The sequence below is a fragment of the Somniosus microcephalus genome, chromosome 8 (genome assembly GCF_052327205.1).
Source record: "Somniosus microcephalus isolate GS21.2 chromosome 8, FLI_Smic_1.0, whole genome shotgun sequence".
NCBI lineage: Eukaryota > Metazoa > Chordata > Chondrichthyes > Squaliformes > Somniosidae > Somniosus > Somniosus microcephalus.
Genome location: NC_140994.1, coordinates 97329945 through 97618302, shown reverse-complemented (window position 1 = coordinate 97618302; position 288358 = coordinate 97329945). Strand labels below are relative to the sequence as shown.

At 49.9% G+C, this 288358-nt stretch overlaps 1 protein-coding gene across 1 annotated transcript; it reads left to right on the top strand.

Annotated features, from left to right (window-relative positions):
- The first annotated feature begins 49637 nt into the window (after positions 1-49637).
- Positions 49638-272365, top strand: LOC147113718 (SH2 domain-containing protein 4B-like). Its single transcript, XM_085996151.1, has 10 exons — positions 49638-49772; positions 52370-52389; positions 69437-69471; positions 84603-84762; positions 86016-86163; positions 86485-86632; positions 105873-106050; positions 172624-172754; positions 190833-191053; positions 272258-272365. Exons 1-10 carry the CDS (start codon positions 49638-49640, stop codon positions 272363-272365), a joined length of 1284 nt encoding a protein of 427 aa, XP_085852277.1.
- The last annotated feature ends 15993 nt before the right edge of the window (positions 272366-288358 follow it).

Here is a 288358-nt window from a genome sequence, read left to right as displayed (position 1 = left end):
ATTCATGACTGTCAATGCCGATCCAGTGTCCAATTCCATCTTCACTTGGACTCCTGCTATCTGAAGTGTGACCCAAATTGTTTGGAGGTCTGCTTCCTTACCAACATTGTGTACTCTTAGACTACCCAGTTCATTACTGCTGGAGTCTGAATCTGACTTCTGTTCATTCGAACTGTTCTCTGTCACCTTGTGTACCTTTCTGTACTTTTCCTGCAGTGACATTTTGTTGCTGGTCTTCTTTCCTGACCGGCATACTTTAGCTATGTGACCAAGCCTGCCACATTTTCTGCATTCCTGATTTTTGAACCAGCACTGGTTCTGATCGTGCGTAGTCTTTCCACAACGATAACATTTTACTGTACCCAAGACTATTTGATTGGTGCTGAGTTCCGGTGACCATAGCTGCATTTCCGCCGTGCCTCTCGCTGCGGCTTCTTGCGATGCTGCAATAGTGACAGCTTTATCAAGCGTAAGATCATTCTCCTCAAGCAGTCGCTTTTGTGTTCCTTCTTTTAACAATCCACACACAAATTTATCTCTCAGCGCATCTGCTAGTCCTGTTCCAACTGACAGTACTTCGATAGCTTACACAGTTCAATTAAAAATTCAGCGTTGCTTTCGTCTTTCAGCTGCGTTCTTCTGTAAAATTTAAATCGTTACGCTATCATCAGCGGTGTGGGGTTTAAATGATTTTTCAGGACAGTAACAATATTCGCGAAAGTCTCATCCACCGGTTTATTTGGTGATAGAAGGTGCTTCAATAGCCCGTATGTCTTCGCACCCATTGAGCTTAATAAGGTTAGTGCTTTCTCATCATCTGGTACCTTATTTGCTTTACAATAAACTTCCATGCGTTCTAAATACGTGGTCCAATCTTTGATATCGCTATCAAAGGTATTAATGTTCCCATGTTTAGGCATCCTTGCAAGTTTTTAAATTTTTCTTTTTCTCAAAATGGCGGCTTCCCGCGCTTGTCTTCTTCCCCCGCCTACTAAAATGGTGGCTTCCCGCGCTTGACGGTCTTTCCCGCGCTCGTCTTCTTCCCCCGCCGACTACAATGGCGGATTCCCGCGTTTGCCTTCTTCCCCCGCTGGCTGCAATGGCGATTGCCTTGCTGCTGCCGTTCTCGCCTCCCCAGCGTTTCTCAATTCCCCGACGCTGCTTTGCCTCGCAGCCCCGCTTGCAGCCCGGTCCTTTACACCGGCTGTGTTTGCGTTCTCCGCGGTTCTCATGCCTTAAGCTGCCCCAGTCACTGCGCCTCTCGGCCTCGATTGCAGCCCGGCCCTTTTTACCGGCCGTGGTCGAGTTCTCCGCCCTTATTCCTCCATTTTCCCTCCCCTACTCCACAGCCAATGCGGCCGACTTTCTGCTCGTGTCACTGATCGGCTTACCCACCACCGTGGTAGAAGGGATGATCACTGCCTGTCGCTGATGGAGGGCTTCGTGGTCAGAATTTTTTTTTTTTCTTTTTAAACCCGGGTTCTCGATGCCTCCCGTGCGATGGTGCTCAGCAGGATGAAGCTGCCTTGGATGTAAAACTGCCGCAGGGTAAGATCGGTCTCGTCACCACTGTTGAGTCTGTGTGTCCCCGTTATGCATATGATCAATCACTCGACACAGACAACAAGAATAACTTTTAACAGGTCTTTACTATTCGGAGGTCAGGGCTGAACTGCCCATCAAATCCCTACACAACACTTATATACCAGTGTGGTCACCACCGGTATTACAGTATACAGCAGCCAAGAGAAAGTAGTACATCTCTTAAGGTAGTTCTCTTAAGGTGGAACAGGTTACATACACCACACTATGCACCCTGTGTGCTGTGTCGTATCCAGTACCCTCCCTCAATGCCGTATCCTCCCCTGTACTCCCTGTCTGCTGCTCTGTCCTATCCTGTATTCTCCCTCTGTGCTGAGCCCTCTCCAGAACTCTCCATCTGTACAGTGCCATCTCTTGTAATCTCCCTCTGTGCTGTGTCTTCTCCTGTACTATCTGTCTGCTGATGTGTCCTCTCCTGTAATCTCCTTTGGCCCTGTGTCTTCTGCTGTATTCTCCCTTTGCGCTGTATCCTCTCCTGTATTTTCAGTGTGTGCTGTGTCCTCCTCTCTAATCTCCCTCTTTGCTGTGTCCTCTTGCGCACTTCCTGTCTGGTGCTGTGTTCTCTTATGTATTCTTCTTCTGGTGCTGCGTCCTCACCTGTATTCTCCCTCTGGAACTGTGCCCTCTCCTGTATTCTCCCTCTTTGCTGTGTCCTCTTGCGCACTTCCTGTCTGGTGCTGTGTTCTCTTATGTATTCTTCTTCTGGTGCTATGTCCTCACCTGTATTCTTCCTCTGGTGCTGTGTACTCTGCTGCATTCTCCCTCTGGTGCTGTGACCTCTCCTGTATTCTGCATTATGCTGTGTCCTCTCCTGTACACTCGATCTGTTGCTGTGTCCTCTCCTGTATTCTCTCTCTATGCTTTGTCATCTCCCGTATTCTCCCTCTGTGCTGTCTCCTCTCCTGTATTCACCCTCTGTGCTGTGTCTTCTCCTGTATTCTCCCTCTGTGCTGTGTCCTCTCCTGTGCCCCCCATCTGGTGCTGTGTCATCTCCTGTATTCTCTCTCTGGTGCTGTGTCCTCTCCTGTATTCTCATTCTATGCTGTGTCCTCTCCTGCATTATCCCTCTGTGCTTTGTCCTCTCGTGCACTCCCTCTCTGGTGCTGTGTTCTCTTCTGTATTCTGCTTTTTGTGCTGTGTCCGCTCCTGTATTTTTCCTCTGTGCCTGTGTCCTCTCCTGTATTCCACGTCTGCTGCTGTGTCCTCTCCTGTATTCCACGTCTGCTGCTGTGTCCTCTCCTGTGTTCACTATCTGTGCTTTTACATCTCCTGTACTCCCCCTCTGTGCTGTGTCTCCTCCTGCACTTCCTCTCTGGTGCTGTGTTCTCTTCTGTACGCTCCCTCTGGTGCTGTGTCCTCTCCTATACTCTCCCTCTGTGCTGTGTCCTCTCCTGTATTCTCTGTCTTGTGCTATGTCCTCTCCTGTATTCTCCCTCTGTGCTCTGTCCTCTCCTGTATTGTCCCTCTGTGCTGTGTCTTCTTCTGTATACCCCCTCTGTGCTGTGTTTCCTCCTGCACTTCCTCTCTGGTGCTGTGTTCTCTTCTGTACTCTCCCTCTGGTGCTGTGTCCTCTCCTACACTCTCCCGCTGTGCTGTGTCCTCTCCTGCATTCACCCTCTGTGCTGCATCCTCTCCTGTATTCTCCCTCTGAGCTGTGTCCTCTCCTGTACTCCCCCTCTGGTGCACTGTCGTTCCCTGTACTCTCCCTCTGTGCTTTGCCCTCTCCCGTTTTCTCTCTCTGTGCTCTGTCCTCTCCGTCTGGTGTCATGTCTGCTCCTGTATTCCCCCTCTGTGCTGTGTCCTCTCCTGTATTCTCCCTCTGTGCTGTGTCTTCTCCTGTGTTCACCCTCTGTGCTGTGTCTTCTCCTGTATTATCCGTCTGCTGCTGTGTGCACTCCTGTACTCTCCCTCTGTCTGTGTCTTCTTCTGTATTGTCCCTCTTTGCTTTGTCCTCTCCCGTATTCACTCTCTGTGCTCTGTCCTATCCCTCTGGTGTCATGTCCGCTCCTGCATTCTCCCTCTGTGCTGTGTTCTCTTCTGTATACTCCCTTGGTGCTGTGTTCACTCCTGTATACTCGATCTGTTGCTGTGTCCTCTCCTGTATTCTCCCTCTGTGCTGTGTCCTCTGCTGTATGCTCCCTCTGGTGCTGTGTCCTCTCCTGTATTCTCTGTCTGGTGCTGTGTCCTCTCCTGTATTCTCCCTCTGTGCTGTGTCCTCTCCTGTAATCTCACTCTGTGCTCTGTCCTCTCCTGTATACACGACCTCGTGCTGTGTACTCTACTTTATTCAGACCTCTGTGCTGTGTAGTCCTCTGTATACTCCATCTGGTGCTGTGTCCTATCCTGTATTCTCTCTGGCGCTGAGTCCTCTCCTGTAATCTCCCTCTGTGCTGTATCCTCTGCTGTATACTTGATCTGGCACGATATCCTGACATGTATTCTCCCTCTGGTGCTGCGTCCTCTCCTGTATTCTCCCTCTGTGCTGTGTCCGCTCCTGTATTCTCCCTCTGCTGCTGTTTCCTCTCCTGTAATCTCCCTCTAGTGCTGTTTCCTCTCCTGTATTCTCCCGCTGTGCTGTGTCCTCTCCTGTTTTCTCTGTCTGGTGCCATGTCCTCTCCTGTATTCTCCCTCTGGTGCTGTGTCCTCTCCTGTATTCTCCCTCTGTGCTGTGTCCTCTCCTGTGCCCCCCATCTGGTGCTGTGTCATCTCCTGTATTCTCCCTCTGGTGCTGTGTCCTCTCCTGTATTCCCCCTCTGGTGCGGTGTCCTCTCCTGTATTGTCCCTCTGTTGCTGTTTCATCTCCTTTATTCTCACTCTGGTGTAGTGTCCTCTCCTGTTTACTCCCTCTGTGATGTGTCCTCTCCTCTATTCTGTCTGGTGCTGTGTCCTCTCCTGTATTCTCCCTCTGTGCTGTGTCCTCTCCTCTATTCTGTCTGGTGCTGTGTCATCACCTGTATTCTCCCTCTGGTGCTGTGTCCTCTCCTGTAATCTCCCTCCATGCTGTTTCATCATCTGTATACTCACTCTGTGCTGTGTCCTCTCCTGTATGCTCCCTCTATGCTGTGTCTTCTCCTGTATTCTCCCTCTGGTGCTGTGTCCTCTCCTGTATTCTCCCTCTGTGCTGTGTCCTCTCCTGTATTCACCATCTGTGCTGTTTCATCTCCTGTATACTCCCTCTGTGCTGTGTCCTCGCCTGTCTTCTCCCTCTATGCTGTGTCCTCTCCTGTATTCTCTGTCTGGTGCTGTGTCTCCTCCTCTATTCTCCCTCTGGTGCTGTGTCCTCTCCTGTATTCTCCCTCTGGTGCTGTGTCCTCTCCTGTATTCTCCCTCTGGTGCTTTGTCCTCTCCTGTATTCCCCCACTTGTGCAGTGTCCGCTGCTCTATTGGCCCTCTGGTGCTTTTTCCTCTCCTTTATTTTCCCTCTGGTGCAGTGTCCTCTCTTGTATTCTCCCTCTGTGCTGTCTCCTCTCCTGTATTCACCCTCTGTGCTGTGTCTTCTCCTGTATTCTCCCTCTGTGCTGTGTCCTCTCCTGTGCCCCCCATCTGGTGCTGTGTCATCTCCTGTATTCTCTCTCTGGTGCTGTGTCCTCTCCTGTATTCTCATTCTATGCTGTGTCCTCTCCTGCATTATCCCTCTGTGCTTTGTCCTCTCGTGCACTCCCTCTCTGGTGCTGTGTTCTCTTCTGTATTCTGCTTTTTGTGCTGTGTCCGCTCCTGTATTTTTCATCTGTGCCTGTGTCCTCTCCTGTATTCCACGTCTGCTGCTGTGTCCTCTCCTGTATTCCACGTCTGCTGCTGTGTCCTCTCCTGTGTTCACTATCTGTGCTTTTACATCTCCTGTACTCCCCCTCTGTGCTGTGTCTCCTCCTGCACTTCCTCTCTGGTGCTGTGTTCTCTTCTGTACGCTCCCTCTGGTGCTGTGTCCTCTCCTATACTCTCCCTCTGTGCTGTGTCCTCTCCTGTATTCTCTGTCTTGTGCTATGTCCTCTCCTGTATTCTCCCTCTGTGCTCTGTCCTCTCCTGTATTGTCCCTCTGTGCTGTGTCCTCTTCTGTATACCCCCTCTGTGCTGTGTTTCCTCCTGCACTTCCTCTCTGGTGCTGTGTTCTCTTCTGTACTCTCCCTCTGGTGCTGTGTCCTCTCCTACACTCTCCCGTTGTGCTGTGTCCTCCCTGTATTCTCCCTCTGAGCTGTGTCCTCTCCTGTACTCCCCCTCTGGTGCACTGTCGTTCCCTGTACTCTCCCTCTGTGCTTTGTCCTCTCCCGTTTTCTCTCTCTGTGCTCTGTCCTCTCCGTCTGGTGTCATGTCTGCTCCTGTATTCCCCCTCTGTGCTGTGTCCTCTCCTGTATTCTCCCTCTGTGCTGTGTCTTCTCCTGTGTTCACCCTCTGTGCTGTGTCTTCTCCTGTATTATCCGTCTGCTGCTGTGTGCACTCCTGTACTCTCCCTCTGTCTGTGTCTTCTTCTGTATTGTCCCTCTTTGCTTTGTCCTCTCCCGTATTCACTCTCTGTGCTCTGTCCTATCCCTCTGGTGTCATGTCCGCTCCTGCATTCTCCCTCTGTGCTGTGTTCTCTTCTGTATACTCCCTTGGTGCTGTGTTCACTCCTGTATACTCGATCTGTTGCTGTGTCCTCTCCTGTATTCTCCCTCTGTGCTGTGTCCTCTGCTGTATGCTCCCTCTGGTGCTGTGTCCTCTCCTGTATTCTCTGTCTGGTGCTGTGTCCTCTCCTGTATTCTCCCTCTGTGCTGTGTCCTCTCCTGTAATCTCACTCTGTGCTCTGTCCTCTCCTGTATACACGACCTCGTGCTGTGTACTCTACTTTATTCAGACCTCTGTGCTGTGTAGTCCTCTGTATACTCCATCTGGTGCTGTGTCCTATCCTGTATTCTCTCTGGCGCTGAGTCCTCTCCTGTAATCTCCCTCTGTGCTGTATCCTCTGCTGTATACTTGATCTGGCACGATATCCTGACATGTATTCTCCCTCTGGTGCTGCGTCCTCTCCTGTATTCTCCCTCTGTGCTGTGTCCGCTCCTGTATTCTCCCTCTGCTGCTGTTTCCTCTCCTGTAATCTCCCTCTAGTGCTGTTTCCTCTCCTGTATTCTCCCACTGTGCTGTGTCCTCTCCTGTTTTCTCTGTCTGGTGCCATGTCCTCTCCTGTATTCTCCCTCTGGTGCTGTGTCCTCTCCTGTATTCTCCCTCTGGTGCTGTGTCCTCTCCTGTATTCCCCCTCTGGTGCGGTGTCCTCTCCTGTATTGTCCCTCTGGTGCTGTTTCATCTCCTTTATTCTCACTCTGGTGTAGTGTCCTCTCCTGTTTACTCCCTCTGTGATGTGTCCTCTCCTCTATTCTGTCTGGTGCTGTGTCCTCTCCTGTATTCTCCCTCTGTGCTGTGTCCTCTCCTCTATTCTGTCTGGTGCTGTGTCATCACCTGTATTCTCCCTCTGGTGCTGTGTCCTCTCCTGTAATCTCCCTCCATGCTGTTTCATCATCTGTATACTCACTCTGTGCTGTGTCCTCTCCTGTATGCTCCCTCTATGCTGTGTCTTCTCCTGTATTCTCCCTCTGGTGCTGTGTCCTCTCCTGTATTCTCCCTCTGTGCTGTGTCCTCTCCTGTATTCACCATCTGTGCTGTTTCATCTCCTGTATACTCCCTCTGTGCTGTGTCCTCGCCTGTCTTCTCCCTCTATGCTGTGTCCTCTCCTGTATTCTCTGTCTGGTGCTGTGTCTCCTCCTCTATTCTCCCTCTGGTGCTGTGTCCTCTCCTGTATTCTCCCTCTGGTGCTGTGTCCTCTCCTGTATTCTCCCTCTGGTGCTTTGTCCTCTCCTGTATTCCCCCACTTGTGCAGTGTCCGCTGCTCTATTGGCCCTCTGGTGCTTTTTCCTCTCCTTTATTTTCCCTCTGGTGCAGTGTCCTCTCTTGTATTCTCCCTCTGTGCTGTCTCCTCTCCTGTATTCACCCTCTGTGCTGTGTCTTCTCCTGTATTCTCCCTCTGTGCTGTGTCCTCTCCTGTGCCCCCCATCTGGTGCTGTGTCATCTCCTGTATTCTCTCTCTGGTGCTGTGTCCTCTCCTGTATTCTCATTCTATGCTGTGTCCTCTCCTGCATTATCCCTCTGTGCTTTGTCCTCTCGTGCACTCCCTCTCTGGTGCTGTGTTCTCTTCTGTATTCTGCTTTTTGTGCTGTGTCCGCTCCTGTATTTTTCATCTGTGCCTGTGTCCTCTCCTGTATTCCACGTCTGCTGCTGTGTCCTCTCCTGTATTCCACGTCTGCTGCTGTGTCCTCTCCTGTGTTCACTATCTGTGCTTTTACATCTCCTGTACTCCCCCTCTGTGCTGTGTCTCCTCCTGCACTTCCTCTCTGGTGCTGTGTTCTCTTCTGTACGCTCCCTCTGGTGCTGTGTCCTCTCCTATACTCTCCCTCTGTGCTGTGTCCTCTCCTGTATTCTCTGTCTTGTGCTATGTCCTCTCCTGTATTCTCCCTCTGTGCTCTGTCCTCTCCTGTATTGTCCCTCTGTGCTGTGTCCTCTTCTGTATACCCCCTCTGTGCTGTGTTTCCTCCTGCACTTCCTCTCTGGTGCTGTGTTCTCTTCTGTACTCTCCCTCTGGTGCTGTGTCCTCTCCTACACTCTCCCGTTGTGCTGTGTCCTCTCCTGTATTCTCCCTCTGAGCTGTGTCCTCTCCTGTACTCCCCCTCTGGTGCACTGTCGTTCCCTGTACTCTCCCTCTGTGCTTTGTCCTCTCCCGTTTTCTCTCTCTGTGCTCTGTCCTCTCCGTCTGGTGTCATGTCTGCTCCTGTATTCCCCCTCTGTGCTGTGTCCTCTCCTGTATTCTCCCTCTGTGCTGTGTCTTCTCCTGTGTTCACCCTCTGTGCTGTGTCTTCTCCTGTATTATCCGTCTGCTGCTGTGTGCACTCCTGTACTCTCCCTCTGTCTGTGTCTTCTTCTGTATTGTCCCTCTTTGCTTTGTCCTCTCCCGTATTCACTCTCTGTGCTCTGTCCTATCCCTCTGGTGTCATGTCCGCTCCTGCATTCTCCCTCTGTGCTGTGTTCTCTTCTGTATACTCCCTTGGTGCTGTGTTCACTCCTGTATACTCGACCTGTTGCTGTGTCCTCTCCTGTATTCTCCCTCTGTGCCGTGTCCTCTGCTGTATGCTCCCTCTGGTGCTGTGTCCTCTCCTGTATTCTCTGTCTGGTGCTGTGTCCTCTCCTGTATTCTCCCTCTGTGCTGTTTCATCTCCTTTATTCTCACTCTGGTGCAGTGTCCTCTCCTGTTTACTCCCTCTGTGGTGTGTCCTCTCCTCTATTCTGTCTGGTGCTGTGTCCTCTCCTGTATTCTCCCTCTGTGCTGTGTCCTCTCCTCTATTCTGTCTGGTGCTGTGTCATCACCTGTATTCTCCCTCTGGTGCTGTGTCCTCTCCTGTAATCTCCCTCCATGCTGTTTCATCATCTGTATACTCACTCTGTGCTGTGTCCTCTCCTGTATGCTCCCTCTATGCTGTGTCTTCTCCTGTATTCTCCCTCTGGTGCTGTGTCCTCTCCTGTATTCTCCCTCTGTGCTGTGTCCTCTCCTGCATTCACCATCTGTGCTGTTTCATCTCCTGTATACTCCCTCTGTGCTGTGTCCTCGCCTGTCTTCTCCCTCTATGCTGTGTCCTCTCCTGTATTCTCTGTCTGGTGCTGTGTCTCCTCCCCTATTCTCCCTCTGGTGCTGTGTCCTCTCCTGTATTCTCCCTCTGGTGCTGTGTCCTCTCCTGTATTCTCCCTCTGGTGCTGTGTCCTCTCCTGTATTCTCCCTCTGTGCTGTGTCCTCTCCTCTATTCTGTCTGGTGCTGTGTCATCACCTGTATTCTCCCTCTGGTGCTGTGTCCTCTCCTGTAATCTCCCTCCATGCTGTTTCATCATCTGTATACTCACTCTGTGCTGTGTCCTCTCCTGTATGCTCCCTCTATGCTGTGTCTTCTCCTGTATTCTCCCTCTGGTGCTGTGTCCTCTCCTGTATTCTCCCTCTGTGCTGTGTCCTCTCCTGCATTCACCATCTGTGCTGTTTCATCTCCTGTATACTCCCTCTGTGCTGTGTCCTCGCCTGTCTTCTCCCTCTATGCTGTGTCCTCTCCTGTATTCTCTGTCTGGTGCTGTGTCTCCTCCCCTATTCTCCCTCTGGTGCTGTGTCCTCTCCTGTATTCTCCCTCTGGTGCTGTGTCCTCTCCTGTATTCTCCCTCTGGTGCTGTGTCCTCTCCTGTATTCTCCCTCTGTGCTGTGTCCTCTCCTGTAATCTCACTCTGTGCTCTGTCCTCTCCTGTATACACGACCTCGTGCTGTGTACTCTACTTTATTCAGACCTCTGTGCTGTGTAGTCCTCTGTATACTCCATCTGGTGCTGTGTCCTATCCTGTATTCTCTCTGGCGCTGAGTCCTCTCCTGTAATCTCCCTCTGTGCTGTATCCTCTGCTGTATACTTGATCTGGCACGATATCCTGACATGTATTCTCCCTCTGGTGCTGCGTCCTCTCCTGTATTCTCCCTCTGTGCTGTGTCCGCTCCTGTATTCTCCCTCTGCTGCTGTTTCCTCTCCTGTAATCTCCCTCTAGTGCTGTTTCCTCTCCTGTATTCTCCCGCTGTTCTGTGTCCTCTCCTGTTTTCTCTGTCTGGTGCCATGTCCTCTCCTGTATTCTCCCTCTGGTGCTGTGTCCTCTCCTGTAATCTCCCTCTGGTGCTGTGTCCTCTCCTGTATTCCCCCTCTGGTGCGGTGTCCTCTCCTGTATTGTCCCTCTGTTGCTGTTTCATCTCCTTTATTCTCACTCTGGTGTAGTGTCCTCTCCTGTTTACTCCCTCTGTGATGTGTCCTCTCCTCTATTCTGTCTGGTGCTGTGTCCTCTCCTGTATTCTCCCTCTGTGCTGTGTCCTCTCCTCTATTCTGTCTGGTGCTGTGTCATCACCTGTATTCTCCCTCTGGTGCTGTGTCCTCTCCTGTAATCTCCCTCCATGCTGTTTCATCATCTGTATACTCACTCTGTGCTGTGTCCTCTCCTGTATGCTCCCTCTATGCTGTGTCTTCTCCTGTATTCTCCCTCTGGTGCTGTGTCCTCTCCTGTATTCTCCCTCTGTGCTGTGTCCTCTCCTGTATTCACCATCTGTGCTGTTTCATCTCCTGTATACTCCCTCTGTGCTGTGTCCTCGCCTGTCTTCTCCCTCTATGCTGTGTCCTCTCCTGTATTCTCTGTCTGGTGCTGTGTCTCCTCCTCTATTCTCCCTCTGGTGCTGTGTCCTCTCCTGTATTCTCCCTCTGGTGCTGTGTCCTCTCCTGTATTCTCCCTCTGGTGCTTTGTCCTCTCCTGTATTCCCCCACTTGTGCAGTGTCCGCTGCTCTATTGGCCCTCTGGTGCTTTTTCCTCTCCTTTATTTTCCCTCTGGTGCAGTGTCCTCTCTTGTATTCTCCCTCTGTGCTGTCTCCTCTCCTGTATTCACCCTCTGTGCTGTGTCTTCTCCTGTATTCTCCCTCTGTGCTGTGTCCTCTCCTGTGCCCCCCATCTGGTGCTGTGTCATCTCCTGTATTCTCTCTCTGGTGCTGTGTCCTCTCCTGTATTCTCATTCTATGCTGTGTCCTCTCCTGCATTATCCCTCTGTGCTTTGTCCTCTCGTGCACTCCCTCTCTGGTGCTGTGTTCTCTTCTGTATTCTGCTTTTTGTGCTGTGTCCGCTCCTGTATTTTTCATCTGTGCCTGTGTCCTCTCCTGTATTCCACGTCTGCTGCTGTGTCCTCTCCTGTATTCCACGTCTGCTGCTGTGTCCTCTCCTGTGTTCACTATCTGTGCTTTTACATCTCCTGTACTCCCCCTCTGTGCTGTGTCTCCTCCTGCACTTCCTCTCTGGTGCTGTGTTCTCTTCTGTACGCTCCCTCTGGTGCTGTGTCCTCTCCTATACTCTCCCTCTGTGCTGTGTCCTCTCCTGTATTCTCTGTCTTGTGCTATGTCCTCTCCTGTATTCTCCCTCTGTGCTCTGTCCTCTCCTGTATTGTCCTTCTGTGCTGTGTCCTCTTCTGTATACCCCCTCTGTGCTGTGTTTCCTCCTGCACTTCCTCTCTGGTGCTGTGTTCTCTTCTGTACTCTCCCTCTGGTGCTGTGTCCTCTCCTACACTCTCCCGTTGTGCTGTGTCCTCTCCTGTATTCTCCCTCTGAGCTGTGTCCTCTCCTGTACTCCCCCTCTGGTGCACTGTCGTTCCCTGTACTCTCCCTCTGTGCTTTGTCCTCTCCCGTTTTCTCTCTCTGTGCTCTGTCCTCTCCGTCTGGTGTCATGTCTGCTCCTGTATTCCCCCTCTGTGCTGTGTCCTCTCCTGTATTCTCCCTCTGTGCTGTGTCTTCTCCTGTGTTCACCCTCTGTGCTGTGTCTTCTCCTGTATTATCCGTCTGCTGCTGTGTGCACTCCTGTACTCTCCCTCTGTCTGTGTCTTCTTCTGTATTGTCCCTCTTTGCTTTGTCCTCTCCCGTATTCACTCTCTGTGCTCTGTCCTATCCCTCTGGTGTCATGTCCGCTCCTGCATTCTCCCTCTGTGCTGTGTTCTCTTCTGTATACTCCCTTGGTGCTGTGTTCACTCCTGTATACTCGACCTGTTGCTGTGTCCTCTCCTGTATTCTCCCTCTGTGCCGTGTCCTCTGCTGTATGCTCCCTCTGGTGCTGTGTCCTCTCCTGTATTCTCTGTCTGGTGCTGTGTCCTCTCCTGTATTCTCCCTCTGTGCTGTTTCATCTCCTTTATTCTCACTCTGGTGCAGTGTCCTCTCCTGTTTACTCCCTCTGTGGTGTGTCCTCTCCTCTATTCTGTCTGGTGCTGTGTCCTCTCCTGTATTCTCCCTCTGTGCTGTGTCCTCTCCTCTATTCTGTCTGGTGCTGTGTCATCACCTGTATTCTCCCTCTGGTGCTGTGTCCTCTCCTGTAATCTCCCTCCATGCTGTTTCATCATCTGTATACTCACTCTGTGCTGTGTCCTCTCCTGTATGCTCCCTCTATGCTGTGTCTTCTCCTGTATTCTCCCTCTGGTGCTGTGTCCTCTCCTGTATTCTCCCTCTGTGCTGTGTCCTCTCCTGCATTCACCATCTGTGCTGTTTCATCTCCTGTATACTCCCTCTGTGCTGTGTCCTCGCCTGTCTTCTCCCTCTATGCTGTGTCCTCTCCTGTATTCTCTGTCTGGTGCTGTGTCTCCTCCCCTATTCTCCCTCTGGTGCTGTGTCCTCTCCTGTATTCTCCCTCTGGTGCTGTGTCCTCTCCTGTATTCTCCCTCTGGTGCTGTGTCCTCTCCTGTATTCTCCCTCTGGTGCTGTGTCCTCTCCTGTATTCCCCCTCTGGTGCGGTGTCCTCTCCTGTATTCTCCCTCTGGTGCTGTTTCATCTCCTTTATTCTCACTCTGGTGCAGTGTCCTCTCCTGTTTACTCCCTCTGTGATGTGTCCTCTCCTCTATTCTGTCTGGTGCTGTGTCCTCTCCTGTATTCTCCCTCTGTGCTGTGTCCTCTCCTCTATTCTGTCTGGTGCTGTGTCATCACCTGTATTCTCCCTCTGGTGCTGTGTCCTCTCCTGTAATCTCCCTCCATGCTGTTTCATCATCTGTATACTCACTCTGTGCTGTGTCCTCTCCTGTATGCTCCCTCTATGCTGTGTCTTCTCCTGTATTCTCCCTCTGGTGCTGTGTCCTCTCCTGTATTCTCCCTCTGTGCTGTGTCCTCTCCTGTATTCACCATCTGTGCTGTTTCATCTCCTGTATACTCCCTCTGTGCTGTGTCCTCGCCTGTCTTCTCCCTCTATGCTGTGTCCTCTCCTGTATTCTCTGTCTGGTGCTGTGTCTCCTCCTCTATTCTCCCTCTGGTGCTGTGTCCTCTCCTGTATTCTCCCTCTGGTGCTGTGTCCTCTCCTGTATTCTCCCTCTGGTGCTTTGTCCTCTCCTGTATTCCCCCTCTTGTGCAGTGTCCGCTGCTCTATTGGCCCTCTGGTGCTTTTTCCTCTCCTTTATTTTCCCTCTGGTGCAGTGTCCTCTCTTGTATTCTCCCTCTGTGCTGTCTCCTCTCCTGTATTCACCCTCTGTGCTGTGTCTTCTCCTGTATTCTCCCTCTGTGCTGTGTCCTCTCCTGTGCCCCCCATCTGGTGCTGTGTCATCTCCTGTATTCTCTCTCTGGTGCTGTGTCCTCTCCTGTATTCTCATTCTATGCTGTGTCCTCTCCTGCATTATCCCTCTGTGCTTTGTCCTCTCGTGCACTCCCTCTCTGGTGCTGTGTTCTCTTCTGTATTCTGCTTTTTGTGCTGTGTCCGCTCCTGTATTTTTCCTCTGTGCCTGTGTCCTCTCCTGTATTCCACGTCTGCTGCTGTGTCCTCTCCTGTATTCCACGTCTGCTGCTGTGTCCTCTCCTGTGTTCACTATCTGTGCTTTTACATCTCCTGTACTCCCCCTCTGTGCTGTGTCTCCTCCTGCACTTCCTCTCTGGCGCTGTGTTCTCTTCTGTACGCTCCCTCTGGTGCTGTGTCCTCTCCTATACTCTCCCTCTGTGCTGTGTCCTCTCCTGTATTCTCTGTCTTGTGCTAGGTCCTCTCCTGTTGTGGTAAACCACGTTCACTATCGTATCACTGTTAGTAGTTAGCACTGTTCACCACTGTTCGTTATAACTGTATCACTGACCACTATTGTATCACGGTACGAGGTCGCCTCTTGCCACACTGCTATACCTGGGATGACCACTGCCGACTCCGCCTTGGCTCCACCCAATACAATACAATACAATACAAATCGCTTTATTGGCATGATAAGGTACATCTTATGTTGCCAAAGCATCAAAATACATTTATGGTTGAACACATAAACGCGGTTCCATTCATACAGTGTATAAACAGGTATATCCCTGAGTTTATAAATATATTTTCGCCTTGTTTATATATACTCTTGTCTTAGTTTACTGGTTGTCCCTCTGTTCATGGCAAGCTGTAACATAGTGTGCCGCCAGTGTTACACACCCACCAGGCCAGGTATAAAGGTGAGCGACTGGCTGGTATTCCTCCTGCTTGGATCGGATCACCCACGAGAGTGGGCTCTGTTATTTTGTCAATAAAAACCTTTAGTCACCTTCGTAACTCTTCGCCTTTTATTGGAGGAATTGATAGGTATATCAATTTTATTGACTAAATTTAATGATGTCCGACAACGAGTCACAACCGGCGGAGGAGCCACCAGCGCAGCTCCCAGGAGCACAGCCACACCAGCCAGCTTGGCTGCGAGCCCTCAGACCGCCGTACCTGGACCTGAACCCACGAGCAGCAAACTCAGCCGCAGACTTTAAACACTGGCTGGTCTGCTTCGAATCATACCTGAGAGAATCCAGCGTCCCTCAGGCATCCAAACTAAGTGTCCTGCAGGCACAACTGAGCCCGAGAGTATACACTCTCATCGAGGACATGACTACCTACGAGACCGCCATCAACCTGCTGAAACAGAAGTACCGGACCCCGGTAAACTACATGTACGCTAGGCACCTCCTAAGATCACGGCCGCAACAGCCAGGAGAATCAGTAGCCGAATTCTCACAGGCGCTATATGCACTCGCCAGGAACTGTGACTTTAAATCGGTGTCGGCAGCCGAAAATACTGAAGATAATATCCGCGACGCATTCCTGAAAGGCCTACGGTCCGAGTACTCACGGCAAAGACTGCTGGAAGCTAAAGACCTCAGCATGGAAAAAGCTGAAGCCCTCGCTATCTCCCTGGAAGTGGCCCACCAAGATCAGGAAGCATTCACCAGGTACTGCTCGCGACCCTGGGACTCGGGCCCGACCCCTACCACAGCACCCTTCCCAGCGCCGCCCCCGGGACCTACCTCTGCGTCGGCGTCCCGGACCCGACCGGCCCCACCACCCCCGGCACCGGCCCCGACATCGGGCATCCGCGATCGGGCCGCCGGCTGTTTTTTTTGTGGCCAGGAGAAGCACCCGAGGTCGCGCTGCCCAGCCAAGAACTCCATATGCAAAACCTGCCTGAAGAAAGGCCACTTCTCCAAGGCCTGCAGGAGCGGATCCTCAGAGGCCAGCAGTGCCGCATGCAAACTATGGGGGCGGCCATCTTCGTTTAGGGCAACTGAGGCCAGCATCCCCACACATGAGTCATGGGGGTGGCCATCTTTGTTTAGGGCAACTGAGGCCAGCATCCCCACACATGAGTCATGGGGGCGGCCATCTTTGATTAAGGCAACCGACCCCAATAGTGCCTCATGGGGCCCTACCTCGTGAGAGACGCCATTTTACTCACCACGCCCGACCGCCTCGCCCGCAGATGACAACGACTCGCTCAGCTACACACTAGCTTCCGTCACCCTGGACCAAGCCCGCCCGCACCATCTGTCCAAGTCAATGATGGACATCAAAGTGAACGGCCACGCCACGACCTGCCTGTTCAACAGCGGAAGCACGGAGAGCTTCATCCACCCAGACACGGTGAGCCACTACTCCCTCTCTGTCCTACCAACGTGCAGCCGAATCTCGATGGCATCGAGGTCCCACGCCACGGACATCAGCGGCTACTGTGTCGTGACCCTGTCGGTTAAGGGCACGGAGTATAAAAACTTGAAACTCCTCGTCCTCCCCCATCTCTGCGCTGCCGTCCTACCAGGGCTGGACTTCCAATCCCACCTCCAAAGCGTAACCCTAGCATACGGTGGACCCCTCCCCCCACTCACAGTCAACAACCAGCAAACGTTAAACCGCCCACCGCGTAACACCTGCAGCCTCTCCACCCTCAAGGTCCCGCCACCCTCTCTGTTTGCTAACCTTACCCCTGACTGCAAACCCGTCGCTACCAAGAGCAGGCGGTATAGCGCCGGGGACAGAGCCTTCATTAGCTCTGAGGTGCGGCGCCTCCTGAAAGAGGGCATTATCGAGGGGAGCAGCAGCCCCTGGCGTGCCCAGGTCGTAGTCGTAAAGACCGGCGATAAAAACCGCCTGGTCATCGACTACAGCCAGACCATAAACAGATATACCCAGCTGGACGCATACCCCCTCCCCCGCATATCTGACATGGTCAATCAGATTGCACAGTATAAAGTATTCTCGACCATCGACCTGAAGTCGGCCTACCACCAACTCCCTATCCACCCTGAGGACCACCAGTATACCGCCTTCGAGGCGAATGGGCGCCTATACCACTTCCTTAGGGTCCCCTTCGGTGTCACTAATGGGGTCTCGGTCTTCCAAAGGGAGATGGACCAGATGGTTGACCAGAACAAACTGCAGGCTACATTCCCCTACCTAGATAACGTCACTATCTGTGGCCGCGACCGGCAGGAACATGACGCGAATCTGGAGAAATTCCTCCGTACGGCCCAACGGCTGAACCTCACCTACAATAAGGAGAAATGCGTGTTTAACACCACGCGCCTTGCCATCCTCGGCTGCGTAGTGGAGAACGGAATCATCGGCCCCGACCCAGAAAGAATGCGCCCCCTCATGGAGCTACCCCTCCCCCACTGCCCTAAAGCACTTAGGAGAACCCTGGGGCTTTTCGCCTACTATGCCCAATGGGTACCCAATTACGCGGACAAAGCCAGACCCCTCCTGAAAGCCACTTCCTTCCCCCTCACGGAGGAGGCGTGCGCGGCCTTCTCCCTCATTAAGGGAGACATAGCCAAGGCCACGATGCACGCAGTGGACGAATCCATCCCCTTTCAGGTGGAGAGCGACGCATCCGACTTCGCCTTAGCCGCCACCCTAAACCAGGAGGGGAGGCCAGTGGCCTTCTTCTCAAGGACCCTACAGGGCCCCGAGATCCGACATTCGTCGGTCGAGAAAGAGGCCCAGGCGATCGTGGAGGCAGTACGGCGCTGGAGGCACTACCTGGCAGGCAAACGATTTACCCTCCTCACCGACCAGCGTTCGGTGGCTTTCATGTTTAATAACAAGCTGAAGGGCAAAATCAAGAATGACAAGATTTTGAGATGGAGAATCGAGCTCTCCACCTACGATTATGAGATCTTGTACCGGCCAGGCAAGCTGAACGAATCCCCTGATGCCCTTTCACGAATGACATGCGCCAGCGCGCATATCGATAGGCTTCAGACCCTCCACGACCAGCTCTGCCACCCCGGAGTCACCAGACTCTACCATTTCATTAAGGCCCGCAACCTGACCTACTCCATCGAGGAGGTCAGGACCATGACCAGGAACTGCCAGACCTGTGCGGAGTGCAAACCGCACTTCTATAGGCCGGACCGAGCAAGCCTGATCAAGGCCACCCGCCCCTTCGAGCGCCTGAGCATCGACTTTAAGGGGACCCTCCCATCCTCTGACCGTAATGTGTACTTCCTCAACATCGTTGATGAGTACTCCCGTTTCCCCTTTGCCTTCCCCTGCCCCGACATGACCAGTAGCACGGTCATTAAGTGCCTGAATGCCCTCTTCGCCTTGTTCGGGTTCCCGAACTATATACACAGCGACCGGGGCTCCTCCTTCATGAGCGAGGAACTCTGGCAATTCCTCCTAGAGAGAGGTATTGCAGCAAGCAGGACCACCAGCTACAACCCCAGAGGTAACGGTCAGGTGGAAAGAGAGAACGCGACGGTAAGGAAGGCCGTCCTCTTAGCCTTAAAGTCTAAGGGCCTCCCAACCTCCCGCTGGCAAGAAGTCCTCCCGACAGCGCTGCACTCCATCCGGTCATTACTTTGCACGGCCACTAACACCACCCCCCATGAACGAATGTTCGTTTTCCCCAGGAAGTCGACTACGGGAACCACTCTACCAACCTGGCTGACCGCCCCGGGGCCGGTCGGGCTGCGGAAACACGTGAGGACCCATAAAACGGACCCCCTGGTCGAGAGGGTGAACCTCCTGCACGCCAACCCCCAGTACGCCTACGTGGCGTACCCAGACGGGCGGGAGGACACTGTCTCCCTACGAGACCTCGCACCCTCAGCCGATCCGGAAACACCGCCACCACCCCCCCCAACCTCAGTCCAGGTAGACGGCATGCCGGAACCCCACGAGCCCTCACCGACCACGCAAACACCAGCATCAACACCGGATAAGGCACCAGCACCGGATAAGGCAACACCACCGCTGCGGCGACCGGAGAGGCTTACGAAGCCTCCGGACAGACTGACCTACCAGAATTGGTAGTACACTTCACCCCGCCGGACTTAATTCTAAACAAGGGGTGAATGTGGTAAACCACGTTCACTATCGTATCACTGTTAGTAGTTAGCACTGTTCACCACTGTTCGTTATAACTGTATCACTGACCACTATTGTATCACGGTACAAGGTCGCATCTTGCCACACTGCTATACCTGGGATGACCACTGCCGACTCCGCCTTGGCTCCACCCACCAGGCCAGGTATAAAGGTGAGCGACTGGCTGGTATTCCTCCTGCTTGGATCGGATCACCCACGAGAGTGGGCTCTGTTATTTAGTCAATAAAAACCTTTAGTCACCTTCGTAACTCTTCGCCTTTTATTGGAGGAATTGATAGGTATATCACCTGTATTCTCCCTCTGTGCTCTGTCCTCTCCTGTATTGTCCCTCTGTGCTGTGTCCTCTTCTGTATACCCGCTCTGTGCTGTGTCCTCTCCTACACTCTCCCTCTGGTGCTGTGTCCTCTCCTACACTCTCCCGCTGTGCTGTGTCCTCTCCTGTATTCTCCCTCTGAGTTGTGTCCTCTCCTGTACTCCCCCTCTGGTGCACTGTCATTCCCTGTACTCTCCCTCTGTGCTTTGTCCTCTCCCGTTTTCTCTCTCTGTGCTCTGTCCTCTCCGTCTGGTGTCATGTCTGCTCCTGTATTCCCCCTCTGTGCTGTGTCCTCTCCTGTATTCTCCCTCTGTGCTGTGTCTTCTCCTGTGTTCACCCTCTGTGCTGTGTCTTCTCCTGTATTATCCGTCTGCTGCTGTGTGCACTCCTGTACTCTCCCTCTGTCTGTGTCTTCTTCTGTATTGTCCCTCTTTGCTTTGTCCTCTCCCGTATTCACTCTCTGTGCTCTGTCCTATCCCTCTGGTGTCATGTCCGCTCCTGCATTCTCCCTCTGTGCTGTGTTCTCTTCTGTATACTCCCTTGGTGCTGTGTTCACTCCTGTATACTCGATCTGTTGCTGTGTCCTCTCCTGTATTCTCCCTCTGTGCTGTGTCCTCTGCTGTATGCTCCCTCTGGTGCTGTGCCCTCTCCTGTATTCTCTGTCTGGTGCTGTGTCCTCTCCTGTATTCTCCCTCTGTGCTGTGTCCTCTCCTGTAATCTCACTCTGTGCTCTGTCCTCTCCTGTATACACGACCTCGTGCTGTGTACTCTCCTTTATTCAGACCTCTGTGCTGTGTAGTCCTCTGTATACACCATCTGGTGCTGTGTCCTATCCTGTATTCTTTCTGGCGCTGAGTCCTCTCCTGTAATCTCCCTCTGTGCTGTATCCTCTGCTGTATACTCGATCTGGCACGATATCCTGACATGTATTCTCCCTCTGGTGCTGCGTCCTCTCCTGTATTCTCCCTCTGTGCTGTGTCCGCTCCTGTATTCTCCCTCTGCTGCAGTTTCCTCTCCTGTATTCTCCCTCTAGTGCTGTTTCCTCTCCTGTATTCTCCCGCTGTGCTGTGTCCTCTCCTGTTTTCTCTGTCTGGTGCCATGTCCTCTCCTGTATTCTCCCTCTGGTGCTGTGTCCTCTCCTGTATTCTCCCTCTGGTGCTGTGTCCTCTCCTGTATTCCCCCTCTGGTGTGGTGTCCTCTCCTGTATTGTCCCTCTGGTGCTGTTTTATCTCCTTTATTCTCACTCTGGTGCAGTGTCCTCTCCTGTTTACTCCCTCTGTGATGTGTCCTCTCCTCTATTCTGTCTGGTGCTGTGTCCTCTCCTGTATTCTCCCTCTGTGCTGTGTCCTCTCCTCTATTCTGTCTGGTGCTGTGTCATCACCTGTATTCTCCCTCTGGTGCTGTGTCCTCTCCTGTAATCTCCCTCCATGCTGTTTCATCATCTGTATACTCACTCTGTGCTGTGTCCTCTCCTGTATGCTCCCTCTATGCTGTGTCTTCTCCTGTATTCTCCCTCTGGTGCTGTGTCCTCTCCTGTATTCTCCCTCTGTGCTGTGTCCTCTCCTGTATTCACCATCTGTGCTGTTTCATCTCCTGTATACTCCCTCTGTGCTGTGTCCTCGCCTGTCTTCTCCCTCTATGCTGTGTCCTCTCCTGTATTCTCTGTCTGGTGCTGTGTCTCCTCCTCTATTCTCCCTCTGGTGCTGTGTCCTCTCCTGTATTCTCCCTCTGGTGCTGTGTCCTCTCCTGTATTCTCCCTCTGGTGCTTTGTCCTCTCCTGCATTCCCCCTCTTGTGCAGTGTCCGCTGCTCTATTGGCCCTCTGGTGCTTTTTCCTCTCCTTTATTTTCCCTCTGGTGCAGTGTCCTCTCTTGTATTCTCCTTCTGTGCTGTGTCCTCTCCTCTCTTCTGTCTGGAGCTGTGTCCTCTCCTGTATGCTCACTCTGTTCTTTGTCCTCTCCTCTATTCTGTTGGCTGCTGTGTCCTCTCCTGTATTCTATCTGGTGCTGTGTCCTCTCTGGTATTCTCCCTCTGTGCTGTGTCCTCTCCTGTATACTCGATCTAGTGCTGTGTCCTCTCCTGTATGCAGACCTCTGTGTTGTGTCCTCTTCTTTAGTATGCCTCTGGTGCTGTGTGCACTCCATTATTATCCCTCACTGCTGTGTCTGCCCCTGTATTCACCCTCTGTGCTGTGTCCACTCCTGTATTCTCACTCTGGTGCTGTTTCCTCTCCTGTATTCTCCCTCTAGTGCTGTTTCCTCCCCTGTATTCTCCCTCTGTGCTGTGTCCTCTCCTGTATTCTCTGTCTGGTGCCATGTCCTCTCCTGTATTCTCCCTCTGGTGCTGTGTCCTCTCCTGTATTCTCTGTCTGGTGCCATGTCCTCTCCTGTATTCTCCCTCTGGTGCTGTGTTCTCTCCTCTATTCCCCCTCTTGTGCTGTGTCCTCTCCTGTATTGTCCCTCTGGTGCTGTTTCCTCTCCTTTATTCTCCATCTGGTGCAGTGTCCTCTCCGGTATTCTCCCTCTGTGCTGTTTCCTCTCCTCTATTCTGTCTGGTGCTGTGTCCTCTGCTGTATTCTCCCTCTGTGCTGTGTCCTCTCCTCTATTCTGTCTGGTGCTGTGTCCTCTGCTGTATTATCGCTCTGGTGCTGTGTCCTCTCCTGTATTCCCCCTCTTGTGCTGTGTCCTCTCCTGTATTCTCCCTCTGTGCTTTTTGTTTTCCTGTGCTACCCGTCTGCTGCTGTGTCCTCTCCTGTAATCTCCCTCCATGCTGTTTCATCGTCTGTATTCTCCCTCTGTGCTGTGTCCTCTCCTGTATTCTCCCTCTGTGCTGTGTCTTCTCCTGTATTCTCCCTCTGGTGCTGTGTCCTCTCCTGTATTCACCATCTGTGCTGTTTCATCTCCTGTATACTCCCTCTGTGCTGTGTCCTCACCTGTATTCTCCCTCTGTGCTGTATCCTCTCCTGTATTCTCTGACTGGTGCTGTATTCTCTCCTCTATTCTCCCTCTGGTGCTGTGTCCTCTCCTGTATTCTCCCTCTGGTGCTATGTCCTCTCCTGTATTCTCCCTCTCTGCTGTGCCCTCTCTTGTATACTCGATCTAGTGCTGCGTCCTCTCCTGTATTCAGACCTTTTTGCTGTTTCCTCTACTGTATTATGCCTCTGGTGCAGTGTCCTCTCATGTATTCTCCCTCTGGTGCTGTATCCTCTCCTATATTCTCCCTCTGGTGCTGTGTACACTCCAGTATTCTCCCTCTGTGCTGTCTCCTCTCCTCTATTCACCCTGTATGCTGTGTCCTATCCAGTATTCTCCCTCAATGCCATATCCTCCCCTGTACTCCCTGTCTGCTGCTCTGTCCTATCTTGTATTCTCCCTCTGTGCTGAGCCCTCTCCAGTAATCTCCATCTGTACAGTGTCATCTCTTGTAATCTCCCTCTGTGCTGTGTCTTCTCCTGTACTATCTGTCTGCTGCCGTGTCCTCTCCTGTAATCTCGCTCAGTGCTGTGTCTTCTCCTGTATTCTCCCTCTGCTCTGTGTCCTCTCCTGTATTTTCAGTGTGTGCTGTGTCCTGCTCTCTAATATTCCTCGTGGCTGTGTCCTCTACTGTTTTCAACCTCTCTGCTGTGTCCTCTTGTGCACCTCTTGTCTGGTGCTGTGTTCTCTTATGTATTCTTCTTCTGGTGCTGGGCCCTCACCTTTATTCTTCATCTGGTGCTATTTCCTCTCCTGTATTCTTCCTCTTTGCTGTGTCCTCTCCTGTATTCTCTGTCTGGTGCCGTGTCCTCTCCTGTATTCTCCCTCTGCTGCTGTGTCCTCTCATGCATTCTCCCTCTGGTGCGGTGTCCTCTCCTGTATTCTCCCTCTGTGCTGTGTCCTCTCCTCTATTCTGTCTGGTGCTATGTCCTCTCCTGTATTCGCCCTCTGGTGCTGTGTCCTCTCCTGTATTCTCCCTCTGTGCTTGTTATTCTCCTGTACTATCCATCTGCTGCTGTGTCCTCTCCTGTACTCTCCCTCCATGCTGTTTCATCGCCTGTATTCTCCCTCTGTGCTGTGTCCTCTCCTGTATTCTCCCTCTGTGCTGTGTCTTCTCCTGTATTCTCCCTCTGGCGCTGTGTCCTCTCCTGTACTCTCCATCTGCGCTGTGTCCTCTCCTGTATCCTCCCTCTGGTGCTGTGTCCTCTCCTGTATTCTCCCTCTGTGCTGTGTCCTCTCCTGTATTCACACTCTGTGCTGTGTCCTCTCCTGTATTCACGCTCTGTGCTGTGTCCTCTCCTGTATTCACACTCTCAGCTGTGTCCTCTCCTGTATTCTCCCTCTGCTGCTGTGTCCTCTCCTGTTTTCTCCTTCTGTGCTGTGTCCTCTCCTGTATTTGCCCTCTGGTGCTGTGACCTCTCCTGTATTCTGCACTAAGCTATGTCCTCTCTTGTATACTCGATCTGTTGCTGTGTCCTCTCCTGTATGCTCTGTCTGGTGCTCTTTCCTCTCCTGCATTCACCCTCTGTGCTGCGTCCTCTCCTGTATTCTCCCTCTGTGCTGTGACCTCTCCTGTACTCCACATCTGGTGCGGTGTCCTCTCCTGTATTCTCTCTCTGTGCTCTATCCTCTCCTGTATTCTCCCTCTGTGCTGTGTCCTCTTCTCTACACCCCCTCTCTGCTGTGTCCTCTCCTGTACTCCCTATCTGGTGCTGTGTCCTCTCCTATACTCTATCTCTGTGCTGTGTCCTCTCCTGCATTCATCCTCTGTGCTGCGTCTTCTTCTGTATTCTCCCTCTGTGCTGTGACCTCTCCTGTACTCCCCATCTGGTGCGGTGTCCTCTCCTGTACTCTCCCTCTGGTGCTCTGTCCTTCCCTGTACTCTCCCTCTGTGCTTTGTCCTCTCCCGTATTCTCTCTCTGTGCTCTGTCCTCTCCGTCTCTTGTCATTTCCGCTCCTGTATTCTCCCTCTGTGCTGTGTCCTCTCCTGTATTCTCCCTCTGTGCTGTGTCCTCTCCTGTATTCTCCATCTGCTGCTGTGTCCTCTCCTGTGCTGTCCCTCTGTGCTGTGTTCGATCCAGTATACTCGATCTGGTGCTGTGTCCTCTCCTGTATTCTCCCACTGTGCTGTGTCCTCTCCTGTATTCTCCCTCTGTGCTGTGTCCTCTCCTGTAATCTCGATCTGGTGCTTGGTACACTCCAGTACTCTCCCTCCATGCTGTGTCCTCACCTGTATTCACCATCTGTGCTGTTCCCACACCTGTATTCTCCCACTGTGGTGTGCTCGTTCCTGTATTCTCCCTCTGTGCTGTGTTCTTTCCTGTATTCTCCCTCTATAATGTGTCCTCTCCCGCATTCTCTCTTTGTGCTGTGTCCTCTCATGTACTCCTGATTTGGTGCTGTGTCCTCTCCTGTACTCTCCCTCTGTGCTTTGTCATCTCCTGTATTCTCTCTCTGTGCTGTGTCCTCTCCTGTGCTCCCCGTATGGTACTGTGCATCTTCTTTATTCTCACTCTGTGCTGTGTCCTCTCCTTTATTCTCCCTCTGTGCTGTGTCCTCTCCTGTACACCCCGTTGTAATGATCAATAACATGTCATTCTATAGTGGACACTAGGTGGAGCCGTAGAGCTGTGTAGAGCTGTATATAGCTGTATGTATAAGACAACACTACCCAGCTGTATGTATATTAAGACTACATTACCCATGAGGCACTAGGCTACCCACAAGGCAGCAGTCAAGATGGAAGCCTCTACAAATACTGTACCCAGTCCACATGTGCTCAATAAAAGTGTCTAGCAAAAGCTAGCTGTGTTCATAATAAGAATGAGTATTTATTAATGAACATAAGATAGTACCAGGATTGTGAAGATCTGCTGAAAATTGTGAAAAGCGACATGGAGAATTTGAAGCCAACTGAGCATTTGAAACTCACAGGAAAAATCGACTACAATTGGCAGAATCTTAAACAACAATTCGAACTATACATTGCAGCCATCGGATTCGGTACAAAGCCAGATGCAAGGAAGATGGCATTGTTGCTTATGGTTGCAGGCCCACGGGTGATAGAGGTATTTAATACATTTGTATTTAATCCAGAGGAGAACAGAGAAAAATTAGCAGATGTGCTAAAAAAATTTGATGCACATTTCTCTCCCAAAAAGAATGAGATGTATGAAAGATACATCTTCCGTTCTCGGACACAGCAACAAAATGAGACTTTTGATAACTTTATAACTGATCTGAAACTGAAAGCACAGACATGTAATTTCTCTGAGCTCAAAGCATCCATGATTCGTGGCCAGATTGTGTTTGGTATTCATGATAAAAAAGTCAGGGAATGTCCGTTGAGAGAAACCGAACTAAATTTGGAAAATGCGGTGAAAATATGCCAAGCCAGCGAGCTAGCTCGAAAGCAAGCGAAGACTTTCAGTGAAATCAATAATGATGCGATTGTAATGAGTGATAATGCTGCTGTCAGTGCTGTGTCCTATAAGGGGAAGAAATATGGGCAGAACAGAAATGAAAAGCAATCGGAGGATGAAATTTTTAATTGTAAATGCTGTGGTTACAAACACCAGTTAAGACAATGCCCAGCGTTTGGAAAAATGTGCACAAAGTGTAATGGAAAGAATCACTTTGCCAAACAATGCTTTTCAAAAGTAAAAACAACGAAAGGGCAACAAGTTAACGTGACTGAGGACACTGATTTAAGTGAGACATTTTTTGTAGGAATGGTGTCATGTGACGATATCAAAAAAGATACAGAAAATGTGCAGCCCTCAGAAATGGACAATGCTGAACATAAAGTTAATGCAGTAAAAGAGGACAAATGGATGATCCCACTGCAGGTAAATGGAGCATTAGTTACCTTGAAACTAGACACTGGGGCAAAAGCAAACTTAATCAGTATGAGTGACATTAACAATATGAAAGAAAAGCCCAAAATACAGAAAAAGTCAGTACTACTGAAGAGCTATAATGGACAGAAAATAGATAGCTTAGGTGTATGCAGATTTAAAGTGACGGTCAAAGACAAAGTGCATCATCTCATGTTTTCTGTTGTGGCTGAAAGACATGATTCGACACTAGGTGACAAAGCTTGTGAAGACTTAGAACTGGTCAAGAGAGTCTACCGTATAAACGGTGCCATAAGCAGACCAGATGACTCAGGTGATGAAGCAGAGAGCCCATCAAGGATGAAAAGGCCAAAGGGTATCCATGTCTTCAAAAAGCCTAGTTTCTCCAAGAAGAAAGAAAAAGACTTTAAGGTCAAAGAGAAGCCAAAGGAAGAAAAGCACAAAGAGGAAAAACACAAGGAGAAAAAGTCCAAAGATATAACTGCAGCAGATGTTGTTAGGCAGTGGAAAGAGAAAAAGAAAAAGAAGAAGCCTGCACCAGAGCAGAAAGCAGTTCCGGTGGATACTCCTTCTTCCCTCAGGCCAATCTTTGGTGCTCCATTAGCTGAGGCTGCTGAGAGGACTATGCTGTATGATGGGATCCAGCTGCCAGCAGTTTTTCAAGAGTGCATTGACTACATTGAGAGTTATGGCATGAAGAGTGAAGGAAAAACTGAAACCCTCTCCAAGCAAAGATCGCAAGGAGACCTTGATCTATACAAGAGCAGATCGATGACAATGCCGCAACTGCATCTTGTCATTCACCGCCAGAACAATCTCATGAAGACACATCAGACATCCCATGTAGAGAAGATCCACACGTGAAGTAAAAAAGCCTGATAGACTTAATCTTTGAGTACAATGTAAAGCTTTGAAAATGTGTTGACTGTTTTGAAAATGTTTATGTTTATAGAGCACTAACAAAAGTGTTACTGATATTATCTTTATAGTTTTCTTGAAAGTTGATTGATATTGATATTGTTAAACCTCAAAGAAAGGGGGATGTAATGATCAATAACATGTCATTCTATAGTGGACACTAGGTGGAGCCGTAGAGTTGTGTAGAGCTGTATATAGCTGTATGTATAAGACTACACTACCCAGCTGTATGTATATTAAGACTACATTACCCATGAGGCACTAGGCTACACACAAGGCAGCAGTCAAGATGGAAGCCTCTACAGATACTGTACCTAGTCCACATGTGCTCAATAAAAGTGTCTAGCAAAAGCTAGCTGTGTTCATAATAAAAATGTCTATTTATTAATGAACATACGACCTGTCTGGTGCTGCGTCCTCTCCTGTACTCCCTCTCTGTGCTGTGTCCTTTCCTGTGCTCCCCATCTGGTACTGTGTCTCTCCTTTATTCTCCCTCTCTGCTGTGTCTTCCCCTGTATTCTCTCTCTGTGCTGTGTCCTCTCCTGTATTCTCCCTCTGTGCTGTGTCCTCTCCTTTATTCTTACTCTGGAGCTGCATCCTCTCCTGTATTCACCATCTTTGCTGTGTCCTCTCCTATACTCCCCATCTGCGGCTGTGTCCTCTCCTGTACTCCCCACCTGCTGTTGTGTCCTCTCCCACATTCTCCCTCTGTGCAGTGTCCTCTCCTGTGCTCCCCATCTGGTGCTGTGTTCTTTCCTGTATTCTCCCTCTGGTTCTGTGCCTCTCCTGTATTCCCACTCTGTGCTGTGTGTTCTTCTTTATTCACCCTCTGGTGCTGTGACCTCTCCTGCACTCCCCATCTGATGCTATGTCCTCCACTGTATTCTCCCTCTGTGCTGTGTCCTCTCCTGTATTCACCATCTTTGCTGAGGCCTCTCCTGTATTCTCCCTCTGGTGCTGTGTCCTCTCCTGTATTCTCCCTCTGTGCTGTGTCCTCTCATGTATACTCGATCTGGTGCTGCGTCCTCTCCTGTATTCTCCATCTGGTGCTGTGCTCTTTCCTTTATTCTCTCTCTGGTGCGGTGTCCTCTCCTGTATTCTCCCTCTGGTGCGGTGTCCTCTCCTGTATTCTCCCTCTGGTGCTGTGTCCTCTCCTGTACTCCCCATCTGGTGCTGTGTCCTCTCCTGTATTCTCCCTCTGTGCTGTGTCCACTCCTGTATTCTCCCTCTTTGCTGTGTCCTCCCCTGTATTCACCCTCTGTGCTGTGTCTTCTCCTGTACTATCCGTCTGCTGCTGTGTCCTCTCCTGTACTCTGCCTCGGTGCTCTGTCCTCTCCTCTGCTCCCTTCTGGTGCTGTGTCCTCTCCTTTATTCACCTCTATGCTTTGTCCTCTCCTGTGCTCCCCGTCTGGTGCTGTGTCCTCTCTTTTATTCTCCCTCTGCTGTGTCCTCTTGAACTTCCTCTCTGGTGCTTTGTCTTCTCCTGTGTTCACCCTCTGGTGGTATGTCCTCTCCTGTATTCACACTCTGTGCTGTGTCCTGTCCTGTAATCTCCATCTGGTGCTGTGGCTCTCCTGTACACTTCCTCTGTGCTGTGTCCTCTCCGATATTCTCTCTCTGGTGCAGTGTCCTCTCCTGTATTCTGCCTCTATGCTGTGTCCTCTCCTGTATGCTTGATCTGCTGCTGTGTCCTCTCCTGTATTCTTCCTCTGGTGCTGTGTCCTCTCCTGTATACTCCCTCTGGTGCTGTGTTCTCTCTTGTATTCTCTGTCGGGTGCTACGTCCTCTCCTGTGTTCTCCCTCTGTGCTGTGTCCGCTCTTGTATGCTCAATCTGATGCGGTGTCCTCTCCTGTATTCAGCCTCTGTGCTGTGTCCTCTCCTGTACTCCCCGTCTGGTGCTGTGTCCTCTCCTGTATTCTCCCTCAGTGCCGTGTCCACACATGTACTCTCCCTCTTTGCTTTGTTCTTTCCTGTATTCTCTCTCTGTGCTCTGTCCTCTCCTGTACTCTCCGCCTGGTGTTGTGTCCACTCCTGTACTCTCCCTCTGTGCTGTGTCCTCTCATATATTCTCCCTCTTTGCTTTGTCCTCCCCTGTATTCACCCTCTGTGCTGTGTCTTCTCCTATGCTATCCATCTGCTGCTGTGTCCTCTCCTGTACTCTGCCTCTGTGCTCTTTCATCTCCTCTGCTCCCCATCTGGTGCTGTGTCCTCTCCTTTATTCACCTCTATGCTTTGTCCTCTCCTGTACTCCCCGTCTGGTGCTGTGTCCTCTCTTTTATTCTCCCTCTGCTGTGTCCTCTTGAACTTCCTCTCTGGTGCTGTGTCCTCTCCTGTATTCAGCCTCTTGTGGTAGGTCCTCTCCTGTATTCACACTCTGTGCTGTGTCCTGTCCTGTAATCTCCATCTGGTGTTGTGGCTCTCCTGTACACTTCCTCTGTGCTGTGTCCTCTCCTATATTCTCAATCTGGTGTTGTGTCCTCTCCAGTATTCCCACTCCATGCTGTGTCCTCTCCTGTATCCACACTCTGTGCTGTGTCCTCTCCTGGATTCTCCCTCTGGTGCTGTGTCCTATCCTGCCTTCTCTCTCTGGTGCAGTGTCCTCTCCTGTATTCTCCCTCTATGCTGTGTCCTCTCCTGTATGCTCGATCTGCTGCTGTGTCCTCTCTTGTATTCTCCCTTTGGTGCTGTGTCCTCTGCTGTATTTCCCTCTGGTGCTGTGTTCTCTCTTATATTCTCTGTCTGGTGCTGTGTCCTCTCCTGTGTTCTCCCTCTGTGCTGTGTCCGCTCCTGTATGCTCGATCTGATGCTGTGTTCTCTCCTGTATTCACCCTCTGGTGCGGTGTTGTCCCCTGTATTCTCCCTCTCTGCTGTGTCCTCTCCTGTATTCTCCCTCTGTGCTGTGTCTTCTCCTGTACTATCCATCTGCTGCTGTGTCTTCTCCTGTACTCTCCCTCTGTGCTGTTTCCTCTGTTGTGCTCCCTGTCTGGTGCTGTGTCCTCTCCTTTATTCAGCATCTGTGCTGATTCATCTCCTGAATTCTCCCTCTGTGCTGTGTCCTCTTCTGCACTCCCGCTCTGGTGCTTTGTTCTCTTCTGTATTCTCCTTCTGGAGCTGTGTTCTATCCTGTATTTTCCCTCTGTGCTGTGTCCTCTCCTGTATTCTCCATTTGGTGATGTGTCCTCGCTTGTAATCATAATCTGTTCTTTTACATCTCCTGTATTCTCCCTCTGCTGTGTCTCCTCATGCACTTCCTCTCTGGTGCTGTGTTCGCTTCTGTATTCTCCTTCTGGTGCTATGTCCTCTCCCGTATTCACACTCTGTCCTGTGTCCTCTCCTGTGCTCCCCATCTGGTGATGTGTCCTCTCCTGTACTTACCATCTTTGCTGTACCCTCTCCTGTATTCAACCTCTGGTGCTATGTCCTCTCCATTATTCACACTCTGTGCTGTGTCCTTATTCTCTGTCTGGTGCTGTGTCCTGTCCTGTACTCTCCATCTGTTCTGTGTCCTCTCCTGTAATCTCCGTCTTTGCTGTGTCTTCTCCTGTATTGTCTGTCTGGTGCTGTATCCACTCTTGTATTCACCATCTGTTCTGTTTCACCTCCTGTATACTCCCTCTGTGCTGTATCCTACCGTGCACTTCCTCCCTGATGCTGTGTTCTCTTCTGTATTCTCCTTCTGTTGGGGTGTCATCTCCTGTATTTTCCCTCTGTGCTGTTTCCTCTCCTGTATTCTCTGTCTGGTGATGTGTCCTCTCCTGTATTTACTATCTGTGCTGAGCCCTTTCCTGTATTCTTCCGCTGGTGCTGTGGCCTCTCCTGTATTCTGTGTCTTGTGCTGTGTCCTATCCTGTATTCTCTGTCTGGTGCTGTGTCCTCTCCTATATTCTCCCTCTGGTGCTGTGTCCTCTCCAGTATTGTCTGTCTGCTGCTGTGTCCTCTCCTGTATTCTCCCTCTGTGCTGCATCCTTTCCTGCATTCTCCATCTGGCGATGTGTCCATTCCAGCATTCTCCATCTGCTGCTGTGTCCTCTCCTGTATTTTGTGTCTGTTGCTGTGTCCTCTCCTGTATTTTCCCTCTATGCTGTGTCCTCTCCTGCATACTCGATCTGGTGCTATGTCCTCTCTTTTATTCTCCCTCTGTACGGTTTCCTCTCCTTTATTCTCTCTCTGTGCTGTGTCCTCTCCTGTATTCTCAAACTGGTGCTATGCCCTTTCCTGGATTCTCCCTCTGTGCTGTATCCTCTCCTTTATTCTCCCTCTGTGCTGTGTCCTCTCCTGTATTCTCTGTCTGGTGTTGTGTCCTCTCCTGTATTCTCCCTCTGGTGCTGTGTTATCTCCTGAATTCACCCTCAGGTGCTGTTTCCTCTCCTGTACTCCCATCTCCTGTGTTCTTCCTTTGGTGTTGTGTCCTCTCCTGTATTCATCCCCTGTGCTGTGTCCTCTACTGTATTCTCAGTCTGTGCTCTATCCTCTCCTGAAATCTCCCTCTTTGCTGTGTCATCTCCTGTATTCTCCGTCTGGTGATGTGTTCTCTCCTGTATTCATCCCTGTGCTGTGTCTTCTCCTTTATTCACTCTTTGAACTGTGTCTTCTCCTGTACTATCCACCTGCTGCTGTGTCCTCTCCTGTGCTCTGCCTCTGTGCTGTGTCCTCTCCTGTGATCCCCATCTGGTGCTGTGTCCTCTCCTGTACTCTCGCTCTGTGCTGTGCCCTCTCCTGTATTCACCCCCTGTGCCATGTCTTCTCCTGTATTCACCCTCTGTGCTGTGTCCTCTCCTGTGCCCTCCATCTGGTGCTGTGTCCTCTCTTTTATTCTCCCTCAATGCTGTGTCCTCTCGAAAAAATCCTCTCTGGTGCTGGGTCCTCTCCTTTTTTCTCCCTCAGTGCTGTGTCCTCTCCTGTATTCACATTCGGCACAGTGTCCTCTCCTATATTCTCTGTCTAGTGCTGTATCCTCTCTTGTATTCAACATCTGTTCTGTTTCATCTCCTGTATACTCCCTCTGTGCTGTATGCTCCCGTGCACTTCCTCCCTGGTGCTGTGTTCTCTTCTGTATTCTCCTTCTGGTGCTGTGTCATCTCCTGTATTCTCCCTCTGTGCTGTGTCCTCTCCTGTATTCTCTGTCTGGTGCTGTGTCTTCTCCTGTATTCTCCCTCTGGTGCTGTGTCCTCTCCTGTATTCTCCCTCTGGTGCTGTGTCTTCTCCTGTATTCTCCCTCAGGTGCTGTGTCCTCTCTTGTACAACCCTCTCATGCCGTGTCCTCTCCTGTATGCTCGCTTTGGTGCAGTTTCATCTCCTGTATTCTTCCTTTGGTGTTGTGTCTGTTCCTGTATTCACCCTCTGTGCTGTGTCCTCTCATGTATTCGCCCTCCATGCTGTATGCTCTCCTGTATTCGCTCTCTGAGCTGTGTCTTCTCCTGTACTATCCATCTGCTGCTGCGGCCTTTCCTGTGCTCTCCCTTCATGCTGTGTCCTCTCCTGTGATCCCTAACTCATGCTGTGTCCTCTCCTGTACTCTCGCTCTGTGCTGTGCCCTCTCCTGTATTCTCCCTCTGTGCTGTGCCCTCTCCTGTATTCACCCTCTCTGCCATGTCTTCTCCTGTATTCACCCTCGGTGCTGTGCCTTCTCTGTACTATCCGTCTGCTGCTATCTCCTGTACTCTCCCTCTGTGCTGTGTCCTCTCCTGTGCCCCCTGTCTGGTGCTGTGTCCTCTCTTTTATTCTCCCTCAGTGCTGTGTCCTCTCGAAAACGTCCACCCTGGTGCTGTGTCCTCTCTTGTATTCACCATCTGTTCTGTTTCATCTCCTGTATACTCCTCTGTGCTGTATCCGACCGTGTACTTCCTCCCTGGTGCTGTGTTCTCTTCTGTATTCTCCATCTGGTGCCATGTCATCTCCTGTATTTTCGCTCTGCACTGTGTCCTCTCCTGCATTCTCCGTCTGGTGATGTGCCCTCTCCTGTATTCACCATCTGTGCTGAGCCCTCTCCTGTATTTTTCTGCTGGTGCTATGGCCTCTCCTGTATTCTGTGTCTTGTGCTGTGTCCTATCCTGTATTCTCTCCCTGGTGCTGTGTCCTCTCCTGTATTCTCCCTCTGTGCTGTGTCCCCTCCTGTATTCTCCATCTGGTGCTGTGTCCTATCCTGTAATCTGTGTCTGGTGCTGTTTCCTCTCCTGTATTCTCCCTCTCTACTGTGTCCTCTCCTGTATTCTCCATCAGTGCTGTGTCCTCTCCTTTATACTCGATTTGGTGCTGTGTCCTCTCCTGTATTCTGCTTCTGGTGCTGGGTCCTCTCCTATATTCTCCCTCTGTGCTGTGTCATCTCCTGTATACTCGATCTGGCGCTGTGTCCACTCCTGTACTCTCTGTCTGGTGTTGTCTCCGCTTCTGTATTCTCCCGCTGTGCTGTGTCCTCTCCTGTATTCTCCCTCTGTGCTGTGTCTTCTCCTGTATTCACCCTCTGTGCTGTGTATTCTCCTGTACTATCTGTCTGCTGCTGTGTCCTCTCCTGTACTCTCCCTCCATGCTGTGTCCTTTCCTGTGCTCCCTGTCTGGTGCTGTGTCCTCTCCTTTATTCTACCTCTCTGCTGTGTTCTCTCGAGAACTTCCTCTCTGGTGTTGTGTCCTCTCCTTTATTCTCCCTCTGTGCTGTGTACTCTCCTGTATTCACCCTTTCTGCTGTGTCCTCTCGTGTATATTCTTTCTGGTGCTGTGTCCTCTTCTATATTCTCCTTCTGGTGCTGCATCCTCTCCTGTATTCTCCCTCTGGTGCTGTGTCCTCTCCTGTATTCTCACTCTGTGCTGTGCCCTCTCCTCTGATCTCCCACTTTGCTGTTTCCTGTCCTGTATTCTTCGTCTGGTGCTGTGTTCTCTCCTGCATTCACCATCTTGCTGTTTCATCTCCTGTATTCTCCCTCTGTGCTGTTTCATCTCCTGTATACTCCCTCTGTGCTGTGTCCGCTCGTGCACTTCCTCTCTGCTGCTGTGTTCTCTTCTGTATTCTCCTTCTGGTGCTGTGTCTTCTCCTGTACTCATCGTCTGGTGATGTGTCCACTCCTGTATTCACATTCTGTGCTGTGTCCTCTCCTGTATTCTCTGTGCTCTGTCCTCTCCTGTACTCTCCCTCTGTTCTGTGCCCTCTCCTGAAGACACCGTCTGGTGTTTTGTCCACTCCTGTATTCTCCCTCTGTGCTTTGTCTTCTCCTTTATTCTCCCTATGGGCTCTGTGTTCTCCTGTATTCACCCTCTGTGCCATGTCTTCTCCTGTATTCACCCTCTGTGCTGTGTCATTTCCTGTGCTCCCTCTCTGGTGCTGTATCCTCCTTTATTTTTCTCTCTGTGCTGTGTCCTCTCCTGTGCGCCCCATCTGGTGCTGTGTCCTCTCTTTTATTCTCCCTCTGTGCTGTTTCCTCTTGAGAACTTCATCTCTGGTGCTGTATCCTGTCCTTTTTTCTCCCTCTGTGCTGTGTCCTCTCCTGTATCCACACTCTGTGCTATGTCCTCTCCTGTATTCTCCCTCTGGTGCTGTGTCCTCTCTTGTATTCTCTGTCTGGTGCTATGTCCTCTCCTGTGTTCTCCTTCTGGTGCTGTGTCCTCTCCTGTATTCTCCCTCTGTGCTGTGTCCTCTCCTGCATTGCCAATCTGGTACTGTGTCCTCTCCTGTATTCTCCCTCTATGCTGTGTCCTCTCCTGCATACTCGATCTGGTGCTGTGTCCTCTCTGTATTCTCCCTCTGGTGCTGTGTCCTCTCCTGTAATCTCGATCTGGTGCTATGTCCTCCCCCATATTCTCCCTCTGGTGCTTTGTCTTCTCCTGTATTCTCCCTCTGGTGCTGTGTCCTCTCCTGTAATCTCGATCTGGTGCTATGTCCTCTCCCGTATTCTCCCCCTGTACTGTGTCCTCTCCTTTATTCTCTCCCTGTGCTGTGTCCTCTCCTGTAATCTCAAACTGGTGCTATGTCCTCTCCTCTGTTCTCCCTCTGGTGCTGTGTCTTCTCCTGTATTCTCCCTCTGGTGCTGTGTCCTCTCCTGTGCTCCCATCTCGTGCTGTGTCCTCTCCTCTACTCCCGTCTCTATCTGTGTCCTCTCCTGTATACTCCCTCTGGTGCTGTTTCATCTCCTGTATTCTTCCTTTGGTGTTCTGCCCACTCCTGCATTCACCCTCTGTGCTGGGCCCTCTCCTGTATTTTCGATCTGATGCTGTGTCCTCTCCTGTATTTGCCCTCCATGCTGTGTGTTCTCCTGTATTCATCCCCTGTGCTGTGTCCTCTCCTGTATTCTCAGTCTGTGCTGTTTCATCTCCTGCATTCTCCCTCTGTGCTGTGTCCGCTCCTGTATTCTCCCTCTTGGCTGTGTCCTCTCCTGTATTCACCGTCTGGTGATGTGACCTCTCCTGTATTCTCCCTCTGTGCTGTGTCCTCTCCTGTATTCTCCCTCTGTGCTGTGTCCTCTCCTGTATTCACACTCTGTGCTGTGTCCTCTCCTGTATACTCGATCTGGTGCTGTGTCCTCGCCTGTATTCACCCTCTGTGATGTGTCCTCTCCTGTATTCTCTGGTGCTGTGTTATCTTCTGTACTTGCCCTCTGGTCATGTGTCCTCTCCTGTATGCTCCCTCTGTGCTGTGTCCTCTCCTGTACTCCCATCTTGTGCTGTTTACTCTCCTGAATTCTTCCTTTGGTGCTCTCCTGTATTCTCCCACTGTGCTGTGTCCTCTCTTGTACATCCTGCCTGTGCTGTGTCCTCTCCTGTACAGTCCCTCTATGCTGTGTCCTCTCCTGTTTTCTCCATCTCTGCTGTGTTCTATGCTGTCTTCCCCCCCTGTGCTGTATCCTCGACTGTATTCTCCATCTGCTGCTGTGTTCACTCCTGTGTTCTCCCTCTGTGCTGTGCTCTCTACTGTTTGCTCCATCTGGTGTGGTTTCCTCTCCTGTACTCTCCGTCTGGTACTGTGTACTCTCCTGTATTCACCCTATGTGTAGTGTCCACTCCAGTGTTCACCCTGTGTGCTGTATCCTCTCCTGTGTTCTCCCTGAGCTGTGTACTCTCCTGTTTTCCCCATCTGCTGCTGTGTCCACTCTAGGGTTCACCCTCTGTGCTGTGTCCTCTCCTGTAATCTCCCTCTAGTTCTGTGTCCTCTCCTCTATTCTCCCTCTGTGCTGTGTCCTCTCCTGTATTTTCAGTCTGTGGTGTGACCTCTCCTATAATCTCCCTCTCTGCTGTGTCCTCTCCTGCATTCTCATTCTGGTGCTATGTCCTCTCCTGTTCTCTAACTGTGATGTGTCATCTCCTGTAATCTCCCCTTGTGCTGTGACCTCTCCTGTATTCTCCCCCTGAGCTGTGTCCTCTCCTAAATTATCCATCTGCTGCTGCTGTGTCCACTCCAGTGTTCACCCTGTGTGCTGTATTCTCTCCTATACTCTCACCCCGTGCTGTGTACTCTCCTGTATTCTCCCTCTGGTGCTGTGTCCTCTCCTGTTTTCTCCCTCTGTGCTGTGTCCTGTCCTGTGTTCCCAGTCTGGAGCTGTGTCCTCTCCTGTTTTCTCCGTCTGTTGCTGTGTCCCCTCCTGTATTCTCCCACTGTGCTGTGCTCTCTCCTGTATTCTCCCGCTTTGATGTGTTCTCTCCTGTATACTCTGTCTAGTACTGTGTCCTCTCCTGTATTCTTCCTTTGTGCTGTGACCTCTCCTGTATTCTCCCTTTGAGCTGTGACCTCTCCTAAATTCGCCATCTGCTGCTGTGTTGCCCCTCTGTGCTGTGTTCTCTACTCTATGCTCCATCTGGTGCGGTTTCCTCTCCTGTACTCTCCATCTGGTGCTGTGTCCTCTCCTGTACTCTCCATCTTGTGCTGTGTCCTCTCCTGTATTCTCCCTCTGGTGCTGTGTCCTCTCCTGTATTCTCCCTTTGTGCTGTGACTCCCTTTGTGCTGTGTCCTCTCCTGTACTCCCAGTCTGGAGATGTGTCCTCTCCTGTATTATCCCTCTGTGCTGTGTCCTGTCCTGTATTCTCCCTCTGGTTCTGTGCCCTCTCCTGTATTCTTCCTTTGTGCTGTGACCTCTCCTGTATTCACCCTCTGTGCTGTGTCCTCTCCTGTATTCTCCCTCTGGTGCTGTGCCCTCTCCTGTCCTCTCCCTCTGTGCTGTGTCCTCTCCTGTATTCTCCCTCTGGTGCTGTGTCCTCTCCTGTATTCTCCCTCTGGTGCTGTGTCCTCTCCTGTATTCTCCCTCTGTGCTGTGTCCTCTCCTGTATTCTCCCTCTGGTGTTGTGTCCTCTCCTGTATTCTGCCTCTGTGCTGTGTCCTCTCCTGTATTCTCCTTCTGGTGTTGTGTCCTCTCCTGTTCTCTCCCTCTGGTGTTGTGTCCTCGCCTGTATTTTCCTTCTGGTGTTGTGCCCTCTCCTGTACTCTCCCTCTGGTGTTGTGTCCTCGCCTGTATTTTCCTTCTGGTGTTGTGCCCTCTCCTGTACTCTCCCTCTGGTGTTGTGTCCTCTCCCGTATTCTCCCTCTGGCTGTGTCCTCTCCTGTACTCTCCCTCTGGTGTTGTGTCCTCTGCTGTATTCTCCCTCTGGCTGTGTCCTCTCCTGTCTTCACCCTCTGGGCTGTGTCCTCTCCTGTATTCTCCCTCTGGGCTTGTGCCCTTTCCCTCTATGCTGTGTCCTCTCCTGTACTATCCACCTGCTCCTTGTTAAGTCTGTGTGTCCCAGTTATGCTTATTATAAATCACTGGACACAGACCACAAGAATAACTTTAACAGGTCTTTACTATTCAGAAGTCAGGGCTGAACTGCCCAGTAAATCACTACACAATGCTTATATACCGGTGTGGTCACCACCGGTACTACAGTATACAGCAGCCAAGAGAAAGTAGTACATCTCTTAAGGTAGTTCTCTTAAGGTGGAACAGGTTACATACACCACAATCCTCCCTTTTTAGCTTAACAGTTATATCCCCATTTAAAATAATATAATAACATATAGATATATATATATATACAACTTCATGCAAAACAGTTCAAAGATTCAGTCTCTGAGGAGGCCTCCTGATTCGAGTTGCTGGGGTGACTCATCTAGTTGATCTCTTATGGATTGGACATCATCATCAGGTACATTCACGTCTGAGGTAGATGCTTCAGGTTCACTAACTTCTTCCATGGTTCTCTCTGCCGTAACCCTGGGTTCGACCCTTGTTCACGATTCTACCAGTTGGTCAGCATGACGCCGTATTATATTTTCACCAATATCTACCGTGTACATCAGGGGTCCTTGTCTGGCCCGAATTGTTCCAGATTGCCATTTCTCATTTTTGTAGTCCCGGGCTAACACTGGTTGTCCTATTTCGAAACTCCGAGTGGTCTTGTTATTTATATGCTGGAACTGTTTGTTTTCAACTTCCCTCCGCATATTTGGTTTTAACAAGTCCAACCTGGACCGCAACCTCCTGTTATAGAACATCATGGCAGGACTTTGGTTTGTCACTGCATGAGTGGCGTTTCGATATGCCAGTAGGAATTTGTCCACCTTGTGTTTTAGTGGAATCTGATCTTCGCTCATGGCCTTTATTGCTTTTTTGAACGATTGTACAAATCTCTCGGCCAACCCATTTGTAGCCGGATGATATAGGGCAGAGGTATAATGTTTCACCCCATTCTTCTTCATGAATTTCTGGAATTCTTCTGATACGAACTGCGGTCCGTTGTCTGAACATATTTCTTCTGGCAATCCATTTCTTGCAAATATCGTTCTTAGCACCGCGATCGTCTTTTCTGAGGTAGTGGTAGTCATCTTAATCACTTCTGGCCATTTAGAATGTGCGTCCACCGCAATTAAAAACATGGAGTCCATGAATGGACCAGCAAAGTCAATATGTACACGTTGCCATGGGGTTGAGGGCCATTCCCATGGATGCAGCGGTGCAATCGGAGGTGCATTTTGCACTTTTTGGCACCCTGAGCAGCTTTTCGTCAGATCCTCTATCTGTTGGTTGATACCCAGCCACCACACATAAGCCCTAGCAAGGCTTTTCATCTTGACTCCCCCCAGATGACCTTCATGCAGTTCCTTTAGAACTCTCTCTCTTAACTTAGGAGGAATAATCACCCTTGTTCCATACATCAATGTTCCTTGACAGACGGACAGCTGTTCTCGTCTTGCTGAGAATGCCGGTAACAGTGGATCACCATGTGCTGGCCATCCCTTCACTGTCACTTCATAGACCCGGGACAGTGTCGGGTCATTCCTGGTTTCTCTTTCAATACTTGCATTGGTGACTGGTAAACATTCGATGATGGTCGAGTGAAATAACTCAACAGGATCAACCGTCGGTGCCTCCTCCTCTGTAGGTAGTGGCAGGCACGACAGCCCATCAGCATTACCATGCTGCTTTGTACCTTTGAATTCGATCTGATATTGATGTGCCCCTAGGAAAAGGGACCATCTCTGGAGTCTCTGTGCTGTCATCACCGAAACACCCTTCTTAGGGTTAAATATGGATACCAACGGCTGGTGGTCTATCAGAAGCATAAACTTTTGGCCCTGCAGGTAATGATTAAACTTCTTTACTCCCCACACAAGGCTGAGAGCCTCCCTATCTATCTGAGCATAGTTGCGCTCAGCGGAGGTCAATGATCTGGATGCGAACGCAACTGGCCTCTCCAGGCCATTTGGCAACTTATGTGAGAGTACTGCCCCAATACCATATGGAGAAGCATCACAAGCCAAACGAATAGGCAGCGTTGGGTTGAAGTGAGCCAACACTTCCTCTCAGGTGATCAATGCCTTGCTTTTGCGAAAGGCCCTCTTACAGTCCTCGCTCCACTTCCATGGTACTCCCTTCTGCAAAAGAGCGTTCAGCGGGTGCAGCACCGTGGATAAATTTGGCAGAAACTTATGGTAATAGTTAATCAACCCTAGGAACGACCTCAACTGGGATACATTATCTGGAGCGGGAGCCTTCACAACAGCTTCGATCTTGTCAGGAGACTTATGAAGCCCCTCCTGGTCAATGACATGACCACAGTACGAGATCCGCTTCAGAAAGAACTCACATTTCTGGCGATTAAGTCGAAGTCCATATTCTTTCAATCTGGTGAGCACCAGTTCCAAATTTGCAAGGTGTTCCTTGTCATCATCTCCTGTAATCAGAATATCGTCCAGGTAACATTGTGTACCTGGAATTCCCTGTAATACCTGCTCCATGGCCCTCTGCCAAATTGCTGGAGCCGATGCCACTCCAAAAACCAGTCTATTATACCGGTAAAAGCCTCTATGCGTGTTGATCGTGAGATACTGGCGTGACTCTTCCTCAACTTCCATCTGTAAGTATGCCTGCGCCAGGTCTATCTTGGTGAAGTGTTTCCCGCCAGACAACGAAGCGAAGATATCCTCAATCCGCGGAAGCGGATACTGCACCGTGTGAAGCACCGGATTAACAGTGATCTTGAAATCTCCACAGATGCGAACCTTCCCCGGTTCCCCCGGCTTGTTGCTCGATGAACACTTCATGACAGGGACAATGGGCGTGGCCCACTCACTCCAGTCTACCTTAGACAGTACTCCTGAACATTCTAGCCCTTCCAGCTCAGCTTCCACAGCAGGTCGTATCGCATAAGGTACCGGTCTGGCTTTGAAAAATTTCGGGTTTGCATGTTCGTCAACCTTGATGTTTGCCGTAATTCCTCTCAGTGTTCCCAGTCCCTGTTGGAACACCTCTTTAGCATCGTCCAATATTCTGGACAATCGTTTAGGTTTCACATATTTTTTACCGGAATCTACCGTTAGTGCTTTTAAGGAATGCCAGTCCATATTTATTTTCCTAATCCACTCCCGTCCCAGTAGTGGTGGACCTCCCTCAGGTAGCACATATAAGTCCATTCCTCAGCTTTCTTTGCCCTTGTGGACCTCCTTTACCTCTATCTTCCCAATGGGGTATACTCTTTGCCCCGTGTATGTTTGCAATACAATCTCGGTATCCCGTAGGGGAATATGTGGGAATAACCTTTTGTAATCTTGCTTATTCATGACCGTCAATGCTGATCCAGTGTCCAATTCCATCTTCACTTGGACTCCTGCTATCTGAAGTGTGACCCAGATTGTTTGGAGGTCTGCTTCATTACCAACATTGTGTACTCTTAGACTACCCAGTTCATTACTGCTGGAGTCTGAATTTGACTTCTGTTCGTTCGAACTGTTCTCTGTCACTTTGTGTACCTTTCTGTACTTTTCCTGCGGTGACTTTTTGTTGCTGGTCTTCTTTCCTGACCGGCATACTTTAGCTATGTGACCAAGCCTGCCACATTTTCTGCATTCCTGATTTTTGAACCAGCACTGGTTCTGATCGTGCGTTGTCTTTCCACAACGATAACATTTTACTGTACCCAAGACCATTTGATTGGTGCTGAGTTCCAGTGACCGTAGCTGCATTTCCGCAGTGCCTCTCGCTGCTGCTTCGTGCGATGCTGCAATAGTGATAGCTTTATCAAGCGTAAGATCATTCTCCTCAAGCAGTCGCTTTTGTGTTCCTTCTTTTAACAATCCACACACAAATTTATCTCTCAGCGCATCTGCTAGTCCTGTTCCAAACTGACAGTACTTTGATAGCTTACGCAATTCAATTAAAAATTCAGCATTGCTTTCGTCTTTCAGCTGCGTTCTTCTGTAAAATTTAAATCGTTCCGCTTTCATCAGCGGCGTGGGGTTTAAATGATTTTTCAGGACAGTAACAATATTCGCGAACGTCTGATCCGCCGGTTTATCTGGTGATAGAAGGTGCTTCAATAGCCCGTGTGTCTTCGCACCCATTGAGCTTAATAAGGTTAGTGCTTTCTCATCATCTGGTACCTTATTTGCTTTACAATAAACTTCCATGCGTTCTACATACGTGGTCCAATCTTCGATATCGCTATCAAAGGTATTAATGTTCCCATGTTTAGGCATCCTTGCAAGTTTCTAAATTTTTCTTTTTCTCAAAATGGCGGCTTCCCGCGCTTGTCTTCTTCCCCCGCCTACTAAAATGGCAGCTTCCCGCACTTGGCGGTCTTTCCCGTGCTCGTCTTCTTCCCCCGCCGACTACAATGGTGGATTCCCGCGTTTGCCTTCTTCCCCCGCTGGCTGCAATGGCGATTGCCTTGCTGCTGCCGTTCTCGCCTCCCCAGCGGTTCTCAATTCCCCGACGCTGCTTTTACTCCCCCGCGGTTCCCGTGGGCATTCACGCTTCCCCTGCTGTTGCACCTCTCAGCCCCGCATGCAGCCCGGTCCTTTACACCGGCTGCGTTTGAGTTCTCCGCGGCTCTCGTGCCTTAAGCTGCCCCAGTCGCTGCGCCTCTCGGCCTCGATTGCAGCCCGGCCCTTTTCACCGGCCGTGGTCGAGTTCTCCACCCTTTTTCCTCCATTTTCCCTCCCCCACTCCACAGTCAACGCGGTCGACTTTCTGCTCGTGTCGCTGATCGGCTTACCCACCACCGTGGTAGAAGGGATGATCACTGCCTGTCGCTGATGAAGGGCTTCGTGGTCAGAATTTTTCTTTTTAACCCGGGTTCTCGATGCCTCCCGTGCGATGGTGCTCAGCAGGTTGATGAGGGCGGATGCCTCTTCTCGACGCCCGTTCTGAGGACGAAGCTGCCTTGGATGTAAAACTGCCGCAGGGTAAGATCGGACTCGTCGCCACTGTTAAGTCTGTGTGTCCCAGTTATGCTTATTATAAATCACTGGACACAGACCACAAGAATAACTTTAACAGGTCTTTACTATTCGGAGGTCAGGGCTAAACTGCCCAGTAAATCACTACACAACGCTTATATACCGGTGTGGTCACCACCGGTACTACAGTATACAGCAGCCAAGAGAAAGTAGTACATCTCTTAAGGTAGTTCTCTTAAGGTGGAACAGGTTACATACACCACAATCCTCCCTTTTTAGCTTAACAGTTATATCCCCATTTAACATAACATAATAACATATAGATATATATATATATACAACTTCATGCAAAACAGTTCAAAGATTCAGGCCTAAAAATTCGGTTTTGGCGCAGCGAGGGCTTTAGTGCCGGAAGTTAGTGCCGGCGCTAAGTCCCCCTGCGCGCGCCAAAAATTCAGTAGCGCTGCGCCCAAACGGCTGCCGGCGCTACTGAGGGGTCTCAGCGCCTCAAAACTGGCGCCACGTGCCACATTGCGGCGCTATTCCGGCACTGCGGCGCCTGCTGCAGCGCGGCAGGCTCGGGAAGTGCAGGCCTCCTCCTTCCGTTAAGGAGGAGCTGCCTGCACCCGGCCGCGACCCGCGATAATCTTTTTAAAAATGAGCCCGGCACCTCGGACAAGTGCCGGGCTTGCTTCTGTTCCGGGGCGGGGTGGGGGGAAGTCCGGGGAGGGAGCTGCGGCCAGGCGGCCGGCGGGAAAGCGGCCAGCCGCCGCGGGGCCTTTAATGCGCCGGCGCAAAGTTCTGTAAGGCACCTCTGCCAGAACGTTGCTTGCGGCTGCCACGGGCGAGGCGGCCGCAACTCAATTTCCGAGTTCGGCCGGGTTACCATGGCAACCGGGACGCTGCGCACACCGATGACGTCATCGGTGCCGGCGCAGCGCTACCAGCCTAACGCCGATTTAGGGCCCCTGTCAATTTCTAAACTGGCCATAACTTCGGCGCTAGTCCCTCTAGCGCCTCAAAAGCGGCGCTAAGGCCAGTGAATTTCTAGGCCCTAGTCTCTGAGGAGGCCTCCTGATTCGAGTTGGATAACGCCTTTCAGGGGTCTCTGATTCTCGTTGCTGGGGTGACTCATCTAGTTGATCTCTTATGGATTGGACATCATCATCAGGTACATTCACTTCTGAGGTAGATGCTTCAGGTTCACTAACTTCTTCCATGGTTCTCTCTGCCGTAACCCTGGGTTCGACCCTTGTTCACGATTCTACCAGTTGGTCAGCATGACGCCGTATTATATTTTCACCAATATCTACCGTGTACATCAGGGGTCCTTGTCTGGCCTGAATTGTTCCAGATTGCCATTTCTCGTTTTTATAGTCCCTGTCCTATTTCGAAACTCCGAGTGGTCTTGTTATTTATATGCTGGAACTGTTTGTTTTCAACTTCCCTCCGCACATTTGGTTTTAACAAGTCCAACCTGGACCGCAACCTCCTGTTATAGAACATCATGGCAGGACTTTGGTTTGTCACTGCATGAGTGGCGTTTCGATATGCCAGTAGGAATTTGTCCACCTTGTGTTGTAGTGGAATCTGATCTTCGCTCATGGCCTTTATTGCTTTTTTGAACAATTGTACAAATCTCTCGGCCAACCCGTTTGGAGCCGGATGATATGGGGCAGAGGTATAATGTTTCACCCCATTCTTCTTCATGAATTTCTGGAATTCTTCTGATACGAACTGCGGTCCGTTGTCTGAACATATTTCTTCTGGCAATCCATTTCTTGCAAATATCGTTCTTAGCACCGCGATCGTCTTTTCCGAGGTAGTGGTAGTCATCTTAATCACTTCTGGCCATTTAGAATGTGCGTCCACCGCAATTAAAAACATGGAGTCCATGAATGGACCAGCAAAGTCAATATGTACACGTTGCCATGGGGTTGAAGGCCATTCCCATGGATGCAGCGGTGCAATCGGAGGTGCATTTTGCACTTTTTGGCACCCTGAGCAGCTTTTCGTCAGATCCTCTATCTGTTGGTCGATACCCGGCCACCACACATAAGCCCTAGCAAGGCTTTTCATCTTGACTCCCCCCAGATGACCTTCATGCAGTTCCTTTAGAACTCTCTCTCTTAACTTAGGAGGAATAATCACCCTTGTTCCATACATCAATGTTCCTTGACAGACGGACAGCTGTTCTCGTCTTGCTGAGAATGCCGGTAACAGTGGATCACCATGTGCTGGCCATCCCTTCACTGTCACTTCGTAGACCCGGGACAGTGTCGGGTCGTCCCTGGTTTCTCTTTCAATACTTGCATTGGTGACTGGTAAACATTCGATGATGGTCGAGTGAAATAACTCAACAGGATCAACCGTCGGTGCCTCCTCCTCTGTAGGTAGTGGCAGGCGTGACAGCCCATCAGCATTACCATGCTGCTTTGTACCTTTGAATTCGATCTGATATTGATGTGCCCCTAGGAAAAGGGACCATCTCTGGAGTCTCTGTGCTGTCATCACCGAAACACCCTTCTTAGGGTTAAAAATGGATACCAACGGCTGGTGGTCTGTCAGAAGCATAAACTTTTGACCCTGCAGGTAATGATTAAACTTCTTTACTCCCCACACAAGGCTGAGAGCCTCCCTATCTATCTGAGCATAGTTGCGCTCAGCGGAGGTCAATGATCTGGATGCGAACGCAACTGGCCTCTCCAGGCCATTTGGCAACTTATGTGAGAGTACTGCCCCAATACCATATGGAGAAGCATCACAAGCCAAACGAATAGGCAGCGTTGGGTTGAAGTGAGCCAACACTTCCTCTCAGGTGATCAATGCCTTGCTTTTGCGAAAGGCCCTCTTACATTCCTCGCTCCACTTCCATGGTACTCCCTTCTGCAAAAGAGCGTTCAGCGGGTGCAGCACCGTGGATAAATTTGGCAGAAACTTATGGTAATAGTTAATCAACCCTAGGAACGACCTCAACTGGGATACATTATCCGGAGCGGGAGCCTTCACAACAGCTTTGATCTTGTCAGGAGACTTATGAAGCCCCTCCTGGTCAATGACATGACCACAGTACGAGATCCGCTTCTGAAAGAACTCACATTTCTGGCGATTAAGTCGAAGTCCATATTCTTTCAATCTGGTGAGCACCAGTTCCAAATTTGCAAGGTGTTCCTCGTCATCATCTCCTGTAGTCAGAATATCGTCCAGGTAACATTGTGTGCCTGGAATTCCCTGTAATACCTGCTCCATGGCCCTCTGCCAAATTGCTGGAGCCAATGCCACTCCAAAAACCAGTCTATTATACCGGTAAAAGCCTCTATGCGTGTTGATCATGAGATACTGGCGTGACTCTTCCTCAACTTCCATCTGTAAGTATGCCTGCGCCAGGTCTATCTTGGTGAAGTGTTTCCCGCCAGACAACGAAGTGAAGATATCCTCAATCCGCGGAAGCGGATACTGCACCGTGTGAAGCACCGGATTAACAGTGATCTTGAAATCTCCACAGATGCGAACCTTCCCCGGTTCCCCCGGCTTGTTGCTCGATGAACGCTTCATGACAGGGACAATGGGCGTGGCCCACTCACTCCAGTCTACCTTAGACAGTACTCCTGAACGTTCTAGCCCTTCCAGCTCAGCTTCCACAACAGGTCGTATCGCTTTGAAAAATTTCGGGTTTGCATGTTCTTCAACCTTGATGTTTGCCGTAATTCCTCTCAGTGTTCCCAGTCCCTGTTGGAACACCTCTTTAGCATCGTCCAATATTCTGGACAATCGTTTAGGTTTGACATTTTTTACCGGAATCTACCGTTAGTGCTTTTAAGGAATGCCAGTCCATATTTATTTTCCTAATCTACTCCCGTCCCAGTAAAGGTGGACCTCCCTCAGGTAGCACATATAAGTCCATTCCTCGGCTTTCTTTGCCCTTGTGGACCTCCTTTACCTCTATCTTCCCAATGGGGTATACTCTTTGCCCCGTGTATGTTTTCAATACAATCTCGGTATCCGGTAGGGGAATATGTGGGAATAACCTTTTGTAATCTTGCTTATTCATGACCGTCAATGCCGATCCAGTGTCCAATTCCATCTTCACTTGGACTCCTGCTATCTGAAGTGTGACCCAGATTGTTTGGAGGTCTGCTTCATTACCAACATTGTGTACTCTTAGACTACCCAGTTCATTACTGCTGGAGTCTGAATTTGACTTCTGTTCGTTCGAACTGTTCTCTGTCACCTTGTGTACCTTTCTGTACTTTTCCTGCGGTGACTTTTTGTTGCTGGTCTTCTTTCCTGACCGGCATACTTTAGCTATGTGACCAAGCCTGCCACATTTTCTGCATTCCTGATTTTTGAACCAGCACTGGTTCTGATCGTGCGTTGTCTTTCCACAACGATAACATTTTACTGTACCCAAGACCATTTGATTGGTGCTGAGTTCCAGTGACCGTAGCTGCATTTCCGCAGTGCCTCTCGCTGCTGCTTCGTGCGATGCTGCAATAGTGATAGCTTTATCAAGCGTAAGATCATTCTCCTCAAGCAGTCGCTTTTGTGTTCCTTCTTTTAACAATCCACACACAAATTTATCTCTCAGCGCATCTGCTAGTCCTGTTCCAAACTGATAGTACTTTGATAGCTTACGCAGTTCAATTAAAAATTCAGCATTGCTTTCGTCTTTCAGCTGCGTTCTTCTGTAAAATTTAAATCATTCCGCTTTCATCAGTGGCGTGGGGTTTAAATGATTTTTCAGGACAGTAACAATATTCACGAAAGTCTGATCCGCCGGTTTATCTGGTGATAGAAGGTGCTTCAATAGCCCGTGTGTCTTCGCACCCATTGAGCTTAATAAGGTTAGTGCTTTCTCATCATCTGGTACCTTATTTGCTTTACAATAAACTTCCATGCGTTCTACATACGTGGTCCAATCTTCGATATCGCTATCAAAGGTATTAATGTTCCCATGTTTAGGCATCCTTGCAAGTTTTTAAATTTTTCTTTTTCTCAAAATGGCGGCTTCCCGTGCTTGTCTTCTTCCCCCGCCTACTAAAATGGCGGCTTCCCGCGCTTGGCGGTCTTTCCCGCGCTCGTCTTCTTCCCCCGCCGACTACAATGGTGGATTCCCGCGTTTGCCTTCTTCCCCCGCTGGCTGCAATGGCGATTGCCTTGCTGCTGCCGTTCTCGCCTCCCCAGCGGTTCTCAATTCCCCGACGCTGCTTTTACTCCCCCGCGGTTCCCGTGGGCATTCACGCTTCCCCTGCTGTTGCACCTCTCAGCCCCGCATGCAGCCCGGTCCTTTACACCGGCTGCGTTTGAGTTCTCCGCGGCTCTCGTGCCTTAAGCTGCCCCAGTCGCTGCGCCTCTCGGCCTCGATTGCAGCCCGGCCCTTTTCACCGGCCGTGGTCGAGTTCTCCACCCTTTTTCCTCCGTTTTCCCTCCCCCACTCCACAGTCAACGCGGTCGACTTTCTGCTCGTGTCGCTGATCGGCTTACCCACCACCGTGGTAGAAGGGATGATCACTGCCTGTCGCTGATGGAGGGCTTCGTGGTCAGAATTTTTCTTTTTAACCCGGGTTCTCGATGCCTCCCGTGCGATGGTGCTCAGCAGGATGATGAGGGCGGATGCCTCTTCTTAACGCCTGTTCTGGGGACGAAGCTGCCTTGGATGTAAAACTGCCGCAGGGTAAGATCGGACTCGTCGCCACTGTTAAGTCTGTGTGTCCCAGTTATGCTTATTATAAATCACTGGACACAGACCACAAGAATAACTTTAACAGGTCTTTACTATTCGGAGGTCAGGGCTAAACTGCCCAGTAAATCACTACACAACGCTTATATACCGGTGTGGTCACCACCGGTACTACAGTATACAGCAGCCAAGAGAAAGTAGTACATCTCTTAAGGTAGTTCTCTTAAGGTGGAACAGGTTACATACACCACAGTACTGACTCTCCTATATTCTCCCAGCTATAGATTTTTGATGTGAACATCTAAACAGCGAGCATTCGCCGGCTATTCCACAATGGAGCATATCACAGGCAGGCCTGAAACTGATTGCCTGACTCTCAGTTTGGATACTGAGATAAACAGATACACACTTACCTTGAGTGATCCTGTGCCTGGTCTTTGCTCCCCTGACCCCTGAGTTATATTTGGCCAATTATATCAGTCTGACTGCTGTCCCAGCACAGGCTGGACATCAAACCCAGACCCTGGTCTGTTTGTCCGAGTATCACTTGGGAGGTTGACCTGGCCATGTGGAGAGTGATCAGCTGGTTGTTTGATGTATACTGACTCCCTGCTGTTGTGTGTTTTCGAGGTGCTTTCTGTCAGAATCATTAATGTAAAGGAGCTGGTTATCGGGCTCATTGTGCACTGGCTCCAGTGACAGATGTCCAATACAGATAGGGTGTCTTGGAGTCTGTGAGAGGGATGTTAGAGCTGGATCACGGCAGCACAAACAAGATCAAAGAGAGATGAAAAAATACCATCAGAGTGCGGCTGATATTACAGTGCTCAGGTGAGATTCCATTTCACGGGCTGGTCTGAGTCACTGTGGTGGGGACAAGAGGCCGCGGCATGTGGGAACATCTGAGCCGCGTTTGCAGGTGTAATTACAAGACTGTTCACCATGATATCCCCATACACAAACACAAGCCCCAAGGGAATAAAGGCGAGGACACAATGGAAAATGAAACTGAGAGCAACTGGTAGCCATGGCTGGGCCCAGGTGCCATTCATCTGAATAACATCAAGCTGTGTAGTACCCTAAGGAGCCAGTAACTCCTCCAGCACTCACCTTCTCCTAGGGTGAAGCTTCCCAACAAATAAAAAACAGAAAATGCTGGAAACACTCAGCAGGCCAGGCAGCAACTGTGGCGAGAGAGAGAAACACAGTCCACGTTTCAGGTCGATGACCTTGCATCAGAACTCTGTCTAACTCTCACCTCAGTGCCACATCTGCTGGTGGCTTGACTTGTGCCTTCAGACAGACGGAAGGATGCTGCAGGCTCCGCCTGTAGAGGACCGGCCCGCCCTCACACAGCGTGCAGCACAGCTCGGTCCCTCTGCAGTGTCAGCAGCTCCTCGCCAAACCAGGACAGTGGCTTTCAGCAGAGTCATTATTCCTCCTTCAACAAGCTGCACTCACCAAAATGTTGCAGCAAATTCTACGAGAAATGTACATCGAGCCAGAGCTTCTGGCAGAGCTGAATGATGAACAGAAGCAAATTCTCTTTTATAAGATGAGAGAAGAGCAGGTGAGGAGATGGAGAGAGAGAGAAGAGAAGGCAGAGGGAGAAAAGACACAAAACAAACACAGCTCAAAAACAGGTAAAACATTAAAGAATAAACAAAATAGAAGGTATATTTTTAACAAACACTTGAACTCTGAGACATATTGTTTGAGACAGTGTAGAGGGAGATTTACTCTGTATCTAACCCGTGCTGTACCTGCCCTGGGAGTGTTTGACGGGACAGTGTAGAGGGAGCTTTACTCTGTATCTAACCTGGGCTGTACCTGCCCTGGGAGTGTTTGATGGGACAGTGTAGAGGGAGATTTACTCTGTATCTAACCTGGGCTGTACCTGCCCTGGGAGTGTTTGATGGGACAGTGTAGAGGGAGATTTACTCTGTATCTAACCTGGGCTGTACCTGCCCTGGGAGTGTTTGATGGGACAGTGTAGAGGGAGCTTTACTCTGTATCTAACCTGGGCTGTACCTGCCCTGGGAGTGTTTGATGGGACAGTGTAGAGGGAGCTTTACTCTGTATCTAACCCGTGCTGTACCTGCCCTGGGAGTGTTTGATGGGACAGTGTAGAGGGAGCTTTACTCTGTATCTAACCTGGGCTGTACCTGCCCTGGGAGTGTTTGATGGGACAGTGTAGAGGGAGCTTTACTCTGTATCTAACCTGGGCTGTACCTGCCCTGGGAGTGTTTGATGGGACAGTGTAGAGGGAGATTTACTCTGTATCTAACCTGGGCTGTACCTGCCCTGGGAGTGTTTGATGGGACAGTGTAGAGGGAGATTTACTCTATCTAACCCGTGTTGTACCTGCCCTGGGAGTGTTTCATGGGACAGTGTAGAGGGAGATTTACTCTATCTAAACCCGTGCTGTACCTGCCCTGGGAGTGTTTGATGGGACAGTGTAGAGGGAGATTTACTCTGTATCTAACCCGTGTTGTACCTGCCTTGGGAGTGTTTGATGAGACAGTGTAGAGGGAGATTTACTCTGTATCTAACCCGTGCTGTACCTGCCCTGGGAGTGTTTGACGGGACAGTGTAGAGGGAGCTTTACTCTGTATCTAACCCGTGCTGTACCTGCCTTGGGAGTGTTTGATGGGACAGTGTAGAGGGAGATTTACTCTGTATCTAACCCGTGTTGTACCTGCCCTGGGAGTGTTTGATGGGACAGTGTAGAGGGAGATTTACTCTGTATCTAACCCGTGCTGTACCTGCCCTGGGAATGTTTGATGGGACAGTGTAGAGGGAGATTTACTCTGTATCTAACCCGTGTTGTACCTGCCTTGGGAGTGTTTGATGGGACAGTGTAGAGGGAGATTTACTCTATCTAAACCCGTGCTGTACCTGCCCTGGGAGTGTTTGACGGGACAGTGTAGAAAGAAAGACTTACATTTATATAGAGCCTTTTACAACTACTGGACGTCTCAAAGCGCTTTGCAGCCAATTAAATACTTTTGAAGTGGAGTCACTGTTGCAATGTGGGAAACGCAGCAGCCAATTTGCGCACAGCAAACTCCCACAAACAGCAATTTGATAATGACCAGATAATCTGTTTTTGTTATGTTGGTTGAGGGATAAATATTGGCCAGGGCACCGGGGCTAGCTCCCCTATTCCTCTTCAAAATAGTGCTGTGGGATCTTTTACATCCACCTGAGAGCAGACGGGGCCTCGGTTTAATATCTTATCCGAAAGACGACACCTCCGACAGTGCAGCACTCCCTCAGCACTGCACTGGAGTGTCAGCCTAGCTTTATGTGCTCAAGTCAATTGAACCCACAACCTTCTGACTCAGAGGCGAGTGTGCTACCTACTTTTTTAAAATATAAATATACTTTATTGAACATTAAGAACATTTACAACATCTTGATCATTTCATTGTATGATACAAATCAATTCCGCCGCTCTGCACAGCCATTCCGCCACCACATTTTAACATCAAAACCTGAAGTTTAATTTGTCTCCTGTAACATATATTAATCGATTGTACTTTAAAAATTGGTTGTAAAATACTATCCTTAAATTCCTTTCTGAATAAAACATCCACAGAGCCTTATAATGATCTTTTAGCTTATATTTAAAATACTCTTTTAGATTAATTGTCCTCCCCTTAAAAAACAGCACATTCCTTCTTTGCACAATCACGAATCTAGCCAAACTGAACATTAAATTAATTGCCGCTCCGCTTGTTGTGTCTGTGTGTTGATAGAGACACTGAAGACAGGAGTTGGTTTGATAGGTGTTTACTAAACAAAGTCTGGAGGGGAACTAACGGATACAACACAATACTCAGGCTTATATAGCCGAGTGGCCATTACCGGCATTACAGTACGCATGGGGCTCTTAAAGGCACATACACTACAATTCCTCCCCTTTTAGCTAACCAGTACATAGGCCTAGAAATTCAGTATAGACACGTTTGGGGCGCTATAGCCGGGCGGTCGCTAAATTTTGCGCCCGGCGCAGCTTAGCGCCACCTTCGCCGATATTCAGTTGCATCGCCCCAAGAGGTTGCTGCTGTGCTAAAGCAGGCGATGCATGACTATCATTAGGCGCTAAGCCGGCGATCCGGGGCGCTAACACCGAGGACGGGTGCAGCGCAGGTGCGGAGAGTTGCACAATGAAGGCAGACACGCTGGCGCCAGTCAGCTCTTAAAGGGGAAGGGTCGACTTGTTTGGCTGCCATGCCCTGCACACTGCAGCCCTGAAGCAAGGCCTGAGCATTGCTGCTTCATCAGTTCTACGCCCTCAACCATGGGGAAGCCCGCTATTCTTCCAAATCCCATTGTACGCTCTTGCTGCTTGTCCAGGGTCATGGGGAAGGAGATGTCCTGACGTCTCCTTCTGAAAAGGGCATTGTTCACCTGGCGGATGCAGCGATGTACCACGAACTGGGAGATGTTGGCAATGTTCCCAGTAGCGGATTGGAAGGAGCCGGTGGCATAGAAGTTGAGAGCCACCGTCACCTTCACTGCCACCAACAGAGACGTCCTGCTCCTCAGCTGTGGCTGCAGATCTCTGCGAAGCAGGTGGCAGATCTCAGTGCCCACCTCCCTTCTGAATCGCAGCCTCCGAACACACTGCTCCTCAGACATGTTCAGATATGAGAACTGCTGGCGATATACCCTGGGTGGGTAAGGCCTCCTGTGCCGACACCTGTTGGCCCTTCTCCGTCTGGCCATGACTGGCACTCTCTCACGGCGTCTCTGATCCCTTTGAATGCAATGCAGAAAGCCAACGTTTCCACCCATTGTAGCCCCCATTACAGTATATGTGGCGACTCAAGGCTATGGCACTGAAAGTGAAATCCAAGTGCAAAGCTCTGGCCTGAAGCCAGAAGTACCTGTCCGAGTGTTGAGCCAAAGCAGAAAGCTCTCTACCTTGGTCTCTCTGCAAAGATCCGTCTTTCAAGAAGGAGTGCTGCGAAATGGCAGCCTTTTCTAGTGCAGGAGGAGTGCCCTTTAATTTGCGCCCCCCGCGCCCCGCATCGACTGAGAACCGTTCCCCTCTACCAGTCGCTAGGGGCGCCAGGCGCACAATAGGGCGTCGCGACTGAATTTCCGGTTTGGGGCGCACAAAGGGCGTTGCACGAGGAAATGGCGTCAGGATCTGCGCGCGCAGCTGAGCGCGCGCAAAGACTTTGCGCCACCGCTAAATCGTGAGTGAAGTTGGGGAGAGGCGCAGATCGCGCTGCGCCCGGCCGCTAGCCGCCTAGCGCCCAACATCTACACCTCCTAAGGCGCTACCGGCTGGCGCAAGCAACTGAATTTCTAGGCCATAATATTTTAAGTAATTATTAATTACATGTTACAAGAAAAATAATCTATACATTGCTGCAGTTAATTAATTATAAGTCAGTCTCTCTGGAGGCTTCCTGACTCAGTCCGGATAACGCCTCGGTGGTGTAGTAGTTTCTGGTGGTGTAGTAGGTTCTTTTGGCAAGGCTGATTCGGCTTGAATGCCAGTGTCGGGTTCATCGGGTTCCAGTATCACCGGATCGGAGGTAGATATAGGTACCTCTACTTCATCGTTAGGCGTATAGAGTTGTGGTGTAGGTTGTCTCTTTTCGGATGACTCTATGATTTGGTCAGCATGGTGCCTTATTATGCTTTCTCCGATGTCCACGGTATACATCAGCGGTCCTAGTCGTGTGCAGATAGTTCCAGGCTGCCATTTCTCGGTACGGTAGTCCCGGGCCAAAACTTGTTGACCTATCTGGAAGGTTCAAGTTGGCCTTTCATTCATGCCTTGAAATTGCCGGTTCTCCACGTCCCTTCTGATTTTGGGCTTGATCAAATCCAGCCGGAATCTTAGGCTTCTATTGAAGAACATTATGGTGGGAGTTTGGTTTGTAACCATGTGTGTTGCATTCCTGTATGCGAACAAGAAGTTATCCACCTTGTGCTGAAGTTTTATGTCTTCATTACTGTTGTGTATGTAATATGTGTGCTACTTTGAACCTATGGACAGGACTGCACTACTTGTAGGGCGTAGTGATACGCAGTACCACTCCTGGCCATGGGGTATAAATAGTACTGTGGGTACGTATACCAGTACCTATACCTATGTATAGTCCCTACCTCCAACCAGTAAAGACCTGTTTTATTGTTACTGATTAAGTCTGAGTATTAATTACTTGAACAACTCACAGATTTAACACTGGCGACGAGTCTGATTCGGACCCTGCGGCAGTCACTCCACGGCAGCTTCGTCCACAGCCAGGACGTTGCAGAGAGGTTTCCACCCTCTCCACCCCACTGGAAGACATCCTGACCTCGGAGCCTCCATCGGCGACCGTCAGCTTCTTCTCCAGCTTGGTGGTGGGTAAGCCGTTGTCTGAGCCGGGCAGCGACGCGACAGGCAGTCGACCGCGTTGGCCGCACGAACGGGGCTGGGGGAGCAGGAGGAATAGGGCGCGAGAGCCGCTTCGAGCGGGAGGCGTTTCAACGGAGCGATCGCATCTCCTGATAAGAGCCGAGAGCCGCTTCGCGATCCAGCGATCGCAGCCGCTGATAAGGGCCGCACTCGGGCGATCGCGGCGAAGATAACGGCCGCACTCGGGGGCTGAAGGGAGACGGCGTTGGGGGACGGGTGAAGACCGCCAAGCGCGGGAAAACCGCCATTTTGTGGGCGGAGGACGACGGCAAGAGCGGGAAGCCGCCATCTTGGATAGCAGTAAAGAAAATAAAATCTGAGAAATTGCAAATCTACAATGCCTAAACACGGGAATATTAGCACCTTTGATAGTGACCTCGAAGATTGGGCCATATATGTTGAAAGAGTAAAAAATTATTGTAAGGCCAATAAAATTCGTGACCAAGATAAAGCTCTAACATTATTAAATTTAATGGGTGCGAAGACATACGGGCAATTGAAACACCTGTTATCACCAGATGAACCGGCGGATAAGACGTTCGATGAGATTGTTACTGTCCTGAAAGATCATCTAAACCCCACGCCGCTGATGCTAGCGGAACGATTTAAATTTTACGACAGAAGGCAGCTACAGCATGAAAGCAATGCTGAATACTTGCTGGAATTGCGTAAATTAGCGAAATATTGCCAGTTTGGAACGGGACTGACAGAGGCACTTCGAGACAAATTTGTGTGTGGTTTATTTAAACAGGATACACAAAAGCGACTGCTCGAGGAGAATGAGCTGATGCTTGAGAAGGCGGTCACTATGGCAGCAGCACACGAAGCCGCAGCGAGAGGCACGGCAGTAATGCAGCTACGGTCACCGGAGCTCAGTGCACACAAATTGGGTGTGAGTTCTGGCAAATGTTATCGTTGTGGAAAGACAACGCATGATCAGAACCAGTGTTGGTTTAAAAACCAAGAATGTAGAACTTGTGGTAGGCTTGGACATATAGCTAGAGTATGCAGGTCAGCGAAGAAGACCAGCAACAAGAAGTCACCGCAAGGAAAATACGCAAAGGTACACAAGGTGACCGAACAGGAGTCCGATTCAGACGCTAGCAGTAATGAACTGGCTAGCTTAAGCTGTAATGAACTGGCTAGCTTAAGAGTACTCAACGCTGGTAAGGGTGCAGACCTCCAGACAATTTGGGTCACTCTTCAGATAGAAGGAGTCCAAGTAAAACTGGAATTGGACACTGGATCGGCATTGACGGTCATAAATAAGAAAGATTACGGAAAGTTATTCCAACATATTCCCCTACAGGATACGGGGATTATATTGGAAACATACACGGGGCAAAGAGTGTACCCCATCGGGAAAATAGAGGTTGCAGTGGTCCACACGGGAGTGGATTAGGAAAATGAATATGGACTGGCATTTCCTACAAACAATAACGAGTGAGAACTCGGTGAAGATAGTCGGCCCAGACTCTGGAACGGATGATGGTAAGCCCAACTCAGGTGCAAAAGACAAAGTTTCAGCACAGAATTCCACTGAGCAACAACAACATAGTTTAACTGTGGATTCTGAGTCTGGCAAGTCTACTGATGTGCCCATTTCTGAGGGACACCGGGCTCGAACTCAACTCCATTTCAAACTACAACAGCAATTAGAACAAATGCTTCGCCGTTTTGAGCAAGAGTTGAATGCAACGAAAGAGTTCTTTGATATAGAGTTGGAGAATCTGGAAAGACAACAGAAGCAGCTGATGGAGAAAATGGAGCAGGAGCACACAAAACGTCTGATGTCAGAGGAGTTAACGGTCAGCCAACTCCTGCATATGCTGAAGGACAGGACTCTGAAATGGGAAAAACTTGAACATGAACTTCAATATTCAAACGAAAGGGGTTCGGAGCTCTCAAAGGTTATTGGAAGAGCTGAGGTGGCAACACAGACTGAGATGACTGCAACAGAGCAGCCCTTGGATGCCAAAAGTACGCTGACTCACGTCAACGTAGAACAACAGACCGCTGAAACAGCTGCTCCGGTAGAGGGATTGCATAGTCCGATCAATCAATCTCCAAAGGAAGTTGAAGTATTAAAGTCACAAATGAGGTCACTAGTAAACGACTTGCTGAAAGCCCAGAAAAAGCTGGATGCAGAGGTACACATGAAGAAGTCTCTTCAGGAAAGATGTCTGGATTTGGAACAAGAGCTGGCTAACGTCCAGCTGGGTATGGAGGAAATAGAAGACCCTCTCGCTGGCCTAGATCAGGACGACACCGAATATTACTATGTCCTGTCCTGCCCAACTTGTAACTTCGACTCCCACCATACAGAAATCATGGAGGAGCACCGAAAGTCTACGGAACATCGGGAGAAGGTGGCTCTACTACGGAAAAAGGAGGAAGAGAAGGAGGAACTGCGCATGCAGCTGGCAGCTGACAGTGGAGCCCAGAGAGTCTCCAAGAAGCAGAAAAGGAAAAGTCGAAACAGAAGATGACCCATCTGAACCATTATTACCTCTACCAGATCACACACGTGGTCCCTCCGAACGGAGCCAATTCAGTTCGGAAGTTCAAACTGTTAAATCCATGGAAGGACTATTGAATGAGTCACTCCAGCAACGTGAACCGACTCCACCACAGAGATTGAATCTGTGAACTGTTTTCCGCAGAGACTGAATCTGTGATCTGTTTTGACATGAAGTTATCTATGTATCTATGTTATTCTGTTATGTAAACCTGAAGTTATATATGTATATAGGTTATTACGTTATGTTAAATGGGGAGATGACTGTAAAGCTAAGAAGGGAGGAATGTTGTGTATGTAATATGTGTGCTACTTTGAACCTATGGACAGGACTGCACTACTTGTAGGGCGTAGTGATACGCAGTACCACTCCTGGCCATGGGGTATAAATAGTACTGTGGGTACTGATCTCCCCTCAGTTCCCGCCTGTGGGCATGAAGTAAAGACCTATGTATAGTCCCTACCTCCAACCAGTAAAGACCTGTTTTATTGTTACTGATTAAGTCTGAGTATTAATTACTTGAACAACTCACAGATTTAACAATTACCCATGGCCTTTATGGCCTTCTTGAAGGTCTGGACAAACCTTTCAGCCAATCCATTGGTGGCGGGATGGTATGGGGCGGACGTGTAGTGCTTAACCCCATTGTTTTTTAAGAACTTCCTGAATTCTTTGGACACAAATTGCGGTCCATTATCAGAACAGATCTGTTCCGGCAGCCCATTCCTGGCAAATATGGTCCTTAATACTGTGATGGTTTTTTCCGTGGTGGTGGAGGACATCTTGATTACCTCCGGCCACTTGGAGTGTGCATCAACCGCGATTAAGAACATTGAGTCCATAAATGGACCAGCAAAGTCGATGTGTACCCTTTGCCAGGGAGATGAGGGCCACTCCCATGGATGTAGAGGGGCTTGGGGTGGAGCGTTTTGGACCTTCTGGCATCCTAGGCAGCTCTTGGTCATTTCTTCGATGTCTCCATCGATACCTGGCCACCATACAAACGCTCTGGCGAGGTTCTTCATTTTCACTCCACCCAGATGCCCCTCGTGAAGCTCCTTTAGCACTTTATCCTGGAGTTTGGGTGGAATCACCACTCTGGATCCACACATCAAGGTTCCTCGGCACACTGACAGCTGTTCTCTTCTTTGCGAGAATGCTGGCAACAGTGGTTCGCCATGTGCTGGCCATCCCTTCACCGTTAAGTCGTAGACTCGTGAGAGAGTCGGGTCATTTCTCGTTTCCTTTTCAATGGCAGAATTTGTTACTGGTAGACATTCCACTATGGTTGAGTGGAACATCTCCACTGGGTCTACTGTAGGTGCCTCTTCTACCATTGGCAACGGTAGGCGCGATAAACTGTCAGCATTCCCATGCTGTTTTGATCCTTTGTATTCTATGTTGTATTGGTGTGCCCGTAGAAAAAGGGACCACCTCTGTAGCCTTTGCGCTGTCATAATGGGAACACCCTTTTTAGGGTTGAATATGGAGATGAGGGGTTGATGGTCAGTCAACAAGGTAAATTTTTGTCCGTGTAGGTAATGGTTGAATTTCTTCACTCCCCATACCAGGCTGAGTGCTTCCCTGTCGATTTGGGCATAGTTACGCTCAGCTGAGTTCAATGAACATGACGCAAAAGCTATCGGCCGTTCCGAGCCATCAGGGAATTTATGCAATAATACTGCTCCTATGCCGTAAGGGGATGCATCGCACGCCAGTCTGATTGGCAGTGATGGGTTGTAATGAGCCAAAACTTCTTTGGACGTGATTAAGTCTTTGCATTTATGGAAGGTACGTTTACAGTCTTCGCTCCATTTCCAAATTACTCCTGTTTGTAGCAGTTCATTAAGAGGGTGTAGAAGAGTTGATAAGTTCGGTAAAAATTTATGATAGTAATTTATTAATCCCAGGAACGACCTTAATTGTGAAACATTTTCAGGTGCTGGGGCTTTTATGACCGCTTCAATTTTTTCAGGTGACTTATGCAACCCTTCCTTATTAATTATGTGGCCACAATATGATATTTGATTTTGGAAAAATTCGCACTTGGGGCGATTTGCTCGTAGGCCCCGTTCTCTCAGCCTAGTGAGCACCTGCTCCAAATTGGCAAGGTGCTCGTTGTCGTTTTCTCCTGTTACAAGGATGTCGTCTAGGCAGCATTGAGTCCCCGGAATCCCTTGGAGGACTTGCTCCATAGCTTTTTGCCAGATAGCTGGAGCGGATGCTACTCCGAAAACCAGTCGATTGTACTGGTACAGACCTTTGTGTGTATTTAAAGTGAGATATTTTTTAGAGGCCTCTTCAACATCCATCTGTAGATATGCCTGTGCCAAGTCAATTTTGGTGAAATGTTTCCCTCCGGATAGTGAGGCGAAAATATCTTCTATCCTCGGAAGAGGATACTGTACCGTGTGAAGGACCGGGTTTACAGTCACCTTGAAGTCTCCACAGATGCGAATTTTTCTCTGTTCTTCAGATTTATCATTCTTCAATGCTTTCTTCATGACTGGGACGATGGGTGTTGCCCACTCGCTCCAATCTATTTTAGATAATACGCCTGCCTTTTCCAAATTCTCCAGCTCTGCCTCGACTGCTGGACGAATTGCGTATGGCACTGGTCTTGCCTTATAAAACTTGGGAATTGCTGCATCTTCCACTTTTATTGAGGCGGTGATGCCTTTCAAGGTTCCTAGTTTCTCTTGAAACACTTCCTTGGCGTTGGCCAAGATGTCTTTTAATCGTTCAGGTATGACGTCATCGTCATTTTTTTCCTTACTGGTCACCGTCAGTGCCTGAATGGAGTGCCAGTCTAAACGTATTTTCCTGATCCATTCACGTCCAAACAGCGGTGGACCACCATCTTGTAGAACGTATAAATACAACTTCTGTATTTCCTTGCCGTTGTATACAACAGGCACCCTTATTTTTCCTTTGGGGTATACTTTCTGCCCCGTATATGTTTTCAAGATAATGGATGTGTCTTTTAAAGGTATATGCGGAAATAGCCGCTCGTAATCCCGTCGATTTATGATGGTCAGAGCTGATCCTGTATCTAGCTCCATTTTAACTGGGGACCCTGCTATTGTGAGGGTAACCCAAATGTTCTGGTAATCTTCTTTGGCAATTACATTATGTAATTTGAGAGAGCTTAGTCTCTTGTTCCCGGAGTCGCTATCGCTCTTCTGGTCTTCGGAGCTACTGTCCGTCATCATTTGTACCTTTCTGTGCTTTTCCTTATTGATTTTTTTCCTGTTAGTGGATTTTTTGTTTCCAGATCGGCATACACGTGTAATGTGTCCCATCTTTCCGCATTGCCTGCATGCTTTGTCCTTGAACCAGCAGTCCCTCTGGTCATGGGTGGACCTGCCGCAGCGATAACATCTCTCGAAACCCCGTGTCATTTCATGGGTGCCGAAGTCCTGTGGCTTTTGCTGTATCTCTGCAGCTCTCGGGCAGACTCTCCTGCAATCCCCATCTCAAAATTGAGTCCCACGGGATTCCCATTCTCGCTCTTCGGTCCCCACCCAGCAAAAAAGCTTCACACAACTGTCGAACATAGTACTTAAAGTCATTTCACTGCGGACACAACACCAGTAAATGGGACAGAGTCTCATCCCATGTCCCACACACTGGGCAAGTTGCCGCCTCCACTCACCCAATCTTACACAAGACCGTCATGGTAAAAATCCGGTTATGAGTCAACTTGAAATCCAGTTCAATCCACTCTGGACATTTAAAATTCGCCCACACTCCCTTTCAAATTCTGTTGAAGTCCAGCTGTGGGTATATACTCTGCCAAAACTCCTGACCAGCAGGTGTCTTGAATCTCCATTTTCTAAATACCTCATAGAAATCTCGAGTATTACAGTTGTCAAATTGGACCAACTCTCCCCCTTTCTCCAGTATGAAGCTTGGAAAAGCAGGATGCATTTTACTTCCTTTGGAGATTTGCGCATTTATTTCTTCCATCCAATCCTGTGGCATTGCCCTCACAATCTTCTCATGCATAATTACTATTGCTTTTTCCTCTACCTCCTGATCCTCCTCCCACACCATGTCCCTCACTATCGCTTCCGGCAACCAACCTGGAATCACCTCGTATAATACTGTACATCTTTCACAGATATAATCCCAGCTTTTATAAAAGCTTGATTAAATAAAACCTCTCCTTCGATGTTGACACACCTGTTCAAAAATAAGGGCTGTTCTAAAAATTCCTCAGCCCCCTTGGGCATAAACTGCACACTTTTTAAAAATTGTGCCCAAGTCTCTACAACCCCCTCCTATCCCACTTCGTTTTTAAAAATGCTCAAAACAACTCTTCCAAAAACTTGTGTTTGACTTCTCAAGAAATCTCCTCACCCATTTGATTCTAAAGGATTTTTTCTTCAAATCAGTATCTGGGAAATTGAGTCCTCCCTGATTTCTCTGTCCAATGATGGTATTGTAAGTCACCAAGGCTGGTTTCCCTTCCCATAAAAACCTCACACAAGCCTCTCGGATGGACTTTTCTGCCCACTCAGGAATATCCTCCACCGTCAATAAGTACCATAGCTTAGAAATCAGGAGGGCAGACACCACTGTCACTCTTCCTTGCACTTTCAACCACCTTGTTTCCCATCTTCCCAAAATCTTTTTAATTTTCATAACCTTCGGTTCCCAATTTAATCGATCCACTTCATCCCTGTCTTTCTTGCACCCCCAGAACTTCCAAAACCTCCACCGCCTTAAAGGGACATTCCCCTAACCATTCCCCCCTACCCCTCCCTACAACCAGGCATTGGGACTTACTATAATTCACTCTGGCTCCTGAAGCTCTACAATATTCCTCCACTACATCCATAGCTTTCCTCACTGACTCCCCATTTCTCAATGTTAAGGTTGTGTCATCTGCATATTGGTATATCACCGACACCAGCCCAGAACTGGGGACCACAATCCCAACTACACCTTGTTTCTTTCACAGCATGTAACCTAATGGTTCTGCTACCAATGTGTACAACAATGGGGACAGGGGACAACCCTGTCTCACTGATCTCTGTATCGGAAAATACTTGGATAAAAAACCATTACATTTAACACAGCTAAATATGTTTGAATAAAAAATCCTTATCCACTGAATGAACTTTTCCTTGAAACCAAATGCTTCCAAAACCTTCACTAAAAACTCATGAGAGACCCTGTCAAAGGCTTTCTCTTGATCTATCTTTAATACATAGGCCTCCCTCCCACTCTCTTCCATGAGCTCTATCGCATCTCGGATTGAGACCACAGAGTCTGCGATGTCCCGGCCTATGACTCCATAGGACTGAGAGGGCCAAACTATCTGCGGTAACACCTCCTTCAAACGATTTGCCATAACCCTCGCCAAGATCTTATAATCCACATTTAATGTGATGGGCCTCCAATTCTTCAGATCCCGTCTATCACCTTTATTTTTATAAGCTAAGCTTATGATCCCTCTCCTCATAGATGGGGCCAGGCTTCCCTCAATTTTAATTTCCTTAAAAACTTCTAAGAGCAATGGACTTAAAATCTCGCAAAATTCTTTATAAAATTCTGCACTTAGTCCATCGGACCCTGGGCTTTCCCCCCCCCCCTTCATTCCACTTATTGCTACTTTTATTTCCGCTAATCCTATTTCTTTGTCACACATGCTTCTCTCACCCTCCTTTAAACCCTCTTCAATAAAAGCAGTAACCTTCTCCATCGCCAAATTGGAAATGTCTTCTTTAGTATATAACTCTTGATAAAAGCTGCTAGCCGCCTCTAAAATCTCCCCACTTTCATGAATGATCTTCTCCCCAACCTTCAACTCTTCAATTAACGATAATCTCTGTCGCAGCTTCTCTTGCTCTAGAAAATATCTAGTGCATCTTTCGCTCTCCAATGCATCTCTAGCCTTTGCATGGAGAATGGCCCCCTTGCATTTTTCAGCTTGCAATAATTCCCACTCTTCCTTTAGCACCCGGAACTTAGTCTCCGCTCCCTTATCCCCTCCGTCAACTGCTTTACAGACATCCGTAAACCTTTTATTTATATTCTCTTCTCGACGCTGGTTAGCTGCCGCCCTCTTTTTCTCATAACGTACCAAAAAACTTTTACCTCATATTTGAAATTATCCCACCAAACTCTTCTTTCTTTCAAGAACAAAGGTTCCTTCCGAGCATCCTTTATTGGCCCAGAAATTTGGGTCAGGGGCTTCCCGCGGGTGCAAGCCCCCGACCTGCACTTACCTTGCGCGCCGGCCGTTGAGCTGTGGGGCCCCGTGGAATTCCGCACCGGGGCCTGGCCCAGCTGCCGGCACGCAGTGCTTGCGTGTCCCAGGGGCGTAGTTAGTGCGATGCGTCCCCTGGGATCACGTGGGCCATGGGCAGCCAATCGGCGCAGGGAAAATCCCATTCATAAGTAGTGACAGGAAGACCTGTCAAAACTTATAAATACTACGAAAAATAGTAGTAAACCTTCAAATAAATTTTTAAAAATCATCACACTTTTTAAATAAACTATAAATTACATTAAATAACTATTTTAAACAATAATTTAAATTTTTGAAAAAAATAATTTTATATTCAAACGGGGCTAAAAATAAACTTCCCTTGCTTTAAAGTATTTAAAAATAATAAACCTGTGTAAAAAATGTTTTAATTTTAATTAATTGACCACTTACCTTTTAAAATGCAGGCCTTACACCTGGTTTTTACATTTCTAAAATCTAAAGACTTACCCTCACGGAAAAACCTGTAAAAAAATCGTAAGTTCAAAGCGCACGCGCAGACTCCCGCGCGCACGCATTCGACCTCTGAACCCCTTCATTCAGAGGAACGGAAGTGCTGGTTTCCCACGCATGCGCAGTGCATGCAGGAAACCGGCACTTCCATCGGGCCCACGCGTGAGTACCCCGTGCGTACTCACCCGTGGAGACCCGAGTTTCTGGGCCATTATATTTATAATCCCTTCTTTATAAGCAATTTCTTTCAGGTATTGATTGTTTAAAATCCATACCCCTGAGCCGATCTTAACTCTGCTGTTCCTAATTCTAAGAACCAAAGCCAAATGATCACTAAAAAATACTTTTTTTAATAAATCTCCATCACCTCAGAACTTAACCCTTCCTGCATTAACACAAAATCTATTCGGCTCTGTTTTAAAACCTCACCTATCCAACCTGATCTGGAGAACTCCCTTTTTATGGGGTTCCGGTCCCTCCATAAGTCTCTCAAATTTAAATTTGCCATCATTTTTACAGTCATCCCTCTGGACTTATCATCCTTAAAGGTCATCTGGGCTGAAATGTCCATCCGAGATAAAAATACATTAAAATCCCCCACTATACAAGGATTTTCCACCTCTGCCGCTTCAGTGCATAAGCCCCGAAAAAACTCACGACGCTTGCAATGGTCGTTCGGTGCATAGATATTAAAGAGATCGCAATTAAATCCCTCCATTTTTACCCTTAGCCTCTTCCTTGCATTAAGTTTGGGCCCAGGAGCTGCCCTTCCTCCCTCCTTCTGCCCTTCACTAACCTTTCCCTCTCCACATGATGCCACCCCACCCCCAACTTCCATGCCTCTGTCCCCCTCTAATTCCTCACACTCAAGCTCTTCTGCAACCTCCTGTGCCTGCTCCCCGTCCGATACATAATCCTGCTCCCCATCAGATATTTCATCTCCCATAGAGAGTCTTCCTGCTATCGCAGTTTCTCCCACTGTGCCGTTCCCTTCGACCACATCTCCACCTCTGACCCTTGCACCCTGTTCCCTCTCTCCATGGGACAATGGCGCACCTAAATTGTTTACTTCTGATGTCTCTATCTTGCCAATCCCATCCTGCTGTCCCTTTAAGGCTCCTGCCTCTTGCTCCCTCTCCCCGTCCTGCCCTCTCCCGCTCACCAAGATATCCGACTCCCCACCTCTCCCCGGAGCACCCACATCCACCACACACCCCGCTCCCGCCTCCTCTCCCCCCGCAGCCACCAGACTCCCCAGGGGGAGCCGAACCACACTAAGGCTCGAGTCTGCACTTGACCCTCGCTGCCCGCTGCTGTCTTTGTTCCCCTCCACAGCACTCGGCGTGTTTTCCGCCATCTCCATCCCGTCCTCCGCTCCGCCATCCTCTGCCTCTTCCTGTGCTCCTTTCTCCTTCATTTTACCGGCTGTGTCCTCCGACTGCACCGCTCCTCCGGCCGTTCCACACTCATCTCCTGCTCCTTCTCCCATCTCCTCATCACTCATATCGCTCCCTTCTGCCACACACTCACAGTGGGTGGGGCCTTTGTGACACACCCCACAGCTCTCCGTCTTGCAGCTCCGAGCGATATGTCCCGACTCACCGCAATTGTAACAATACAAATCTGGACAGTTTCTTACGAGATGGTCATGTCCCAGACAATAATAGCACACCTTTACTTGGGTATCGTGCAGCACACGAAAGTATTGCACTCCTTCCAGTGTCTCAAACTTCATACTGTACGGCAAAGACCTCACCCCCTCTGGGAACCACACCTTTACATACCGGGTTCCGTCTGCTACCCGTGTTCCTAGATAGTACCTCCTCTTTATTTCAGAACAGATTTTAATGTCCCATGACTCCAACTTTTTGCTCAGCACTTCGTCCTCAATGTACACTGGCAAGTTCAAAAATGAAACCACCACCTCCTCTAAATATAGCAAAGTCACCTCCAAGAATTTCTCACCAACTTTCAGACTGAGTAGCAGTTTTTCCACCTCCTCACGGCCACTGACCGTCACCTCAAATCCCACATTCGGCTTTGGTCGGCAGGCAAAGTAACTTCCCTCGCCACAGTCCTCATGAACCGCCTGGATTATATCCCAGGCTCGAATCTTCTTATCCTCACACTGCACCACCACCGTGTTTTCTTTACCAAACCTCCTGGGGTCCCGGCCCAAATCTTTGGGCCTTCTTTTTTCCTTTCCCACAACAGTTTCTTCCCTAATTAAATTCCTCTTGGGAACACTGTCCTCCGAGGGGCCCGGCTCTCCAGACCCCTCAGCAGCCATCTGGCTGTTTTTTGTGGGCCACAAAGGCCCTAAAACCTGAAAACAAAACCCCAAAACCCACCACCAACTTTTTACAAAACTCCCTCCAACACCCAGCTGCAATTAGGCAACCAGTAACACCTGGCTCACTCCTAGCCCCTCCCACCTAGAGAGAGCTACCCACTGAGCCACTGGCTGACAGTAGAGGGAGCTTTACTCTGTATCTAATCCGTGCTGCACCTGCCCTGGGAGTGTTTGATGGGACAGTGTAGAGGGAGCCTTACTCTGTATATAAACCAAGGTGTTTTTGCCGTTGGAGTATTGCAAAATATTTACAGCGCAGAAACAGGCCATTCGGCCCAACTAGTCCATGCTGGTGTTTATGCACCACATGAGCCTCCTCCCACCTCTCTTCATCTAACCCCATCAGCATTACCTTCTATTTCTTTCTCCCTCGTGTCTTTATTTAGCTTTCCCTAAAATGCGTCTAAACTATTTGCTTCAACTACTCCCTGCAGTAGCAAGTTCCATATTCTCACCACTCTCTGGGTAAAGAAGTTTCTCCTGAATTCCCTATTGGATGTATTAGTGACTATCTTATATTTATGTCTCTAGTTCTGGTCCCGCCCGCAAGTGGAAACATCTACTCTACTTCTACCCTATCAAACCCCATCATAATCTTGAAAACATTTATCAGGTCACCCTTCAGTCTTCTCATTTCTAGAGAAAAGAGCCCCAGCCTATTCAATCTTTCCTGATGAGTATAACATCTCAGTTGTGGTATCATCCTTGTAAATCTTTTTTGCACCTTCTCCAGGGCCTCTATATCCTTTTTATAAAATGGAGACCAGAACTGTGCACAGTGCTCCAAGTGTGGTCTAACCAAGGTTCTAGATCAGTTTAACATAACTTCTCTGCTTTTCAATGCTATCCCTCTAGAAATGATTTGCTTTTTTAATGGCCTTATTAACCTGCGTCATTAATTTTAGTGATCTATGTATCTGTACCCCTAGATCTCTCTCTTCTTCTATCTCATTTAGACAATTATTTTCCAAGGAGTATCTGGCCTCCATAATTTTCCTACCAAAATGTATTTACAGCTCAGAAACAGGCCATTTGGCCCAAATGATGCATGTCCGTGGGGAATGTAGTCAACAGTGAGGAGGATAGTCACAGACTTCAGGAGGACTTAGACAGACTGGTGAAATGGGCAGACATGTGGTAGATGGAATTTAATGCAGAGAAGTGTGAAGTGATGCATTTTGATAGGAAGAATGAGGAGAGGCAATATAAACTAAATAAATTTTTTTAAAGGGGGTGCAGGAACAGAGCGACCTGGGGGTGTTCGCACACAAATCTTTGAAGGTGGCAGGACAATTTAAGAAGACAGTTCAAAAAGCAGGTGGGATCCTGGGCTTTATTAATAAAGGCAGTGAATACAAAAGCAAGCAAGTTACGTTAAACTTTTATAAATCACTGGTTAGGCCTCAGCTGGAGTATTGTGTTCAATCCTGGGCACCACACTTCAGGAAGGATGTCAAGGCCTTAGAGAGGGTGCAGAAAAGATTTACTAGAATTTCAATTTCAATTTCAATTTTATTTGTCACATAACCAAATACAACAAGTGAAATCCAGTCAGTGAAATGCTTTTTTCTTAACGAGCCGAGCGCACCAAGCAGCAAAGGACACTTAGCTGCCTGGTACGCACGGAGCCCGCAAGGACGGCAGCCATCTTCATCGGCACCATGGGATAGTACTGGGAATGAGGGACTACAGTTAGTGGAGAGACTGGAGAAGCTGAGGTTGTACAGGCCAGTCAGCCTAACATCAGTAGTGGGGAAGTTATTGGAAACCATTATCTGGGATAAAATAAACTTTCATTTGGAAAGGCAGGGGTTAATCAAGGAGAGCCAGCCTGGATTTGTTAAAGGTAAATCATGTCTGATTAACTTGATTGAATTCTTTGTTGAGGAACAGAAATTTATCAAGGTAGGGCAGTAGATGTTGTATAAATGGACTTTCGGAAGGCATTCGGTAAAGTGCCACACAGGAGGCTTATTCAGAAGATGGAAGGCCGTGGAATTTTAAAAAAAAATTCTTTATGGGATGTGGGCGTCGCTGGCAAGGCCAGCATTTATTGCCCATCCCTAATTGCCCTTGAGAAGGTGGTGGTGAGCTGCCTTCTTGAACCGCTGCTGTCCGTGTGGTGAAGGTACTCCCACAGTGCTGTTAGGGAGGGAGTTCCAGGATTTTGACCCAGCGACGATGAAGGATTGGTGATATACTTCTAAGTCAGAATGGTGTGTGACATGGAGGGGAACTTGGAGGTGGTGGTGTTCCCATGTGCCTGCTGCCCTTGTCCTTCTAGGTGGTAGAGGTCACGGGTTTGGGAGGTGCTGCCGAAGAACGCTTGGTGAGTTGCTGCAGTGTAACTTGTAGATGGTACACACTGCAGCCACGGTACGCCGGTGGTGGAGGGAGTGAATGTTTAAGGTGGTGGATGCGGTGCCAATCAAGCGTGCTGCTTTGTCCTGGATGGTGTCTGTAGTGTATGTACCTTGAAGAAGGAACTATATTCTGCAGCCCCTGTATACTGCAGTACCAGTAGTGGCCACCCCTGTATATAAGCCTGTGTAGTAATTTTGTATAGTAGTTCCAGTTTTGTCTCCATTCAGTAAACACCTGTTATTACCAACTTCTGCAGTCCGTGTCTCAATTACACACGGACATTACATTGGCGACGAACAGATCCGAACTTACCTATAGTTTTGCACCACCTCACGGGGATCCATCCCTGAAGCGAAGTTATTAGAGGTCGAAGCCAGAAGGAAGAAATCCAAAAAGAAAAAAAAACAAACAGAAGAAATGGGCATCGACCGTGGGCAACCGCCCTCTGATTCATCGAATTCGAAGATTTGCAGGAGAGGCTGTCGAGAGCTGGGCTTGGTTCTCCAGTCTATGGTGTTCCAGCTAATCGGGCTGGTGGCAGGTAGTGCACTGATCCTTCCTGGGCTGCGGCGGGCTAGAGCTCGATCGGGTGGCTTTTCAATGGGGCCAAGCAGCGTTGTCGGGAAGAGGAGAGAGAGAGAGAGGGTGGAGCACACAGGGCGCGGCCGGTGCTACGAAGCCGGGCAGCGTACAGACCCGAGAAGAGGGAGGAAAGTGTCCCATAGGGTCTGCTCTGACGACGGGAACAGTAATTAAAATAAAAGAAAAAGAAATTAGAAGCGCAGAAAGCCGTGAGGAGCTGCAGTTTGCCATGGGGACCGCGGAGAGCGGCGTTGTCAGCAGCGCGGGGGGAAGCGCGCGAAGACCATAGGGCGTCGCCATCAAGGCATAAAAACGCCAGCAACAGTGTTGGCAGCAGCGGAAAAGACAGAAAGCGCGGGAGGCGCCATCTTAATCCAGCGGGGAAGAAGGAAAAGCGCGGGAGGTGCCATTTTGTTCAATCGGGGAAGAAGGAAAAGCGCGGGAGGCGCCATCTTAGATCTCCAAGATGCTGAAGACTGGCTGTAATGAAATGTGTTTGTCTTGCCTGTATTCATTTTGCACTCATGTATATTACCCTCCCCCACACTGTGTATAGTTTCACTTCCTCTTTCCTGACTAACCTGTATGACTCATTCCTGTGAGCCAGTCGGTGTGTTGAGATGTTAGCTCTGATCTTAGTGATTAAAAGCCAACTTGTTTAAGTCTATAACTTCTAGTTTTGTGGTTATTGAAGGCACATCAATTTTAATCACTAAAGAATACTAGGATGGATCGACTCCTAAAACCAGAGCATCTGGACTTGGATCCACATTCTGCTGAAGCATCAAATCAATTTGGACACTGGCTCAAATGCTTCAAACTCTTCGTGAGGGCCTCATCCGCTAGTGAGGTAGATAAACTGAGTCTACTGACTACTCGCGTTAGTCATCGGATTTATTCGTTCATCCAGGACGCCACCTCTTACACGAAGGCCATCACTATCCTGAAGGCCTGTGGTGATTATTCCTTGATTAGTAAAAGTATTGTGATTCGTTGTTTGTTAACTGCCTTGGGATATGTGTTGTAATCTCATTGGTAGTTGATGATCACATGATGTGTTGTGGCTACCTTAAATTCAGTCCTTTTCTAGCTTAGTTGGGACTGGATGTGGAAAGATATGCTGCTGATTTTAAAGTTAATAAAGCCTAGCTTTGGAAGGCAAATCTATTCTTTATTTCAATTTATTAACTTTTTGTTAGAATGGAGCGATATCTTCAACCAGAACGATTCAAGGCTGTCCCCAATTCTGCTGGAGTGGATGATAAATGGAAACATTGGTATTGTACATTTAAAAACTTTTTGAGCATGTTGGATCAAGAGGCTCTAAATAAGCTGAATATGCTGATCAACTACATTGACCCGGATGTATATAAATATATTTTGCACTGTAAAACTTATGAAGAGGCTATTTCTACATTGGAAAAGATTTTTGTTAAACCAAAGAATGAGGTATTTGCACGTCATCTTCTATCTGCCCGTAGGCAGCAGGTGGGAGAATCTTTGGATACTTATTTACAAGCACTTCGGTGCCTTAGTGTTGACTGTAATTATAAGGCTGTGACGGCTGAAGAACATAAGGACGAATCGGTACGGGATGCTTTTATTAATGGATTACTGTCTAGATTAATTTGTCAGCGGTTGTTAGAAAATAAGACTCTGGATCTTAAAAGTGCTTTTGAGCAAGCTTCTACATTGGATGTGGCTCAGAGAAGTTCGGATTCTTATGCTCTTTTTAATCGGCCTGCGACTATGGTTTCGGCAGTTTCGGATGAAAAGGAATTATGTGGACTTAATGGGAGTGGTTTACTAGATTTTGAAACAGTTTCTGCTTCGGCGGCCGTTGCCTCTAGGATTCAGAAGTGTTATTTTTGTGGGCATATCCGGCACCCTCGTCTGAAGTGCCCTGCTCGGGAGGCTGTGTGTAGTAAATGCGGCAAGAGAGGTCATTATGCACGTGTGTGCAAATCATCAGGTTCAATTACCTTCCCTTCTCCTGGTGTGGGAGGGTCTTCCTCCACTACCTCTTCTGTGACTATTCAGCCTTTAGATAGGGCATTTATTGCATCAATTTCTGCTGCATTTGCTCATGGCCTAAACAAAGCTATAGTTACGGCTCAAGTTAATGGGTTGGAAGTGAAGGCCCTTATAGATACGGGCAGTACTGAGAGTTTTATAAGTCTTCAGTTTGCGAAGGAGAAGCATTTGAAAATTTCGCCTGTTACGTATCAGGTGTGTATGGCTCAGACGACCCTTACTTCACAAATAGCTGGTTGTTGCTTTGTGAAAATGGTTCTTCTAGGTAATACGTATACTGATATACGCCTATCTGTTTTGCCTAATCTCTGTGCGGATATTTTGATTGGACATGATGTGCTTCAGTTACACGAGTCTCTTAGTCTTTCATTTGGAGGGACTAAGCCACCTTTATCTATTTGTGGATTAACCTCTTTATCTATTCCTCCATTATCACTTTTTTCCAATTTGATGTCGGATTGTAAGCCAATTGCTACCAAGTCAAGAAGATATAGTAGTCAGGATAGAGAATTTATTAATTCTGAAGTTCAACGTCTCTTATTGGAAGGAATCATTGAACCTAGTTGTTCGCCTTGGTGAGCACAGGTAGTTGTCATGACTAATGAGAGACACAAGAAACGAATGGTGATAGACTATTCCCAAACTATTAATAGGTATACTCAATTAGACGCGTACCATTTGCCTAAGATTGATGAGCTTATCAATAAAGTATCTCAGTATAATGTTTTTAGCACTATTGATTTAAAGAGTGCTTATCATCAGATTCCTATTGTTAAGAAGGATCAACCATATACGGCCTTTGAGGCTGGTGGAAAGCTGTATCAGTTTTGCCGAATACCATTTGGTGTTACAAATGGTGTTGCTTGTTTTCAACGGGCAATGGATGCTTTTATAAGTGATAACTCCCTCTCTGACACCTTTTCATACTTAGATGACATCACAGTGTGTGGCAAATCAAGGGTGGAGCATGATTCTAATTTAAAAAGATTCCTTCAAGCTGCGGGAAAAGTTGGTTTAACTTTTAACAAAGAGAAATGTATCTTTTCGACTACTGAGGTAAATCTATTGGGGTATATTATTTCGGGAAATAAGATTAAACCAGATCCAGAACGTCTGCGACCATTGATCGATTTACCTTGTCCTACTAATTCTAAGGCTTTGCAACGAGTTGTTGGACTGTTTTCTTATTATTCTAATTGGATTGCAAACTTTTCACAGAAGATCCGGCGTCTTATTCGGGTTACGACATATCCTCTATCATGGGAGGCCAGGACATGTTTTGAGAATTTTAAAAAGGATATTTTAGGAGCAGTTGTGCATTCCATTGATGAGCAGGTTCCCTTTGTGATTGAGACGGATGCTTCGGATTTTGCAATTGGGGCTACTTTGAACCAAAATGGAAGACCTGTGGCCTTTTTCTCACGTACTTTGAATAATAGTGAAAAAAGGCATTCCTCAATAGAAAAAGAGGCATACGCAATAGTAGAAGCATTGCGTAAATGGAGACATTATTTATCGGGGCGACATTTCACGTTGGTAACTGATCAAAAATCTGTGTCCTTTATGTTTGATGTTAAACATTTTGGAAAGATTAAAAATGATAAAATAATGAGATGGAGGATTGAGTTGGCATGTTACCATTTTGACATAGTTTATCGTCCGGGGAAGGATAATGTTGCTGCTGATGCACTGTCGAGGGCTTATTGTTCTGTGATTCATGGAGATACGCTTATTAATCTTCACAATGCTTTATGTCATCCTGGGGTTACGAGGATGATACACTTTGTACGCAGTAAGAACTTGCCTTTTTCAGTTGAAGACGTCAAGCGGATGACTTCATCATGTTCTATCTGTGCTCGGTGTAAACCGAATTTCTTTAAGCCTCAACGAGCTCATCTTATAAAGGCTACTTCTCCTTTTGAACGTTTGAGTGTTGATTTTAAGGGACCTCTTCCTTCAACTACTCAAAACCGATATATATTTACTGTTGTGGATGAGTTTTCAAGGTTCCCTTTTGCTTTTCCTTGTGCAGATGTATCAGCTGCTACAGTTATTAAATGTTTGACTCAACTTTTTGTCATCTTTGGGATGCCTGCATATATCTATTCGGATCAGGGAAGTTCTTTTATGTCTTCCCAGTTGAAGGAATACCTTCAGAGTCGGGGAATTTCTACTAGTAGAACTACCCCGTATAATCCCCAGGGTAATGGACAGTGTGAACGATACAATGGGGTGATTTGGAAGGCAGTTATGTTGGCATTGACATCCCGGAACCTTAAGAATACACAGTGAGAAATGGTGCTGCCTGATGCCCTGCATTCCATTAGATCATTGCTTTCAACGGCTACTAATGTGACCCCCCATGAAAGGCTCTTTAACTATCCGCGGAGATCTACTACGGGATATTCGGTACCTTCATGGCTTACTATGCAGGGACCTGTGTTGCTTCGACGTCATGTTAGATTGTCAAAATATGACCCCTTGGTGGAGGAGGTGGAGCTGTTGGAGGCAAATTCCCAATATGCTCATATTCGATTCCAAGATGGGAAAGAAAGTACTGTTTCAATTAAAGACTTGGCTCCTTGTGGGGGCCAGCCCTCTTCTGAGAATATTAATAATGGTCATGATTCGGATAATGTGGATGCTGTTACAGATACTACGAATATTTCTAATCCGATTGCAGATAATCATACTTCTATTAGTCAGCCTTTGATAGATGTTTATGACCGTCCTAGTTCATCTTCTGATGGGATTTCTAATCCGGAAACCGTTGAGAATCGGGATATGGATAGCCTTCCTGTTGAAGATACTTCTGTGCCTTCTGGCGTGGGAGGGCAAGGAATTTTACCAAGGTTAAGAAGGTCGACACGAACAAGATATCCGGTCGACCGATTGAAAATGGACTTTTAAATTGATAATGTTTTAAAAATTGTTGAAATATTATAGTATATTGTTTTAGTTGAGAGATACTTAATACTTATGTGTAATGTTATTATTTGTTGTTGTTCATTTAGTATTGTGTTATGTAAATAATTTTATTCTCGTGCATAGTTTAGTTGTAAATAATTAATTGTAAATTGTAAAAGTTATTAGGTTGGAGTATATTTTAAAAGGAGGGGTGAATGTGGTGATTATTCCTTGATTAGTAAAAGTATTGTGATTCGTTGTTTGTTAACTGCCTTGGGATATGTGTTGTAATCTCATTGGTAGTTGATGATCACATGATGTGTTGTGGCTACCTTAAATTCAGTCCTTTTCTAGCTTAGTTGGGACTGGATGTGGAAAGATATGCTGCTGATTTTAAAGTTAATAAAGCCTAGCTTTGGAAGGCAAATCTATTCTTTATTTCAAGGCCCAATACCAGAGGCCAGTAAACGAAGTGTACGCCAGACATCTGCTGGCTACACGCAGGCAGCGACCTGAGGAATCAATGGACGATTTCTTACAGGGCCTAAAGGACTTGGTCCGGGACTGTAACTGCAAGGCCGTGACGGCCAATGTGTACTCTGACGAATTGGTCCGCGATTCCTTCATCACGGGCCTCAAATCGAATTATATCCGGCAGAGACTGCTGGAGAAGGAGGTCCTGGACTTAAAAAAGGCAGTGGCCACTGCGCGATCGCTGGACGTGGCCCAGAAAAACTCTGACTCTTATTCTTCCGGCCATGCGGCCCTCACCGCCTCGTGCGCGCCGAGCGGGCCGCCATCTTGGAACCAGCCATCTTCCCCATCCAGGTCTCAGACCAGCTCTACACCGCCAGAGTCCCCACACAGAAGTTCACCCAGGAGTCCTACTACTGCGGCAATGTCTCGAGGCCCGAAATGCTACTTCTGCGGCCAGGCCAAGCATCCCAGACAACGATGCCCAGCGAAGGACGCTATATGCTTCAAATGTAAGAAAAAGGGGCATTTTAGCAAAGTCTGCAGGGGGAATCCGATTTCCAACTCCGTCACCGCCTCGTGCGTGCCGTGCGGGCCGCCATCTTGGGATCCGCCATCTTTTCCCGACTCAACGGCCGCCCAGGGCCCAACAGTGGCTTTGATCACGGTGGATCAATCCAGGCCACACCCGTTGACAAAATCCATGATGGACATACAGGTAAACGGGAATTTAACAAAATGTTTAATTGACTGTGGGAGTACCGAGAGTTTTATCCACCCTAGCCTGGTACGGCGGCACTCATTAACGTAACCCCTACACGGAGCAGAATTGCTATGGCTGCTAAGCCCCACACTTCAGACATTTTGGGCTACTGTGTGGTAACACTGACTGTAAAAGGCACAGACTACAAGGATTTTAAACTCCTCGTGATGCCAGAACTCTGTGTTAATGTAATCTTGGGCCTGGACTTCCAGTGCCACCACGAAAGTGTCACGCTAGCATATGGCGGGTCCCAGCCGCCACTCACAGTCTGTGGCCGATCAACCTTAAAAATCAGCCCGCCCTCTTTATTCGCTAATCTCACTCCGAACTGTAGGCCCATAGTGACCAAAAGTAGATGGTACAGTCTGGAAGACAGACACTTTATCAAGGCGGAAGTGGACAGACTCCTGCGGGAAGGCATTATTGAATGCAGTACCAGTCCGTGGCATGCCCAAGTAGTCATAGTTAAAAATAGTGAAAAGAAACGGATGGTAATTGACTACAGCCAGACTGTTAATATTTATACCCAGCTGGACGCCTACCCTTTACCCCGCATATCAGAAATGGTCAACCAGATTGTGCAATACCGAGTCTTCTCGACTATCGACCTCAAATCCGCGTATCACCAGCTCCCCATTAGAATGGAGGACCGCCCATACATCGCCTTTGAGGCGAACGGACGCCTCTACCATTTTCTCAGAGTGCCCTTCGGGGTAACAAATGGGGTCTCGGTCTTCCAACGTGAGATGGACCGCATGGTTGATGAGAATAAACTACAAGCTACCTACCCCTATCTGGACAATGTCACTATCTGCGGGCACAACCAGCAAGACCACAATCTAAATCTTGTGAGATTTTTAAAAACTGCCCTAAAGCTGAATATAACCTACAACGAAGACAAATGTGTCTTCAACACAACCCGTCTCTGTATCCTCAGCTGTGTGGTGGAAGATGGGGTAATTGGACCGGACCCTGACCGATTACGCCCCCTAAAGGAACTGCCCCTGCCACACAATCCCAAAGCTTTAAAAAGGTGCCTGGGATTTTTTTCGTATTATGCCCAATGGGTGCCCAATTACTCTGATAAGGCCCGACCCCTCATTAAATCGACGTCCTTCCCACTATCAGCTGAAGCTCGGGAGGTTTGCACCAGTATCAAACAGGACATTGAAAGGGCTGCACTGTGTGCAGTGGACGAAAGCATTCCCTTTCAAGTCGAAAGCGATGCATCAGACTTTGCCTTAGCTGCGATCCTCAATCAGGCTGGGAGACCTGTGGCCTTCTTCTCCCGAACCCTTCAGGGACCTGAAATCAGGCACTCTTCTGTCGAGAAGGAGGCACAGGCTATAGTGGAGGCAGTGCAGCACTGGAGACACTACCTAGCCGGCAGACGTTTCACCCTGCTCACCGACCAGCGGTCGGTGGCTTTCATGTTTAATAACAAACAAAGGGGGAAAATCAAGAATGACAAAATACTCAGGTGGAGGATCGAACTATCCACGTTCGACTATGATATTATGTACAGGCCGGGAGCCCTTAATGAACCCCCAGACGCCCTATCGCGGGGAATGTGTGCCAGCATTCATACGGACAAATTACAGGGTCTCCACAACGATCTCTGTCACCCAGGGGTCACCCGACTATACCATTTTATAAAGTCCCGCAATCTGCCCCACTCCATCGAGGAGGTCAGGGCAATGACCAGAGCCTGCCGCATCTGTGCGGAATGCAAGCCTCGTTTCTACAGGCCTGACCGTGCACACCTTATCAAAGCCACACGGCCATTCGAGCGCCTAAGTCTGGACTTCAAGAGACCCCTTCCCTCTGCCGACCGTAACGTATACTTCCTCAATATCATCGATGAATATTCCTGCTTCCCCTTCGCCATTCCCTGCCCAGACATGACCAGTGCCATGGTCATCAAGTGTCTCTGTAATTTATTCTGCATGTTTGGCATGCCGAACTACATACACAGCGATAGGGGGACGTCATTTATGAGTGACGAACTGCACCAGTTCTTGCTCTCAAAGGGGATAGCCACTAGCAGAACCAGTAGCTACAACCCCCGGGGTAATGGGCAAGTGGAAAGGGAGAATGCTACTGTTTGGAAGGCTGTCACGTTAGCCTTAAAGTCAAAAGGCCTTCCGACCTCCCGCTGGCAGGAAGTCCTCCCAGACGTGCTCCACTCCATAAGGTCTCTGTTATGTACAGCCACTAACGCTACCCCTCATGAAAAGATGTTCATTTTCCCCCGGAAATCCACCTCGGGCATATCTCTACCCGCGTGGCTGACGTCTCCGGGGACAGTACTATTGCGGAAGCACGTGAGAGGCCATAAAACGGACCCCCTTGTGGAAAAGGTACAGCTCCTCCATGCAAACCCTCAGTACGCCTATATCGAATACTCTGACGGGCGAGAGGACATTGTTTCCATAAAAGACCTCGCTCCCTCAGGGAGCGGAGAGAACGATGAGAGACTACCCGAGGAAGACCTACACCAAAAAGAGACAGGACGCCCAGAGGTATCAATACCCAACTTTAACCTGGAGGACACTGCAGATAACCTGGAAGACACTGCGGAGGCCCGGACAGTGGAGGAACCAGAATCCACTCCCCTAGAGGCACCCCAACCGGCTTTGCGCCGATCACTGAGAACGCAAAACCTCCTGACAGACTCACTTATGCCAACTTTTAAGAAACATCACCCCGATGGACCAAATCTAAAGAAGGGGTGAATGTAATGAAATGTGTTTGTCTTGCCTGTATTCATTTTGCACTCATGTATATTACCCTCCCTCACACTGTGTATAGTTTCACTTCCTCTTTCCTGACTAACCTGTATGACTGATTCCTGGGAGCCAGTCGGTGTGTTGAGATGTTAGCTCTGATCTTAGTGATTAAAAGCCAACTTGTTTAAGTCTATAACTTCTAGTTTTGTGGTTATTGAAGGCACATCACTGGCAATATCACTGCCTTCGATAATGAAATAGAAGACTGGACCACGTATGTGGAAAGAGTCGAAGTATATTGCAAGGCAAATGAAGTAGCCGATGAGAAAAAGGCATCGGTACTACTAAACTTAATGGGCGCAAGAACGTACGGCCTATTGCGGAACCTGATCACTCCAGTCAAACCGATGGAGAAGAGTTTTAATGAAATTGTTGATATCCTACAGGAACACCTAAATCCTACACCGCTGCTGATAGCAGAAAGATTTAAATTCCACAAGAGAAATCAGCATAAAGATGAGAGCAATGCTGATTACCTTACGGAACTACGCAAGCTATCAAAGCACTGCCAGTTCGGAGCAGGACTGGCAGATACCCTACGGGACAAATTTGTCTGTGGACTCCTGAGTGAAGGAACCCAGAAGAGGTTACTCTCAGAGAAAGAGCTGATGCTAGATAAGGCTTTCAGCGTGGCAGTATCATACGAAGCAGCAGCAAGGGGAGCTGCGGAAATACAGCAAAAGCCACAGGAATATGGCACCCATGAAATGACACGGGGATTTGAAAAATGTTATCGCTGCAGCAGAACAACCCATAACCAGAAGGACTGCTGGTTCAAGGACAAAACATGCAGGCAATGCGGAAAGATGGGACATATTGCACGAGTTTGCAGGTCCGGGAAGAAGACTAACGACAACAAAAAGACTACTAAGGAAAAGTACAGGAAAGTACAAAAGATGACGGACAGTAGTTCCGAAGACCAGAAGAGCGATAGTGAATCCGGGAACAAGAGACTAAGCTGTCTCAAACTACACAACATAATCGCAAAAGAGGATCACCGAACCATTTGGGTCACCCTCACGATAGCAGGGTCCCAAGTCAAAATGGAATTGGATACAGGATCAGCCCTGACCATCATGAATCGACGAGACTACGAGTGGCTATTCTCACACATACCCTTGAAAGACACATCCATTGTCTTGAAGACATATACGGGGCAGAAAGTATACCCCAGAGGGAAAATAAGGGTGCCTGTCGAATACAACGGCAAGGAAATACAGAAATTGTATCTGTTCATACTGCAAGATGGTGGACTACCATTATTTGGACATGAATTGATCAGAAAGATAAGTTTAGACTGGCACTCCATTCAGGCACTGACTGTGGCTGGTAAAAAGGATGACGACGTCACACCTGGACGATTGTCAAAAATCTTAGCTAACGTTAAAGAGGTATTTCAACAAGGACTGGGAACTCTTAAAGGCGTAACCGCCTCGATAAAAATAGAAGAGAATGCAATTCCCAAGTTTTTCAAAGCAAGACCGGTACCATATGCAATTCACCCAGCCGTCGAGGCAGAGCTGGAGAATCTGGAGAATGCAGGCATGTTATCTAAGGTAGACTGGAGCAAGTGGGCGACACCCATCGTTCCTGTCATGAAGAAAACGTTAAACAATAAGTCTGAGGAGCCAAGGAAGGATCGCATCTGTGGGGACTTCAAGGTGACTGTGAACCCAGTCCTTCACACAGTACAGTATCCTCTTCTGAGGATAGAAGATATTTTCGCCTCACTATCTGGAGGGAAACGTTTTACAAAAATTGACCTAGCGCAAGCATATTTGCAGATGGAGGTTGAAGCATCCTCTCGGAAATATCTCACGATAAACACTCACAAAGGTCTTTACCAGTATAATCGACTGGTATTCAGAGTAGCATCAGCTCCGGCTATATGGCAAAGAGCGATGGAACAAGTCCTGCAAGGGATTCCGGGGACTCAGTGTTACTTGGACGACATCCTAGTGACAGGTGAAAATGACAGTGAACACCTTGCCAACCTAGAGCAGGTGCTCACTAGACTAAGAGAACATGGGCTACGAGCCAATCGCCCCAAGTGCGAGTTTTTTAAGAAACAAATATCATATTGTGGCCACGTGATTGATGAAGAGGGGTTACATAAGTCCCCTGACAAAATTGAAGCGGTAGTTAAGGCTTCAGTGCCTGAAAATGTGTCGTAACTGAGGTCATTCCTCGGATTGGTGAATTACTACCATAAGTTTTTGCCGAATTTGTCCACAATTCTGCACCCACTGAACACCCTGCTACAAACTAGAGTAGCATGGAAATGGAGCGATGAATGTAAGCGGGCCTTTCAGAAGTGTAAAGGCCTGATCACTTCAAGAGAAGTATTGGCTCACTATAACCCATCACTACCGATAAGACTGGCGTGTGATGCGTCTCCCTACGGCGTTGGAGCGGTACTGTCACATAAATTCCTTGATGGTTCAGAGAGGCCAATAGCTTTGGCGTCACGCTCGTTAACTTCAGCCGAGCGTAACTACGCCCAGATTGACAGAGAGGCCCTCAGCCTGGTGTGGGGGGTGAAGAAGTTCAATCACTACCTGCATGGACAGAAATTTACTCTACTAACTGATCATCAGCCTCTTGTCTCCAGTTTCAACCCTAAGAAGGGCGTCCCGATAATGACAGCACAACGGCTACAGAGGTGGTCCCTTTTCCTAGGGGCACACCAATATGACATAGAGTACAAAGGAACTAAACAGCATGGGAATGCTGATGGATTGTCGCGCCTACCGTTGCCGATGGTGGAAGAAGCACCTGCAGTGGATCCTGTGGAGATATTCCACTCGACCATAGTCGAATGTCTACCTGTGACGAATGCAAACATAGAAAAGGAAACACGAAATGACCCGACACTCTCCAGGGTCTATGATTTAACGGTGAAGGGATGGCCAGCACATGGCGAACCACTGTTGCCAGCATTCTCGCTGAGAAGAGAACAGCTGTCAGTGTGCCGAGGAACCTTGATGTGTGGATCCAGAGTAGTAATTCCACCCAAATTGAAGGATAGAGTGCTCAATGAGCTTCATGAGGGTCATCTGGGAGGGGTAAAAATGAAGAACTTAGCCAGAGCGTTTGTGTGGTGGCCGGGAATCGATAGAGAAATCGAAGAGATGACCAAGAGCTGTACAGGATGCCAGAAGGTCCAAAACGCCCCACCACAAGCCCCTCTACATCCATGGGAGTGGCCCTCATCTCCATGGCAAAGGGTACACATTGATTTTGCTGGTCCATTTATGGACTCGATGTTTTTAATTGCGGTGGATGCACATTCAAAGTGGCCAGAGGTAATAAAAATGTCCTCAACCACCACAGAAAAAACTATCAGTCTTACGAACCATATTCACCAGAAATGGGCTGCCTAAACAGATTTGCTCCGACAATGGACCACAGTTTGTGTCTGAAGAGTTCCGGAGGTTCTTAAAGAACAATGGTGTTAAGCATTACACATCCGCCCCATATCATCCAGCCACCAATGGATTGGCTGAGAGGTTCGTTCAAACATTCAAGAAGGCTATCAAGGCAATGTGTAATGAAGACATACCCCTACAACACAAGGTGGATAACTTCTTGTTTGCCTACCGGAATGCGACACATGCGGTTACCAACCAAACTCCAGCCATGATGTTCTTCAATCGAAGACTAAGATGCCGCTTGGATTTGGTTAAGCCAAACATCAGAAGAGATGTGGAGAACAGGCAGTTTCAGAATATGAATGAAAGGCCAACCAGGAGTTTCAAGATAGGTCAACCAGTTTTGGCCCGGGACTACCACACAGAGAAATGGCAGCCAGGAACGATCTGCATACGGCAAGGACCTCTAATGTATACCGTGGACGTTGGAGAGAGCATTGTATGACGCCATGCTGACCAGATTCTAGAGTCACTGGAAAACGTCAAATCTACACCACGATCCTATACACCTGGTGATGAAACCGAAGTGCCAATTGCATCTACCTCAGAATCGGTGATATTGGAAGCAGACGAACCAAACAACGACGTTGATCCCGAATCAACTTTGCCAGAAGAACCTGATACCCCAAAGAGGCGTTATCCGGACAGAATCAGGAAGCCTCCTCAAAGACTGAATTTATAATTGATTAACTTCAGCTAATGTATATAGCAACTGTAAATGTAAATATGTTATTTAATTATTAATTGAATGTTATGTACTGTTTAGCTAAAAGGGGAGGAATTGTAGTGTATGTACCTTGAAGAAGGAACTATATTCTGCAGCCCCTGTATACTGCAGTACCAGTAGTGACCACCCCTGTATATAAGCCTGTGAAGTAACTTTGTATAGTAGTTCCAGTTTTGTCTCCATTCAGTAAACACCTGTTATAACCAACTTCTGCAGTCCATGTCGCAATTACACACGGACATTACAGTGTCCAGCTTCTTGAGTGTTGTTGGAGCTGCACTCATCCAGGCAAATGGAGAGTATTCCATCACACTCCTTACTTGTGCCTTGTAGATGGTGGAAAGGCTTTGGGGAGTCAGGAGGTGAGACACTCGCCGCACAATACCTAGCCTCTGACCTGCTCTCATTGCCAGAGTATTTATGTGGCTGGTCGAGTTAAGTTTCTGGTCAATGGTGACCCCCAGGATATTGATGTTGGGGGATTCGGCAATGGTAATGCCGTTGAATGTCAAGGGGCGGTGGTTAGACTTTCGCTTGTTGGAGATAGTCATTGCCCGGCACTTGTGTTGCGCGAATGTTACCTGCAACTTCTCAGCCCAAGCCTGAATGTCGTCCAGGTCTTGTTGGATGTGGGCATGGAGTGCTTCATTATCTGAGGAGTTGTGAATGGCGCTGAACACTGTGCAATCATCAGCGAATATCCCCATTTCTGACCTTATGTTGGAGGGAAGGTCGTTGATGAAGCAGCTGAAGATGGTTGGGCCTTGGACACTGCCCTGAGGAACTACTGCAGCGATTTCCTGGGGCTGTGATGATTGACCTTCACCCACCACAACCATCTTCCTTTGTGCTAGTTATGACTCCAGCCAGTGGAGCGTTTTCCCCCCGATTCCCATTGACTTCAGTTTTACTAGGGCTTCTTGATGCCACACTCGGTAAAATGCTGCCTTGATGTCAAGGTCAGTCCCTCTCACCTCACCTCTGGAATTCAGCTCATTTGTCCATGTTTGGACCAAGGCTGTAATGAGGTCGGGAGCCGAGTGGTCTTGGCGGAACCCAAACTGGGCACCCTTGAGCAGGTTATTGGTGAGTAAGTGCCGCTTGATAGCACTTTCGATGACAACTTCCATCACTTTGCTGATGATTCAGAGTAGACTGATGGGGTGGTAATTGGCTGGATTGGATTTGTCCTGCTATTTGTGGACAGGACATACCTGGGCAGTTTTCCACATTGTCGGATAGATGCCAGTGTTGTAGCTGTACTGAAACAGTTTGGCTAGCGGCGCGGCTAGTTCTGGAGCACAAGTCTTCAGCACGACAGCCGTTGTTGTCGGGGCACATAGTCTTTGCTGTATCCAGTGTGATCAGCCATTTCTTGATATCACGTGGAGTGAATCGAATTGGCTGAAGACTGGCTTCTATGATGGTGGGGCCTCAGGAGTAGGCCGATATGGATCATCCACTCGACACTCCTGGCTGAAGATGGTTGCAAACGCTTCAGCCTTGTCGTTTGCACTCACGGGCTCCACCATCATTGAGGATGGGGATATTCATGGAGCCTCCCCCTCCCGTTAGGTGTTTAATGGTCCACCACCATTCACGACTGGATGTGGCAGGACTGCAGAGCTTTCATCTGATCTGTTGATTGTGGGATCGCTTAGCCCTGTCTATAACGTGCTGCTTCCACTTTTTAGCATGCATGTAGTCCTGTGTTGCAGCTTCCCCAGGTTGGCTTCTCATTTTTAGGTACACCTGATGCTGCTCCTGGCATGCTCTTCTACACTCCTTGTTGAACCAGAGTTGGTCCCCTGGCTTGATGGTAATGGTAGAGTGAGGAATATGCCGGGCCATGAGGTTACAGATTGTGGTGGAATACAATTCTGCTGCTGCTGGTGGCCCACAGCGCCTCATGGATGCCCAGTTTTGAGCTGCTAGGTCTGTTCTGAATCTATCCCATTTAGCATGGTGGTAGTGCCACACAACGTGATGGAGGGTGTACATTTCATTACAGGGCAGCTACAGCCTGACCAAAATGCTGATGTGGATGAATGGGTGCCCCTTCTTCATAATGAATGTATGTCACTAATTGTTAATTGTTTGGGATCCATACCATTTGACATGAACAGCAGCATAAACCTCGCACAATTCTGCTGTTCAATGGCCACTCCATTCTGAGATTGTTACTCATAATCCTTATGTGGCCACCCAGCCACTAGAAATGTTGAATATACCACAGAATGGGTATCGGTGGAAGTGTGGAAGAGATGTATAAATTGTCCATTCATTTGGTAGAGTTTCTCTTAATTTTTGATCCTTTCTATTTACGAAAGAGCACAGCAGGAATGTGGAGTGGCTCTGTGGAGTGGATGGTGAAGTTTGGGTCTGGATGATGGGGGAGTCCCCTGGAGACAAGCCCTACGAGCAGATTGCTGAGGAGATTATGGCAGAGAGGGCCAGGAAACAGGCCCAGTTGGAAGCCCAACAACTATGGTAGGTAGCTATCAATCCAATCAACCACTGATCCAATCAACAACTGATCCAATCAACTACTGATCCAATCAACCATCGATCCAATCAACCAACAATCTAACCAACTAACAATCCAATTACATAGGATTACATAGAATATACGACACGGAAACAGGCCATTCGGCCCAACCAGTCTATGCCAGTGTTTATGCTCCACTCGAGCCTCCTCCCGTCTTTCCTCATCTAAATCTATCAGCATAACCCTCTATTCCCTTCTCCCTCATATGCTTGTCCAGCCTCCCCTTAAGTGCATCTATACTATTCGCTTCAACCACTCCCTGTGGTGGCGAGTTCCACATTCTCACCACTCTCTGGGTAAAGAAGTTTCTTCTGAATTCCCTATTTGATTTCTTGGTGACTATCTTATATTGATGGCCTTTAGTTTTGCTCTTTCCCACTAAGTGGAAACATTCTCTCTGTATCCTCTATCAAAACCTTTCATGATTTTAAAGACCTCTATTAGGTCACCCCTCAGCCTTCTTTTTTCAAAGAGAAAAGAGGCCCAGCCTGTTCATCCTTTCCTGATATGTATACCCTCACATTTCTGGTATCATCCTTGTAAATCTTCATTGCACCCTCTCCAGTGTCTCTATATCCTTTTTATAATATGGCGACCAGAACTGTACACTGTACGCAGTACTCGAAGTGTAGTCTAACCAAGGTTCAATACAGGTTTAGCACAACTTCCCTACTTTTCAATTCTATACCTCTAGAAATAAACCCTAGTGCTTGGTTTGCTTTTTTCATGGCTTTGCTAACCTGTGTCACAACTTTTAGTGATTTGTGTTAATGAACTAACAATAGCTTCAATCGACCATCCCATCAATGTAAAAAGGCCCTGTCAACATTCTGTGTGTGTACCGTAAGTCATTGACACCACCAAATTCCCTTTGATGTATGAATGAAGGGTGAACTGAGTTTTACCTTGGGTTTTTCAGGATTTTAGCTTTGCACCTGATTGAGCTGTTTTCGGTAATTTGACAAATTATTGTTTCTTTATTTCCCTACTAAACCCAAGTCCGAACTTTTGAAGCAGTGATTCCTGCTGTGGGATTTTATAACGTGGCTGTCAATCGGTGCTCAAAGCAGAGTCCCTGATGGTCCCATGGGATGTCACCTCAAAATGGGGCTTGTGTTCGGACAGTCGGGTTTGGGTTCGATGCGCACTCTCGGGAATCCATGTCACATATTCCTGCTCTCCTCCCCCGACACAGGAAGGAGAGAGAAGCAGAAATTGAGAAGAAGTTCCGTGATGCAATGATGAAGGAGAAAGCCCGTTCTGTGGCAGGAAAGTGGAAAGAAGAGGCAGAGGATCGGAGAGCTGCAAAACTGGAGGAAGAAAGGATCCAGGAGGAGCTCCAGGTCAGTACTCTGTGCCCCAACCCCTGACCTACTGAACCCCAACCCCTGACACTCTGAATCCCCTGACCCACTGAACCCCAACCCCTGACCCGCTGACCCCTGACTCACTGAACCCCAACCCCTGACCCACTGAACTCCAGCCCTCTCACTCCCCACCCCGCCTGTCCCCCTCACTCCCCTCGACTGATTGTGTGAAATGTAAAATCCATCACTTTGTTGCTTTTCTGTAGATTTAAGGAGGAACGCGGGGTGCTGGTGACTGAACTGTATAAACCATCCATCTGGCCAAAGATTAATTAAAATTATACTTTCCTCTCTTAGAAAAGAGAAGATGAGGAGCGGCAGCAGGGAGAGGAAGAAATCCGGCAACAGGAGGTGAAACGGGCAAAGGAACTCTACATCAGCCTGAAACAAGCCCATCAGGAAAACCAGCGCAGTGAGAAGGATGAACAGGAGTGGCAGGAAATGTGTGAGTGCATGCGGTGTGGCTATTTGTGCGCAGTGTGAGTGTGTGCGTGCGGTGTGAGTGTGCATACAGTGTGAGTGTGCGTGCAGTGTGAGTGTGTGCGTGAGTGTGAGTGTGTGTGCGCCAGGGTGAGTGCGTGCATGCAGTGTGAGTGCGTGCACGCAGTGTGAGTGTGAGCACGCAGTGTGAGTGTGTGCAAGTGTGAGTGTGCGCACGGTGAATGTGCGTGCGTGGTGTGAGTGTGTGCGCGAGTGAGTGTGTGTGTGCGGTGTGAGTGTGTGCGCGCAGTGTGAGTGATTGTGAATGTGTGCATGCAGTGGGTGTGTGCACGGTGTGAGTGTGCACGAGTGTGAGTGTGTGCACGTGGTGTGAGTGTGTGCGCGTGGTGTGAGTGTGTGTGCACTGTGTGAGTGTATGCGCTCGGTGTGAGTGTGTGCGCTCGGTGTGAGTGTGTGCTCGGTGTGAGTGTGTGCGCATGGTGAGTGTGCGTGGTGTGAGTGTGTGCGCGCGCGGTGTGAGTGTGTGCGCGTGGTGTGTGTGCGCGTGGTGAGTGTGCGTGCGCTGTGTGAGTATGTGTGTGTGTGCGCGTGGTGTGTGTGCACCGCTGTCTGAGTGTGTGTGTGCGCGTGGTGTGAGTGTGTGCGCGCGGTGTGAGTGTGCGCGCGGTGTGAGTGTGCGCCAGAAGTATAGGCAGATCGTGATGTCAATCAGCATGCAACACTGATTTGATGTCAGCGCTGCCATTTTCGTCCTGTGTTAAACTCGCACAAGTGTACATGCGTTCAGCAGCTGCAAGGACCCCCCTGCCAGCAATATTTAACTACTCTCAGGTCAGTCTTATGTTCATTAATAAATAGACATTCTTATTATGAACACAGCTAGCTTTTGCTAGACACTTTATTGAGCACATGTGGACTAGGTACAGTATCTGTAGAGGCATCCATCTTGACTGCTGCCTTGTGGGTAGCCTAGTGCCTCATGGGTAAAGTAGTCTTAATATACATACAGCTGGGTAGTGTAGTCTTATATACATACAGCTATATACAGCTCTACACAGCTCTACGGCTCCACCTAGTGTCCACTATAGAATGACATGTTATTGATCATTACATCCCCCTTTCTTTGAGGTTTAACAAAATCAATATCAATCAACTTTCAAGAAAACAATAAAGATAAGTCAACACATTTTCAAAGCTTTACATTGTACTCAAAGATTAAGTCTATCAGGCTTTTTTACTTCACGTGTGGATCTTCTCAACACGGGTAAGTCTGATGTGTCTTCATGAGATTGTTCTGGCGGTGAATGACAAGATGCAGTTGCGGCATTGTCATCAATCTGGTCTTGAATAGTCTCTTTTGTTTCTAGGAGGGAACGGCGGTTCCTCCTGAGAATCTGTCCTTCCTCAGTTCTAACAGTGTATGACCTTGGTCCTACTTCCTCAAGAACTGTAGCTTTCCTGTTCCATGCATCTGGATCCTCAATCCTGACAACATCATCCCTTGTCAATGGTTTTAGAGTTTTGGATGACTTGTCATAGTATGATTTCTGTTTCAGCTTTAACAGTTGAAGTCTCTGTCTCAGTTCCTCACTTTGCTGTTCTTTTGCACAGCAGGGTAGCGTGGTGCGCAACTTGCGACCCATTAGTAGTTCAGCAGGTGAAGAACCACAGTCTAAAGGTGAGGCTCGGTAGCTCAGCAGGGCGAGATAAGGATCAGACTTGCTTTCTGTCGCTTTCTTCAGTAGCTGCTTGAGAACTTGAACACCTTTCTCTGCCTTACCATTTGACTGAGCATACAAAGGACTGGATGTGATGTGCTGAAAGTCATAATGTGCTGCAAACTGTTGCCACTCCTTACAGTTGAAGCACGGACCATTGTCGCTAATGGCAATCCTGGGAATTCCATGTCTGGCAAAGATGGATTTCACATGCATTATGACACTGCTTGCTGTGGTGCTTGAGAGCAGCGCCATCTCAGGATAGTTAGAATAGTAGTCAATCACTATTAGATAGTCTTTACCATTTAAATGAAAAAGGTCCACACCAACCTTTTGCCATGGTGCTATTGGTATGTCAGCTACTATCATTGGTTCCTTTGCTTGTTTGTTTTGGTGTTTCTGACATGTCTCACATTTGCCTATCATGTTCTCAATGTCCTTATTTATGCCAGGCCAATAAACAGTGTCTCTTGCCCTCCTTTTGCTTTATTCAATTCCGAGGTGTCCCTCATGAATCCTTTTGAGCATGTCTTGACGTAGAGCCTGTGGAATGACTATTCTGTTCTGTTTTAGTAATAGTCCACTTGCGACACTCAATTCTGACCTGATGTGAAAATATTTTGAACAGGAACCTTTTGGCCAACCATGATGAATGTTCTCTATTACTGTTTGTAATACTGTATCTTTTACTGTTTCTTCTGCTATTTGCTTTGATTTTGTGTCTGACACGGGCAGCGCAGCAGTGACCATACTCACATGAACATCCACGTCTTCTTCAGTAGAGCTCACATGACTCATTGTGGGTGCTCGGGATAGTGCATCTGCTAACACTATGTATTTGCCTGGTGTGTAGATCAGTTCAAAGTCATATCTTTGCAGCTTCATCATGAGTCGTTGAATCCTTGGAGACATCTCATTCAGGTTTTTTTTTATGATGGCAACCAGAGGGCTGTGGTCTGTCTCAACTGTGAAGGTGGGAAGTCCATATATGTAGCCATGAAACTTTTCTAGTCCAACTACCAAGCCTAGACATTCCTTTTCAATCTGGGCGTATCAACACTCAGTATCAGTCATAGACCTGGAGGCATAGGCAACAGGCTTCCAATCTTCACCCTCTGCTTGTAGCAAGACCGCACCTAGGCCATCTTTTGATGCATCCGTTGACACTTTGATTCTTTTTGTTGGGTCAAAGAAGGTGAGTACAGGTGTGGTTGTCAGCACTGTTTTGAGGTTTATCCACTCTTGTTCATGTCTTTCTGTCCATGCGAACTCATTTGTTTTATGTAGCAGGTCTCTCAGACAGGCTGTCTTGGCTAATAAATAGACATTCTTATTATGAACACAGCTAGCTTTTGCTAGACGCTTTATTGAGCACATGTGGACTAGGTACAGTGTCTGTAGAGGCATCCATCTTGACTGCTGCCTTGTGGGTAGCCTAATGCCCCATGGGTAATGTAGTCTTAATATACATACAGCTGGGTAGTGTAGTCTTATACATACAGCTATATACAGCTCTACACAGCTCTACGGCTCCACCTAGTGTCCACTATAGAATGACATGTTATTGATCATTACAGTCAGTTGCTGATTAATTTCTACTGGCTCTGTGTAAGTTTGAGGACATGTTTGGAGCTTTCTAGAGTTGTTTAAAGTTGGTGAGGCATCAGGGAGTGGTGCTGCAAGTGGAGAAGGCTTTGGTTCTGACTTCAAGGGTTCTGGTCAGACCACTTGCTCCCAGTCATGGGTGCTGTAGTTGCCATTCCCTTTGGCCTGCAGCATGACAAGGAGATGGAGCAGAGGCAGCAAAGAAGAGGACAAGCTGCTCGCAGAGGGAGGAGGAGGAGGAGGGGGAGAAGGGCTCTCAGCAGGAAGCCTTACCCACCTAGGGTCTTCCAACAGCAATTCTCTTACCTCAGCCTGAGCCAGGAGCAGTGTGTGAGGCATCTACGCTTTACGAAGGAGGTGCTCACAGAATTCTGCCACCTCTTGCAACCAGACCTGCAGCCTCACACCAGGGCAAGGACAGCGCTGTGAGTGACTGTGAAGGTGACCGTGGCCCTGAATTTCTTCACATCAGGATCCTTCCAGGCTGGAGCAGGCAACATCTGTAACATCTCCTAGTTCGCCATCCACTGCTGCATAAGAGTAATGAGTGAGGCTCTTTGTGCCAGGAGAGGGGGTTCATTGTCTTCTCTCTGACTAGAGAGAAACAGGCAGAGCAGGCAAAACAGGCTATTCCAGGATAGCGGGCTTCTGCATGGTTCCATTCGCCATCGACTGCACGTGGCTTTGCGGGCACCGTATCTAAATGCTGAGATGTACCGCAAACGCAAGGGTTACCAATCGTTGGATATGCAGTTGGTGTGCAACCATGCTCAGCACATCATGATGGTGAATGCCCGGCATCCTGGTAGCAGTAGTTTTATTCTCCGCCAGTCCGCTGTTCCCTTAGACTTTGAGCCACCACGACAAACCAGAGGGTGGCTACTGGGCAACAGAAGGGCCATCCCTTGACCACCTGGCTCATGACTCCACTCCGCAACCCAACCACACATGGGCAGCATGCATACATTGAGAGCCATGCTGCTACACGGAATCTGATGGAGCAGACCATTGGCATCCTTAAACAACGCTTCCACTGCCTGGACCACTCTAGAAGAGCCCTGCAGTACTCGCCAGAGCACGTCAAAGGATTCGTTGTGGTCTGCTGCATGCTCCACAACCTCACCGTCATGAGAGCCCAATCCTCGTCACCGGGCATATAGCGACCAGCTGAGGAGGAAGAAGAACAGAAGGAAGCAGAGGGAAGGAAGCAGCCCAGACAGCCCCGTTCTGCCCGGGCTGTCTGTGATCAACACATTCGACTGTGGTATGAGTGAATGCAACCCCAATTCCCCAATCAACGGTAGTCCCACACCTTGCCATCCCCCTGTTACTGATCATCACAGCTTCCTCTTGGCCACTATACTGAAATAAAAGCAACCACAAAAGAAACATTCCAATCCAATGTTATGCATCAAAACATCCAATATAACCTAACAAAGTCAACTAATCACCCTTGTACATTCCCTTAGTGCCTGTCTTCAGCGTGCGTTTGACTGTCCTAGTGCTCCTATGAAGTGCTATCCCAGTGGCTGCAGCATGGCTGGTGAAATAATGCTGACTTTCAGTGGGGGAGACTGCTGATGGCCTTGCAGGACGACCTCGAGCAGCTCTGGGCCTAGAAGGCCTGGCTGCGGACTGCACCACTGCGACATGGGTGGCAGCAGTCTGGGCTGGGCTCGCTGACAGGCAACACCAAGGTAACTGGCGGTATGGCAGTGGTGTGAGGATGAATGCTGTTATCCTGAGAGAGGACAGCAGGTCCATAAGAACATAAGAATTAGGAGCAGGAGTCGGCCATACGGCCCCTCGAGCCTGCTCCGCCATTCAATAAGATCACGGCTGATCTTCGACCTCAACTCCACTTTCCCGCCTGATCCCCATATTCCTTGATTCCCCATGAGTCCAAAAATCTATCGCTCTCAGCCCTGAATATACTCAACGACTCAGCATCCACATCCCTTTGGGATAGAGAATTCCAATGATTCACAACCCTCTGAGTGAAGAAATTCCTCCTCATCTCAGTCTTAAATGGCTGACCCCTTATCCTGAGACTATGCCCCCTAGTTCTAGACACTCCAGCCAGGAAACACAACCTCTCAGCATCTACCCTGTCAACCCCCCTCAGAATCTTACATGTTTTAATGTGATCACCTCTCATTCTTCTAAACTCCAGAGAGTATAGGCCCAATCTACTGAATCTCTCATCATAGGGCAACCCTCTCATCCCAGGGATCAATCTAATGAACCTTCGTTGCACTGCCTCTAAGGCAAGATAAGGAGACCAAAACTGTGCACAGTACTCCAGGTGTGGTCTCACCAAGGCCCTGTACAATTGTAGTAAGACATCTTTACTCTTGTACTCCAACCCCCTTGCAATAAAGGCCAATATGCCATTTGCCTTCCTAATTGCTTGCTGTAACTGCATGCTAACTTTCTGTGTTTCCTGTACAAGGACACCTAAATCTCTCTAAAAACCAACATTTAATAGTTTCTTGTGGCAGAGCCACCAAGAGACACTGAACAACCTGTAATAATTCCTTTAAACACTCTGTAGTGCAGTTGTGGACTGCACCTTTAAGCTTTATGCAGCTTCTTGTATTTTCACGTGATGACGTCATGACGCCGATCACGTGACCCCCAGTTGGCGCGGAAAACGTCATGACGTCATGACGTCAGGTTCCAGTATTTAAGGGCAGTCTGAGAAAGGCTGGAGACCTTAATAGACCTGCTGACCTCTGCTCCTGTAGTTTAAAAGTTAAAGTATTGAGTTTATTAAAAGTTGATTACTTCGTTTATCTGCGTTGGAATTCGTTATTTGGATAGGAACTTCCGTTCCTACATTGGTGACCTCGAGCTCGTTGGACAACTTTCTTCGAGATATTCATAATGAACGCGAACGCCGTTGCCCTTAAATTGCCGCAGTTCTGGGAACAGCAACCAGAAGCATGGTTTTTTCAAGCAGAAGCCCAGTTTGCTATCCGGGACATTACAGCGGATTCAACCCGCTATTATTACGTGGTTTCCGCTCTGGACAGCGCCACGGCTTCACGCGTCGTCAGCATCCTGGGGAATCCACCGGCAGAGGGCAAGTACTCAGCTTTAAAAGAGCGTTTACTACAAGTGTATGCTTTAACTAAATCGGAACGTGCACGCAAGCTTATTGCAATGCCGGGTCATGGGGACTCAAAACCATCAGAATTGATGAGCCAAATGCTCACGCTTTTGGGTTCAGAGCCCCAATGTTTTTTATTTCGAGAGCCCTTCCTCTGCCAGCTACCCGAGCCAGTTCAGGCAGTCTTGGCCAGTTCTACGATTATGGACTGTGCCGAGCTGGCTGCGGAGGCAGATAAGTCTTTTATGGTCATACAGCAGAGTTGCGCAGCTACGAGGCGTCTTTCTCTTACACGAGCAAAATCCAGCCCTCCTTCGTCAGGCTTGTGTATGTACCACGCCCGTTTTGGCGTCAGGGCTAGACGCTGCCGTCCACCCTGCAGTTGGGTAGAGAAAAAGTCTCCAGCAGACTCACAAGCTTCGAAGAAGACAGAAACTGACAAACATATCCAGTTCACCATGGCAGTCAGTTCAGCAGGAAAACTCCTCTATGTTACTGATTCTGGAACAGGGCGACGATTTTTATGTGATACTGGTTCTCAGTGTAGTATATTGCCAGTTTCAAAGCTGGACCTACAATCCGGCAGTTACGGCCCTTCCCTTGAGGCAGCCAATGGTGCGGCTATTCGCACATTCGGTAAACGGACAGTTAATTTAACTCTTGGAGGTCAACGTTTTGTATGGGAATTTATAACGGCTAAAGTATCACAGACCATCCTGGGGGCTGATTTTTTTTGTGCCTATGGTTTGCTGGTCGACGTCCAACATTGTCGACTTATTAATGCGTCTACCTTCCATGCAGTGCCTTGTCACCGCAGTACTGCTGTCTCCTGGTCGGTTGCCTGTGCGGTTCTATCGCAAGACGGGTTTAAGCGCCTACTTGGCAAATTCCCAGAGCTCACCAGGCCTACATTCTCGGCAGCAGTTGCGAAGCACGGGGTGGTGCATTATATTACCACAACGGGATCGCCCGTGTACGCTCGTGCACGAAGATTGGAACCCGGAAAGCTTATAGCCGCAAAGGCAGAGTTTCATATTATGGAGCGCCTTGGGATTGTCCGACGCTCCAACAGTCCTTGGTCTTCCCCATTACACATTGTACCCAAACCAGGTGGCGGATGGAGGCCTTGTGGAGATTACAGACACCTTAACGAAGCCACTAGGCCAGATAGGTATCCAATACCACATATACAGGATTTTTCTGCTCATTTGGCCGGCAAATTGATATTTTCTAAAGTGGATCTCGTTCGTGGATACCATCAAGTTCCTGTACACCCTCAAGACATCCCCAAAACGGCGGTCATCACACCGTTTGGCCTGTTTGAGTTCCTTCATATGCCGTTTGGATTAAAAAATGCAGCTCAGGCTTTTCAGCGGCTTATGGACTCTGTGTTACGGGACCTTTCTTTCATTTTCATTTACTTGGATGATATACTCATTGCTAGTAAAGATAAGGAAGAGCACATGGCTCATTTACGTACACTCTTTGCCCGTCTCAGCCAACATGGCCTCATTATAAATCTAGCCAAATGCCAGTTTGGGTTAACCAGCATTGACTTTCTAGGGCACAGGATCACCTCAGAAGGCGCTGTCCCACTGGCCACTAAGGTAGAAGCAGTTATGGCATTCCCGCAGCCTCAAACGATTAAATCTCTTCAGGAGTTCCTGGGAATGGTGAATTTTTATCACCGTTTTGTCCCCAAGGCAGCTCAATTAATGCAGCTGCTGTACGAAGCACTTAAAGGGAAGTCGGGTAAAGCTGTTATCATTTGGACACCACAGATGGACCAAGCATTCTTGGACACCAAGGCGGCATTGGCAGATGCAACTATGCTTGCACACCCACTTCCGGGCGCAACCATCGCCCTCACTACCGACGCCTCCGATTACGCCATCGGGGCAGTGCAGGAACAATGGGTGGATGGTACGTGGCAGCCATTGGCCTTTTTTAGCCGCCAATTACGTAAAAATGAACGAAAATATAGTACTTTTGATAGAGAGTTGCTGGCCTTGTTTTTGGCCATCCGGCATTTTCATTTTCTGTTAGAAGGACGTCCTTTTACAGCATTTGTGGACCATAAACCACTTACTTTTGCGATGGCCAAAACGGCGGAGCCGTGGTCAGCCCGACAACAGCGCCATCTCACATTCATATCTGAATTTACAACGGATTTGCGACACTTGTCTGGCAAAGATAATCTTGTGGCTGATTGCCTGTCACGTGCCCCAGTCCAGACAATTCACCTGGGAATGGATTACGTCGGGTTGGCGAAAGAACAGCAGGCGGACCCTGAAGTTCAGGCGTATCGGACCATGCCTTCTAGCTTGCAGGTAGCCGATGTTATGTTCCAATCAGCAGGAACCACGCTGTTGTGTGACATATCCATGGGAGTGCCCCGACCAATTGTGCCAGGTGAATGGCGTAAGAAGATATTTAATATTATACATGGCTTATCACACCCGGGGATGCGAGCTTCACAACGACTTATGTCCCGTAAGTTTGTTTGGAAGGGGATACATTTAGATGTTCGTGACTGGACAAACAATTGCGTGGACTGTCAAAAGTCAAAGGTTCATCGTCATGTGAAGGCTCCAAGGGCCATCTTTCCAGTGCCTGAACGCCGTTTCGACCATGTACATGTGGACTTGGTGGGCCCCCTCCCCATTTCGCGGGGGTTTATGCATCTCCTGACAATAGTAGACCGTACTACCAGGTGGCCAGAGGTGATTCCCTTAGTTGCTACTACCACAGCAGACGTATCCAGGGCATTTATTTCAGCGTGGGTGGCCCGGTTTGGTGTGCCATCTGATATCTCCTCTGACCGTGGTCCTCAATTTACGTCAGAATTATGGAATGCAGTTGCACAGGGCTTGGGTACCAAGCTGCATCGTACCACCGCTTACCATCCGCAAGCAAATGGCTTATGTGAAAGATTTCATCGTTCTTTAAAGGCGTCCCTCCGTGCCAGTTTGCGTTGCTCCAACTGGGTGGATAGACTCCCTTGGGTGATGCTAGGCCTCCGTACAGCCCCTAAAGAAGACCTCCAGGCTTCATCGGCTGAATTAGTATACGGTCAGGTGCTTCGAGTACCCGGGGATTTCCTCCCTCCACATACAGAATCATGGTCGCCTGCTCAGCAGCTTCTTCTGCATCAAGAGGTGGCAAAGAATTTTCTGCCTATTCCAACTTCACATCACAATCTACAGCAGCCTCATGTACCGGCAGAACTTATGAGTTCCGATTATGTTTTCATTCGGCGGGATGCTCATGGAGATACACTCAGACCACCTTATGATGGACCGTTTCGGGTTATTGCAACGGGAGAGAAATATTTTACGATCGAAATAGGAGGTAAATCAGATACCATCTCCATCGACCGACTTAAACCAGCCCATCTGGATCGGAGTGAACCGGTGGTTGTTGCTCAGCCGCCTCGCCGTGGACGACCGCCATTGGCTACTAGACCAATCCTGAAGCGGCCTAGTATTAAATTGCCTGCTTCGGCTTCATCCTCATCTATACCTTCTGCTACGGTTTCCTCCACCCCAGATGTACCTCTTCAGACACAGCCGAATGTTGGCCCATCTAACGATCCAGCGTCTGAAGTTCGCAGTCGTTCGGGCAGAATAATTAAACCTCCTGCACGTTTGATGTTGTCTGTTAAAGAGAATTCTGGGGGGGCGCCTGTGGCAGAGCCACCAAGAGACACTGAACAACCTGTAATAATTCCTTTAAACACTCTGTAGTGCAGTTGTGGACTGCACCTTTAAGCTTTATGCAGCTTCTTGTATTTTCACGTGATGACGTCATGACGCCGATCACGTGACCCCCAGTTGGCGCGGAAAACGTGATGACGTCATGACGTCAGGTTCCAGTATTTAAGGGCAGTCTGAGAAAGGCTGGAGACCTTAATAGACCTGCTGACCTCTGCTCCTGTAGTTTAAAAGTTAAAGTATTGAGTTTATTAAAAGTTGATTACTTCGTTTATCTGCGTTGGAATTCGTTATTTGGATAGGAACTTCCGTTCCTACATTCTCACCATTTAAAAGATATTGGCCTAGAAATTCGGTTGGTTGCGCCAGCGATTAGCGCCTAAAGAGCCCGAGATTTGGGGCGTTACCCAATTTTTGGACGTGCGCAGTGATCCTAGCGCTTCCTGCCATATTAAGTAGCCTGTTAGCACCGGTGCTAAGTCTTTGCGCCCGCTCGCGGGCGCAGCCAGATAATGACGTAATTTCATTGTGCAACGCCTTTTTGGCGCCCCGTACCGGAAATTCAGTGGCGCCCACCTCCGTTCCGCCTGGCGCTATTAGTGACAGTTGGATGGAACGTTACCAGGTCCTTCTCGGACTCGGGGGGCGCTCTTTAAAGGGGACAGCACTAGTATAAAACCGGCAGCCATTTGGCCTGGCCATACTGCTCGCTGCTGGAGGGAATTGCAGACCTTCAGTTACACAGACTTGTTCTTATTGAGCCAGAGGAGCCTTGGGACCTTCAGCCCTGTCCAGAACAGTTGGATCCAGAAAGCTGACTGCATCTTACTCGTCGACCAGAATAATGGGAGCTGCTTTGGAGGGGAACGTCATCCTGGCTGAACAACTGGCAAGGGCACAGAGACGGAGGGAGAGAGGGCCGGGATTGGCCAGAAGGAGGAGGGCCAATAGACGTCAGCAAATCCGACCATACGCTGCCAGGGTTTTCAGGCAGCAGGTCTCCTACCTTACCATGTCGGAGGAGCAGTGTCTGCGAAGGCTCAGATTTGGTAAGGATGTTGTCACTGAGCTGTGCCACCTGCTTGCTGGGGATCTGCAGCCGCGGATACGGTGCAGGACCTCTCTGTCGGTGGCCTTGAAAGTCACTGTTGCGCTCAACTTTTACACCAGCGGATCGTTTCAGGCAGCAGCTGGGGACTTATCAAATATCTCTCAATTTGCAGTGCATTGCTGCACCCGGCAAGTGACAGCTGCCCTGTACAAAAGGAGGCGCGAATTAATCACCTTCCCTGTAACCCTGGAGAAGCAGGGGGAGCGTGCACAGGGCTTCGCGGCTATTGCGGACTTCCCCATGGTGCAGGGGGCCATTGATTGCACACACGTGGCTTTGCGGGTGCCATTACAGAATCCGGAGGAGTTCTGTAACCGAAAGGGGTTCCACTCCCTTAATGTGCAGCTGGTCTGTGATCACCGGCAGATGATCATGGCGGTGAACGCACAATTCCCTGGCAGCAGCCATGACGCGTTCATCCTGCCGCAGACCTCAGTGGCTGACCTTTATGAGGCCCCGGCTCACCCACAAGGCTGGCTTCTGGGCAACAAGGGCTATCCTCTCTGCCCATGGCTCATGACCCCGCTCCGTTTGCCCAGCACTCCGGCAGAAGAGCATTACAACAGCCATCAGGCCACCAGGAACATTGTGGAGCACATAATTGGTGTGCTGAAGCAGCGTTTCCATTGTCTAGACCATTCAGGGGGCGCCCTACAGTACTCGCCGGAGCATGTGGCGCGCATCGTTGTTGTCTGCTGCATGCTCCACAACCTGGCCATTCGACGCACCCAGCCAATGCCAGCCGACCCTCAAGGTCCAGCAGAGCAGGCGGAGGAGGAGGAGGAGGAGCATGCGGGCGAGGAGGATCAGGAGGAGGAGGAGGAGGAGGAAGATGGGAGGGCTCCAGAAACTGGAAGGGCTGTTCGTCAGAGGCTCATAAGGACTCGGTTCTAGGCCCTTCGGACGGAATGGTGGCTGTGATTCGAACAGCACCCTCCAGTTCGCTGTAAGCCTATGAAGGCCTCGATGATTGTAAATACAGGTAGACTACCCTTTATCCGGACTTCCGAAATCCGAAACCCTCTAAAAACCGAAGGTTTTTTCGTTCAGCGTAAGTCGTGCGTACGACTTACGCTGAACGAAAAAACCTTCGGTTTTTAGAGGGTTCCGGTTGCGGAAGTTCGGATAAAGGGTAAGTCGTGCGCACGACCCCCCGCCGACCCCCCCCGCCAGCCCCGACAACCGCCGGCCCCGACAACCGCCAGCCCCGACAACCGCTGACCCCCCCGCGGACCCCGCCGGCCCCGACAACCGCCGACCCCCCCGCGGACCCCGCCAGCCCCCGACCCCGCCAGCCCCGACAACCGCCGACCCCCCCGCGGACCCCGCCGGCCCCGACAACCGCCGACCCCCCCGCGGACCCCGCCAGCCCCGACAACCGCCGACCCCGCCAGCCCCGACAACCACCAACCCCCCCGCGGACCCCACCAGCCCCGACAACCGCCGGCCCCCCCGCGGACCCTGCCAGCCTCGACAACCGCCGACCCCGCCAGCCGCCGACCCCCCCGCGGACCCCGCCGGCCCCGACAACCGCCGACCCCCCCGCGGACCCCGACAACCGCCGACCCCCCCGCGGACCCCGCCAGCCCCGACAACCGCCGACCCTCCCCCACGTACCCCGCCGGCCCCGACCCCCGCCGACCCCGACTGACTTACGCTGAGCATCAGCGTAAGTCGTGCGCACGACCCCCCGCCGACCCCCCCGTGGACCCCCGCCGACCCACCTTCCGAAATCCGAAATTCTCCTTTATCCGAAACTCGGCTGGTCCCGAGGTTTTCGGATAAAGGATAGTCTACCTGTAGTGTACAGCTCGATTGTAAATAAAAAGTTTTCTTAATTTTCAAACAAGTGCTTCCTTCCAGCATGACAACGTAATGGTAACAGAAATCATAACTAACAAACTAGCAGATAACTGTCTGTCAATCCGGCGAAACTAACCAAACCATAACAAACAAACACAGCAGGTGTGGACGGCCTTAAATCCGGAAAAAGAGACGTCTTAGCACCTCCCTCTACTGGTGACCCCTTGATGGAGACCGACTCCTCTTACGAGGTCGGCCCCTTCCGTCCCTGCAGCTCCTCCGTAATTGGACCCCAGTGGCTGCGTCAAGGCTGGGGGACGCCTGCTGAGTGTCTGGAAGCGCTGAAGCCCCTGAGGGACGGCCTGGACGACCTCTGGGCTTGGAGGTCCCGCAAGCAGGCTGCTCCAACTGGGCAGGTCTGCTAGCAGTCTGCCGCGCAGGTGGTGGCAGCTGCTCTGCTGACGTGCCAGCGGTGGCATCAGGACTGCTCACATGCAGAGAGAGGACACCTGCACCGTGGTCGGCTGAAACACTAGCACTCTGACGGGGCCGCACAGGATCATACGCCACAATCGACTGCTCCACAGATTCATGGCCTGCTGTGGCGCTGCAAGGGCCTGGGGTGATCCTGCCTGATGCAGCTAGGGTGGCAGCAGAGAGTGTTCGCGTGGCCTCAATTTGCGTGTGGACGAAGCCAGCAAGTGACTGCGTGGCAGCAGTGAGGACCTGCGTGGCAGGTGCCAGTGCTTCGGAAAAGCCATGGACAGTCCTTTCCACTGCTTCGGACAAGGCCGGAACACTCCTTTCCACTGCCTCGGACAAGCCCTGGACAGACCTTTCCATTGCTGGGCCGAAGCCCTGGACAGACCTTTCCATTGCTGTGCCGAAGCCCTGGACAGTCCTTTCCATTGCTGCCCCAAAGTCCAGCACACTCTTTGCCAGTGTGTCGATCGACTCAGGCATCCTCCCCACTGCAGCCATCAGCTCAGTGTGCCTGAGCCGGGCCTGGGCGCTCATCTCGGCAAGGTTACGCACCTCCTCTGCACTCTGTGCAGCAGTCATGGTGACCTGCCTCGCCCTCCGGGGAGATGGCCCCCGAGTGCCCCTACCCCCCGCGCATTGCTGCAGGCCGCTGGTTCCTGCAACTGGCTCCTCATCAGAGCACCCCCCCTCCCCTCAAGGGAACTGCTATCCCCAGTCTCCAGATGCGGTGGCTCCCCTGAGGCTGGCACGGATGGTCCGGCTTCCTCCTGGTCATCGCCTCCGGAGGCACTGGCACTGGCAGCTTGAGGGGCTGGCTCCCGAGCTGGTGATGCAGCATCTGAAAGCAGGGAGGTTGAAGAGTGGCTTTAGCAAAAGGACAGTTTGGCAGCAAGGGATGCAACAGTGCGACAATGCTATGACATGGCTCCACATTGAGAAAGCATGCTGGCAGGGGAAACAACTGGAAGGTGACAGCTGTAATAGTAGAGAACCTTACCATCGCTGTGGACAATGGGGTCGGCAGCTGCAGTGGTGACAGGATCACTCTGACGTCCTCCCACAATCTGGTGGACTCTCTCCTCAAGATCCGTCAGAGGCTCCAGTTGAGGACGGCCTCCTCCGGTGCGAAGCTGCTCTTTGCGGTTTCTCGCCAGCTTGGCCTGCAGGGCAAAGGACGGGAAGTGATGTTATATGATGCCCTGAATTATCATCTCATGCACCCCATGGTGGAACAGCCCTTACATGATGCCCTGGGTTATCATCTCATGCCCCCCATGGTGGAACAGCCCTTACATGATGCCCTGAGTCAAATGTGCATGTGTGTGACCAGAAAGGGCCATGGGTGCTTGCTGACAGATGGTCAGTGGGGCATAGCGCACCCTGTAGCCATAAAGTCAGGTGCTAATGGAGGGATGCATAAGTTGGCATTAACTCCACTCACCCTCACGACCCGAGTGAGGTCGTTGAATTTCTTCCTGCACTGCACAGGGCTCCTGGTCGCCATGCTGCTGGAGTTGACCCTCTGAGAAACATCCCTCCAAGCTCGTCGGTAGTCCTTATGATTAGACCTCCTGCCATTGTCGGGGTAGAGGACATCTCGCCGGCGCTCCACTGCGGCCACCAATTCCTCCAGAGACTCATTGGTGAAGCGCTCTGCTCTCTGCCTCACCCTCTCCATATGCTCCAAGTTTTTTGCGCCAGAGAAGGGCCTGCGCCGATTTGCAGGCCTACAAGGTGCAGAGTGTGGATGCTGGAGCTGCCTGACCCATCCCTTTAAGAGCTGGCCGGCGCCTGGAAGTCTCGTGGTCATGGGTAATTGAGAGCACCTGCGCTGCGGCTGGACGCCCCAATATTGGGTTGCGCCGGCATGTTAGCGCCTTAGGTGCCCCATGTAACGCCTGAACTCGCGCCTCAATCACCTTTGGGGCGCTGCAACCCAATATCGCATGAGGTGCCGATAAGTTGCGTCTGGCTATAAAATTTGCGCTCCGCCAATCCTAACGCCCCAAGCAGGGCTATACCCAATTTCTAGGCCATTCTGTTTTTCTATTTTTCCTACCGAAGTGAATCACCTCACATTTCCCCACATTATACTCCATCTGACACCTTATTGCTCACTCACTTAACCTGTCTATATCCCTTTACAGGCTCTTTGTATCCTCCTCACAGATTACTTTCCCACCTTTGTATCGTCAGCAAACTTGGATACTTTACACTCGGTCCCGTCATCTAAGTCATTAATGTAGATTGTAAATAGCTGAGGCCCCAGCACTGATCCTTGCGTCACCCCACTAGTTACAGCCTACCAACATGAAAATGACCTGTTTATCCCAACTCTCTGTTTTCTGTCCATTAACCAATCCTCAATCCATGCTAATATATTACCCCCAACCCCATGGGCCCTTATCTTGTGTAGCAACCCTTTATGAGCTACCTTATCGAATGACTTTTGGAAATCCAAATATACCACTGGTTCCCCTTTATCTACCCTGCTAGTTACATCCTCAAAAAACTCTAATAAATTTGTTAAACATGATTTCCCTTTCATAAAACCATGTTGGCTCTGCCCAATAATATTATGATTTTCTAAATGCCCTGTTACCACTTCCTTAACAATGGATTCCAGCATTTTCCCAATGACTGATGTCAGGCTAACTGGCCTGTAGTTCCCTGTTTTCTCTCTCCCTCCTTTCTTAAATAGCGGTGTTACATTTGCTACCTTCCAAACCACTGGGACCATTCTAGAATCTAGGGAATTTTGGAAGATTACAACCAATGCATCCATTGTCTCTGCAGCCACCTCTTTTAGAACCATACATAGAAACATAGAAGATAGGAGCAGGAGTAGGCCATTCGGCCCCTCGAGCCTGCTCCGCCATTCCATGCAATCATGGCTGATCATCCAAATTCAGTACCCTGTCCCTGCCCTCTCCCCATATCCCTTGATCCCTTTAGCCTTAAAAAAATAATGATCCTTCCGCACGAGTTAGGCCATCAGATCCCTGGGATTTGTCAGCTTTTAGTCCCATTAGTTTCTCAAGTACTTTTCTCCACTGATAGTAATTACTTTAAGTTCTTCACTCTTATTAGTCCCTTTGTTCCCCACTATTTTTGGTATACTTTTTGTGTTTTCTACTATGAAGATGAATTCACTGACCTTGACCACTCGTGTGAGGTTATTAGACTTCTTCCTGCACTGTGTCCAAATCCTCAGGGCAACATTGCTGGCATTCACCACAGTGACTATCTGCTCCCACTGCACTGTTGCCTGGATGGCCTCCTGGCCCCCTGTGGAAAGAAGTCCTCTCTCCTTGAGTCGACCTCCTGCACCAAGGCCTCCAGTACTGCATCCGAGAACATTGGTGCACACTCTTTCCTCTGTTGTGCCATCATTAATAGATTTTTACCACCCTCTATCCCAGCCAGTCCAATGATCTGCTGCAGGCAGAAAGCACCTCCTCTTTAACAGGTGCAGACTGAATTTAAGTTGTGCAGGCCAGCATTAAAAGCGCTAGCCTCACACGAACTTGGGCCCCTGGAATCATAATAATCAGCAGGCAGCACAATAATGAAGCAGTCCATGCCCACATGCAACAAGACCTGGACGACGTTCAGGCTTGGGCTGATAACTGGCAGGTAACATTCGCACCACACAAGCGCCAGGCAATGACTATCTCCAACAAGCGAGAGACTAACCATCGCCCCTTGACATTCAATGGCATTAGCATTGCTGAATCCCCCACCATCAACATCCTGGGGGTCACCATTGACCAGAAACTTAACTGGACCAGCCACATAAATACTGTGGCAACAAGAGCAGGTCAGAGGCTAGGTATTCTGCAGCAAGTGTCTCACCTCCTGACTCCCTAAAGCCTTTCCACCATCTACAAGGCACAAGTAAGGAGTGTGATGGAATACTCTCCACTTGCCTGGATGAGTACAGCTCCAACAACACTCAAGAAGCTCGACACCATCCAGACAAAGCAGCCCACTTGATCGGCACCCCATCCACCACCTTAAATATTCACTCCCTCCACCACTGGTGTACCATGGCTGCAGTGTGTACCATCTACAAGATGCACTGCAGCAACTCGCCAAGGCTTCTTCGGCAGCACCTCCCAAACTCCACGACTTCTTCCACCTAGAAGGACAAGGGCAGCGGGTGCATGGGAACACCACCACCTCCAAGTTCCCCTCCAAGTCATACACCATCCTGACTTAGAAGTATATCGCCATTCCTTCATCGTCGCTGGGTCAAAATCCTGGCACTCCCTACCCAACAGCACTGTGGGAGTACCTTCACCACACGGACAGCAGCCGTTCAACAAGGCGGCAGCTCATCACCATCTTCTCAAGGGCAACTAGGGATGGGTAATAAATGCTGGCCTTGCCAGCGACGCCCACATCCCATAAACAAATAAAAACAAGTGTGACCTGAGCCCAGTGTGACCCGAGCCCAGTGTGACCCGAGCCCAGTGCGTCCCGAGCCCAGTGCGTCCCGAGCCCAGTGCATCCCCAACCCAGTGTGTCCCGAGCCCAGTGTGACCCGAGCCCAGTGTGACCCGAGCCCAGAGTGTCCCCCGCCCAGTGTGTCCCCCGCCCAGTGTGTCCCAAGCCCAGAGTGTCCCCCACCCAATGTGTCCCCAGCCCAGTGTGTCCCGAGCCCAGGGTGACCGGAGCCCGGAGTGTCCCCCACCCAGTGTGTCCCCAGCCCAGTGTGTCCCCAGGCCAGTGTGTCCCCAGCCCAGTGTGTCCCGAGCCCAGTGCGTCCCCAGCCCTGTGTGTCCCGCGCCCAGTGCATCCCGGGCCCAGTGCATACCCTGCCCAGTGTATCCCCAGCCCAGTGCATCCCCAGCCCAGTGCGTCCCGAGCCCAGTGTGTCCCGAGCATCTCTCTCCAGTTGTCCCAGGTATGTAACCAGTGATCATGTGTTCAGATTACATGTACTGCCTTGTCACTCATACCCTAATGCTCCGTATGTTTTAAATGACTTTCGACCAGATTTTGCTGAACAAATAATGGTGTGTGAACAACGCACATTATTATTAATGTGCAAATCGGCAACAACTTGTAGCGAGGAAGAGATACCCTGTGAATTGGGAATTTGTGCTGCAACATCGTTAGTTTCACGAAAACGGCACCTCGCCTTCAACCTCCCAGTGATTTTCATGAAGATGCTGCACTTGCGCATTAATGGCCCATTAAACTTGCCACAGAATGTTAAGTCTTGTATTTAACAGCATAAGTACCCTTTTAACGATGTGATAACTGTTAACAACTGCCAATCAACCTCTCTGGCCCAGAAATTTTAATAAAAATGTAAATTTTTAATTTCCTTTCTCTTATATCTCGCTCTCTTAATCCAATATTTCTTTCCCTCTCTTTATTTCTATTGCTGTACATGATTTGACATTGAATTCACCCACTCGAATTCACCATCCTTCTCAGTCCTGCCTCTGTTTATTTCTCAATCCTTTAATCTCATTGGTTAAGGACACACCCTGTTTGTCCCGTTGTTCACTAAGGTCTCAGATGCCCTGTTTCCTCGCTGCGCCATTATCAGCTCACGTTTCCAGCATCTTACTGCAAAAAAAGTTAAAACCTAAACATGCAGGAACCTAAATGTGCAAGATAACCCACTCCAGGAAAATTTGGCCCATTAATGCTTTCAAACTTCTTACTCTGTTCTGTGCTTTCAGTGCGCAGGTCGAAATCTGCTGATGAGGACCGGATTCGCAAGGCGCATCGGGCCCGGAATGAATATCATCGGCAATCGCTTCGTGCCATTGAAAAAGGAAAGGTAGCTGGGCTCAGTACACTCTTCCAGAACATCAGTATCAACAACTTCCAGGAGGCAAAATCTGCCATTGCCAGCAGGTCAGTGTCACAGAGCTCACTGCACGGACTCCACTGTCACAGCTCACTGCACGGACTCCACTGTCACAGCTCACTGCAGAGACTCCACTGTCACAGCTCACTGCAGAGACTCCACTGTCACAGCTCACTGCATGGATTCCACTGTCACATAGCTCACAGCGCGGACTCCACTGTCACAGCTCACTGCACGGACTCCACTGTCACAGCTCACTGCACGGACTCCACTGTCACAGCTCACTGCATGGACTCCACTGTCACAGCTCACTGCATGGACTCCACTGTCACAGCTCACTGCACGGACTCCCATGATCCAGCTCACTGCATGTACTGCACTGTCAAACGTCACTGCATGGACTCCACTGTCACTGCACACTGCAGGGACTCGACTGTCACAGAGCACACTGCACGGACTCCACTGTCGCAGCTCACTGCACGTACTCCACTGTCACAGCTCACTGCATGGACTCCACTGTCACAGCTCACTGCAAGGATTCCACTTTCGCAGCTCACTGCACAGACTCCACTGTCGCAGATGACTGCACGGACTCCACTGTCACAGCTCTCTGCATGGACTCCCCTGTCACAGCTCACTGCACAGACTCCACTGTTGCAGCTCACTGCACGGACTCCACTATCACAGCTGACTGCATGGACTCCACTGTCACAGCTCACTGCATGGACTCCACTGTCACCGAGATCACTGCATGGACTCCATTGTCACAGCTCACTGCACGGACTCCACTGTCACAGCTCACTGCATGGACTCCACCGTCACAGCTCACTGCACAGACTCCACTGTCACAGCTCACTGCATGGACTCCACTTTCACAGCTCACTGCATGGACTCCACTGTCACAGCTCACTGCAAGGATTCCACTTTCGCAGCTCACTGCACAGACTCCACTGTCGCAGATGACTGCACGGACTCCACTGTCACAGCTCTCTGCATGGACTCCCCTGTCACAGCTCACTGCACAGACTCCACTGTTGCAGCTCACTGCACGGACTCCACTATCACAGCTGACTGCATGGACTCCACTGTCACAGCTCACTGCAGGGGCTACACTGTCACAGGTCACTGCACGTACCCCAGTGTCACAGCTCACTGCATGGACTCCACTGTCACAGCTCACTGCATGGACTCCACTGTCACAGCTCACTGCACTGACTCCCCTGTCACAGCTCACTGCACAGACTCCACTGTCACAGCTCACTGCACCGTCTCCACTGTCAAAGCTCACTGCACTGACTCCACTGTCACAGTTCACTGCAGGGACTCCACAGTCTCACAGAGTTCACTGCACGGACTCCACTGTCACAGCTGACTGCACGGACTCCACTGTCACAGCTCACTGCATGGACTCCCATGTCACATCTCACTGCACGGACTTCACTGTCAAACCTCACTGCATGGACTCTACTGTAACTGCTCACTACAGGGACTCCACTGTCACAGTGCACACTCCACGGACTCCACCGTCACAACTCACTGCACGGACTCCATTGTCACAGCTCAGTGCACAGACTCCACTGTCACAGCTCACTGCATGTACTCCACAGTCTCACAGAGTTCACTGCATGGACTCCACTGTATCAGTTGACTGCAGGGACTCCACTGTCACAGCTCACTGCAAGGAATCCAATGTCACCGCTCACTGCATGGACTGCACTGTCGAAGCTCACTGCGCGGACTCCACTGTCACTGCTCACTGCAGGGACTCCACTGTCACAGAGCTCACTGCACGGACTCCACTGTCACAGCACACTGCACAGACTCCACTGTCACAGTTGACTGCATGGACTCCACTGTCACAGCTCTCTGCATGGACTCCACTGTCACAGCTCACTGCATGGACTCCACTGTCACCGAGATCACTGCATGGACTCCACTGTCACAGCTCACTGCACAGGCTTCACTGTCACAGCTCACTGCAGGGGCTCCACTTTCGCAGCTCACTGCACGGACTCCACTTTCACAGCTGTCTGCATGGACTCCACTGTCACAGCTCACTGCATGGACTCCACTGTCACCGAGATCACTGCATGGACTCCACTTTCACAGCTCACTGCATGGACTCCACTGTCACCGAGATCACTGCATGGACTCCACTGTCACAGCTCACTGCACAGGCTTCACTGTCACAGCTCACTGCAGGGGCTCCACTTTCGCAGCTCACTGCACGGACTCCACTTTCACAGCTGTCTGCATGGACTCCACTGTCACAGCTCACTGCATGGACTCCACTGTCACCGAGATCACTGCATGGACTCCACTTTCACAGCTCACTGCACGGACTCCACTGTCACAGCTCACTGCACGGACTCCACTGTCACAGGTCACTGCACGGACCCCACTGTCACAGCTCACTGCATGGACTCCACTGTCACAGCTCACTGCATGGACTCCATTGGCACATCTCACTGCATGGACTCCACTGTCACAGCTCACTGCAGGGTCTCCACTGTCGCAGCTCACTGCACAGACTCCACTGTCACAGCTCACTGCACGGACTCCACTGTCAAAGCTCACTGCACTGACTCCACTGTCACAGTTCACTGCAGGGACTCCACAGTCTCACAGAGTTTACTGCACGGACTCCACTGTCACAGCTCACTGCACGGAATCCACTGTCACAGCTCACTGCACGGACTCCCATGTCCCAGCTCACTGCACGGACTGCACTGTCGAACCTCACTGCATGGACTCCACTGCCACTGCTCACTGCAGGGACTCCACTGTCACAGGGCACACTGCACGGACTCCACTGTCACAGCTCACTGCACGGACTCCACTGTCACAGCTCACTGCAGGTACTCCACAGTCTCACAGAGTTCACTGCATGGACTCCACCATCACAGTTGACTGCACGGACTCCACTGTCACAGCTCACTGCACGGACTCCACTGTCACATGTCACTGCACGGACCCCACTATCACAGCTCACTGCACGGACTCCACTTTCACAGCTCACAGCATGGACTCCACTGTCACAGCTCACTACATGGACTCCACTGTCACAGCTCACTGCAGGGATTCCACTTTCGCAGCTCACTGCACAGACTCCACTGTCACAGATGAATGCACGGACTCCACTGTCACAGCTCACTGCATGGAATCCAATGTTACAGCTCACTGCATGGACTGCACTGTCAAAGCTCACTGCACGGACTCCACTGTCACAGTTCACTGCATGGACTCCACTGTCACAGCTCACTGCATGGACTCCACTGTCACAGCTCACTGCCCGGACTCCACTGTCACAGCTCACTGCACGGACTCCACTGTCACAGCTCACTGCAGGTACTCCACTGTCACAGAGCTCACTGCACGGACTCCACTGTCACTGTTGACTGCATGGACTCGACTGTCCCAGCTCACTGCACCGACTCCACTGTCACAGAGATCACTGCACGAAATCCACTGTCACAGCTCACTGCAGGGGCTACACTCTCACAGCTCATTGCACAGACTCCACTGTCACAGCTCACTGCACAGGCTCCAATGCCACAGCTCACTGCACGGACTCCACTGTCACAGCTCACAGCATGGACTCCACTGTCACAGCTGACTGCAGGGACTCCACTGTCACAGCTGACTGCACAGAATCCACTCTTACAGCTCAGTTCAGGGACTCCACTTTCACAGCTCATTGCACGGACTCCACTGTCACAGCTCACTGCACAGACTCCACTGTCACAGCTCACTGCAGCGGCTCAACTTTCACATCTCACTGCACAGACTACACTATCACAGTTCACTGCGCAGACTCCACTCTTACAGCTCACTGCACAGACTCCACTGTCATAGGTCACTGCAGGGGCTCCATTTTCACAGTTCACTGCACGGACTCCACTATCACAGCTCACTGCACAGACTCCAATGTCACAGCTCACTGCGCGGACTCCACTGTCACAGCTCACTGCATGGACTCCACTTTCACAGCTCACTGCATGGACTCCACTGTCACAGCGCACTGCAAGGACTCCACTGTCAGAGCTCACTGCACGGATTCCGCTGCCACAGCTCAGTGCACGGAATCCACTGTCACCGAGATCACTGCATGGACTCCACTGTCACAGCTGACTGCACGTACTCCACTGTCACATGTCACTGCATGGACCCCACTTTCACATCTCACTGCACGGACTCCACTGTCACAACTCACTGCACGGACTCCACTGTCACAGCTCACTGCACAGACTCCACTCTCACAGCTCACTGCAGGAACTCCACTGTCACAGGTGACTGCATGGAAGCCACTGTCACAGCTCACTGCAAGGACTCCCATGTCCCAGCACACTGCACGGTTTGCAATGTCGAACCTCAATGCACAGACTCCACTGTCACTGCTCACTGCAGGGACTCCAATGTCACAGCTCACTGCACGGACTCCACTGTCACAGCTCACTGCACGGACTCCACTATCACAGCTCACTGCATAGACTGCACTGTCACTGCTCACTGCACGGACTCCACTGTCAAAGCTCACTGCACTGACTCCGCTGTCACAGCTCACTGCACGGACTCCACTGTCACCGAGATCACTGCATGGACTCCACTGTCAAAGCTCACTGCACTGACTCCACTGCCGCAGCTCACTGCATGGACTCCACTGTCAGAGCTCACTGCACAGACTCCACTGTCACAGCTCACGTATCGACTCCACTGTCACAGCTCACTGCACGGACTCCACTGTCACAGCTCATTGCATGGACTGCACTGTTACAGCTCACAGCATGGACTCCACTGTCACAGCTCACTGCACAGACTCCACTGTCACAGCTCACTGCACGGACTCCACTGTCACAGCTCATTGCATGGACTCCACTGTCACAGCTCACTGCAGGGACTCCACTGTCACAGCTCACTGCACAGACTCCAGTGTCACAGCTCACGGCATGGACTCCACTGTCACAGCTCACTGCAGGGACTCCACTGTCACAGCTCACTGCACAGACTCCAGTGTCACAGCTCAGTGCACAGACTCCACTGTCACAGAGCTCAATGTACGGACTCCACAGTCACAGAGCTCACTGCACGCACTCCACTGTCACAGTTCACTGTACCGCCTCCACTGTCACAGCTCACTGCATGGACTCCACTGTCACAGCTCACTGCATGGACTCCACTGTCACAGCTCACTGCAGGGACTCCACTGTCACAGCTCACTGCACAGACTCCACTGTCACAGCTCACTGCACGGACTCCACTGTCACAGCTCACGGCATGGACTCCACTGTTACAGCTCACTGCACGGACTCCACTATCACAGCTCACTGCACAGACTCCACTGTCACAGCTCACTGCATGGACCCCACTGCCACACAGCTCACTGCACAGACTCCACTGTCACAGCTCAGTGCACGGACTCCCCTTTTACAGAGCTCAATGCATGGACTCCACTGTCACAGCTCACTGCATGGAGGACACTGTCACAGCTCATTACACGGACTCCACTGTCACACATATCACTGCACAGACTCCAGTGTCACAGCTCACTGCAAGGAAACCACTGCCACAGATCACTGCGTGGACTCCACTGTCACAGCTCACTGCACTGACTCAACTGTCACAGCGCACTGCATGGACGCCACTGCCACAGTTCACTGCACGGAATCCACTGTCACAGCTCACTGCATGGACTCCACTGTCACAGCTCACTGCACGGATTCCACTGTCACAGCTCACTGCATGGACTCCACTGTTACAGCTCTCTGCACGGATTCCACTGTCACAGCTCACTGCACGGACTCCACTGTCACAGCTCACTGCATGGACTCCACTGTCACAGATCACTGCAGGAACTCCACTGGAACAGCTCACTGCACGGACTCTACTATCATAGCTCACTGCATGGACTCCACTCTCACTGAGCTCACTGCATGGACTCCACTGTCACAGAGCTCACTGCACAGGCTACACTGTCACAGCTCACTGCACAGGCTTCACTGTCACAGATCACTGCAGGGGTTCCACTTTCACAGCTCAATGCACGGACTCCACTGTCACAGCTCACTGCACGGAGTCCACCATCACAGCTCACTGCATGGACTCCATTGTCACAAAGCTCACTGTATGGACTCCACTGTCAGAGCTCACTGCATGGACACCACTGTCACAGTGCACTGCATGGACTCCATTGTCACAAAGCTCACTGTATGGACTCCACTGTCACAGCTCACTGCACGGACTCCAATGTCAAACCTCACTGCAAGGACACCATTGCCACAGCTCACAGCATGGACTCCACTGTCACAGCACACTGCACAGACTCCACTGTCACAGCTCACTGCAGAGACTCCACTGTCACAGCTCACGTATCGACTCCACTGTCACAGCTCACTGCGCAGACTCCACTGTCACAGCTCACGTATCAACTCCAATGGCAGAGCTCACTGCATGGATACCACTGTCACAGCTCACTGCACGGACTCCAATGTCAAACCTCACTGCAATGACACCACTGCCGCAGCTCACTGCACAGACTCCACTGTCAGAACTCACTGCACAGACTCCACTGTCACAGCTCACTGCAGAGACTCCACTGTCACAGCTCACGTATCGACTCCACTGTCACAGCTCACTGCACGGACTCCACTGTCACAGCTCATTGCATGGACTGCACTGTTACAGCTCACGGCATGGACTCCACTGTCACAGCTCACTGCAGGGACTCCACTGTTACAGCTCACTGCACAGACTCCAGTGTCACAGCTCATTGCACGGACTCCACTGTCACAGCTCATTGCATGGACTGCACTGTTACAGCTCACGGCATGGACTCCACTGTCACAGCTCACTGCAGGGACTCCACTGTTACAGCTCACTGCACAGACTCCAGTGTCACAGCTCAGTGCACAGACTCCACTGTCACAGAGCTCAATGTACGGACTCCACAGTCACAGAGCTCACTGCACGCACTCCACTGTCACAGCTCACTGTACGGTCTCCATTGTCACAGTTCACTGCACGGACTCCACTCTCACAGCTCAATGCATGAACTCCACTGTCCACAGCTCACTGCACAGACTCCACTGTCAGAGCTCACTGCACGGAGTCCACTGTCACAGCTCACTGCACGGACTCCACTGTCACAGCTCACTGCATGGACTCCACTGTCACAGCTCATGGCATGGACTCCACTGTCACAGCTCACTGCAGGGACTCCACTGTCACAGCTCACTGCACAGACTCCACTGTCACAGCTCAGTGCACGGACTCCACTGTCAGAGCTCACTGCATGGACTCCACTGTCACAGCTCACTGCAGGGACTCCACTGTCACAGCTCACTACACAGACTCCACTGTCACAGCTCAGTGCACAGACTCCCCTGTCATAGAACTCAATGTACGGACTCCACAGTCACAGAGCTCACTGCACGCACTCCACTGTCACAGCTCACTGCACGGAGTCCACTGTTACAGCTCACTGTACGGACTCCAATGTCAAACCTCACTGCAAGGACACCACTGCCACAGCACACTGCACGGACCCCACTGTCAGAGCTCACTGCACAGACTCCACTGTCACAGCTCAATGCACAGACTCCACTGTCACAGCTCAGTGCACGGACTCCACTGTCACAGAGCTCAATGTACGGGCTCCACAGTCACAGTGCTCACTGCACGCAATCCACTGTCATAGCTCACTGTACGGTCTCCATTGTCACAGCTCACTGCACAGACTCCACTGTCACAGCTCATTGCACGGACTCCACTGTCACACATATCACTGCACAGACTCCAGTGTCACAGCTCACTGCAAGGACACCACTGCCACAGCTCACTGCATGGACTCCACTGTCACAGCTCACTGCACTGACTCCACTGTCACAGCTCACTGCACAGACTCCACTGTCACAGCTCAGTGCACGGAATCCACTGTCACAGAGCTCAATGTACGGACTCCATGGTCACAGAGCTCACTGCACGCACTCCACTGTCACAGCTCACTGCAAGGACTCCACTGTCACAGCTCACTGCATGGACTCCACTGTCACAGATCACTGCAAGAACTCCACTGGCACAGCTCAGTGCACAGACTCCACTATCATAGCTCACTGCATGGACTCCACTGTCACTGGGCTCACTGCATGGACACCACTGTCACAGAGCTCACTGCACAGGCTACACTGTCACAGCTCACTGCACAGGCTTCACTGTCACAGATCACTGCAGGGGTTCCACTTTCACTGCTCACTGCACGGACTCCACTGCCACAGTTCACTGCACGGAATCCACTGTCATAGCTCACTGCATGGACTCCACTGTCACAGCTTACTGCACGGATTCAAATGTCAAAGCTCACTGCACACACTCCACTCCCACAGCTCACTGCATGGACTCCACTGTAACAGCTCACTGCACGGACTCCACTGTCACAGCTCACTGCATGGACTCCACTGTTACAGCTCTCTGCACGGATTCCACTGTCACAGCTCACTGCATGGACTCCACTGTCACAGCTCACTGCATGGACTCCACTGTCACAGATCACTGCAAGAACTCCACTGGCACAGCTCACTGCACGGACTCCACCATCATAGCTCACTGCATGGACTCCACTGTCACTGGGCTCACTGCATGGACTCCACTGTCACAGAGCTCACTGCACAGGCTACACTGTCACAGCTCACTGCACAGGCTTCACTGTCACAGGTCACTGCAGGGGTTCCACTTTTACTGCTCACTGCACGGACTCCACTGTCACAGTGCACTGCACAGACTCCATTGTCACAAAGCTCACTGTATGGACTCCACTGTCAGAGCTCACTGCATGGACACCACTGTCACAGCTCACTGCTTGGACTCCACTGTCACAGCTCACTGCACAGATTCCACTGTCACAGCTCACTGCAGAGACTCCACTGTCACAGCTCACTGCAGAGACTCCACTGTCACAGCTCACGTATCGACTCCACTGTCACAGCTCACTGCACGGACTCCACTGTCACAGCTCACGTATCAACTCCAATGTCAGAGCTCACTGCATGGACACGACTGTCAAGGCTCACTGCACGGACTCCAATGTCAAACTTCACTGCAAGGACACCACTGCCACAGCTCACTGCACGGACTCCACTGTCAGAGCTCACTGCACAGGCTCCACTGCCCAGCTCACTGCAGAGACTCCACTGTCGCAGCTCACGTATCGACTCCACTGTCACAGCTCACTGCACGGACTCCACTGTCACAGCTCACTGCATGGACTCCACTGTCACAGCTCACGGCATGGACTCCACTGTCACAGCTCAATGCAGGGACTCCACTGTCACAGCTCACTGCACAGACTCCAGTGTCACAGCTCAGTGCACGGACTCCACTGTCACAGTGCTCAATGTATGGACTCCACAGTCACAGAGCTCACTGCATGCACTCCACTGTCACAGCTCACTGCACGGACTCCACTGTCACAGCTCACTGCACGGACTTCACTGTCACAAAGCTCACTATGGACTCCACTGTCACAGCTCACTGCATGGACACCATTGTCACAGCTCACTGCATGGACTCCAAAGTCACACTGCACGGAGTCCTCTGTCACAGAGCTTACTGCACGGACTCCACTGTCACAGAGCGCACTGCACGTAGTCTGTTGTCACAGCTCACAGCACGGACTCCACTGTCGCAGCTCACTGCAAGGTAACCACTATCACAGCTCACTGCATGGACTCCAATGTCACAGCTCACTGCATGGACTCCACTGTCACAGCTCACTGCAGGGACTCCACTGTCACAGCTCGCTGCGTGGACTCCACTGTCACAGCTCACTGCACGGACTCAAATGTCACAGTGCACTGCATGGACTCCACTGTCACAGCTCACTGCACGGAATCCACTGTCACAGCTCACTGCACGGACTCCCATGTCCCAGCTCACTGCACGGACTGCACTGTCGAACCTCACTGCATGGACTCCACTGCCACTGCTCACTGCAGGGACTCCACTGTCACAGGGCACACTGCACGGACTCCACTGTCACAGCTCACTGCACGGACTCCACTGTCACAGCTCACTGCAGGTACTCCACAGTCTCACAGAGTTCACTGCATGGACTCCACCATCACAGTTGACTGCACGGACTCCACTGTCACAGCTCACTGCACGGACTCCACTGTCACATGTCACTGCACGGACCCCACTATCACAGCTCACTGCACGGACTCCACTTTCACAGCTCACAGCATGGACTCCACTGTCACAGCTCACTACATGGACTCCACTGTCACAGCTCACTGCAGGGATTCCACTTTCGCAGCTCACTGCACAGACTCCACTGTCACAGATGAATGCACGGACTCCACTGTCACAGCTCACTGCATGGAATCCAATGTTACAGCTCACTGCATGGACTGCACTGTCAAAGCTCACTGCACGGACTCCACTGTCACAGTTCACTGCATGGACTCCACTGTCACAGCTCACTGCATGGACTCCACTGTCACAGCTCACTGCCCGGACTCCACTGTCACAGCTCACTGCACGGACTCCACTGTCACAGCTCACTGCAGGTACTCCACTGTCACAGAGCTCACTGCACGGACTCCACTGTCACTGTTGACTGCATGGACTCGACTGTCCCAGCTCACTGCACCGACTCCACTGTCACAGAGATCACTGCACGAAATCCACTGTCACAGCTCACTGCAGGGGCTACACTCTCACAGCTCATTGCACAGACTCCACTGTCACAGCTCACTGCACAGGCTCCAATGCCACAGCTCACTGCACGGACTCCACTGTCACAGCTCACAGCATGGACTCCACTGTCACAGCTGACTGCAGGGACTCCACTGTCACAGCTGACTGCACAGAATCCACTCTTACAGCTCAGTTCAGGGACTCCACTTTCACAGCTCATTGCACGGACTCCACTGTCACAGCTCACTGCACAGACTCCACTGTCACAGCTCACTGCAGCGGCTCAACTTTCACATCTCACTGCACAGACTACACTATCACAGTTCACTGCGCAGACTCCACTCTTACAGCTCACTGCACAGACTCCACTGTCATAGGTCACTGCAGGGGCTCCATTTTCACAGTTCACTGCACGGACTCCACTATCACAGCTCACTGCACAGACTCCAATGTCACAGCTCACTGCGCGGACTCCACTGTCACAGCTCACTGCATGGACTCCACTTTCACAGCTCACTGCATGGACTCCACTGTCACAGCGCACTGCAAGGACTCCACTGTCAGAGCTCACTGCACGGATTCCGCTGCCACAGCTCAGTGCACGGAATCCACTGTCACCGAGATCACTGCATGGACTCCACTGTCACAGCTGACTGCACGTACTCCACTGTCACATGTCACTGCATGGACCCCACTTTCACATCTCACTGCACGGACTCCACTGTCACAGCTCACTGCACGGACTCCACTGTCACAGCTCACTGCACAGACTCCACTCTCACAGCTCACTGCAGGAACTCCACTGTCACAGGTGACTGCATGGAAGCCACTGTCACAGCTCACTGCAAGGACTCCCATGTCCCAGCACACTGCACGGTTTGCAATGTCGAACCTCAATGCACAGACTCCACTGTCACTGCTCACTGCAGGGACTCCAATGTCACAGCTCACTGCACGGACTCCACTGTCACAGCTCACTGCACGGACTCCACTATCACAGCTCACTGCATAGACTGCACTGTCACTGCTCACTGCACGGACTCCACTGTCAAAGCTCACTGCACTGACTCCGCTGTCACAGCTCACTGCACGGACTCCACTGTCACCGAGATCACTGCATGGACTCCACTGTCAAAGCTCACTGCACTGACTCCACTGCCGCAGCTCACTGCATGGACTCCACTGTCAGAGCTCACTGCACAGACTCCACTGTCACAGCTCACGTATCGACTCCACTGTCACAGCTCACTGCACGGACTCCACTGTCACAGCTCATTGCATGGACTGCACTGTTACAGCTCACAGCATGGACTCCACTGTCACAGCTCACTGCACAGACTCCACTGTCACAGCTCACTGCACGGACTCCACTGTCACAGCTCATTGCATGGACTGCACTGTTACAGCTCACGGCATGGACTCCACTGTCACAGCTCACTGCAGGGACTCCACTGTCACAGCTCACTGCACAGACTCCAGTGTCACAGCTCAGTGCACAGACTCCACTGTCACAGAGCTCAATGTACGGACTCCACAGTCACAGAGCTCACTGCACGCACTCCACTGTCACAGTTCACTGTACCGCCTCCACTGTCACAGCTCACTGCATGGACCCCACTGCCACACAGCTCACTGCACAGACTCCACTGTCAGAGCTCACTGCATGGACTCCACTGTCACAGCTCACTGCAGGGACTCCACTGTCACAGCTCACGGCATGGACTCCACTGTTACAGCTCACTGCACGGACTCCACTATCACAGCTCACTGCACAGACTCCACTGTCACAGCTCACTGCATGGACCCCACTGCCACACAGCTCACTGCACAGACTCCACTGTCACAGCTCAGTGCACGGACTCCCCTTTTACAGAGCTCAATGCATGGACTCCACTGTCACAGCTCACTGCATGGAGGACACTGTCACAGCTCATTACACGGACTCCACTGTCACACATATCACTGCACAGACTCCAGTGTCACAGCTCACTGCAAGGAAACCACTGCCACAGATCACTGCGTGGACTCCACTGTCACAGCTCACTGCACTGACTCAACTGTCACAGCGCACTGCATGGACGCCACTGCCACAGTTCACTGCACGGAATCCACTGTCACAGCTCACTGCATGGACTCCACTGTCACAGCTCACTGCACGGATTCCACTGTCACAGCTCACTGCATGGACTCCACTGTTACAGCTCTCTGCACGGATTCCACTGTCACAGCTCACTGCACGGACTCCACTGTCACAGCTCACTGCATGGACTCCACTGTCACAGATCACTGCAGGAACTCCACTGGAACAGCTCACTGCACGGACTCTACTATCATAGCTCACTGCATGGACTCCACTCTCACTGAGCTCACTGCATGGACTCCACTGTCACAGAGCTCACTGCACAGGCTACACTGTCACAGCTCACTGCACAGGCTTCACTGTCACAGATCACTGCAGGGGTTCCACTTTCACAGCTCAATGCACGGACTCCACTGTCACAGCTCACTGCACGGAGTCCACCATCACAGCTCACTGCATGGACTCCATTGTCACAAAGCTCACTGTATGGACTCCACTGTCAGAGCTCACTGCATGGACACCACTGTCACAGTGCACTGCATGGACTCCATTGTCACAAAGCTCACTGTATGGACTCCACTGTCACAGCTCACTGCACGGACTCCAATGTCAAACCTCACTGCAAGGACACCATTGCCACAGCTCACAGCATGGACTCCACTGTCACAGCACACTGCACAGACTCCACTGTCACAGCTCACTGCAGAGACTCCACTGTCACAGCTCACGTATCGACTCCACTGTCACAGCTCACTGCGCAGACTCCACTGTCACAGCTCACGTATCAACTCCAATGGCAGAGCTCACTGCATGGATACCACTGTCACAGCTCACTGCACGGACTCCAATGTCAAACCTCACTGCAATGACACCACTGCCGCAGCTCACTGCACAGACTCCACTGTCAGAACTCACTGCACAGACTCCACTGTCACAGCTCACTGCAGAGACTCCACTGTCACAGCTCACGTATCGACTCCACTGTCACAGCTCACTGCACGGACTCCACTGTCACAGCTCATTGCATGGACTGCACTGTTACAGCTCACGGCATGGACTCCACTGTCACAGCTCACTGCAGGGACTCCACTGTTACAGCTCACTGCACAGACTCCAGTGTCACAGCTCATTGCACGGACTCCACTGTCACAGCTCATTGCATGGACTGCACTGTTACAGCTCACGGCATGGACTCCACTGTCACAGCTCACTGCAGGGACTCCACTGTTACAGCTCACTGCACAGACTCCAGTGTCACAGCTCAGTGCACAGACTCCACTGTCACAGAGCTCAATGTACGGACTCCACAGTCACAGAGCTCACTGCACGCACTCCACTGTCACAGCTCACTGTACGGTCTCCATTGTCACAGTTCACTGCATGGACTCCACTCTCACAGCTCAATGCATGAACTCCACTGTCCACAGCTCACTGCACAGACTCCACTGTCAGAGCTCACTGCACGGAGTCCACTGTCACAGCTCACTGCACGGACTCCACTGTCACAGCTCACTGCATGGACTCCACTGTCACAGCTCATGGCATGGACTCCACTGTCACAGCTCACTGCAGGGACTCCACTGTCACAGCTCACTGCACAGACTCCACTGTCACAGCTCAGTGCACGGACTCCACTGTCAGAGCTCACTGCATGGACTCCACTGTCACAGCTCACTGCAGGGACTCCACTGTCACAGCTCACTACACAGACTCCACTGTCACAGCTCAGTGCACAGACTCCCCTGTCATAGAACTCAATGTACGGACTCCACAGTCACAGAGCTCACTGCACGCACTCCACTGTCACAGCTCACTGCACGGAGTCCACTGTTACAGCTCACTGTACGGACTCCAATGTCAAACCTCACTGCAAGGACACCACTGCCACAGCACACTGCACGGACCCCACTGTCAGAGCTCACTGCACAGACTCCACTGTCACAGCTCAATGCACAGACTCCACTGTCACAGCTCAGTGCACGGACTCCACTGTCACAGAGCTCAATGTACGGGCTCCACAGTCACAGTGCTCACTGCACGCAATCCACTGTCATAGCTCACTGTACGGTCTCCATTGTCACAGCTCACTGCACAGACTCCACTGTCACAGCTCATTGCACGGACTCCACTGTCACACATATCACTGCACAGACTCCAGTGTCACAGCTCACTGCAAGGACACCACTGCCACAGCTCACTGCATGGACTCCACTGTCACAGCTCACTGCACTGACTCCACTGTCACAGCTCACTGCACAGACTCCACTGTCACAGCTCAGTGCACGGAATCCACTGTCACAGAGCTCAATGTACGGACTCCATGGTCACAGAGCTCACTGCACGCACTCCACTGTCACAGCTCACTGCAAGGACTCCACTGTCACAGCTCACTGCATGGACTCCACTGTCACAGATCACTGCAAGAACTCCACTGGCACAGCTCAGTGCACAGACTCCACTATCATAGCTCACTGCATGGACTCCACTGTCACTGGGCTCACTGCATGGACACCACTGTCACAGAGCTCACTGCACAGGCTACACTGTCACAGCTCACTGCACAGGCTTCACTGTCACAGATCACTGCAGGGGTTCCACTTTCACTGCTCACTGCACGGACTCCACTGCCACAGTTCACTGCACGGAATCCACTGTCATAGCTCACTGCATGGACTCCACTGTCACAGCTTACTGCACGGATTCAAATGTCAAAGCTCACTGCACACACTCCACTCCCACAGCTCACTGCATGGACTCCACTGTAACAGCTCACTGCACGGACTCCACTGTCACAGCTCACTGCATGGACTCCACTGTTACAGCTCTCTGCACGGATTCCACTGTCACAGCTCACTGCATGGACTCCACTGTCACAGCTCACTGCATGGACTCCACTGTCACAGATCACTGCAAGAACTCCACTGGCACAGCTCACTGCACGGACTCCACCATCATAGCTCACTGCATGGACTCCACTGTCACTGGGCTCACTGCATGGACTCCACTGTCACAGAGCTCACTGCACAGGCTACACTGTCACAGCTCACTGCACAGGCTTCACTGTCACAGGTCACTGCAGGGGTTCCACTTTTACTGCTCACTGCACGGACTCCACTGTCACAGTGCACTGCACAGACTCCATTGTCACAAAGCTCACTGTATGGACTCCACTGTCAGAGCTCACTGCATGGACACCACTGTCACAGCTCACTGCTTGGACTCCACTGTCACAGCTCACTGCACAGATTCCACTGTCACAGCTCACTGCAGAGACTCCACTGTCACAGCTCACTGCAGAGACTCCACTGTCACAGCTCACTGCAGAGACTCCACTGTCACAGCTCACGTATCGACTCCACTGTCACAGCTCACTGCACGGACTCCACTGTCACAGCTCACGTATCAACTCCAATGTCAGAGCTCACTGCATGGACACGACTGTCAAGGCTCACTGCACGGACTCCAATGTCAAACTTCACTGCAAGGACACCACTGCCACAGCTCACTGCACGGACTCCACTGTCAGAGCTCACTGCACAGGCTCCACTGCCCAGCTCACTGCAGAGACTCCACTGTCGCAGCTCACGTATCGACTCCACTGTCACAGCTCACTGCACGGACTCCACTGTCACAGCTCACTGCATGGACTCCACTGTCACAGCTCACGGCATGGACTCCACTGTCACAGCTCAATGCAGGGACTCCACTGTCACAGCTCACTGCACAGACTCCAGTGTCACAGCTCAGTGCACGGACTCCACTGTCACAGTGCTCAATGTATGGACTCCACAGTCACAGAGCTCACTGCATGCACTCCACTGTCACAGCTCACTGCACGGACTCCACTGTCACAGCTCACTGCACGGACTTCACTGTCACAAAGCTCACTATGGACTCCACTGTCACAGCTCACTGCATGGACACCATTGTCACAGCTCACTGCATGGACTCCAAAGTCACACTGCACGGAGTCCTCTGTCACAGAGCTTACTGCACGGACTCCACTGTCACAGAGCGCACTGCACGTAGTCTGTTGTCACAGCTCACAGCACGGACTCCACTGTCGCAGCTCACTGCAAGGTAACCACTATCACAGCTCACTGCATGGACTCCAATGTCACAGCTCACTGCATGGACTCCACTGTCACAGCTCACTGCAGGGACTCCACTGTCACAGCTCGCTGCGTGGACTCCACTGTCACAGCTCACTGCACGGACTCAAATGTCACAGTGCACTGCATGGACTCCACTGTCACAGCTCACTGCACGGAATCCACTGTCACAGCTCACTGCATGTACTCCACTGTCACAGCTTAATGCACGGGCGCCAATGTCAAAGCTCACTGCACAGACTCCACTGCCACAGCTCACTGCATGGATGCCACTGTCACAGCTCACTGCACGGACTCCACTGTCACAGCTCACTGCATGGACTCCACTGTCACAGGTCTCTGCACAGAGTCCACTGTCACAGGTCACTGCACAGACTCCAGTGTCACAGCTCAGTGTACAGACCCCACTGTCACCTCTCACTGCACGGACTCCACTTTCACAACTCCCGGCATGGACTCCAGTGTCAGAGAGCTCACTGCATGGACTCCACTGTCACAGAGCTCACTGCATGGACTCCACTGTCACAGAACTCACTGCATGGACTCCACAGTCACAGAGCTCACCACAGGGACTCCACTGTCACAGAGCTCACTGCACAGACTCCACTGTTACAGCTCACTGCACGGACTCCACTGTCACAGCTCACTGCATGGACTCCACTGTCACAGATCACTGCAGGGACTCCTCTGGCACATCTCACTGAACGGACTCCACTGTCACAGCTCACTGCACAGACTCCACTGTCACACTACATGGACTCCACTGTCACAGAGCTTACAGCATGGACTCCACAGTCACAGAGCTCACTGCATGGACTTCACTGTCTCAGCTCACAGCACGGACTCCACTGTCACAGAGTTCACTGCACGGACTCCCCTGTCACACTGCATGGACTCCACTGTCACAGAGCTTACTGCATGGACTCCACTGTCACAGTGCTCACTGCACAGAGTCCATTTTCATAGCTCACAGCACGGACTCCACTGTCACAGAGCTCACTGCATGGACTCCCCTGTCACACTGTATAGACTCCACTGCCACAGCTCAGTGCACGGACGCCACTGTCACAGCTCACTGCACTGACTCCACTGTCACAGCTCACTGCATGGACTCCGTTGTCACAGCTCACTGCACGGACTCCACTATCGCAGCTCACTGCATGGACTCCACTGTCACAGCTCACTGCATGGACTCCACTGTCACAGCTCACTGCACATTCTTCACTGTCACAGCTCACTGCATGGAATCCACTGTCAAAGCTCGTTGCATGGACTCCACTGTCACAAAGCTCACATATGGACTCCACTGTCACAGCTCACTGCATGGACTCCACTGTCAAAGCTTACTGCATGGACTCCACTGTCACAGTGCTCACTGCACAGAGTCCATTTTCATAGCTCACAGCACGGACTCCACTGTCACAGAGCTCACTGCATGGACTCCCCTGTCACACTGTATAGACTCCACTGTCACAGCTCACTGCACGGACTCCACTGTCAAAGCTCACTGCACGGACTCCACTGTCACAAAGCTCACATATGGACTCCACTGTCACAGCTCACTGCATGGACTCCACTGTCGCAGCTCACTGCACGGTAACCACTATCACAGCTCACTGCATGGACCCAAATTTCACAGAGCTCACTGCACGTTCTTCACTGTCACAGCTCACTGCATGGACTCCACTGTCATAGCTCGCTGCATGGACTCCACTGTCATAGCTCACTGCACAGTCTTCACTGTCACAGCTCTCTGCATGGACTCCAGTGTCACAGCTCGCTGCATGTCTCCACTGTCACAGCTCACTGCATGGACTCAACTGTCACAGCTCACGTATGGACTCCACTTTCACAGCTCACTGCACAGACTCCACTGCCACAGCTCACTGCATGGACTCCACTGTCACAGCTCCCTGCACGGACTCCACTGTCACAGCTCACTGCATGGACTCCACTGTCACATGTCACTGCACAGACTCCAGTGTCACAGCTCAGTGTACAGACTCCACTGTCACCTCTCACTGCAGGGACTCCACTGTCACAACTGACTGCATGGACTCCACTGTCAGAGAGCTCACTGCATGGACTCCACTGTCACAGAGCTCACTGCATGGACTCCACTTTCACAGAACTCACTGCATGGACTCCACAGTCACAGAGCTCACCACATGGACTCCACAGTCACAGAGCTCACTGCATGGACTTCACTGTCTCAGCTCACAGCACGGACTCCACTGTCACAGAGTTCACTGCACGGACTCCCCTGTCACACTGCATGGACTCCACTGTCACAGAGCTTACTGCATGGACTCCACTGTCACAGTGCTCACTGCACAGAGTCCATTTTCATAGCTCACAGCACGGACTCCACTGTCACAGAGCTCACTGCACGGACTCCCCTGTCACACTGTATAGACTCCACTGTCACAGCTCAGTGCACGGACGCCACTGTCACAGCTCACTGCACAGACTCCACTGTCACAGCTCACTGCATGGACTCCGTTGTCAAAGCTCACTGCACGGACTCCACAATCGCAGCTCACTGCATGGACTCCACTGTCACAGCTCACTGCATGGACTCCACTGTCACAGCTCACTGCACATTCTTCACTGTCACAGCTCACTGCATGGAATCCACTGTCAAAGCTCGCTGCATGGACTCCACTGTCACAGCTCACTGCACGGACTCCACTGTCACAGCTCACTGCACGGACTCCACTGTCACAAAGCTCACATATGGACTCCACTGTCACAGCTCACTGCACGGACTCTACTGTCACAGCTCACTGCACGGACTCCACTGTCACAGATCTTACTGCACGGACTCCACTTTCACAGTGCTCACTGCACAGAGTCCATTGTCACAGCTCACAGCACGGACTCCACTGTCACAGAGCTCAATGCACGGACTCCCCTGTCACACTGCACGGACTCCACTGTCACAGCTCAGTGCACGGGCGCCACTGTCACAGCTCACTGCACATACTCCACTGTCACAGCTCACTGCACGTACTCCATTGTCACAGCTCACTGCACGGACTCCACTATCGCAGCTCACTGCACGGTAACCACTATCACAGCTCACTGCATGGACCCAAATTTCACAGAGCTCACTGCACGTTCTTCACTGTTATAGCTCACTGCATGGACTCCACTGTCATGGCTCGCTGCATGGACTCCACTGTCATAGCTCACTGCACAGTCTTCACTGTCACAGCTCACTGCATGGACTCCACTGTCACAGCTCACGTATGGACTCCACTGTCACAGCTCACTGCACAGACTCCACTGCCACAGCTCACTGCATGGACTCCACTGTCACAGCTCACTGCACGGACTCCACTGTCACAGCTCACTGCATGGACTCCACTGTCACATGTCACTGCACAGACTCCAGTGTCACAGCTCAGTGTACAGACTCCACTGTCACCTCTCACTGCAGGGACTCCACTGTCACAACTCACTGCATGGACTCCACTGTCAGAGAGCTCACTGCATGGACTCCACTGTCACAGAGCTCACTGCATGGCCTCACTGTCACAGAACTCACTGCATGGACTCCACAGTCACATAGCTCACCACATGGACTCCACTGTCACAGAGCTCACTGCATGGACTGCACTGTCACAGATCACTGCAGGAACTCCACTGGCACATCTCACTGCACGGACTCCACTGTCAGAGCTCACTGCACGGAATCCACTGTCACACTACATGGACTCCACTGTCACAGAGCTTACAGCATGGACTGCACAGTCACAGAGCTCACTGCATGGGCTTCACTGTCACAGCTCATAGCACAGTCTCCACTGTCACAGAGCTCACTGCACGGACTCCACTGTCACACTGCACGGACTCCACTGTCACAGCTCACTGCACGGACTCTACTGTCATAGCTCACTGCACAGACTCCACTGTCACAGCTCACTGCACGGAATCCACTGTCACAGCTCACTGCACAGACTCCACTGTCACAGCTCACTGCATGGACTCCACTGTCACAGGGCTCACTGTGCAGACTCCACAGTCACAGAGCTCACTACACGCACTCCACTGTCACAGCTCACTGCACAGACTCCACTGTCACAGCTCACTGTAGAGACTCCACTGTCGCAGCTCACATATGGATTCCACTGTCACAGCTCACTGCACGGACTCCACTGTCACAGCTCACTGTACGGACTCCACTGTCACAGAGCTCACTGTACGGACTCCACAGTCACAGAGCTCACTGCACGCACTCCACTGTCACAGCTCACTGTACGGACTCCACTGTCACAGAGCTCACTGTACGGACTCCACAGTCACAGAGCTCACTGCACACACTCCACTGTCACAGCTCACTGCCCAGACTCCACTGTCACATCTCACTGCAGGTACTCCAAGGTCACATAGCTCACTGTACTGTCTCCATTGTCACAGTTCACTCTACCGCCTCCACTGTCACAGCTCACTGCACGGACTCCACTCTCACAGCACAATGCACGGACTCCACTGTCCACAGCTCTCTGCACAGACTCCACTGTCAGAGCTCACTGCACGGACTCCACTGTCACACATATCACAGCACGGACTCCAGTGTCACAGCTCACTGCATGGTCTCCACTGTCACAGCTCACTGCACGGACTCCACTGTCACAAAACTCACTGTATGGACTCCACTGTCCGAGCTCACTGCATGGAGACCACTGTCACAGCTCACTGCACGGACTCCACTGTCACTGAGCTTACTGCACGGACCCCACTGTCGCAGTGCTCAATGCACAGAGTCGATTGTCACAGCTCACAGCATGGACTCCACTGTCACAGAGCTCAATGCACGGACTCCACTGTCACACTGCACGGACTCCACTGTCACAGCTCAGTGCATGGACGCCACTGTCACAGCTCACTGCACAGACTCCACTGTCACAGCTCACTGCATGGACTCCATTGTCACAGCTCACTGCACGGACTCCACTGTCACAGCTCACTGCACGGTAACCACTATCACAGCTCACTGCATGGACTCAAATGTCACAGAGCACACTGCACGTTCTTCACTGTCAGAGCTCACTGCATGGACTCCACTGTCACAGCTCGCTGCATGGACTCCACTGTCACAGCTCACTGCACATTCTTCACTGTCACAGCTCACTGCATGGTCTCCACTGTCACAGCTCGCTGCATGGACTCCACTGTCACAGCTCACTGCACGGACTCAACTGTCACAGTGCACTGCATGGACTCCACTGTCACAGTTCACTGCACGGAATTCACTGTCACAGCTCACTGCATCGACTCCACTGTCACAGCTCACTGCACAGACTCCACTGCCACAGCTCACTGCAGAGACTCCACTGTCACAGCTCACATATGGTCTCCACTGTCACAGCTCACTGCACGGACTCCACTGTCACAGCTCACTGCACGACTCCACTGTGACAGAGCTCACTGTATGGACTCCACAGTCACAGAGTTCACTGCACGCACTCCACTGTTACAGCTCACTGCACGGACTCCAGTATCACAGCTCACTGCATAGTCTCCAATGTCACAGCTCACTGCACGGACTCCACTGTCACAAAGCTCACTGTATGGACTCAAACTGTCAGAGCTCACTGCATGGACACCACTGTCACAGCTCACTGCACGGACTCCATTGTCACAGTGCTTACTGCATGGACTCCACTGTCACAGCTCACTGCACGGACTCCACTGTCACAAAGCTCACATATGGACTCCACTGTCACAGCTCACTGCACGTACTCTACTGTCACAGCTCACTGCACGGACTCCACTGTCACAGATCTTACTGCACGGACTCCACTTTCACAGTGCTCACTGCACAGAGTCCATTGTCACAGCTCACAGCACGGACTCCACTGTCACAGAGCTCAATGCACGGACTCCCCTGTCACACTGCAGGGACTCCACTGTCACAGCTCAGTGCACGGACGCCACTGTCACAGCTCACTGCACATACTCCACTGTCACAGCTCACTGCACGTACTCCATTGTCACAGCTCACTGCACGGACTCCACTATCGCAGCTCACTGCACGGTAACCACTATCACAGCTCACTGCATGGACCCAAATTTCACAGAGCTCACTGCACGTTCTTCACTGTTATAGCTCACTGCATGGACTCCACTGTCATGGCTCGCTGCATGGACTCCACTGTCATAGCTCACTGCACAGTCTTCACTGTCACAGCTCACTGCATGGACTCCACTGTCACAGCTCACGTATGGACTCCACTGTCACAGCTCACTGCACAGACTCCACTGCCACAGCTCACTGCATGGACTCCACTGTCACAGCTCACTGCACGGACTCCACTGTCACAGCTCACTGCATGGACTCCACTGTCACATGTCACTGCACAGACTCCAGTGTCACAGCTCAGTGTACAGACTCCACTGTCACCTCTCACTGCAGGGACTCCACTGTCACAACTCACTGCATGGACTCCACTGTCAGAGAGCTCACTGCATGGACTCCACTGTCACAGAGCTCACTGCATGGCCTCACTGTCACAGAACTCACTGCATGGACTCCACAGTCACAGAGCTCACCACATGGACTCCACTGTCACAGAGCTCACTGCATGGACTGCACTGTCACAGATCACTGCAGGAACTCCACTGGCACATCTCACTGCACGGACTCCACTGTCAGAGCTCACTGCACGGAATCCACTGTCACACTACATGGACTCCACTGTCACAGAGCTTACAGCATGGACTGCACAGTCACAGAGCTCACTGCATGGGCTTCACTGTCACAGCTCATAGCACAGACTCCACTGTCACAGAGCTCACTGCACGGACTCCACTGTCACACTGCACGGACTCCACTGTCACAGCTCACTGCACGGACTCTACTGTCATAGCTCACTGCACAGACTCCACTGTCACAGCTCACTGCACGGAATCCACTGTCATAGCTCACTGCACAGACTCCACTGTCACAGCTCACTGCACGGACTCCACTGTCACAGGGCTCACTGTGCAGACTCCACAGTCACAGAGCTCACTGCACAGACTCCACTGTCACAGCTCACTGTAGAGACTCCACTGTCGCAGCTCACATATGGATTCCACTGTCACAGCTCACTGCATGGACTCCACTGTCACAGCTCACTGCACGGACTCAACTGTCACAGTGCACTGCATGGACTCCACTGTCACAGTTCACTGCACGGAATCCACTGTCACAGCTCACTGCACCGACTCCACTGTCACAGCTCGCTGCATGGACTCCACTGTCACAGTTCACTGCACAGACTCCACTGCCACAGTTCACTGCACGGACTCCACTGTCACAGTTCACTGCACAGACTCCACTGCCACAGCTCACTGCAGAGATTCCACTGTCACAGCTCACATATGGTCTCCACTGTCACAGCTCACTGCACGGACTCCACTGTCACAGCTCACTGCACGACTCCACTGTGACAGAGCTCACTGTATGGACTCCACAGTCACAGAGTTCATTGCACGCACTCCACTGTTACAGCTCACTGCACGGACTCCAGTATCACAGCTCACTGCATAGTCTCCAATGTCACAGCTCACTGCACGGACTCCACTGTCACAAAGCTCACTGTATGGACTCAAACTGTCAGAGCTCACTGCATGGACACCACTGTCACAGCTCACTGCACGGACTCCATTGTCACAGTGCTTACTGCATGGACTCCACTGTCACAGCTCACTGAACGACTCCACTGTCACAGAGCTCACTGTACGGACTCCACAGACACAGAGTTCACTGCACGCACTCCACTGTTACAGCTCACTGCACGGACTCCAGTGTCACAGCTCACTGCATGGTCTCCACTGTCACAGCTCACTGCACGGACTCCACTGTCACAAAGCTCAATGTATGGACTCAAACTGTCAGAGCTCACTGCATGGACACCACTGTCACAGCTCACTGCACGGACTCCATTGTCACAGTGCTTACTGCATGGACTCCACTGTCACAGCTCACTGAACGACTCCACTGTCACAGAGCTCACTGTACGGACTCCACAGACACAGAGCTCACTGCACGCACTCCACTGTTACAGCTCACTGCACGGACTCCAGTGTCACAGCTCACTGCATGGTCTCCACTGTCACAGCTCACTGCACGGACTCCACTGTCACAAAGCTCACTGTATGGACTCCACTGTCACAGCTCACATATGGACTTCACTGTCACAGCTCACTGCACGGACTCTACTGTCACAGCTCACTGCACGGACTCCACTGTCACAGAGCTTACTGCACGGACTCCACTGTCACAGCTCACTGCACGGACTCCACTGTCACAGAGCTTACTGCATGGACTCCACTGTCACAGTGCTCACTGCACAGAGTCCATTGTCACAGCTCACAGCACGGACTCCACTGTCACAGAGCTCACTGCACGGACTCCCCTGTCACACTGCATGGACTCCACTGTCACAGCTCAGTGCACGGGCACCACTGTCACAGCTCACTGCACAGACTTCACTGTCACAGCTCACTGCATGGATTCCATTGTCACAGCTCACTGCACGGACTCCACTGTCACTGCTCACTGCACATTCTTCACTGTCACAGCTCACTGCATGGAATCCACTGTCACAGCTCGCTGCATGGACTCCACTGTCACAGCTCACTGCACGGACTCAACTGTCACAGTGCACTGCATAGCCTCCACTGTCACAGTTCACTGCATGGAATCCACTGTCACAGTTTACTGCATCGACTCCACTGTCACAGCTTACTGCACAGACTCCATTGTCCAAGCTCACTGCACAGACTCCACTGCCACAGCTCACATATGGACTCCACTGTTGCAGCTCACTGCATGGACTCTACTGTCACAGCTCACTGCACGGACTCCACTGTCACAGAGCTCACTGTACGGACTCCACAGTCACAGAGCTCACTGCACGCACTCCCCTGTCACACTGCACAGACTCCACTGTCACAGCTCACTGCACGGACTCTACTTTCACAGCTCACTGCACAGACTCCACTGTCAGAGCTCACTGCATGGTCTCCACTGTCACAGCTCACTGCATGGACTTCACTGTCACAAAGCTCACTGTATGGACTCCACTGTCACAGCTCACTGCATGGACACCATTGTCACAGCTCACTGCATGGACTCCAATGTCACACTGCACGGAATCCTCTGTCACATAGCTTACTGCACGGACTCCACTGTCACAGAGCTCACTGCACGGAGTCCGTTTTCACAGCTCACTGCACGGACTCCACTGTCGCAGCTCACTGCACGGTAACCACTATCACAGCTCACTGCATGGACTCCAATGTCACAGCTCGCTGCGTGGACTCCACTGTCACAGCTCAATGCAGGGACTCCACTGTCACAGCTCGCTGCGTGGACTCCACTGTCACAGCTCACTGCACGGACTCAAATGTCACAGTGCACTGCATGGACTCCACTGTCACAGTTCACTGCACGGAATCCACTGTCACAGCTCACTGCATGTACTCCACTGTCACAGCTTAATGCACGGGCTCCAATGTCAAAGCTCACTGCACAGACTCCACTGCCACAGCTCACTGCATGGACGCCACTGTCACAGCTCACTGCACGGACTCCACTGTCACAGCTCACTGCATGGACTCCACTGTCACAGGTCTCTGCACAGAGTCCACTGTCACAGGTCACTGCACAGACTCCAGTGTCACAGCTCAGTGTACAGACCCCACTGTCACCTCTCACTGCACGGACTCCACTTTCACAACTCCCAGCATGGACTCCAGTGTCAGAGACCTCACTGCATGGACTCCACTGTCACAGAGCTCACTGCATGGACTCCACTGTCACAGAACTCACTGCATGGACTCCACAGTCACAGAGCTCACCACAGGGACTCCACTGTCACAGAGCTCACTGCACAGACTCCACTGTTACAGCTCACTGCATGGACTCCACTGTCACAGCTTGCTGCATGGACTCCACTGTCACAGATCACTGCAGGGACTCCTCTGGCACATCTCACTGAACGGACTCCACTGTCACAGCTCACTGCACAGACTCCACTGTCACACTACATGGACTCCACTGTCACAGAGCTTACAGCACGGACTCCACTGTCACAGAGTTCACTGCACGGACTCCCCTGTCACACTGCATGGACTCCACTGTCACAGAGCTCACTGCACAGACTCCACTGTTACAGCTCACTGCATGGACTCCACTGTCACAGCTTGCTGCATGGACTCCACTGTCACAGATCACTGCAGGGACTCCTCTGGCACATCTCACTGAACGGACTCCACTGTCACAGCTCACTGCACAGACTCCACTGTCACACTACATGGACTCCACTGTCACAGAGCTTACAGCACGGACTCCACTGTCACAGAGTTCACTGCACGGACTCCCCTGTCACACTGCATGGACTCCACTGTCACAGTGCTCACTGCACGGACTCCCCTGTCACACTGTATAGACTCCACTGTCACAGCTCAGTGCACGGACGCCACTGTCACAGCTCACTGCATGGACTCCACTGTCACAGCTCACTGCATGGACTCCACTGTCACAGCTCACTGCACATTCTTCACTGTCACAGCTCACTGCATGGAATCCACTGTCAAAGCTCGCTGCATGGACTCCACTGTCACAGCTCACTGCACGGACTCCACTGTCACAGCTCACTGCACGGACTCCACTGTCACAAAGCTCACATATGGACTCCACTGTCACAGCTCACTGCACGGACTCTACTGTCACAGCTCACTGCACGGACTCCACTGTCACAGATCTTACTGCACGGACTCCACTGTCACAGTGCTCACTGCACAGAGTCCATTGTCACAGCTCACAGCACGGACTCCACTGTCACAGAGCTCAATGCACGGACTCCCCTGTCACACTGCATGGACTCCACTGTCACAGCTCAGTGCACGGACGCCACTGTCACAGCTCACTGCACATACTCCACTGTCACAGCTCACTGCACGTACTCCATTGTCACAGCTCACTGCACGGACTCCACTGTCGCAGCTCACTGCACGGTAACCACTATCACCGCTCACTGCATGGACCCAACTTTCACAGAGCTCACTGCAGGTTCTTCACTGTCACAGCTCACTGCATGGACTCCACTGTCATAGCTCGCTGCATGGACTCCACTGTCATAGCTCACTGCACAGCCTTCACTGTCACAGCTCTCTGCATGGACTCCACTGTCACAGCTCACTGCATGGACTCAACTGTCACAGCTCACGTATGGACTCCACTGTCACAGCTCACTGCACAGACTCCACTGCCACAGCTCACTGCATGGACTCCACTGTCACAGATCTTACTGCACGGACTCCACTGTCACAGTGCTCACTGCACAGAGTCCATTGTCACAGCTCACAGCACGGACTGCACTGTCACAGAGCTCAATGCACGGACTCCCCTGTCACACTGCATGGACTCCACTGTCACAGCTCAGTGCACGGACGCCACTGTCACAGCTCACTGCACATACTCCACTGTCACAGCTCACTGCACGTACTCCATTGTCACAGCTCACTGCACGGACTCCACTGTCGCAGCTCACTGCATGGTAAGCACTATCACAGCTCACTGCATGGACCCAAATTTCACAGAGCTCACTGCACGTTCTTCACTGTCACAGCTCACTGCATGGACTCCACTGTCATAGCTCGCTGCATGGACTCCAGTGTCATAGCTCACTGCACAGTCTTCACTGTCACAGCTCTCTGCATGGACTCCAGTGTCACAGCTCGCTGCATGGACTCCACTGTCACAGCTCACTGCATGGACTCAACTGTCACAGCTCACGTATGGACTCCACTGTCACAGCTCACTGCACAGACTCCACTGCCACAGCTCACTGCATGGACTCCACTGTCACAGCTCACTGCACGGACTCCACTGTCACAGCTCACTGCATGGAGTCCACTGTCACATGTCACTGCACAGACTCCAGTGTCACAGCTCAGTGTACAGACTCCACTGTCACCTCTCACTGCAGGGACTCCACTGTCACACCTCACTGCATGGACTCCACTGTCAGAGAGCTCACTGCATGGACTCCACTGTCAGAGAGCTCACTGCATGGACTCCACTGTCAGAGAGCTCACTGCATGGACTCCACTGTCACAGAGCTCACTGCATGGCCTCCACTGTCACAGAACTCACAGCATGGACTCCACAGTCACAGAGCTCACCACATGTACTCCACTGTCACAGAGCTCACTGCATGGACTGCACTGTCACAGATCACTGCAGCAACTCCACTGGCACATCTCACTGCACGGACTCCACTGTCAGAGCTCACTGCACGGAATCCACTGTCACACTACATGGACTCCACTGTCACAGAGCTTACAGCATGGACTGCACAGTCACAGAGCTCACTGCATGGACTTCACTGTCACAGCTCATAGCACGGTCTCCACTGTCACAGAGCCCTCTGCACGGACTCCACTGCCACACTGCACGGACTCCACTGTCACAGCTCACTGCACGGACTCTACTGTCATAGCTCACTGCACAGACTCCACTGTCACAGCTCACTGCAGAGACTCCACTGTCACAGCTCACTGCACAGACTCCACTGTCACAGCTCAGTGCACGGACTCTACTGTCATAGCTCACTGCACAGACTCCACTGTCACAGCTCACTGCAGAGACTCCACTGTCACAGCTCACGTATGGACTCCACTGTCACAGCTCACTGCACGGAATCCACTGTCACAGCTCACTGCACAGACTCCACTGTCACAGCTCACTGCACGGACTCCACTGTCACAGCTCACTGTAGAGACTCCACTGTCACAGCTCACATATGGATTCCACTGTCACAGCTCACTGCACAGACTGCACTGTCACAGCTCACTGTACGGACCCCACTGTCACAGAGCTCACTGTACGGACTCCACAGTCACAGAGCTCACTGCGCGCACTCCACTGTCACAGTTCACTGTACCGCCTCCACTGTCACAGCTCACTGCATGGACTCCACTCCCACAGCTCAATGCACGGACTCCACTGTCCACAGCTCTCTGCACAGACTCCACTGTCACAGCTCACTGCATGGTCTCCACTGTCACAGCTCACTGCACGGACTCCACTGTCACAAAACTCACTGTATGGACTCCACTGTCCGAGCTCACTGCATGGACACCACTGTCACAGCTCACTGCACGGACTCCACTGTCACTGAGCTTACTGCACGGACTCCACTGTCACAGTGCTCAATGCACAGAGTTGATTGTCACAGCTCACAGCACGGACTCCACTGTCACAGAGCTCAATGCACGGACTCCACTGTCACACTGCACGGACTCCACTGTCACAGCTCAGTGCATGGACGCCACTGTCACAGCTCACTGCACAGACTCCACTGTCACAGCTCACTGCATGGACTCCATTGTCACAGCTCACAGCACGGACTCCACTGTCACAGCTCACTGCACGGTAACCACTATCACAGCTCACTGCATGGACTCAAATGTCACAGAGCTCACTGCACGTTCTTCACTGTCAGAGCTCACTGCATGGACTCCACTGTCACAGCTCGCTGCATGGACTCCACTGTCACAGCTCACTGCACATTCTTCACTGTCACAGCTCACTGCATGGACTCCACTGTCACAGCTCGCTGCATGGACTCCACTGGACACAGCTCACTGCACGGACTCAACTGTCACAGTGCACTGCATGGACTCCACTGTCACAGTTCACTGCACGGAATCCACTGTCACAGCTCACTGCATCGACTCCACTGTCACAGCTCACTGCACAGACTCCACTGCCACAGCTCACTGCAGAGACTCCACTGTCACAGCTCACATATGGACTCCACTGTCACAGCTCACTGCACGGACTCCACTGTCACAGCTCACTGCACGACTCCACTGTCAGAGAGCTCACTGTATATACTCCACAGTCACAGAGTTCACTGCACGCACTCCACTGTTACAGCTCACTGCACGGACTCCAGTGTCACAGCTCACTGTATGGACTCAAACTGTCAGAGCTCACTGCATGGACACCACTGTCACAGCTCACTGCACGGACTCCACTGTCACAGTGCTTACAGCATGGACTCCACTGTCACAGCTCACTGAACGACTCCACTGTCACAGAGCTCACTGTACGGACTCCACAGACACAGAGCTCACTGCACGCACTCCACTGTTACAGCTCACTGCACAGACTCCAGTGTCACAGCTCACTGCATGGTCTCCACTGTCACAGCTCACTGCACGGTCTCCACTGTCACAAAGCTCACTGTATGGACTCAAACTGTCAGAGCTCACTGCATGGACACCACTGTCACAGCTCACTGCACGGACTCCATTGTCACAGTGCTTACTGCATGGACTCCACTGTCACAGCTCACTGCACGGACTCCACAGACACAGAGCTCACTGCACGCACTCCACTGTTACAGCTCACTGCACAGACTCCAGTGTCACAGCTCACTGCATGGTCTCCACTGTCACAGCTCACTGCACGGACTCCACTGTCACAAAGCTCACTGTATGGACTCCACTGTCACAGCTCACTGCACGGACTCCACTGTCACAGAGCTCACTGCACGCACTCCACTGTTACAGCTCACTGCACAGACTCCAGTGTCACAGCTCACTGCATGGTCTCCACTGTCACAGCTCACTGCATGGTCTCCACTGTCACAAAGCTCACTGCATGGTCTCCACTGTCACAGCTCACTGCACGGACTCCACTGTCACAGAGCTCACATATGGACTTCACTGTCACAGCTCACTGCATGACCTCTACTGTCACAGCTCACTGCACGGACTCCACTGTCACAGAGCTTACTGCACGGACTCCACTGTCACAGCTCACTGCACGGACTCCACTGTCACAGAGCTTACTGCATGGATTCCACTGTCACAGTGCTCACTGCACCGAGTCCATTGTCACAGCTCACTGCATGGACTCCACTGTCACAGCTCAGTGCACGGGCACCACTGTCACACTGCATGGACTCCACTGTCACAGCTCAGTGCACGGGCACCACTGTCACAGCTCACTGCACAGACTTCACTGTCACAGCTCACTGCATGGATTCCATTGTCACAGCTCACTGCACGGACTCCACTGTTGGAACTCACTGCAAAGACTCCACTGTCACAGCTCACTGCATGGACTCCACTGTCACTGCTCACTGCACATTCTTCACTGTCACAGCTCACTGCATGGAATCCACTGTCACAGCTCGCTGCATGGACTCCACTGTCACAGCTCACTGCACGGACTCAACTGTCACAGTGCACTGCATAGCCTCCACTGTCACAGTTCACTGCATGGAATCCACTGTCACAGTTCACTGCATCGACTCCACTGTCACAGCTCACATATGGACTCCACTGTCACAGCTCACTGCATGGACTCTACTGTCACAGAGCTCACTGTACGGACTCCACAGTCACAGAGCTCACTGCACGCACTCCCCTGTCACACTGCATGGACTCCACTGTCACAGCTCACTGCACGGACTCTACTGTCACAGTTCACTGCACAGACTCCACTGTCAGAGCTCACTGCACGGAGTCCACCATCACAGCTCACTGCACAGACTCCAGTGTCACAGCTCACTGCATGGCCTCCACTGTCACAGCTCACTGCACGGACTTCACTGTCACAAAGCTCACTGTACGGAGTCCGTTTTCACAGCTCACTGCACAGACTCCACTGTCAGAGCTCACTGCACGGTAACCACTATCACAGCTCACTGCACAGACTCCAGTGTCACAGCTCACTACATGGTCTCCACTGTCACAACTCACTGCATGGACTTCACTGTCACAAGGCTCACTGTATGGACTCCACTGTCACAGCTCACTGCATGGACACCATTGTCACAGCTCACTGCATGGACTCCAATGTCACACTGCACGGACTCCTCTGTCACAGAGCTTACTGCACGGACTCCACTGTCACAGAGCTCACTGCACGGAGTCTGTTTTCACAGCTCACTGCACGGACTCCACTGTCGCAGCTCACTGCACGGTAACCACTATCACAGCTCACTGCATGGACTCCAATGTCACAGCTCGCTGCGTGGACTCCACTGCCACAGCTCACTGCAGGGACTCCACTGTCACAGCTCGCTGCCTGGACTCCACTGTCACAGCTCACTGCACGGACTCAAATGTCACAGTGCACTGCATGGACTCCACTGTCACAGTTCACTGCACGGAATCCACTGTCACAGCTCACTGCATGTACTCCACTGTCACAGCTTAATGCACGGGCTCCAATGTCAAAGCTCACTGCACAGACTCCACTGCCACAGCTCACTGCATGGACGCCACTGTCACAGCTCACTGCACGGACTCCACTGTCACAGCTCACTGCATGGACTCCACTGTCACAGGTCTCTGCACAGAGTCCACTGTCACAGGTCACTGCACAGACTCCAGTGTCACAGCTCAGTGTACAGACCCCACTGTCACCTCTCACTGCACGGACTCCACTTTCACAACTCCCGGCATGGACTCCAGTGTCAGAGAGCTCACTGCATGGACTCCACTGTCACAGAGCTCACTGCATGGACTCCACTGTCACAGAACTCACTGCATGGACTCCACAGTCACAGAGCTCACCACAGGGACTCCACTGTCACAGAGCTCACTGCACAGACTCCACTGTTACAGCTCACTGCACGGACTCCTCTGTCACAGCTCACTGCATGGACTCCACTGTCACAGATCACTGCAGGGACTCCTCTGGCACATCTCACTGAACGGACTCCACTGTCACAGCTCACTGCACAGACTCCACTGTCACACTACATGGACTCCACTGTCACAGAGCTTACAGCATGGACTCCACAGTCACAGAGCTCACTGCATGGACTTCACTGTCTCAGCTCACAGCACGGACTCCACTGTCACAGAGTTCACTGCACGGACTCCCCTGTCACACTGCATGGACTCCACTGTCACAGAGCTTACTGCATGGACTCCACTGTCACAGTGCTCACTGCACAGAGTCCATTTTCATAGCTCACAGCACGGACTCCACTGTCACAGAGCTCACTGCATGGACTCCCCTGTCACACTGTATAGACTCCACTGCCACAGCTCAGTGCACGGACGCCACTGTCACAGCTCACTGCACTGACTCCACTGTCACAGCTCACTGCATGGACTCCGTTGTCACAGCTCACTGCACGGACTCCACTATCGCAGCTCACTGCATGGACTCCACTGTCACAGCTCACTGCATGGACTCCACTGTCACAGCTCACTGCACATTCTTCACTGTCACAGCTCACTGCATGGAATCCACTGTCAAAGCTCGTTGCATGGACTCCACTGTCACAGCTCACTGCACGGACTCCACTGTCAAAGCTCACTGCACGGACTCCACTGTCACAAAGCTCACATATGGACTCCACTGTCACAGCTCACTGCATGGACTCTACTGTCACAGCTCACTGCACGGACTCCACTGTCACAGATCTTACTGCACGGACTCCACTGTCACAGTGCTCACTGCACAGAGTCCATTGTCACAGCTCACAGCACGGACTCCACTGTCACAGAGCTCAATGCACGGACTCCCCTGTCACACTGCACGGACTCCACTGTCACAGCTCAGTGAACGGACGCCACTGTCACAGCTCACTGCACATACTCCACTGTCACAGCTCACTGCACGTACTCCATTGTCACAGCTCACTGCATGGACTCCACTGTCGCAGCTCACTGCACGGTAACCACTATCACAGCTCACTGCATGGACCCAAATTTCACAGAGCTCACTGCACGTTCTTCACTGTCACAGCTCACTGCATGGACTCCACTGTCATAGCTCGCTGCATGGACTCCACTGTCATAGCTCACTGCACAGTCTTCACTGTCACAGCTCTCTGCATGGACTCCAGTGTCACAGCTCGCTGCATGTCTCCACTGTCACAGCTCACTGCATGGACTCAACTGTCACAGCTCACGTATGGACTCCACTGTCACAGCTCACTGCACAGACTCCACTGCCACAGCTCACTGCATGGACTCCACTGTCACAGCTCACTGCACGGACTCCACTGTCACAGCTCACTGCATGGACTCCACTGTCACATGTCACTGCACAGACTCCAGTGTCACAGCTCAGTGTACAGACTCCACTGTCACCTCTCACTGCAGGGACTCCACTGTCACAACTGACTGCATGGACTCCACTGTCAGAGAGCTCACTGCATGGACTCCACTGTCACAGAGCTCACTGCATGGCCTCCACTTTCACAGAACTGACTGCATGGACTCCACAGTCACAGAGCTCACCACATGGACTCCACTGTCACAGAGCTCACTGCATGGACTGCACTGTCACAGATTACTGCAGGAACTCCACTGGCACACCTCACTGCACGGACTTCACTGTCAGAGCTCACTGCACGGAATCCACTGTCACACTACATGGACTCCACTGTCACAGAGCTTGCAGCATGGACTGCACAGTCACAGAGCTCACTGCATGGAATTCACTGTCACAGCTCATAGCACGGACTCCACCGTCACAGAGCTCACTGCACGGACTCCACTGTCACACTGCACGGACTCCACTGTCACAGCTCACTGCACGGACTCTACTGTCATAGCTCACTGCACAGACTCCACTGTCACAGCTCACTGCAGAGACTCCACTGTCACAGCTCACGTATGGACTCCACTGTCACAGCTCACTGCACGGAATCCACTGTCACAGCTCACTGCACAGACTCCACTGTCACAGCTCACTGCACGGACTCCACTGTCACAGGGCTCACTGTGCAGACTCCACAGTCACAGAGCTCACTACACGCACTCCACTGTCACAGCTCACTGTAGAGACTCCACTGTCACAGCTCACATATGGATTCCACTGTCACAGCTCACTGCATGGACTCCACTGTCACAGCTCACTATACGGACTCCACTGTCACAGAGCTCACTGTACGGACTCCACAGTCACAGAGCTCACTGCACACACTCCACTGTCACAGCTCACTGCACAGACTCCACTGTCACATCTCACTGCAGGTACTCCAAGGTCACATAGCTCACTGTACTGTCTCCACTGTCACAGCTCACTGCACGGACTCCACTCTCACAGCACAATGCACGGATTCCACTGTCCACAGCTCTCTGCACAGACTCCACTGTCAGAGCTCACTGCACGGACTCCACTGTCACACATATCACTGCACGGACTCCAGTGTCACAGCTCACTGCATGGTCTCCACTCTCACAGCTCACTGCACGGACTCCATTGTCACAAAACTCACTGTATGGACTCCACTGTCCGAGCTCACTGCATGGACACCACTGTCACAGCTCACTGCACGGACACCACTGTCACTGAGCTTACTGCACGGACTCCACTGTCACAGTGCTCAATGCACAGAGTCGATTGTCACAGCTCACAGCACGGACTCCACTGTCACAGAGCTCAATGCACGGACTCCACTGTCACACTGCACGGACTCCACTGTCACAGCTCAGTGCATGGACGCCACTGTCACAGCTCACTGCACAGACTCCACTGTCACAGCTCACTGCATGGACTCCATTGTCACAGCTCACTGCACGGACTCCACTGTCACAGCTCACTGCACGGTAACCACTATCACAGCTCACTGCATGGACTCAAATGTCACAGAGCTCACTGCACGTTCTTCACTGTCAGAGCTCACTGCATGGACTCCACTGTCACAGCTCACTGCACATTCTTCACTGTCACAGCTCACTTCATGGACTCCACTGTCACAGCTCGCTGCATGGACTCCACTGTCATAGCTCACTGCATGGACTCAACTGTCACAGTGCACTGCATGGACTCCACTGTCACAGTTCACTGCACAGACTCCACTGCCACAGCTCACTGCAGAGACTCCACTGTCACAGCTCACATATGGACTCCACTGTCACAGCTCACTGCACGGACTCCACTGTCACAGCTCACTGAACGACTCCACTGTCACAGAGCTCACTATATGGACTCCACAGTCACAGAGTTCACTGCACGCACTCCACTGTTACAGCTCACTGCATGGACTCCAGTATCACAGCTCACTGCATAGTCTCCAATGTCACAGCTCACTGCACGGACTCCACTGTCACAAAGCTCACTGTATGGACTCAAACTGTCAGAGCTCACTGCATGGACACCACTGTCACAGCTCACTGCATGGACTCCACTGTCACAGTGCTTACTGCATGGACTCCACTGTCACAGCTCCCTGAACGACTCCACTGTCACAGAGCTCACTGTATGGACTCCACAGACACAGAGCTCACTGCACGCACTCCACTGTTACAGCTCACTGCACGGACTCCAGTGTCACAGCTCACTGCATGGTCTCCACTGTCACAGCTCACTGCACGGACTCCACTGTCACAAAGCTCACTGTATGGACTCCACTGTCACAGCTCACATATGGACTTCACTGTCACAGCTCACTGCACGGACTCTACTGTCACAGCTCACTGCACGGACTCCACTGTCACAGAGCTTACTGCACGGACTCCACTGTCACAGCTCACTGCACGGACTCCACTGTCACAGAGCTTACTGCATGGACTCCACTGTCACAGTTCTCACTGCACAGAGACCATTGTCACAGCTCACAGCACGGACTCCACTGCCACAGAGCTCACTGCACGGACTCCCCTGTCACACTGCATGGACTCCACTGTCACAGCTCAGTGCACGGGCACCACTGTCACAGCTCACTGCATAGTCTCCAATGTCACAGCTCACTGCACGGACTCCACTGTCACAAAGCTCACTGTATGGACTCAAACTGTCACAGCTCACTGCATGGACACCACTGTCACAGCTCACTGCACAGACTCCACTGCCACACAGCTCACTGCACAGACTCCACTGTCACACAGCTCACTGCACAGAGTCCACCATCACAGCTCACTGCACAGACTCCAGTGTCACAGCTCACTACATGGTCTCCACTGTCACAACTCACTGCATGGACTTCACTGTCACAAGGCTCACTGTATGGACTCCACTGTCACAGCTCACTGCATGGACACCATTGTCACAGCTCACTGCATGGACTCCAATGTCACACTGCACGGACTCCTCTGTCACAGAGCTTACTGCACGGACTCCACTGTCACAGAGCTCACTGCACGGAGTCTGTTTTCACAGCTCACTGCACGGACTCCACTGTCGCAGCTCACTGCACGGTAACCACTATCACAGCTCACTGCATGGACTCCAATGTCACAGCTCGCTGCGTGGACTCCACTGCCACAGCTCACTGCAGGGACTCCACTGTCACAGCTCGCTGCCTGGACTCCACTGTCACAGCTCACTGCACGGACTCAAATGTCACAGTGCACTGCATGGACTCCACTGTCACAGTTCACTGCACGGAATCCACTGTCACAGCTCACTGCATGTACTCCACTGTCACAGCTTAATGCACGGGCTCCAATGTCAAAGCTCACTGCACAGACTCCACTGCCACAGCTCACTGCATGGACGCCACTGTCACAGCTCACTGCACGGACTCCACTGTCACAGCTCACTGCATGGACTCCACTGTCACAGGTCTCTGCACAGAGTCCACTGTCACAGGTCACTGCACAGACTCCAGTGTCACAGCTCAGTGTACAGACCCCACTGTCACCTCTCACTGCACGGACTCCACTTTCACAACTCCCGGCATGGACTCCAGTGTCAGAGAGCTCACTGCATGGACTCCACTGTCACAGAGCTCACTGCATGGACTCCACTGTCACAGAACTCACTGCATGGACTCCACAGTCACAGAGCTCACCACAGGGACTCCACTGTCACAGAGCTCACTGCACAGACTCCACTGTTACAGCTCACTGCACGGACTCCTCTGTCACAGCTCACTGCATGGACTCCACTGTCACAGATCACTGCAGGGACTCCTCTGGCACATCTCACTGAACGGACTCCACTGTCACAGCTCACTGCACAGACTCCACTGTCACACTACATGGACTCCACTGTCACAGAGCTTACAGCATGGACTCCACAGTCACAGAGCTCACTGCATGGACTTCACTGTCTCAGCTCACAGCACGGACTCCACTGTCACAGAGTTCACTGCACGGACTCCCCTGTCACACTGCATGGACTCCACTGTCACAGAGCTTACTGCATGGACTCCACTGTCACAGTGCTCACTGCACAGAGTCCATTTTCATAGCTCACAGCACGGACTCCACTGTCACAGAGCTCACTGCATGGACTCCCCTGTCACACTGTATAGACTCCACTGCCACAGCTCAGTGCACGGACGCCACTGTCACAGCTCACTGCACTGACTCCACTGTCACAGCTCACTGCATGGACTCCGTTGTCACAGCTCACTGCACGGACTCCACTATCGCAGCTCACTGCATGGACTCCACTGTCACAGCTCACTGCATGGACTCCACTGTCACAGCTCACTGCACATTCTTCACTGTCACAGCTCACTGCATGGAATCCACTGTCAAAGCTCGTTGCATGGACTCCACTGTCACAGCTCACTGCACGGACTCCACTGTCAAAGCTCACTGCACGGACTCCACTGTCACAAAGCTCACATATGGACTCCACTGTCACAGCTCACTGAACGACTCCACTGTCACAGAGCTCACTATATGGACTCCACAGTCACAGAGTTCACTGCACGCACTCCACTGTTACAGCTCACTGCACGGACTCCAGTATCACAGCTCACTGCATAGTCTCCAATGTCACAGCTCACTGCACGGACTCCACTGTCACAAAGCTCACTGTATGGACTCAAACTGTCAGAGCTCACTGCATGGACACCACTGTCACAGCTCACTGCATGGACTCCACTGTCACAGTGCTTACTGCATGGACTCCACTGTCACAGCTCACTGAACGACTCCACTGTCACAGAGCTCACTGTACGGACTCCACAGACACAGAGCTCACTGCACGCACTCCACTGTTACAGCTCACTGCACGGACTCCAGTGTCACAGCTCACTGCATGGTCTCCACTGTCACAGCTCACTGCACGGACTCCACTGTCACAAAGCTCACTGTATGGACTCCACTGTCACAGCTCACATATGGACTTCACTGTCACAGCTCACTGCACGGACTCTACTGTCACAGCTCACTGCACGGACTCCACTGTCACAGAGCTTACTGCACGGACTCCACTGTCACAGCTCACTGCACGGACTCCACTGTCACAGAGCTTACTGCATGGACTCCACTGTCACAGTTCTCACTGCACAGAGACCATTGTCACAGCTCACAGCACGGACTCCACTGCCACAGAGCTCACTGCACGGACTCCCCTGTCACACTGCATGGACTCCACTGTCACAGCTCAGTGCACGGGCACCACTGTCACAGCTCACTGCATAGTCTCCAATGTCACAGCTCACTGCACGGACTCCACTGTCACAAAGCTCACTGTATGGACTCAAACTGTCAGAGCTCACTGCATGGACACCACTGTCACAGCTCACTGCATGGACTCGACTGTCACAGCTCACTGCACAGACTCCACTGCCACACAGCTCACTGCACAGACTCCACTGTCAGAGCTCACTGCACAGAGTCCACCATCACAGCTCACTGCACAGACTCCAGTGTCACAGCTCACTACATGGTCTCCACTGTCACAGCTCACTGCATGGACTTCACTGTCACAAGGCTCACTGTATGGACTCCACTGTCACAGCTCACTGCATGGACACCATTGTCACAGCTCACTGCATGGACTCCAATGTCACACTGCACGGACTCCTCTGTCACAGAGCTTACTGCACGGACTCCACTGTCACAGAGCTCACTGCACGGAGTCTGTTTTCACAGCTCACTGCACGGACTCCACTGTCGCAGCTCACTGCACGGTAACCACTATCACAGCTCACTGCATGGACTCCAATGTCATAGCTCGCTGCGTGGACTCCACTGCCACAGCTCACTGCAGGGACTCCACTGTCACAGCTCGCTGCCTGGACTCCACTGTCACAGCTCACTGCACGGACTCAAATGTCACAGTGCATTGCATGGACTCCACTGTCACAGTTCACTGCACGGAATCCACTGTCACAGCTCACTGCATGTACTCCACTGTCACAGCTTAATGCACGGGCTCCAATGTCAAAGCTCACTGCACAGACTCCACTGCCACAGCTCACTGCATGGACGCCACTGTCACAGCTCACTGCACGGACTCCACTGTCACAGCTCACTGCATGGACTCCACTGTCACAGGTCTCTGCACAGAGTCCACTGTCACAGGTCACTGCACAGACTCCAGTGTCACAGCTCAGTGTACAGACCCCACTGTCACCTCTCACTGCACGGACTCCACTTTCACAACTCCCGGCATGGACTCCAGTGTCAGAGAGCTCACTGCATGGACTCCACTGTCACAGAGCTCACTGCATGGACTCCACTGTCACAGAACTCACTGCATGGACTCCACAGTCACAGAGCTCACCACAGGGACTCCACTGTCACAGAGCTCACTGCACAGACTCCACTGTTACAGCTCACTGCACGGACTCCTCTGTCACAGCTCACTGCATGGACTCCACTGTCACAGATCACTGCAGGGACTCCTCTGGCACATCTCACTGAACGGACTCCACTGTCACAGCTCACTGCACAGACTCCACTGTCACACTACATGGACTCCACTGTCACAGAGCTTACAGCATGGACTCCACAGTCACAGAGCTCACTGCATGGACTTCACTGTCTCAGCTCACAGCACGGACTCCACTGTCACAGAGTTCACTGCACGGACTCCCCTGTCACACTGCATGGACTCCACTGTCACAGAGCTTACTGCATGGACTCCACTGTCACAGTGCTCACTGCACAGAGTCCATTTTCATAGCTCACAGCACGGACTCCACTGTCACAGAGCTCACTGCATGGACTCCCCTGTCACACTGTATAGACTCCACTGCCACAGCTCAGTGCACGGACGCCACTGTCACAGCTCACTGCACTGACTCCACTGTCACAGCTCACTGCATGGACTCCGTTGTCACAGCTCACTGCACGGACTCCACTATCGCAGCTCACTGCATGGACTCCACTGTCACAGCTCACTGCATGGACTCCACTGTCACAGCTCACTGCACATTCTTCACTGTCACAGCTCACTGCATGGAATCCACTGTCAAAGCTCGTTGCATGGACTCCACTGTCACAGCTCACTGCACGGACTCCACTGTCAAAGCTCACTGCACGGACTCCACTGTCACAAAGCTCACATATGGACTCCACTGTCACAGCTCACTGCATGGACTCTACTGTCACAGCTCACTGCACGGACTCCACTGTCACAGATCTTACTGCACGGACTCCACTGTCACAGTGCTCACTGCACAGAGTCCATTGTCACAGCTCACAGCACGGACTCCACTGTCACAGAGCTCAATGCACGGACTCCCCTGTCACACTGCACGGACTCCACTGTCACAGCTCAGTGCACGGACGCCACTGTCACAGCTCACTGCACATACTCCACTGTCACAGCTCACTGCACGTACTCCATTGTCACAGCTCACTGCATGGACTCCACTGTCGCAGCTCACTGCACGGTAACCACTATCACAGCTCACTGCATGGACCCAAATTTCACAGAGCTCACTGCACGTTCTTCACTGTCACAGCTCACTGCATGGGCTCCACTGTCATAGCTCGCTGCATGGACTCCACTGTCATAGCTCACTGCACAGTCTTCACTGTCACAGCTCTCTGCATGGACTCCAGTGTCACAGCTCGCTGCATGTCTCCACTGTCACAGCTCACTGCATGGACTCAACTGTCACAGCTCACGTATGGACTCCACTGTCACAGCTCACTGCACAGACTCCACTGCCACAGCTCACTGCATGGACTCCACTGTCACAGCTCACTGCACGGACTCCACTGTCACAGCTCACTGCATGGACTCCACTGTCACATGTCACTGCACAGACTCCAGTGTCACAGCTCAGTGTACAGACTCCACTGTCACCTCTCACTGCAGGGACTCCACTGTCACAACTGACTGCATGGACTCCACTGTCAGAGAGCTCACTGCATGGACTCCACTGTCACAGAGCTCACTGCATGGCCTCCACTTTCACAGAACTCACTGCATGGACTCCACAGTCACAGAGCTCACCACATGGACTCCACTGTCACAGAGCTCACTGCATGGACTGCACTGTCACAGATTACTGCAGGAACTCCACTGGCACACCTCACTGCACGGACTTCACTGTCAGAGCTCACTGCACGGAATCCACTGTCACACTACATGGACTCCACTGTCACAGAGCTTGCAGCATGGACTGCACAGTCACAGAGCTCACTGCATGGAATTCACTGTCACAGCTCATAGCACGGACTCCACCGTCACAGAGCTCACTGCACGGACTCCACTGTCACACTGCACGGACTCCACTGTCACAGCTCACTGCACGGACTCTACTGTCATAGCTCACTGCACAGACTCCACTGTCACAGCTCACTGCAGAGACTCCACTGTCACAGCTCACGTATGGACTCCACTGTCACAGCTCACTGCACGGAATCCACTGTCACAGCTCACTGCACAGACTCCACTGTCACAGCTCACTGCACGGACTCCACTGTCACAGGGCTCACTGTGCAGACTCCACAGTCACAGAGCTCACTACACGCACTCCACTGTCACAGCTCACTGCACAGACTCCACTGTCACAGCTCACTGTAGAGACTCCACTGTCACAGCTCACATATGGATTCCACTGTCACAGCTCACTGCATGGACTCCACTGTCACAGCTCACTATACGGACTCCACTGTCACAGAGCTCACTGTACGGACTCCACAGTCACAGAGCTCACTGCACACACTCCACTGTCACAGCTCACTGCACAGACTCCACTGTCACATCTCACTGCAGGTACTCCAAGGTCACATAGCTCACTGTACTGTCTCCATTGTCACAGTTCACTCTACCGCCTCCACTGTCACAGCTCACTGCACGGACTCCACTCTCACAGCACAATGCACGGATTCCACTGTCCACAGCTCTCTGCACAGACTCCACTGTCAGAGCTCACTGCACGGACTCCACTGTCACACATATCACTGCACGGACTCCAGTGTCACAGCTCACTGCATGGTCTCCACTCTCACAGCTCACTGCACGGACTCCATTGTCACAAAACTCACTGTATGGACTCCACTGTCCGAGCTCACTGCATGGACACCACTGTCACAGCTCACTGCACGGACACCACTGTCACTGAGCTTACTACACGGACTCCACTATCACAGTGCTCAATGCACAGAGTCGATTGTCACAGCTCACAGCACGGACTCCACTGTCACAGAGCTCAATGCACGGACTCCACTGTCACACTGCACGGACTCCACTGTCACAGCTCAGTGCATGGACGCCACTGTCACAGCTCACTGCACAGACTCCACTGTCACAGCTCACTGCATGGACTCCATTGTCACAGCTCACTGCACGGACTCCACTGTCACAGCTCACTGCACGGTAACCACTATCACAGCTCACTGCATGGACTCAAATGTCACAGAGCTCACTGCACGTTCTTCACTGTCAGAGCTCACTGCATGGACTCCACTGTCACAGCTCGCTGCATGGACTCCACTGTCACAGCTCACTGCACATTCTTCACTGTCACAGCTCACTTCATGGAGTCCACTGTCACAGCTCGCTGCATGGACTCCACTGTCATAGCTCACTGCATGGACTCAACTGTCACAGTGCACTGCATGGACTCCACTGTCACAGTTCACTGCACAGACTCCACTGCCACAGCTCACTGCAGAGACTCCACTGTCACAGCTCACATATGGACTCCACTGTCACAGCTCACTGCACGGACTCCACTGTCACAGCTCACTGAACGACTCCACTGTCACAGAGCTCACTATATGGACTTCACAGTCACAGAGTTCACTGCACGCACTCCACTGTTACAGCTCACTGCACGGACTCCAGTATCACAGCTCACTGCATAGTCTCCAATGTCACAGCTCACTGCACGGACTCCACTATCACAAAGCTCACTGTATGGACTCAAACTGTCAGAGCTCACTGCATGGACACCACTGTCACAGCTCACTGCACGGACTCCACTGTCACAGTGCTTACTGCATGGACTCCACTGTCACAGCTCACTGAACGACTCCACTGTCACAGAGCTCACTGTACGGACTCCACAGACACAGAGCTCACTGCACGCACTCCACTGTTACAGCTCACTGCACGGACTCCAGTGTCACAGCTCACTGCATGGTCTCCACTGTCACAGCTCACTGCACGGACTCCACTGTCACAAAGCTCACTGTATGGACTCCACTGTCACAGCTCACATATGGACTTCACTGTCACAGCTCACTGCACGGACTCTACTGTCACAGCTCACTGCACGGACTCCACTGTCACAGAGCTTACTGCACGGACTCCACTGTCACAGCTCACTGCATGGACTCCACTGTCACAGTTCTCACTGCACAGAGACCATTGTCACAGCTCACAGCACGGACTCCACTGCCACAGAGCTCACTGCACGGACTCCCCTGTCACACTGCATGGACTCCACTGTCACAGCTCAGTGCACGGGCACCACTGTCACAGCTCACTGCATAGTCTCCAATGTCACAGCTCACTGCACGGACTCCACTGTCACAAAGCTCACTATATGGACTGAAACTGTCACAGCTCACTGCATGGACACCACTGTCACAGCTCACTGCATGGACTCGACTGTCACAGCTCACTGCACAGACTCCACTGCCACACAGCTCACTGCACAGACTCCACTGTCAGAGCTCACTGCACAGAGTCCACCATCACAGCTCACTGCACAGACTCCAGTGTCACAGCTCACTACATGGTCTCCACTGTCACAGCTCACTGCATGGACTTCACTGTCACAAGGCTCACTGTATGGACTCCACTGTCACAGCTCACTGCATGGACACCATTGTCACAGCTCACTGCATGGACTCCAATGTCACACTGCACGGACTCCTCTGTCACAGAGCTTACTGCACGGACTCCACTGTCACAGAGCTCACTGCACGGAGTCTGTTTTCACAGCTCACTGCACGGACTCCACTGTCGCAGCTCACTGCACGGTAACCACTATCACAGCTCACTGCATGGACTCCAATGTCACAGCTCACTGCGTGGACTCCACTGTCACAGCTCACTGCAGGGACTCCACTGTCACAGCTCGCTGCGTGGACTCCACTGTCACAGCTCACTGCACGGACTCAAATGTCACAGTGCACTGCATGGACTCCACTGTCACAGTTCACTGCACGGAATCCACTGTCACAGCTCACTGCATGTACTCCATTGTCACAGCTTAATGCACGGGCTCCAATGTCAAAGCTCACTGCACAGACTCCACTGCCACAGCTCACTGCATGGACGCCACTGTCACAGCTCACTGCACGGACTCCACTGTCACAGCTCACTGCATGGACTCCACTGTCACAGGTCTCTGCACAGAGTCCACTGTCACAGGTCACTGCACAGACTCCAGTGTCGAACTCAGTGTACAGACCCCACTGTCACCTCTCACTGCACGGACTCCACTTTCACAACTCCCGCCATGGACTCCAGTGTCAGAGAGCTCACTGCATGGTCTCCACTGTCACAGAGCTCACTGCATGGACTCCACTGTCACAGAACTCACTGCATGGACTCCACAGTCACAGAGCTCACCACAGGGACTCCACTGTCACAGAGCTCACTGCACAGACTCCACTGCTCCAGCTCACTGCACGGACCCCACTGTCACAGCTCACTGCATTGACTCCACTGTCACAGATCACTGCAGGGACTCCTCTGGCACATCTCGCTGAACGGACTCCACTGTCACAGCTCACTGCACAGACTCCAGTGTCACACTACATGGACTCCACTGTCACAGAGCTTACAGCATGGACTCCACAGTCACAGAGCTCACTGCATGGACTTCACTGTCTCAGCTCACAGCACGGACTCCACTGTCACAGAGTTCACTGCACGGACTCCCCGTCACACTGCATGGACTCCACTGTCGCAGAGCTTACTGCATGGACTCCACTGTCACAGTGCTCACTGCACAGAGTCCATTTTCGCAGCTCACAGCAGGGACTCCACTGTCACAGAGCTCACTGCACGGACTCCCCTGTCACACTGCATAGACTCCACTGTCACAGCTCAGTGCACGGACGCCACTGTCACAGCTCACTGCACAGACTCCACTGTCACAGCTCACTGCATGGATTCCGTTGTCACAGCTCACTGCACGGACCCCACTATCGCAGCTCACTGCATGGACTCCACTGTCACAGCTCACTGCGTGGACTCCACTGTCACAGCTCACTGCACATTCTTCACTGTCACAGCTCACTGCATGGAATCCACTGTCAAAGCTCGCTGCATGGACTCCACTGTCACAGCTTACTGCACGGACTCAACTGTCACAGTGCACTGCATAGACTCCACTGTCACAGTTCACTGCACGGACTCCACTGTCACAGCTCACTGCACGGACTCCACTGTCACAAAGCTCACATATGGACTCCACTGTCACAGCTCACTGCACAGACTCTACTGTCACAGCTCACTGCACGGACTCCACTGTCACAGAGCTTACTGCATGGACTCCACTGTCACAATGCTCACTGCACAGAGTCCATTGTCACAGCTCACAGCACGGACTCCACTGTCACAGAACTCAATGCACGGACTCCCCTGTCACACTGCACGGACTCCACTGTCACAGCTCAGTGCACGGACGCCACTGTCACAGCTCACTGCACAGACTCCACTGTCACAGCTCACTGCACGTACTCCATTGTCACAGCTCACTGCACGGACTCCACTGTCGCAGCTCACTGCACGGTAACCACTATCACAGCTCACTGCATGGACCCAAATTTCACAGAGCTCACTGCACGTTCTCCACTGTCACAGCTCACTGCATGGACTCCACTGTCACAGCTCGCTGCATGGACTCCACTGTCATAGCTCACTGCACAGTCTTCACTGTCACAGCTCTCTGCATGGACTCCACTGTCACAGCTCACTGCATGGACTCCACTCTCACAGCTCAATGCACGGATTCCACTGTCCACAGCTCTCTGCACAGACTCCACTGTCAGAGCTCACTGCACGGACTCCACTGTCACACATATCACTGCACGGACTCCAGTGTCCCAGCTCACTGCATGGCCTCCACTGTCACAGCTCACTGCACGGACTCCACTGTCACAAAACTCACTGTATGGACTCCACTGTCCGAGCTCACTGCATGGACACCACTGTCACAGCTGACTGCACGGACTCCACTGTCACTGAGCTTACTGCACGGACCCCACTGTCACAGTGCTCAATGCACAGAGTCGATTGTCACAGCTCACAGCACGGACTCCACTGTCACAGAGCTCAATGCACGGACTCCACTGTCACACTGCACGGACTCCACTGTCACATCTCAGTGCATGGACGCCACTGTCACAGCTCACTGCACAGACTCCACTGTCACAGCTCACTGCATGGATTCCATTGTCACAGCTCACTGAACGGACTCCACTGTCACAGCTCACTGCACGGTAACCACTATCACAGCTCACTGCATGGACTCAAATGTCACAGAGCTCACTGCACGTTCTTCACTGTCAGAGCTCACTGCATGGACTCCACTGTCACAGCTCGCTGCATGGACTCCACTGTCACAGCTCACTGCACATTCTTCACTGTCACAGCTCACTGCATGGACTCCACTGTCACAGCTCGCTGCATGGACTCCACTGTCACAGCTCACTGCACGGACTCAACTGTCACAGTGCACTGCATGGACTCCACTGTCACAGTTCACTGCACGGAATCCACTGTCACAGCTCACTGCATCGACTCCACTGTCACAGCTCACTGCACAGACTCCACTGCCACAGCTCACTGCAGAGACTCCACTGTCACAGCTCACATATGGACTCCACTGTCACAGCTCACTGCACGACTCCACTGTCACAGAGCTCACTATATGGACTCCACAGTCACAGAGTTCACTGCACGCACTCCACTGTTACAGCTCACTGCACGGACTCCAGTATCACAGCTCACTGCATAGTCTCCAATGTCACAGCTCACTGCACGGACTCCACTGTCACAAAGCTCACTGTATGGACTCAAACTGTCAGAGCTCACTGCATGGACACCACTGTCACAGCTCACTGCACGGACTCCACTGCCACAGTGCTTACTGCATGGACTCCACTGTCACAGCTCACTGAACGACTCCACTGTCACAGAGCTCACTGTACGGACTCCACAGACACAGAGCTCACTGCACGCACTCCACTGTTACAGCTCACTGCACGGACTCCAGTGTCACAGCTCACTGCATGGTCTCCACTGTCACAGCTCACTGCACGGACTCCACTGTCACAAAGCTCACTGTATGGACTCCACTGTCACAGCTCGCATATGGACTTCACTGTCACAGCTCACTGCACGGACTCTACTGTCACAGCTCACTGCACGGACTCCACTGTCACAGAGCTTACTGCACGGACTCCACTGTCACAGCTCACTGCACGGACTCCACTGTCACAGAGCTTACTGCATGGACTCCACTGTCACAGTGCTCACTGCACAGAGTCCATTGTCACAGCTCACAGCACGGACTCCACTGCCACAGAGCTCACTGCAAGGACTCCCCTGTCACACTGCATGGACTCCACTGTCACAGCTCAGTGCACGGGCACCACTGTCACAGCTCACTGCTTAGTCTCCAATGTCACAGCTCACTGCACGGACTCCACTGTCACAAAGCTCACTGTATGGACTCAAACTGTCAGAGCTCACTGCATGGACACCACTGTCACAGCTCACTGCACGGACTCCACTGTCACAGAGCTCACTGCACGGACTCCCCTGTCACACTGCATGGACTCCACTGTCACAGCTCAGTGCACGGGCACCACTGTCACAGCTCACTGCACAGACTTCACTGTCACAGCTCACTGCATGGATTCCATTGTCACAGCTCACTGCACGGACTCCACTGTCGGAGCTCCCTGCATGGACTCCACTGTCACAGCTCACTGCATGGACTCCACTGTCACTGCTCACTGCACATTCTTCAGTGTCACAGCTCGCTGCATGGACTCCACTGTCACAGCTCACTGCACGGACTCAACTGTCACAGTGCACTGCATAGCCTCCACTGTCACAGTTCACTGCATGGAATCCACTGTCACAGTTCACTGCATCGACTCCACTGTCACAGCTTACTGCACAGACTCCAATGTCAAAGCTCACTGCACAGACTCCACTGCCACAGCTCACATATGGACTCCACTGACACAGCTCACTGCACGACTCCACTGTCACAGAGCTCACTGTATGGACTCCACTGTCACAGAGCTCACTGTATGGATTCCACAGTCACAGAGCTCACTGCACGCACTCCCCTGTCACACTGCACGGACTCCACTGTCACAGCTCACTGCACGGACTCTACTGTCACAGCTCACTGCACAGACTCCACTGTCACAGCTCACTGCATGGTCTCCACTGTCACAGCTCACTGCATGGACTTCACTGTCACAAAGTTCTCCGTATGGACTCCACTGTCACAGCTCACTGCATGGACTCCACTGTCACAGGTCACTGCACAGACTCCAGTGTCACAGCTCAGTGTACAGACTCCACTGTCACCTCTCACTGCAGGGACTCCACTGTCACAACTCACTGCATGGACTCCACTGTCAGAGAGCTCACTGCATGGGCTCCACTGTCACAGAGCTCACTGCATGGCCTCCACTGTCACAGAGCTCACTGCATGGACTCCACAGTCACAGAGCTCACCACACGGACTCCACTGTCACAGAGCTCACTGCATGAACTGCACTGTCACAGATCACTGCAGGAACTCCACTGGCACAGCTCACTGCATGGACTCCACTGTCAGAGCTCACTGCACGGAATCCACTGTCACAGCTCACTGCACAGACTCCACTGTCACGCTACATGGACTCCACTGTCACAGAGCTTACAGCATGGACTGCACAGTCACAGAACTCACTGCATGGACTTCACTGTCACAGCTCATAGCACGGACTCCACTGTCACAGAGCTCACTGCACGGACTCCCCTGTCACACTGCACGGACTCCACTTTCACAGCTCACTGCACGGACTCTACTGTCACAGCTCACTGCACAGACTCCACTGTCACAGCTCACTGCAGAGACTCCACTGTCACAGCTCACGTATGGACTCCACTGTCACAGCTCACTGCATGGACTCGACTGTCACAGCTCACTGCACAGACTCCACTGCCACACAGCTCACTGCACAGACTCCATTGTCACAGCTCACTGCATGGACTCCACTGTCGCAGCTCACTGCACGGTAACCACTGTCACAGCTCACTGCACGGACTCCAATGTCACAGAGCTCACTGCACATTCTTCACTGTCACAGCTCACTGCATGGACTCCGCTGTCACAGCTCGCTGCATGGACTCCACTGTCACAGCTCACTGCACGGACTCCACTGTCAGAGCTCACTGCACGGAATCCACTGTCACAGCTCACTGCACAGACTCCACTGTCACGCTACATGGACTCCACTGTCACAGAGCTTACAGCACGGACTGCACAGTCACAGAACTCACTGCATCGACTCCACTGTCACAGCTCACTGCACAGACTCCACTGCCACACAGCTCACTGCACAGACTCCACTGTCAGAGCTCACTGCACGGATTCCACCATCACAGCTCACTGCACAGACTCCAGTGTCGCAGCTCACTGCATGGTCTCCACTGTCACAGCTCACTGCACGGACTCCACTGTCACAAAGCTCACTGTATGCACTCCACTGTCACAGCTCACTGCATGGCCACCATTGTCACAGCTCACTGCATGAACTCCTCTGTCACACTGCACGGACTCCACTGTCACAGAGCTGACTGCATGGACTCCACTGTCACAGAGCTCACTGCACGGAGTCCATTGTCACAGCTCACAGCACGGACTCCACTGTCACAGAGCTCAGTGCACGGACTCCCCTTTCACACTGCACGGACTCCACTGTCACAGCTCAGTGCACGGACGCCGCTGTCACAGCTCACTGCACAAACTCCACTGTCACATCTCACTGCACGGACTCCATTGTCACAGCTCACTGCACGGACTCCACTGTCGCAGCTCACTGCACGGACGCCGCTGTCACAGCTCACTGCACAAACTCCACTGTCACAGCTCACTGCATGGACTCCATTGTCACAGCTCACTGCACGGACTCCACTGTCGCAGCTCACTGCACGGTAACCACTGTCACAGCTCACTGCACGGACTCCAATGTCACAGAGCTCACTGCACATTCTTCACTGTCACAGCTCACTGCATGGACTCCACTGTCACAGCTCGCTCCATGGACTCCCCTGTCACAGCTCACTGCACATTCTTCACTGTCACAGCTCACTGCATGGACTCCACTGTCACAGCTCGCTGCATGGACTCCACTGTCACAGCTCTCTGCATGGACTCAACTGTCACAGTGCACTGCATGGACTCCACTGTCACAGTTCACTGCACGGAATCCACTGTCACAGCTCACTGCATGGACTCCACTGTCACAGCTTACTGCACGGACTCCAATGTCAAAGCTCACTGCACAGACTCCACTGCCACAGCTCACTGCATGGACTCCACTGTCACAGCTAACTGCACGGACTCCACTGTCACAGCTCACTGCATGGACTCCACTGTCACAGGTCACTGCACAGACTCCAGTGTCACAGCTCAGTGCACAGACTCCACTGTCACAGCTCACTGCACATTCTTCACTGTCACAGCTCACTGCATGGACTCCACTGTCACAGCTCGCTGCATGGACTCCACTGTCACAGCTCACTGCACAAACTCCACTCTCACACAGCTCACTGCATGGACTCCACTCTCAGAGCTCACTGCACAGACTCCACTGTCACAGCTCACTGCATGGACTCCACTGTCACAGCTCACTGCACGGACTCCACTGCCACACAGCTCACTGCACAGACTCCTCTGTCACAGCTCACTGCATGGACACCACCGCCACAGCTCACTGCACGGACTCCACTGTCACACTGCATGGACTCCACTGACACAGAGCTTACTGCACGGACTGCACTGTCACAGAGCTCACTGCACAGAGTCCATTGTCACAGCGCACAGCACGGACTTCACTGTCACAGAGCTCACAGCACGGACTCCGCTGTCATACTGCACGGGCTCCACTGTCACAGCTCACTGCACGGTAACCACTATCACAGCTCACTGCACGGACTCCAATGTCACAGAGCTCACTGCACGTTCTTCACTGTCACAGCTCGCTGCATGGACTCCACTGTCACAGCTCACTGCACATTCTTCACTGTCACAGCTCACTGCATGGACTCCACTGTCACAGCTCGCTGCATGGACTCCACTGTCACAGCTCACTGCACGGACTCAACTGTCACAGTGCACTGCTTGGATTCCACTGTCACAGTTCACTGCACGGAATCCACTGTCACAGCCCACTGCATGGACTCCACTGTCACAGCTTACTGCACAGACGCCAATGCCAAAGCTCACTGCACAGACTCCACTGCCACAGCTCACTGCATGGACTCCACTGTCACAGCTCACTGCACGGACTCCACTGTCACAGCTCACTGCATGGACTCCACTGTCACAGGTCACTGCACAGACTCCAGTGTCACAGCTCAGTGTACAGACTCCACTGTCACCTCTCACTGCAGGGACTCCACTGTCACAACTCACTGCATGGACTCCACTGTCAGAGAGCTCACTGCATGGGCTCCACTGTCACAGAGCTCACTGCATGGCCTCCACTGTCACAGAGCTCACTGCATGGACTCCACAGCCACAGAGCTCACCACACGGACTCCACTGTTACAGAGCTCACTGCATGGCCTCCACTGTCACAGAGCTCACTGCATGAACTGCACTGTCACAGATCACTGCAGGAATTCCACTGGCACAGCTCACTGCATGGACTCCACTGTCAGAGCTCACTGCACGGAATCCACTGTCACAGCTCACTGCACAGACTCCACTGTCACGCTACATGGACTGCACAGTCACAGAACTCACTGCATGGACTTCACTGTCACAGCTCATAGCACGGACTCCACTGTCAGAGAGCTCACTGCACGGACTCCCCTGTCACACTGCACGGACTCCACTGTCACAGCTCACTGCACAGACTCCACTGTCACAGCTCACTGCAGAGACTCCACTGTCACAGCTCACGTATGGACTCCACTGTCACAGCTCACTGCACAGACTCCACTGCCACACAGCTCACTGCACAGACTCCACTGTCACAGCTCACTGCACAGACTCCACTGCCACACAGCTCACTGCACAGACTCCACTGTCAGAGCTCACTGCACGGATTCCACCATCACAGCTCACTGCACAGACTCCAGTGTCACAGCTCACTGCATGGTCTCCACTGTCACAGCTCACTGCACGGACTCCACTGTCACAAAGCTCACTGTATGCACTCCACTGTCACAGCTCACTGCATGGCCACCATTGTCACAGCTCACTGCATGAACTCCACTGTCACACTGCATGGACTCCACTGACACAGAGCTTACTGCATGGACTCCACTGTCACAGAGCTCACTGCATGGAGTCCATTGTCACAGCTCACAGCACGGACTCCACTGTCACAGAGCTCAGTGCACGGACTCCACTGTCACAGAGCTCAGTGCACGGACTCCCCTTTCACACTGCACGGACTCCACTGTCACAGCTCAGTGCACGGACGCCGCTGTCACAGCTCACTGCACAAACTCCACTGTCACAGCTCACTGCACGGACTCCATTGTCACAGCTCACTGCATGGACTCCACTGTCGCAGCTCACTGCACGGTAACCACTGTCACAGCTCACTGCACGGACTCCAATGTCACAGAGCTCACTGCACGTTCTTCACTGTCACAGCTCGCTCCATGGACTCCACTGTCACAGCTCACTGCACATTCTTCACTGTCACAGCTCACTGCATGGACTCCGCTGTCACAGCTCGCTGCATGGACTCCACTGTCACAGCTCACTGCACGGACTCCACTGTCAGAGCTCACTGCACGGAATCCACTGTCACAGCTCACTGCACAGACTCCACTGTCACGCTACATGGACTCCACTGTCACAGAGCTTACAGCACGGACTGCACAGTCACAGAACTCACTGCATCGACTTGACTGTCACAGCTCACTGCACAGACTCCACTGCCACACAGCTCACTGCACAGACTCCACTGTCAGAGCTCACTGCACGGATTCCACCATCACAGCTCACTGCACAGACTCCAGTGTCGCAGCTCACTGCATGGTCTCCACTGTCACAGCTCACTGCACGGACTCCACTGTCACAAAGCTCACTGTATGCACTCCACTGTCACAGCTCACTGCATGGCCACCATTGTCACAGCTCACTGCATGAACTCCTCTGTCACACTGCACGGACTCCACTGTCACAGAGCTGACTGCATGGACTCCACTGTCACAGAGCTCACTGCACGGAGTCCATTGTCACAGCTCACAGCACGGACTCCACTGTCACAGCTCACTGCATGGACTCCACTGTCACAGGTCACTGCACAGACTCCAGAGTCACAGCTCAGTGTACAGACTCCACTGTCACCTCTCACTGCAGGGACTCCACTGTCACAACTCACTGCATGGACTCCACTGTCAGAGAGCTCACTGCATGGGCTCCACTGTCACAGAGCTCACTGCATGGCCTCCACTGTCACAGAGCTCACTGCATGGACTCCACAGCCACAGAGCTCACCACACGGACTCCACTGTTACAGAGCTCACTGCATGGCCTCCACTGTCACAGAGCTCACTGCATGAACTGCACTGTCACAGATCACTGCAGGAACTCCACTGGCACAGCTCACTGCATGGACTCCACTGTCAGAGCTCACTGCACGGAATCCACTGTCACAGCTCACTGCACAGACTCCACTGTCACGCTACATGGACTCCACTGTCACAGAGCTTACAGCATGGACTGCACAGTCACAGAACTCACTGCATGGACTTCACTGTCACAGCTCATAGCACGGACTCCACTGTCACAGAGCTCACTGCACGGACTCCCCTGTCACACTGCACGGACTCCACTTTCACAGCTCACTGCACGGACTCTACTGTCACAGCTCACTGCACAGACTCCACTGTCACAGCTCACTGCAGAGACTCCAGTGTCACAGCTCACGTATGGACTCCACTGTCACAGCTCACTGCACAGACTCCACTGCCACACAGCTCACTGCACAGACTCCACTGTCACAGCTCACTGCACAGACTCCACTGCCACACAGCTCACTGCACAGACTCCACTGTCAGAGCTCACTGCACGGATTCCACCATCACAGCTCACTGCACAGACTCCAGTGTCACAGCTCACTGCATGGTCTCCACTGTCACAGCTCACTGCACGGACTCCACTGTCACAAAGCTCACTGTATGCACTCCACTGTCACAGCTCACTGCATGGCCACCATTGTCACAGCTCACTGCATGAACTCCACTGTCACACTGCATGGACTCCACTGACACAGAGCTGACTGCATGGACTCCACTGTCACAGAGCTCACTGCACGGAGTCCATTGTCACAGCTCACAGCACGGACTCCACTGTCACAGAGCTCAGTGCACGGACTCCCCTTTCACACTGCACGGACGCCGCTGTCACAGCTCACTGCATGGACTCCACTGTCGCAGCTCACTGCACGGTAACCACTGTCACAGCTCACTGCACGGACTCCAATGTCACAGAGCTCACTGCACGTTCTTCACTGTCACAGCTCACTGCATGGACTCCGCTGTCACAGCTCGCTGCATGGACTCCACTGTCACAGCTCACTGCACGGACTCCGCTGTCACAGCTCGCTGCATGGACTCCACTGTCACAGCTCACTGCACGGACTCCACTGTCAGAGCTCACTGCACGGAATCCACTGTCACAGCTCACTGCACAGACTCCACTGTCACGCTACATGGACTCCACTGTCACAGAGCTTACAGCACAGACTGCACAGTCACAGAACTCACTGCATCGACTCGACTGTCACAGCTCACTGCACAGACTCCACTGCCACACAGCTCACTGCACAGACTCCACTGTCAGAGCTCACTGCACGGATTCCACCATCACAGCTCACTGCACAGACTCCAGTGTCGCAGCTCACTGCATGGTCTCCACTGTCACAGCTCACTGCACGGACTCCACTGTCACAAAGCTCACTGTATGCACTCCACTGTCACAGCTCACTGCATGGACACCACTGTCACAGCTCACTGCATGAACTCCTCTGTCACACTGCACGGACTCCACTGTCACAGAGCTGACTGCATGGACTCCACTGTCACAGAGCTCACTGCACGGAGTCCATTGTCACAGCTCACAGCACGGACTCCACTGTCACAGAGCTCAGTGCACGGACTCCCCTTTCACACTGCATGGACTCCACTGTCACAGCTCAGTGCACGGACGCCGCTGTCACAGCTCACTGCACAAACTCCACTGTCACAGCTCACTGCATGGACTCCATTGTCACAGCTCACTGCACGGACTCCACTGTCGCAGCTCACTGCACGGTAACCACTGTCACAGCTCACTGCACGGACTCCAATGTCACAGAGCTCACTGCACATTCTTCACTGTCACAGCTCACTGCATGGACTCCACTGTCACAGCTCGCTCCATGGACTCCCCTGTCACAGCTCACTGCACATTCTTCACTGTCACAGCTCACTGCATGGACTCCACTGTCACAGCTCGCTGCATGGACTCCACTGTCACAGCTCTCTGCACGGACTCAACTGTCACAGTGCACTGCATGGACTCCACTGTCACAGCTCACTGCACGGACTCCACTGTCACAGCTCACTGCATGGACTCCACTGTCACAGCTCACTGCACGGACTCCACTGTCACAGCTCACTGCATGGACTCCACTGTCACAGGTCACTGCACAGACTCCAGTGTCACAGCTCAGTGTACAGACTCCACTGTCACCTCTCACTGCAGGGACTCCACTGTCACAACTCACTGCATGGACTCCACTGTCAGAGAGCTCACTGCATGGGCTCCACTGTCACAGAGCTCACTGCATGGCCTCCACTGTCACAGAGCTCACTGCATGGACTCCACAGCCACAGAGCTCACCACACGGACTCCACTGTTACAGAGCTCACTGCATGGCCTCCACTGTCACAGAGCTCACTGCATGAACTGCACTGTCACAGATCACTGCAGGAATTCCACTGGCACAGCTCACTGCATGGACTCCACTGTCAGAGCTCACTGCACAGAATCCACTGTCACAGCTCACTGCACAGACTCCACTGTCACGCTACATGGACTCCACTGTCACAGAGCTTACAGCATGGACTGCACAGTCACAGAACTCACTGCATGGACTTCACTGTCACAGCTCATAGCACGGACTCCACTGTCAGAGAGCTCACTGCACGGACTCCCCTGTCACACTGCACGGACTCCACTTTCACAGCTCACTGCACGGACTCTACTGTCACAGCTCACTGCACAGACTCCACTGTCACAGCTCACTGCAGAGACTCCACTGTCACAGCTCACGTATGGACTCCACTGTCACAGCTCACTGCACAGACTCCACTGCCACACAGCTCACTGCACAGACTCCACTGTCACAGCTCACTGCACAGACTCCACTGCCACACAGCTCACTGCACAGACTCCACTGTCAGAGCTCACTGCACGGATTCCACCATCACAGCTCACTGCACAGACTCCAGTGTCACAGCTCACTGCATGGTCTCCACTGTCACAGCTCACTGCACGGACTCCACTGTCACAAAGCTCACTGTATGCACTCCACTGTCACAGCTCACTGCATGGCCACCATTGTCACAGCTCACTGCATGAACTCCTCTGTCACACTGCACGGACTCCACTGTCACAGAGCTGACTGCATGGACTCCACTGTCACAGAGCTCACTGCACGGAGTCCATTGTCACAGCTCACAGCACGGACTCCACTGTCACAGCTCACTGCATGGACTCCACTGTCACACTGCATGGACTCCACTGACACAGAGCTTACTGCATGGACTCCACTGTCACAGAGCTCACTGCATGGAGTCCATTGTCACAGCTCACAGCACGGACTCCACTGTCACAGAGCTCAGTGCACGGACTCCCCTTTCACACTGCACGGACTCCACTGTCACAGCTCAGTGCACGGACGCCGCTGTCACAGCTCACTGCACAAACTCCACTGTCACAGCTCACTGCACGGACTCCATTGTCACAGCTCACTGCATGGACTCCACTGTCGCAGCTCACTGCACGGTAACCACTGTCACAGCTCACTGCACGGACTCCAATGTCACAGAGCTCACTGCACGTTCTTCACTATCACAGCTCACTGCATGGACTCCGCTGTCACAGCTCGCTGCATGGACTCCACTGTCACAGCTCACTGCACGGACTCCACTGTCAGAGCTCACTGCACGGAATCCACTGTCACAGCTCACTGCACAGACTCCACTGTCACGCTACATGGACTCCACTGTCACAGAGCTTACAGCACGGACTGCACAGTCACAGAACTCACTGCATCGACTCGACTGTCACAGCTCACTGCACAGACTCCACTGCCACACAGCTCACTGCACAGACTCCACTGTCACAGCTCACTGCACGGATTCCACCATCACAGCTCACTGCACAGACTCCAGTGTCGCAGCTCACTGCATGGTCTCCACTGTCACAGCTCACTGCACGGACTCCACTGTCACAAAGCTCACTGTATGCACTCCACTGTCACAGCTCACTGCATGGCCACCATTGTCACAGCTCACTGCATGAACTCCTCTGTCACACTGCACGGACTCCACTGTCACAGAGCTGACTGCATGGACTCCACTGTCACAGAGCTCACTGCACGGAGTCCATTGTCACAGCTCACAGCACGGACTCCACTGTCACAGCTCACTGCATGGACTCCACTGTCACAGGTCACTGCACAGACTCCAGAGTCACAGCTCAGTGTACAGACTCCACTGTCACCTCTCACTGCAGGGACTCCACTGTCACAACTCACTGCATGGACTCCACTGTCAGAGAGCTCACTGCATGGGCTCCACTGTCACAGAGCTCACTGCATGGCCTCCACTGTCACAGAGCTCACTGCATGGACTCCACAGCCACAGAGCTCACCACACGGACTCCACTGTTACAGAGCTCACTGCATGGCCTCCACTGTCACAGAGCTCACTGCATGAACTGCACTGTCACAGATCACTGCAGGAACTCCACTGGCACAGCTCACTGCATGGACTCCACTGTCAGAGCTCACTGCACGGAATCCACTGTCACAGCTCACTGCACAGACTCCACTGTCACGCTACATGGACTCCACTGTCACAGAGCTTACAGCATGGACTGCACAGTCACAGAACTCACTGCATGGACTTCACTGTCACAGCTCATAGCACGGACTCCACTGTCACAGAGCTCACTGCACGGACTCCCCTGTCACACTGCACGGACTCCACTTTCACAGCTCACTGCACGGACTCTACTGTCACAGCTCACTGCACAGACTCCACTGTCACAGCTCACTGCAGAGACTCCAGTGTCACAGCTCACGTATGGACTCCACTGTCACAGCTCACTGCACAGACTCCACTGCCACACAGCTCACTGCACAGACTCCACTGTCACAGCTCACTGCACAGACTCCACTGCCACACAGCTCACTGCACAGACTCCACTGTCAGAGCTCACTGCACGGATTCCACCATCACAGCTCACTGCACAGACTCCAGTGTCACAGCTCACTGCATGGTCTCCACTGTCACAGCTCACTGCACGGACTCCACTGTCACAAAGCTCACTGTATGCACTCCACTGTCACAGCTCACTGCATGGCCACCATTGTCACAGCTCACTGCATGAACTCCACTGTCACACTGCACGGACTCCACTGTCACAGAGCTTACTGCATGGACTCCACTGTCACAGAGCTCACTGCATGGAGTCCATTGTCACAGCTCACAGCACGGACTCCACTGTCACAGAGCTCAGTGCACGGACTCCCCTTTCACACTGCACGGACGCCGCTGTCACAGCTCACTGCACAAACTCCACTGTCACAGCTCACTGCACGGACTCCATTGTCACAGCTCACTGCATGGACTCCACTGTCGCAGCTCACTGCACGGTAACCACTGTCACAGCTCACTGCACGGACTCCAATGTCACAGAGCTCACTGCACGTTCTTCACTGTCACAGCTCGTTCCATGGACTCCACTGTCACAGCTCACTGCACATTCTTCACTGTCACAGCTCACTGCATGGACTCCGCTGTCACAGCTCGCTGCATGGACTCCACTGTCACAGCTCACTGCACGGACTCCACTGTCAGAGCTCACTGCACGGAATCCACTGTCACAGCTCACTGCACAGACTCCACTGTCACGCTACATGGACTCCACTGTCACAGAGCTTACAGCACAGACTGCACAGTCACAGAACTCACTGCATCGACTCGACTGTCACAGCTCACTGCACAGACTCCACTGCCACACAGCTCACTGCACAGACTCCACTGTCAGAGCTCACTGCACGGATTCCACCATCACAGCTCACTGCACAGACTCCAGTGTCGCAGCTCACTGCATGGTCTCCACTGTCACAGCTCACTGCACGGACTCCACTGTCACAAAGCTCACTGTATGCACTCCACTGTCACAGCTCACTGCATGGCCACCATTGTCACAGCTCACTGCATGAACTCCTCTGTCACACTGCACGGACTCCACTGTCACAGAGCTGACTGCATGGACTCCACTGTCACAGAGCTCACTGCACGGAGTCCATTGTCACAGCTCACAGCACGGACTCCACTGTCACAGAGCTCAGTGCACGGACTCCCCTTTCACACTGCACGGACGCCGCTGTCACAGCTCACTGCACAAACTCCACTGTCACAGCTCACTGCACGGACTCCACTGTCGCAGCTCACTGCACGGTAACCACTGTCACAGCTCACTGCACGGACTCCAATGTCACAGAGCTCACTGCACATTCTTCACTGTCACAGCTCACTGCATGGACTCCACTGTCACAGCTCGCTCCATGGACTCCCCTGTCACAGCTCACTGCACATTCTTCACTGTCACAGCTCACTGCATGGACTCCACTGTCACAGCTCGCTGCATGGACTCCACTGTCACAGCTCTCTGCACGGACTCAACTGTCACAGTGCACTGCATGGACTCCACTGTCACAGTTCACTGCACGGAATCCACTGTCACAGCTCACTGCATGGACTCCACTGTCACAGCTTACTGCACGGACTCCAATGTCAAAGCTCACTGCACAGACTCCACTGCCACAGCTCACTGCATGGACTCCACTGTCACAGCTCACTGCACGGACTCCACTGTCACAGCTCACTGCATGGACTCCACTGTCACAGGTCACTGCACAGACTCCAGTGTCACAGCTCAGTGCACAGACTCCACTGTCACAGCTCACTGCACATTCTTCACTGTCACAGCTCACTGCATGGACTCCACTGTCACAGCTCGCTGCATGGACTCCACTGTCACAGCTCACTGCACGGACTCCACTGTCAGAGCTCACTGCACGGAATCCACTGTCACAGCTCACTGCACAGACTCCACTGTCATGCTACATGGACTCCACTGTCACAGAGCTTACAGCACGGACTGCACAGTCACAGAACTCACTGCATGGACTCGACTGTCACAGCTCACTGCACAGACTCCACTGCCACACAGCTCACTGCACAGACTCCACTGTCATAGCTCACTGCACGGATTCCACCATCACAGCTCACTGCACAGACTCCAGTGTCACAGCTCACTGCATGGTCTCCACTGTCACAGCTCACTGCACGGACTCCACTGTCACAAAGCTCACTGTGTGCACTCCACTGTCACAGCTCACTGCATGGCCACCATTGTCACAGCTCACTGCATGAACTCCTCTGTCACACTGCACGGACTCCACTGTCACAGAGCTTACTGCATGGACTCCACTGTCACAGAGCTCACTGCACGGAGTCCATTGTCACAGCTCACAGCACGGACTCTACTGTCACAGAGCTCAGTGCACGGACTCCACTGTCACAGCTCACTGCATGGACTCCATTGTCACAGCTCACTGCACGGACTCCACTGTCGCAGCTCACTGCACGGTAACCACTGTCACAGCTCACTGCACGGACTCCAATGTCACAGAGCTCATTGCACGTTCTTCACTGTCACAGCTCACTGCATGGACTCCACTGTCACAGCTCGCTCCATGGACTCCCCTGTCACAGCTCACTGCACATTCTTCACTGTCAAAGCTCACTGCGTGGACTCCACTGTCACAGCTCGCTGCATGGGCTCCACTGTCACAGCTCACTGCATGGACTCAACTGTCACAGTGCACTGCATGGACTCCACTGTCACAGTTCACTGCACGGAATCCACTGTCACAGCTCACTGCATGGACTCCACTGTCACAGCTTACTGCACGGACTCCAATGTCAAAGCTCACTGCACAGACTCCACTGCCACAGCTCACTGCATGGACTCCACTGTCACAGCTCACTGCACGGACTCCACTGTCACAGCTCACTGCATGGACTCCACTGTCACAGGTCACTGCACAGACTCCAGTGTCACAGCTCAGTGCACAGACTCCACTGTCACCTCTCACTGCACAGACTCCACTGTCAGAACTCACTGCATGGACTCCACTCTCAGAGAGCTCACTGCATGGACTCCACTGTCACAGAGCTCACTGCATGGACTCCACTGTCACAGAGCTCACTGCATGGACTCCACAGTCACAGAGCTCACCACACGGACTCCACTGTAACAGTGCTCACTGCACGGATTCCACTGTCACAGTTCACTGCATGGACTCCACTGTCACAGGTCACTGCAGGGACTTCACTGTCACAGGGCCCAGTGCACATGGGTGGGTCTAACTGTGTCCATTATCATTGAGAGGTATGGGTGGGTCTAACAGCGTCCATTAACATTGAGATGTATGGGTGGGTCTAACAGTGTCCATTAACACTGAGAGTTAGGGGTGGGTCTATCAGTGTCCATTAACATTGAGATGTATGGGTGGGTCTATCAGTGTCCTTTAACACTGAGAGGTATGGGTGGGTCTATCAGTGTCCATTAACATTGCGAGGTATGGGTGGGTCTAACAGTGTCCATTAACATTGAGAGATATGGGTGGGTCTATCAGTGTCCATTAACATTGAGAGGTATGAGTGGGTCGATCAGTGTCCGTTAACATTGAGGGGTATATGTGGGTCTAATAATGTCCATTAACATTGAGAGGTATGGGTGGGTCTATCAGTGTCCTTTAACACTGAGAGGTATGGGTGGGTCTATCAGTGTCCATTAACATTGCGAGGTATGGGTGGGTCTAACAGTGTCCATTAACATTGAGAGATATGGGTGGGTCTATCAGTGTCCATTAACATTGAGAGGTATGAGTGGGTCGATCAGTGTCCGTTAACATTGAGGGGTATATGTGGGTCTAATAATGTCCATTAACATTGAAAGGTATGGGTGGGTCTAAGAGGCTGCAAAATTCAGCACCTTAGTGCTGGCAGTTCAGGCTGGTTTGAAGAGAAAAATGGTAGCCGCTTCGCTTCCGCCACTTCTGGCGCAGCCTGCACTGTCTGTCATTTAGGTGAAGGTGTCATCGCGGGGGACGTGCGTGCACTGGCAGTATGCAGAGTAGGCAGATCGTGACGTCAGTCGGTGTGTAATGCTGATTTGACACACAACCTGCCATTTTCAACGTCGTCATTCCAATCAACGCCTTCTCCTAAACATGCACAGCTGAATGTGTGTTGAGCTGCACGAGGCACCCCCCACCAGCCCTATTTAAAGGGATACAGCCAACTTGTAGGAAAGTTGATTATTTCTCTTGTACTGTGCTAGCAATCTTCCAGCCACCACGTCGAACCCGAGGGTGGCCACACGGTGACAAGGACTATCCACTCTACACCTGGCTGATGACTCCCCTCCGCAACCCAACCACTCATGGCCAGCAATCATATAATGACAGCAATGCTGCCACAAGGAACCTCATCGAACAGACCATCAGGGTGCTGAAGCGACGGTTCCACTGCCTTAACCGCTCTGGAGGTGCCCTCCAGTACTCACTGGAGCGGTTGTCCCAATTCGTGATGGTCTGCTGCGTCCTCCACAACTTGGCCATCATGAGGGTGCAGCCCTTGCCACCACGGGATCCGCGGCCACCTCAGGAGGAGGAGGAGGATGCAGGGAAGAGGCAGCCTGTAAATCCCTGTTCCAGATGGCTGTTGGTGAGTGCATCATCAGACTCTGCTTCCCTTGATTGGAACCTCAGATCCTCATTGCTCAACACTTCCCCACTTTACCATCCCTCTGTCACGGGGCATCACAGCATCCTCTTGACCACAATGCTGAAATGAAAGCCACCACAAAACAAACATTTCAAGCATAATTTATAAATGATTAATTCTAATATTACATTACAAAGTCAACTAATCTCCCTTGTGCATTCCCTTAGTGTCTCTCTTTTGTGTGCCTTTGCCTATCCTAGTGCTCCTACAAGGTGCTACCCAAGGCTCCAAGCTCTGTGCAATGCCTTGTGCCAAGTTGGTGCTGAACTCCTCGAAGTAGAGGAATAGAGAGTGATAGAGAAGAAGAGATACCGTCACTCGATCTGACATTCCCGACCCTCTGTGACCTCCCGATTGCAGCAACGGATATTGAACTGCAAGATGTTTGCTTTGTCACCTGTTCCAGCCGGGAAGGATCCGCTGGTGAAAAAATTCAGGGCCACAGTCACCTTGAGGGCCACTGACAGAGCCCTTGTCGCCCTCCTCCTCCCTCTGTGAGCAACTTGTCTTCTTTGCTGCCTCTGCTCCACCTCCCCATCATGCTGCAGCACGAGGGGGACTCCAAGCAGAGCCCCCATGACTGGGAGCAAGTGGTGTAGTCAGAGGCCATCCAGTAGCAGCCAATACCTTCCCAACGTCCAGCAGCACTCCCTGCACACTTTAACAATGTTATAATTGTCTTCCAGCAACCCAGTATTGATATAAACTCCGCAAGAGCCAGTACAAGAGAAACAATCAACTTAACTGCAAGTTGGATGTATCCCTTTAAATAGGGCTGGTGGGGGGGTGCTCGTGCAGCTCAACGCACGTTCAGCTGTGCGTGTTTAGGAGAGGAAGTTGATTGGAACGGCAGGTCGTACATCAAGTCAGCCTTACACGCTGACTGACGACACCATCTGCCTACGGCCGCGCAAGCACGTCCCGCCCACGCTATTGCCCTCACCAAGATGGGGTTCAGCGCGGGCCACGCAGGAAGTGGGCGGAAGTGAGGCAACTACCATTTTTCTCTCCAAACCAGCCTGAACTGCCGGCGCTAAGGTGCCGAATTTTGTGGCCTCTGTCCCTTCCTGTCACACACTGCTTATCTTTATCAAAATCGCTACACAGCCTATGGCCTTGACTTTTCTCTTTAGATTTATAAATTTCCCTTCACTTGAATCCTCACCCCACCTTTTAGTTTAAAGCCCTATCTACAGCCCTGTTATTTCTTTAAGGAACTCCAGTAAATTCTAACAGGATTTTCTCTTTCGCACAGTGACAAGACTTGGGAACGTCCAGTCCGGCCAGTATCCCGAGACATGATCATCAGATGGTTCAGAGAAGAGCAAGTAGCTCTGTGTGCAGGCTTAGAGAGGAACAGCAATTCCATTGCTCCTTGGTTTCACGGTATGGACACATTTAGCATCTATAGATTTTCATCTGTAAGTTATTCTGCCAGTAATATGTTGATGCACACAATGTACTGATGTACCCGATCTACTCATGTACCCGATCCACTCATGTACCCGATCTACTGATGTACACAATCCACTCATGTATCTGATCTACTCATGTACCCGATCCACTCATGTACCCGATCTACCCATGTATCCGATCTACTCATGTACACGATCTACTCATGTACACAATCTACTCATGTACGTGATCTACTCATGTACCTGATCTACTCATGTACACGATCTACTCATGTACACGATCCACTCATGTATCTGATCTACTCATGTACCTGATCCACTCATGTACCCGATCTACTCATGTACCCGATCTACTCATGTATCCGATCTGCTCATGTACCCGATCTACTCATGTACACGATCCACTCATGTACATGATCTACTCATGTACCCGATCTACTCATGTATCCGATCTACACATGTACCCGATCTACTCATGTGCATGATCCACTCATGTACACGATCTACTCATGTATCCGATCTACTCATGTACCCGATCTACTCATGTACACGATCCACTCATGTACCTGATCTACTCATGTACATGATCTACTCATGTATCCGATCTACTCATGTACCCGATCTACTCATGTACCCGATCTACCCATGTATCCGATCGATCCATGTATCTGGTCTACTCATGTACACGATCCACTCATGTACCCGATCTACTCATGTATCCAATCTACTCATGTACACGATCCACTCATGTACCCGATCTACTCATGTACCTGATTTATTCATGTACACGATCCACTCATGTACCCGTTCTGCTCATGTACCCGATCTATTCATGTACACGATCCACTCATGTACCCGATCTACTCATGTACACGATCCACTCGTGTACCTGATCTACTCATGTACCCGATCTGCTCATGTACCCAATCCACTCATGTACCTGACCTACTCATGTACCCGATCTACTTGTGTATCCGATCTACTCATGTACCTGAGCTACTCATGTACACGATCCACTCATGTACCCGATCCACTCATGTACCCGATCTACTCATGTACCCGATCTACTCATGTACCTGATCTGCTCATGCACCCGATCTACTCGTGTACCTGAGCTACTCATGTACACGATCCACTCATGTACCCGATCCACTCATGTACCCGATCTACTCATGTACACGATCTACTCATGCACACGATCCACTCATGTATATGATCTACTCAGGTACCCGATCCACTCATGTACCCGATCTACTCATGTACCCGATCTACTCAAGTATCTGATCTACTCATGTACACGATCTACTCATGTACCCGATCTACTCATGTACCCGATCTACTCATGTATCCGATCTACTCATGTACCCATTCTACTCATGTACCCGATCTGCTCATGTACCCGATCTACTCATGTACACGATCCACTCATGTACCCGATCTACTCATGTATCCGATCTACTCATGTACCCGATCTACTCATGTACACGATCTACCCATGTATCCGATCTACCCATGTACCCGATCTACCCATGTACCCGATCTACTCATGTACCCGATCTACTCATGTATCTGATCTACTCATGCACCCGATCTACTCATGTACCCGATCTGCTCATGTACCCGATCTACTCATGGACCCGATCTACCCATGTACCCGATCTGCTCATGTACCCGATCTACTCATGTACGCGATCCACTCATGTACCCGATCCACTCATGTACCCGATCTACTCGTGTATCCGATCTACCCATGTATCCGATCTGCTCATGTACATGATCCACTCATGTACCCAATCTACTCATGTACCCGATCTACTCATGTACATGATCTACTCATGTACCTGATCTACTCATGTACCCGATCTGCTCATGTACACGATCCACTCATGTACCTGATCTACCCATGTACCCGATCTGCTTATGTACACGATCCACTCATGTACCCGATCGACTCATGTACCCGATCTACTCATGTACCTGATCTACTCATGTACCCAATCTACTCATGTACACGTCTACTCATGTACCTGATCTACCCATGTACCCGATCTGCTCATGTACAAGATCCACTCATGTAGCCGATCTACTCATGTACCCGATCTACTCATGTACACGATCTACTCATGTACACGATCTACTCATGTACACGATCCATTCATGTACCCGATCTACTCATGTACACGATCTACTCATGTACCTGATCTACTCATGTATCTGATCTACTCATGGACCCGATCTACTCATGTACCCGATCTACTCTTGTACCTGATCTACTCATGTACCCATTCTACTCATGTACCCGATCTGCTCATGTACCCGATCTACTCATGTACACGATCCACTCATGTACCCGATCTACTCATGTATCCGATCTACTCATGTACCCGATCTACTCATGTACACGATCTACCCATGTATCCGATCTACCCATGTACCCGATCTACCCATGTACCCGATCTACTCATGTACCCGATCTACTCATGTATCTGATCTACTCATGCACCCGATCTACTCATGTACCCGATCTGCTCATGTACCCGATCTACTCATGGACCCGATCTACCCATGTACCCGATCTGCTCATGTACCCGATCTACTCATGTACGCGATCCACTCATGTACCCGATCCACTCATGTACCCGATCTACTCGTGTATCCGATCTACCCATGTATCCGATCTGCTCATGTACATGATCCACTCATGTACCCAATCTACTCATGTACCCGATCTACTCATGTACACGATCTACTCATGTACCTGATCTACTCATGTACCCGATCTGCTCATGTACACGATCCACTCATGTACCTGATCTACCCATGTACCCGATCTGCTTATGTACACGATCCACTCATGTACCCGATCGACTCATGTACCCGATCTACTCATGTACCTGATCTACTCATGTACCCAATCTACTCATGTACACGTCTACTCATGTACCTGATCTACCCATGTACCCGATCTGCTCATGTACAAGATCCACTCATGTAGCCGATCTACTCATGTACCCGATCTACTCATGTACACGATCTACTCATGTACACGATCTACTCATGTACACGATCCATTCATGTACCCGATCTACTCATGTACACGATCTACTCATGTACCTGATCTACTCATGTATCTGATCTACTCATGGACCCGATCTACTCATGTACCCGATCTACTCTTGTACCTGATCTACTCATGTACCCGATCTACTCATGTACCCGATCTACTCGTGTACCTCATCTACTCATGTACCCTATCTACTTATGTACCCGATCTACTCGTGTACCTGATCTACTCATGTACCCGATCTACTCATGTACCCGATCGACTCATGTACCTGATCTACTCATGTACACGATCTACTCATGTACCCAATCCACTCATGTACACGATCCACTCATGTACCCGATCCACTCATGTACCCGATCTACTCATGTACACGATCTACTCATGTACCCGATCTACTCATGTACCCGATCTACTCATGTACCCGATCCACTCATGTACACGATCCACTCATGTACACGATCTACCCATGTATCCGATCCACTCATGGACACGATCTACTCATGTACACGATCTACTCATGTACCCGATCTACTCATGCAACCAATCCACTCATGTACCCGATCCACTCATGTACCCGATCTACTCATGTTCCCGATCTACTCATGTACCCGATCCACTCATGTACCCGATCTACTCATGTACCTGATCTACTCATGTACCCAATCCACTCATGTACCCGATCTACTCATGTACCCGATCCACTCATGTACCCGATCTACCCATGTACCCGATCTACTCATGTACCCGATCTACTCATGTACCCGATCTACTCATGTACCCGATCCACTCATGTACACGATCCACTCATGTACACGATCTACCCATGTATCCGATCTACTCATGGACACGATCTACTCATGTACACGATCTACTCATGTACCCGATCAACTCATGCACCCGATCCACTCATGTACCCGATCCACTCATGTACACGATCTACTCATGTACACGATCCACTCATGTACACGATCCACTCATGTACACGATCCACGCATGTACACGATCTACCCATGTATCCGATCTACTCATGTACCCAATCTACTCATGTATCCGATCTACTCATGTACCCGATCTACTCATGTACCCGATCTACTCATGTACCCAATCTACCCATGTACCCGATCTACTCATTTACACGATCCACTCATGTACACGATCCACTCATGTATCTGATCTACTCATGTACCTGATCTACTCATGTACACGATCCACTCATGTACCCGATCTACCCATGTATCCGATCTACTAATGTACACGATCCACTCATGTACCCGATCTACTCATGTACACGATCTACCCATGTATCCGATCTACTCATGTACCCGATCTACTCATGTATCCGATCTGCTCATGTACCCGATCTACTCATGTACACGATCCACTCATGTACATGATCTACTCATGTACCCGATCTACTCATGTATCCGATCTACACATGTACCCGATCTACTCATGTGCATGATCCACTCATGTACACGATCTACTCATGTATCCGATCTACTCATGTACCCGATCTACTCATGTACACGATCCACTCATGTACCTGATCTACTCATGTACATGATCTACTCATGTATCCGATCTACTCATGTACCCGATCTACTCATGTACCCGATCTACCCATGTATCCGATCGATCCATGTATCTGGTCTACTCATGTACACGATCCACTCATGTACCCGATCTACTCATGTATCCAATCTACTCATGTACACGATCCACTCATGTACCCGATCTACTCATGTACCTGATTTATTCATGTACACGATCCACTCATGTACCCGTTCTGCTCATGTACCCGATCTATTCATGTACACGATCCACTCATGTACCCGATCTACTCATGTACACGATCCACTCGTGTACCTGATCTACTCATGTACCCGATCTGCTCATGTACCCAATCCACTCATGTACCTGACCTACTCATGTACCCGATCTACTTGTGTATCCGATCTACTCATGTACCTGAGCTACTCATGTACACGATCCACTCATGTACCCGATCCACTCATGTACCCGATCTACTCATGTACCCGATCTACTCATGTACCTGATCTGCTCATGCACCCGATCTACTCGTGCACACGATCCACTCATGTATATGATCTACTCAGGTACCCGATCCACTCATGTACCCGATCTACTCATGTATCTGATCTACTCATGCACCCGATCTACTCATGTACCCGATCTGCTCATGTACCCGATCTACTCATGGACCCGATCTACCCATGTACCCGATCTGCTCATGTACCCGATCTACTCATGTACGCGATCCACTCATGTACCCGATCCACTCATGTACCCGATCTACTCGTGTATCCGATCTACCCATGTATCCGATCTGCTCATGTACATGATCCACTCATGTACCCAATCTACTCATGTACCCGATCTACTCATGTACACGATCTACTCATGTACCTGATCTACTCATGTACCCGATCTGCTCATGTACACGATCCACTCATGTACCTGATCTACCCATGTACCCGATCTGCTCATGTACACGATCCACTCATGTACCCGATCGACTCATGTACCCGATCTACTCATGTACCTGATCTACTCATGTACCCAATCTACTCATGTACACGTCTACTCATGTACCTGATCTACCCATGTACCCGATCTGCTCATGTACAAGATCCACTCATGTAGCCGATCTACTCATGTACCCGATCTACTCATGTACACGATCTACTCATGTACACGATCTACTCATGTACACGATCTACTCATGTACACGATCCATTCATGTACCCGATCTACTCATGTACACGATCTACTCATGTACCTGATCTACTCATGTATCTGATCTACTCATGGACCCGATCTACTCATGTACCCGATCTACTCTTGTACCTGATCTACTCATGTACCCGATCTACTCATGTACCCGATCTACTCGTGTACCTGATCTACTCATGTACCCTATCTACTTATGTACCCGATCTACTCGTGTACCTGATCTACTCATGTACCCGATCTACTCATGTACCCGATCGACTCATGTACCTGATCTACTCATGTACACGATCTACTCATGTACCCAATCCACTCATGTACACGATCCACTCATGTACCCGATCCACTCATGTACCCGATCTACTCATGTACACGATCTACTCATGTACCCGATCTACTCATGTACCCGATCTACTCATGTACCCGATCCACTCATGTACACGATCCACTCATGTACACGATCTACCCATGTATCCGATCCACTCATGGACACGATCTACTCATGTACCCAATCCACTCATGTACCCGATCCACTCATGTACCCGATCTACTCATGTTCCCGATCTACTCATGTACCCGATCCACTCATGTACCCGATCTACTCATGTACCTGATCTACTCATGTACCCAATCCACTCATGTACCCGATCTACTCATGTACCCGATCCACTCATGTACCCGATCTACCCATGTACCCGAGCTACTCATGTACCCGATCTACTCATGTATCTGATCTACTCATGCGCCCGATCTGCTCATGTACCCGATCTGCTCATGTACCCGATCTACTCATGGACCCGATCTACCCATGTACCCGATCTGCTCATGTACCCGATCTACTCATGTACGCGATCCACTCATGTACCCGATCCACTCATGTACCCGATCTACTCGTGTATCCGATCTACCCATGTATCCGATCTGCTCATGTACATCATCCACTCATGTACCCGATCTACTCATGTACCCGATCTACTCATGTACACGATCTACTCATGTACCTGATCTGCTCATGTACCCGATCTGCTCATGTACACGATCCACTCATGTACCTGATCTACCCATGTACCCGATCTGCTCATGTACACGATCCACTCATGTACCCGATCTACTCATGTACCCGATCTACTCATGTACCTGATCTACTCATGTACCCAATCTACTCATGTACACGTCTACTCATGTACCTGATCTACCCATGTACCCGATCTGCTCATGTACAAGATCCACTCATGTAGCCGATCTATTCATGTACCTGATCTACTCATGTACACGATCTACTCATGTACACGATCCACTCATGTACACGATCCATTCATGTACCCGATCTACTCATGTACACGATCTACTCATGTACCTGATCTACTCATGTATCTGATCTACTCATGGACCCGATCTACTCATGTACCCGATCTACTCGTGTACCTGATCTACTCATGTACCCGATCTACTCATGTACCCGATCTACTCATGTACCCGATCTACTCGTGTACCTGATCTACTCATGTACCCGAGCTACTCATGTACCCGATCGACTCATGTACCTGATCTACTCATGTACACGATCTACTCATGTACCCGATCCACTCATGTGCACGATGCACTCATGTACCCGATCCACTCATGTACCCGATCCACTCATGTACCCGATCTACTCATGTACCCGATCTACTCATGTACACGATCTACTCATGTACCCGATCTACTCATGTACCCGATCTACTCATGTACCCGATCCACTCATGTACACGATCCACTCATGTACACGATCTACCCATGTATCCGATCTACTCATGGACACGATCTACTCATGTACACGATCTACTCATGTACCCGATCTACTCATGCACCCGATCCACTCATGTACCCGATCCACTCATGTACCCGATCTACTCATGTACCCGATCTACTCATGTACCCGATCCACTCATGTACCCGATCTACTCATGTACCTGATCTACTCATGTACCCAATCCACTCATGTACCCGATCTACTCATGTACCCGATCCACTCATGTACCCGATCTACTCATGTACACGATCTACTCGTGTACCCGATCCCCTCATGTACACGATCCACTCGTGTACCTGATCTACTCATGTACACGATCCACTCATGTACCCGATCTACTTGTACCCGATCTACTCGTGTACCTGATTTACTCATGTACCCGATCCACTCATGTACCCGATTTACTCATGTACATGATCCACTCGTGTACACGATCCACTCGTGTACACAATCCACTCGTGTACCCAGCTACTCGTGTACATGATCTACTCATGTACCCGATCTACTCGTGTACCCGATCTACCCATATATCCGATCTGCTCATGTACATGATCCACTCATGTACCCGATCTACTCATGTACCCGATCTACTCATGTACACGATCTACTCATGTACCTGATCTACTCATGTACCCGATCTGCTCATGTACACGATCCACTCATGTACCTGATCTACCCATGTACCCGATCTGCTCATGTACACGATCCACTCATGTACCCGATCTACTCATGTACCCGATCTACTCATGTACCTGATCTACTCATGTGCCCAATCTACTCATGTACACGTCTACTCATGTACCTGATCTACCCATGTACCCGATCTGCTCATGTACAAGATCCACTCATGTAGCCGATCTATTCATGTTCCAGATCTACTCATGTGCACGAGCTACTCATGTACACGATCTACTCATGTACACGATCCATTCATGTACCCGATCTACTCATGTACACGATCTACTCATGTACACGATCTACTCATGTTCACGATCCATTCATGTACCCGATCTACTCATGCACACGATCTACTCATGTACCTGATCTACTCATGTATCTGATCTACTCATGGACCCGATCTACTCATGTACCCGATCTACTCGTGTACCTGATCTACTCATGTACCCGATCTACTCATGTACCCGATCTACTCGTGTACCTGATCTACTCATGTACCCGATCTACTCGTGTACCTGATCTACTCCTGTACCCGATCTACTCATGTACCCGATCCACTCATGTACCTGATCTACTCATGTACACGATCTACTCATGTACCCGATCCACTCATGTACACAATCCACTCATGTACCCGATCCACTCATGTACCCGATCCACTCATGTACCTGATCTACTCATGTACCCGATCTACTCATGTACACGATCTACTCATGTACCCGATCTACTCATGTACCCGATCCACTCATGTACACGATCAACTCATGTACACGATCTACCCATGTATCCGATCCACTCATGGACACGACCTACTCATGTACACGATCTACTCATGTACCCGATCTACTCATGCACCCGATCCACTCATGTACCCGATCCACTCATGTACCCGATCTACTCATGTACCCGATCTACTCATGTACCCGATCCACTCATGTACCCGATCTACTCATGTACCTGATCTACTCATGTACCCAATCCACTCATGTACCCGATCTACTCATGTACCCGATCCACTCATGTACCTGATCTACTCATGTACACGATCTACTCATGTACCCGATCTACTCATGTACCCGATCCACTCATGCACCCGATCCACTCATGTACCCGATCCACTCATGTACCCGATCTACTCATGTACCCGATCTACTCATGTACCCGATCCACTCATGTACCCGATCTACTCATGTACCTGATCTACTCATGTACCCAATCCACTCATGTACCCGATCTACTCATGTACCCGATCCACTCATGTACCTGATCTACTCATGTACACGATCTGCTCGTGTACCCGATCCCCTCATGTACACGATCCACTCGTGTACCTGATCTACTCATGTACACGATCCACTCATGTACCCGATCTACTTGTACCCGATCTACTCGTGTACCTGATCTACTCATGTACCCGATCCACTCATGTACCCGATTTGCTCATGTACATGATCCACTCGTGTACACGATCCACTCGTGTACACAATCCACTCGTGTACCCTATCTACTCGTGTACATGATCTACTCATGTACCCAATCTACTCGTGTACCCGATCTACTCTTGTACCCGATCTACTCGTGTACGTGAACCACTCATGTACACAATCTACTCATGTACACGATCTACTCATGCAGCCAATCCAGGGGCCCAAACACTCCTTCAAGGTGAATCAGCGATTTACTTTTACTTCTTGCAATTTAGTATTCTGTATTCGCTGCTCACGGTGCGGTCTCCTCTATATTGGGGAGACCAAACACAGATTGGTTAACCTCTTTGCGGAACACCTCCGTTCAGTCCGCAAGCACAATTCTGAGCTTCAAGTCACCTGTCATTTTAATTCACTGCCCCACTCCCACTCTGACCTCTCTGTCCTTGGCCACCTACACTGTTCTAATGAAGCTCAACGTAAGCTTGAGGAACAGCACCTCATCTTTCGATTAGGCACTTTACAGCCTTTTGGACTCAACATTGAGTTTAACAATTTCAGATCATAACCTCTGCCCCCATTTTTGTTGGATGGCAACTGTTGGTAATGATTCTGATATCCCATTTATACCTCTAGATCCCTCTTTCATTCCATTACTTGTCCCATTACCATCTCCGTTATCCTTGCACCATCATCCCTTTTGTCATTTAATCTTTCGTGCCCTCCACCTTATCACAGACCTTCCCTTGTGTTCTTTCCTCCCATCCCCATTTCCCTGCCTCTGTACTTGCTAAAAACCTGTTACACATCTAACCTTTTACAGTTCTGATGAAAGGTCATCACCCTGAAGCGTTAAAAAATCTGCTTTTTTAAGATTGGGTACAAGCGTGCGAAAGTGTGCGAAGCTGAATGGGGTATAGTGTGCGTGAAAGGTCGGGAGTTGGATGGGGTACAGTGTGTGTGAAAGGTCGGGAGTTGGATGGGGTACAGTGTGCGTGAAAGGGTAGGGAGTTGGATGGGGTACAGTGTGTGTGAAACGGTGGGGAGTTGGATGGGGACAGTTTGTTTGAAAGGATGGGGAATTGGATGGGGTACAGTGTGTGTGAGGGTGGGGAATTGGATGGGGTACAGTGTGTGTGAAACGGTGGGGAGTTGGATGGGGTACAGTGTGTGTGTGAGGGTGGGGAATTGGATGGGGTACAGTGTGTGTGAGGGTGGGGAGTTGGATGGGGTACAGTGTGTGTGTGAGGGTGGGGAGTTGGATGGGGTACAGTGTGTGTGTGAGGATGGGGAGTTGGATGGGGTACAGTGTGTGTGTGAGGGTGGGGAGTTGGATGGGGTACAGTGTGTGAGGGTGGGGAGTTGGATGAGGTACAGTGTGTTTGAAAGGATGGGGAGTTGGATGGGGTACAGTTTGTGTGAGGGTGGGGAATTGGATGGGGTACAGTTTGTGTGTGAGGGTGGGGAATTGGATGGGGTACAGTGTGTGTGTGAGGGTGGGGAGTTGGATGGGGTACAGTGTGTGTGAGGGTGGGGAATTGGATGGGGTACAGTGTGTGTGTGAGGGTGGGGAATTGGATGGGGTACAGTGTGTGTGTGAGGGTGGGGAATTGGATGGGGTACAGTGTGTGAGGGTGGGGAGTTGGATGAGGTACAGTGTGTGTGTGAGGGTGGGGAATTGGATGGGGTACAGTGTGTGTGTGAGGGTGGGGAATTGGATGGGGTACAGTGTGTGTGTGAGGGTGGGGAGTTGGATGGGGTACAGTGTGTGTGAGGGTGGGGAGTTGGATGGGGTACAGTGTGTGTGAGGGTGGGGAGTTGGATGGGGTACAGTGTGTGTGTGAGGGTGGGGAGTTGGATGGGGTACAGTGTGTGTGTGAGGGTGGGGAATTGGATGGGGTACAGTGTGTGTGTGAGGGTGGGGAATTGGATGGGGTACAGTGTGTGTGTGAGGGTGGGGAATTGGATGGGGTACAGTGTGTGTGTGAGGGTGGGGAATTGGATGGGGTACAGTGTGTGTGTGAGGGTGGGGAATTGGATGGGGTACAGTGTGTGTGTGAGGGTGGGGAATTGGATGGGGTACAGTGTGTGTGTGAGGGTGGGGAATTGGATGGGGTACAGTGTGTGTGTGAGGGTGGGGAATTGGATGGGGTACAGTGTGTGTGTGAGGGTGGGGAATTGGATGGGGTACAGTGTGTGTGTGAGGGTGGGGAATTGGATGGGGTACAGTGTGTGTGTGAGGGTGGGGAATTGGATGGGGTACAGTGTGTGAGGGTGGGGAGTTGGATGAGGTACAGTGTGTTTGAAAGGATGGGGAGTTGGATGGGGTACAGTGTGTGTGAAAGGATGGGGAGTTGGATGGGGTACAGTGTGTGTGTGAGAGGGTGGTGAGTTGGATATGGTACAGTGCCTGTGAGGGTGGGGAGTTGGATGGGGTACCGTGTGTGTAAAAGTGTTGGGAGTGGGATGGGGAAATGTGTGTGTGAGGGTGGGGAGTTGGATGAGCTACAGTGTGTGTGCGAAAGGGTGGGATAGGGGGGTGTGAATGCTATGGGAATGGGGCGAGGGGAGGGGGTGTGAAGGGTATGGGAATGGAGCAAGTGGAGGGGGGTGTGAATGGTATGGGAATGGGGTGAGGGGAGGGGGTTGTGAATGGTATGGGAATGGGGCGAGGGGAGGGGGTGTGAATGGTATGGGAATGGGGCGAGGGGAGGGGGTGTGAATGGTATGGGAATGGGGCGAGGGGAGGGGGGTCCGAAAGGTGTACATGATTATGAGGTGATCAGAGATGGTTTAGACATGTGGGGCTAGATTTTCAGTCGCTTGCGCCAGCAGTTAGCGCCTTAAGAGAAGTGATTTTCGGGCGCTATGCGTGTAGCGCCCGGGCGCAGTGCAGTTTGCGCCCCGCCCCAAATTAAGTTGCCCGTTAGCGCCGGCGCAAAGTTTAGCGCCCGCCCGGATGCGCGCGCAGAAAATGACGTCACATCCTCGTGCAACGCCCTTTGTGCGCCCCGATTCCAAACTTCAGTCGGACCGCCCCATTGTGCGGCTGGCGGCCGGAGCGTTTGGAAAAAGGAACGCAACACAACCAGCGCGGGCCCCGGGGGGCGCAAATTAAAGGGGACGTACTCTCCAGTATAAAGGCCAGCCTTTTTTCAGAATACACTCTTGTGCAACGCATTTCTGGAGACACAACAAGGAGGATAGCTAACTGGTTTCAAGCAGCAAGAGCCAGGTATTTTTGGACTCAGGCCAGAGCGCTGCAAGTGGCCTTTTGGAAATTAGAGTGTTTGCCAGGATTTGATGGGGGTTGCATGGGGTGCCAACGCGGAGCTGCAGCTCCATGTCCGTAGGGCTCGCAGACGCATTGTGAGAGGGGCAGCCCTGGCTAGAGGCAGAGGGGGCTACAGGCGTCGGCCAAGTAGGCCTTACCCAGTCAGGCTATACCGCCAGCAGCGCGCCTACCTAAACATGAGTGCCGCGCGATGTGTTAAAAGGCTCCGATTCCGAAAGGAGGTGATTGCAGAGATCTGCCACCTGCTTCGTCGAGATCTGCGGCCAAAGCTCAGGTGCAGGACGTCTCTGTCGGTGGAAGTGAAGGTGACGGTGGCATTGAACTTCTATGCCACCGGCTCCTTCCAATACGCTGCTGGGGACATAGCAAACATCTCCCAGTACGGCGCGCATCGCTGCATCCGCCAGGTGACCGAAGCACTGTTCAGAAGGAGAAGCCAATTCATCTCCTTCCCCATGGCCCTGGAGAGCCAGCATCAGCGCGCATTGGGATTTTCCAGACTCGGGGAATTCCCCTTGGTGCAGGGCGCCATTGACTGTATGCATGTGGCTTTGCGGGCCCCTCTGGAGCATGGCGAGCAGTATCGCAACAGGAAGGGCTACCATTCTCTGAATGTGCAGCTGGTCTGTGACCACAAGCAGCGCATCATGGCAGTCAATGCCAGCTTCCCAGGCAGCAGCCACGATGCCTTTATCCTGCGGCAGAGTACTGTGCATGACATGTTCCAGGCACAGCCTCCCCCAAGAGGATGGCTACTCGGGGACAAAGGCTATCCTTTGTGCACCTGGCTCATGACCCCGCTCCGCGCGCCCAGGACCGCTGCTGAAGAGGCCTACAACTAGAGCCATCAAACCACCCGCAACATCATCGAGCTAACTATTGGGGTCCTCAAGCAGCGGTTCCGCTGCCTTGATCGCTCCAGAGGAGCTCTCCAGTATTCGCCGGACCGGGTCTCCCAATTTGTGGTGGTTTGCTGCATGCTACACAACCTGGCTATCCGCAGGACTCAGGCACTGCCACCTGACGTTGGACCAGCACCTCAGGAGGAGGAGCAGGAGGAGCATGAGGAGGAGGAGGAGGAGGAGCAGGAGTACGTTCCCAGGAGGGAGCGACCAGGGCCAAGGGCTGCACGACGCCACCTTATTACACGGTACTTCTAAGCCCCCTGTCAGGGAATGGCCAGGGGCCATGAGGGAAGATGAATGCAGCCGCTCCGCAAGCCCTCAGCCGGCGAAGCCAACAAACACGAAGAAGAACAACCATGGAGACTGCATGAATAAAGATAATTTTTTATTACACAAAAATGAAAAGCCCTTCCCACATGAATCCCCAAAAACAATAAACGGGCCCCACAAAAAGCCCAACAAACGACTCACTCCCACAAACTGGGGAGGAGTCACTCCACCTTTCTTCAAACCGGGCCTCAACGTCGGCCTAACGCAAAAAATAAGCCCTCCAACAACACAACCATGGGCAAAATAAAGATGGCCACCGCCATATAAAAGGAAAGCTGCCCACACCCTCTACTGAGTGGCCCGCGAGGGCGAGACCTTGCCCAGCCTTTTGCCTCCCCTGCCCGGCCTGCTGCTCCTTCGCAAGCTCTGCCCAGTGGCTGCTGCGAGGCTGGGGGAAGGCGCCTGAGGCTCAGATGCCCTTCCGCCAGATGCCGCTGGGGGGCGGCCTACACGGCGTTTGGGCCTCGAGGGGCCGTCTGCTGAGTGGCGCACCTGAGCCTGGCCACCATCAGCTGCAGCCGCTTGCCCTTGACGCCCCAGTGGGGGAATGGCGGCGACAGATGGCACAATGTGGGCCAGCTGGCGTCTGGGATGCGCTGGCTGGTGCTGTGGCGCGGTGGCACTCGGCCGGGCCCGCACTGCAGGATCCGCAACAATCAGCCGAGGGGCGGCTTGCTGGGATGGTCCAGCGCGTCGGCTGCCCTGGTGATGCCTGCCTGAGACAGCGCGTGTGGCAGCAGTGAGTGCCCCTGTGGTCCTGGTGTGCGCGCGCATCACAGCCGCCAGGGTCTTGACGGCATCAGTCAGCATGCGGCCACTCGCGGCAGTTGCTGCCCCGAACTCGCGCACACTGGTCGCCAGCGACTCGATGGCCTCAGGCATGCGCCCCACCACGCTCATGAGCTCCGTGTGGCGCCGGTCCGAATCCTCGGCCATCTTATCCAGCTTCCGCACCTCCTCCGAGGTGAAGGTGTCCGGACTGGAGTCGCGACTCTCCCGCTGGGGAGGAGGGGGCCGAACTAGGGGACCCTTGCCGCGTTGGTGGCGGCGAGTGTGCCGATCAGCAGCACTCCCCTCTGATCCTTCCCCCCTTTGGGGGGAAGGCCGCGGGCCACGCGCACGGCTCCTGGGTGGCTGGACGCCACTGGTCCCAGAAGCTGCATTGCCCTGCGACAGTTCCTCCAGGCACTCGTCCAGTGAGGAGGTGTCAAGCATTTCCTCCTTTCCTGCGGGACGTGACTGTTCCCCCGAAGGTCCGGCTTGCTCCTCCTCCTCCTCCTGGTCGGAGGTGCTGTCACTGGCAGCTTCAGGGTCCTGGTCGTCACCAGCTGAAAGCAGGAATGCACAAGAGTAGCTTCAGAGTGAGGAGACGGCATCAGCGAGGGAGTTAGGACTGGTGGCATTCAGCGCATTGGTGGGACAGTGGCAAAGGAGGTAGCTCGGATGGGCCAGTGCGACGCGAGAGGGCCAAAAGGCGAGGTCCTTACCATTGCCAGGCAGTGGAGGGTCGGATACTCCGCACGCTGTGGGGACAATCACACGGGCTCCCATGAGCACACACATGCGCTCCTCCAGCCGAGTGAGCTTCTGCAGCTTGGCGCGGCCACCCCTGGCACGGGCCTGGCGATTAAACGCTACTTTAGCCTGCAAGAGAAAGGACGGGCTGTAAGTGCGCAGTGAAGCCCTGATGCAGTGTGCACTGCCTCCCATGGTGGAATAGCTTGGACAGAGTGAAGCCCTGATGTAGTGTGCACTGCCTCCCATGGTGGAATAGCGTGGACAGAGTGAAGCCCTGATGTAGTGTGCACTGCCTCCCATGGTGGAATAGCGTGGACAGAGTGAAGCCCTGATGTAGTGTGCACTGCCTCCCATGGTGGAATAGCGTGGACAGAGTGAAGCCCTGATGTAGTGTGCACTGCCTCCCATGGTGGAATAGCGTGGACAGAGTGAGGCCCTGATGTAGTGTGCACTGCCTCCCATGGTGGAATAGCTTGGACAAAGTGTAGAGTGCCGAATGGCCATGTGATGCTCATGACTGTCCCAATGCTGCTGACTGAGGGCTGGCCAATAGGACTTTCAGCTCCCTTTGCCCATCATGTCAGGTGTACATGCAAGAATGAGGAGGAGACTGGAAAGGCTACTCACCTTCACAATCCTGGTCAGATCGTTGTATTTTTTACGACATTGTTTGTGGGTCCTGGGGGCATCGCCGGTGAACGTCACCCTCTGAGCGATCTGCTTCCAGGCTTTGGTGTAGTCGTGGTGGGTTGGATTCCTCCCACTCTCTGGGAACAAGATCTTGCGCCTCACCTCCAGAGCTGTGACCATTATGTCCAGATCACCCTCTGAGAAGCGCAGGGCACGCTGACGGGCCTTCTCTGGCGTTGCCATGACTCCCTGGGGCTGAGCAGCAGTGTTGAGGCCTCTTTGCAAGGCTGCAGTGTGCAGGGCGTGGCAGCAGACCAATTCGTCCCTTCCCCCTTTAAGAGCTGGTCGGCGCCACGGGGTCTGCTGTCAGTCCAAAAATGACCGCACCCGCGCTGCGCCCCGCCTGGGCGCTATCCCTCTGGACCGCCGGCTTAGCACCTAAAGATAGGAGTGGAACACCTCTTTTAGCGCTCCACCAATCTCTTAGGGCGAAGCCACTGAATTTCCGGCAACGGGGCGCTACTTTGGGGCGGGCGCTAACTTCGGGCGGGCGCTAAGGTTAGCGCCCCAAAACTGTCTATACTGAAAATCTAGCCCGTGGAGTGGCAAGGCCTTCAGAGCTCGTGGGATCGAAGGCAGGACTATAGGTATGGTGGGCACGTAGTTTATGTGAATGGTGATATTGAATGAAGATTGGTAGGTAGAGAAGTTGGAGAGGAGAGTTGGGGAAGAAATGGCGCAGATTAAAATCACACGGTTAAGACTGGCTATACTTGGACTCTGACACATGGGGGTAGATTTTCCCGAACCTGTCGGGAAGAAGGCGGGACTTCCCCTTTCGGATTTTTGACCTGCCTACTTCGACGTCCAACCAATCCGCGCGATTTTCCCTTGATTGACCTTGTTGAGTCCGCCCAGCGGGCTCAGCAGGCCAATTAAGGGCCACCCGGCAACAGATGACGTCACAGACTGCAATTTCATCTGTCAAGAGTTTGAAGCTGTCAAACACCGACAGTCTGAGTTCTGACATGAGTCATTCTGCACAGACTCAGTTAGAACTCTTACCGGCACTCAAAGCTGAAGGCTGTCACTTTTGACAGATCGCAGGCGTTCAGCTTTCAGGTCCGGCTGAGTGATGCGTTCCCGACGACTACAGGAAGAAAGGCTGTGAAGGTAAGTACAAGTAAGTAAAAGTTCTTTACACACTTTAGACACACCAAATACACTTACCTTTACACTCATGCACCCATCACTCACCTGAGCGCCAACATCGCGACCCCTCCAACTCCTTCAACCCGACGGCCCGCCTGCTCTAACCTGGTGTGATTTGGAGCCGTTGGGAGACCCACACGAAACCCCTCAAAATAGGGATTAGGCTAAAAACTGCCTGTTAACTACCTGTTGACAGGCAGTTAATTGGCACTAATCCCTTCCAGCCTGGTTTCGGCGGGTCCCAGTGCGGGGCAGGTACCCGCCGCCCCTGAAACTTACGTGGGGCGGGGTTTCGGCCGGGATGGTGTCGGGACCCCCAAATTCGGGATTTTCAGCCCCCACCCGCCTGAAACCCCACCCAACGGCTGGGGGAAATCGGGGCCATGGTCACTCAATGACGAGGTTGGTCACTGCAGTGTCATCCATTTTTGTGTCACACCACAGGGATCATCTCAAGACACGATGCAGAAGAGTTATTAATGAACATGGGTGAGGGATCATTCCTGCTCCGTGTCAGTGAATTGATCTGGGGTTACACTCTGTCTTACCGTCAGCAGACCGGCTTCAAGCACTTCCTTGTCGAAGCCTCTGGGGATTACTACAGTTTCCTGGGAGTTGATCAGCTTCACCACGCCACACTGGCTCATCTCGTCAACTTTCACAAGGTAAGTGTGACCAGTGTGTAAACCAGAGATAGTGAAACAACAGACAGAAGGGCGGGGGCAAGCAACATCTTTCTAGGGCAATACTCCGCACAACCGTTCTGGTCACAATGAGCTAATTGTCCTCTTGGGGGTGGCAGGGCGGGCGGGGGAGGTGGGGGGAGGGTTGGGTAGGGTGGGGATGGGCGATGCGCAGTGTGTGTAGAGCATGGGCACAGAAATAAGGACCCTTGCATTCTGTAACGCTGATTCATTACTGGTCTTTTGAGCAGGAATGGGTTCAATCTTTGCCAGCCAATAGCTACAGTCTCTGGGCCAATCGCGGCACGGTTTACTCTCATTTCACAATCTTACTCTATGGGATGTTGTGAAATCACCTCAATAATAAAGAATAACAATCGCACAGACCTAATCCAATTTTACATTCCCCAACACCTGCCTGCTGCCGTGACCTGCAGGTACAGGGAGGGCATAGTACCTGTTTCCAGGTGAGCTCCTCTGCTACCTGTATGCTCACTGACTGGTCTGTTAGTGACAAAGGTTTCAGGTTAGCACAATCTATCAAGTCCTCATTCCACCCTGCGACCTTCCCTCACACACCAATTTATGTTTACTCCCTGTTATTACCATTAGCCATTGACAGCGCGAAAGGGTGAGGAGATCCTGTCCATCGGCAGTGGGTCCTCCGATGTTAAATGTACATTCACTGGGTCCTCTGATGTTAAGTATACTTTCACTGGGTCCTCTGATGTTAAATATACTTTCACTGGGTCCTCTGATGTTAAATATACATTCACTGTGTCCGCTGATGTTAAATGTACATTCACTGGGTTCTCTCATGTTAAATGTACATTTACTGGATCCTCTGATGTTAAATATACATTCACTGGGTCCTCTGATGTTAAATATACATTCACTGGGTCCTCTGATGTTAAATATACATTCACTTGTTCCTCTGATATTAAATGTACATTCACTGGGTCCTGTGTTGTTAAATTTATATTCACTGGGTCCTCTGATGTTAAATATAAATTCACAGGGTCCTCTGATGTTAAATATACGTTCACTGGGTCCTCTGATATTAAGTGTATATTCACTGGGCCCTCTGATGTTAAATGTGCATTCACTGGCTCTTCCGATGTTAAATGTTCATTCACTGGGCCCTCTGATGTTAAATATACATTCACTGGCTCATCTGATGTTAAATATACATTCACTGGGTCCTCTGATGTTAAATATACATTCACTGGGTCCTCTGATGTTAAATATACATTCACTGTGTCCTCTGATGTTAAATATACATTCACTGGGTCCTCTGATGTTAAATATACATTCACTGGGTCCTCTGATGTTAAATATAAATTCACTGGGTCCTCTGATGTTAAATATAAATTCACTGGGTCCTCTGATGTTAAATATAAATTCACTGGGTCCTCTGATGTTAAATATAAATTCACTGGGTCCTCTGATGTTAAATATAAATTCACTGGGTCCTCTGATGTTAAATATATATTCACTGGGTCCTCTGATGTTAAATATACATTCACTGGGTCCTCTGTTGTTAAATATATATTGACTGGGTCCTCCTATTTTAAATATACATTCACTGGGTCTTCCGATGTTAAATGTTCATTCACTGGGTCCTCTGATGTTAAATGTACAATCACTGGGTCCTCTGATGTTAAATGTATATTCACTGGGTCCTCTGATGTTAAATACATATTCACTGGGTCCTCTGGTGTTAAATACATATTCACTGGGTCCTCTGATGTTAAATATACATTCACTGGGTCCTCTGATGTTAAATGTACAATCACTGGGTCCTCTGATGTTAAATGTACATTCACTGGGTCCTCTGGTGTTAAATATATATTCACTGGGTCCTCTGGTGTTAAATACATATTCACTGGGTCCTCTGATGTTAAATATACATTCACTGGGTCCTCTGATGTTAAATATACATTCACTGGGTCCTCTGATGTTAAATATACAATCACTGGGTCCTCTGATGTTAAATATACATTCACTGGGTCCTCTGATGTTAAATATACATTCACTGGGTCCTCTGATGTTAAATATACAATCACTGGGTCCTCTGATGTTAAATATACATTCACTGGGTCCTCTGATGTTAAATATACATTCACTGGGTCCTCTGATGTTAAATATACATTCACTGGGTCCTCTGATGTTAAATATACATTCACTGGGTCCTCTGATGTTAAATATAAATTCACTGGGTCCTCTGATGTTAAATATAAATTCACTGGGTCCTCTGATGTTAAATATACATTCACTGGGTCCTCTGATGTTAAATATACATTCACTGGGTCCTCTGGTGTTAAATACATATTCACTGGGTCCTCTGATGTTAAATATATATTCACTGGGTCCTCTGATGTTAAATATAAATTCACTGGGTCCTCTGATGTTAAATATATATTCACTGGGTCCTCTGATGTTAAATATAAATTCACTGGGTCCTCTGATGTTAAATATACAATCACTGGGTCCTCTGATGTTAAATATACATTCACTGGGTCCTCTGGTGTTAAATACATATTCACTGGGTCCTCTGATGTTAAATATATATTCACTGGGTCCTCTGATGTTAAATATAAATTCACTGGGTCCTCTGATGTTAAATATACATTCACTGGGTCCTCTGATGTTAAATATACATTCACTGGGTCCTCTGATGTTAAATATACATTCACTGGGTCCTGTGATGTTAAATATACATTCACTGGGTCCTCTGATGTTAAATATACATTCACTGGGTCCTCTGATGTTAAATATAAATTCACTGGGTCCTCTGATGTTAAATATACATTCACTGGGTCCTCTGATGTTAAATATACATTCACTGGGTCCTCTGATGTTAAATATAAATTCACTGGGTCCTCTGATGTTAAATATATATTCACTGGGTCCTCTGGTGTTAAATATATATTCACTGGGTCCTCTGGTGTTAAATATACATTCACTGGGTCCTCTGATGTTAAATATAAATTCACTGGGTCCTCTGATGTTAAATATATATTCACTGGGTCCTCTGATGTTAAATATATATTCACTGGGTCCTCTGATGTTAAATATATATTCACTGGGTCATCTGATGTTAAATATATATTCACTGGGTCCTCTGATGTTAAGTGTACATTCACTGGGTCCTCTGATGTTAAGTGTACATTCACTGGGTCATCTGATGTTAAATGTTCATTCACTGGGTCATCTGATGTTAAATATATATTCACTGGGTCCTCTGATGTTAAATATAAATTCACTGGGTCCTCTGATGTTAAATATACATTCACTGGGTCCTCTGATGTTAAATATACATTCACTGGGTCATCTGATGTTAAATGTTCATTCACTGGGTCATCTGATGTTAAATATATATTCACTGGGTCCTCTGATGTTAAATGTTCATTCACTGGGTCCTCTGATGTTAAGTGTACATTCACTGGGTCATCTGATGTTAAATGTTCATTCACTGGGTCATCTGATGTTAAATATATATTCACTGGGTCCTCTGATGTTAAGTGTACATTCACTGGGTCATCTGATGTTAAATGTTCATTCACTGGGTCCTCTGATGTTAAATATATATTCACTGGGTCCTCTGATGTTAAATATACATTCACTGGGTCCTCTGATGTTAAGTGTACATTCACTGGGTCCTCTGATGTTAAATATACATTCACTGGGTCCTCTGGTGTTAAATATATATTCACTGGGTCATCTGATGTTAAATATATATTCACTGGGTCCTCTGATGTTAAATATATATTCACTGGGTCCTCTGATGTTAAGTGTACATTCACTGGGTCCTCTGATGTTAAATATACATTCACTGGGTCCTCTGATGTTAAATGTACAATCACTGGGTCCTCTGATGTTAAATATACATTCACTGGGTCATCTGATGTTAAATATACATTCACTGGGTCCTCTGATGTTAAGTGTACATTCACTTGGTCCTCTGATGTTAAATATATATTCACTGGGTCCTCTGATGTTAAATATACATTCACTGGGTCCTCTGATGTTAAATATACATTCACTGGGTCATCTGATGTTAAATATACATTCACTGGGTCCTCTGATGTTAAATATACATTCACTGGGTCATCTGATGTTAAATATACATTCACTGGGTCATCTGATGTTAAATATACATTCACTGGGTCCTCTGATGTTAAATATACATTCACTGGGTCCTCCGGTGTTAAATATAAGTTCACTTGCTCCTCTGATGTTGAATTTACATTCACTGGGTCCTCTGATGTTAAATATACATTCACTGGGTCCTCTGATGTTAAATATACATTCACTGGGTCCTCCGGTGTTAAATATAAGTTCACTTGCTCCTCTGATGTTGAATTTACATTCACTGGGTCCTCTGATGTTAAATATACATTCACTGGCTCCTCTGATGATAAATGTACATTCACTGTAGCCTCTGATGCTAAATATAAGTTCACTTGCTCCTCTGATGTTGAATTTACATTCACTGGGTCCTCTGATGTTAAATATACTTTCACTGGGTCTCTGATGTTAAATATAGATTCACTGGTGTAGTGTATATGCTTTAAGTCAGAACTACTTTTTACAGCTCCTGTATACTGTACTACCGGCAGTAACCACACCGGTATATAAGCTGTGCGCATGTCTCTGTACTCCAGTCTAGAGATTGCCCTCCTCCAGTAAAGACCTGTTATTTGTTTATGTACAGCATCCGTGTAATTATTTATCCACTGAACCACGGATCTAACAGTGGCGACGAGTGTTGATGCGAATCTACCTGCAACATTAAACAAACAAAAAAAAAGTCGAGTCCAGGAACATGGGCGTCGACCGCGAGCAACCGCCCAGCAGTCAGGCAGAGATCCAACTTCACTGGGGAGGCTGTGGAGAGCCGGGCTTGGTTCCCCAGCCACAACGAGCAGTAAAAGACCGACGACAGGTCCAGAGCAGACCCTTCCCGAGCAGCGGCAGCTGGAGCCGACCGACGGCAGAGAGAGAGAGCCGGGCAGCGTCGACGGGGTAAGAAAATGGATAAGAGAGCAGGGCGCAGCTGGGGGTTGATCACCGAGCGGCGTCGAGGAAAAATACTGCAAAACCGGAGAGAGAGAGGGTAAGAAACAGCCGGGTTCTAGACTGAGCGGCGTCGACAAATATCAAGAGAAGAACGCGCAGAGCACAGCCAGGGATCACGGGCTGATCAGGGTCTGTGGGGCGAAGCAAGGGGAGACGCCATTGAGCCGCGGAGAAGCAGGGAGAGCACGGGAGACGCCATTGAGCCACGGAGAAGCAGGGAGAACGCAGGAGGCGCCATTGAGCCGCGGAGAAGAAGGAAGAGCGCGGGAGACGCCATTTTGCGAAGCCGCAGCGGAGAAGACGGGCAAGCGCGGGAAGGAAGGAAAGCGCGGGAGACGCCATTTTGTGCCAGCGGAGAAGAAGGGGAAGCGCGGGAGGCGCCATTGGTGATAGTTAACGCACAACCAAGGATGCCGAAGAGTGGCAGTATCTCTATGTTCGACAATGAGGTCGAAGATTGGGCGACATATGTGGAACATATTGAGGTGTACTGCAGGGCGAATGAAGTGCCAGATGCCAATAAAGCACTGGTTCTGTTAAATTCCATGGGTGCAAAAACTTATGGGTTACTGCGAAAACTAATAACCCCAGAGAAGCCGGTAAACAAGAATTTTGAAAGCATAGTAGAAATCCTACAGGACCACTTAAACCCCACACCACTGCTGATAGCAGAACGATTTAAGTTCCATAAAAGGAACCAACACAAAGACGAAAGCAATGCTGAGTACCCAACAGAACTGCGCAAGCTATCGAAATACTGCCAGTTTGGAGCGGGACTAGCAGACACGTTAAGGGACAAGTTTGTGTGTGGGCTACAAAGTGAAGGAACCCAGAAACGGCTTCTATCAGAAAAGGACCTTACGCTGGACAAAGCTTTCAGTATGGCAGTATCACATGAAGCAGCCGCAAGGGGCGCTGCAGAGATACAACGGAGACCGCAAGAATATGGCACCAACAAAATGACCTATGGAACAGGGAAGTGCTATCGCTGCGGCAGAACAACACATGACCAGAAAGATTGTTGGTTCAAGGACCAAGTGTGCAGACAGTGTGGGAAAGCAGGACACATAGCAACAGTCTGCAGGTCTGGGAAGAAAACCAACAGTAAGAAATCTCCACAGGAGAAGTACAAAAAGGTACACCAGGTGATGGACAGTGGTTCAGACGAACAGAAAAGTGACACAAACTCCGGAAGCAAGGAGCTGGGTTGTCTGAAACTACATAATGTAACCGAAATGGAGGACCACCACTGCTAGGACGTGAATGGATCCGGAAGATACATTTAGATTGGCATTCCATACAGGCACTGAAGGTGGAGGCCAAAAAGGATGACGACGTCACACCTGGACGACTGTCAAAAATGCTAACTGATGCAAAAGAAGTGTTCCAGGAGGGACTAGGAACACTAAAAGGAATAACAGCACCAATTAAAATAGAGGATAATGCAAGCCCAAAGTTTCTGAAGGCCAGACCAGTGCCTTATGCGATCAGACCAGCGGTTGAAGCAGAGCTGGAAGGGTTGGAACGTTCAGGAGTACTGTCCAAAGTAGACTGGAGCGAGTGGGCTACACCCATCGTTCCTGTAATGAAGAGGTCATTGAGTAATACGCCTGGGGAACCAAAGAAGGTCCGCATCTGTGGGAATTTTAAGGTGACAGTGAACCCAGTCCTTCACACGGTGCAATATCCGCTTCCACGAATTGAGGATATTTTCGCATCGCTATCTGGTGGTAAACGCTTCACAAAAATTGATCTAGCCCAGGCGTACTTGCAAATGGAGGTAGAAGAAGCTTCAAAACATTACCTTACGATCAACACCCATAAAGGTCTCTATCAATACAACCGGCTGGTGTTTGGAATAGCCTCGTCTCCGGCTATCTGGCAAAGGGCGATGGGTCAGGTCCTGCAAGGGATTCCAGGGACCCAGTGTTATTTGGACGACATCTTGGTCACGGGCGAAAATGACGGTGATCACCTCGCTAACTTGGAGAAGGTGCTCGCCAGATTAAAGGAATATGGGCTACGAGCTAATCGCCACAAGTGCGAGTTTTTCCAGAAACAGATCTCGTATTGCGGCCACGTCATTGATGAAGAGGGGTTACATAAGTCCCCTGACAAGATAGAGGCAGTAGTCAAGGCTCCAGCACCGGAAAATGTGGTACAACTGAGGTCGTTCCTCGGGCTGGTAAACTATTACCACAAGTTCTTACCAAATTTGTCTACGGTATTACACCCGCTGAACACCCTACTGCAAACAGGGGTACCATGGAAGTGGGATGACGAACGTAGATGAGCTTTCCAGAAGTGTAAAGAATTGATCACATTGTGGTAAACCACTGTTATTGTTTTCATTGTTGTTCACTACTGTTATCGTTATTGCACATTGTTACCTCTTGCTACTCACTGTGTACCAATGCATGCCTCAGCTGGCTCCGCCTACATGACCTGGTATAAAGGTGGCTGCCCGGCAACCCACTTCCTTCTTGGAACCAGTCGTCCACGAGAGGCATGCTCTGTTCTTTAGTTAATAAAAACCTTTTCATTACTTTCCTAATTCATCGCCTTTTATGGAGTATTTGATAAGCATATCAATTTTATTAACTAAAAGTAAAATGTCCAGAACTGAGCAGCAACAACAGCAGGCGTTGCTGCGAGCCCTCAGACCAGCATGCCTGGACCTCGACCCCCAAGCGGCGGGTTCATCTACCAATTTCGAACACTGACTGAGCTGCTTTGAATCCTTCCTAGAAGCCTCCGCCGTGACATCGGAGGAGAACAAATTAAAAGGCCTGACCGCCCAGGTGAGCCCTCAAGTATATACACTCATCCGGGATGCTACTACATACACGGCGGCTCTCGACCTGCTAAAAGGGCAATACACGTGCCCAGTGAATACGATTTACGCCAGACACCTCCTGGGATCCCGCAGGCAGCAACCGGGGGAATCGGTAGAGGCATTTTTACGGGCGTTACAGACGCTCTGCAGGGACTGTGACTTTAAGGCGGTAACGGCTGCGGCGCACGCGGAGGGACTTACCTGTGATGCCAACGCTAAGGGCCTCCAGTCAGACTACTCCCGGCAGAGACTGCTCGAAAGCAAGGAGCTCGACCTGAAGATGGCCGTAGCCCTCGCGCTCTCACTAGATGCGGCCCACCGAAACCTCGAAGCATACGCACGTAACGGGGCCGCGCCATGGTCATCGCGACCTTGGAACATGGGACTGCCGCCCCCGGTACCAACTACTGCAGCGATGTCCCGAAAGCAACCGGGACCGCCGCCCCCGGTACCAACTGCAACGATGTCCCGTAACCAGGCCCAAAAATGCTATTTCTGTGGCCAGTTAAAACACCCCAGGGCGCGCTGCCCGGCGAAGACCGCTACCTGCTCTGGCTGCGGGAAGAAAGGCCATTACGCCAACGCCTGCAGAGGGAAACCCGCGAACGCCACCAGCGCCGCGTGTGAACCGTGGGGGCAGCCATCTTCTCCGCCATTTTGTGCACCTCCGGCCGCGTGGGGATCGAAATCATGGCGGCCGCCATTTTGCCCGCCGCCCTCAACCGCCAATTTGTCTCCGGACTCGACCACCATCTTGTCGGACGACCATATCAGCTCACTCAGCCATACACTGGCCTCCGTTACGCTGGATCAAGCCCTCCCTCATCATCTGTCCAGGTCCATGATGGACATTACGGTAAACAGCCGCGCCACTACTTGCCTGTTTGACAGCGGGAGCACGGAGAGTTTTATTCACCCCGACACGGTGCGTAGCCACTCCCTCACGGTCCTGCCAACGCGCCATCGGATTTCTATGGCGTCCAAGTCCCATTCAACGGACGTCGGCGGCTACTGTGTGGTGACCCTTTCGGTTAGGGGCACTGAATATAAAAATTTTAAACTTCTTGTCCTGCCCCGTCTTTGCGCTGCCGTTCTGCTAGGGTTGGATTTTCAGTGCCACCTCAAAAGTGTCACATTGGCATATGGTGTACCCCTTCCCCCACTCACAGTCTGCAACCAACAGCTTTTAAATCGCCCGCCGCGCACCACTTGCAGCCTTTCCACACTCAAAGTCCCCCCCCTCCCTTGTTCGCTAACCTCACCTGCGACTGTAAACCCATCGCTACCAAGAGCAGGTGGTACAGCGCCGGGGACAGAGCTTTTATTAGCGCTGAGGTGGAGCGACTCCTGAAGAAGGGCATTATCGAAGGGAGCACCAGCCCATGGCGAGCCCAGGTTGTAGTCGTTAAGACCGCCGATAAACGCCGCCTGGTCATCGACTACAGCCAAACCATAAACCGGTACACCCAGCTGGACGCATACCCCCTTCCCCGCATATCTGATATGGTCAATCAGATTGCGCAATACAGGGTATTCTCCACCATTGACCTTAAGTCAGCATACCACCAACTCCCTATCCGCCATGAGGACCGCCAGTATACTGCCTTCGAGGCAAACGGCCGCCTCTACCACTTCCTTAGGGTCCCCTTCGGCGTCACCAACGGGGTTTCGGTCTTCCAAAGGGAGATGGACCGGATGGTTGACCAGAACGCGCTGCAGGCCACCTTTCCCTACCTGGATAACGTCACCATCTGCGGCCACGACCAGCAGGACCATGACGTTAATCTAGCGAAATTCCTCCGTACGGCCCAGCGGCTGAATCTAACATACAATAAAGAGAAATGTATGTTTCACACCACGCGCCTTACCATCCTCGGCTGCGTAGTGGAGAACGGAGTCATCGGGCCAGACCCCGACAGAATGCGCCCCCTTATGGAGCTCCCCCTCCCCCACTGCCTAAAAGCACTGAAGAGATGCCTGGGGTTTTTCTCTTACTATGCTCAGTGGGTGCCCAACTATGTGGACAAAGCCAGACCCCTCATCAAGTCCACCTCCTTCCCCCTGACATCAGAGGCGGGTGCTGCCTTCACTCTTATCAAGAGTGATATTGCGAAGGCCACAATGCACGCAGTGGATGAGTCCATCCCTTTCCAAGTGGAGAGCGATGCATCCGACTTCGCCCTAGCTGCTACCTTTAACCAGACGGGGAGACCCGTGGCCTTTTTCTCAAGGACCCTCCAGGGCCCAGAGATTCGACACTCCTCTGTCGAAAAGGAGGCCCAGGCTATTGTGGAAGCGGTGCGACACTGGAGGCATTACCTGGCCGGAAAACGATTTACCCTTCTCACTGACCAGCGTTCAGTTGCTTTTATGTTCAATAATAAGCAGAGGGGCAAAATCAAGAACGACAAGATCTTGAGGTGGAGAATTGAACTTTCCACCTACAATTACGATATCTTGTACCGGGCGGGAAACTCAATGAGCCCCCAGATGCTCTATCACGAGGTACATGCGCCAACGCGCAAGTTGATAGACTGCGGACCCTCCACAATGACCTCTGCCACCCCGGGGTCACCAGATTCTGCCACTTCATTAAGTCCCGCAACCTGCCCTACTCCATCGAGGAGTTCAGAACTATGACCAGGAACTGCCAAATCTGTGCCGAATGCAAACCGCATTTTTATAGGCCAGACAGAGCAAGCCTGATCAAGGCCACTCGCCCCTTCGAGCGCTTGAGCATCGACTTTAAGGGGCCCCTCCCTTCCTCTGACCGCAACGTGTACTTCCTCAACATTGTTGATGAGTACTCCCATTTCCCGTTTGCCATCCCTTGCCCAGACATGACCAGTACCACGGTCATCAAATGTCTGAATGACCTCTTCGCCTTGTTCAGGTTCCCCAGCTATATACATAGCGACCGGGGCTCATCTTTCATGAGCGACGAACTTCGTCAGTACCTGCTCGCGAGAGGTATTGCTACGAGCAGGACCACCAGCTACAACCCCAGGGGGAACGGCCAGGTGGAAAGAGAGAACGCGACGGTTTGGAAGGCCGTCCTCTTAGCCTTAAAATCTGAGGGCCTTCCGACCTCTCACTGGCAGGAGGCCCTCCCTGCGGCGCTCCACTCCATCCGGTCACTGCTTTGTACTGCCACGAATGCCACCCCCCATGAGCAAATGTTCGTTTTCCCCAGGAAGTCCACATCGGGAACCTCGCTACCGACATGGCTGACTTCTCCTGGGCCCATCCTACTGCGGAGGCACGTGAGGACCCATAAAATGGACCCCCTGGTCGAGAGGGTGAACCTCCTACACGCCAACCCCCAGTATGCCTACGTGGCATACCCAGACGGGCGGGAGGACACGGTCTCCATACGAGACCTCGCACCCTCGGGCGCCCCTGAATCACCACCGTTATTATCCACCACTTCCCCCAACCCAACCCCTGTAGACGGCATGCCGGAGCCCCAGGACCCTTCATCGACCACTCAGACACCAGACTCGACGTTGGATACTGCAGCACCGCCACCGCTGCTACGACGATCAGGATGGCATACAAGGCCTCCTGATAGACTTACCTACATGAACTTTTAGTACACTTCACCCCGCCGGACTCAACTTTAAACAAGGGGTGAATGTGGTAAACCACTGTTATTGTTTTCATTGTTGTTCACTACTGTTATCGTTATTGCGCATTGTTACCTCTTGCTACTCACTGTGTACCAATGCATGCCTCAGCTGGCTCTGCCTACATGACCTGGTATAAAGGTGGCTGCCCGGCAACCCACTTCCTTCTTGGAACCAGTCGTCCACGAGAGGCATGCTCTGTTCTTTAGTTAATAAAAACCTTTTCATTACTTTCCTAATTCATCGCCTTTTATGGAGTAATTGATAAGCGTATCACACATCAAAAGAGGTGTTGGCCCATTTCAACCCAGCACTACCAATTCGTTTGGCATGTGATGCATCACCCTACGGCATTGGAGCGGTGCTGTCGCACAAATTCCCGGACGGCTTGGAGAGGCCAGTAGCCTTTGCGTCTCGGTCACTAACCTCAGCCGAGCGCAACTACGCCCAGATTGACAGGGAGGCCCTCAGCCTAGTATGGGGAGTAAAAAAATTCAACCACTATCTGCATGGACAGAAGTTCACCTTGCTGACTGACCACCAACCACTTGTCTCCATCTTTAATCCTAAGAAGGGCGTGCCAGTAATGACTGCACAGCGGTTAAAAAGATGGTCCCTGTTTCTAGGGGCGAATCAATATGAAATAGAATATAAAGGCACGAGACAGCATGGGAATGCTGATGGGCTATCGCGCCTGTCACTGCCTACTGTGGAGGAAGCACCAGCAGTGGACCCTATCGAGATATTTTATTCGTCGATAATTGAACGATTGCCAGTAACAAACGCGGATATGGAGAAGGAGACCCGCAATGATCCGACGCTGGGTATATGAATTGATGGTGAGGGGATGGCCAACACATGGCGACTCACTGTTGCCAGCATTCTCATCCAGAAGAGAACAGCTGTCAGTATCCCAGGGGACAGTGATGTGTGGATCCAGAGTGGTGATTCCACCCAAGTTAAGGGAGAGAGTGCTAAATGAGCTACATGAAGGTCACCTGGGGGGAGTGAAAATGAAAGCCTAGCTAGGGCTTATGTGTGGTGGCCGGGAATCGATCAACAAATTGAAGACCTAACTAAGAGCTGCTTAAGATGCCAGAAGGTCCAAAATGCACCACCACATGCCCCTCTACACCCATGGGAGTGGCCCTCCTCTCCATGGCAACGGGTGCACATTGATTTCGCTGGTCCATTCATGGACTCAATGTTCTTAATAGCAGTGGATGCTCATTCAAAGTGGCCTGAGGTGATAAAGATGTCTTCAACCACTACAGAGAAAACGATTGCAGTCCTACGGACCATATTTACCAGAAACGGGTTGCCAGAGCAGATCTGCTCTGATAATGGACCACAGTTTGTGTCCGATGAGTTCCAAAAATTCATGAAAAGGAATGGGGTAAGGCATTACACATCTGCCCCGTATCATCCAGCCACCAATGGATTGGCTGAGAGGTTCATACAAACCTTTAAGAAGGCGATAAAGGCCATGTGCGACGAGGAAATTCCACTACAGTATAAGATGGACAAATTCTTATTAGCCTACCGAAACGCGACACATGCAGTTACCAACCAGACCCCGGCCATGATGTTCTTTAACCGAAGGTTGAGATCTCGTCTGGACTTGCTCAGACCGAATGTGCGAAGAAATGTTGAGGACAAACAATTCCAGCACATCAATGAGAAGCCGACAAGGAGCTTCAATGTAGAGCAACCAGTCTTGGCCCGGGACTATCGAACAGAGAAGTGGCAACCCGGAACAATATGTACAAGGCAGGGGCCATTAATGTACACAGTGGATGTCGGGGAGAACATTGTGAGGCGCCACGTCGATCAGATCTTAGCATCACAGGAATGCGTCAACCCCATGTCTCGAGTACCTGGGGATGAACTCGACATACCGGTAGTATCTACTTCAGACCCAGTAGCAGTGGAACCCGATGAACTACCCGATGAAAGGGGGTCAGAATCGCCTCTGCACCAAGAACAAGAACCTCCGGAAAGGCGCTATCCCGAAAGGGTCAGGAAGCCACCCCCAAGACTGAACCTATAAATGGACTTTTGTTGTTGAATGTACATGTAAAAACGTAATTGTTATTTGAATATTAAGGGGGTATTATTAATCTAAAAAGGGAGGAATTGTCGTGTATGTGCTTTAAGTCAGAACTACTTTTTACAGCTCCTGTATACTGTAGTACCGGCAGTAACCACACCGGTATATAAGCTGTGCGCATGCCTCTGTACTCCAGTCTAGAGATTGCCCTCCTCCAGTAAAGACCTGTTTTTTGTTTATGTACAGCATCCGTGTAATTATTTATCCACTGAACCACGGATCTAACAACTGGGTCCTCTGATGTTAAATGTACATTCACTGGGTTCTCTCATGTTAAATGTACATTTACTGGATCCTCTGATGTTAAATATACATTCACTGGGTCCTCTGATGTTAAATATACATTCACTAGGTCCTCTGATGATAAATGTACATTCACTGGGTCCTCTGTTGTTAAATTTACATTCACTGGGTCCTCTGATGTTAAATATAAATTCACAGGGTCCTCTGATGTTAAATATACGTTCACTGGGTCCTCTGATATTAAGTGTATATTCACTGGGTCCTCTGATGTTAAGTATACTTTCATTGGGTCCTCTGATGTTAAATACACATGCACTGGGTCCTCCAATGTTAAATGTGCATTCACTGGGTCTTCCGATGTTAAATGTTCATTCACTGGGTCCTCTGATGTTAAATATACATTCACTGGGTCTTCCGATGTTAAATGTTCATTCACTGGGTCCTCTGATGTTAAATGTACAATCACTGGGTTCCCTGATGTTAAATATACATTCACTGGGTCCTCTGATGTTAAATATGCATTCACTGGGTTCTCTGATGTTAAATATACATTCATTGGGTCCTCTGATGTTAAATATACATTCACTGGGTCCTCTGATGTTAAATATACATTCACTGGGTTCTCTGATGTTAAACATACATTCACAGGGTTCTCTGATGTTAAATACATATTCACTGGGTCCTCCGATGTTAAATGTACATTCACTGGGTACTCTGATGTTAAATTTACCTTCACTGGCTCCTCTGATGTTAAATATACATTCACTGGGTCCTCTGTTGTTAAATATACATTGACTGGGTCCTCCTATTTTAAATATACATTCAATGGGGCCTCTGATGTTAAATATACATTTACTGGGTCATCTCATGTTAAATGTACATTTACTGGATCCTCTGATGTTAAATATACATTCACTGGGTCCTCTGATTTTAAATATACATTTACTGGGTCCTCTGATGTTAAATGTACATTCACTGTGGCCTCTGTGATGATAGTTACCCTCCGCCCCGGTAGGGGGTGATGGAGAGTAAACAGAGAAAGGAAATGAATAAAGAAGTCTCGTGTTGAGGGCTGAAGGAATACATCCCGTGTCCGTGTGTGTTAAGTCTGTGAATTATTTAGTTAATTAAAACACAGACTAATGAGTAACAATAAAAACAGGTCTTTACTGGTTGGAGGTAGGGACTATACTGAATACAAGATTACTGCACAGTGCTTATATACCGGTGTGTTCACCCCCGGTATTGCGTCTACAGCAGCCTGAGAAAGTAGTACATCTCTTAAGGTGGAACAGGCTTAAGCTCTCTTAAGGTGTGTTGTGTATGTGATATGTGTGCTACTTTGAACCTATGGACAGGACTGCACTACTTGTTGGGCGTAGTGATACGCAGTACCACTCCTGGCCATAGGGGTATAAATAGTACTGTGGGTACTGATCTCCCCTCAGTTCCCGCCTGTGGGCATGAAGTAAAGACCTACGTATAGTCCCTACCTCCAACCAGTAAAGACCTGTTTTATTGTTACTGATTAAGTCTCAGTATTAATTACTTGAACAACTCACAGATTTAACACTGGCGACGAGTCTGATTCGGACCCTGCGGCAGTCACTCCACGGCAGCTTCGTCCACAGCCAGGACGTTGCAGAGAGGTTTCCACCCTCTCCACCCCACTGGAAGACATCCTGACCTCGGAGCCTCCATCGGCGACCGTCAGCTTCTTCTCCAGCTTGGTGGTGGGTAAGCCGTTGTCTGAGCCGGGCAGCGACGCGACAGGCAGTCGACCGCGTTGGCCGCACGAACGGGGCTGGGGGAGCTGGAGGAATAGGGCGCGAGAGCCGCTTCGAGCGGGAGGCGTTTCAATGGAGCGACCGCATCTCCTGATAAGAGCCGAGAGCCGCTTCGCGATCCAGCGATCGCATCCGCTGATAAGGGCCGCACTCGGGCGATCGCGGCGAAGATAAGGGCCGCACTCGGGGGCTGAAGGGAGACGGCGTTGGGGGACGGGTGAAGACCGCCAAGCGCGGGAAAACCGCCATTTTGTGGGCGGAGGACGATGGCAAGAGCGGGAAGCCGCCATCTTGGATAGCAGTAAAAAAAAAAAATCTGAGAAATTGCAAATCTACAATGCCTAAACACGGGAATATTAGCACCTTTGATAGTGACCTCGAAGATTGGGCCATATATGTTGAAAGAGTAAAAAATTATTGTAAGGCCAATAAAATTCGTGACCAAGATAAAGCTCTAACATTATTAAATTTAATGGGTGCGAAGACATACGGGCAATTGAAACACCTGTTATCACCAGATGAACCGGCGGATAAGACGTTCGATGAGATTGTTACTGTCCTGAAAGATCATCTAAACCCCACGCCGCTGATGCTAGCGGAACGATTTAAATTTTACGACAGAAGGCAGCTACAGCATGAAAGCAATGCTGATTATTTGCTGGAATTGCGTAAATTAGCGAAATATTGCCAGTTTGGAACGGGACTGACAGAGGCACTTCGAGACAAATTTGTGTGTGGTTTATTTAAACAGGATACACAAAAGCGACTGCTCAAGGAGAATGAGCTGACGCTTGAGAAGGCGGTCACTGTGGCAGCAGCACACGAAGCCGCAGCGAGAGGCACGGCAGTAATGCAGCTACGGTCACCGGAGCTCAGTGCACACAAATTGGGTGAGAGTTCTGGCAAATGTTATCGTTGTGGAAAGACAACGCATGATCAGAACCAGTGTTGGTTTAAAAACCAAGAATGTAGAACTTGTGGTAGGCTTGGACATATAGCTAGAGTATGCAGGTCAGGGAAGAAGACCAGCAACAAGAAGTCACCGCAAGGAAAATACGCAAAGGTACACAAGGTGACCGAACAGGAGTCCGATTCAGACGCTAGCAGTAATGAACTGGCTAGCTTAAGAGTACTCAACGCTGGTAAGGGTGCAGACCTCCAGACAATTTGGGTCACTCTTCAGATAGAAGGAGTCCAAGTAAAACTGGAATTGGACACTGGATCGGCATTGACGGTCATAAATAAGAAAGATTACGGAAAGTTATTCCAACATATTCCCCTACAGGATACGGGGATTATATTGAAAACATACACGGGGCAAAGAGTGTACCCCATCGGGAAAATAGAGGTTGCAGTGGTCCACAAGGGCGAAGACAGTCAAATAATGGACTTATATGTGATATCTGAAGGAGGTCCTCCACTACTAGGACGGGAGTGGATTAGGAAAATGAATATGGACTGGCATTTCCTACAAACAATAACGAGTGAGAACTCGGTGAAGATAGTCGGCCCAGACTCTGGAACGGATGATGGTAAGCCCAACTCAGGTGCAAAAGACAAAGTTTCAGCACAGAATTCCACTGAGCAACAACAACATAGTTTAACTGTGGATTCTGAGTCTGGCAAGTCTACTGATGTGCCCATTTCTGAGGGACACCGGGCTCGAACTCAACTCCATTTCAAACTACAACAGCAATTAGAACAAATGCTTCGCCGTTGTGAGCAAGAGTTGAATGCAACGAAAGAGTTCTTTGATATAGAGTTGGAGAATCTGGAAAGACAACAGAAGCAGCTGATGGAGAAAATGGAACAGGAGCACACAAAACGTCTGATGTCAGAGGAGTTAACGGTCAGCCAACTCCTGCATATGCTGAAGGACAGGACTCTGAAATGGGAAAAACTTGAACACGAACTTCAATATTCAAACGAAAGGGGTTCGGAGCTCTCAAAGGTTATTGGAAGAGCTGAGGTGGCAACACAGACTGAGATGACTGCAACAGAGCAGCCCTTGGATGCCAAAAGTACGCTGACTCACGTCAACGTAGAACAACAGACCGCTGAAACAGCTGCTCCGGTAGAGGGATTGAATAGTCCGATCAATCAATCTCCAAAGGAAGTTGAAGTATTAAAATCACAAATGAGGTCACTAGTAAACGACTTGCTGAAAGCCCAGAAAAAGCTGGATGCAGAGGTACACATGAAGAAGTCTCTTCAGGAAAGATGTCTGGATTTGGAACAAGAGCTGGCTAACGTCCAGCTGGGTATGGAGGAAATAGAAGACCCTCTCGCTGGCCTAGATCAGGACGACACCGAATATTACGATGTCCTGTCCTGCCCAGCTTGTAACTTCGACTCCCAAAGTGCAGAAATCATGGAGGAGCACCAAAAGTCTACGGAACATCGGGAGAAGCTGGCTCTACGACGGAAACAGGAGGAAGAGAAGGAGGAACTGCGCATGCAGCTGGCAGCTGTGGCAGCTGACAATGGAGCCCAGAGAGTCTCCAAGAAGCAGAAAAGGAAAAGTAAAAACAGAAGATGACCCATCTGAACCATTATCACCTCTACCAGATCACACACGTGGTCCCTCCGAACGGAGCCAATTCAGTTCGGAAGTTCAAACTGTTAAATCCATGGAAGGACTATTGAATGAGTCACTCCAGCAACGTGAACCGACTCCACCACAGAGATTGAATCTGTGAACTGTTTTCCGCAGAGACTGAATCTGTGATCTGTTTTGACATGAAGTTATCTATGTATCTATGTTATTCTGTTATGTAAACCTGAAGTTATATATGTATATATGTTATTACGTTATGTTAAATGGGGAGATGACTGTAAAGCTAGGAAGGGAGGAATGTTGTGTATGTAATATGTGTGCTACTTTGAACCTATGGACAGGACTGCACTACTTGTTGGGCGTAGTGATACGCAGTACCACTCCTGGCCATAGGGGTATAAATAGTACTGTGGGTACTGATCTCCCCTCAGTTCCCGCCTGTGGGCATGAAGTAAAGACCTACATATAGTCCCTACCTCCAACCAGTAAAGACCTGTTTTATTGTTACTGATTAAGTCTCAGTATTAATTACTTGAATAACTCACAGATTTAACAAGGTGGAACAGGTTACATACACAACACTCCTCCCTTCTTAGCTTTATAGTCATCCCCCCCATTTAACATAACGTAATAACATATATACATATATAACTTCATGTTTAACGTAACATATCACAGATTCAGTCTCTGCGGAAAACAGTTCACAGATTCAATCTCTGTGGTGTAGTCGGTTCACGTTACTCATTTAATAGTCCTTTCATGGATTTAACAGCTTGAACTTCCGAACTGATTTGGCTCCGTTCGGAGGGACCACGTGTGTGATCTGGTAGAGGTGATAATGGTTCAGATGGGTCATCTTCTGTTTTTACTTTTCCTTTTCTGCTTCTTGGAGACTCTCTGGGCTCCATTGTCAGCTGCCACAGCTGCCAGCTGCATGCGCAGTTCCTCCTTCTCTTCCTCCTGTTTCCGTCGTAGAGCCAGCTTCTCCCGATGTTCCGTAGACTTTTGGTGCTCCTCCATGATTTCTGCACTTTGGGAGTCGAAGTTACAAGCTGGGCAGGACAGGACATCGTAATATTCGGTGTCGTCCTGAGCTAGACCAGTGAGAGGGTCGTCTATTTCCTCCATACCCAGCTGGACGTTAGCCAGCTCTTGTTCCAAATCCAGACATCTTTCCTGAAGAGACTTCTTCATGTGTACCTCTGCATCCAGCTTTTTCTGGGCTTTCAGCAAGTCGTTTACTAGTGACCTCATTTGTGATTTTAATACTTCAACTTCCTTTGGAGATTGATTGATCGGACTATGCAATCCCTCTACCGGAGCAGCTGTTTCAGCGGTCTGTTGTTCTACATTGACGTGAGTCAGCGTACTTTTGGCATCCAATGGCTGCTCTGTTGCAGTCGTTTCAGTCTGTGTCGTCACATCAGCCATCTCAATGACTTTTGAGAGCTCCGAACCCTTTTCCTTTGAAGATCGCAGCTCGTGTTCAAGTTTTTCCCATTTCAGAGTCTTGTCCCTCAGCATATGAAGGAGTTGGCTGACCGTTAACTCTTCTGACACCAGATTATGGCACGCACCTTCAGAACCTGAATCAGCTTTGATTCGTTCGGCCTCCTCGCGCAGGTGGTTGGTGTGCTCCTGCTCCATTTTCTCCATCAGTTGCTTCTGTTGACTTTCCAGATTCTCCCACTCTGTAACAAAGAACTTTTTTATTTCATTCATCTCTTGCTCAAAACGGCGAATCATTTGTTCTAATTGCTGTTGTAGTTTGAAATGGAGTTGAGTTCGAGCCCAGTGTCCCTCAAAAATGTGCATATCAGTAGACTTGACAGACTCAGAATTCTCTGTTAAACTATGTTGTTGTTGCTCAGTGGAATTCTGTGCTGAAACTTTGTCTTTTGCACATGGGTTGGTCTTACCATCATCAGTTCTAGAGTCTGGGCTGATTATCTGCACCGAGTTCTCACTCTTTATGGCTTTTAGCGAATGCCAGTCCATATTTATGTTTCTAAACCACTCCCGGCCTATTAGTGGTGGACCTCCCCCCGGTAGCACATATAAGTCCATTATTTGACTTCCTTCGCCCTTGTTGGCCACTGCAACCTTTATTGTCCCGATGGGGTACACTCTCTGCCCCGTGTAGGTTGTCAATATAATCTCCGTATCCTGTAGGGGAATATGTTGGAATAACCTTCTGTAATCTTTCTTATTCATGACCGACAATGCCGATCCAGTGTCCAATTCCATTTTTACTTGGACTCCTTCTATCTGAAGAGTAACCCAAATTGTCTGGAGGTCTGCACCCTTACCAACGTTGAGTACCCTTAAGCTAGCCAGTTCAATACTGCTTGCGTCTGAATCGGACTCCTGTTCGGCCACCTTGTGTACCTTTGCGTATTTCCCTTGTGGTGACTTCTTGTTGCTGGTCTTCTTCGCTGACCTGCATACTCTAGCTATATGTCCAAGCCTACCACAAGTTCTACATTCTTGATTTTTAAACCAACACTGGTTCTGATCATGCGTTGTCTTTCCACAACGATAACATTTGCCAGAACTCACACCCAATTTGTGTGCACTGAGCTCCGGTGACCGTAGCTGCATTACTGCCGTGCCTCTCGCTGCGGCTTCGTGTGCTGCTGCCATAGTGACCGCCTTCTCAAGCGTCAGCTCATTCTCCTCGAGCAGTCGCTTTTGTGTATCCTGTTTAAATAAACCACACACAAATTTGTCTCGAAGTGCCTCTGTCAGTCCCGTTCCAAACTGGCAATATTTCGCTAATTTACGCAATTCCAGCAAATATTCAGCATTGCTTTCATGCTGTAGCTGCCTTCTGTCATAAAATTTAAATCGTTCCGCTAGCATCAGCGGCGTGGGGTTTAGATGATCTTTCAGGACAGTAACAATCTCATCGAACGTCTTATCCGCCGGTTCATCTGGTGATAACAGGTGTTTCAATTGCCCGTATGTCTTCGCACCCATTAAATTTAATAATGTTAGAGCTTTATCTTGGTCACGAATTTTATTGGCCTTACAATAATTTTTTACTCTTTCAACATATATGGCCCAATCTTCGAGGTCACTATCAAAGGTGCTAATATTCCCGTGTTTAGGCATTGTAGATTTGCAATTTCTCAGATTTTATTTTCTTTACTTGTTATCAAAGATGGCGGCTTCCCGCTCTTGCCGTCGTCCTCCGCCCACAAAATGGCGGTTTTCCCGCGCTTGGCGGTCTTCACCCGTCCCCCGACGCCGTCTCCCTTCAGCCCCCGAGTGCGGCCCTTATCTTCGCCGCGATCGATGGCCCGGCTGCGCCTCGCACTTGAAAGCGGCCCGGCCCTTATCTGCCGATCGCTATCGCCCTGTACCTCTCTCTTCCCCAGTCCTGTCTTTACTCCGGTTCACAAGCTGATGGAGGCTTCAGGGTCCTAATGCCTGTCGCTTCCAGTGGGGTGGTGAGTGGTGAGGTTTGAAACCTCTCTTCAACCGCCGTGGAATAACTGCCGCAGGGTAAGAACCTGACTCATCGCCAGTGTTAAGTCTGTGAATTATTTAGTTAATTAAAACACAGACTAATGAGTAACAATAAAAACAGGTCTTTACTGGTTGGAGGTAGGGACTATACTGAATACAAGATTACTGCACAGTGCTTATATACCGGTGTGTTCACCCCCGGTATTACGTCTACAGCAGCCTGAGAAAGTAGTACATCTCTTAAGGTGGAACAGGCTTAAGCTCTCTTAAGGTGGAACAGGTTACATACACAACAGTGTGTTGAGCACATTACATGGTGACAGAAGTGGCAAGTACCCGAAATACCCATGTTAAAGACTGTCCGTGTCAATGGAACTAACTTTCCCGGTGAAACCAGTCAGCTCCCGGTGAATGAAAGTTTACGATACGGGTGTAGCATACTAGCTAGTTAAGCCAGGACGGAGATAAAGAAGAGAGACTGAGAAAAAAAAAGGGTACTTACCCCACGTTGCTTACTGTCATGACCACTCAAAGTCCTGCATTCTTTCAGATTTCTCCCCCCTCCGAATTTGATTTTACACGGCCGGAAGAGTGGCCGTTGTGGCTCAGCAGATTTGAACACTTCAGACAGGCTTCAGGCCTTGATAAACAGTCACAGGAAAAACAGGTCAACATGCCATTATATTCCATGGGAGCGGAGGCTGAAGCGATCGTCCGGTGCAGGAATAGTACGGCTGATTAACTGAAAAGCTATGACACAGTTAAAACGGAGTTGTCTAATCATTTCATCCCGCGGAGGAATTTGATATTCGAACGCACAAGATTCCATAGGCGCGTGCAGGAGAGAGGGGAATCGGGTGATAGCTTCATCAAAGTGCTATATGAGCTCATAGAACACTGTGAATATGGAGCTATGTGGGATGAACTAATTCGTGACAGATTGGTTGTTGGACTAAGGGATCTTAAACTCTCTGAAAAATTACAGATGGATCCAGGCCTCACAGTTGACAAAGCAAAAACACAGGTTTTCCAAAGTAAAGCAATAAAGAAACAGCAATCAATGCTTCAGAAAGATAGTAATGAGGAGGAGGAGTCCATTGAAACCATGAGTGCCCCCCGACAATCAGCCCCCCAAAAACATTTTTCTACCAAATCAAGACAAACTGACACATGAATATGTACAGAGGCCTCGCACTGGAACTCAAACTGGAACAGATTTCCAACCACAAAAGCGGAGTTGCAGATGGTGTGGCCGGAGTACACACAATAGACAAATCTGTCCAGCCAAAGATGTTAGCTGCAGGAATTGCCAGAAAAAGGGACATTTTGCTGCAGTTTGCCGATCCACACCTGCGGTTGCTGAAATATCAGAGGACGACGACAATGAGATAGCGTTCCTGGGGTCAATTGGAGATGGGCAGGAGCAGCCGTGGACCATCACCCTAAGCCTGTGTGGCCACATGACTGAATTCAAAATCGATACAGGGGCTGATGTCACTGTCATCCCCGAGTGCATCTACAACGATCTAGGTCAAGAGGCTCTTCAGAGCATAAGAACATAAGAACATAAGAACATAAGAAATAGGAGCAGGAGTAGGCCAATCGGCCCCTCGAGCCTGCTCCGCCATTCAATAAGATCATGGCTGATCTGATCCTAACCGCCAATCCACTATCACAGAACCATCTCCTGAATCTAACAGAATTAGACACACGAAATAGGAGCAGGATCAGGCTACACGGCCCCTGGGCCCGCTCCGCTACCCACAGGGCCATGACCGATCCGAACCTAGACTCATGTCCAAATTCCTGCCCGCTCCCCATAACCCTTAATTCCCTTTACTTCTAGGAAACTGTCTATTTCTGTTTTAAATTTATGTAATGATGTAGCTTCTACAGCTTTTTGGGGCAGCATATTCCATGGACCTACCACCCTCTGAGTGAAGTAGTTCCTCCTCATCTCAGTCTTGAAAGAGCAGCCCCTTATTCTAAGACTATGCCCCCTAGTTCTAGTTTCACCCATCATCGGGAACATCCTCACCGCACCCACCCGATCCAACCCCTTCACAATCTTATATGTTTCAATAAGATCGCCTCTCATTCTTCTGAACTCCAATGAGTAGAGTCCCAATCTACTCAACCTCTCCTCATATGTCCATCCCCTCATCCCCGGGATTAACCGAGTGAACCTTCTTTGTACTGACTCGAGAGCAAGTATGTCCTTTCTTAAGTATGGACACCAAAACTGTACACAGTATTCCAGGTGTGGTCTCACCAATACCTTGTACAACTGAAGCAATACCTCCCTATTTTTATATTCTATCCCCCTAGCAATGAAAGCCAACATTCCATTGGCCTTCTTAATCACTTGCTGCACCTGCATACTAACCTTTTGAGTTTCGTGCACCAGGACCCCCCGATCCCTTTGTACTTCAGTACTTTCCAGTTTCTTGCCATTAAGATAATAACTTGCTCTACGATTTTTCCTGCCAAAGTGCATAACCTCACACTTTCCAGTATTGTATTCCATCTGCCAAATCTCTGCCCACTTACTTAGCCTGTCTATGTCCCCTTGCAGGTTTTTTATGTCCTCCTCACTCACTACTTTCCCTCCCATCTTAGTATCATCTGCAAACTTTGATATGTTACACTCGGTCCCCTCCTCCAAATCGTTAATATAGATTGTAAAGAGTTGGGGACCCAGCACTGACCCCTGCGGAACACCACTAGTTACTGATTGCCAGTCTGAGAACGAACCATTTATCCCAACTCTCTGCCTTCTGTTAGATAGCCAATCCTCTATCCATGCCAGAATATTACCCCCAATCCCGTGATTTTTTATCTTAAGCAATAATCTTCTGTGTGGCACCTTGTCAAATGCCTTTTGCAAGTCTAAATACACTACGTCCACTGGTTCCCCTTTATCCACCCTATATGTTACTTCCTCAAAGAACTCCAGCAAATTTGTCAAACATGACTTCCCCTTCATAAAACCATGCTGACTTTGTCCTATTAAATTATGATTATCCAAATGTCCTGTTACTGTCTCCTTAATAATGGACTCCAATATTTTACCTACCACAGATGTTAGGCTAACCGGTCTATAGTTTCCAGCCTTCTGTCTACTGCCCTTTTTAAATAAGGGCATTACATTAGCAGTTTTCCAGTCTGCCGGGACCTTTGCTGAGTCCAGGGAGTTTTGGAAAATTATTACCAATGCATCCACAATCCCTACCGCCACTTCCCTCAAGACCCTAGGATGTAAGCCATCAGGTCCAGGTGATTTATCCGCCTTGAGTCCCATTATTTTACCGAGTACCACTTCCTTAGTGATTTTGATCGTGTTTAGCTCCTCCCCCCCTATAGCCCCCTGTTTGTCCAGTGTTGGGATATTCTTAGTGTCTTCTACTGTAAAGACTGATACAAAATATTCATTCAGTGTTTTTGCCATCTCCATATTTCCCACCATTAATTTCCCGGTCTCATCCTCTAAGGGACCAACATTTACTTTAGCCACCCTTTTTCTTTTTATATAACTATAAAGACTCTTACTATCTGTTTTTATATTTTTTGCTAATTTACTTTCATAATCTATCTTCCCTTTCTTAATCAATCTTTTTGTTATTTTTTGCTGTCTTTTAAAGTTTTCCCAATCCTCTATCCTCCCAGTAGATTTGGCTACCTTATATGCCCTTATTTTTAGTCGAATACTATCCTTAATTTCTTTACTTAGCCACGGATGGCTGTCTTTTCTTTTACACCCTTTTCTTCTCAGTGGAATATATATTTTTTGGAAGTTGTAAAATAACTCCTTAAATGTACACCACTGATCATGTATCGTCTTACCCTTTAATCTATTTTCCCAATCCACTCTACTCAATTCCGCTCGCATACCTTCATAGTCTCCTTTATTCAAGCTTAGCACGCTTGCTTGAGATCCAACCTTCTCACCCTCTAATTGAATATGGAATTCAACCATGTTATGGTCACTCATTCCAAGGGGATCCTTTACTAGGACTTTTTTAATTAATCCTGTTTCGTTACACAGGACCAGATCTAAGGTTGCTTGCCCCCTGGTCGGTTCAGTTACATACTGCTCAAGAAACCCATCCCTAATACACTCAATTAACTCATCCTCAAGGCAGCCCTGCCCAATTCGATTTGTCCAATTAATATGATAGTTAAAATCCCCCATAATTATAGATGTTCCCTTATTACAAGCCTCAACTATTTCCTGATTGATACTCCGTCCAACAGAGTTGCCACTGTTCGGAGGCCTATAGACTACGCCCACTAGTGTTTTTTTCCCCTTATTACTCCTTACCTCCACCCAAACTGTTTCATTATCCTGATCTTTTGACCCAATATCATTTCTCTGTATTACAGTGATTCCTTCCTTTATTAACATAGCCATCCCACCTCCCCTTCCTTCCTGCCTGTCCTTCCTGATCGTTAAATAACCTGGTATGTTTAATTCCCAGGCATTGTCACCCTGCAGCCATGTTTCTATAATGGCCACAAGATCACACACATATGTAGTTATTTGTGCCATTAACTCGTCTATTTTGTTACGAATGCTACGTGCATTCAGATAGAGAACTTTCAAAGATGTTTTGTGACACTTAGTTCCTGCTTTTGCCCTTTTTATTACTTTACCTTTTACTCCATACCTTCTGCCCCTTCCTGACACGCTCTGGTTTTTAATTTCCCCACTGCTACCTAAGTCTATGACCTTCTCTGTTGTCATTTTTATTATTTGCTTTCTAGGAACCTCCCCCCCACTAGTTAGTTTAAAGCCCTCTCTACAGCCCTAGTTATATGATCCACCAGGACTCTAGTCCCAGCACTGGCCAAGTGAAGCCCGTCCCAATGGAACAGCTCCCTCCTGCCCCAGTACTGGTGCCAGTGTCCCAGGAAGCAAAACCCATTTCTCCCACACCAGTCTTTGAGCCACGCATTTAACTCTCTAATTTTATTTGTCCTAGCCAAATTCGCTTGTGGCTCAGGTAATAATCCAGAGATTATTACCCTTGTGGTTCTGCTTTTTAATGTGGCCCCTAGCTGCTCAAACTCCCTCAGCAGAACCTCCTTCCTTGTCCTATCTATGTCGTTGGTACCAACATGGACCACGACAACTGGATCCTCCCCCTCCCACTCCAAGTTTCTCTCCAGTCCAGAGGAGATGTCCTTAACCCTGGCACCAGGCAGGCAACACAGCCTTCGGGACTCTTCAGGGGCCTGGTCAAGTCCCGTTGAATGTCAGAGGAAAATTTTCAGCTACCCTGACCCGTGGTCCACGGTCTACAAAACAGGACGTGTATGTGGTACGCGGTCTACGAACAGCTCTCCTCGGTCACCCCGCCATCATTTCCCTGCATCTGGTGTCCAGGTTGGACCCACAAGTAGCAGAGGCAGTATCTACGGACCTCGAACGGGAGGTCAGACAGCGGTTCCCCAGACTGTTTCAAGGCATTGGGCGACTGCAAGAGGAGTATCGCATTCGCCTCAAGCCGGATGCTAAACCTTTTGCTCTCTCTACACCCCAACGTGTCTCGCTCCCCCTTATGTCCAAAGTTAAGGAGGAACTCACCCACATGGAGCAACTGGGGATAATTGCAAGAGTTGAAGAACCCACAGCCTGGTGCTCCGGAATGGTTGTAGTCCCAAAACCCAACGAAAAAATCAGAATCTGCGTAGACCTAACAAAACTCAATGAAAGTGTCTGTAGAGAGCTGCATCTCTTACCCTGCATGGAGCAAACTCTGGGGCAGCTGAAAGATGCAAAGGTTTTTGCAAAGCTTGACGCTCAATCTGGTTTCTGGCAAATAACCTTGTCAGAGGAGTCAAAACGTCTCACCACGTTCATCACGCCATTCGGACGTTACTGTTTCTACAGACTGCCCTTTGGAATATCCTCCGCCCCGAGCGTTTCCAGCGCCGCATGTCCCACCTCCTTGAGGGACTTGATGGTGTCTTATGCCAAATGGATGATGTGTTGGTGTTTGGCGCAACCCAAGAACAGCACGATCAGCGACTTTTTGCAGTTCTCAGTAAACTACAGCAAGCTGGACTTACTCTTAACTCCAAATGTGAATTCGCCAAAACACAGGTGAAATTTCTCGGCCAGGTCATCGATGGGACCGGTGTCAGAGCAGATCCTGACAAAGTCAAGGCCCTCGCACACATGGCCGCGCCAAGGAATGTATCTGAAATACGCCGCTTCATGGGCCTGGTCAATCACTTGGGCAAATATATACCCCATCTAGCCGATAAAACCAAGCCACTCCGGGATCTCCTCAACAGGCAGATCTCATGGTATTGGGGACCCCAGCAGTCCCAAGCTTTCGCTGTGATAAAGGTGGAGCTAACCACCCCGCCAGGCCTTGCACTGTATGACCCCAATGCACGCACTAAAGTGTCAGCTGATGCCTCATCGTTTGGCTTGGGTGCAGTCCTTTTACAAAAGAGACCTGACACTGACTGGCACCCTGTAGCCTATGCTTCACGAGCCCTTTCAAAAACAGAGCAGCGCTATGCGCAGATTGAAAAAGAGGCCCTGGCCATTACATGGGCGTGTGAGCGCAATAGAGACTTCCTAATAGGCATGACATTCCAGGTCGAAACAGATCCCAAGCCCCTCCTTACACTATTGGGATCTAAAAACCTGGACGAGTTGTCCCCCCGCATTCAGCGCTTTCGGATGCGACTCATGCACTTTCACTTCACTATATCACATGTGCCAGGGAAGAGTCTAGCAACTGCCGACGTCCTCTCCAGGGCTCCCTACCAGCCGCCGGTAGATGATTCCGCTGAGGTGCAGTGCATAGAGAATTATGTACACTCAATACTCACTGCACTGCCCATTACCGAGAAATGCCTGGCTGCACTTCGTCAAGAACAGGAAACGGATGAACTACTTCGTCAGGTCTTCGCATACTGCCGTGAGGGCTGGCCAGATCATGCGAAACTTGACAACGCTCTTAGACCTTACTTAGCCGTTTCAGGTGACCTCACTATTGCACAAGGATTGCTGCTACTAGGGTGCCGGTTGGTCATTCCAGCATCAATGCAGAAATACATTCTGGACAAACTGCATGATGGCCATCAAGGGATCACAAAATGCAGAGCACGAGCCAGGTGTTCTGTCTGGTGGCCTGGATTAAGCGGTCAACTACAACGTAAAGTACAACAATGCCCAAGCTGTGCCCAAATGAGACAACAACCACCAGAGCCATTGATTCCAGATGACACCCCTGAGGGCCCATGGCAGAAGGTTGGGGCTGATCTATTTCATTTGGATAACTCAACTTACCTGGTAATGTTTGACTACTTCTCTAAGTTCATTGAAGTTATCAAGTTCCTCTCCACCACCTCACATGCAGTCGTTGAATGTATGAAATCCTGCTTTGCCTGTCTAGGGGTCCCCCTGCTGGTCTGAACAGATAATGGCCCCCAATTTGCCTCGGACACCTTTCGCTCATTTGCCGACAGCTGGGACTTCACCCATGTCACATCCAGTCCTCTGTATCCTCAAAGCAATGGGGCTGCCGAGCGCGCTGTCCAGACAGCCAAACAGCTTTTTAAAAAGTCACCTGATCCATACCAGGCATTCCTTGCATACCGCTCCACACCTCTTTCTAGAGGATTCAGCCCTGTTGAGTTGCTACAAGGCAGAAAACTTCATACAACCATGCCAACTATGCCATCACTCCTGACCCCAGGCTGGCCCGACCTCCAGAATTTTACAGACAAGGACAAACAATCTAAACTAAGACAACAGGCCAACTTTAACAGTCGTCACAAAGCTAAGCCCTTGTGTCCACTCCTTCCAGGTGACTATGTGTGGATACGTGACTCCCGCAAAAGAGGCATTGTGCAAGGACAAGCCAACACCCCAAGATCGTATCTGGTTGATATCCAGGGCCAGATTGTTCGCAGGAACCGCAGACACCTCGCACTTACCCAGCAGCCCCCAGACGCTGCTGATGAGCCTTCCATTCCCGATGACTACAATGTGGATGCGGGTCCTGGAACTCCTCCACCCACAGGGGATACCCCACCTCCGTCTCCTCCACCCGCAGGGAATACCCCACCTCCATCGGGTTCCAGACGATACCCTGAAAGGGTCCGCAATTCTCCTTCATACCTCCAGGACTTTGCAACATGAATAGCTTAAGAACCAAGACACCTCATTGGGTCAGAATAATACCCGAGGTACTTGGTGGAGGGTTCAGGCAGTCACCTTGTCCCTCCAAGCTTACTCTGCTTGCATTATTCGTGTTTCTCTAAAAACAAAAACAAAAGAAGAGATACATTGTGCATTAGAGATGTTATGTTTGTTAGAGTTTGTTATTTCTTAAGCACAGTAAAAAAGTAATGATTTGAAAGAAGGTAATTTGAAATGTTAATAGTAAAGGAATAGTATTCAAAGTCTGTTTAGAAAGGGAGATGTGGTGATAGTTACCCTCCGCCCCGGTCGGGGGCGACGGAGAGTAAACAGAGAAAGGAAATGAATAAAGAAGCCTCGTGTTGAGGGCTGAAGGAATACATCCCGTGTCCGTGTGTTGAGCACATTACAGCCTCAGATGCTAAATATAAGTTCACTGGCTCCTCTGATGCTATATATATATTCACTGGGTCCTCTGATGTTATATATACATTAACTGGGTCCTCCGATGTTAAATGTTCATTCACTGGACCTCTGATGTTAAATATACATTCACTGGGCCTTCTGACGTTAAATGTAAAATTACTGTGTCCTCTCATGTTAAATGTACATTTACTGGATCCTCTTATTTTAAATATACATTCACTGGGTCCTCTGATGTTAAATGTACATGCACTGGGTCATCTGATGTTAAATGTACATTCGCTGGGTCCTCTGATATTAAATATACATTCACTGGTGTAATGATCAGTAACCTGTCATTCTGGAATGGTACACTAGGTGGTGCTGTATGTATATAAGAGTGGGCTACCCAGGATGCACTAGGCTACCCACAAGGCAGCAGTCAAGATGGAGGCCTCTACAGATATTGTACCTAGTCCACATGTGCTCAATAAGGTGTCTAGCAAAAGCTAGCTGTTCTTAATAAAAACGACTAGTTTTAATGAACATAACATGGTACCAGGATTGGTAAGATCTGCTGAATATTGTGCAACATGACATGAAGAATTTGAAGCCACCAGAGCGTTTGAAACTCACAGGAAATGTCGACTACAATTGGCAGACTTTTAAACAACAATTCGAACTCTACATTGCTGCCATCGGGTACGGTACGAAGCCAGACGCAAGGAAAATAGCGTTGCTGCTCACGGTTGCAGGCCCACAGGCGATAGAGGTATTTAATACATTTGTATTTAATCCAGAGGAGAACAGAGAAAATTTAGACGATGAGCTAAAGAAATTTGATACACATTGTTCTCCCAAAAAGAATGAGACCTATGAAAGATACGTGTTCTGTTCAAGGACACAGCAGCAAAATGAGACTTTTGATAGCTTTGTGACTGATCTGAAACTGAAAGCACAGACATGTAATTTCTCTGAGCTGAAAGCATCCATGATTCGTGCCCAAATTGTGTTTGGTATTAATGATAAAAAGGTCAGGGAACGTCTGTTGAGAGAAACCGAATTAACATTGGAAAATACTGTGAAAATATGCCAAGCCAGCGAGCTAGCTTAAAAGCAAGCGAAGACTTTCAGTGAAATCAATAATGATGCGATTGTAGTAAGTGCTGCTGTCGGTGCTGTGTCCTACAAGGGGAAGAAACATGGGCAGAACAGAAGTGAAAATCAATCGGAGGAAGGAATTTTTAATTGTAAACGCTGTGGTTATAAACACCAGTTAAAACAATGTCCAGCGTTTGGAAAAATGTGCACAAAATGTCATGGAAAGAATCACTTTGCCAAACAATGCTTTTCAAAAGTAAAAACTAAGAAAGGGCAATGAGTTAATGTAATTGAGGACACTGATTTAAGTGAGACATGTTTTGTAGGAATGGTGTCATGTGACAATATCAAAAAGGATACAGAAAATGTGCAGCCCTCAGGAATTAACAATGCTGAACATAAAGTTAATGCAGTAAAAGAGGACAAATGGATGATCCCACTGCAGGTAAATGGAGCATTAGTTACATTGAAACTAGACACTGGGGCAAAAGCAAACTTAATCAGTATGAGTGACATTAACAATATGAAAGAAAAGCCCAAAATACAGAAAAAGTCAGTACTACTGAAGGACTATAATGGACAGAAAATAGATAGCTTAGGTGTATGCAGACGTAAAGTGACAGTCAAAGACAAAGTGCATCATCTCATGTTTTCTGTTGTGGCTGTAGGACTTGATTCACTACTGGGTGACAAAGCTTGTGAGGACTTAGAACTGGTCAAGAGAGTCTACCGTATAAACTGTGCCATAAGCAGACCAGGTGACTCGGTGGATTCTGTAGTGAATAATTTCCAGGATGTGTTCAAAGGATTTGGAGTTCTACCATTCACTTACAAGATCCAGCTAAAGGAGGATGCTCAGCCAGTGGTACATGCTCCACGAAGAGTACCAGCACCCCTGCGTGACCGGCTCAAGAATGAACTGGACAGAATGACCACACTAGGAGTCATCAGGAAAGTCGAAGAGCCAACAGACTGGGTTAACTCCATGGTATGTGTAAAGAAAAAGAACAATGATCTAACAATATGCATGGATCCAAAGGACTTAAATGCAAACATAAAACGTGAACACTACCAGATTCCCAAGCGAGAAGAAATCACCAGTGAAATGTCAGGTGCCAGATACTTCACAAAGCTCGATGCCTCACAAGGATTTTGGCAACTAAAACTGGATGAGGAGAGCACCAAATACTGTACCTTCAACACACCATTTGGCAGGTATTGTTTCCTCAGAATGCCTTTCAGGATAATATCTGCATCTGAAATCTTTCATAGAATGATGGAACGCATAATTGAAGGTCTGGAAGGAGTTCGGGTCTATGTTGATGACATCATCATCTGGGGCTCCACACTGAAAGAACACAATGAGAGACTGACTAAAGTGCTACAGAGCATACGCCAGAATGGACTGAAGCTCAACAAAGCCAAGTGTCAGTTTGGCATCCAGGAAGTCACTTTCCTAGGAGATAATCTATCTGGTAAAGGAATAGAGCCAGATATGGAAAAAGTAAACGCCATACTCAAAATGCCCTGACCCACTGACAAAAAAGGAGTACTACGCATCATGGGGATGATAAACTTCATTGGAAAGTTCATTCCTAACTTGTCAGCCAAGACAGCCTGTCTGCGAGACCTGCTACATAAAACAAAGGAGTTCGCATGGACAGAAAGACATGAACAAGAGTGGATAAACCTCAAAACAGTGCTGACAACCACACCTGTACTCACCTTCTTTGACCCAACAAAAAGAATCAAAGTGTCAACGGATGCATCGAAAGATGGCCTTGGTACGGTCTTGCTACAAGCAGAGGGCGAAGATTGGAAGCCTGTTGCCTATGCCTCCAGGTCTATGACTGATACTGAGTGTCGATACGTCCAGATTGAAAAGGAATGTCTAGGCTTGGTAGTTGGACTAGAAAAGTTTCATGGCTACATATATGGACTTCCCACCTTCACAGTTGAGACAGACCACAGCCCACTGGTTGCCATCATAAAAAAGAACCTGAATGAGATGTCTCCAAGGATTCAACGACTCATGATGAAGCTGCAAAGATATGAATTTGAACTGATCTACACACCAGGCAAATACATAGTGTTAGCAGATGCACTATCCCGAGCACCCACAATGAGTCATGTGAGCTCTACTGAAGAAGACGTGGATGTTCATGTGAGTATGGTCACTGCTGCGCTGCCCGTGTCAGACACAAACTCAAAGCAAATAGCAGAAGAAACAGTAAAAGGTACAGTATTACAAACAGTAATAGAGAACATTCATCATGGTTGGCCAAAAGGTTCCTGTCCAAAATATTTTCACATAAGGTCACAATTGAGTGTCGCAAGTGAACTATTACTAAAACAGAACAGAATAGTCATTCCACAGGCTCTACGTCAAGACATGCTCAAAAGGATTCATGAGGGACACCTCGGAATTGAAAAATGCAAAAGGAGAGCAAGAGACACTGTTTATTGGCCTGGCATAAATAAGGACATTGAGAACATGATAGGCAAATGTGAGACATGTCAGAAACACCAAAACAAACAAGCAACGGAACCAATGATAGTAGCTGGCATACCAACAGCACCATGGCAAAAGGTTGTTATGGACCTTTTTCATTTAAATGGTAAAGACTATCTAATAGTGATTGACTACTATTCTAACTATCCTGAGATGGCGCTGCTCTCAAGCACCACAGCAAGCAGTGTCATAATGCATGTGAAATCCATCTTCGCCAGACATGGAATTCCCAGGATTGCCGTTAGCGACAATGGTCCGTGCTTCAACTGTAAGGAGTGGCAACAGTTTGCAGCACATTATGACTTTCAACACATCACATCCAGTCCTTTGTATGCTCAGTCGAATGGTAAGGCAGAGAAAGGTGTTCAAGTTCTCAAGCAGCTACTGAAGAAAGCGACAGAAAGCAAGTCTGATCCTTATCTCGCCCTGCTGAACTACCGAGCCTCGCCTTTAGACTCTGGTTCTTCACCTGCTGAACTCCTAATGGGTCACAAGTTGCGTACCACGCTACCCTGCTGTGCAAAAGAAAAGCAGAGTAAGGAACTGAGACAGAGACTTCAACTGTTAAAGCTGAAACAGAAATCATACTATGACAAGTCATCCAAAACTCTGAAACCATTGACAAGGGATGATGTTGTCAGGATTGAGGATCCAGATGCATGGAACAGGAAAGCTACAGTTCTTGAGGAAGTAGGACCAAGGTCATACACTGTTAGAACTGAGGAAGGACAGATTCTCAGGAGGAACCGCCGTTCCCTCCTAAAAACACAAGAGACTATCGAAGAGCAAATCGATGACAATGCCGCAACTGAATCTTGTCACTCACCACCAGAACAATCTAACACAAATACACACACAGGCTCTCATGAAAACACATCAGACTTACCTATGCTGAGAAGATCCACTCGTGAAGTAAAAAAGCCTGATAGATTAATCTTTGAGTACAAAGAAAACTACATTGAAAATGTATTGACTGTTGAAGATGTTTATGTTGTTATTGATTGATATTGATTGATACTGATTTTGTTTAACCTCAAATAAAGGGGGATGTAATGATCAGTAACCTGTCATTCTGGAATGGGACACTAGGTGGTGCTGCATGTATATAAAAGTGGGCTACCCAGGATGCACTAGGCTACACACAAGGCAGCAGTCAAGATGGAGGCCTCTACAGATACTGTACCTAGTCCACATGTGCTCAATAAAGTGTCTAGCAAAAGCTAGCTGTTCTTAATAAAAACGTCTAGTTATTAAGGAACATAACAACTGGGTCCTCCAAAGTTAAATATACATTGACTGCGTCCTCTGATGTTAAATATACATTCACTGGTCCTCTGCTGTTAAATATACATTCACTGGGTCTTCCGGTGTTAAATATACATTCACTGGGTCCTCTAATGTTAAATGTACATTCACTGGGTCCTCCGATATTATATGTACATTCACTGCATCCTTTGATGTTACATATATATTCACTGGGTCATTTGATTTTAAATATATATTCAGTGGGTCCTCTGATGTTATATATACATTCACTGGGTCCTCTGATGTTAAATGTTCTTTCACTGGGTCCTCTGATGTTAAATATACATTCACTGGGTCCTCTGATGTTAAATATATATTCACTGGGTCCTCTGGTGTTAAATATGCATTCACTGGGTCCTCTGATGTTAAATATACATTCACTGGGTCCTCTGGTGTTAAATATGCATTCACTGGGTCCTCTGATGTTAAATGTACATTCACTGGGGCCTTTGATGCTAAATATAAATTCACTGGGTCCTCTGATGTTAAATATGTATTCACTGGGTCCTCTGATGTTAAATATATATTCACTGATTCCTCCGATATTAAATGTACATTCACTGAGTCCTCTGATGTTAACCAGACATTCACTGGGTCCTCTGATTTTAAATATACATTCACTGGGTCCTCTGATGTTAAATATACATTCATTAGGTCCTCTGATGTTAAATATACATTCACTGGGTCCTCTGATGTTAAATATACATTCACTGGGTCCTCTGATGTTAAACGTTCTTTCACTGGGTCCTCTGATGTTAAATAAACATTCACTGGGTTCTCTGATTTTGAATATATATTCACTGGGTCCTCTGATGTTAAATGTACATTCACTTGTTCCTCTGATATTAAATGTACATACATTGGTCCTGTGATGTTAAATGTACATTCACTGGGTCCTCTGATGTTAAATATATATTCACTGGGTCCTCTGATGTTATATATGCATTCACTGGGTCCTCTGATGTTAAATGTTCTTTCACTGGGTCCTCTGATGTCACTATACATTCACTGGATCCTCTGATTTTAAATGTACATTCACTGGGTCCTCTGATGTTAAATGTACATTCACTGGGTCCTCCGATGTTAAATGTACACTCACTGGGTCCTCTGATGTTAAATATGCATTCACTGGCTCCTCTGATGTTAAATGTCCATTCACTGGGGCTTTTACTGTTAAATATACATTCACTGGATCCTCTGATTTTAAATGTACATTCACTGGGTCCTCTGATGTTAAATGTACATTCACTGCGTCCTCTGATGTTAAATATACATTCACTGAGTCCTCTGGTGTTAAATGTACATTCACTGGGTTCTCTGATGTTAAATATGCATTCACTGGCTCCTCTGATGTTAAATGTGCATTCACTGGCTCCTCTGATGTTAAATGTACATTCACTGAGTCCTCTGGTGTTAAATGTACATTCACTGGGTTCTCTGATGTTAAATATGCATTCACTGGCTCCTTTGATGTTAAATGTGCATTCACTGGGTCCTCTGATGTTAAATATATGTTCATTGGTTCCTCTGATGTTAAATATGCATTCACTGGGTCCTCTGATGTTAAATGTTATTTCACTGGGTCCTCTGATGTTAAATGTACATTCACTGGGTCCTCTGATGTTAAATATACATTCACTGGGTTCTCTGATGTTAAATGTACATTCACTGTGTCCGCTGATGTAAAATATACATTCACTGGTGTACGGATAACCGTAGCTGTCGTAAAGACAGCGGGGTTTGATTGACAGCTGGTTGACGGCTGACGTCATATCCAGGGGCGGGATCCAACGCCAACTTGGCCATGCTTGAAGTACTGTACTAGGAGACACAGAGTCAGGACTGAATAAATGGCACTCCACTACAACTGCTTGGGAGACTCGTAATTACGTTATTAAGATAACATTACAACTGGGTCCTCTGATGTTAAATGTATATTCACTGGGTCCTCTGATGTTAAATATACATTCACTGTGGCCTCTGATGCTAAATATAAATTGACTGGGTCCTCTGATGATAAATATACGTTCACTGGGTCCTCCGATGTTAAATTTTCTTTCACTGGGTGATGTGCCAAATAACTGCCTGAATCCAAGAGGTTAAAGCTTAAAACTAAAGGCTTTTATTAAGTAAGAACATGGCATCGAGTTAACACAAGGCAGCCATCATTCATCACCGACCCAGCCCTTATGAGTAAGACTCACACCAATCCGGAGGATCCAGAGGGGCGGGGCTAGGGAGGAGCATTAGTGGTTACATCTGTAGAACATTCCAGACATTAGCAAGTACAACAACAACAACAGACAATACAAATGCCAGAACACAGAGTTATTTCATCACACTGGGTCCTCTGATGTCAAATATACATTCGCTGCATCCTCTGATGTAAAATGTATACTCACTGGGTCCTCTGATGTTAAATGTACATTCACGGGGTCCACTGATGTTAAATGTACATTCACAGGGTCCTCTGATGTTAAATATACATTCACTTGGTCCCCTGTTGTTAAATGTACATTCACTGGGTCGTCTGATGTTAAATATACATTCACTGGGTCGTCTGATGTTAAATATACATTCACTGGGTCCTCTGATGTTAAATGTATATTCACTGGGTCCTCTGATGTTAAATGTACATTCACTGGGTCCTCTGATGTTAAATAAGGATTCACTGGGTCCTCTGATGTTAAATATATATTCACTGGGTCCTCTGATGTTAAATATACATTCACTGGGTCCTCTGATGTTAAATGTACATTCACTGGGTCCTCTGATGTTAAATATAAATTCACTGGGTCCTCTGATGTTAAATAAGGATTCACTGGGTCCTCTGATGTTAAATATATATTCACTGGGTCCTCTGATGTTAAATATACATTCACTGGGTCCTCTGATGTTAAATAAGGATTCACTGGGTCCTCTGATGTTAAATATATATTCACTGGGTCCTCTGATGTTAAATATACATTCACTGGGTCCTCTGATGTTAAATATACATTCACTGGGTCCTCTGATGTTAAATAAGGATTCACTGGGTCCTCTGATGTTAAATATATATTCACTGGGTCCTCTGATGTTAAATATACATTCACTGGGTCCTCTGATGTTAAATAAGGATTCACTGGGTCCTCTGATGTTAAATATATATTCACTGGGTCCTCTGATGTTAAATATACATTCACTGGGTCCTCTGATGTTAAATGTATATTCACTGGGTCCTCTGATGTTAAATATACATTCACTGGGTCCTCTGATGCTAAATATAAATTCATTGCGTCTTCTGATAGTAATTATATATTCCCTGGGTCCTCTGATGTTAAATATACTTTCACTGGGTCCTCTGATGTTAAATATATATTCACTGGGTCCTCTGATGTTAAATATATATTCACTGGGTCCTCTGATGTTAAATATATATTCACTGGGTCCTCTGATATTAAATAAGGATTCACTGGGTCCTCTGATGTTAAATATATATTCACTGGGTCCTCTGATGTTAAATATACATTCACTGGGTCCTCTGATTATAAATATTGTAGTGTATGTAACCGTTCCACCTTTAAGAGAACTATTTTAAGAGTTGCACTACTTTATCTTGGCTGCTGTATACTGTAATACCGGTGGTGACCACACCGGTATATAAGTGCTGTGTAATGATTTATTGGGCAGTTCCGCCCTGACCTTCAACTAGTAAAGATCTGTTAAAGTTTACTCTTGTGGTCTGTGTAGTAATTCGCAATATAACACACAGTGGCGACGAGTACGATCTTACCCTGCGGCAGAGATACATCCAAGGCAGTTTAACGGGCGTCGAGAGGAGGCATCCGCCCTCATCATTCTGCTGAGAAAAGACTCGGGTCTGCAGAGCAAAGGAAGAAGGAAGGATTCTGACACGAAGCCTTCCATCAGCAACAGGCAGTGATCGTCCCTTCTATCACGGTGGTGGGTGAGCCGATCAGCGACGAGCAGCAAGTCGGCCACGTTGACTGTGAGTAGGGGAGAAAACTAAAAAAAAACGGAGGATATAAGGGCGGAGAACTCGACCACGGCCGGGGACAAGAGCCGGACAGAAGTCGGGGCCAGAGGCGCTGAGACTGGGGCAGCGTAAGGCACGGAAGCCGCGGTGACTGCAAACGCAGCCGGTGTGAGAGACAGGGCTGCAAGCGGGCTGGGAGGCGCAACAGTGTCGAGAGAGAGCTCGACCGCGACCGGTGAAAAAGGCCGGGCAGCTACCGAGGCCGCGAGGCGCAGCGACCGGGACGATCGTAAGGCGCGGGAGAAAATAAAAAAATTTAAAAACCGCGGAGAACTCAGCCGCAGCCGGGGGGGAAAGGACCGGACTTCAAGAGAGGCTGGGAGGCACGATTGCAAACCGCTGGGGAGGGCGAACGCAGCAATACGGCAATCACCATTACAGCCAGCGGGGGAGAAAGGCAAACGCGGGAAGCCACCATTTTCGTAGGCGGGGGAAGAAGACGAGCGCGGGAAGGAGCGCGGGAAGCCGCCATTTTCATAGGCGGGGGAAGAAGACGAGCGCGGGAAACCGCCATTTTGTAAAAAGAAAAAAAAAATAATAATTCTTTTGTTTCTCCAGAAGATCGCGAGGATGCCTAAGCGTGGTAACATCAATGATTTCGATTCCAATGTGGAAGATTGGGCCACGTATGTAGAACGCATAGAGATATATTGTAAGGCAAATAAAATATCGGATGAAGATAAAGCACTAACCTTACTAAACTCAATGGGTGCGAAGACATACGGGCTATTGAAGCATCTTCTATCACCAGCTAAACCGGCGGATCAGACTTTCGCTAATATTGTTGCTGTCCTGAAGAATCATTTGAACCCCACACCGCTGATGTTAGCGGAATGATTTAAATTTTATGCGAGAACGCAACTGAAAGAGGAAAGCAACGCGGAGTATTTAATTGAACTGCGCAAGCTAGCGAAATACTGTCAGTTTGGGGAAAGCCTGACAGAGGCGCTGAGAGATAAATTCGTGTGTGGATTGTCGAAAGAAGGAACACAAAAGTGGTTGCTTGAAGAGAATGATCTTACACTTGATAAGGCTGTCACTATTGCAGCATCGCACGAAGCCGCAGCGAGAGGCACCGCGGAAATGCAGCTGAAGGCAGCGGTACTCAGCGTAGATCAAATGGCTTCGGGTACAATGAAATGTTATCGTTGTGGGAAGACAACACACGATCAGAACCAATGCTGGTTTAAAAACCAGGAATGTAGAAAATGTGGCAAGCTTGGTCACATAGCTAAAGTATGCCGGTCAGGAAAGAAGACCAGCAACAAAAAGCCACCACAGGGAAAGTGCAGAAAGGTACATAAGGTGGCTGAGAAGAGTTCGGATGAACAGAATTCAGATTCAGACTCCAACAGCAAGGAACTGGGTAGTCTGAGAATTGACAACGTGAGTAAGGAAGCTGACCGACAAACTATCTGGGTCACACTGCAGATAGCAGGAGTCCAAGTGAAGATGGAATTGGACACCGGATCGGCGTTGATGGTCATGAATAAGCAAGATTACAAAAAGTTATTCAAACATATTCCCCTACGGGATACGGAGATAGTATTGCAGACATACACGGGGCAAAAAGTATACCCCATCGGAAAGATAAAAGTCAAGGTGATACACAAGGGCAAAGAACACCAAGGAATGGACTTATATGTACTACCTGAGGGAGGTCCACCACTTTTGGGACGGGAGTGGATCAGGAAAATAAACATGGAATGGCACTCCCTAAACGCAATAACGGTAGATTCCGGAAAAGAAGATGTCAAACCTGAACGATTGTCCAGAATATTGGATGAGGCTAATGAGGTGTTCCAACAGGGACTGGGAACACTGAGAGGAATTAAGGCAAAAATCAGGATTGCAGAACATGCAAACCCAAAATTTTTCAAAGCCAGACCGGTACCGTATGCGATACGACCTGCTGTGGAAGCTGAGCTGGAAGGGCTAGAACGTTCAGGAGTACTGTCTAAGGTGGACTGGAGTGAGTGGGCCACGCCCATTGTTCCCGTCATGAAGCGTTCATCGAGTAACAAGCCAGGGGAACCGGGGAAGGTCCGCATCTGTGGAGACTTCAAGATCACAGTTAATCCGGTGCTTCACACGGTGCAATATCCGCTTCCGCGGATTGAGGATATCTTTGCTTCATTGTCTGGCGGGAAACGCTTCACCAAGATAGACCTGGCGCAAGCGTACTTACAGATGGAAGTTGAGGAAGAGTCGCACCAGTATTTCACAATCAGCACGCACAGAGGCTTGTATCGATATAATAGACTGGTTTTTGGAGTGGCTTCGGCTCCGGCAATTTGGCAGAGGGCCATGGAGCAGGTATTACAGGGAATTCCAAGCACTCAATGTTACTTGGACAATATCCTGATTACAGGAGATGACGATGAGGAACACCTTGCAAATTTGAAACGTGCTCACCAGGTTGAAGGAATATGGCCTTCAAGTTAATCGCCAGAAATGTGAGTACTTTCAGAAACGGATCTCGTACTGGTCATGTCATTGACCAGGAGGGGCTGCACAAGTCACCTGACAAGATCGAAGCTGTTGTGAAGGCTCCCGCTCCGGAAAATGTATCCCAGTTGAGATCGTTCCTCGGGTTGATTAACTATTACCATAAGTTTCTGCCAAACCTATCCACGGTGCTGCACCCGCTGAATGCTCTTTTGCAGAAAGAAGTACCATGGAAGTGGAGCGAGGACTGTAAGAAGGCCTTTCGCAAAAGCAAGACATTGATCACCTCAGAGGAAGTGTTGGCTCACTTCAACCCAACGCTACCTATTCGTTTAGCTTGTGACGCTTCTCCTTATGGTATTGGAGCAGTACTCTCACACAAGTTGCCAAATGGCTCGGAAAGGCCAGTCGCATTTGCATCCAGATCATTGACCTCCGCTGAGCGCAACTATGCTCAGATAGATAGGGAGGCTCTCAGCCTGGTGTGGGGAGTAAAGAAGTTTCATCATTACCTGCAGGGCCAGAAGTTTACACTGCTGACAGACCACCAGCCATTGGTATCCATATTCAACCCTAAAAAGGGCGTTTCCATTATGACAGCGCAAAGGCTACAGAGGTGGTCCCTTTTCCTAGGGGCACACCAATATGACATAGAATACAAAGGATCAAAACAGCATGGGAATGCTGACGGTTTATCACGCCTACCGTTGCCAACGGTAGAAGAGGCGCCTACAGTGGACCCAGTGGAGATGTTTCACTCAACCATAGTGGAATGTCTACCAGTAACAAATTCTACGATCGAAAAGGAAACAAGAAATGACCCAACTCTCTCACGAGTCTACGATTTAACGGTGAAGGGATGGCCAGCACATGGCGAACCACTGTTGCCAGCATTTTCGCAAAGAAGAGAACAGCTGTCAGTGTGCCGAGGAACTTTGATGTGTGGATCCAGAGTGGTGATTCCACCCAAGCTCCAGCAAAAAGTGCTAAAGGAGCTTCACGAGGGGCATCTGGGGGGAGTGAAAATGAAGAACCTAGCCAGAGCGTTCGTGTGGTGGCCAGGTATCGATGGAGACATCGAAGAAATGACCAAGAGCTGTTTAGGATGCCAGAAGGTCCAAAACGCCCCACCACAAGCTCCTCTGCATCCATGGGAGTGGCCCTCATCTCCATGGCAAAGGGTACATATCGACTTTGCTGGTCCATTTATGGACTCAATGTTCTTAATCGCGGTGGATGCACACTCCAAGTGGCCGGAGGTAATAAAGATGTCCTCCACCACCACGGAAAAAACCATCACAGTATTAAGGACCATATTTGCCAGGAATGGGCTGCCGGAACAGATCTGTTCTGATAATGGACCGCAATTTGTGTCCGAAGAATTCAGGAAGTTCTTAAAAAACAATGGGGTTAAGCACTACACGTCCGCCCCATACCATCCCGCCACCAATGGATTAGCTGAAAGGTTTGTCCAGACCTTCAAGAAGGCCATAAAGGCCATGGGTAATGAAGACATAAATCTACAACATAAGGTAGATAACTTCTTGTTGGCGTACAGGAATGCAACACATGCGGTCACAAACCAAACTCCCGCCATGATGTTTTTCAATAGAAGACTAAGATGCCGGCTGGATTTGATCAAGCCAAACATCAGAAGGGACGTAGAGAACCGGCAATTTCAAGGCATGAATGAAAGGCCAACTAGAACCTTCCAGATAGGTCAACAAGTTTTGGCCCGGGACTACCGTACCGAGAAATGGCAGCCTGGAACTATTTGCACACGACTAGGACCGCTGATGTATACCGTGGACATTGGTGAAAGCATAATAAAGCGCCATGCTGACCAGATCATAGCGTCATCCAAAAAGGGACAACCTACACCGCAACTCTATACGCCTAATGATGAAGCAGAGATACCCATAGTATCTACCTCCGATCCGGTGATACTGGAACCAGATGAACCCGACACTGACATTCCAGCCGAATCGACCTTGCCAAAAGAACCTACTACACCACCGGAAACTACTACACCACCGAGGCATTATCCGGACCGAGTCAGGAAGCCTCCAGAGAGACTGAATCTGTGAACTGTTTTTACATTAAGTTGTGTATATATGTTATGATATTATGTTTAATGGGAAGACATACTGTTAACCTAAAAAGGGAGGATTGTAGTTTATGTAACCGTTCCACCTTTAAGAGAACTATTTTAAGGGTTGCACTACTTTATCTTGGCTGCTGTATACTGTAATACCGGTGGTGACCACACCGGTATATAAGTGCTGTGTAATGATATATTGGGCAGTTCCGCACTGACCTTCAACTAGTAAAGATCTGTTAAAGTTTACTCTTGTGGTCTGTGTAGTAATTCGCAATATAACACACAGACTTAACAAATATATATTCACTGGGTCCTCTGAAGTTAAATATACATTCACTGGGTCCTCCGATGTTAAATGTTCTTTCACTGGGTCCTCTGATGTCAAATATACATTCACTGGATGCTCTGATTTTAAATGTACATTCACTGGGTCCTCTGATGTTAAATATACATTCACTGGGTCCTCTGATGTTAAATGTACACTCACTGGGTCCTCTGTTGTTAAATATATATTCACTGGGTCCTCTGATATTAAGTAAAGATTCACTGGGTCCTCTGATGTTAAATATACATTCACTGGGTCCTCTGATGTTAAATATATATTCACTGGGTCCTCTGATGTTAAATAAACATTCACTGGGTCCTCTGATGTTAAATGTACACTCACTGGGGCTATTAATGTTAAGTATACATTCACTGGCTCCTCTGATGTTAAAAGTGCATTCACTGGGTCCTCTGATGTTAAATATACATTCACTGGGTCCTCTGATGTTAAATGTACATTCACTGGGTCCTCTGATGTTAAATTTACATCCACTGGGTCCTCTGTTGTTAAATATAAATTCACAGGGGCCTCCGATTTTAAATGTACATTCACTGGGTCCTCTGCTGTTAAATATATATTCACTGGGTCCTCTGATGTTAAACATTCTTTCACTGGGTCCTCTGATGTTAAATATATATTCACTGGTTCCTCTGATGTTAAATATACATTCACTGGGTTCTCTGATGTTAAATGTACATTCACTGTGGCCTCTGATGCTAAATATAAATTCACTGGGTCCTCTGATGTTAAACATTCTTTCACTGGGTCCTCTGATGTTAAATATATATTCACTGGGTCCTCTGATGTTAAATATATATTCACTGGGTCCTCTGATGTCAAATGTACATTCACTGGGTCCTCTGATGTTAAATGTACATTTACTGGGTCCTCTGATGTCAAATGTACATTCACTGGGACCTCTGTTGTTAAATATACATTGACTGGGTCCTCCGATGTTAACTATAAATTCACTGGGTCCTCTGATATATATACATTCACTGGGTCCTCTGATGTTAAATATACATTCACTGGGTCCTCTGATGTTAAATGTACATTCACTGGGTCCTCTGATGTGAAATGTACATTCACTTGGTCCTCTCATGTTAAATGTACATTCACTGGGTCCTCTGATGTTAAATATACATTCACGGGGTCCTCTGATGTTAAATATACATTCACTGGGTCCTCTGATATATATACATTCACTGGGTCCTCCGATGTTAAATATTCATTCACTGCGTCCTTTGATGTTAAATATTCATTCACTGGGTCCTCTGATGTTAAATATACATTCACTCGGTCCTTTGATGTTAAATATACATTCTCTGTGTCCTGATGCTAAATGTATATTCACTGGGTCCTGTCTTACGAAATGGCGGCGCGCACGGACGCAGCGGCTTTGTCTCTCCCGAGACTGAGCGTTTTCACCCTCCTTCTGAGTCTCTTCTGGACTCTGTTGATACGGGAATTGAGGGCAGACCTACCGTACAGCCGGCAGACGCTCCTAGATATCGGGGCCGACTGCGTGCGGCTGACACTCGGCGACATCGATCTGCCTCCCGACATCGCCCGACCCCCGGGACCAGCGTGGCGTCCTTCCCCAGCCGGAAGTCGACGCAGACCGCGCAGAGAACGCAAGCAGAAGCGGGGTAAGAGGGCCGGTATCCAAAACAGGCTGAAGAGGGCCCCACACAAACCCTCCCTCCCAAGTATTTTCCTGGCCAACGTCAGGTCACTGGAAAACAAAATGGATGAGATCAAACTGGATCTCTCCACACAGAAAAGGACAAAGGAATGCTGCGCCATGATCTTCACAGAGACCTGGCTGAACAACGGCATCCCTGACACCACCATCCAACTAGAAGGACGCACGGTCTTCCGCGCCGACAGAACTGCAGACTCCGGTAAGAGCAAGGGAGGCGGTTTGTGCATTTACACTAACAATGTCTGGTGCACTAACACGGACATAATCGATAGATCCTGCTCGGCTGATTTGGAATTCCTCATGGTAAGGTGCAGACCCTTCTACCTGCCTCGGGAATTCACGGCTGTTATCATCACTGCGGTCTACATCCCACCACACGCTAATGCCAAACTAGCACTGAAGGACCTCTACAGGGCCATCAGCGAACAACAAACTGCGCACCCAGACGGAGCTTTTATTGTCGCGGGGGACTTCAATCACATAAACCTAAAAACTGTACTACCGAAATTCCACCAGAATGTTTCCTGCCCCACAAGAGGGGAGAACACTCTGGATCAAGTCTACACGAGCATTGTAGATGCTTATAAGGTCATTCCCTGCCCCCACCTTGGGAAGTCTGACCACCTCTCCCTGTTTCTAGCCCCGGCATACAAACCGCTCATCAAAAGAGGGAGAACATCAGTGAGAGCAGTGAAAGTATGGCCACAGGGGGCAGTATCGGAGCTTCAGGATTGCTTCGAACGCACTGATTGGGGCATGTTTGCCCATAATGACATCGAGGAATACGCATCCACAGTGCTATTCTACATTAACAGCTGCATCGAGGTCGTCACGACCCATAAAAATATCAGGACATACCCCAACCAGAAATCCTGGATGAACGGAGAGGTCCGCTCACTGTTGAAAGCACGCGACGCAGCATTTAAATCTGGCGACACGGCGGCTTACAGTGCAGCTAGGACCAACCTAAAAAAGGGGATCAGGACTGCCAAAAGGAAACAGACACTGCGGATAGAGGATCATTTCCGCAACAACTCGGACCCCCGGCGCATGTGGCAAGGCATCCAGTCCATCACTGACTACAAGGGCAAAAACACCAGCCCCCCGGTTAGCGATGCCTCCCTTCCGGAGGAGCTTAACAACTTCTACGCTCGCTTCAACAGAGACAACAGGGAGCCGGCTACCAAAGCCTTGCCACCCCCGGAAGACCAGGTGCTCACTCTGTTGACCTCCGACGTAAGGGGTGTTCTACGCGGAGTGAACACACGAAAGGCTGCTGGACCGGATAGCATCCCTGGATGGGTACTCAAGGAATGTGCTGATCAGCTGGCTGATGTCTTCACAGCCATCTTCAATCTGTCATTGGCCCAGGCAGTAGTCCCTACATGCTTCAAGACCGCTACCATTATTCCTGTGCCAAAACAAACGGCTGTGACGTGCCTGAACAACTATCGACCTGTCGCACTCACACCCATCATAATGAAGTGCTTCGAGAGACTGGTCCTGGCTCACATCAAAGCCAGTGTTCCCGCCTCTGTTGACCAACACCAGTTTGCCTATCGTGCAAACAGATCAACGGAGGATGCAATCACAACTGCTCTACACTCGGCACTGAATCACTTAGATGGTAAGGAGACCTACATCAGAATGCTGTTCATAGACTACAGCTCAGCATTCAACACTATCGTCCCCAACAAGCTGGCCACCAAACTCCAAACTCTTGGCCTGAACACTTCCCTCTGCAACTGGACCCTGGACTTCCTAACAAACAGACCCCAGTCTGTCAAATTAGGTAACCACACCTCCTCCCCCCTGACCCTGAACACGGGGGCCCCACAAGGATGTGTGCTGAGCCCCCTCCTCTACTCCCTCTTCACCCATGACTGTGTGGCTGTTCATGGTTCCAACACCATCATCAAGTTTGCGGATGATACCACGGTAGTAGGCCAGATCACCAACAACGTTGAGTCAGCCTACAGGTAGGAGGTCCAGCATCTCGTGAAGTGGTGCGCCGATAACAACCTGGCCCTTAACATCAAGAAAACCAAAGAAATCATTGTGGACTTCAGGAAGTCTAAAAGCGGAAGTCACACCCCCATCCACATCAATGGGGCTGTGGTGGAAAGGGTGGACAGCTTTAAGTTCTTCGGGGTCCACATCATGAAAGACCTCTCCTGGTCCCTCAATACCTCCTCTCTGGTGAAGAAGGCCCAGCAGCGCCTATATTTCCTAAGGAGGCTGAAGGGATGTAACCGGTCACCCCTGATCCTCTCTAACTTTTACCGCTGCACAATAGAGAGCATCCTGACAAACTGTATCACAGTATGGTATGGCAGCTGTAGCTACTATGACCGGGAAGCCCTGCAGCGGGTAGTCAAAACTGCCCAGCGCATTACCGGCACCCGGCTACCGACCATAGAGCACATATACCAGAAACGCTGTTTACGGAGGTCACGCTCCATCATCAAAGACCCTACCCACCCCAGCCACAGTCTGTTCGCCCTCCTGCCATCTGGGAAACGCTACAGATGCATTCGCACCCGTACGACCAGATTTAGGAACAGCTTCTTTCCCAGGGCTGTCATCCTACTGAACTCCACAAATAAACTCTAAAGCCTGCACATCTGTCAATGCACTTTATTATGGTTATGTTTACGTTAATGTATTACAAGCCAAATGTATGTTGAATGTCTAAATGTCTTAATCTAAATGTATACTCTCGGGAGCCGCAAGCCTACATTTCGTTGCACTGCACTTGTGCACTAACAATGACAATAAAAGTTGATTTGATTTGATTTGATTTAGATGTTAAATATAGATTCACTGGGCCCTCTGATTTTAAATGTACATTCACTGCGTCCTCTGATGTTAAATATATATTCACTGGGTCCTCCGATGTTAAATGTATATTCACTGGGTCCTCTGTTGTTAAATATGTATTGACTGGGTCCTCTGATGTTAAATATACATTCACTGGGTCCTCCGATGTTAAATGTTCATTCACTGGGTCCTCTGATGTTAAATATACGTTCACTGTATCCTCTGATGCTAAATGTACATTCACTGGGTCCCCCAATGTTAAATGTTCTTTCACTGGGTCCTCTGATGTTAAATGTACATTCACTGGGTCCTCTGATGTTAAATGTACATTCACTGGGTCCTCTGTTGTTAAATATATATTGATTGGGTCCTCCGATGTTTATTATACATTCACTGGGTCCTCTGATGTTAAATATACATTCACTGGGTCCTTTGATGTTAACTATACATTCACTGGGTCCTCCGATGTTAAATGTTCATTCACTGGGTCCTCTGATGTTAAATGTACATTCACTGGGTCATCTGATGTTAAATGTACATTCACTGGGTCCTCTGATGTTAAATATCCATTCACTGGGTCCTCTGATGTTAAATATCCATTCACTGGGTCCTCTGATGTTAAATATCCATTCACTGGGTCCTCTGATGTTAAATATCCATTCACTGGGTCCTCTGATGTTAAATATCCATTCACTGGGTCCTCTCATGTTAAATGTACATTCACTGGGTCCTCTGATGTTAAATGTCCATTCACTGGTGTTGAGTCTGTGTGTTCCAGTTATGGTTAATATGAATCACTGCACACAGACCACAAGAATAACTTTAACAGGTCTTTACTAGTCGAAGGTCAGGGCTGAACTACTCAGCAAATTACTACACAGCACTTATATACCGGTGTGGTCACCACCGGTATTACCGTATACAGCAGCCAGAGAAAGTAGTACATCTCTTAAGGTGGAACAGGTTTAAGTTCTCTTAAGGTGGAACAAGTTACATACACCACAATCCTCCCTTTTTAGCTTAACAGTTATATCCCCATTTAACATAACATAATAACATATATACATATACAACTTCATGTAGAAACAGTTCAAAGGTTCAGTCTCTCAGGAGGCCTCCTGATTCGAGTTGGATAACGACTTTCAGGGGTCTCTGATTCTTGTTGCTGAGGTGACTCCTCTAGTTGGTCTCTTATGTCTTGGACATCATCATCAGGTACATTCACTGCCGAAGTAGATGCTTCAGGTTCACTAACTTCTTCCACGGTTGTCTCTGTCGTAACCATGGGTTCGACCCTTGTTCTCGATTCCACCAGTTGGTCAGCATGACGCCGTATTACATTTTTACCAACATCTACCGTGTACATCAGGGGTCCTTGTCTGGCCCGAATTGTTCCGGATTGCCATTTCTCGTTTCCATAGTCCCTGGCCAACACTGGTTGTCCTACCTCGAAACTCCGAGTGGTCTTGTTATTTATATGCTGGAACTGTTTGTTTTCAACTTCCCTCCGCACATTTGGTTTTAACAAGTCCAACCTGGACCGCAACCTCCTGTTATAAAACATCATGGCAGGACTTTGGTTTGTCACTGCATGAGCGGCGTTTCGATATGCCAGTAGAAACTTGTCCACCTTATGTTGTAGTGGAACCTGATCTTCGCTCATGGCCTTTATTGCCTTTTTGAATGTTTGTACAAATCTCTCGGCCAACCCATTTGTAGCCGGATGATATGGGGCAGAGGTATAATGTTTCACCCCATTCTTCTTTAAGAATTTTTGGAATTCTTCTGACACGAACTGTGGTCCGTTGTCGGAACATATTTGTTCTGGCAATCCGTTCCTTGCGAATATCGTTCTTAACACCGCAATTGTCTTTTCTGAAGTAGTGGTAGTCATCTTGATCACTTCTGGCCATTTAGAATGTGCGTCCACCGCAATTAGAAACATGGAGTCCATGAATGGACCAGCAAAGTCAATATGTACGCGTTGCCATGGGGCTGAAGGCCATTCCCATGGATGCAGCGGTGCAATCGGAGGTGCATTTTGCACTTTTTGGCACCCTGAGCAGCTTTTCGTCAGCTCCTCTATCTGTTGGTCGATACCCGGCCACCACACATAAGCCCTAGCAAGGCTTTTCATCTTGACTCCCCCCAGATGACCTTCATGCAGTTCCTTTAGAACTCTTTCCCTTAACTTAGGAGGAATAATCACTCTCGTTCCATACATCAATGTTCCTTGACAGACGGACAGCTGGTCTCGTCTTGCCGAGAATGCCGGTAACAGAGAATCACCATGTGCTGGCCATCCCTTCCCTGTCACCTCGTAGACTCGGGACAGTGTCGGGTCGTTCCTGGTTTCTCTTTCAATACTTGCATTGGTGACTGGTAAACACTCGATGATGGTCGAGTGAAATAACTCAACAGGGTCAACCTTTGTTGTCTCCTCTTCTTCAGGTAGTGGCAGGCGCAACAGCCCATCAGCATTACCATGCTGCTTTGTACCTTTGAATTCTATCTGATATTGATGTGCCCCTAGGAAAAGGGGCCATCTCTGGAGTCTCTGTGCTGTAATCACCGACACACCCTTCTTAGGGTTAAAAATGGATACCAACGGCTGATGGTCTGTCAGAAGCGTAAACTTTTGGCCCTGCAGGTAATGATTAAACTTCTTTACTCCCCACACAAGGCTGAGAGCCTCCCTATCTATCTGAGCATAGTTGCGCTCAGCGGAGGTCAATGATCTGGATGCGAACGCGACTGGCCTCTCCGTGCCATTTGGCAACTTGTGTGAGAGTACTGCCCCAATACCATATGGAGAAGCATCACAAGCCAAACGAATAGGCAGTGTTGGGTTGAAGTGAGCCAACACTTCCTCTGAGGTTATCAATTCCTTGCTTTTGCGAAAGGCCTTCTTACAGTCCTCGCTCCACTCCCATGGTACTCCCTTCTGCAAAAGAGCGTTCAGCGGGTGCAGTACCGTGGATAAATTTGGCAGAAACTTATGGTAATAGTTAATCAATCCTAGGAACGACCTCAACTGAGATACATTAGCCGGAGCAGGAGCCTTCACAACCGCTTCGATCTTGTCAGGAGACTTATGAAGTCCCTCCTGGTCAATGACATGGCCACAGTACGAGATCCGCTTCTGAAAGAACTCACATTTCTGCCGATTAACTCGAAGTCCATATTCTTTCAAACTGATGAGCACCAGTTCCAAATTTGCGAGGTGTTCCTCGTCACCCTCTCCTGTAATCAGAATATCGTCCAGGTAACATTGTGTGCCTGGAATTCCCTGTAATACCTACTCCATGGCCCTCTGCCAAATTGCTGGAGCTGATGCCACTCCAAAAACCAGTCTATTATACTGGTACAAGCCTCTATGCGTGTTGATCGTGAGGTACTGGCGTGACTCTTCCTCAACTTCCATCTGTAAGTACGCCTGCGCCAGGTCTATCTTGGTGAAGTGTTTCCCGCCCGACAATGAAGCGAAGATATCCTCAATCCACGGAAGCGGATACTGCACCGTGTGAAGCACCGGATTAACAGTGATCTTGAAATCTCCACAGATGCGAACCTTCCCTGGTTCTCCCGGCTTGTTGCTCGAAGGACGTTTCATCACGGGAACAATGGGCGTAGCCCACTCACTCCAGTCTACCTTAAACAGTACTCCTGAACGTTCTAGCGCTTCCAGCTCCGCTTCCACAGCAGGTCGTATCGCATAGGGTACCGGTCTGGCTTTGAAAAATTTTGGTTGTGCATGTTCTTCAATCTTGATGTTTGCTGTAATTCCTCTCAGTGTTCCCAGTCCCTGCTGGAACACCTCTTTAGCATCGTCCAATATTCTGGACAATCGTTTAGGTTTGACATCTGTTTCCCTGGCATCTACCGTTAGTGCTTTTAAGGAATGCCAGTCCATATTCATTTTTCTAATCCACTCCCGTCCCAGTAGTGGTGGACCTCCTTCAGGTAGCACATATAAGTCCATTCCTCAGCTTTCTTTGCCCTTGTGGACCACCTTTACCTCTATCTTTCCGATGGGGTATACTCTTTGCCCCGTGTATGTTTTCAATACAATCTCCGTATCCCGTAGGGGAATATGTTGGAATAACCTTTTGTAATCTTTCTTATTCATGACCGTCAATGCCGATCCAGTGTCCAATTCCATCTTCACTTGGACTCCTGCTATCTGAAGTGTGACCCAAATTGTCTGGAGGTCTGCTTCCTTACCAACGTTGTGTACTCTTAAGCTACCCAGTTCATTACTGCTGGCATCTGAATCTGACTTCTGTTCATTCGAACTGTTCTCTGTCACCTTGTGTACCTTCCTGTACTTTCCCTGTGGTGACTTTTTGTTGCTGGTCTTCTCTCCTGACCGGCATACTTTAGCTATGTGACCAAGCCTGCCACATTTTCTGCATTCCTTATTTTTGAACCAGCACTGGTTCTGATCGTGCGTTGTCTTTCCACAACGATAACATTTTACTGTACCCAAGACCATTTGATTTGTGCTGAGTTCCGGTGACTGTAGCTGCATTACCGCCGTGCCTCTCACTGCGGCTTCGTGCGATGCTGCCATAGCGACAGCTTTATCAAGCGTCAGCTCATTCTCCTCAAGCAGTCGCTTTTGTGTCTCTTCTTTTAACAATCCACACACAAATTTATCTCTTAGCGCATCTGTTAGTCCTGTTCCAAACTGACAGTACTTTGCTAGCTTACGCAATTCAATTAAAAATTCAGCATTGCTTTCATCTTTCAGCTGTTTTCTGCTGTAAAATTTAAATCGTTCCGCTAGCATCAGCAGCGTGGGGCTTAAATGATTTTTCAGGACGGTAACAATATCCACGAAAGTCTTATCCGCCAGTTTCTCTGGTGATAGAAGGTGTTTCAATTGCCTGTATGTCTTCGCACCCATTAAGTTTAATAAGGTTAGTGCTTTATCCTCATCTGATATCTTATTTGCTTTACAATAAACTTCTATGCGTTCTACATACGTGGCCCAATCTTCAACATCGGCATCGAAATCGTTGATGTTACCACGCATAGGCATCCTTGCAATCTTCTTGAGAAACAAAAAAAAATTTTCTTTTATTTTTCTTTCTTTTATTTTAAAATGGCGGTTTCCCGCGCTTGTCTTCTTCCCCCGCCTACAAAAATGGCGGCTTCCCGCGTTTGCCTTTCTCCCCCGCTGGCTGTAATGGCGATTGCCGTATTGCTGCTGTTCGCGCCTCCCCAGCGGTTCTCAATTCGTGCCTCCCAGCCCCTCTTGCAGTCCGGTCCTTTCCACCGGCTGCGGCTGAGTTCTCCGCGGTTTTTTTTATTTTCTCCCGTGCCTTACGCTGTCCCGGTCGCTGCGCCTCGCGGCCTCGGTAGCTGCCCGGCCTTTTTCACCGGTCGCGGTCAAGCTCTCTCTCGACGCTGTTGCGTCTCCCAGCCCGCTTGCAGCCCGGTCTTTTACACCGGCTGCGTTTGCATTCACCGCGGCCCCCGTGCCTTACGCTGCCCCAGTCTCAGCGCCTCTGGCCCCGACTTCTGTCCGGCTCTTTTCCCCCGGCCGTGGTCAAGTTCTCCGCCCTTATATCCTCCGTTTTCCCTCCCCTACTCCACAGCCAACGTGGCCGACTTGCTGCTCGTCGCTGATCGGCTTACCCACCACCGTGGTAGAAGGGATGATCACTGCCTGTCGCTGATGGAAGGCTTCGTGTCAGGATTCTTCCTTTGCTCTTCAGACCCGAGTCTTTTCTCAGCAGGATGATGAGGGCAGATGCCTCTTCTCGACGCCCGTTAAACTGCCTTGGATGTATCTCTGCCGCAGGGTAAGATCGTACTCGTCGCCACTGTTAAGTCTGTGTGTTCCAGTTATGGTTAATATGAATCACTGCACACAGACCACAAGAATAACTTTAACAGGTCTTTACTAGTCGAAGGTCAGGGCTGAACTACTCAGCAAATTACTACACAGCACTTATATACCGGTGTGGTCACCACCGGTATTACCGTATACAGCAGCCAGAGAAAGTAGTACATCTCTTAAGGTGGAACAGGTTTAAGTTCTCTTAAAGTGGAATAAGTTACATACACCACAACTGGGGCTTTTAATGTTAAGTATACATTCACTGGCTCCTCTGATGTTAAATGTGCATTCACTGGGTCCTCTGATGTTAAATATACATTCACTGGGTCCTCTGATGTTAAATGTATATTCACTGGGTCCTCCAATGTTAAATGTTCATTCATTTGGTCCTCTGATGTTAAATATACGTTCACTTTAACCTCTGATGTTAAATGTTTATTCACTGGGTCCTCCGATGATAAATTTTCTTTCACTGGGTCCTCCGATGTTAAATGTACATTCACTGGGTCCTCTGATGTTCAATATACATTCACTGGGTCCTCTGATGTTAAATTTACATTCACTGGGTCCTCTGTTGTTAAATATAAATTCACAGGGGCCTCCGATTTTAAATGTACATTCACTGCGTCCTCTGATGTTAAATATACATTAACTGGGTCCTCTGATGTTAAATATACATTCACTGGGTCCACTGATGTTAAATGTATATTCACTGGGTCCTCTGATGTTAAGTGTACATTCACTGGGACCTCTGATGTTAAACATTCTTTCACTGGTTCTTCTGATGTTAAATATACATTCACTGGGTTCTCTGATGTTAAATGTACATTTGTGGCGACACGCCACCATTGGACATAATCCGCTCACGGCGGCACGGACACTTTACGCAGGCGCACTGCCGGCAGCAGCCGCCCCCAGTCGGGGGCCCTTTCCTCCGGCAACTTGTTTCCCACAGGGACAGGCTGCCGGGAGCACTTCCTGTCTGGGGAGTATTTAAGTGGTTGCGCGGGCTTTTCAAGCTCTCTCTTTGCCATGATGTAGATTAAAGCAGTTGTGTTTCACCAACTCTGGTCTCGACTCCCACGTTTGCCGCGGTATCTCAACACTGGTGACCCCGACGCTCAGGACGAATCCTAAGCTAGCATGGCGGATACAAACGCAGTCGCGGTTAAACTACCGGACTTTTGGGAGAACCTGGCCGAGGCCTGGTTCGTTCAAGCCGAGTCCAGATTCCGGCTGAGAAGCATTACAGTCGACGCCACGAAGTACGACTACCTCGTCGCCTCTCTCACCTACGCCACAGTCCCCAAGGTTTGGGCAGCGCTGCAGGATCCACCAGTGGAAGGCAAGTACGAACATCTGAAGGCCGCGCTTCTTAAAAATTTCAGGCGCCCTCTTACCAGCGCAACTGCCAACTCCTCGACCTCCCAGGCCTTGGTGACGCTTCACCGTCGGACCTGCTTTCCCACATGCTGTCCCTCTCGGACGACAAAAACCCCGGCGCCCTCTTTCGCACGCTTTTCATTCGGCAGCTCCCCGCCAGCATCCGCCCGCTCATTGTGGAGTCTGGCTCCACGGACCTGAATGAGATAGCCGAAAAGGCCGACCGGCTGCTCTCCGCGCAGACTGCCCGCGACGTCGCTCCTGACCTCACGGCAACGACCACGCGTTCTCCCCGGCCCACTAGGCCCGACCGCCCTTCCACTCCGGGTCACTGCTACTACCACACCCGTTTTGGCACTAGGGCCCAACGCTGCACGCCACCATGCACTTTCAAACCCCCCCCGCACCGGCCCCCACGATGGCCACGGGGCAAAAGGGGCCCCTACTGTATGTCACCGATGACAGCACCAACCGCCGATTTCTGTGCGACACAGGAGCCCAGCACAGCATCACCCCCACCTCCACCCTCGAAATCCAACGCGGCGCACGGGGTATCACGCTGGCTGCAGCCAATGGCTCTGACATCCGTACATACGGCACCCGCATGGTCACGCTCGACCTCGCAGGCCACCGCTACCGCTGGGAGTTCCTCACAGACAAGGTCCTCTGCCCACTCCTCGGCGCCGACTTCCTACGCGCCCACGGCCTCCTTGTCGACATTCCGAGGCACCGCCTCGTCGACATCAACACTATGGCCCCCATCCCTGGCGCATTCACCCCGGCCCGTTCGGCCGGCCTGACGACCTACTGCCTCGCCAGAGCCACGGACGACTACTCGGCACTTCTAGCCGAGTTTCCCGCCCTCACTAACCCGACCTTTTCGGCCAAAGCCGCCAAACACGGTGTGGAGCACTATATCCCCACCACCGGCCCCCCGGTCTCTGCCCACGCCCGCAGACTCAACCCGGCCAAGCTGGAAATTGCGCGGGCTGAGTTCACCACCATGGAGCAACTCGGCATCATCCGCCGCTCCAGCAGCCCTTGGGCCTCGCCCCTCCACATCGCCCCCAAGCCCGGCGGAGGCTGGCGCCCCTGCGGGGACTACCGCCGCCTCAACGACGCCACCACCCCCGACCGATACCCGGTGCCGCACATCCAGGACTTCTCGGCCCGACTGGCCGGACGAACCGCCTTTTCCAAGGACGACCTGGTGCGCGGTTACCACCAAGTCCCCGTACACCCCGCGGACATCCCCAAAACGGCCGTCATCACCCCATTCGGCCTGTTCGAGTTCCTGAGAATGCCCTTCAGCCTCAAGAATGCAGCCCAGGCTTTCCAGCACCTTATGGACTCAGTCCTCCGGGACCTGAACTTCCTATTCGTCTATCTAGACGACATTCTCGTGGCCAGCTCCTCCCAACAGGAACACCTCGAACACCTTCGCATCCTGTTCGGGCGCCTAGCCCAACACGGGCTCATCCTCAGCCCGGCAAAGTGCCAATTCGGCCTAGCCAAGATCGATTTTCTCGGCCACCACATCACCCCTGCTGGGGCCGTCCCCCTGCCCAACAAGGTGCAGGCCGTCCAGCAATTCCCCCGCCCCAAAACCATCAAGGGCCTCCAGGAGTTCCTCGGGATGGTGAACTTCTACAGCAGGTTCATCCCCAGAGCAGCAGCCCTCATGAAGCCCCTATACGACTCCTTCCGAGGTAAATCCAGCAAGATGGCCGTAGCCTGGACCACTGACACGTCAGCCGCCTTCGACACCACCAGAAACGCGCTCGCCGACGCCACCCTGCTCGCGCACCCGAGGGCCGATGCCCGGGTTGCGCTCACCACCGACGCCTCCGACCACGCGGTCGGAGCCGTGTTCGAGCAGTGGGTCAATGGCGCGTGGCAGCCACTTGCCTTCTACAGCCGCCAACTGCGCCCCCCGGAGGACAAATACTCTACTTTCGACCGCGAGCTCCTCGCGCTCCACCTGTTGGTCCGCCATTTCAGGTTCCTCCTGGAGGGCCGTCCCTTTACCGCGTACGTGGACCACAAGCTGCTCACATACGCGATGGCCAAGCACACCGAACCCTGGTCCGCTAGGCAGCAACGCCAGCTCGCGGCCGTGTCCGAGTTTACCACGGACATCCAGCACGTCTCTGGTAGAGACAACATTGTCGCCGACTGCCTTTCCCGTCCCGCCATCTGCGCGAATCACCTCGCGGTCGACTACGCACAACTAGCAGCGGCCCAGCTCACGGACCCAGACCTCCTCTCGGCGGCTACCAGCCTGCCAGGGCTACGCCTAGCCAAGGTCGTGCACGGGCCCGAAGCCACGGCAGTCACTTGCTACGTCTCACTCAGCCAACCCAGGCCGGTCGTCCCTGCAACCTGGCGCCGCCGCATCTTCGACGCGCTCCACGAGCTCTCCCATCCGGGTTCCCGCGCATCCGTCAAACTCCTCTCCCAGCGCTTCGTCTGGCGCGGCCTCAGCAAAGATGTTCGGACTTGGGCCACCTCCTGCCTCGCCTGCCAACGGGCTAAGATACAGCTGCACACAAAAGCACCCCTGGGAGACTTTGAGGTACCCAGCCGCCGCTTCGACCACGTACACGTCGACATCGTCGGTCCTCTGCCACCATCGCAAGGCCAAACTTATCTCCTCACGATGGTCGACCGCTACACACGCTGGCCTGAGGCCGTGCCGCTGACCTCCACCACCACAGCCGACATCGCCAGGGCATTTGTTAACACCTGGGTCGCGAGGTTCGGCGTACCGGCCGACATAACCTCCGACAGAGGCGCCCAGTTCACCTCCGAACTCTGGACGGCCACAGCACGCAACCTCGGGGTGACACTCCACCGAACCACAGCGTACCACCCGCAGGCCAACGGGCTTTGTGAACGCTTCCACAGGTCACTCAAGGCCTCACTCCGCGCTGGCCTGCAGGACGGTACCTGGACTGACCGCCTACTGTGGGTGCTACTAGGCCTACGCACCGCGGTCAAGGAAGACCTCCAGTCCTCAGCAGCGGAGTTAGTCTACGGACAACCGCTGCGCGTACCAGGCGAATTCCTCCCGGAGGCTACCACACCTTGGTCGGCCGAACAGCAGCGGCTCAACTCTTTCTCTTCCATTCAACAGTTCGCCCCACTTCCGGTCAACCGACACGGCGAACTCGCACCTCACATCCCGCCAAACTTACAGCAGGCACGCTTCATCTTCGTGCGACACGACGCGCACCGTGGGCCCCTGCGACCCCCGTACGATGGACCGTACGAGGTACTACAAACCGGGGACAAGGTCGTCAAGCTGCGACTCAGCGACAGGGTCAAAAGAGTCTCCATCGACCGGCTCAAACCAGCACACACAGAACCAGGGGAACAGGTCCCCATGGCCCGACCTCCAACTAGAGGCCGTCCCGCCAGCACAGCCGGCGGCGAACCGCCCGGCCCCACCAACTAGACCGGCGACCACTCAGAGCCGCTCTGGCAGATCCATTAGACCACCGTCACGACTCGTCCACTCCTCCTAAGCGGATTCTGAGGGGAGCTCTGTGGCGACACGCCACCATTGGACATAATCCGCTCACGGCGGCACGGACAGTTTACGCAGGCGCACTGCTGGCAGCAGCCGCCCCCAGCTGGGGGCCCTTTCCTCCAGCAACTTGTTTCCTACAGGGACAGGCTGCCGGGAGCACTTCCTGTCTGGGGAGTATTTAGGTGGTTGCGCGGGCTTTTCAAGCTCTCTCTTTGCCATGATGTAGATTAAAGCAGTTGTGTTTCACCAACTCTGGTCTCGACTCCCACGTTTGCCATGGTATCTCAACCCATTCACTGTGGCCTCTGATGCTAAATATAAATTCACTGGGTCCTCTGATGTTAAACATTCTTTCACTGGGTCCTCTGATGTTAAATATATATTCACTGGGTCCTCTGATGTCAAATGTACATTCACTGGGTCCTCTGATGTTAAATGTACATTCACTGGGTCCTCTGATGTTAAATGTACATTCACTGGGACCTCTGTTGTTAAATATACATTGACTGCGTCCTCCGATGTTAACTATACATTCACTGGGTCCTCTGATATATATACATTCACTGGGTCCTCTGATGTTAAATGTTCATTCACTGGGTCCTCTGATGTTAAATGTTCATTCACTGGGTCCTCTGATGTTAAATATATATTCACTGTGTCCTCTGATGTTAAATGTACATTCACTGGGTCCTCTCATGTTAAATGTACATTCACTTGGTTGTCTGATGTTAAATATACATTCACTGGGTCCTCTGATGTTAAATATACATTCACTGGGTCCTCCGATGTTAAATATTCATTCACTGGGTCCTCTGATGTTAAATATATATTCACTGTGTCCTGTGATGTTAAATGTACATTCACTGGATCCTCTGATGTTAAATATACATTCACTGGGTCCTCTGATGTTAACTATACATTCACTGGGTCCTCTGATATATATACATTCACTGGGTCCTCCGATGTTAAATATTCATTCACTGGGTCCTCTGATGTTAAATGTACATTCACTGGATCCTCTGATGTTAAATGTACATTCACTGGGTCCTCTAATGTTAAATATACATTCACTGGGTCCTCTGATGTTAAGTGTACATACACTGGGTCCTCTGATGTTAAATGTACATTCACTGGGTCCTCTCATGTTAAATGTACATTCACTGGGTCCTCTCATGTTAAATGTACATTCACTGGGTCCTCTGATGTTAAATATACATTGACTGGGTCCTCTGATGTTAAGTGTACATACACTGGGTCCTCTGATGTTAAATGTACATTCACTGGGTCCTCTCATGTTAAATGTACATTCACTGGGTCCTCTGATGTTAAGTGTACATACACTGGGTCCTCTGATCTTAAATATATATTCACTGGGTCCTCTGATGTTAAATGTACATTCACTGTGGCCTCTGATGCTAACTATACATTCACTGGGTCCTCTGATGTTAAACATTCTTTCACTGGGTCCTCTGATCTTAAATATATATTCACTGGGTCCTCTGATGTTAAATGTACATTCACTGTGGCCTCTGATGCTAACTATACATTCACTGGGTCCTCTGATGTTAAACATTCTTTCACTGGGTCCTCTGATGTTAAGTATATATTCACTGGGTCCTCTGATATATATACTTTCACTGGGTCCTCTGATATCAAATATACATTCACTGGGTCCTCTAATGTTAACTATACATTCACTGGGTCCTCTGATATATATACATTCACTGGGTCCTCCGATGTTAAATGTTCATTCACTGGGTCCTCTGATGTTAAATATACATTCACTGTTTCCTCTGATGTTAAATATACATTCACTGTGTCCTCTGATGTTAAATGTTCATTCACTGGGTCCTCTGATGTTAAATATACATTCACTGTTTCCTCTGATGTTAAATGTACATTCACTGGGTCCTCTGATGTTAAATGTACATTCACTGGGTCCTCTGATGTTAAATGTACATTCACTGGGTCCTCTCATGTTAAATGTACATTCACTGGGTCTCTGATGTCAAGTGTACATTCACTGGGTCCTCTCATGTTAAATATACGTTCACTGGGTCTCTGATGTCAAGTGTACATTCACTGGGTCCTCTCATGTTAAATATATATTCACTGGGTCCTCTGATGTTAAATATACATTCACTGGGTCCTCTGATGTTAAATGTACATGCACTGTGGCCTCTGATGCTAAATATACATTCGCTGGGTCCTCTGATGTTAAACATTCTTTCACTGGGTCCTCTGATGTTAAATGTACATTCACTGGGTCCTCTGATGTTAAATGTACATTCACTGGGTCCTCTGATGTTAAATATACATTCACTGGGTCCTCTCATGTTAAATGTACATTCACTGGGTCCTCTGATGTTAAATATACATTCACTGGGTCTCTGATGTCAAGTGTACATTCACTGGGTCCTCTGATGTTAAATATACATTCACTGGGTCCTCCGATGTTAAATGTTAATTCACTGGGTCCTCTGACGTTAAATATACATTCAATTCAATTCAATTCAATTCAAATTGCTTTATTGGCATGACAAGGTACATCTTATGTTGCCAAAGCACAGAAAAACATGTATGATTGAACACGTAAACGCAGATCTAGCCATACAGTGTATAAACAGATATATCCCTGTTTGTATAAATATGCACACATATAATATGCATATAATCTTTTCTTAGATTTAATGGTTGTCCCTCTGCTTATGGCAAGCTGTAACATAGTTTGCCGCTAAAGTTACGCAATTTCTCTGTTCCCCTAATAGATATGGGAGTTTTTGGTCGTCATTCAAATTTTTGAGTTCAGGTCATATTTTTATGAATTTTGGGTAGAAATTCCCTCTTATGCCCTGATAGTTTCCACAAGTTGTGAGGAAATGCATCTCTGTCTCCACCACTCCCTGACTGCAGTGAGAGCATATCCTGTCCTCTCTTGGCAGCCAGGTCTTCCTGTGTCTGCCTTTTTCGATGGCCAGGCTATGCTCACTAAGTCTGTACATAGTCAAGGTTTTTCTCAATTTGCTATCTTTTACCATGGTCAGGTATTCAGCCATGGTGTATTGTCTGTTTAGGGCCAAATAACAATTGAGTTTGTTTTGGGTTTTTGTTGTTTCTGTCCAATAGGTCAGATATTTTTCCTTTTGTTTGTTGGGTCGAATTCTCTATGCTAGGATGTCACTGTCCTGGAGCTGATTATTATTAGTAGTGTTAGTAGTTGCTTCACTGAGTCCCAGGACTAGTTGACTGAGGGGACTCTTCTCTATGATCATCTCTTGGCATTTCAGGACTTCGCAATGATAGCAGTGGGGGTTGCTTATTTTTAGGTGTTTCCGAAATTTGATGGCTCTTTTTTGGATATTAATTTGTAGTGAATATTGGCCTAGATCTGCCCTGCATGCATTGTTTGCGGTTTTCCTCTGAGTCCGGAGGATACTTTTACTGAATTCTGCATCTAAGATCTCAATTGGGTGTTTGTCCCATTTTGCAAATTCTTGTTGTGTCAGCGGACCCCACACCTCACTGACATAGAGTGCAATTGGTTCAATTACTGATTAAAAAATTTTAAGCCAAATGCCAATTGGGATTTCTATTTGGATTGACTTTTTAATGGCTTTGAAAGCCCTTTTTGCTTTCTCTTTCAGTTCATTCACAGCCAGATGTCCTGTGATGTTAAATGTACATTCACTGGATCCTCTGATGATAAATGTAAATTCACTGGGTCCACTGATGTTAAATATACATTCACTGGGTCCTCTGATGTTAAATATACATTCACTGGGTCCTCTGATGTTAAATATACATTCACTGGGTCCTCTGATGTTAAATAGACATTGACTGGGTCCTCTGTTGTTAAATATAAATTCACTGGGTCCTCCGATTTTTAATGTACATTCACTGGGTCCTCTGTTGTTAAATATACATTGACTGGGTCCACTGATGTTAAATGTTCTTTCACTTGGTCCTCTGATGTTAAATATATATTCACTGTATCCTCTGATGTCAAATATATATTCACTGGGTCCACTGATGTTAATGTACATTCACTGGGTCCTCTGTTGTTAAATATACATTCACTGGGTCCTCTGATGTTAAATATACATTCACTGGGTCCTCCGATGTTAAATGTTCATTCACTGGGTCCTCTGATGTTAAATATACATTCACTGGGTCCTCTGTTGTTAAATATACATTCACTGGGTCCTCTGATGTTAAATATACATTCACTGGGTCATCTGATGTTAAATATACATTCACTGGGTCCTCTGATGTTAAATGTTCATTCACTGGGTCCTCTGATGTTAAATATAAATTCACTGGGTCCTCTGATGTTAAATATACATTCACTGGGTCCTCTGATGTTAATTATACATTCACTGGGTCCTCTGATGTTAAATGTTCATTCACTGGGTCCTCTGATGTTAAATATACATTCACTGGGTCCACTGATGTTAAATATTCATTCACTGGGTCCTCTGATGTTAAATGTTCATTCACTGGGTCCTCTGATGTTAACTATACATTCACTGGGTCCTCTGATGTTAAATATACATTCACTGTGTCCTCTGATGTTAACTATACATTCACTGGGTCCTCCGATGTTAAATGTTCATTCACTGGGTCCTCTGATGTTAAATGTACATTCACTGGGTCCTCTGTTGTTAAATATACATTCACTGGGTCCTCTGATGTTAAATATACATTCACTGGGTCCTCTGATGTTAACTATACATTCACTGGGTCCTCCGATGTTAAATGTTCATTCACTGGGTCCTCTGTTGTTAAATATACATTCACTGGGTCCTCTGATGTTAAATATACATTCACTGGGTCCTCTGATGTTAAATGTACATTCACTGGGTCCTCTGTTGTTAAATATACATTCACTGGGTCCTCTGATGTTAAATATACATTCACTGGGTCCTCCGATGTTAAATGTTCATTCACTGGGTCCTCTGATGTTAAATGTACATTCACTGGGTCCTCTGATGTTAACTATACATTCACTGGGTCTCTGATGTTAAATATACATTCACTGGGTCCTCTGATGTTAAATGTTCATTCACTCGGTCCTCTGATGTTAAATATACATTCACTGGGTCCCCTGATGTTAAATATACATTCACTGTGTCCTGTGATGTTAAATGTACATTCACTGGGTCCCCTGATGTTAAATATACATTCACTGGGTCCTCAGATGTTAAATGTACATTCACTGGGTCCTCTGTTTTTAAATATACATTCACTGGGTCCTCTGATGATAAATGTAAATTCACTGGGTCCTCCGATGTTAAATATATATTCACTCAGTCCTTCGATGTTAAATATACATTCACTGGGTCCTCTGATGTTAAATATATATTCACTGGGTCCTCAGATGTTAAATGTACATTCACTGGGTCCTCTGTTTTTAAATATATATTGACTGGGTCCTCTGATGTTAAATATACATTCACTCAGTCCTTCGATGTTAAATATACATTCACTGGGTCCTATGATGTTAAATATACATTCACTGGGTTCTCTGATGTTAAATGTACATTCACTGGGTCCTCTGATGTTTAATATACATTTACTGGGTCCTCCGGTTTTAAATGTACATTCACTGGGTCCACTGATGTTAAATGTACATTCACTGGGTCCTCTGATGTTAAATATATCTTTACTGGGCAATGTTCCCTTTAAGCCTACGCAGGCCTCTTAGCAGATATACAATGGAAATAATCGCTCATGTGTGAAAAATAGAATGGGCAGCGCAGCCAGTTAAAGGGCCCACACTACCAAAATAAATTACAGGGAACATTATTACTCGATCCCCTGATCTGTAATGTACCTTATCAACAACAACTTACTTTTATATAGAGCATTTAACGTAGTAAATCATTCCAAGAGCGATATCAATAAAATAGATTTTTGACACCGAGCCACAGAAGGAGATATCAGGACAGATAACCAAAAGCTTGATCAAAGAGGTAGATTTTAAAGAGCATCTTAAAAGAGGAAAGTGATGCAGAGATTTTTAGGGAGAGATTTCCAGAGCTGAGGGCCAAGGCAGCTGAAAGCACGGCCGCTGATGGTGGAGCGTTTAAAATCGGGGTTGCGCAACAGGCCAGAATGGGAAGAACGCAGAGATCTCGAAGGCTTGTTGGGCTGGAGGACACTACAGCGATAGGGAGGTGCGAGGCCGTGGAGGAATTTAAAAGGAAGATTGAGGATTTTAAAATTGCGGCGTTGTTAGACCGGGACACAGTGATGGTCAGAAAGCACAAGGGTGATGGGTGAATGAGATTTGGAGCGAGTTAAGATACAGGCAGCAGAGTTTTGGATAAGCACAAGTTTATGTCGGGTGGAAGATGCAAGGCCAGCCAGGAGAGCATTGGAATAGTCAAGTTTAGAAGTAAAAAAGGCATGGATGAGGGTTTCAACAACCGATAAGCTGAGGCAGGGTCGGAAACAAGCGATGTTACGGAGGTGGAAGTAAGCAGTCTTGGTGATGGAGCGGATATGTGATTGGAAACTCATCTTGCGGTCAAACACAACACCAAGGTTGCGAACAGTCTGGTCCAGTCTCAGACAGTTACCAGGGATGGAAACGGTGGTCAGGGAACGGAGCTCGTGGCCAGGACCAAAGACAATGGCTTCAGTCTTCCCAATATGCAGTTGGAGGAAATTTCTGCTCATCCAATATTGGATGTTGGAAAAGCAGTGTGACAAATCAAAGACAGAGGAGGTGTTCAAGGAGGTGGTGGTGAGATAGAGCTGAATGTCATCAGCATACATGTGGAACCCGATGTTGTGTTTTCGGATGATGTCGCCGAGGGGCAGTATGTAGATGAGAAATAGGAGGCCAACAATAGATCCTTGGGGTCTCTAGATGTAGCAATACGGGAGTGGGAAGAGAAGTCATTGCTGGAGATTCTCTGGCTATGACTGGATGGGTAACAGTGGAACCAGGCGAGGGCAGTTCCACATAGCTGGACAGCGGAGGAGAGGTGTTGGAGGAGGATGGACTGGTCAACCATGTCAAAGGCTGCAGACAGGTCGAGGAGATCAAGAAGGGCTAGTTCACCACAGTCACAGTCACAAAGAATGTCATTTGTGACTTTGACAAGGCCCGTTTCATTACTGTGGCAGGGCCAGAAACCTAACTGGATGGATTCAAACATGGAATTGCAGAAAAGATGGGCACGAATTTGGGAGGCGACAGCACGTTCAAGGACATTGGAGAGGAAAGGGAGGTTGGAATTGGGGCAGTAGTTTGCAAGGACAGAGGGGTCAAGGGTGGGTTTTTTGAGGAGAGGGGTGATGACAGCAGATTTGAAGGGGAGGGGAACAAGGACAGTGTTGTGTATGTAATATGTGTGCTACTTTGAACCTATGGACAGGACTGCACTACTTGTAGGGCGTAGTGATACGCAGTACCACTCCTGGCCATAGGGGTATAAATAGTACTGTGGGTACTGATCTCCCCTCAGTTCCCGCCTGTGGGCATGAAGTAAAGACCTAAGTATAGTCCCTACCTCCAACCAGTAAAGACCTGTTTTATTGTTACTGATTAAGTCTGAGTATTAATTACTTGAACAACTCACAGATTTAACACTGGCGACGAGTCTGATTCGGACCCTGCGGCAGTCACTCCACGGCAGCTTCGTCCACAGCCAGGACGTTGCAGAGAGGTTTCCACCCTCTCCACCCCACTGGAAGACATCCTGACCTCAGAGCCTCCATCGGCGACCGTCAGCTTCTTCTCCAGCTTGGTGGTGGGTAAGCCGTTGTCTGAGCCGGGCAGCGACGCGACAGGCAGTCGACCGCGTTGGCCGCACGAACGGGGCTGGGGGAGCTGGAGGAATAGGGCGCAAGAGCCGCTTCGAGCGGGAGGCGTTTCAACGGAGCGATCGCATCTCCTGATAAGAGCCGAGAGCCGCTTCGCGATCCAGCGATCGCATCCGCTGATAAGAGCCGCACTCGGGCGATCGCGGCGAAGATAAGGGCCGCACTCGGGGGCTGAAGGGAGACGGCGTTGGGGGACGGGTGAAGACCGCCAAGCGCGGGAAAACCGCCATTTTGTGGGCGGAGGACAACGGCAAGAGCGGGAAGCCGCCATCTTGGATAGCAGTAAAAAAAAAAAAATCTGAGAAATTGCAAATCTACAATGCCTAAACACGGGAATATTAGCACCTTTGATAGTGACCTCGAAGATTGGGCCATATATGTTGAAAGAGTAAAAAATTATTGTAAGGCCAATAAAATTCGTGACCAAGATAAAGCTCTAACATTATTAAATTTAATGGGTGCGAAGACATACGGGCAATTGAAACACCTGTTATCACCAGATGAACCGGCGGATAAGACGTTCGATGAGATTGTTACTGTCCTGAAAGATCATCTAAACCCCACGCCGCTGATGCTAGCGGAACGATTTAAATTTTACGACAGAAGGCAGCTACAGCATCAAAGCAATGCTGAATATTTGCTGGAATTGCGTAAATTAGCGAAATATTGCCAGTTTGGAACGGGACTGACAGATGCACTACGAGACAAATTTGTGTGTGGTTTATTTAAACAGGATACACAAAAGCGACTGCTCGAGGAGAATGAGCTGACGCTTGAGAAGGCGGTCACTGTGGCAGCAGCACACGAAGCCGCAGCGAGAGGCACGGCAGTAATGCAGCTACGGTCACCGGAGCTCAGTGCACACAAATTGGGTGTGAGTTCTGGCAAATGTTATCGTTGTGGAAAGACAACGCATGATCAGAACCAGTGTTGGTTTAAAAACCAAGAATGTAGAACTTGTGGTAGGCTTGGACATATAGCTAGAGTATGCAGGTCAGGGAAGAAAACCAGCAACAAGAAGTCACCGCAAGGAAAATACGCAAAGGTACACAAGGTGACCGAACAGGAGTCCGATTCAGATGCTAGCAGTAATGAACTGGCTAGCTTAAGCTGTAATGAACTGGCTAGCTTAGGAGTACTCAACGCTGGTAAGGGTGCAGACCTCCAGACAATTTGGGTCACTCTTCAGATAGAAGGAGTCCAAGTAAAACTGGAATTGGACACTGGATCGGCATTGACGGTCATAAATAAGAAAGATTACGGAAAGTTATTCCAACATATTCCCCTACAGGATACGGGGATTATATTGAAAACATACACGGGGCAAAGAGTGTACCCCATCGGGAAAATAGAGGTTGCAGTGGTCCACAAGGGCGAAGACAGTCAAATAATGGACTTATATGTGATATCTGAAGGAGGTTCTCCACTACTAGGACGGGAGTGGATTAGGAAAATGAATATGGACTGGCATTTCCTACAAACAATAACGAGTGAGAACTCGGTGAAGATAGTCGGCCCAGACTCTGGAACAGATGATGGTAAGCCCAACTCAGGTGCAAAAGACAAAGTTTCAGCACAGAATTCCACTGAGCAACAACAACATAGTTTAACTGTGGATTCTGAGTCTGGCAAGTCTACTGATGTGCCCATTTCTGAGGGACATCGGGCTCGAACTCAACTCCATTTCAAACTACAACAGCAATTACAACAAATGCTTCACCGTTTTGAGCAAGAGTTGAATGCAACGAAAGAGTTCTTTGATATAGAGTTGGAGAATCTGGAAAGACAACAGAAGCAGCTGATGGAGAAAATGGAGCAGGAGCACACAAAACGTCTGATGTCAGAGGAGTTAACGGTCAGCCAACTCCTGCATATGCTGAAGGACAGGACTCTGAAATGGGAAAAACTTGAACACGAACTTCAATATTCAAACGAAAGGGGTTCGGAGCTCTCAAAGGTTATTGGAAGAGCTGAGGTGGCAACACAGACTGAGATGACTGCAACAGAGCAGCCCTTGGATGCCAAAAGTACGCTGACTCACGTCAACGTAGAACAACAGACCGCTGAAACAGCTGCTCCGGTAGAGGGATTGAATAGTCCGATCAATCAATCTCCAAAAGAAGTTGAAGTAGTAAAATCTCAAATGAGGTCATTAGTAAACGACTTGCTGAAAGCCCAGAAAAAGCTGGATGAAGAGGTACGCATGAAGAAGTCTCTTCAGGAAAGATGTCTGGACTTGGAACAAAAGCTGGCTAACGCCCAGCTGGGTATGGAGGAAATAGAAGACCCTCTCGCTGGCCTAGATCAGGACGACACCGAATATTACTATGTCCTGTCCTGCCCAACTTGTAACTTCGACTCCCACCATACAGAAATCATGGAGGAGCACCGAAAGTCTACGGAACATCGGGAGAAGGTGGCTCTACTACGGAAAAAGGAGGAAGAGAAGGAGGAACTGCGCATGCAGCTGGCAGCTGACAGTGGAGCCCAGAGAGTCTCCAAGAAGCAGAAAAGGAAAAGTCGAAACAGAAGATGACCCATCTGAACCATTATTACCTCTACCAGATCACACACGTGGTCCCTCCGAACGGAGCCAATTCAGTTCGGAAGTTCAAACTGTTAAATCCATGGAAGGACTATTGAATGAGTCACTCCAGCAACGTGAACCGACTACACCACAGAGATTGAATCTGTGAACTGTTTTCCGCAGAGACTGAATCTGTGATCTGTTTTGACATGAAGTTATCTATGTATCTATGTTATTCTGTTATGTAAACCTGAAGTTATATATTGATGTAAGCCCCCAAAGTGTGGACTGAGTGATATACACAGTCGACAACACTGGCTTGTTGTAAGAAAGACAGACCCAATAATTGAAGTAAAAACGGTTTATTCAGGCCTGGGGAGCTATGGCTCTTGCGTCCCAACACAAGGCTCCAACTCCACCGAATCTCTTGAGGTTTACACAGTTATACACATATTCCGAGACCTCCTACTCCAGAGGTCCAATCGATTTAAAAGTCTATACATTAATCACTAATTAGGTGTGCCTAACTTCTACAAGGTAACCAATAACATAAGTTTCACTTTTCACTGTATGGGCCTGTGGCCCCTCTGATTTCTTGGAAATGAGTCATCAGGTCATGTGATTTCTGAGAAACGAGACCCTCTCTCTCTTGACCACTACTGAGTTTCGTTTTTCCAGAAAAGGGTTATGTCATTGTCTCTTTTTGTAAGTTTCATCTCTCTAAACTGGTATGGTCATTTCTGCAATTAAACATACGAGTAATTAGTACATTTCATCTTTAAACATTTTGCTGCGCAATTGCGTTCTACTAAACGTGCCCTGTTACGCTCATTTTTAAATCTTACTTCAGTCCCTCCTTTTGACCTTTTGGACAATTGTTCCAAAACAGGTCAACATGCATGTCCACTGCCTGGTGTCTGCCAGAGCGTGCACTCCCTGGCCTTCTACCAGTCTAGGTTATACATGTATATGTCCTATCAATTGGGAGGCCGACTTCCCCCCTCTGTGGTATGGTGGTCTTTCCTCTACGGTGGGCTTTCCTTTAGGGTGGTCTTTCCTTTATGCACTCCTTCTGGTGTAACCATTCCCGGGGCCCCTTAGACCCTGCACTAATGGTTGAGGCTTTTCTGCTCAAGCCTGTCCCTCATTCCCACGTGGGGTGTGTGACGTGCCAATTCGAGACTGTCATCACACACCAGTCCTCATTCACCACCCTCCTTCTGCCACCCTCCTTCTGCCACCTCCATCTTACGGTTGGCCGGCCCGGTCTTTAATTACCATGCCCAATTAATCCCATATAATTTCAGGGCTTCCCATCGCATCTTACACCATTTGCCTTGGAGAGGCGGGGGAGTTGTCCATTCTTAACATCGCTACCTGCCCCTCCTCAGGCTCTACTTCCTTCACCGCACCAATTTCGGCCTTACTCATTCTGGCACAAAGGCACTGGAGAAATAAAAATACACAATATATCAGAATAACAATCAAGAGGAATATCATTATGCCTTGTACCACCGAGGCGCCCACAGTCCCCGACCATCCTGGTCCCCAATTATCAAAATATGAGGAAGTGGGTGAGTTTCCTCTAATGTTGCACTAATGTCTTTCTGTTGTTTCTTTAAGCCTTCTTCTATTTTATGATAGTACTTAAAATTTCCTTCGTTTCCTGCCGTAACTTCTGCCAAGCTTCCTCTAACTTAGGAATTGCCTTTGGCTCTGGTATGACATAAGTTTCAACCCTTTTTAGTAAGTCCCATATTATCAAATGACCAGGTTTTCCTATCTGTGTAGGTATCTTTAGACCAAAACAACGGTTTGGTTGGGGAATGGTATAAGCCATATCTTGATATTCATATTTCTGTTCAATTGTGGTGACACAACAGGTCCCATTGTTCCTTGATGCTACCCAGGTCCAGTGTATCCCCTTGGGTGAACCTCGAGGGTGCAATTGGTAATTTTTGTAAATCCGTACTCGGATGTGTCTCCCTCGGTGGGGGGGTGTGTGCACACCCATGTCCTTCCCTTGTGGTGGCACCCGTCCACTACCACCCCCCTTTAGGTTTCATTCTTCTGTTTATTATCTTCATCCCTTTCCCAAAGCACCTTGGTAGGGACATCATGATATTTAACCCACTTTCCCTTTGTACTTCTCCTATATTAATCACGTCGTATCGGAGTTGTCCCCCTTCTGGGAATTGTGGGATGGCCAGTACAAAGCCAATCATCTTAGTCCATGGGGTCAGACAATCGCCTGCCCGGTATACTTGTCCCATTTTACATTCCTTACATAGGCTTTTATTTGTGTCAATCCAAGGTTCCAGATCCTTATTAGTAATCCAATCAGGGATCTGTTCATTATTTATTTGCCTCATGTTATGCTGAGCATTCAACAATAGCCATGAGCCCTACGTGGCACATATTAGTTCCTTATCGGTTTGGCGAGAAGCATTATTAAGTCTATCAATAATTGTATTGATTGTTTCTGCATGGGGGGCTACTATCTCTTCCACCCCCGACAATTGCATTATTGTTTGGTTTCCCTGCCAGTGTCAATTGCCGGCTATTTCCAGTAGCTTGTTTTAGTAACTTCTCTATTTTTGCTTGTAATTCTTCTACTCCTTCGTTTACTCCTTCTATGTCCAAGCTATTAACTGTTGCTAACCCGGCCGCATACCCTGCTCCGGTCGTTTCCAATACTCCCCGTTTCTTACATCTTTGTAAGATAGATTTTTCCTGTGGATCCTCTAATTGTTTTATCCACAGGGAGTTCCAGGTTTGTTTTGTATCTCAAAAGTACTCATATTAATGGCAAGCTTAGTAACTCTATGTGCTACACTAGAATACACCTCATCCAGTGTTCTCCTTATTACTAATCCCCCTCGATAATGGCAATACTTATATTTATCCCTAGAATCAAGGCGAGGACGCTCCATCTCATTCCGGACGTCCAATGTTCCTGTAATTACAAAAAGGGGGCTGGTCGTCACCAGCCAGTTAGAATTATTCTGCTCTTATACATTTTATCAGTTCAAAATGCTGTACATCTGGTTCATTTCTTGTTCTGTGGCTCTGTCCCCAGACATACCTGAAGATGCAAACTATGGCATATAATATCATCATACACAGCCCTATCATTGATATATGTAGTAACTCCCCTTCCCATTCTTTATATCTTCTAGTATACTCCTCACTCTGTCAAAAAGGGCACCATCTCTGGTTTACTCATTGTCTTTCTTATATATTTTTAACTGGGTCCAGTGTTTCCACCTTCCTTTACCCGTTCCAGACCCATCTACATGAGCACGTGTCATTATTCATTAATACTTCATAAGGTCCTGACCATCTGGGTGCTAGCCCTGGTTTGGCTGGTATTATTTCTGCTATCACTTTGCTGTCTATTGCAAAGACCTCCTTCTGGTCGTCCCGTGTATCCTGTTCTCGATCCCGTATAATCTGTTGGTCTTTGGCCTCATGTCTCTAACTATCTGTCCAGATTTATCTTTGGGTAACCGGACAGCCTCCCCAGCAGTCTCCCGGCCGTTTGAGACGGTGCTGCAATTAGTTTATAAGATAACTTCCATTTATCAAATCCTAATTTTCCTTCTATCACTGTGGGGAAATATCAGCTTAACATTAAGAAACTTAAATTTAATAATGTCCAATATCTTTAAATTCTATTCAGTAATACTGAAGTTGTTGCTTCGTGAACTCAAACAGCTGTCAGTGGAAAGGGTTAACTCCTTCGCAGGCTTTTGAAGGTGGAGCTAAACATTATTGCGTCACTTCACGCAACCCAAAAAACATCCCTGACTGAAAGACAGTTGTGGTTTTACACTTTGATTCAACATGAACATTTGGGCTTCATTGGTCAGATTCCCTCTCTCAGTTGATCGTTTAGCTGCCCATCCTCTTGTGTGCTTTAATTTATTATTACGGACTCTTTGGGTAGGAGAGAGGTTCCTACTAATTCTTTGATTATATTCTTGTCTCTTACGGGTCTTCTCCTGGTGTCATATATCCCTGCCTACTCCCGCTATCATGTAATCAGACACCACCCCAAAGGCATTCCGACTATCTATATAGGTTTACACATTTTCCTTTGGCTACCCCCCTTTGATCAAATCCTGTATAGGCTGGGCCATTTCTACTTTGTTTCCCGGGCCTGCCTGTTTGTTTGACTTATAATCTGGGGGCCAGTACACTTCATTCGCTTTAGGGTCGACTAAAGCTCCTACTTCTCGCAGTATATCTATCCCTAGGATTGTTCCTTCGGTGTTCTCGCATACCCACAACTGGGTAGGTATTATTATACATCCAATTTCTAGTAAGACTGTTTCGCCCTTATAAGCCCTGATTCTTCGTCCACCGATTCCTGCTATACTAACTGAAAGTTTCGTTCGGGGCAAGGGTAAGTCTGTCAATGAGATTGTGGCTCCTGTGTCTATTAACATTTTGCACTGTCGGCCCCCTACCAATGCATCAACAAACATCCTCGGATCCCCCTCCCCTCTCTGGCGCGGTCCCTTCCTGCTGCCATCCCTAGAAGCTTGCGAGCAATCAAAGCACGCAGCCAGTCCTAATGCCCCTCCCATCTGTTTTTGGGCATTTGTCTCTTCCCTTGTGTCACTATGTATCCTAGGTAGACTACTTCATCCTTCCCTACCTATACCTTTCTAAGGTTTAACTCTAGTCCCGCCTTCTATAAGGCTTCCAGTACCATAGTCAATTAAATATTGTAGAGGGACCTGCCACTATCAGATATTCTTGCGGAGTTGAGTTATCTTATTCAATTTGGACTACACCAATTTACATCAACCAGAATTTCACTGTGGCCACAATGAAAGTCTGGTTTTAATAGGTTAATTTACCTCATAACTCCAAGGTTAGATCTTAGACTGAAACTTAATCTTTCATTAAACAAACTTTTTGTTGCTCTTCTCAGTTTTTACACTTCAGCTTAACTTAAATTGTAATAGGTTTCTTCATTCTGAGGGCACAATCTTATTTGCACATTCTTAAACTTCCAAAATCCCCGACAAGACAAAGGGGTTAAATGCTTTTACTTTAACACAGAGAAGTGGGTGGAGCTACAACACACAGCAGACATTTCTTTTTCTTAACGGACAGATTTTCAGACAAAGGAATATTGAATCCTCTTAAACATTCCTAATCAGGAAAACATCCACACTCACACATTTTTATACAAATTGTAATTTCAGCATATGTCTAAGGTTCCTTTCACTCAGCAAATCTCGTGTTTTACTTGTCTTGGTACAGATGCTAATAACTTCCATGTTGGTAAAGCTTTAAGTTTATCTTTTCCTTCCTTTTTAAATCTGTGACTCAACAGCTTTCCCTAGTTTCCAAATCCCTGTTTGTTTGTTTTTTTTTTTTTTGCTGGGGTTTCAAATTGGTTCGCCTGCAAATTAGATCTTTTTCCTTCTTTATCTCTCCCTTCTGTTTCAATTCCATACATTATCTGTTGCCTCTTTATCTTTAGCTCCTCCCCACCAAGCCTTTGGCTCTCTGCACTGTTTCTTTTTATTTTCCAGGAGTCGGGTTATAGAATCCAGGTCCCTTGAGGATTCTTCTTCCACCCTCTTAGTCATAACTAACTGCTACGTTTAATGCTTAATTCACGGTATTGGTGAATTAGGTTTGTACGCTACGTTGTTCGCCCCTATAGCGTCACCTTAGTTAATTTCTTGCTTTCTGTTAGTCACTTCGTTTCGTTAGACACACACCAAACCTTTAGTTCCGAGGTTTCGGTACTGTGGGGTCTGTAGCTCCCGGCGTCCTACTTGATCCTGGCCATCACGTGGGACTACTGTCCTCTTAATTCAAGCTCAGGCTAGGTGCTGGGGACAGACCTCACCCTTGTCCGTTCTAACCTCTTTATGACCGTAGGGTTTTATCTCATTCACTCACCACGGTGCACCCATTCATTCAATTGTTGAGATTTCGCCGTCTCACGGATTTTAGGGAACTACCTGTCCCAAAGGTTGGTAGGGAACTACCTGCCCCTACCGAGGTTTTCCCGCCTCACGGTCCTTAGGGAACTACCTGTCCCAAAGGTTGGTAGGGAACTACCTGCCCCTACCGAGGTTTTCCCGCCTCACGGTCCTTAGGGAACTACCTGTCCCAAAGGTTGGTAGGGAACTACCTGTCCCTACCGAGGTTTTCCCGCCTCACGGTCCTTAGGGAACTACCTGTCCCAAAGGTTGGTAGGGAACTACCTGTCCCTACCGAGGTTTTCCCACCTCACGGTCCTTAGGGAACTACCTGTCCCAAAGGTTGGTAGGGAACTACCTGCCCCTACCCCTACTGCAGTTTACTTTTTAACCGCCTTCAATTAAAGGTGTCTTTCTTTTTATAGTTCTTTTATACGTCGATTCTGACTCAACGTCTCGCCAGCAGTTAACCCCTAATTTTACAGGTGGTAATTAAAACATACTCACCCGTCCTAGGTTAACGCTGTCCGAGAGTCTGGTTCAGAACGCGCATCCCATCCTCGTCGCCAATTGATGTAAGCCCCCAAAGTGTGGACTGAGTGATATACACAGTCGACAACACTGGCTTGTTGTAAGAAAGACAGACCCAATAATTGAAGTAAAAACGGTTTATTCAGGCCTGGGGAGCTATGGCTCTTGCGTCCCAACACAAGGCTCCAACTCCACCGAATCTCTTGAGGTTTACACAGTTATACACATATTCCGAGACCTCCTACTCCAGAGGTCCAATCGATTTAAAAGTCTATACATTAATCACTAATTAGGTGTGCCTAACTTCTACAAGGTAACCAATAACATAAGTTTCACTTTTCACTGTATGGGCCTGTGGCCCCTCTGATTTCTTGGAAATGAGTCATCAGGTCATGTGATTTCTGAGAAACGAGACCCTCTCTCTCTTGACCACTACTGAGTTTCGTTTTTCCAGAAAAGGGTTATGTCATTGTCTCTTTTTGTAAGTTTCATCTCTCTAAACTGGTATGGTCATTTCTGCAATTAAACATACGAGTAATTAGTACATTTCATCTTTAAACATTTTGCTGCGCAATTGCGTTCTACTAAACGTGCCCTGTTACGCTCATTTTTAAATCTTACTTCATATATGTATATATGTTATTACGTTATGTTAAATGGGGAGATGACTGTAAAGCTAGGAAGGGAGGAATGTTGTGTATGTAATATGTGTGCTACTTTGAACCTATGGACAGGACTGCACTACTTGTAGGGCGTAGTGATACGCAGTACCACTCCTGGCCATAGGGGTATAAATAGTACTGTGGGTACTGATCTCCCCTCAGTTCCCGCCTGTGGGCATGAAGTAAAGACCTACGTATAGTCCCTACCTCCAACCAGTAAAGACCTGTTTTATTGTTACTGATTAAGTCTGAGTATTAATTACTTGAACAACTCACAGATTTAACAGACAGTACCTGAGGAGAGGGAGCTGTTACAATATCAGCTAACATGGGGGCCAAGTTGAGTGGTCAACAGTTTGGTCAGAATAGGATCAAGGGAGCAGTAGGTGGGTCTTATGGACAAGATGAGGTCAGAGAGAGCATTGCAGGAGATCGGATAGAAACTAGAGAAAGATTTGAGGCCATATTTTCAGTGTGCCGTGAGGCAGGCTTTCAGGTGTGCGGGGGGGGCAAAAATCCTGAATTCGGGGGTCCCGACACCATTCCGTCCAAAACCCGCCATGCGTAAGATTCAGGGGAGGCGGGTACCCGCCCCGCACTGGGACCCGCCGACCCGAGGTGGGAAGGGATTAGTGCCAATTAACTGCCTGTTAACAGGTAGGTAACAAGCAGTTTTTAGCCTAATCCCTATTTTGAGGGGTGTCGTGAGGGATTTCCGACGGCTCCAAACCACGCCAGGTTAGAGCAGGCGGGCCGTCGGGTTGAAGGATTTGGAGGGGTCTCGATGTCGTTCAGGTGAGTGATGGGTGCATGAGTGCAAAGGTAAGTGTGTTTGGTGTGTCTAAAGTGTGTAAAGAAGTTTCACTTACCTGTACTTACGTTAACAGCCTTTCGTCCTCTAGGCGTCGGGAGTCCATCAATCAGCCGGAACTGAAAGCTGAATGGCTGCGATCTGTCAAAAGTGACAGCCTTCAGCTTTCAGTGCCGGTGACAGTTCTAACTGAGTCTGCGTAGAAGGACTCAGGTTAGAAGTCAGACTGTCAGTGTTTGACAGCTTCAACCAGCTGTGAAACACTGATATTTCATCTGTCAAAAACTCTTGACAGATGAAATTTCAATCTGTGACATCACCTGTTGCCGGGTGGCCCTTAATTGGCCTGCTGAGCCCGCTGGGCGGGCTCAACAAGGTCAATCAAGGGAAAATCACGTCGATTGGCCGGACGTCGATGGAGGCGGGACTAAAACCCGAAAGTTGTAGTCCCGCCTCCTTCCCGACAGCTTCATGAAAATCCAGCCCTTGAGTTCAGGGCTAGGGTAGCGGGGAACATTTGGGGAAGTTTGTCCCGATGGACATGGGGAAGGGAAGCAGTAAAGGCAGCTGAACGGATGGTCTCAATATTTGTGACAAAAAACTCCATGAGCTCCTCGCATTTATTGTCAGAGGTGAGGGTGGAGGAGGCAGGGGAAGGAAACCTGCCGTCTTTACCTGGTCTGGCCTATTTGAGACTCCAGACCCACAGCGATGTGACTGAATCTTAACTGCCCTCTGAAATGGCCTAGCAAGCCACTCAGTTGTATCAAGCTGCTACAAAAAAGTATAATAAGAATAAAACCAGATGGACCACGTGCTATCGACCTAGGCATCATATTCAAACACAACAAAGGCACACACAACCCAGTCGACCCTGCACAGTCCTCCATACATCTGGGGACATGTTCCAAAATTGGGAGAACTGTCCCACAGCCTGACAAAGTAATACATTTAGCCAAAGTCCCAAACTCCTTCATCACCATCCCACCGGCAGGACATTCCCATCAGAGGTGGCAGCACTGTCGGGAGAGAGTGTCCCTGGGAGTCCTCAACATTGACTCCAGACCCCATGAAGTCTCATGGCAACATGGACAAGGAAACCTCCTGGTGATTACCACCTACTGCCCTCCCACAGCTGATGAACACCACTTGGAAGAAGCACAACCACAGAATGTACTCTGGGGGCTTCAATGTACATCATCAAGAGTGAGAGAGGAAGTATTAAGGGGTTCAGCAACTTTAAAAGTGGATAAATCCCCAGGCCCGGATGAAATGTATCCCAGGCTGTTAAGCGAAGCAAAAGAGGAAATAGCAGAGGCCCTGACCATCATTTTTCAATCCTCTCTGGCTTCAGGTGTGGTGCCAGAGGACTGGAGGACTGCTAATGTGGTACCCTTGTTTAAAAAGGGAGAAAAGGATAGACCGATTAATTACAGGCCAGTCAGCCTAACCTTGGTGGTGGGAAAATTATTGCAAAGAATTCTGACGGACAGGATAAATCTTCATTTCGAAAGACATGGATTAATCAAGGATAGTCAGCACGGATTTGTGAAGGGAAGGTCATGCCTGCCAAACTTGATTGAATTTGTTGAGGAGGTAACAAGGAGGGTAGAGGAGGGTAGTGCATTTGATGTAGTGTATATGGACTTTAGCAAGGCTTTTGATAAGGGTCCACATGGCAGACTGGTCACGAAGTTAAAAGCACATGGGATCCAGGGCAAAGTGTCAAGTTGGATTCAAAACTGGCTCGGACCAGGAAGCAGAGGGTAATGGTTGATGGGTGTTTTTGTGACTGGAAGGCTGTTTCCAGTGGGGTTCCACAGGGCTCAGTACTAGGTCCCTTGCTTTTTGTGGTATATATCAATGATCTAGACTTGAATATAGGGGGTATGATTAAGAAGTTTGCAGATGATACTGAAATCGGCTGTCTGGTTGATACTGACGAATGAAGCTGTAGACTGCAGGAAGATATCAATATATTGGTCAGATTGGCAGAACAGTGGCAAATGGAATTCAATCCGGCGAAGTGTGAGGTAATGCATTTGGGGAGGGCAAACAAGGAAAGGGAATAAACATTAAATGGTAGGACACTGAGGAACAAAGGGACCTTGGAGTGCATGTCCACAGATCCCTGAAGGTAGCAGGCCAGGTAGATAAGGTGGTTCAGAAGGCATTCGGAATGCTTGCCTTTAGTAGCCGTGGCATAGAATACAAGATCAGGGGGGTTATGCTTCAACTGTATAAAAGACTAGTTAGGCCTCAGCTAGTGTACTGCGTGCAGTTCTGGTCACCACATTACAGGGAAGATGTGATTGCACTAGAGAGGGTACAGAGGAGATTTACAAGGATGTTGCCGGGAGTAGAGAATCTTAGCTATGAGGAAAGACTGGATAGGCTGGGTCTGTTTTCCTTGGAACAGAGGAGGCTGAGGGGAGACCTTTTTGAGGTGTATAAAATTATGAGGGGCATAGATAAAGTGGATAGAAAGGACCCTTATTTCCCTTAGCAGAGGGGTCAAAAACCAGGGGGCACAGATTTAAAGTAATTGTTGGAAGGTTTAGAGGGGATTTGAGGGGAAATATTTTCACCCAGAGGGTTGTGGGGGTCTGAAACACACTGCCTGAAAGGGTGGTAGAGGCAGAAACCCTAACCGCATTTAAAAAGTACTTGGATGTGCACTTGGGATGCTGTAACCTGCAGGGCTATGGACCAAGAGCTGGGAAGTGAGATTAGGCTGGATAGCTCTTTGTTGGCCAGCGCGGACACGATGGGCCGAAATGGCCTCCTTCCGCGCTGTAACTTTCTATGATTCAATGATTCTATGAGTGGCTCGGTGGCACCACTACTGACCGAGCTGGCCAAGCCATGAAGGACTGGGCTTGCGGCGGGTGGCGAGAGAACCAACACGAGGGGAAAACCTACTGAGGTCACCCTCCATCATGTTGTGTGGCAATACCACTGTGCTAAATGGGATAGATTCAGAATAGATCTAGCAGCTTGAAACTGGGCATCCATGAGGCACTGTTTGCCATCAGCAGCAGAATTGTATTCCACCACAATCTGTAATCTCATGGCCCGGCATATCCCTCACTCTACGATTATCATCAGCCAGAGGATCAACCCTGGATCAATAAGGAGCGTAGAAGAGGATGCCAGGAGCAGCACCGGTGTACCTGAAAATGAGGTGCCAACCTGGGGAAGCTGCAACACAGGACTACATGCATGCTAAACAGCGGAAGCAGCATGCTATAGACAGGGCTAAGCAAGCAGCAATATTATACAGAGATAATATAACACAGCAAGCAACAAAAGAGTACAAGTTTGTCGTAGATTGTAGATACAATTGGTGATATTGCACATGTACCCAAAATTAGCTCAGATCTTCAGTAACCTCGAAAGTGTTGTGTGATCTATACTGAAGGTCAGGCTTGGTTCAATATGATATTGGAATTAATGACAGACATTTGTTTGTTGCAGGAAGAAGTGATCACCACCTCTGGGAATGAGCTCCTCCATGAAGCTTGTGGTCAGCGAAGGAGCCCACCTGACTACAGCGAGCTCTTCCACACAACTACATGCACCTAAGAACGAATGGGTCAACAGCACCTTCAAGCTCCAATACTCAATACTCGTAGCATTAGCTTGTTAGAAACCAAGATCTCAAAGATCAGTGCTGAATTGCTCCTTGATGGCCTCACAATACATGGTGCAGCACCATCTCATCCAGACTTGAAGATCCCAGGCTCGATCTCTGATTTGTGTTGAGTTAGCTGTGATCATCGGTGCTTCCTAGTCCTGCTCCTGGTTCAGTGACACCTGCTGGAAACTAAACCTTCGTCTGTTTGGTGAGGACAGGGTCAGGATTGACTGCCTGTGGTGCCCACATTTCATAATCAATTAATCTGCCAGCGTTCACTGTTCAGGCTCACACACAAAGAATGGGCCACAGGATGGGCCCAGATCCCAGCCGGAAATGGGCCTAGACCACAGAAGGAAATGGGCCCAGAACCCAGCATGAATTTTCCCCAGGAACCCACTGCCAATGGCACCAAATCCCAGCAGGAAATGAGCCCAGATTGTAGCAGGAAATGGGGCCAGGATCCCACTGCCCATGGGACCAGAGTCCAGCAGGAAATGGGCCCTCAGGAGGTCACGCCCCATGGGACTGGATCCCAGTAGGAAATGGAATCATATCCCAGCAGAAAATGGGACCAGACCCCAGCAGGAAATGGGCCCAGACCCCAGCAGGAAATGGGCCCTGGACGCTACTGCCTATGGGGCTGGACACCAGCAGGAACTGGGATCAGACCCCAGCAGGAACTGGGATCAGACACCCAGCAGGAACTTGGATCAGACCCCAGCAGGAAATGGGATCGTCCCCAGGAGGAACTGGGATCAGACCCCAGTAGGAACTGGCACTGCAGGACTACATTGCCCATGGGACAAGAGTTCAAGAGGAAATGAGCCCAGACCACAGCAGCAAATGGGGCCAGACCCCAGCAGGAACTGGACCTAGACCCCAGCAGGAACTGGACCTAGACCCCAGCAGGAACTGGACCCAGACCCCAGCAGGAACTGGACCTAGACCCCAGCGGGAACTGGACCCAGACCCCAGCAGGGACTGGACCCAGACCCCAGCAGGAAATGGGCCCAGACCCAGCAGGAAATGGGCCTAGATCCCAGCAGGCAATGGGGCCAGGCCCCAGCAGGAACTGGGCCCAGACCCCAGCAGGAAATGAACCCAGACACCAGTAGGAAAGGGGCCCAGACCCCAGCAGGAAATGGGACCAGAGTCCTGCAGGAAATGAGCCCAGATCCCAGCAGGAAATGGGCTCAGGCCCCAGCAGGAACTGGGCCCAGGCCCCAGCAGGAAATAGACCCAGACCCAGCAGGAAATGGGCCCAGATCCCAGCAGGAAATGGGCCCAGGCCTCAGCAGGACCTGGGCCCAGGCCCCAGCAGGAACTGGGCCCAGGTCCCAGCAGGAAATGGACCCAGACACCAGCAAGAAATGGGATCAGAGCTCAGCAGGAACTGGGACCCCAGGACCACACTGCCCATGGAACAAGAGTTCAACAGGAAAGGGGCCCAGACCCCAGCAGGAACTGGGCCCAGACCCCAGCAGGAACTGGACCCAGACTCCAGCAGGAACTGGGACCAGAGCCCAGCAGGAAATGGGCCCAGAGTCCAGCAGAAAATGGACCCAGACCCCAGTAGGAACTCAGCCCAGACACCAGCAAGAAATGGGATCAGACACCAGCAGGAACTGGGATCCCAGGACCACATTGCACACGGAACAAGTGTTCAACAGGAAAGGGGCCCAGACCCCAGTAGGAAAGGGGCCAAGATCCCAGCAGGAAATGGGACCAGAGTCCAGCAGGAAGTGGGCCCAGACCAGCAGGCAATGAGCACTCAGGAAGTCACTCTCCATGGGACCAGACCCCAGTAGGAAATGGGACCATATCTCAACAGGAACTGGACCCAGACCAGCAGGCAATGGGCCCTCAGGAGCTTATCGCCCATGTGACCAGGCCCGAGCAGGAAATCAGCACTCTGGAGGTCACTCCCCATGGGCCCAGACCCAGCAGGAAATGGGACCAGAGTCCAGCAGGCAATGGGCCCAGACCAGCAGGCAATGAGCACTCAGGAGGTCACTCCCCATGGGACCAGACCCCAGTAGGAAATGGGACCATACCTTAACAGCAAATAGGGCCAGGCCCCAGCAGGAACTGTGCCCAGGCCCCAGCAGGAACTGTGCCCAGGAACCCACTGCAAATAAACCAGCCCCCAGCAGGAACTGTGCCCAGGCCCCAGCAGGAACTGTGCCCAGGAACCCACTGCAAATAAACCAGCCCCCAGCAGGAAATTGGACCAGGCCTCAGCAGGAAATCGGACCAGACCCCAGCAGGAAAGAGATCTCAAAGATCTGCACAGAAATTAAACACCAAAACGATTATTTTACAAGTTTCATTGATATAAATTAAAACGAATTAATACTCTCCCCAAACCTGTTCGTGTTCACTGATAAACTAATAACCGGTTAATCCTGAATCATTTTTCATTCTATTCCATCCAAATATTAATGGGGCACCTTGCTTGCGATGAGGTGTTCAGCTGTAAGAGTCCTACAAGGAATGAGGTTCGAGCAATCTCAAACTATGCTTTGGGCACTGAACTGGCCACAGGATGGCAGGAATAGGGAATGGAACCATGGCAGACTCCCGCAAGCTTTGAGGGGATGGGTGGAGACTTCAAGTATAGATAAGCAAAGCCACAGCAGCAGAGAGACAATAAAAGAAAACAGAGAGGAAAGAAATGAGGCTAGCTGTGTTACTGAACTAGTAATACAGAGGCCTGGACATGAGTTCAAATCCCATCACGGCAGCTGGGAAATTCAAATTCAGTTAATTAACTATATCTGGAATAAAAAGCTAGTATCAGTAATGGTGACCATGAAACTATCGGATTGTCGTAAAAACCCATATGGTTCACTAATGTCCTTTAGGGAAGGAAATCTGCCGTCCTTACCTGGTCTGGCCTATATGTGACTCCAGACCCACAGCAATGTGGTTGACTCTTAACAGCCCTCTGAAATGGCCGAGCAAATCACTCAGTTGTACCAAACTGCTAAAAAGAAGTATACTAAGAATAAAACCGGACTAGCTACCCGGCATTGATCTAGGCACCAGACACGACAAAGGCATGCCCAGCATAGTTGACCGTGCAAAGTCCTCCTCACCAACATCTGAGGACTTGTGCCAAAATTGGGAGAGCTGTCCCACAGACTAGTCAAGCAACAGCCTGACAGAATCATTTCAGCAAACATCCCAGATTCCTCTATCACCATCCCTGGATATGCCCTGTCCCATCGGCAGGACAGACCCACCAGGGCTAGTGGCACAGTGGTATGCAGTGGGGAAGGAGTCTCCCTGAGGTCCTCAACATTGACTCTGGACCCCATGAAGTCTTATGGCTTCAGGTCAAGCATGGGCAAGGAAACCTCTTGCTGATTACCACCTACCGTCCTCGCTCAGCTGATGAATCAGTACTCCTCCATGTTGAAAACCACTTGGAAGAAGCACTAAGGGTAACAAGGGCACAGAACGTACTCTGGGTGGGGGAATTCAATGTCCATCACATGGAGTGGTTTGGTAGCACCACTACTGACCGAGCTGGCCGAGTCCTGAAGGACATAGCTGCCAGACTGGGCCTGCGACAGGTGGTGAGAGAACCAACAACAGGGAATAAACCTACTTGACCTCGTCCTCACAAATCTACCTGTCACATTCATGAGGTGCTGTGGGCCATCAGCAGCAGCAGAATTGTATTCCAACACAAACTCATGGCCCGGCATATCCCTCACTCTACCATTACCATCAAGCCAGGGGACCTACCCTGGTTCAGTGAGGAGTGTAGAAGAGCTTGCCAGGAGCAGCACCAGGCATACCTAAAAATGAAGTGCCCACCTGGTGAAGCTACAACACAGGATGACCTGCATGCTAAACAGTGGAAACAGCATGCTAGAGAAATAGCTAAGCGATCCCACAATCAACAGATCAGATCAGAGCTCTGCAGTCCTGTCACATCCAGTCGTGAATGGTAGTGGACCATTAAACAACTAACGGGAGGAGGCTCCATGAATATCCCCATCCTCAATGATGGTGGCGCCCAGCACGTGAGTACAAAAGACAAGGCGTTTGCAACCATCTTCAGCCAGAAGTGCCAAGTGGATGATCCATATTGGCCTACTCCTGAGGTCCCCACCATCACAGAAGCCAGTCTTCAGTGAATTCAATTCATTCCACGTGATATCAAGAATTGGCTGAGCGCACTGGATACAGCAAAGGCTGTGGGCCCTGACAACATCCTGGCTGTAGTGCTGAAGACTTGTGCTCCAGAACTAGTCACGCCTCTAGCCAAGCTGTTCCAATACAGCTATAACACTGGCATCTACTCGACAATGTGGAAAATTGCCGAGGTATGTCCTGTCCACAAAAAGCAGGACAAATCCAATCCGACCAATGACCGTCCCATCAGTCTATTCTCAATCAGCAGCAAAGTGATGGAAGGTGCCATCGACAGTGCTATCAAGCAGCACTTACTCACCAATAACCTGCTCACTGATGCTCAGTTTGGGTTCTGCTAGGACCACTCAGCTCCAGACCTCATTACAGCCTTGGTCCAAACATGGACAAAAGAGCTGAATTCCAGAGGTGAGGTGGAGGCCAATGTAGGGGGGCATCTTTTCTGTGGTTTACGGTAATTTACCTTGTCAGCAGCCTTTGCCTGCACTCTGACCAATTGCAGCCTTTTACCTGATTTACGGTAATTCACCTGGTCAGGCAGCCTTTTGCTGCTACACTGTAAACCAATTTAAACAGCGGTTTCGAATCGCTACCCCACCTTCCAGTTCTGACTGGAGGACTTATAATTAATGATATATTAAAACGGACAACTGGTCTGGGGGTGAGAAAGTCAAACTTTATTAAACTAAAGAAACTATAATCAAATTTAAACTATACCACACGAACACAGTAATTACAGTAAATTGCTTAACAGGGGAAGGCAGACGGCAAAAACGAGGGATAAATGTCTGCAATGTTAATTAAACAATCTTAGCAATTTCCCCTAAATTACCACCCCCTAACTCCTTACTAGCTTGCCTTGCTGAGGAGTCAGAAACCTGCTCACCTGCGGTCCAGCGAAGTAAGAGAGGGATAGCTTCTCAGGAGCTACCTTTATATCCTGCCAACTCCTGCTGTTTGGCGCTGAAAGGGTCTGTGTGCGAAATTCGCGCCCAAAAGTCCGAATACATAAGAGAAAGGCTGTGATTGGCTGATTCAAAGTGGTTGGAGTGGTTTGGATGTGTCTACCTTCTGGGGCCGAAGTGTACCCGCCCACATCCAGAGTTCACCTGGGCTAAAACAAAAGGGAATCCAACTGCCCTATTGTTCAATTAATGGGTGATTCAAAACCTCATTCATTCCTTAACTGTTCCATATCAAAAGTCCTTTCCATGGTTTCGGTCTATCCATTGTGTGTATAAGAGGTTTGAATGGGGCTGGATTTCTGTGTAAACAGAAGCCGATTGTTCTGTGGTTTCTGTTCAAGTGGGTTAATCCCTTAAGTCAATAAACAAACACCGATTGCTTCTGAGAAGGGAAACTCCCTTTGATTGGCAGGTCTGACTGCCACTGCTTGATCCTCCCACTTACACAGACATCCACAAGCTGCGAGCTGCTTTTGTCTTTTGGCCATGCTTTCAGACGGCCATTTTTAAACCCCTTTTACAATTACCAAACTCCAGAGAACAATTTTATTAATAAAATGAACAGTCTTAAGGTGTGCAAATTTTTCTACGAAGTTTCTCGATTCCGGTGTTGTCCACGTGCTGCAACGCACCCCTTTGCAGTTCTGGGCACATTTTAAAACATTGTCCTACCCAGAGACAATTCAAATCACACAATTCTTTGTCCACGATGTGGACCAATATTTTCCGATCGTCAGGGAGTTAGGGGATTTTGCGAACCCCTACAGTCCGCCCTTTGGATACTTCCAACTTGATTGTAGTATCTACTCGAAGGAGTGAGCAAAATTTTCTGACCCCCGACAAACAACCATCCCTTGTGTTTACCTATAGCTACCTACCACTGATCCCCCGACCCATCTATTCCCCTCATATTCGAGAAAAGCCGTGGTACGGTAGGCACCTTACAGATACATCAGTTTACAATAAGGGGTCTCATACCCCTGCATCCCTTGTTACATTATACAATGCAATCAAAATTTACAAGCACTTGTTACATTATAACTTATTACAAAATGTTGCAATCTTAGCTATACAATGTAATCAAAATGATCCCAAGCACAGAGAGGATTCTACGCCTCTGCTCAACTTGGGGCTGTAACACAAAATACAAAAAAAAATCTTGAACAACATGCTTAAACAAACCCCGACCATTATGTGCCAATGATGGGTCACGAAATTCGAGTGGGTATTGCTCTTCCCACCCAGGCAGTAAATGTTCCTTCCACCCCCCTTTAATGGTCTTAAACTTTTAAAACATACAGAATGGATTTACAGACCAGCCTGCTCTGCCAGCTCCGAGCCATTCCCTTGTCCCTTTGTGGAGGCAGGGTACCCCTCATGTTTAAAATTACCTTGGCACAGACCAAGACCGGGGAGTATGAGATCGTGACTCCCAGTCCCTCCCCCTCCCGTCTTCCCTTGACTGGCTGCAGAAAATGATGGGTGCCTGTGTGGCGGCTCTCCCTGGCCCCACACTGAAACTTGGATCCCAGATCCGGCCACCCACTCATCCTCCCCAGCCACACTTCCACTCTAACTTTGCCCATGGGTCCCGGGTGTTCCTCCCTTCCCCGAACGCACCCACGCGACTCTTGGGTCTCCCCCTCCCCTTTACAATCTTTCCCGGACCATCACCACCCACTCCTGGGGAACGCGTCCCTATCTGACAAGGCGCCCATGCTTCCCCACCTTGACTCCTCAACAGCGAGGTCTCCCGCAAGTGAACTTCGGTCAGGATAGTGCTGGGTTGGGGGCCGTGCCCCACCCAGCTGGGGCCATCTCTTCCACATAGGAGGAGTAGGCAAGTTCCTCCGGACCCTGTCCGGTTTCTCCCGAAGGTCGCTGCGGGGTTTCCCTCTGGATTAGTCCAGTGGCGAGGTGATCCCCTAACATTCTGTATCCTTATATTCATTCGATGCCCAGCTCGGGCTGGGCGAACAGGGCTGCTTCTTCGTCCAATCTCCTGCAAAGACTTAAAAGGACATGCAGCCAGGTCTCTGACTGACCTGCTGCCTTAGGTGGAGGCATGGTCGGGTCCCTCGACCTCAGACCAAAAATACAAACATTTGGCACACTTATAAACTTAAACTTTAAACTTAAAACTACAAAACTTAATTCTAAACTTACAATTTACACCTTAAAGCAAGCTATATACACACATAGCTATAATACAAATGCCGCCCGTCTCCGGACGGCGAGACTAATCTCTGGCACTGTCGCAGATTACTGCTGGCTGCAGCGAAGCTGGACTGCCTCCTGCCTCCGGTCCCTCACAGCTTATGGCTGCTGGTTGGGGACCCTTGTTCTTTGGCTTCTCCCCAGTTCGGGAGATTGCTCTTTGTGGCAGGTACTCTGGTGACCATCTTTTCTTGGGCTTGCGGACCTGCTGAGACCTTCTGAGGGGCGTCTCTGTGGGGGAAACTTTGGCTGGCGGACCCTGAGCCTGAGTCGCAGCCCTAGCTGGCTGGGAACCTTCTCCCCCTGGTGCAAACAGCCTGCACTGTATAAGATACCTGGCAGCCTGCCGGTACTCCGGGTTTGTCTCCTTTTCCCTACCCACTCCTGTACTGGGGGCAGGTATTCCCTCACCACCCGCTGCTGGTGGCTGAAAATTTTCCTCCCCATGTCCAAAACCTGTTACCAGCTCCCCTGCAAGACGAATTGCTATCTCTGCCTCCCCAGGGTCCCACATCATGGGGGGGACCACTCTAGAAGCAGGCTGGGAAGCTGGTCCCTTTAAAAAGGCGACTGCGCCTGCGCGAATCTCCTCCCCTGAGTCCCTCGACAGAGGCTGTGAAGCCTCTGTCTTCAAGCAGGCGAATGCGCCTGCACAAGGAAACCAAAAAAGAGCCGCTGTGGTCCCGTCGGCAACTGCGCCTGCACGAACCTCCTGTTGGCAAAACTCTCCCTTCAGGTGCGCAACCGTGCCTGCGCGGGAAAACTGAAAAAGATCCGCTGGGGGTACGGGCTGGGGAACCGTGTCTACCTTTTGGGGCCGAAGTGTACCCGCCCACATCCAGAGTTCACCTGGGCTAAAACAAAAGGGAATCCAACTGCCCTATTGTTCAATTAGTGGGTGATTCAAAACCTCATTCATTCCTTAACTGTTCCATATCAAAAGTCCTTTCCATGGTTTCGGTCTATCCATTGTGTGTATAAGAGGTTTGAATGGGGCTGGATTTCTGTGTAAACAGAAGCCGATTGTTCTGTGGTTTCTGTTCAAGCGGGTTAATCCCTTAAGTCAATAAACAAACTGATATACCTATCAATTCATCCAATGAAAAGCGACGAGTTAAGAAAGTAACTACAGGTTTTTATTGGCTAAATAGCAGAGCCCACCCTCGTGGGTGATCGGATCCAACAAGGAGGAATACCAGCCAGTCGACCACCTTTATACCTGGGCAGGTAGGTGGAGCCATGGGCGGAGTCAGCAGTGGTCAGCCCAGGTATAACAGCGTGACAAGAGGCGACCTCGTGTAGTGATACAACAGTGTAAACAGTGATAACCATAGTGTAACGATATAACAGTGATAACCATAGTGTAACGATAGTGAACGATAAAAGTGGTTTACCACATTCACCCCTTGTTTAGATTTGAGTCCGGCGGGGTGAAGTGTACTACCAGTTCGGGTATGTCAGTCTGTCCGGAGGCCTCGTAAGCCTTTCTGATCGTCGCAGCAGCGGCGGCGGTGATGCAGTATCCGACGTTAATGCTGGTGTCTGCGTGGTCGGCGAAGGCTCGTGGGGTTCCGGCATGCCGTCTACCTGGGCTGGATCTGGGGGAGTGGTGGGGGGTAATGGTGGTGTCTCAGGGGTGCCCGAGGGTGCAAGGTCTCGTAAGGAGACTGTGTCCTCCCGCCCGTCTGGGTATGCCACATAGGCGTACTGGGGGTTGGCGTGCAGGAGGTCCACCCTCTCGACCAGGGGGTCCATTTTATAAACATTGATTGCTTCTGAGAAGGGAAACTCCCTTTGATTGGCAGGTCTGACTGCCACTGCTTGATCCTCCCACTTACACAGACATCCACAAGCTGCGAGCTGCTTTTGTCTTTTGGCCATGCTTTCAGACGGCCATTTTTAAACCCCTTTTACAATTACCAAACTCCAGGGAACAATTTTATTAATAAAATGAACAGTCTTAAGGTGTGCAAATTTTTCCATGAAGTTCCTCGATTCTGGTGTTGTCCACGTGCTGCAACGCACCCCTTTGCAGTGCTGGGCATGTTTTAAAACATTGTCCTACCCAGAGACAATTCAAATCACACAATTCTTCGTCCACGATGTGGACCAATATTTTCCGATCGACGGGGATTTAGGGGATTTTGCGAACCCCTACACCAATCATCTCAGTCCCAGGACGTCGCTACAGGAGTTCCTCAGGACAGTGTCCTAGGCCCAACCTTCTTCAGCTGCTTCATCAATAACCTTCCCTCCATCATAAGGTCAGAAGTAGGGATGTTCGCTGCTGACTGCACAGTGTTCAGTTTCATTCGCAACTCCTCAGATAATGAAGCAGCCCATGCCCACATGCAGCAAGACCTGGATAACATTCAGGCTTGGGCTGATAAGTGGCAGATAACATCTGTGCCACAGAAGTGCCAGGCAATGTCTATCTTGAACAAGAGAGAGTCTAACCACCGCCCCTTGACATACCATCGCCGAATCCCCCACCATCAACATCCTGGGGGTCACCATTGATCAGAAACTTAACTAGACCAGCCACATAAATACTGTGGTACAAGAGCAGGTCAGAGGCTAGGTATTCTGTGGCAAGTGTCTCACCTCCTGACTCCCCAAAGCCTTTTCACCAGCTACAAGGCACAAGTCAGAATTTTGATGGAATACTCTCCACTTGCCTGGATGAGTGCAGCTCTAACAACACTCAAGAAACTCGACATCATCCAGGACAAGGCAGCCTGATTGATTGGCAACTCATCCACCACCTTAAACATTCACTCACTCCACCACCGGCGTACCGTGGCTGCAGTGTGTACCATCTACAAGATGCACTGCAGCAACTCGCCAAGGTTTCTTCGACAGCACCTCCCATACCCGCGACCTCTTCCACCTAGAAAGACAAGGGCAGCAGGTACATGCGAACATCACCTCCAAGTTCCTCTCCAAGTCACAAACCATCCTGACTTGGAAATATATTGCCATTCCTTCATCATCACTGGGTCAAAATCCTGGAACTCCCTCCCTAATTGCACTGTGGGAGTACCTTCACCACACGGACTGCAGCAGTTCAAGAAGGCAGCTCACCACCACCTTCTCAAGAGCAACTAGGGAAGGGCAATAAATGCTGGCCTTGCCAGCGACACCCACATCCCATGAACGAATTTAAAAAAAACTTGGTCAGGTCTGAATCTTGAACTAGCACTGGTCCCTCTGCCCCCACTCTGTCAGGTCTGAACATCGGACTAGCACTGGTCCCTCTGCCCCGACTCTGTCAGGTCTGAACATTGGACTAGTAAGAGAGGATATAGGTAAGAGATGGTATGGTTAGAATTGAGGATAAGCGAGGACTTAAAACTGTCATAGGAGTTGTCTACAGACTTCCTGGTTGCAGCAATGATGTGGCCGAACGTATTAATCAGAGATTAGAGAGGCTTGAAGCAAAAGCAATGTTGTTTTAATGAGAAACTTTAATTTTCATATAGATTGGGAAGAACAGAGAGGTAGTGAATTTCTTGAGTGCATTCAAGATAGTTTACTAGAGCAATACATTCTAGAACCAACAAGAGGGCAGGTCATATTAGATATAGTAATGAGTAATGAGCCAGACTTAGTCAATCTAACAGTAAGGGAACATTTATCTAACAGTGATCATAATATGATCGAATTCAATGTTAGGTTTGAAAAGGAGAAATTTAACACAGATTCTATATTTTGGTAAGGCCATCTTTAACGGGATGAAACAGAGACTGACCACAGCAAACTGGTTAAAACTGTTTTCACGTAAAAATACAGATGAACAGTGGGAGGTGTTCATAAAAGAATTGAGCTCAATCCAGGACCAATATATATCCTTAAGGGACAAGAGCTCTACTTACCAAATAAAACAACTGTGGTCAACAAAAGAGGTGAGAGATAAGACAAAACTAAAGGAAGGGACACACAAAAGTGCAAAGAATAATATCGATCCAGGGGACTGAGGGAGATATAAAGAACAGCAAAGGATGACAAAAAAGATAGAGCTGCAAAAAGGAAATACAAAAAGAAACTTGCGAGGGATATCAAGATTAACACAAAAAGGTTTTACAATTATCTATCTATATATATAAATCGGTCGATCTGTCTGTCCTTCTGTCTGTCCTTCTGTCTGTCTGTCTGTCATCACGTGTGCGTCTGTCTGGTATGCGCTCGAAAGTTATAGAGCGTACCTACGCGTGCGTTACGTCGAAAGAAAGCTTACGTTTCCAAAACGGTCTTAAGCGTATTTACGTTTCGGCCGGGCAAAAATCGCGCCCGCGGTATCCGAAAAACCTTCAACATTCCGCTCATTAGCATCTCATTATCCGCTCATTAGCGACAGAGTGACCTCGAGGTCGACCAATCGTACGCCGGGTTGCTGCCGCGTGCGGCCGGGCCCTCCTACGGTCGAGTGACAGGACGATTGACCAATCCTACGCTTTGGTCACCTGACGGTCGACCAATCGGTGCGTGTGTGGGCGGGCCTTATCGTTCTGAACCGAGGTGAGTAGCCGCCATCTTGCTTCCATTCTTTTTCCTGTTTTCTGCGTCTTTCTTTTCAAATATACATTTCCAGCAAAATAAAATTGAATTTATTAAATTGTTTTAAAAAAAACTTCATTCATTTGTAAATATTTTCTCTAACCTGAAGATTCTTTTTCCTACCTTTCCCCGTTTTTGTTAGGCCTGAAAGCCTGGGTGTTTCTTGCCCAGCCAGGCTCGACCTAGGTAATTCTCCCACAGCTTCTGCTAAGCTGCTCACCCCCTGCCCCCCCGTGTCACGTTACCCGGGGCAACGGCGTCAGCCACGAGGGTCAGGGTGCGCACGCAGCAGGAGCAGCTGAGACGCGGCATCTCTCTCTGTTCCGCGCTCGGCTCGGGCGGGGGGTGCGGGGCTCTCAGGAGTGCAGATCTCGGCCTGGGCTTGGTGAGCGGGAAGGGTTACCCCGGTAACCGGGCCCGCCGGCCGTCTCGCACAGCCGCAATCGGCGGACTTCAAGCCGGCTCGGCCGGGGGGGCGGGGCTCGGAGAGCAGGGCTCTCGGGAGTGCGGGGCGGGGCGGGCGGGGCTCTCGGGAGTGCAGGGCGGGGTGGGGCTCGGAGAGCGGGGCTCTCGGGACTGCGGGGCGGGCGGGGCTCGGAGAGCGGGGCTCTCGGGAGTGGAGTGCGGGGCGGGGCGACGCGGCCGGTGCTCGGGAGGACGGGGGCTCGGAAGGGGGGGAAGGGTTACCCCGGCAACCGGGCGTGGCCGTCTCTCAGCCTCAAGCCGGCTCACGCCTGTTCTCGGGGCTTGGCTCCATTTGCGGCCGCGGGCCACTCGCCCTCTCTCTCTCCTTCCCTCTGTCTCTCTCCCCCCTCCTCACCCCCCTCCTCTCCCCCCTCCTCCCCTCCCCCCTCCCTGCCCTCCGCCCCCGCCTCCCCGCCCTCCTCCCCTCCCTTCCTCCCCCTCCCCACCCTTCCCCCCCTCCCCCCCGCCCCCCTCCCCCCTCCCCTCCCCGCCCTCCCCCCTCCCCTTCCGCCCCTCCCCCCCACCCTCCCCCCTCCCCTCCTCCCCCTCCCCCGCCCTCCCCCCCGCCCTCCCCGCCCTCCCCCTCCCCGCCCTCTCCCTCCCCGCCCTCTCGTCCCCCCAGTCGCTCTCTCTCTTCCCCCCAGTCACTCTCTCTCTTCCCCCCAGTCGCTCTCTCTCTCTCTTCCAACAACAACATGCCCTCGAAAAAGCCTCGGCACCGCCGGGCACTCCAGCTAGTATATATATAAACGGATACATCTGTCTGTCTGTCTGTCTGTCTGTCTGTCTGTCTGTCTGTCTGTCTGTCTATCTGTCTGTCTGTCCTTCGGTGTGTGTCTGTCCGGCTATACACTCTAAAGTTATAGAGCATACCTACACGTGCGTTACATCAAAAGAAAGCTTACGATTCCAAAACGGTCGTAAGCGTATTTAGGTTTCGGCCGGACAAAAATTGCGCCCGCGGTATCCAAAAAATGTTCAAAATTCCGCTCATTAGCATCTCATTATCCGCTCATTAGCAATAGAGTGACGTCGAGGTCGACCAATCATACGCCGGGTTCCTGGCGCGTGCGGGCGGGCCCTCCTACAGTAGAGTGACAGGACGATTGACCAATCCTGCGCTTCGGTGACCTGACGGTCGACCAATCGGTGCGTGTGTGGGCGAGCCTTATCGTTCTGAACCGAGGTGAGTCGCCGCCATCTTGTTTCCAAACTTTTCATTTCTTTTTCCCGCTTTCTGCGTGTTTCTTTTCAAATCTACATTTCCAGCAAAAAAAAAGTTGCTTTTAAAACACAAATTGTTTTTTAAAAAAGTTAACTAATTTGTAAATCTTTTGCCTAACCTCTATAATTTTCCTACCTTTCACCATTTTTCCAGGCCTCAAAGCCTGGGCGTCTGTTGACCAGCCACGCCCGAGCTAGGCGCCTCCCGTCGCGATCGACAGAAGGCCAGCGATCGCCGCCATCTTTGTGAAGGCTGGAGGGGGCGGGCCTGAGCCGAGCGTCGCCACCGCCGCCATCTTAGTACAGGCGGGAGTCAGCGTCCGCGTCATCTTCCGCCCGGAGCGCGACTTGAGTCCGGCCGGGCCTCATGCGGTAGGTTGCGCGGCGGCGACTCTCTCGTCTTGAAGCCGGCTCGGGCAGGGAGCGGGCCTCGGGAAGGCGGAGCTCGGGAGAGCGGGCGGGTGGGGCTCCGGAGAGCGGGAGGGCGGGGCTCCAGAGAGCAGGAGGGCGGGGCTCCGGAGAGCGGGAGGCCGGTGCTCGGGAGGGTGGGGCTCGGGCTGAGCCATGTCAGTGCGTGGGGCGGCACGGAGCTCCGCGGAGCCATGGGGTCTGCTAGCTCCCTCCTCCCTTTCTCCCTCCACACCCCCCTCCCCTCTTCCTCCCCCCTCCCCTCCCCCCTCTCCCCCCTCCCCTCCCCCCTCTCCCCCCTCCTCTTCCCCCTCTCCCCCCCTCCTGTCCCCCTCCCCTCCACTTCTCCCCCATACCCCCCACACCCCCTCCCTCCCCACACCCCCCTCCCCATTCCCCCCTCCCAGCACCCCCATTCCCCCCCTCTCCCCCCCTCCCCTCCCCCTCCCCTCCCTCCCCCCTCCCACCCCCGCCCCCTCCCCCCTCCCCCCTTCCCCCCTCCCCCCACCTTCCCCTCCCTCCCTCTCCCCTCCCCTCCCCCTCCCCCCCACCCCCACCCCCTCCCCCCTCCCCCCCAGTCGCTCTCTCTCTTCCCCCCCAGTCATAGAGTCATAGAGTTATACAGCACAGAAAGAGGCCCTTCGGCCCATCGTGTCTGCGCCGTCCATCAATCCCTGTCCAGTCTAATCCCATTTTCCAGCATTTGGTCCATAGCCTTGTATGCAATGGCATTTCAAGTGCTCATCCAAATGCTTCTTGAATGTTATGAGGGTTCCTGCCTCTACCACCCTTTCAGGCAGTGAGTTCCAGATTCCAACCACCCTCTGGGTGAAAAAGTTCCTCCTCAAATCCCCTCTAAACCTCCTGCCCCTTACCTTGAATCTATGCCCCCTTGTTATTGACCCCCCTACTAAGGGGAAAAGTTCCTCTTTATCTACCCTATCTATGCCCCTCATCATTTTGTACACCTCAATCAGGTCCCCCCTCAGCCTTCTTTGCTCCAAGGAAAACAACCCCAGCCTGTTTAGTCTTTCTTCATAGCTGAGGCGCTCCATCCCAGGTAACATCCTGGTGAATCTTCTCTGCACCCTCTCTAAAGCAATCACATCCTTCCTATAGTGAGGCGACCAGAACTGCACACAGTACTCCAGCTGTGGCCTCACCAGTGTTTTGTACAGTTCCATCATAACCTCCCTGCTCTTATATTCTATGCCTCGGCTAATGAAGGCAAGTATCCCATATGCCTTTTTAACCACCTTATCTACCTGATCTGCTGCCTTCAGGGATCTATGTACATGTACACCAAGGTCCCTCTGACCCTCTGTACTTCCTAGGGTCCTACCACTCATTGTGTATTCCCTTGCCTTATTTGTCCATCCAAAATGCATCACCTCGCACTTTTCAGGGTTAAATTCCATTTGCCACTTTTCCGCCCATCTGACCAACCCGTTTATATCGTCCTGTAGCCTGAGGCTTTCCTCCTCGCAATTTACCACCCCACCAATTTTCGTGTCATCTGCGAACTTACTGATCATACCTTTTACATTCTCATCCAAAGCATTTATGTAGATCACAAACAGCAAGGGACCCAGCACCGATCCCTGAGGTACCCCACTGGACACAGGCTTCCAGTCACAAAAGCAACCTTCGACCATCACACTCTGCCTCCTGCCACTCAGCCAGTTTAGGATCCAATGCGCCAAGGCACCCTGGATCCAATGGGCTCTTACCTTCTTGACCAATCTCCTATGCGGGACTTTGTCAAAAGCTTTACTGAAATCCATGTAAACCACATCCACAGCATTTCCCTCATCCACACACCTAGTCACCCCCTCGAAAAATTCAATCAGATTGGTCAGACATGATTTACCCTTGACAAAGCCATGCTGACTATCCCCGATTAATCCTTGCCTCTCCAAGTGGAGACTAATTTTGCCC

Bases quoted from the DNA above. Each gene is read 5' to 3' on its own strand.
- LOC147113718 (XM_085996151.1), top strand. From the start codon at position 49,638: ATGTTGCAGCAAATTCTACGAGAAATGTACATCGAGCCAGAGCTTCTG. The intron at 69,472-84,602 runs GTGTTGGCAGCA...TATTTACGAAAG, and splicing joins GCATAAAAACGCCAGCAACA to AGCACAGCAGGAATGTGGAG. The intron at 172,755-190,832 runs GTATGGACACAT...GTCACACCACAG, and splicing joins CATTGCTCCTTGGTTTCACG to GGATCATCTCAAGACACGAT.